This window comes from Nesoenas mayeri (genome assembly GCF_963082525.1).
Source record: "Nesoenas mayeri genome assembly, chromosome: 2".
NCBI classification, from domain to species: domain Eukaryota; kingdom Metazoa; phylum Chordata; class Aves; order Columbiformes; family Columbidae; genus Nesoenas; species Nesoenas mayeri.
Window position 1 is genome coordinate 126,602,867 of NC_137543.1, and position 288,358 is coordinate 126,891,224.

General features: G+C 40.6%; 4 protein-coding genes across 5 annotated transcripts; 2 read left to right on the forward strand and 2 right to left on the reverse strand.

Moving 5' to 3' along the window:
* Nucleotides 1-25,023: 25,023 nt before the first annotated feature.
* Nucleotides 25,024-110,319, forward strand: RFTN1 (raftlin, lipid raft linker 1; the record flags this gene model as incomplete). Its single annotated transcript, XM_080364195.1, has 9 exons — nt 25,024-25,168; nt 55,121-55,307; nt 67,346-67,454; nt 80,576-80,999; nt 85,111-85,314; nt 94,495-94,610; nt 105,177-105,280; nt 106,513-106,594; nt 109,888-110,319. 9 exons carry the CDS (start codon nt 25,024-25,026, stop codon nt 110,317-110,319), a joined length of 1,803 nt encoding a protein of 600 aa, XP_080220321.1.
* Nucleotides 110,320-117,248: 6,929 nt separating this feature from the next.
* OXNAD1 (oxidoreductase NAD binding domain containing 1) lies at nt 117,249-136,992 on the reverse strand. Of its 2 annotated transcripts, XM_080339743.1 has the most exons (9): nt 136,873-136,969; nt 136,440-136,520; nt 132,962-133,124; nt 132,616-132,679; nt 129,021-129,127; nt 124,727-124,868; nt 121,272-121,514; nt 118,258-118,366; nt 117,249-117,623 (listed from the first exon to the last, which is right to left on the reverse strand). In XM_080339743.1, the coding sequence occupies exons 3-9, from the start codon at nt 133,090-133,092 to the stop codon at nt 117,469-117,471; spliced, it is 951 nt and encodes a 316-aa protein (XP_080195869.1). In that variant the 5' UTR covers nt 133,093-133,124; nt 136,440-136,520; nt 136,873-136,969; the 3' UTR covers nt 117,249-117,468. The 2 variants fall into 2 exon arrangements, with proteins under 2 accessions (XP_080195869.1, XP_080195868.1); XM_080339742.1 differs by lacking the exon at nt 136,440-136,520 and having other exon boundaries at nt 136,873-136,992.
* A 236-nt stretch (nt 136,993-137,228) lies between these two features.
* Nucleotides 137,229-139,579, forward strand: DPH3 (diphthamide biosynthesis 3). Its single transcript, XM_080339295.1, has 3 exons — nt 137,229-137,365; nt 137,500-137,574; nt 138,050-139,579. Exons 1-3 carry the CDS (start codon nt 137,258-137,260, stop codon nt 138,113-138,115), a joined length of 249 nt encoding a protein of 82 aa, XP_080195421.1. The 5' UTR covers nt 137,229-137,257; the 3' UTR covers nt 138,116-139,579.
* Nucleotides 139,580-156,491: 16,912 nt separating this feature from the next.
* Nucleotides 156,492-180,551, reverse strand: GALNT15 (polypeptide N-acetylgalactosaminyltransferase 15; the record flags this gene model as incomplete). The annotated part of the gene is made up of 10 exons (XM_080340113.1): nt 156,492-156,638; nt 157,558-157,698; nt 158,521-158,622; nt 159,653-159,784; nt 163,395-163,589; nt 164,372-164,489; nt 165,082-165,249; nt 173,519-173,723; nt 174,432-174,598; nt 180,004-180,551. 10 exons carry the CDS (start codon nt 180,549-180,551, stop codon nt 156,492-156,494), a joined length of 1,923 nt encoding a protein of 640 aa, XP_080196239.1.
* Nucleotides 180,552-288,358: the final 107,807 nt, after the last annotated feature.

Consider the following 288,358-nt stretch of genomic DNA (forward strand, 5'->3'; position numbering starts at 1 on the left):
AAGTTTTTAAATTTAAAAATACGTAACTGTAGAATACATTGTTAGAGCTGAAAATATGGAAGTATCTTTATCCATATGGTAACTGGTTTAGGACTAGCAGCATAGTTCAATTCACAATAACTGAGAACCCCTGGATACATAGTCCAGTAAAGACGGTTGCTGCAGTGAGTCACTATATTTCTGAGGTGGTGGAATATTAGAGGTGCTGCTTGTGAGACAGTACTCTGCCTATGGGTTTGCAGCACTCTTTTTCTCTTGGGGTGTCTGTTTGTAATTGTGCCCTCAATGCTTCCAGCTGTTAACCTGTTCCTACTGGTACTTCTGTAAGTCAGGTGTTAAAATTTCAATGTATTGTTTGAACTATGGAGGAGGCTGCTCTCCTTTTCCCCTACTCCATTCAAGATGCATAAATCTGGCTGTATCCTCTGCTTTCTATCTTGAATTTAGAGGAACAATGTTTTGCTGAGTGGTGCCTTTTTTTGGCTAGAGCAGTCTTAACCAAATAATTTTTCTCCTTTATGTTTTGTTGGTTCCTTCAGTACAGTATGAATTCAAGGAATTCTTAAGCTTCATGTAAAGTCTTCCTAGAACAATTTAGAGCTAAACCCATCAGTTAATAGAGATTGTTCCCTCATTTCCCTGGGGAAAAAACTAGTGCTTAGAAGTGTAAAATGTTTTGGCCTGTAGCAGTTCGTAGAGTCATACATGGCTGAGCTGTGCAGCCATCCAGTTTTTGCCATAAGCTGGCTCTGAACTGAATGTAGAGAGCAGTTAAATAATTTAAACAGGATTAATGACTCCTGTGCATCATAGCAAGCAAGATGAATGATGCCTTTCTTAAAACATGCAAAGAGAATCCTACAGACACCATGGTAATCTTAGGAATACACTTATATCTGGGATGGGTGCACACTTTGGCTTTTAGGAGGGTATTAAGGCAGGTAATGGAATATGAATTGGTCAGAGGTCGATATACTAAAGCTTTGTGATGTACCCTTACTAAAGTATCTTCCTTTCTTTCACACACCTCTTAGGATGGAAATCTCTGAAGGTCGTATCTGTAGTTACTGGGAGAAAATCCCCTGCAGACCTGTGGGAACAGACTCCGCTGTGCTGAGCTGCTGCCCTGTGGGCTGTAGGCTGGTTTCCAGGCTGCTGCAGATGGTGTTTCCACTGCAGCCATTAGAGGGCTCTCACACTCGGTGCTACATACAGAGATCGTATGGTAGTTAAGAGATGTCAAACAGGAATTAAGCTGAAAACATTTGTCAAGATATGTAGACATATAGACAAAACCTTATATTGTGAATACAATTTTCCTTACACTCTCTTAAGACTGTTAACTACCTTTATTTTGAGCAAAAGTGTAATTGATTGCTTACAATACCAGAGTAAATTTTTTAAAAGGAAAAAGAAGCAGGTCTCTGTTAGATGTTTCACTTGTACAGATAAAAGTTACTGATACAGCACTAAATGTTAGGAGTGCTAACTGAGGTTGCTTGCTTCTGATTCTACTTTCACTGGAATAGAGATCTTTCTAAATAGTTAACTGACTTATTTGCTGAATCTCTTATAGGGAAGTGTTGCGTCAACAGATCTTTATTGATGAGACACTTCGGGTTTTGACAGGGAAATAATGCTGTGTGGTCTTTCTACTTGAATATTACAATAGCTTTCATATAACTGAACCTGTCAGTTTGGCTTAACCACTGCAACAGTGAGATATTCCCTGACATAGGAGACAGCCAGATAAAGAAACTTTGTTTTCTTCAGTGGTCTGTGGTATTTTCATTAATTAAACGTGCAATTCTTTTAGCAGGTTTTAAAACTAGATTTTTTTTTTTTTATGGAGTTTCAGAAGTGATATTTTAGTGCTGTGTTGCCTGTTAGTAAATAGTGAAATCTGGGTTGATGAGTTTTGTTTTACTGTGTTTTCTGGGGACTTGGTAAGGCACACAACACTTAAGAATGCTGGGCTACTAGGTGATGGGGAGCTGCTGTGCTGTGTGACAGTTCACACCGAGGCATCCTTTCTAATACTGGGGCAATACTAAACGTGTCTGCTGGGGAGAAGGAAGCCTGAATATGGATTTCTGACTTCTTTTGATAAAGGTAACATGATTGTATTTGTTCAGGTTTTAATAAGACTTTGATGCAGTTGATTCTATGTGGGAATATCTGCAGTAGGTCCAGGAGGCCTGAACTGTGGAGTTAGTGGATTGAAATAGAAGGTAATCCTTGACTGGCACCTCAGCAAATCCTTGTATCTCCAGGGAAAGAACGTTTTATAGGATGCTGTGTAAATTCAGAGCCACTGCAGAAACATGTCATGTCTCCCCATAGCTGTTCTTTTGCCTTTTATGAGCTGAGTAAGTGTCCATTGACTTCATTTGCCTGAGCTGGGGTGGGGTGGGGTGGACATGACAGGAAAGACACATCTGCTTCTGAAAGGTCCCTTATTTGCACATTTTCACATTATTAAGCAGGTCCTGAATTTGGGCCAACACAAACTGCAAGCAGAGCTCCTTCAACAAAGCGAGGTTTGGTTACTAAGTGAGCAGCAGGCAGTACTCATTCTTTAAAATAAGCTAAGCTTTAAAATTGTTATTTCAAACAGCATTCTCAAAAACAAATGAGACTGAAATATTTTTACATTATAGGCCTTGACTTTGGTCTCTTCTCCTAAACTCTGATCCATTTTTGAGAAACTGTACCTGAATATGACACAGCCCAGTGTAGTGACTGAGCTAAAGATACATGTGGACGTCACAGTCCTTGTAGTATTTTTTATGTTCTATGTTCTAATACTTAAGGATGCTCAGTCTGGATGGATATTAAAACTCTTAGACTAACATCTGCTTTGTAACCATCTAGGTTCTGTGCCTGTATTTTAATCTTCATGCTGTGGTGAACCCAGCTGTGCAGTCCATCTTCTACATAGACTTGTACCAGTTGCCATGACAGCGTAGAGCTACCTACTGGTGACAGAATAATAGGCATGTGACTTCTTTGACTTGTCACAATGTAATTTAGTCATCAGCCAGCAGGTGGGGCATTAAGCTAACAAAAACCTACCAAATAGTGTCATTTAAAAAGTGTTTCTCTTGTGAAACGCTGCAGTCTGTCCTTTTTACAATAAAAGCTGGCCATTGCAGAATGTAGCAGTTCTTATTAGGCTAATTAATTTATCCATTTAAAAAGATACAGCTGTAAGAAATGCAATGAGAACAATTGCCAAAGATTGTTACAGTGTGTGATGGGTTCGGCAGAAAGGCAAGGTTTGCCGGCAGGTTTGGGGCTGATTCTGAGTATATTTTCAGGACAATGCTGGGCACTCCATAGGGAAGCAGGACAGAGAAGTCTAAACCACTGATTGTATTCTGTAGCTGAAAAATTCCCGTCAGCTTATTCATAACTCTTTTCAGTTCCTCTCTTCATTTGTACAGTGCTTACAAATCAAATGCTTAAATGAACTCAACAGGATTTCAAAGGGGTGTAAGTCAGAAAAGGCTTTGGTCTTCCTTTCTGCTTTCAGGTAAGTCTAGTTTATTTTACAATCACAAGAATTTGAGAAGTGTCAAAATAGTAAATAAAGCCCATAGTGATACTTAAATCCCAGTATATTCTGAACACACTCATTAGCTGCCTTTCCTATTCCCTTTTTTTACAGAGGTGGGGTTGAAATGAATAAGAACATGGACCACTTCTTTAAACTCAATGCTTGGTTTGGATCTCTCTGTTCTTGTAAGTGAAACACCGTAATTGCCAGTGGATGGGAACTCAGCTATGTGGTTTACTTTTGCTACCAGTGCTTAGTGTTACCTGCTGTTTTCAGTGTTTCTTAGGACCAGATTCTTCGGGGTTGGTTGGAGGAGGGGAGTAGGTTATCTAGCAGAAATTGTGGATGACTTAATTTCCAGTTGCTGTGTTTGCTTCCCCGTGGGAATTACGAGCTCTTTGAAATGTTTGCTTTCTTAGGTGACATTTTCCAATATAAAGCGCAATTCATTACAGGATATTATGAAGCCAACAGTGAACAGACTAATAAAAAAGGAAATTATTAATATTCACTTACATATTCACTTCCCTTGCTACTATAGAAGCACCACCAAAGAAGCAGAAAATAAAGTATTACTTTGCTGACTTTCTACATTTGGTAACCCTTGAACAATCCTATTTAAGAACTACTATACTTGTCCAGATCAAGGATTGTCTAGTTCAGTATTGTAGCTGATTATCAAAAACCTATCTGTAAATGGTAAAGTAAAAAAAGAGAAGGAAATAGATCCTCAAGAACATGTTCAGCTTCTAGCAGCTTGTGGCTCAGGATTTCTTAGCTAGATCCAGGTTGTCTTTATTCCTTCTTTTGGTATGTATTGAATGGAGTAGCAAGACAGAATGCAGTTATAAATAAAAGGGAATTATATTTGCTGATGGATCCAATACGTTTTCATCCTTGCCTTTACAGACTTGATAGTAATTTAACCAGAATATAACAATCCATTAACTTACAACAAAGCTGCTACTTAAAAATGAAACTATGAAGCAAACTTATTTCGTAGGATTCTTGGAAGACTTTTTCTGCCATCCTTGGTGTTCTGAAAATCATGTAAGTTTTATATTAAAAAAAAAAAATCAGTGGTTGATCTTGTTATAGCTACTACAGTGACCTCTTAATCCAAGTGGCCAGGGTCTGTTTTGGCAACAGATGATGTGCTACCTCAGACTTTTTTAGCTTGTAATGTGCAGCTTCAGAAACTACAAAATCCATGTTTCTGTTCCCTCACATACGTGCAAGCGAAGAATGGAACAGGAATTGTGTTACAGTGCTGTTAATTATTTTGGAAAGAATGGTTTTCAACTTGCAAAGCAGAGATTTCAAATCTAATTGAAGGCAGAACTGTGTCTTTAAGAGTAGTTAGGAGATTGAAAGAGGTTTGGAGGGTTGTTGGCTGAAATATCTTAAATGCCCCTTGCGAGGGGCACTGGGCTATAATATGGGCAACAAACATCTTTGTATTTATTCAAGAGTAAAGTTAACTTTATTTTGCTCTGAATTAAATAACATGGAGGCTTAAACTTAAGTCTCTGGCCTGATAGGAGGTTTAAGTTTGGAAACTTTGTTTTTCTGGTATTTACTTTCAAGAATCCTATGACCTGCTCTTTCATCTGCAGAAATTACAGCTTTTTCTCTGACAGTAAGTTATCAACTAAAATCTTTGTTTACTGGTGTAAGTGTACAGGTTGCATCAGACAAGCATATGTTTTATTGTGTCTGTATGAAAATGCTGATGAGTATAAAGTCCACATCTACCTTGCTAGTCACTTTGTTAATTTGGTGTGTGTTCAAGCAGCTTCTCTTCAACACTGTTGGCTCTGTCATCACAGATGATTGTTTAAAGTTCTTCATGCTAAAATCACTTCCATAACAGAACTGCCTACATCAGTATGGTTTTATAGTTTTCAAAATCTGAAACTAATTCATATCCCCCCCTTACTTCTAATGGGCTCTAGTATAGAAAGCACTTTTTGATAGTCCTTTTTATACTGCTTCTTACGAGTTTAGGTTAGATGCTGTACTGGTTTTCTCACTAACCAATGGCCCTTGTTCACATTATTTTATAAAGCTTTTATCTTATTGGTTATACCTGATCCAGGTAGGCACAAAGATAACTGAAGAGGCTTGTACATTTTGCTGTGGAGGGTAAAGCACTGTTTGAAGACTTTTAGGTCTGGGTAGATTAAAGAAAACTTAGAGGTTGGTAGTTCAGGCCAAGGTGACACTTCTGTTGTATAAAAACTGCAAATGCACTTGGAATACACAGTTCATGTACAAATGGTGTGAGATTTTAAGTCTGGGAAAAGGATTAATTCATTAAACTTATTTTATTATTCAGTAAGTGTTGTGCCACTTTTTTTTTTCTCTCCCCAAACTAGCTTGGAGATGCATCTACTGTGTATGCATGAGTTTAGTTCTCCCTATTCAGCAATGATTTCCTTAGGTGTGGTGTAAGTTAGTTTTCACCTGCAGATCAGGAATCTGTATGTAGTATTTTTTCTTCTGAGCAGGTGAATTTCTAATTTTTGGAGCACTGTCTGTGTATTTAACTGTGGTGCAGCACATAAAAAATTTTTCCTCATACTTACTGATTAAATTCATGACTTTAAAAGAGAATTTCTGAAGTTTCTGTGTTTAACTTTAGATTCTCTTTTGCTACAAATTGGTAAATAGTTGCCTGAGACTCTTTAGCCTTTCATCCTGATTGCGTTACCTGTGCAGGTAAGGTATTTCCGAGGGTGCTGAATATCAGGGGTGTAGACCAGGGCTGTCAAACTCATTTTCACTGGGGGCCACATCAGCCTTGTAGTTGCCCTCAAGGGGCTGAATGTAATGTGTAAATCAAACTACTACATTTATACACTCCTAAAATTACACTTCTTCAAAGCTTGCTCAAATGTCCCAGCAGTACTGCATTTCTGAGATACTAATTCTACTGTAAACCAGACTCTACACACTACAGTGTCTTGTGTGGTGTTTTTCATTTTCTTGCAATGCATTCCTTGGAAAATAAGGTTGGATGATCCTACTCATCCATTGAAACTGCTACACATTTCACCTGTTTGTGTCTGAGAAGCCTTTCAGTGTCTTCAGTTAACTTGCAGAAAAGCTGCTGATAACATATGAGAAACTACCTAGAATTTGATGTCATCCTCCTTTACCACAGCACAGTGAGGCCTGAGGGCCATGTGAAGGATCACTTGCTGTCATGGGATGTATTTTTTCCAAGGGTCTTAACACTTTTAAACTAGTGAAATGATTTTTTTGAGTTGGGATAACTGTTCCTTGACTAGAAACTCTTGGATTGTGACACTGTTCTTAACTTAATCAACTGGATCTACTTGACTGATGCAGATTCTACTTTAAGTTCCTACACGAAGCTGCTGTTGCTTCTCCCCATCCACTACCCAGAAATATTTTTTTCTGTAGGTGGGGGAAACTGTGCTTACCAACTACCAATTTTCAGATCACTGCATTAAGTACTGCATTTCTTGAGACTGTATCTATGTACTGTTTATTCAGATGGACATGAAGCAAACTCTTTCCACAAGTTATCAACAGGGCTTAGAATTAAGTGCTCATAAGCTGAAGATAGTGACCTGTTTGGGTCTTACACCTGGTCTAGTCACTGTTTCCGCCATTGCAACAGCTGGGTGGCTACAAATTTTTGGAATAGTTTTTCTGGGATGTAGCTTACCTATCTATCTACTATAAAGGTAATAGACTGTTTAACACTTAGTAAAAATTTTGTGAGTATTTTTGCGTTATTTAAAGTGCCTGGTTGTCTAGTCCTCTTTCATATTAGTGAAATGTATTCAAATGAGAATCTCAGTTGACCTCATTAGTACAGTTAAGCACCAGGTACCTGGTGCGTGGAAATCTAAAACATGAAAAGTTCTGAGACTTTTCCTTAGATGTAAAACAGGTTAATGCAATTGAGAAAATGAAAAATGCATTGACTGGTTATAGTGTTCTATTAAGTTACTGGAATGTTCAAGGAAGAGAAATATGTGTGAGTACATACATAATTCCTTACTGATGGTACTGAGTAGTGTTTAGTCTGGATATACAAAGAAAAGAAGCAGCAGATATTCCAGCTCCTTCAGTAACTCAGTGTTTCTTGTTAACATTAAGTTTTACTTGGCCTTCTGCACTGGCTTATTACTAGTTGGACTTTTTATACAGCATTTTCACTTGAAGGCTTTTGAAGCATCTGACAGAAATTAATACAACTTTTTTTTTTACTTCTGAGAACAGCGATGCAAGAGAAACAACTTGTGTAATGTCATCTGCAATAGGTCATAGCATCTCTAGTGCTTGGTTAGACTGTCCCTTCAGGCAGGGAAAAATTTGGCCGCTGTTTTGATCACCCTGAGCAAGAGCTGCTTTCACTGCCAACTTGATACAGCAGTAAATGTCGCTCTCTGGCCAACAGGCTTTTATATGCAGCCATGTTGGGGCATATCTCTCTTGTTTCTGAAGGTTCTCTTACAACTTGGATTTAACTGAAATTATTAATGAAATGAGAATGTGAAATCTATGTTTCTCACAGATGTGCACTGGCACATGAAAGAAAGCTAAAATAGTGATGAATTTAATAAATTGTCATAATTCTCAAATGTAGCCACAGCTTTCCTTGTACTCTTACAGGGGCATATCCTATCAGATACTGATAAAGTCAGTTATGGACACATGATGTTCTGTACCTGTAGCTTTCAGAAATCTATGGCTGTAAGAGTATTTTAACTTTAGAGACTATAGAAAGCAGCTTTCAGAAAGAGCTTCGAAAACAAAAAATTGATCCTTAATTATACCTGGCCTCTGCAGCTGAGTAGTTGCCTACAGATGAGCAATAGAAGTACTTAAATAATGAAAAATAAAAAAACCTAAAAGTTGTCCTGTGCCATTAAAATACTAATAGTGGTAGGACTCATGTTTAACTTACTCTTCTTTAGGAATAAAATGTGAGATATTTTTAATAACTAATTGGGCTAAAAGCACCTAAGTGTGCATTAGCTGCTGGCCCCCTCTCCCCGTTCTGGAATCCCAGAAAGGCAAAAGTAGCTGCTGCTTCTGAGCCAGAGGTCAGACTGTGTGTTGCTGGCTGAAAGGGTTATACCACCACCACCAAAACCAGCAATGGGTGACTGGTCTGATTAGCAGCAGTATAGGTCTGATTTCTCTGTAGCTTTCTATTCTGTCTTGGTTCCTTCTGTGATTTGGAGGCAGTTTCCTTGGTATCTCTGAGAAGCTGTGCCTTAGTTCTGAATAACACCCTATGACATAATTTCTTTGCAATAAGAAGAGTTCATAAAAAATTAAAACTTTTAATTTCCACTCAAGCTTATCACCTCTGCATCTTGAGACCTTCAGCCTGTCCATGACTCAAACCTGTTGAAAAACTGCAAGACGTTCCAGATCTTGAGAGTGCAAGAGCCTTGGAAGAACAAATCAGAACCAGATGTGGATCAGACAGCTACACATCCTTTCTTGGGAGCTGCCGTGGAGGCAGATTGTTTGGCACTAAGGAACTGCACAAAACTAAAGCCACATTTTTCCCTAGCAGTTGTACCAATTTGTACCAACTGAGCTGGAAACAGAAGTGAGTACAGGGGGAATGACAGAAGATTTGGCATTGCTAAGACAGAGGTGCCTTAAACTAGAAATCAAAAAGGTGGTTTATCTACAAATAGAAAAAATGTCTGATTCTTGAAGAGTAATTAAAATGTTTCATAGCAGTTTGCACTGGTAACCTGAAACTAATGGTAACAATAAATGAAAATACGCTGGATGACTTGTCTAGCTCAAATGGAGTCTAGCTTTTCTCATTTTGGCTTTTCTTTCATATTTTTTCTTGTTAATAAAAATCTCAGTAGATGTTAAACATGCTTTTGCAGAGTGGTAGGTAAATAACAAAACTAATTTACTGATATTTTTGTATCTATTTCTGATTAAGTTAATCAGAAGTAATTAAGTTTTGCATAATCCTGTCCAATGTGATGCTGCAGATGCCTGCTTTTTCACAGATGAAACATTTTATTCTAAATTATCCTTAAATATTTTTCATACTACTGTAAAAACTAAGAAAATGGGATGTGGGATGTGGTTAATTTGAATGCTGGAGTCCACATTTACAGTGAAAATAACATTAACTGCCATTACACTGAGTTCCATACAAAAAACCCCAAAAAACTTACATGGATTTTTCCAATTAGTTGTTCAAGTAAGGCTTGAAATAACCAAACGAGGTTACCTAGTGGCATCATTAGAAACACCTTGCATGAGAGAGAAATGCTGTGCATGGTGTTTCTCGTTGCTTTTCATCATCTGTCATCTTCTCTACTTATGCCAAAATCGGTACAGATATTTGGCAGAGCAGAACTCATCAATGCCCTACCGGTAGCAATTTACACCTACTTTGAACTTGCCTTACCCGACTGTGCCCAGCACTACGAAGTGCAAATGGAAAACGTGATCACTCCTGCTTGTGACACAGGAGGTTGTAGAGCCCTGCACAGCCAGATCTGTGGACTGACTAGAGAGATTACACTTCCTAGAAACAGAAATGAAATGTATCGAAGCACTTTTTAACTCCTAAGGTAAACTAATATTCCATAATGGAGTGTCTAGGGGCAATATCTTGCTGTTGATTAAAGTGATAAGGTCCTTCAGTTGTTTATAGTTAAATGGTTGTTAAAGCAGTATTTTACTATTTAATTACCAAGTCACTTGTGTTTTGCAGTAGTTCATTTTCTGAGGCGATGTGTGTGTATATGTATATATAAGACATCTGAAATGTCTAGGATTCATGTTCAGACTTTTTAAAGTTCATCAGATTTCTCATGGGAAGAATGTTGCTGATTCTTACAGTACCATATGAAATACCTGTTAAGTCAGAATAAGTTCTAGACCTCACCTTATTAAATCAAAATATGTATCAAAAATGCTTCTGAAAGAGGCAAATCTCAAAATACAGGAATAGCAGTTCTTTTTTTAAAGAATTTATGAACACTAACTAGTGAGGCAGTGGGGAATTCTGGAATTACAGTGGCAGCTCAGAAACAATAGTTCAGATGTGCAGCATCAATGTAGATTGTGAGCTGTGCTTCAACGTGCGTGCCTTGATACTAGACACTTGAACCATCTTTGTTTTCTTGAATTTCCGTGTGGACACACCTAAACAGGTAATAGAGATATCTTGTCCTGGCAATTAAACTGCTACTTCTGTAATAGACTTTTGTAGTCGGGGAAAGCACCTGCATGCCAAAAATCCCATGGAGTAAAATTTTAATTCAAAGTAATTTCTTAAGAAATACAGAAATGTTTTAATAGGTTGTATATTTAACACTGGAGTAGAGGAACTGCAGGTTGAAATTGGGGGCATTAAAACACCTCCTGTCTGATAGCTCTAGGGTTTGCAGACAGGTCTGATAGTTCCTGACTCTGAAGTGGGCAGTGGAAAGGTGGTTTGTAGTGCTTGGGCTTGTGCTATGCGACCCACTGTAAAAAATGTGAAACACTTTTTATCTATACAGGACTTAATTCATAGCAATCTGCGGTTATCTCGGAATGTTTTCTTCATGCTGATGTCTCTTTCTGTATCCGAGAAGACTTTGCACCACAAAAGTCTTCAATGTTGTCAGACATCCTACCCCTGATCTGCAAATCCAATGGTGTTGGCAAGGTCTGGTGCCCAGGATGCTCGTTCTGGAGCTGTCTATGAGCTGTTGTGTTTATACACAGCGAAAGCTGCACTTTCACTTCTTCCCATCACACTTGGCAATCATTCCCCATGTGCTTTAACACTAGTATCAGAAAAACAGCTCAATTACATGGCACCCTGATGAGACTGCGTGCTGCTTTCTCACATAGTCGGAAAGCCGGAGAAACTAATGAGGGAAGAAAAAATGAGGAAGGACAAGGAAAGAGGGAAAACTGTAAATAATTAAAAGTGGAGAGCAAAAAACCAAAAATACACAAAAGGAAATGGGTAAAGTCACCACACAACATGCACTGCTGGTGTTTGCTTCATAGTTCAGTACTGGTAATTTCATTTCACCGCTGCCCATGTCTTGATGTTATTATGCTTTTGGTTACTGATGACTAGCCAATGCTGATAGTTGTGCTTTAAGAGAACTTGAATGTGGACAGAGGCCACTCTGGGGAAATCTTCTTGTTCCCTGATAGCACTCAAGGGAAAAGTGGAGGTAGTACTTTCAAATAGGTTTCATCCATCACAATACCAGCCCTAAGTGCAGAAATATTCTGCGGTTAGGAAGGAGCTGAGGTGCTAATGTAGTGTTTGCTTATATGTTTTTACATAATTTAATTTGGTTTATGCATCCACACGGTAGGGAGGGGAGATTTCTAAGTGGACAAAGTATAGCAAATACAGTTGTGTCTGGGTGCAAGTGCTTCAAGCAGTTTCAGTATTAATCAGGGGTGTTTTAGGAGTTGCTGAACAGGTTTCTGGCTTAATAAGGGGAAGTACAATGAAGGTGACAGGCAAAGTTCCAAGGCTTGGTCCACAGGCGCGGCATTTGGGATGGATACATGTTTTTCTGGAGAAACGGGGAAGATGAGGCTGGAGGATTGTCGCTTCTGTAAAAAGAGTAGCTGGAATGTATAGAGCTCCTAGATGGATGAGAGGCTGGTTGAGAATGCTGAGGATCAAAGGAGAAGCTACTGAGAGTGAAATGCGGGCAGATTACAGACCAGCTACTCATGATGAAGGTTGATTTAATTTGCAACTCAACCACATCTGTGGGTCACAGATCCTGATTCTTTGAGAGGAGTCAATCTTCCTGACAGCTGGAAGGGTAAAATTCTGGGGCGCAAGCAATGCAACAGGTTTCATGAAGATTTCTTGGTATGTATACTGAATGGGCCAACTAGGGTGTTGCACAAAGGGATGACCACTGACAAGTGAGAATTGTTTGGAAATATAACAACCCTGGCTGTAGTCGTGATCATACACTGAGCCTCAAAATCCTGAAGGGAAGGAGGAAGGCAAGTCTTTAGATGTCCAAGAGCAAACTTCGGCTTATTTGGGGAACTGGGAAATGGGATGCCTTGGGATGCAGCTTGGAAAGGTGAAGGCAGCATAGGGAAGCTGGCAGGTTTCTAAGAGGAACCTTTTCCCTATGCAAGAGTAGCACATCCAAATAGCAAAACAAGTCAGTGAATTGGGAATTATTAGAAATGTTAAGGCATGTAGGGATGGTGTTGATGTTGGGCTTGTAGAATCTCATGTTGCTCCCAAAAACTACGAGAGCAGTAAGAGGCTGAACAGGAAACATGTTGGCATGTTGTTGAATGTTTGCACAGGTAAAGACAATGTACTCAGAGCTGCCTTTGCCTCAGTCTTCCTGACCTGTGTGCTTGGAGGTGAGGTTCAAGCAGGTGAAGAACTGCCAGCACCGGATAAGGAACAAGACTGGGATTCTTCTGAGAACTTGACCTGTACAAATCTGAGACTAGCTGAGCTGTATCCAAGGGTGCTGGGAAGAGCTGGCTGATGCCTTGAGAACAGCTGCTTTCTGTAGTGGGGTGAGGAGGCTCCACAACAACTGCAGCAAGGCAAATGTTGCACCCATTCTCAGGAAGGGCCAGGAGGACAATTTGGGGAACAAGGAGGAAATCGGTCCCTGGGAAAATAGAGACCTCTTGGAACAGATTTGCTTATGTGTACTTGGTGTGTCTAGAAAGGGTGCCATAGTGCCTCACCAGTTGTTTGCCTTCTATGAAAAAATGGCTGCATTTGTAGGCATTGGGATGGCAGTGGATGCCATGGCAACTTTAGTAGGGTGGTTGGCACTGGCTTCTGTGCTATTTTTATGTGTGGTTAAGATTCTGTAGTCTGGGTGGGTGGACGGCTAGATGGCTTAAAAGCTTATTGTGTGGTTGGGCTCAGACAGTTGCAGTTTCATGGGTCATGCTTTTCCTGGAGGGCAGTTGCATGTGGAGACTTATATTTAACACTTTTCAAGGACCTGGAGAAGATGACAGGATCCACTGTTGCCATGTTTGCACATGACTCTATACTGGGGTTGCAGTTGACAAGCTTCAGGGCTGGGCTGCTTTCCAAAAGGACCTGGGCAAGCTCAAGGAAAAGACCAGCATCAAGTCTTGAAATTTAACAAGGAAATTCGACATCCTGTGTCTGGAAAGGGAGGCCAGCTTGCACAGATCCAAATTGGGGACTGCTTGTCTGGGTAGCAGCTCTGTTGCAAAGGTGTTGGTGGGCAGCAAGCTGACCATAGCCAACAACAGTGTGCTGGTAGCTTAGAAAAGAGATTATCTTTTATTTGGCACCCAGTAGGGCTCTTGTAGGCTACCTACTCTGTCCAGGTGTGTCATTCCTGTGACAAGAAAGTTGTTGATAAGTTGGGAGTGCTGCCACGGCTGGAGTATGTGTCTTGCCAGGGGAAGCTGAAGGAGCTGGACTTGGTTGACCTATACAAGTCTTGCCGCTATCTGAGAATGAGAGAAGAGGCACACTGAGGGGAGAGGTTCAGGCTCTGGGTGTAAGGAGGACGGCTCTACTGTGGTGAGCCCAGGTCTGGCTTGATGGTGTGGGACTGAAAGCAACTGCCAGAGCCCACCCCGGCCAGGGGCGGAGGGGAAGGGGGCGCAGCTGGGCCCGGGGCTGTGCGGGCGGGGTGGGGGCTGAGGCGGGCAGGGAGTGAGGGGCTTCCAGCCCTGGCCGGCGGGCGGAGCAGTTCCCGCTTCGAGCCGTGTCGGTGGCGCAGGCGGGAGGCGCCGCTGCCCGTGTCCCTACCTCACCGCGGCAGGCGCTGGGCGCGGGGCTCGACCCCGCAGCTCGGAGGAAGAGGAAGTGGCCGCGGCCCCAGGCAGCGGGGCTCGGCTCGGCTCTGCTCGGCGCGGAGCGGAGCTGCCCGGCCCGGCCCGGCCCCGCGGAGGCGCCTCCCCGCGCCGTGCCGCCGCCCCCAGGCTGCGCGGCACAAACTTTCTGTCGGGCAGCGGGGCGTGTGGCGGCGCTGCCCCGGCACCACCCTGTCGCGGAGCCCACCAGCGGAGCGGCCCCGGGGCGAGGCGGGCGGGCACGGGCGGCAGCCGGAGGAGGAGGAGGAAGCACTGTCAGCGAGGCCGGCCGTCTCCGCCCGCCGGGCATCCTTCAGCACTGCCAGGCTGCGCTTTGCCCGCCGCCTGTCCCAGGTACCGCTCGCCCGGCCCGGCGGGTGAACTTGCTGAGGGGGCAGGAGAGGGGTACGGGGCCGGTCGGGGGTCGGCGCCGGGCAGGGTCGGCGCGGCAGAGCGGGGAAAGCGGCTCCGCGGCTCCGACTCGTCTTGATCCTCTGGCTCCCGAAGTTCGGAGCGGGGCCGGTCTGGCCGGCGCGCCCGGCTTTGGAGGGGCTGCCTGAGGCTTTCCCGGGGCGGGGGGCGGCACTCCCTCCCGCCCTCTCCCCGTGGTGATTTCGGTGTGTGCAGCGCCGGTAAACCGCTGCTCCGGAGGGGGCGGCGGTCCCGCCCGCTTCGGTCCCGCCGTTTGCCGAGGGGCCGGTGCGGAGCTCCGCGCTCTCGCTGGCCGTTAGGCCCGGGAAGGCGGCGGGCAGGCGGGCGGTGCCCCCCTGTCAGGCGGTGAGGAGGCCCCCGGGCTCCGCCGGGGCGCTTGCGGGGACCGGAGGCGGCGGGGCTGAAAATCGCTTCCAGCCAGCGCGGTTGTTCGCGTCCGGCCGCCGCCGCGGTGAGGCAGAGCCGGGCAGGGCAGAGAGGTGTGAGGGGAGCCGGGGTGGGTGCCCGCCCGCCTGCGCCCTGCCCGGCGCCGCTCCTCACACGCCGGGCACCTGGAAGCGGCGGTACCGCGACGTGCCATCGTGTGGCTGTGCTGGGGCTTGCGATTGTACAGTTGTTATTTTCAGAGGCTGGGCTGGATCTTGTCTTTTTTAAGTACATGACACCGTTTCATCACGTTTTTATTATAATATAAGGAGAGGCAGCGCGACCATGGGTCAGCAGTTGTATATCTGAGCATGAAATACACCTCTTCTCTTGTTTATCTAAGTTCCTGTCAGAACACCTACTTCTCACAGCCTCTGTATTTCTGGAAGAGGGGGATGTAGCTGGATGGACTTTCAGAGCTCTTCTGTGATTCTTCCAACTCGGACAAGTAATTAATGGGAGGCAATTTGTTCTCTGTCCCGACCGAGCGCACTGGAGCCTCCCCGGGGCTCGGGAGGGGCGGCTGCTGTGCTGCACTGATCCGCAGATGTAAAACCATAACAAATTACCCATAGCTGACAATACATTCTTTAACGTCTTGGGCCAAAGTTTGGAAGCTCTGGTATGATTGTGTGCTGCTTCTATTTTTATTCCCATAAACACCCCCCCCCCCCTTTTTTAAATTTTCTTTTAAAATTTAGTACAAGAATAACATTGTCAAGACACAAATGATCTCAAGTTTACAAGGAGAAATCTTTCTGTACATCTGCTTTTAGGTTTTATTTTTAATGAATCCAACCCATTTCAGCTTCTGGTATTGAATAACAAGTTATTGGCAATAACCTTCTTTTTCACAACACTAGTGGTCACACTTGTGTATTTAATTTCTGTTTTTTCTAAGGAAAAAAAGAAGTCTCAGAATGAAGGGTTATTTTAGGAATCTAACTTAACCTCAAGTTAGTTACATTAGACAAGGGGCTTTCCACTGCTTGAATGCTGGCATTCCCCTGGTCCAAGGGTGAGAATGTAGCATGCAATGAGTATATACAGCTGTGATTAAATGCCTAGGGGAGTTCTGAGCTGTGGTACCAGGAAGCACAGATAACATACAGGGCATAATGAATTGATAATGAAGTGACTTTATAATCTGTGGTGTAAAAGCTGGAGGCACGGCCTTTTGAAGAATAAAAACCAAAATTGATGAAGTGTTTATTTTAAATAAATAAATGATCACCTATTATTCCATCCTCCTACTTCATGGGAGATCCCATAGCTTCATACCTCACTCCAATGGACCACTTTACCTTTTACCCCAAATTGGTTGGCCAGGGTTTTACTCCATGGCAAACTAGCAAAAGACAGTAAGCATAGGACTGTCAGGTCTGCCTAGCTTTGTGTTTTGACATGGTTTTACTCACTGTCCTTGAAGCTACTGGGCAGGCATATGTTGCAGTATGCATCTGTTTTTCATGTCTGTTTTCTGTGGGTTCAGAGTGGTGTGAGATGAACTTTAAAGGAAAGTTGGATTCCTGTTTGTGATTCCTATGCATGCTTCTGTCGGGTCTACTCAGTCTTTAATTTGCCAGATAATAAATGTTAGCTCCTGTATTTTACCCTTAAGTTCTTGAGAGTAGTTCTCTAGTCCTTCTTAGCATCTCAGTACTGGCCTGTCTTCACTTGGAGGCACCTTGCTTGGACGTTTGCAGCCATGGTATTTCAGCAGAAATTTTACCAGTACTTTGTCCAGTGATATTAACACTTCTTTATCTTGACCACGTACCTGCCTAAGAGTATTTTGTAGAAATGTGTGGTGCTATCTGAATCTTTTTCAGTACCAAAAGACAGCATCATGGTATTACTAAGTATTACATCCTTAGGATGAGCATTATAGGGTGATGTTGGTGGGCTAAAGAGCGAGGGTCTCTCACCAACCCAAGGGTTCCTGAGGTTGCTCCCCAGCACTAGCACAACAGAACTTAGTCCTCCACCAGTTCTCTGATCCTCTTTGCTTTTCTTCCTCCCACCCTCTCACCCACGTGCACACACATGCAAAACAGCTTTTTTTCCCCAGAGAGATTTATGTGCAGCTGGTGGCAGCCTCTGCTCCTGGGCAGGGAGGCCACAGAAGTAGCTCCCCAACCAGGGACAGCACAGAGGAAAGTGTATGCTATGCAGGGCAGCAGAGTTGAGCCCAAGACTAGTGTTGTGAACACAATAATAAAAACAATAGCACCTAATAATATTTTGCTGAAATCACGTTGTCACCGTGTCGCATTATTTGACCTGCTGCGTTCTAGGACTCTGTTTTCTTTGTGACTCGTGAATAAGATCTATCAAGGTAGCCTGTTCCAATTTTGTTGAATCCATATAATATTTATCTATGTATTATTTTGTTTTCTTCCTAAAGCTTAGCAAACTCTTGAGGCTAGACTTGCAATTGTCTTAATTTGCCAAATTATATTTTCCTCCTTTTTTCACGTAGGCAGTACATTTTCTTGTCTCCCAGGGAGATGATACCAGAGCCGGTGCAGTTGTTTGTTTTTTAATTCTAGGAACTGGATCTGCAGTTCATCATGACAGGTCTTCCAGAGTTCTTGGTGTGAGTCCAGATTAGTCCCCCTGATTTGTGTTCTGCTTCTGTTTGGTTGTGGTATCTTTGGCCTCTCTAACTGGGCTTGACTTCTGGCACATTTCATTTCATGCTGGTGTTTCTTGATCTGAGCATGTAGTTTCCTCCGCTGAGCTTTTTTTTCCCCCCTGTCCCCTGGAAGCTCTCTGCTTATTCTACCTTTCCTTCTTTATTAGGTAATTCATCTCGCTGCATCTGGAAACCTTCTTATGAATTCTCTTGTCACTTCCTTGGGTTACAAATTCTGCAGATATTCATATTGTAGTTTAAACATGTTCCAGACCTCCCCTGTGCTCACGTCCTCCAACTTTTCATTCCTGTTCATCTCACTAATGAGTTCCCTTAGTTTTTGAGATTTGCCTTTTGAAATTGAAAACCTTAATTGCAGATTTACTTGGGTTGCTCTACCGTTTAATTTAAATAAAATCAATCATAAAGAATGAATCTAGGGTTATTCTTTCACCAACCTTTCTATAAGCAGTGATTCAGTTATCAGCTGCAAGTCTAAAATCCTGATAGTTCTAGTCAAATTGGCAAGTATATGGTGAAAAAATTGGTCAGTTGTGACATCCAGCAATAGATAGGACTGATTTACTGTAATTGTTCTTTGTATTTTCAAAATATGTATTTCAGAATCTTTCAAATTATTTGGTTAATTAGTTAGAAAACATTAGTTACTTAAACAACTGATCCCTCCCCACAAGTAAAAATTATTAGGGTATTTATTGAATATGTGCTTCCATAGTTACCTGTATGGTGATATTCTTGAAAGACCAAGTAGGTATCTCTTGGTAAAGAGTTTCCCTCTTAATGGTGTAATCTCACAAAAAGTCATTGTAGTGGTGAGCCAGGGTGGGGAAAATGGGGATATGTCAGGAGCATGGCGCTTTTCCGGGAACTTCTATTCTGGGATCATCCTAGCACACTATTCTCCTTTTTTTGTTTACCTGTACACCCACTTTGTCAGGTCTGGTGTTTTTAATCCTTTGCTTTGGTTATGCTGCTCTGCCTGATGGGGTTTTTTTTGCATTGTTATGCTGCTTCTGCTTCATTGCATTAACTATGCTAGGAAAGGGACTGGACTGCAATTTGCAAGCTCTCTCAGGTCTTGTTTAGAGCTGAATGGGGGACTAAGCACTCTGGTGTTTTGTAGGCTGGGAAGGATGGAAGAATTAAGTGACCACATGCCAGCAAGTGAACTGAGCTGAGCCTGAAGTGCTTATTATTTTGAAAATGGAAAGGTCAGGATTGCAGGAGTGATGGTTTAAGAAAATAAGTGCGTCTCATTACTGCACAACAAACGTGAAGTCCTGTAATTATTTGTAAAAGCCTTCTAGCATCCCTGTGAGGTAGCTAAGTATTACCCAGGGAAGGAAGAACCAGGATGAAAGGACTTAACCAAAATAGAGAGGAAAACCTATTAATGCATTGCAGTTATCTCGTTTTGCTGCTGCACTTCCCAGTAAGAACACTGTATTCTATAAGTGAGAGGAGCTTTAAGAGTGACTTATGATATGTATTTTAAAAAATAAATTTATTCATGGTAAAGCTCATGAAATGAGGTCACTATTTCTGGACAAGAAAGATTTTAAATGAGTTAATGCAAGCAGGTTTATTCTCACTAGTTACGCTTAAAAACAAGCTGACAGTAACATAATCTGCCTGTACAGCACGTTTTCTCTGGATGCCATTATAAATATGAAAATTACCTTGTTTCTATTTCAGGTGGTAGTGTATTGCACTGACGTGTGTATTAGATGATATTTGAATATTCAGTCCAATGCTATATATTTAGCAATTGGCTCCAATACTATATGTATTTTAAAGAATGGTTTAGGAAGCCTTTTCAGATTATTCCGGTAAGTAGTCATTGACACAACGTTTTCCATAATATTGATATAGTTGAAATAAACTGTTTAGCCAATATATACTTGGTTGCTAAACATCCCTTAAATTACTTAGTTGGGTAATCTATTCAAGCTTCCATTAGCCATGGGGTTCTGTTACATTTCAGTGTAATTTCCATTATTATTCCTTGGAGATAAATTATTATGGAGTTCCATGAAAGGAGGGGGTGATACATCAGAAAATAAGCTCCGCTTATTCCCAAAAAGAGCCCCAAACAAAAAATTAGATAGAAGGCAGTTTCTTTTTCTTCTCTTTTTGTGCCCTTTTCTTGCTAAAAAGGAATCCTTGGGCCTGAGCCACTATTACCAAGAAAATAAGTTGGTAGGTACATGATATTATTTTGTGCTTGTTCTTTGCTAATTCTGAACTTGTATTTCATCTATTTTGAACACAAGTTAGTCAAGCGAGAAAGCAAACCAAGCTGCACGAAGTATTTTAACAAAGCTTAGGTTCAGAGATGATGAGTTGAAAACTTGGCAGATAACTAAAAGACCTATAGAAATTCCTGTATTTTATTCAAGGTATGCTCATTTTCGTGGATCATGTTGGTGTCTAAAAATGGAAATCTTGGGGTTTTTTTGTTTGCTGAGTACAATTTGTTGTAACTTTTTGTTTTTCGTGGCAGAGGATGGTACCAGTTCCAGTAAAACTTGCATTGAGGAGTGTTCAAGGACAGGTCATTTGCCCTGCAGGGGTGGGTCTCTTTCCCGTTTCTCCAGATGCTCCTCTACTCTTAAAATACATGACGAAGGACAGTAATGGGAAGGAGGAAGTGTCAGCATGACACTTATTCTGTGGCTTGCAAGTTGGGTGTTTGTTTTGGGTGTACAAAACCCAGGCTAAATTTTTGGGCTCAGTTTACAGGAGAAGGCTGCTTGTTTCCTAACCAGTCAGGACCTTTGCTGTCATTCACAAGATGAACTTAGGACCTAGTTGGCTGTAGGCTTTGCTGTTCTGCAACTCATCACAGCTTCTATTTTCTGTGTTTCGCAAAATTAAAATGAGATATAGACTAAAAAAAATAATCTGTTGTTAGATCTGGGTTTCAGTTCTAGTTTTATCATCACGTGGCTGAACACAAGAACAGTTTTAGAGATTATCAAGATCATAGAGCACGCATAAGAGTAATTTGTGATCTAAGTGAGTTTGTGGATAGAATTAGTTTTTCCAGCATGTGTAGCTGTAAGAGCCCGTAGCTAAATCTTAATTTTAGTGGTTAATATTCTCCATTAGATATTACTTCTGTCATTCAAGGTGTTTCTTGTCAGGGTGGAACTAGCGAGTTGATAATGAATTTTTACATTAATGAAAAAGTAAAAGTTTGACTTAGAACACACTGCAGAGAAAGACATATTTGAAATATTTGCAGTGTTTTTAAGAATAGTTTCTTAATTTACTCTAAACATGAGTTGTCATATTTTCATATTTTCATGAACATGAGTTGTCATATTTTGGTTTAATACTGAATAAAAAAGGTAGAATTCACATGTGGGTATAGAAAGCCAAGATAAGTATCTGTAGTACAGTAACCTTAAGCATCCCTTATAGCAAAACAATATAGCTGCTGAAAAGGGAGATTGAAGTGGGTTTAGATTACTTTGAATGCATCAGTGATGAACATTTCCTACAGAATTCTTTGATAACTTCCACGTAGAAAATTAAGATGAATAGTGTCCTGTTGACAGCTAGATTAGTAACTGAAAAGCAAGGAGATGTTTTCAAATGAGGATGGAAAGACTTTGAACAGCTGAACTTTGCTGCATAGGAAAGGAAGGAAGAGGGTAATAACTAACGTTAAAAATCTTTGGAAGGTTATAAAGCAAGCTGTCCCACTGGGAAGTTTGTGGGATAACATTGAGCAGAATCTGGTGATTCAGTGATTACTTGTCATACACACTTCGTTGGTATATTTGAGAAAACGTTAAGTTTTCATACATCTCTGGATTTTTTTTAATGCTTAGACTCCTGTATTAAAGTAGGAACTTTATTTCTTAAGATCTATTTTATACTGCTGCAGTGCTTGCATCCTAATTGCTGTGGAAAAGATTGTGATGTTGTGAAACTTGTTTTTTCTACTGACGCCTCATTTTTATTCAAGTGAAAGCATCATTTTCCATATGTGTGCTTTAGTAACATAAATATAATTGTCTATAATTAACGAAATATTAGGAAGTATTTATCCTCAAGGACACGAATTGAAGTTTTAGCCAAGCATGAGGAAGGTGAAAATCAATCTTCTGGTAAGCAGTCACTCATTGAATTAATGCAAAAAATGTATGTTTTCAGTCCAGTCTCGAGTGGGCAGGAATCTCCATGCTGAATGGCTTGTGAGTTGGTGCTGTTCACAGAGATCACTACTTGTGTGGACAATGAAGGTGAACTGGTTTTCTCAAAAGGAGATGTTTGCTGGAGAAGCACAGGAGAGTGTCCATGGCTGCTGCTGGAAGAGCAGGCTTGTATTTTCTAGCACTTTCACCCCAGTTTAGGAAAGAATGCAAAACTCTCCATGATGTGAAATACTGAGTCCCTAGGGCCTCCTTCTGCAACCCTCGCTGTCTGAAGAGTCCTGTGGATTTCAGACTCTTTGTCTAACTAAGGGTTGCAGGCACTGCTGCTTAATGACCTCTGAAATGGAATTTTTTTCCTTACAAAGTGCCATAACATACACTTAAGATGTGTAAGAGTTACTGGGCCATCACTGAGACATGAAATTTGATACACTCTCTACGGTTGCTGTCTGAATTCCTTACTCCACAGTGTATTCAAGCACAAGTGTACTTCTGGATGTGTTCAATTGCAGACCATGGAAATACTCATTGTATCTTGTTAGGCACATTAATATACAATTTACCTTTATATATTAAAGTAAATAACATTTTACACTTAAGCAAAAGAAAGAAACTGCTGTATTTATGAAAGAACAATCCCCTTTTTTTACTTAATAGGAGTAGTTGTCATTCCAAAAAAAAAGAAAAAAAAAAGTAGAAAATATCATTTTGGGGAAGAGGAAAAAATCTTCAGGATTTTTAACCTTAAATGTAAAAAAAAAAATCCCAACCTCCTAGCTTTCATTTACAGAAATGGTTAAAATAATGTAGTTTTTAGTTTTCTGCCGAAATAAGCAGGGAAGGTTGTTATCTGTTTCATGAATCCCCAAATATTTAAAATTAGGAATATGTTTGAAACATCACCTATTCTTGATGCTGAAGGTCTTTTTAGTAAATGTTCTTTCTGCTTCCAGCTTCCATGTGATCAAATATTTACTATGGCGGTTTTTTTAAGGTTTAATGTGTTGGTCAGTCCTATATTGATGTATTTATTAGTGACTTTGTAATAAGCTGTACCTGTTCACTTATGGACTCTGCAAGTGATGTGAAGTTGGGCTCCATTGTTAAGCCTGAAATGAATTCCAGCTCTTACACAGTTGCAGAAGCATGAGATGGGATTGTTACTGAGTAGTGGAAAGGCAATGGAATAGAGCAAAGCTATGGGGTGAGCAAAGACCTGTGTTGTAGGTTGGGAACTCCTCAATTAGCTATGTTACATAAAAATAAAGATAAATGGGTTCTTTGGCTACTGAGAAGCTGACAGTAAACTCAATGTGTTTCAGCTGTGACTGATTTTAGGTGCACTGGTCATGTTATTTGCAGTAGAGCCAGAGAAGCATTAATGTTGTTTTAATTGGCTTTGTTAAGATCTCATTTTGAGCATATGGTCACCTGTGTTCACGTAGTGAAATGAAACCAGGAGTAAATGCAAATGAGAGTGAGTGGGTTGTGAAGGGAGCAGAGGTCCTGTGTTCCAAGTGATGGGAAAGGTCTTGGGCACGTTTATCCTAGCGGAACACTGGAAGGAACAGGGGAAATTAAAAAATATGACTTCACAAGGAAATATGAGGGAGGGACAGAAATTACAAAAGTTAAAGCACAATAGAAGTATAAATAAATTTCTACAAGTAGATTCCAAATACGTTTGGGCTGGAAATTTTACTGACTTCCAAACCCTTTTGGGGATGAAGTTGCAGCATAAGCTTAAAAGTGCATCTTTGTAGACAGAGAACATGAACTGGTTTTTCATTCTCTGCTTTAGGTTTATTAACTGCCAAGGTAAAAGCGGCCCTGGTTTGTGACTGACGTTTTTCAGGTGCTCGTTGCTGCCTGTTGAAGGTTACACAGAGGCTGAACAACAGGTCTTTATGATGCTTCATGCAGCACATTTACACTGAATGGATCCCATGCTTACAGGACCCCATCTTTGTCACTGGGTGTTTATTTGGTTCTACATGTTCCTCTCCGTCCCTGAAGTGAGAGTTTCTCCGTGTAGGCGGACGCAGGATGTTGAGTGGGTTGTGATGAAAAACCTCAGGTGCCAGCTGGTGTGTCTTTTTATCTTCTTATGCTCGCTGCTGGTTGAAATAATTTGCGTCAATCTGACCAACATTGTTGAAGAGGAATGAGAGGATTTGGATCATCTGAGTATTTTCACCAAGCAGTTCTTCCATTCTTCCATACTCAGATGAGCCGTAATGTGCAGGATATTGAGAAACATTAAATGTGTAGCAGAAATGGTTGTCAGGAGTAATCCTTTAAAACGCTGTAGGCTGGCAGCTTATTAAAGAGACCTAGATTTATCTAGTCCAGTTCTGTGGTTATGTGCCTCTCCTAGTTTGAAGATGAATTCTGCAAAGTGCCATTATTTCCTGTGGCTTACCTGAAAAAATGAGGTGGAAGGAAGTCAGGTAGTTTTTAGTTCTCCGCAAGCTTGCTTCTTCCATTGAATTACAAGTCTACATATTGATTTGAATGTTACAGAGATCTTTGTAAAAGATAGTACTATCTGCTCTCATAGTAACTGCAAATGTACAAATTGTTATTAAGTTGTCAACCCTTATATTAGCAAGTTATTTTGCATTTTCAGGCACTTTTTATCATGGAATATGTGTCTTCTGGAGTATACTACTGAATACATGTGAAAGATGTAAAACACTTACATTAAACTGTCAATTTTCCAGTAAAATAAAAGTATGCCTGATGGTTGATATGAGTGGTATATACTTCAGTTACTATCTGAGCATTTAATTATACAATTACATATAGTTTGTAGGTAGCTTGTATTTAAAAACTAAAAATCACCATAATGTACCATTGTGTTGCAAGAAACCAGAAAGAAGAAACCCAAAGTGAGTGGTTTTAATACTTATTCCTTTTTTCCTTTCCCTACCTTTTTTGTATCAGGAGCTGCTGAAATGGGTTGTGGATTGAACAAACTAGAGAAGCATGATGAAAAACGACCTGGTAATATCTATTCAACTTTGAAGAGGCCCCAGGTAGAAACCAAGATAGATGTTTGCTATGAGTATCGATTCCTGGACTTCACGACACTAAATGATAGTAAGTACACAGTATTTTTCTTTAGATTTTTTTTTCTATCCAATTTAACACGTTAATTGCTCCATAGTGGTTTTCTAATAGTGTGTGTAATAGTTAACCTTTTAAAATATCTTTAGTTTCTTTAAATAAATGCCTTCTTTTCAGTCATAATGCTGACATGCAGAGATCTTATTGAGAATTTTCTGTAAATTTTTGGTCCTTTACACCCTTACCCTCACCCCCCCCCCCCTTTTTTTTTTGGCTTGCTCTAACGTACATTTTTTTTTCCTTAATGTGCATTTTATCCAGGTTTTATATGGTAAAGCAATTCAGGTCTGCCAGGTTGTATACTTTACTGCTCTTTTTCCTTCCTCCCCTTCTGCTCCCTGTGCTCCCTCAGGAGTATTTTGAGAGGTTAAAGTTAGTGTTTTCAGTTTTGATAACTCACCTTAAATAACTCTGATGTGGTTACAAATATTTATAGGTTCACCCATGTGAGTGGTAACAGGATAGTGGGAGACATTGAAGATATAAAACACCAAAGGGGTGAAGGTCCAGTCTCATGCAATTTTTACCTTTTTTTTTTTTTTTTCTATCTGAAATAGTTTTGCTTTAATTCACATAACAGTCCATAGATATTTCTTTCCCTCCTGATTGACATCAGGCATCTCTGCCAGTATTGCTCACACCATCACCTGTGCCCTCTTTCACTTCAAAATTAGCCTGTTCTACAAGCAATTACTCCTCACACCATTTGGAAATCTGAAGCCTGAGCAGAAGGCTGGGACCTGCTCCTTGCTATATATAAAACAACATGGTACCAAAATCTGTTCTAGCTCGTGGGCAGGATGCCAGGTAGAGCCTCTGTGCTTTTTGCCCTGCAGCGCGCTGCTGCTTCTCTTGTTCTGCAAGTTGGGTCAAAGGAAAAGCTGAAGCGGTACGTACGTCTCTCACTGTGCGAGACAAAGAGCTGCTGGTGCGTCACTTGATGTGGCACCTCTAGTGCAGTTCAGTATGTTCAGCTCAGACTAATGTGAATTTGTTGTTTTTTAAAACTTGCTGCAAGTGAGTTTGAATTTAGAAAAAGGCGGAGGTTTGGCATAGGTGGTTGGACAAGGGTGCGCTTTTGTAGGCAATGTGGGAGCTGAGAAATTTTGGCTTTGCAGGCTTTTCTTAGTGTTTATCTTCAGTACTCACAGATTCCTATGGGTTTTGTCGCACTAATTGGGATGCACTGCAGTTATTGAGAACGTCAAACAAATGGAAGAGGAATTTTTTCATGTTTATGTATTGCAGTTTATACATGTATGTATTTTTTTTTTAATTCAAAGTGAACTGTTTATGTCCATTGATAGTTTGACAACCTTTACTGAGATGTACTGCACATCATGTCATTAGTGAAAATGAATTGAGGACATGCTTCTATGGGTTTTTCTGGGATGCTCGTCACTATTCTGTCTGACTGCCTTACAAGCTTTAGCATGTGCATTCTGGTACCTCATGAAGTCTCATCTTTGTCACCATATGGAGAAAGGACCAGTTCATGCGATAGCAACGTGACTTGCCTCAGGCACAGAGGCTGTCTGGCACAGAGCAAAAAAGTTAAACCCAGAATTTCCAGGTCTGATTAAATGATAGGTTTATTGTAAAGCACACTCATACGTTTTTCTTACTCATCATAGGTCATTTTATTATGGTTTTAAAGAGACTGTGAGTAGAACTATTTTTATCAATTTCTTTGCCTTATGAAAGGGTGTAAATTATCCAGCTTCCACTGAGTTCTGCTTTGGCATGTTGTATACCCATCACTCCAGTCTCTGATGATGCCAGTGGGTAGGCACACAAGGATGGGATGGAGCTACTGTTCCTGCTCTTTATCCTCAGTATCACCCATGACTGTGTGCTCTCAGGATTCACAGGGCAACAGCTTGTGGTGATGCAGCTCCCTCCCTGCTCATGTCGTTGTCTGTATGAAGGTGCACATCCTCCTGCATAGTGTTACAACATTTCAGGTTTTTCTCAATGGTGACAGCATCCCTGCTTCATTTATTTTTTTGCTCAGAAATAACCTCTGCAGATAACCAAAGTTAAGGATGAGTGTTTCACCTGTGCCTGTGAGGATTCAAAGGCTACTAAAAATGAAATGCTCACAGCTGTGTAAAAAGTAGATTTGGATTGTGAAGTCTGTCTTCTGTGAATCTACTTTAGCCCTTTGAGTGTGTCTGTATATCCTGACATATTTTTTTTCCACGGGTTTTCTGTTTCATTACATTTTTAGAATAAGCCATGCTAAATTATGAGCTGTTGCAGAGTATTTTACGGTATCCGTATTCTAGACCTTATTTACAAGACTAGTGAGCCTGGCTCTGAAGACTTATTTTTCTCTGAGGCTTTTCTGTAACATTTATTGCTCTGATAACTGTATCTCTCACAAGTATTTAATCTTAATGGTGAAAAGCATGTGATTATCTCCATGTTGCAAGTGGGAGCTAATACACAGATTACTGCCAGAAGTTTTCCAGGTCCTTAATGTTTCTCCACCTGTTCCAAAAGCAGCTCTCATTGACTTCAGGTGTAAATATGGATGCTGGCCACACTTGCAGTTTAGAACTGCAAGTATTCTCAGATCTGATATGCAGATAATCAGAGATCGCTTCCAGAATGTAGTATATCTTTTTAACTGCAGTTTTACAGGCAGCTAGGTGGACATAAGTTTTCTGCAGCTCTGTGTGGGGAGATACTGTTCCCCTCTCTTGCCTCGTATCAGCTCTGTGAATTGATTTACCTCATGGATCTGGCAGAAGGCTATGCAGTCTTTTTGTTTGGTTATTTTCTGTCAAATCAGTGTCTTGTGAAAAGGTCTGAAGAATGCTGGAGCTGGTAGAAGTGGTTGAGTGTGCAGTCAGGAAAAGGGAAAGGACCTTCTTTAAATCAGCTCACACTGTTACAAACTCATTCCCTTAGCATCACTGTAACAATGGAGATAAAATTCTGTCCTGCTGGTCACTTCTCTACTATGTCAGCCAAAAACTTAACTTTTCTTGTTTACGGTGTTTGGTTACTGTTTACCTTCTGACATACACAGCTTAAGGAATGTATGCTCCTTTATTAAATATTTTTATTCATTTCTGAACTTGTGTCTTGCTCTGCACTGATGTGGATGTCCAGTGGAAAGTAGTGTTTCATCACTTATTTCAGTACTGTGTAAATAATGCATAGATGCAAAGCACAGAATCAAGGTTGCAAGTGTAACCTTCATTCTGATGTTTCCCAGTGTTACACAGTTGATGTTCTTGGGAGCAAAGTGTCTAGAGAAAGATTTCCCAAGCTTTCAAGGAAAGCAGGCTGCGACGAACCCATCAGTTTCCATCATGTGCCACAAAACTGACAATCTGCATGGTTCTTCAGAACTAAAATGGTTAGATTTGGCACTGTCCTTTACTTTTTGAGCAAGTGTGATAATTGACAGTAGCAAGGGGTTATCATTTAGTGTAGGTTGGCACTTGAGGAATAAGGAGCACTTTGATAAGGCACCTCGAAACCTTGAGGTGTGTATGTTCCTTTTGAGTTGCTGGCTTTATAATGTCTGTTTATGAGCCTTATCTGTCTTGTTTCAGCTGAGGTGGCCTCTTCCAAGAAATCACAGTCTGTCTTCAGTGTTGTTGCTTGACAGTGTCATCCTATGCTCTGTTCTTTAGTCATCTGTGCTGTCCAAAGCTTGTGGACTGCTGCTCTCTCTCAAGTGAAATCACACCAGATTTCACCTGAATTAAATTGATAAAAACCCCACATTTTTTACTTGTCAAGAAGACATGAATAGGTTTGTCAATTGGATGAGTCATTGCAGGGTCAGCAAAACTCCAAGGACAGGATCGTTCCCCTGCTAGCGGCAGTGTGCTGGAAGGTTGCCCTGACTGTAGCTTGTAGCTTCATTCCTGGTGTGCTCATCCAGCTCCTGAGCTCAACCTGCCTTGCTGTCCCATTGTAAGACTCATTCCTTCACTGTGCAGATGATGCCTTGGAAAGGGTGCATGTTTTTTTAGCAACTTACTCTCAATAGCTTTATCTGCAGTTTGAATGTTGTTCTAGCTCTCTGCTGGCTAATCCTCACTTCAGAGTTGCTCAGCTGGCTGCCTTCTCACTGACTTGGAGGCAATGCTAGTGCTAAGTGGAAATGATTGAATTTTGTAACAGTAAAAAATTTGAGGACAGTAAAACACATTAGATTGATGCTGAAGCAAAGCTTTACAAAGCCAGAAGAGACCAATCAGGGTCTATATGTATATACTTCAGACGTTTACTGGTCAAAAACCACAAGAAGATTGTGTCACCCCCACTAAAACGAAAAAATCGTTGTTTATTTTGCATCCCTCTCTGTATCAATAAAAAGAGATGGATAATGATCTTGTATCTCTCTTATCTCCAAGTTTTATTGGAAATAAGAGGTAAATGGTGAGCGAACCTGAGGAGGACGTGCGGACAAATGGAATAGTCTTAATTTAAAGCAGCCATGTTTTCAGCAATGACTCTATGGGGTAAGCTGGTTTGTTTTGTTTCGATATTTTGTTTGAAAGAGAAATATTTCAGTAATCTGCAGTTCTTTCCTGCTTTTATCTGATCTACTTATTTTGGAAAACTTCACTTGTGATGACAGGTCATCCAGAAACTGAGCTCTCCTTCTTTATTCTTTATTTCTTTTCTTTCACCCCTTTTCAGTTATGATGACCTTCTGAGAGAAACCAGCAATCTGATAGTTATTTATCTCTTCCCTTCTCAGAATACCATAGACTTTTTTGGTGTTTTTGAGTTGTAGTGGGGTTTGGTTTTTTTTAACTGACTTGATTGCAAATTTATTTTTTTCTTTGCTTTACATTCCTATAGTAATTAATTGGCCTGATGAGTTGCAACAAGTTTTGGCCTTGAATAAAGTTGGCATGAAACATATGCTAGCCATGTGATGAGGATGAAATGGGGGTATAATTTTTTTTAAATGGGGAAAGGCTATACTCTGAACAAGCCGTTTGTGCTGTAAAACCACTAAAATCCAGATGTTTTGACTGATGGAATGAAAAATAGCAATGCTTCACATTTCCCAAAGAAGTTCTTAAGTTATAATGTGAATACAAGGGCGTATGGTTTTTATCTTTATTGTCAAGAATTTGTTTCTTTAGTTCTAAAAAAAAGTCAAAGTGAAAAAAATTATTTTTAAAAGAAGGTTATTAGTTAGATTTCAACGTTTCCACTATTTTTTGCTTAAGTGTTGTTGTCTAAGGACATGTATTTCACCAGGAGAATACTTTCAGTATAACAATAGCATAACAAATTTACTACACTCATAAAACCTTCTGATTTGAGGCATTTTGGTATGTGTATGTGTATATATTTATATGTATGCATATACAGATAAAATTTGAAAGTGTATCTATCTTTTGAGTTCTGACAGTCTTCTGGATACTATACAATAATATTTTGGGACCAGTTATACTGCTCAAAAAACATTTGTGTCTTATTACAACTGCTATGGCTGGGCTTTTGGTTGATTTTAATTGTTTTTTTTCCTAATAAAGACACAAATAAAGTGTTAATGAACCTTCATAAAAGACATAATTGTCGTATTAAAATTGATAGTCAAACATCTCAGCATGGACATATTCTTAATTTATAATTAAATTTCAGTTGTGTGTAGGCTTACATAGATAAAAACCCCTCAATGAGGGGAAAGAAGTCGTCTAAATGGAACGTGGAAGTGACATACACTGGGAAGTGTGTGAGTTGAGTGTAGAGAAAGCATTTTTCCTTACAGAATATGTGTGCATTATTTGTCAGGAAGTTCTGTTTGCTGCAGTATGTAATATTTGTTTGTGACTCCAGTGCTTACTGTCTCTTCCTATAGGTATTTTTTATATTACGTTAAACAGTTATTTGTGCCTGGCTTCTGCTTTCTGTTCTCTTCACCCTTCACTTAAAAAAATAATTGAAAACAAACAAAAGCCCCTGATTCTCAGAGCAAGTGGCTGTACATCTGAAAACGAAACAAACCTTGCAACTCTGCATTTGCAGGTGTTATTATTTGATTTAACAGTAGTAAAAGCAATTGTTTCCCCATTGGTGAAGTTATTTAATTTCCTGTTTTCATTTCTGTGAGCAAAAGAACATTAATGAAATTAGCATTTGACTTTTGTATTTCCAGTTGGCCAGGTCTGTTACCACCATTTGGTCCTCAGGAGTCATGAAATGAAGTTAGCAAGGCAAAATATTGTTAGGTTATTAATGTCATGTGATAGCTTGAACCAGACTGTGTATAGATCATGTACAACAGACTAAAACATTGCTTCAGAGGGGCTGAATGGGTAACAGGTTCAGAGCAGTGAGATGGTGGGCAGAACAGGCCAGTGGGTTACTTCTGCGTAGCCCAGATTCTGTTAATGCTTCCCCTTTGTTTAAACTTTCTCTGTGTCTGTATCCTATTCAACTTAGTTTGATTATATGCACTAAATAATATGCACATGATAAAAAGAATCAGCATAAAGGATGTGCTGGATCTGGACTTCAGTCCTCTCCATTAATGCAGACCCGAAGAACTGAAATATTTTGGCTTCTCTTGGTATTTTGTTTTAAGTGAATTACAGTCTGTAGTAATATGTAACCCTTCAGGACTTGCCACTGGAAGTCACAGCAAAATGAAATGTTCTTGCTGTAGCAGTTTACACAACTTATTTGTGTGTCTTGGGAAACCTGCAGTTGGACATAAAAGGAACATTCCATATGTTAGTAGTTTAATAAATGCAATAAATTACATCATAAATGTAATTGCTTTAAAGAATATTTAGGAATAATTTGAACTCCTTTACCATGGTTGGCTTTTTAATAAGGATGCAGGACTCCAGTAAAATCTGTTAGACATATTCTAGTTTCTAAATACAAGCTTTGCTTTCCATAATTATTGTATATAGATCCTTGTTATGGTAGACTTTATGCACACATTCTCTCTTCTGTATTTATAAGCATATCTGTATCTGTACATCAGTAATATGGGTGTGATGCATATGCACACGTATGTATTGTGTATGCATTTATATTATTGAGAGGGTAATTAATGAGAATATGAATATTCAGTCTTTTTGCTTTCTGGCTACACTGTGCACAGAAAGTAAAAAGAACTTTATCTAAAGTTGTATCATGACTCTGACAGAACTGGGAAGAGGTCCTGGGCAGTCCAGTGCTCTAGTGGCTGGATCATGGCCTTCAAAACACCCCTCTCACTGAATCTTAAGCAAGAACCTGGTCAATATTATGAATTAAGTTTCCTAGCCCATGTCTTAACAGTTATATACCTGCAAAAAAGCTGTATCTTTCACATACTTTCACATACTTTCAAGTTGCTGGTATTGCCTGTCTCCTTAAGATCCAGCTGAACTGTGGCACTGCTGTTTTGTGTTAGAATAATACAGTATAGGCAAGATGGAAGCTTAGATAAACTATGGTATGTGTATAAGAAGTCTCGAATATGTTAAAAAGAATGCATATGGTGTGTTTTGGAGTGATGTTTTCAACTGTGATTGGAAACATAGCTTTCTTTTAGATGCTTTTATGGAATCTCACCCTAAATACATTTAGCAATGTAACAGCCACTTTTACACCTGGATTCTGTATTCTACATATGTTGTTGGACAATGGCTGCATGCAGATGAAAAATGGGCTAGGGAGAGAAGGACCATTTGTGGGATGTTTTCTATTTATGTATGTTCCATATAGGGAAAAAATACAGGTGCTGCAATAGTCATATTTATGCTGTCTTTCCTGGTCTGTACCCATTCTTAAACTGAAGACGTGTGGCTATAATACTCCAGTCTCACCAGGCGGTCGTTGATTTGTATCTACTGTGTTAGCTGAAGCTTCTTCTTAACATAGTTATTGAATTCTTCTTACAAGAGATGCATACCGTACATCACACATACATGAACATTGCAATTCACTCACATAATGGAAAAATAGTTACAGGTCTGTCTAAAAAGAGGTCTGAACTTCCCAGAAACTTTTTCTTTCTATCAGCAACTCAAGAATTGCACATGATCTTCCTGAGTGACCCTGTATTTTCTTTTGCCTCTGGCTTTGCACATTTTTCCAATCTTCCTGTGGTTTTCATCCTCCTGATGCTGTTCAGGAGCCAGGGAGCTGGACTTGGCAGTCTACAGGGCTGGTAGACAGGAATTTCTGATGGAATGGTGAAATTCTTCAAGCCACAGAGGCCCAATCCTATTTTCTCAGAAACATAACTTCCCCTGTGATTAACTGGAACAGGGGGTCACACAGTGGCCTGTAACTTTGAATAATAAAGGCTTCATGGTTTCATTATGGGAGAGGAGTGATTAGGAGTCACCTCTGTAGTAATCTGCTTAGACCTTTTATGACTTGTTACTACAAATTCCTTGACATCAGCCAGATAAAAAATTATTTACAAAATCTGTGCAATATTTTAATTTTAATGGAGTTCTTAATAATTTACTTTGTAAATAAGTATTGTTGTTTGGCTAAAATCTCGTGCAAATGAAAGGTTTAGAACTGGTTAATCCTGAGGGGAGGATACCCCCTTTGAGATAAAAAAACAAATTGTTGGTGTCAGCTGCTTGTGACTGTGAGAAGTTGCTTTTCTTAACCATACTGAAAAGAAAACGCTGAGTAGATGTACCTTGACTGTGTGGAATTTTTTTCTGTTTGCATGTATTTTTCTGATCTTCATGTATGAAGAATAAAGAGTTTCTATTGTGGTGGAGTGTGGACATTAAGCTATTTCCCATAACCTAATAACAGTGTCTTGGTGGGTCAGACCCAAGGGTCCACATAGCTCAGCGCTGGCTGGTATTGGGCTGTGCGTATCTTGTGTGGTGCAAGAGGATCAGCCAGCTGGACTGGAGGAATGGTTTCTGGGGAGCTCACACTACATTAAATGTATTTCGAGGGTTTTACTTTGAACAAGAGTCAGTGTATTCTTGCATACTGAACATCCCACTGCACGTGAATCAAAGCAACCTGAAGGAAAAGTATCTGACGAGTGTTTGCTTTCTGGCTTGTGAGCCCTTCTGGGAACCACTTTAGGTGGTGCCATTTTGTCCCCATGCTTGACTCAGACAAATGACTGTAGCTTGTCATTGTCTCTGCCAGTGATGCTTGTAAAGGGGTTTCATATGCAGAAACAAATCTAATTTCTGTTCCTGCTTCTGTTCCTAGTTTGTTTTCTGTTCCTGCTTTTTCATACGTGCTACCATTGCACCTGCTGCCTGACAACTTCTCTTGACTTTGTTGTCATGGGCAAAACAAAGATGGAGTTTGGGATGTAATCCTAGAATCATATGATGCTTTGGCTTGGAAAGGACCTTCAAAGGTCATCTAGTGCGATAAGCAGTGACATCTTCAACTAGATCAGGTTGCTCAGAGCCTCGTCCAGCCTGGCCTGGAATATCTGGGGCATCTACCACCTCTGGGCAACCCGTTCTAGTCCCCCTCTAGCTGTGGCACTTAACGTGTGAGCACATCCCAGGTGAGCCGACTCCCTCCTGTTTCCTCCCTACTTTTGTCTGAGCAGGAAGGCACGGACTGTGCTTTCTCGAGATTTCACTCTTCTGTGTGCTCTGCCCTAGATTGCTGGAGGGTACTGTGGGTGTGGGACACAATGTTGGACCGCTAGGACTAGTGGTTGTCTCTCTGCACTGAGGATAGTGTGGTGGGTTGGAACTTGCTGCTGTTTTTGCTTTGCCATCACTGGATTAAATTTTGGGGGTCAAAACCTGCTCTCATAGGTGTGGCTGTCACCCTGTGGAGTCCCATGATTGTAGCACCTGTTAGTCAGTGGCTAATCAGTTTAGGGAGGGAGGCCAGTATTTGCAGTGGGCAGTCATGATAAAGGTCTCTCACACCATCCTCCAAATGCTTTTTTGAACATTGCTCTTGCAGAGAGGCACAGCAGAGCTGAGTGTCTAGAAGTGAGGAGATTCAGAGATTCACTCTTCTCCTGGTGGCATATGGCCATTTATCGCTTTTAGGTGGGCATAGTTATTTTGTCGCTTACCTGGCCTTCAATGCCTGTTTTGACTTTTTCTTTCTGTTGGCAGATGCCTCTGGCCGCTGGATCAGTGGCCCTCAGGAAGCCGAACTGACTTGGGACTGAGTTGCTTGCTAACGAAAAGCAGAGCTGAAAAGTAGCAGCAGCACATCGTGCAGGAGAAGGGAGGGTTGAGGGTGAATCTTGTGTCACTTCTCTTCTGAGAAGTGACTAAGGAGGGAGAACTGACAAAGGGAAGAGTGATAAAGTCTGTTCTTCTGCTCTTCTGGTTTTGAGAGGACAGACGTTTAAGGACAAGGAATGGGAGTAGTACAGGCTGATAAAGGCCTATAGTATGGAGTTCAGCTCTCCCCTATTATCAACAAGGAAATATGCATCTCTCCTTGGGAAGCATCTGTTCCTTCCCTGTTTTCCTTTCAGCTTGCAGAGGAAATGGCCTGCCAGTCCTGTTCCTCGGCTTTTGGCTGAAGCACCTTGTTCAGAGCAGGACCATGCCCTGTCAGCTGCTTGACAGGCTGTCAACACTCATCTGACATGTCAGCTCATATGAAGCTCCAAAGGGTCTTCATAGCCAGAATCTTTCAATCCTAAAAACTGCCTCTACACTTTCCCACAAAAAAATGCAGCAATCGAGATGTCTGTCAGCCTTGTGATGAGCTATAACATCCCTAGCCCAGGCTTCCTGCCACAGCTTTCCTGCTGCTGCACCCCAGAAAACATGGGTGCTTTAGGCTTCTTGCCTGAAAAAGCAGAGTGGAAGGCACAGCTGCAGCTGAACAGCAATGGATCAGCAGAAGAGTTCAAGTAATACCTTTCCCAGCTTTATTCTCAAAGGAGACCAACACGTCCCAGAAGTTATAAGGAAGTGAAAAGGAAAGGAAGGAAAGTGAGATCTGGAGCTTCTGGGGCAGGGACAAAGGGAAAAAGGGTGATTGGGTGCTGATATGGCCTGTACCAGAAACATTCCCCAGTGGACCAGCATGTCCAGAGGATTGACTGGAGCAAAAACCAAACAGCAGAGCTCAGCTTGTGCATCAGGCACTGCACCTACAGTCATGGGGAGAACACGAGAGGTATGTACCCTGCCTGCAGGCTGCATGCCAAAATGGAGAAAAAAAGAAAGTGTGAACCTGACATCATTCCAGTGAACAATCTCCTCCCCCACAATACAATGTGACTTCTCCATGCTGTGGGCTCTGCAGAGGATCACCCACGCAGCTGAGAGGACTTCCAGGAGCTGCAGGAAGGGTGGGTGTCAAGAGGATGTGACCAGACTCCTTTTAGTGGTGCCCAATGATAGGGTGAGGGGCAGTGGGCACAGATTGAAGCACAGGAGGTTCCATCTGAATATGAGGAAAAACTTCTTTACCTTGAGGGTGACAGGGAACTGGAACAGGCTGCTCAGAGAGGTTGTGGAGTCTCCTTCTCTGGAGACATTCAAGACCCACCTGCACAAATTCCTGTGTGATCTACTCTAGGTGAACCTGCTTTAGCAGGTGGGTTGGAGTACATGATCTCCAGAGGTCCCTTCCAACCCCAACCATTCTGTGATTCTGTGAGCTGGACCAAGTTGCTGCTGTTGCTCCTCAAAGGGGATGTATGACCAGGTGGCTTTTGATGAGTGTGAAATGGAAGGGCACTGCCCTGACAGCCTTTGCCACCTGTTGCTGTCTTCTAGAGAGGCAGAACCACCATGGCCTGGACCAATGCTGTTGCAGGTCATGGGCATGAAAACCCCAAATGTGCTTAATGCCATTGTTGTGATGTTGGTCAGTATGCTCCTCTGCTCCTCTGTGTTTGGACAGGGAAGGGGCTTCACAGCAGGATCTTTTTGTGTCTGGAAACCTAAGGGGACTGTGTCATTGGGACACTTGATATGCTCTACTCACTTTGTTGCCAGGATAGATGTGGGCACTCATGCAGAGTGAGGAGGCAAGGTCTTCAGAAATGAGAGGCTATCAAGAGAGAGCAGATAAAATAGAGAACAAATATCAAGGGACAGAAGGAGCTGAGAACACAAACTGAAAAACCTTGAGGGTGATGGCTGACAGTAAAAATGGAGGACAGGTGTCATTTGGCTCGTTAAGTAGGAAGAGAAGACGTGGCATTGCATGAGTTTTCAGTGTTTTGGGAGCCTTCCATTGCTGGAGGTGTGCCTTTTTGTTGGGTTGATATCCATGAAGCCCAACTGGGACTGCGGCTGTCATTCTGACAAGATTTTCTATCAATTTCTGCCCAAATAAAACCAGTGATATTCTGCATGGACAGGTACTGAAGATGACAATTTACATTTCTGGGTTCAGATCCCTTTTGGGTCTTTCATGACAACAGGTTTTGTTTCTTGAAAGTGGCATGAAAAACCTCCCCTGAGTGTGTTAGACTTATTTCATTACTGAACAGGAAAAGGTTACTTTAAACCTTAAAATGCTGTCATTTCTAGGAAAGATCAACATTCATTTAAATTTTATCTTAAAAATAACCTTAGAACATTTACTAGTTTAAATCTGTCATGTCTATTGTGCATGGAATCTGAAGGATTTCTCATTTTCTTTGCCCAGTTCTCTAAATAGATAGAATTGTTGCTTTAGCAACAACCGTAATTGTGACTGCAATTTAAATTAAGGTTATGAATATTGTACTCAGCAAAATAATGTAGTTTGCAAACCTTAATGATTGTGTCTCAAGTGTTAACTGTTAGTCTTCAGGCTAGTCTTATGGCATTTGCATAGGTTTGGTGTGCGAATGCCTGACCTGTGTTTTCTTTACCTTGACTTCGTATAGAGGCAGGTGTTGATCCTATGTTTGTGGCAGTGCATTATCTACATGAGACTTTTGTTTTTCAGCGCCTGTATGTATGTGCACAAGTGACATGTAGCTTACTAAGTGTTCTGTTTGTACTAGCTGTAAATGTACTGCCAAGGAAAATCTCAAACTGAGCCTGCTATAATGCACCTTTTTGCATTAGGTCTCAGTTTAATGCTGCATTCCAGGTGCTTCAGACACCTTCTTGCTAGTTCATGGCCAGCCAGCAGCAATTTCAGAATTCTTCAATGTAATTTTGTATTGAAATACTGTTTGAACATGACTGTCTTACAGCTATAACATATTTTAAAGCTGATAATGATTGATCCAGGCCTCCAGATTGTGGCCTTCTCTGTAAGTCCTGAGGCAGTCTGGAAAAATGTTCATGGCTTATGTGGAGGGAGAAGAACTTGCATGTGTTGAGCTCTGTGCCAGTCTTGCTTCCAGTTCTCAAGCTTGCGCCTTTGGCACTTGTTCAGGTATCCTGGCAAAACCCTGCTATGTGTTGTATATTTTTGCCCTGTATTTTAAACACTAAACAGAAGACTCAGTGGCTTGGTTTCATCTTATTGCAGTCATACAAATACGTGATATCCTGGATTAAGAGGAGGCCAGGTGACACAATTACTGCATGAAATTGCGACTTGCTTCCTGTGATGTAACTTGCACACCCAGCAAACTCTTGGTTTGTGTGCAGCTTTTGCAAATGATTTGATACTTGTGGCACACTGTGCTATATGATAAACTTAGGATCAGCAGCAATGTGAGGGGGTTTCCATATATGAGGTGGCATATGAGAAATTTCAGCTGAGTCTGATGCTTATTCAGCTGCTGTAGCTAACTGGTATGGCTCTTACTGGTAAGTGGTAACCCATGCATTGTGATAAGGTCTTGTACAGGAACTGCAACTCTAAGGCTTTCCGGCCGATTGGTTTTAGCAAACCCTGCCGCTTATTTCACACAAATGGAGCTCTATTTAGTTGGAATTGTAAAGAACTCTCAGCATCCTTCCTTTCCTTCTCCTCTCAAATAATCATCCTCTCAACTTGAGGCTTGCACTGATTAGCTACAGATTCTTCTTGAAAGGAACAGTCCTTTCAAGGGGAAAGGAATCTCATTAAGCCTTTGCTGTGAGCTGCAGCTCTTGATCAACACACGAAAGACAAGCTTGGCAGTCATCAGGTGAGTTAAGAACTGCAAAAATATTACCTGTCTCTGTTAAACAGTCATCAGTTGAAAGAGTTCATCTCGTTCTGATAGTACAGAGGCTTTTGCGTGCTATGTGGCACATAAAAAATTAAAGCCATCAAGGATGTGAGAAGTCCTAAAGTTGCCATGTGTTTCCAAATGAATTGATAAAAGGCCTTAAAGCTGAAAGAGAATGAGGTATGAGGTTTACAAATAAATAGATGGAATTTTGAGAAAGAGATAAGCCAAGACATGGTTACTGGTGAAATATAAATAAACAGCAGTCTACTGCTATGGTTCCTTGGTTGCTAAGCCCTTCATTGGTGTTCTTTTGTTGCAGCAATTGTTTCCTGAATTTCTTAACAACAACTGATATAAGAATTGACAAATAGTGCTAAATTGCATGGGTTAATTCACCAGTAATTATTGTACAGATTATTAGTAAGCAAAAAAAAATTAGCATCTAGTTTTATCTCAAATCACAAAACAAAAGAACAAAAAGAGTGACAGAATAAATGGTCTTTTGTTAAGTTATTGTCTCATAAAGTTTGGAACTGTGTCAGAATTGCTTTTTTGTTTTGTTTTGATTTTGTTGTTTATTTACTAAGGAATGCTCAGCTCAGATGCAGCATCTGTCTTTCTCTGCAGTCCTTCTTCCACCCGATTTTTCCAGCTGGGTTGAATGCCTTGATGAAGCCTTTCAAATGATCAAATAGATAAAATTGTACATATTCTGTGGGATTATTTTCATTGTTCTTCACCACATGTTCACTGAATAAAATACTTCATAATTGTAAGACTTTGTTGTCAAGCTGCACTTTTGCACCTTGCACTACTTGTTGGCTTTGTTGTTTGTTTAGTTTTTTTATTATAGTAAATTTTTGGGGAAAAATTGGTCTCCCATCAACAGATACTTCCAGGGAACCCTTCCAGAACCATTGGTGGAAACTTGGGACTATTTTATAAATGATATTTCATTATTAGCCAGTAGCAGGTCTGGCCCTTCTTGACCTAAAAGGGCGTACAAATGGTTTTCTGTTTTGCATAATATGCTTGGGAATAGGGAGAAGCAGAAGTGTCTTGAACGTGGGCTGTCATATGATTAGAAGTTGGAGCCACGTGAGGCTGCTTGTGACCTCTCTTTGGGTTGCATTATTAGGAGCAGTGAGAAAACACTATTTGCCAAGGCACAGAGGTGCTGGGCTTCGCACGCTTTTCATGGATTTGCGCCAGAGGTATTGCCTGTGCCAGCGGTAGCTGACGAGAATAACGGTGAACAGTTCTGTTGTGTGCTGGTTTTGAATACATATCCTCATCATCCACCACTGTGCCACCTATAAAGTTGATTTTATATTCCTCGAAAAGGGAACTAAGAAATAGACTTATTTGCTTCTGTATTTTATTATTTAATCAGAAAGAACATGCATTTATGAAACTGATTTTTTGATGTCACTAACCTGAAAGGGATCCTGTCCAGGGGATAAGGAAAGGCTTAGATATTAAGATTGTCTGCATAATGCTTTTTAATTACCACCTCCCTACCATGAAGGAATTCTGTCCCTGTTGGACAGAACATCTGTTACATCTTTATTGCATATACCTACTACTTTGGGATCAGATTATAATAACTTCATTAACTCATTCTGTGACAGCTTTGAAGGTAAGGTGTCTCTGCTTCTTGCCTTTTAATTTCTGATAAATGTTGTAGATGCAGCACTTTTTCTGTCAGAACTACACTGAGAAATAAAGGTAAAATAATGTCTTCTCATAAATATTTGTAGAAATACTCTACTGGTTTTGCAAACAAAATTGCAGCAACAACCATCTTATTGCAAAATAAAAATTAAAAAAAATCAGTCATTCCATTCTAATGATGGTTGAATTTGTGGCCATTTTCCCATGACCCATATTAAACAATATATTTGTATGCTATCAGGATTACTGTGTGGGAATTCTTCACTGGAAAACAGAAACTGGCCACATTTTTCTGAAACTGAGGGAGTAGGAGTTCAAATTCTAAAGAGTGACAGGAAAACTTGCTCTAAGCAAAAAAAAGCAGGGGTTTTTTGCCAAGAAAAACTTTTTTCTTTAGTAAATCCATCACCCATGCTCTAGCAGACTTGCTTAAAAAAACAAAACAGTACTTTTGGGAAGTGCTTTGTTAACTTCTAACAGCCTTTTCCACTACTCTCTGGCTTTCTATCAAGCGTTCCTGCCAAGTCGAAGTGATGTGGTGTGTTTGGCAATGACATACTTCTTTTAGGTGCCAGTGGTGAACTATTGCTTGCTAGTCGTCTGCAATATTCCGTGAAAGCCTTATCACTGTTAAATACACCATTAGAGGTGTTGTAGAAGGCAATATCTCATAGTACCTTTTGCAGGATTTTCTTTGCAGGTCCTTATTTTTGTAGGATTTTTTTTTTCTTCAGAGGGTTTGGAGGTTGGTAGCGAGATGGGTTTTTCTGTTTTGTTTCTGAGCCGGTTTCCTAGGGAAACGAGAGTTAAAAAAGGCTCACAGTCTGTCTGTCTCGTTCCTCCAAATAATTATAACCGGACGACTTCAGACCAATTTGCTAGAAATTTTTGAAGGCGATCAGGCTGCTCCTAATTTGGTGAGAGCTGGTGGTTGGGTAGGAGACAGAGACCTGCATTGCTCAGGGAAAGGTGAGGAGAATTTAAGCCACACACCCTCTCCTTGGTGACAGCTCGCTGGCCAGTGAGCCCCTCCATTGCTCCAGCCGAGCCACAGAATCACTGTTTCTCATCAGTTTGAGAAATCCAAAGGGTGGGAAGGAAAGAGAAGAAGGGAAATTTGAGGCTGTGGCAGCAGTGTGGTTGGAGAACAAAAGCCTCATTGGTGGGAATCACTCTTCATTAGCTACGCTAATGGAAATAGACTTGAGTAGGAATTTGTATACTAGCACTATATATAGTGATAGAGGTAGCAAAAAGTCAGCAAAAAGTGGTTTATGTAGTACGGATTTTAATCAGATCTTTAACCACCTTTGTGTACCAATGGAGGTGGCAAATGCAATAATATATTGACTGTAAAGCAGGTTCTCTGCAGTAGAGCTTTAAGTCTCCTGTATCTCATTTCTGAAGGACATAATTGCCCAGTTCTTTGCAAAGTAACTGATCCATTTGGTGGTTCTAGCTTTATATCTTCCAGAATTAGTTTTAGTTTATGTGGTCATTCTAAAAATCATAGATGGGGTAATACATGGCTCTTCCACAAGTCAAATGAATCGGGAACCACTGGAGAAGTTGCTTGGTAGGGATTCCTGCCACCCAGTATTTTCATACATTCCCATGCAAATCTTTGCGCTTGTATCATTGGAGAGAGTGTTTCCTGTGACAATTTTAAACTGTGAGGATTTGGATCACAAGATCTTTGTCTTCAGTTCTGTTTTGCAGCGAATATCAGAAAAGCTTTAGTTCCAACCAGATCGCTCCCTTCAATGCTGTGGGGTAGATCTAAATATAGCTCAATGGTGACATTGAGAGCAAATCTTGGGTGATATGAGTTCTGCTGTGACAGTAAAATTTAAATCCTGCTTGTGTACAGACACGGGCTCTTCACGTGGAATTCACACTCCCAAACAGAGGTATTCTTACAATTTGCACGGATGGGAAAATATTCCTGTTATCAATACAGCGGAACAAAAAGTAGAAGTATGGGGCAGGAGAAGTGAAGAGGGATGGTAAATATAATACTTTCTGGAGAATGTTTAGCATTTGGTTTTTCATTGCATTTCCCCAAGCAGGCCTAACATTTGTAAACCAAGACAGATCTAATTTACTTTGTATTCTTTTTTAAAATTTGGAGTTTTCTTGGAAAGTTGGGTGGAGTCAGATGGATCAGTTTTGGTTCTGTTTATAATCCAACAGCTGGTGTGTGTTCTGGGTCTTGTATAAGTGCCCATGGAAGTGTTTGTCTTAGGATCACTGCAGGGTAATGTTTTTAAAAAAATCCAAACTCATTATATCTCCCTTTTCTCTGACTTTAATTTACCTGCCACTGAATATCTCGTGTTTATATTGAATTTCATCATGTAGCATTCTCTTACTGAACTTTGTTTTCCAAACAGAACCGAACCTGGGGCCAAAATCTATTTGAGAATATACCTTCAAGTAACACTGCTTAGTTATACAATCCATGTTACATTTTTGGCTGCTTTAACATTTGTTTAGTTTTGCCAGTAAAGCTGAAAACAATTTAAGAGACATTTATGAAAAATTACAGTGTTTCCCAAATAGGGGAATTGGATTTAAAGGAGCACCGAAATAACACTGAAAAGTTACACTTTATCTTCCAAATGAAAAACACACATAATTTGGAAATGTCTTCTCTTTATCTAAAAAGTAAAATATGTCAAGCAGGGAAAAAGATAAAAAGGTGAAAGTCACTATGATACTTTGCTTATTCTAATCTAAAAATATTCGATGTTTAGTATGTATCACTGCTTTTTTTAAGAAAAGAAATATTATTGGTTGATGCAGTCAAGAAATGAGAACATTTGAAATAGAGTAATATATGGATTTCAGTGACAGCATTGGAAAAAAATCCATTTCTAGCTTTTAAAAAAATCGAACAAACTTGGCACATGGTATCATCCTAAATAAGATTTTACAAGAAAGATTGAAAACACCTATTACAACAGAAGGGGAAATGCATGTGAAACACTGTGGATTTAAAGTGAAAAGAAACAGAAACCAGCAGGTAATACTTGAATAAAGCCTTCAAGCATTTATAAAACTGTGTGTCCTTTTCTATATATACAGTGCAAAGTGCTATGCATGAAATATATACAGGCATGACCTGCCAAGAAGATTTTAGTTTCCCTGGAGACTACCAGTTCTCTGTTGCACAGGTTGGCTTGGGGAATAAGAGCAATCTTGATAAATCCAAACCTTTCTTCCTGAGGTTATTAGAGACGTTCGTGATTTTTTATGTTGAAGGCTGGATTTATGAAATGCAAACTTTTAAGTGTTCTTTCTAATTTCCATTTATTTCTCCTGGTGTATATTTATGATATGCAGCAATTATCTTGTGAATTGAGGGAAAAAACCCCTTTATTGTAATACTTCGGCAATTTAATCTTCTTGTTTGTCTGAGTTGCGCTGAGTCTTTGATTTTTAATCATGGTTTTCAGTGTATCATGAAAAATGTACATCAGATCATAGTGCACATATTCACCCACAGTTAGTACTGTTGACTTCTTTTTCCTCCCTTTTCCTTAAAAGTTTTGAAATCCTCTTCATGTTTTTCAGTTTGGAAACTAGACTTCAGTCAAATTTATATAATACTTATTAACTATCTTGTGAATATGGAAAAAATCCTAATATAATGCCTGCAACCTACTTTGTTCATCTGTGCTTGATTAAGAATAAAACCGGTAATCTTAAGGTCGTTCACAGTTGGTTTGGATGGAAATGTGTAGAATGATGATGTATGAACCTTTCTGCTTTTTAACTCCTTGAAGAGTCAGCACATGCAGTGTTTTATTGACAATAGGATATAACGATTTGGAAAGCTTAGAAATGCTCCAAATGAAGTTTCAGAGGAGATTTTTATTATCTAGCAAAGTATACCATGAAATGAATAAATTCTGTATAATTTGGAATGTATTAAAGTAGGCAATTTTTTGTACTCTTCTGAGGATATTATCTGTGCTTTTTACAGTACCCTTACTGCAGTCCAAGTTTGCTTATTGTAAAATTTGCGAAGAACCCAGTGTGGCTTCTTTGTTATATTCTGCAGTTCTAAAATCTGAAATGAAAATTTGGCAGAAATATGGAAAGAACATCAAGGTGAAGGATAAAACAGAGAGGAGCATAGGAAAGGGAAGAGGAATTGATTATGCTAGGAAGAAAAGACATGTAAGTATTAAAACGTATGAGAGGGAGAGAATGAGAAGATTCTGGAGGCTGCTGGGTTAACTGGGAAACTTGCTGGTGTTCCTGCTAAGAATGGTGAGCACATTAGCTGGAGAAGGGTCAAAGCAAAAAAGGTGCATCAACCCTCCAAATTTCATGATGCCGCCAACTTCTGCGATATCAGAACGTCTCTTCATTAAGTGTTACTTGTTGTCGTCGTGGTTGTGGTTGGTTGGTTTTTGTTTTGTTTTTTCCTTTTCTTTCTCCTTGAGTAGCTCTTCCTTCCCTCCTTTTTAAAGCATTTGATTACTGGCTACTTGCTGTGAGAGGACAGAACTTGCTGCACCACTGGTAGAAGTGATTCGAAGTCCAATTTCACTTGTTCTTAAGCTGTTGAAATGAAGGGCATCCCGTGTTTGACTTTGGCAGCAAAGTATTGCTGTCAGGAGTTTAACTTGGTGTCTGAAGGCTTTAGGGCAGGGAACCAGTACTTTTTCTGAGGTTGGAAATAGGTGTGAATTAATATGCTGGCTCTTCCTGTAGTTCAGAATTAACCCCTTCTCTCCTCTGTAATTCAATGTAATAGTCGCCTTTTGGAGCTTGCACAGATAACAATTCTGTATGAATAAAATACTGCAACTTTGAACACTTTTTCCTGTTCGTTAGACATAATTAGAGTTTTCTTAGATTTGTGAAATGTAAATTATCTGCCTTTGTTGTCTGTGTTTGTTCTGCATCAATGTAGGAAGTAGAACCAAACAGGAGGGAGGGACAAAAAAGTATCATTTCAAAAAGTTGCTCAAGTACAGAAGGGATTTGGTTCTTTTTTCTGTGCACAGTTTAAATGAGAAGTCCCTCCCCTTTTCACCTTCTTTTATTTTGCTCTTTGCACTGTCATTAACCCTTCTTGCATCTAGTAGGTGGTCTTAATTTTGCCCATTTTGCATAGTTCTGCTCACAAGCTAATATATAATATGTAAGCTGTGAGTCATTTAAGAAGTGCTTTTCAATTTATTTAGGTAACTAAACTTGTGCTTAGTGGTTGTTTTTCCACTTAGTGGCGGTGATATCCCAGGTGTTCCTTTTTTCTGGAACACGAAAAATGAAACCAACCCATGTATAACTGCATCATATTTGTGGCAAATGTACCCAGTTCTTAAGATACTTATCTTTATGCTTCCAAGTTACAGAAATTAAACATTGACTGGACAACAAAGAAAACTCAAAGATGCAATGAGATTAGACAACACAATTAGATTCTCTAATTGCATTGCATCTTTGAGTTATCTTAGTACTTTCTTGATTTGACTGATGCATGTATCTGCTATTGCCTTATGGAAAGAAAAGGATGTTGGTATATGTCTGTGTGTGTGTACATATACACGTAGGCACAAATACATGTATACACACATACATATATGCTTATCTATATACCACACTTCTATATACACATATTTATATGCATATGTACTTTGAAAGTGTGTAAATGAGTTTTCACAGTCTTTGATTTTCCCTGCTCTACCTTCTTAAGATACATGACTTTGCTTTTGAATATTTGTAAGTTCCATTATTACATTTTCACTAAAAGTAAACACTAGGGACTTATTGAACAGTCATCCTTCATTAAAAGTATGGATTTCTATGGCATATTCATTTTTTCTTTCTTTGATGGGGACACTTACTGTATTTGCCTTGAAAATTGAAAGAAAAACCATGGAGAATGTAATTTAGCATAACCAAAAAACCAATGTGATATATTAACAGCCAGTGTCTTGCCTCTGCCTACAGTGTGAATAGTAATGGACCTCGAGTGTCTGTCTGTTCTTTGAAATTCAGGGACCTCTACACATACCTCATAGAAGCTCTATTAGAAAGGAAAAGAGACTACAGTACAGCTTATATAGTTTTTACTCCAAAAACTTGAGCATTTAACTCATCAAATTCCAGCATTAGTGTGCTCCAGGTACTTAAGGCTGTGTCATAGTGTCAGAAACACCATATATAATCTGTCACATTAGTCATACTGGTTTAGCATTTCATTCTGGTAGGTTTTATTTCAGAAATAATTATTTGGCATTCCTTACAGGACTCGCCAGAAATCTGTTTACTGCTTTGTATTCTCTAACCATTATTAATGGTTTTACCATTATTTTCATTGGAAATGCTCTGATTCTCTTATACATTTTCATTGGAACTGCTCTGATTCTCTTATGCATTTTTATTGTTGTTGACAAGAAACTATTTGTGGGTTGAACGAGGAAAGAATAGTTATAGTTAAGCAAGAGTAACGTGACTGCATTGCTTTGCCATGCAAACAATGTGTGCTGCGTAAAACAGAGTTTCCTTAGTGTTTGTAACAAAAATTTGCAATAGATGCCTTTATGTTTTTTAGTTTGAGACCGACACTGGCTGGAAATAACCATATTCTACCAGGATTGGTCAATAAGTGTTTTAATAATATTCAGGTAACAGTTTGCTTTCTGTTCTCCAGAGTAACGCAATGGCCTTACCGAGCCTTAATAGTTGGAAAGGGTGATGATCTGGATTCCTTCAGCTGTTCCAAACAAACTGCTAAATAAGTCAGTGAAAAGTGACTAATTTTTTTTTTTCTTATTTATAGTACAGAGGGAGGATCTTTTCAAGTCTCTGCTTCCTTGTTAGACAAATGCCAACACTTCCCAATAGATTTTTACTCTGCACCTTCCTCCAGGTGAATTCTGATGTTCACCCACCTCTCTGCAAGGTGCTAGGGTTCCATTCAGCCCTCAGGGCCTGCACAGATAAACCCAAGGACTTTGGCAAACCAAAAAGAGACCTCAGAGGAAGGTTCTTCATTTAGCAGAAACCAGCTGCTCGGAGTGGTGCTGGTTTGTGTGTGTATAGTAATTGTTGTGAGTGTGCACCTTGTGTCACTGCAGTTGTGCCTTCCAACAAGAAATCACAGTTCCAATAATGCAGGTAGTTCAAAAGTTTCAACTGGACTGGAAATTCACAGAACCACTGAAAAAATGCTGCTTTTGTAACGTAAAACATTAATGCGTTACTTTTATTTAAACTTCTGACCGTTATCAGAATGAAAAAACTTTGCTGCATTTGACACGTTCCTACAAAATATTTTAATGTAGGTGAAACTGCATCTTCTGGTGGTGAACTTTCTAGTTAACATTTTTGACTGGCTCTAATGCAAAGACAATGTTTTGCTCTACTAGAACTTAGTCTGCTGTAGATTTGATTTCTTTAAATTAAATTAAAGTTGCTGGAAAGGAATTAAATTAAGGAACAGCAGTCCTCATACTAAGCAGAGGGAGTGTGCTTGCTTTGGTATTCTACAAAATGATCAAGGCTGTTATAAACAGTCATAAACATGCTCTGGAATTGCCCTGTGTGAAAGCATGGGAAGATTTATGCATTCTCTCACACACGTGCCCAGTGATATTACTCTCTTCCCACATTATTGTCTCCATTCATTGTTGCTATTTAGTTCCCTGCCAGCAGACATGCAATTACGACCACCGGAGTGGGATGTGTGAGGCACAACAGAGCAGGCTAATGCCATTTTCCACGAGGTGGTCACTAAAGGTGGGAGGTAAATAGCCAGATCTATTATAAGGCCCTGCAGGATGTCAGTGGGTGGTGTTGGGGTAATGGCTGCGTTACCATACAACCATAATTTTGCTTGTACCTTGTTTTTATCTTGCATGCTCATTGCTAGATCCATTAAGGATCACAGGTACTAACATCTGGCCACTATTCAGGTCCTTTAAGGTGGTCTCTTATGTGCCCTGCATAGTGAGCAAGGGAGACTGAGGTGCTTTAGAAGGACAGCAGTAAAAAATCCATGCTGGATAATGAGCTCCGAGGAAGTAATGAGTAGGAGTGACCAAGTGTGTAGTGTGCTTGAATATTTGCTCCTCTCTAGCTCGCAGGCACAACCCTGCTCAGAGGTGCCCACCTGCCTTTGAACCCACGCTGGGGGGAGGGAGCTGCACTGTGGTTGCCCTTGCAGCCTTTCTGTCAGCTGCCTCCCTCTTGTTGGAGAATCATAATTTCCTGAGTTGGAAGGGACCCACAAGGATCATAGAGTCCAACTCCTCTCCCTGCATATGACAACCTCAAAATTCACACCGTGTGTCTGAGAGAGTTGTTCAGTCTCTTCTTGAACACTGTCAGGCCTGGGGCTGTGACACCTCACTGGGGAGCCTGTTCCAGTGCTCCACCACCCTCTGGGTGAAGAACCTTTTCCTAATGTCCAACCTAAACCTGCCCTGGCGCATCTTCCTGGCACTCCCTTGAGTTCTGTCATTGATCCCTACAGAGAAGAGTTCGGCGCCTGTCCTTCCTCCGCCCCTTGTGAGGAAACTTTAGACCACAATCAGGTCTCCCCTCATTCTCCTCCAGGCTGAACAAACTGAGTGACTTCAGCTGCTCCTCATACGGCTTCCCCTCCAAACCCTTTGCCAACTTTGTGGCCTCTCAGGAGGGTTCCGTAAGCCCTGAACTCTCCTGGCAGGAAGACGTGAGGACATTGTCCTTCCCATGAGGAGCTGTAGCTTTGCAGAAGGGCCTGCAAGGTTTGTGGTGCTGGGAGGAGGAGGAACACAAGTGACACCATAGCTCTGGCTCTGGGTGCATGGCCCATAGGAACATGCACAGGCCTGGGCACAGCCTCATCCTGCCCTTTGAGAAAGAAAACAGTTATGACTGTATTTCTCGAAGAGGCTGAGCTTGCTGATGAGTGCTAGTCCTGGTCAAATAGTATTGTGCTTGTGGCTACCAGGGAGCTGAGCTGTTCCGTCACTTAATAGTCTGGGTCTGGTGAATTTGTGGTCTTCCTTTTTTTTTTTTTGTTTTGGATCCATTATATATTGTATTTTGGGCATGTATTGGTGCAAAGTGCTTTCTGCTATTCCCAGTGTAGACAGAGCGTGTACGATCTACATGCATACCAATTTGATCTTTCATTGTTTTCATGCAAAGGAAAAATACTTATTTAATGTTTCATAATAAATTCAGGAACATTAGTTTGAAAATACAGCTGAACATGAAAAGTTTAAAAAGAAACAGAAACTAGTTAAAAGGAGTCCAAGATTTTTGTGGAACATTTTAATGTGTAATGTGAACTCTCATTAAGGACTACGAGAGCATTAAAACCTAATCAGGAAAACATGCTAAAAAATGAAGCCCGTAAAATACCAATGTTTAATTTGTTTTGTTTCAATAAGCAAACTAAATAAACACCTAACACAGGATAATACAAATTTAGAGTAGAACAGTGTGTTTGTCCTTTTAAATAAAGTATTATACTAAGGGTAAGTACCAAGAAACTAAGACCTAAATTTGACCCCGAATTTGACCATTTCAGTAAAGAGAAATTAAATAAATGCCATTTTAGCATTTAACATTTTATTTGTGCTGGAGCATAGCTATCATTCAAGTAGAAAGAAATTAAAAACCAATAAAGTTTGTAGTAGCTTTGTCATAAATGTCACTAGCAGGAAGGGAAAACTGCTGCTTATCAAATAGAGTTGAAAGCATCTGATTCTGTTGAGTATATACATTATGTAAAGATGTGGTGGATGATTGTCTTTATTGAGCATGGTCTAATAGATGAATCTATGCTTTATTTTATAAAGCGTAATATACCTTTCTTATTTAAAAGTGTTGGGTTGTAGCATCCCAAAGGTATCTATTGTTCTAATCTATTATTATTGTTTAATCTAATGTTTTAATGTAGAAAAATTAGCCTGTTCATTGTAGACAGTTGCTGTAACTGTCTTTTCTCTTAATTGGGATATATCTACCTTTTTAGTATGGACCATAGTGCAAATGTCAGAGGTTGTATGAGGTGCTTCAGTTTGAAGCTAGTTGGTGGCTGTTTGATCTCTGTGGTTGCAGCCCCAGATGATCCATCAGGAGGAACCGAGGGACCCCTTAACACAGAAGGAGGAACCAGTTCTTAACACCTGTGTCCCCAGCCATGTTTCTCAGCCTGCCCTCGTTCCCTCAGGATGCCAGTGGCAGACTGCACTGCCTTCCTCTGTTTCCCATAAATTGCTTTTTGGAGCTGCAGAGATGACTCCTTCAAATATACATGACTCAACCTGTAGAATTTTATGTTAAGTCAATCCTTTTATTGATTTTTTCGGTAGCAAGATGGGGACAGTGTGAGTGTTTGGTCAGGTTTTTCCATTAGCAGCAAAGAAAGCAGAAGTCCCTAGACTCAGGAAAGTCACCTTATGGATGTCAGTTGTGTAACACAAACTTTCTTTTCTTTTTGAAGGATGTCTAAACTGTGGTTTTCTGTATGCATCTGAGCATTGCTGAAAGTGTTTTCAGCTTCAATTATCAGTCAGGCAACAAACTAATTTGCCTGGTAATCTGTTCCAAAAGCAGCCAGCACTTCTATTTCCACTTTCAGCCTTTGCAAAATTGAAAAACACGGCATCTGTCATTTACAAGTTTCTTACACACTCATCCAGATGTAGACAGAATAAACAAAGGAATCTTTTGAGGTCAGATTATGAAGTGCAACAATAAATAAGGAAACATGGAGCAGAATATAAAACTTAGAGCTAACTGCATTTCAGGAGCAATATGGTGGCTGCTAAAAGGATTCGGCTTTATCTTTCAGCAAAATAGAGGCTTATAATAAACACTGGAATTATACAGGATTTTATTTGAATTTTCATTTGCTTCTTTATACAAGTCGCTGTTGTACACAATTTCGGTTTTCCTTTTTCTTTTGCAAGTGGCATGATTAGAATTCTCTTTAACAACCAAAACAAAAGTTTTAATGGATTTTATTGGAGGTTGGGTAAAGTTTTCTGAAAATATTAGCATCTTCCTAAGGTAAAGTAAGGAAAGACTAGATCAACAACTTGTTTTATAAATGGGCAATTTCAAGTAGGGTGAACCTACAGGTATGCACCTTAGAGGAATTAGCTGAAGAAATAGTTGAGATCTTATCATTTAAGTCTGAAGACTGTTGAAGTGTGAATGACTCTCCAGGAAGGTGTGATATCCTTTTTCAATCTGCTTTTAAAGTGAACTGCATCATTGTTAGCCTAACCTGAAGCCCAGAAGGATACTGGAACAAATAAATTACCTGTAAAATATCCAGAGGATGATGAGTAGCAGGGATTTCTGGGGTGGAATCTGCATCACACAAACCCATCTGTCTTTGGGAGGGTAACATGAGCGCACCACACAGGTCTGTAGACCTCAGAAACTCGTGCAGACCTTGTGGGCGACAGAAACTGTCCTTTCTGAAGGATGTCTACTCCAAAGGGAAATTAATAGTAGTTCAGCATCAAATGAAAAAAGATGTAATGACTGTAAGGCTTAAAATTATTCTGTCCAGAGTCTGTTAAAATTCACCCTTTTCATTAACTATTCCAGCAAGACACTGCTGAAAGTGCTTATTGAGGTTTGCCAATCTGAGAGGTGCCATTTGCTCTGTGGAGGTCAGAATCCAGAATGGCCCTTGAAAAGTGAAAGAAAAAAACCCTAAAACACAGTAAGGCCAAGGAGATTTGGCCACTGTTGGTTGTGGGGAAAAGAATTTCATTTTTTTCCCCACATGATGACATGGGATATATAATAAGCATGAAGGAGCTTTTCTGTTCTACAAAGCAGTGGTGGGGCATAGGTGCTATACTTGAAGAAAGCCAGAGGACCAATTGAAGACAATCAGGAAAGAACCATAAAGAATTAGTTAGAAAACACAAGGGAAGAAGAAACATTGAAAGGACAGAGTTTGTAGAGTCTAAAAAAAGTGAAATTAAGGCATGATGGCTAGTACGAATTGTAAAATGCTAATGCAGAAAATAATTATTGAGCGAGGAAGTAGCAGTCTTGAATTTCAGAGTGGAAAATTTCAGTCAGGTGCTAGGAAAAGCTTTTGAATAGTAAGAATGGAGAAGTACTGAAATGTGACTTCTGGGGCTTGTGGAATCTCCATTACTAAAGTTTTAAAAGTAGATGAGAAAAACTCTGAGAATTAGCTAAACTAGAACTGATCCTGCCTCTAGGTGATAGTATGGACTAGCTGGATGATCCTTCCCCTCTCTGTTTTCTATTACCTTTCTTTTTTAATCAGCAAGTGTACATCCCAAAGCTCCAATTACATGCATTTTCACACCTTCCCCTTGTGTTTAGCTTGAAGGAGGAAGCAATCACTCTCCCATGTTAATGACTAGACTTTCTGCAAGTTTTGCCCAGGCATCCTCAGAATAATCCAGATACTTGGTTCATATGCTAGGCAGGCATCAGTTTTTATAGAGGAGTGTTAAAAATGGAAGCACCATTACCAGAATTAACATTACTGAATAGTGTTTAGTCGTTCCATTGTTGAGTACAACAATAAATATAGTTGAATAGTAAAACCCTCATGTAGAAATGTATTCTGGCTTTCAAATTCTTTTAATTAATTAAATTATTTGCAGCGTAGTCTCTGAGCCACAAGAGGTAAAAAGTAGTTCTGACATCTGGGTTTCTTTCCCCATTTTGATCCAAGTAGGGTCCAGTAAGTAACAGTTGGTTTTATTATTTATTATGCATTATTCATTGTGGCATCTCTTTTTATGACTCTGAAGTGATTTGTATGGCATTGTAGAAGGTAGAGCCCTATTGTCTGTCAATGTACATGTTGCTTGGATTTCTCATTTTATTTGCAAAAGTAAAAAGTATTCTACATCTTACAGTTCTTGGTCAAAAAGTTCCGTTAGCCTTTTCTGGAACATGGTCTTATTTGGAGAAAATAATACCAAGCACAGCTATTCCATTATTATTTAAATTATTCCTCTTTATTATTGGTTTTGAATATTTATTAGTTTTTTTGATAACCTCTTTCATTATTCATAAAGGGTAGCCACACATTTTGATGAAAAAAAGCGGTACAATGAAACCTTATTTTGCATAGCTGGCGTCTTTCATAAAAACTGTTCTCTGGTGCTTGCTTTCGTTTTTACCAAAGGCCTGAAAGGTGCTGGGAACCTCCGTGGTGTTTCTTGCAACATCCTCTCCCTGCTGGTTTCAGTGGGAGGGGAAACCACCCAGCACCTCAGCACCCTGTATGTTCTGGCATAGTTGGGGATGAAATAATAAATAGCTCCCAATAGAGATGGCAATGAGGAGGCAAAGGTCAGGGAAGAAAGATGCCTTTTCAAATAAGATATGAAAAACATATGAAGAATTACTGATGCAGAGAAAGAGAATGGAAGGTTGTTTTAGGTGATTTATGGGATTTTCTTTTGAAGCGCACTAGACTCCAAGGAAATAGGGGCAATTGCTGTACTGACCACAGTGTCTGTGTGGATGCTTCACAGAAAGGCAGAAAACCCCACATTGAGCAGATTGAGGAAGGATTATTTTCATGTGCTAGGTCTCATCCTCATCTGTAATGCATATAAGTTTGTTTAAATCCTGAGGTATAAGGTTTAGTGTCTGTTCTAAAAGGTTTCTCATCACTACAGGTATGCATTGGTCTTAGCATTCTTGTTTTCAATATACAAACAAAGTACCCTTCGGAAGTATTGGTAAATATTTGGTCTCAACAGAGTTTACCATCAGTGATCTTAGTCTGATAATGCAGCTTTTGTGCAGATGGATGCTTCTCTTTGTTGCTTTCAAATTTAAAATGTTCTACCTTCATTGACTATCCCCTTGCTATCATTTTATATTTTTGCCTCATGGCTTGCTCTCCTTAACTTGCATTACTATGACAAGAACTAAAACTTAGAATATCTTTTGACAAACTACCTTGTTTTTGTTAAAACCTCCGCTTCTTTTCTCCCAGAGTATGTAGTGAATTTGGCATTTTAACGTGTCTGACTGCTTCTTTAATTGCACCAGTCTCTTGTGTGATACAAGTCCTTTGCCAAGACAGACTGCTTAAAATCAGAAATACAAAATGGGCCTCAGGAAAGGTCAATTTTTGTGTTAATTTTATAGATCAGTGTGAAGCTTGCTTGACACTGAAGAGCCTGGATTTTAAAAAACATGATAGTCTGGTGTAGGATTATTGACCAATTTCTTTTTGTTTCCAGCTGAGTTGCCAGGATCATCCGCAATCAAGCTCTCCTCCTTGCACGATCTTCCAGCTCAGCTGCAAGAATTGTACCAGCAGGGCTTCGTCTTGGCTGCTGTCCACCCTTTCGTGCAACCAACTGATGAAAAAGAGAAAACTCCCCAGGAACAAATCTTCAGGGCTGTGCTTATCAAGAAAACAGAAAGGTAAAGCACTTCCAGTGAACTGGGATAAAAATAGACAATGTGATTTCCTGCGGAGTTTTGACCTACATCAGGAAATTATAGCAGAGTTTACTGTGCAAGACTTGGTTTGTTTTTTTTTTTCCTTTTGTGGGCTTGAATAGGCTTAACATGTTCTTCATGTTTATAATTCATCTGCAGTTTGGCAGATAACTCGGAGAATAACGAGTTGAAATACGCTCTGCATTTTGGGACATGTTGTCATGAGAGGCAAACAAACAAGCCCTATGCCTGACAATTTGTGAGGATAGTCCCGTTGGTACCCTTTAAGAATTTATTAGATTAAATTTAGAGAGAAGAAGTGTTTGCTTAGAAAAGGCATATTTTGTGTTTAGATGGTTACAGTTAATGCAATTAATTTGAGAACTGTAGTACTAATGCATACTTCTTAAATTTATCTGTAGAGTTTACGCCCTTCTTTCCTCTAAACAATACAAGTTATTTTAATTTCTAAATCAGTGCAAACTCTTTAAATAAAAAGATTACTCTCCTGCTTTGTTCACTCTCTTAAAATGTATTAAGAATGTTTTACGTAATAATATGTCTGAAGATGAATAAACAAACAGGAATACTGTTCTTCTATGTTTTAATCTGATTAAAAGAAATTGGTAGAATGTACTCTTAAGTAGTCCAGATGGAAATTAAAACGTGAATATTTAAATCACATAGTTATGATTTTTAGTGATTTAAATGATTTAAAACATAATTTAACATTACCTGACTGCCCACAACTCTGCAGCTGCCTCTGCTGTTGCAGTAATTTTGTGCAGTTTTCCTACATTAGTTGCATTCCTCAGTTTGCCCCTTTTTGCAGTGACCTGTACTGAAACCTGGGGGATAATCAGACCTCCATTTGCCCATCCTATGCTCTCTCTTTGTGCTTATGCTTGAAAGAAGGGATGTAACTGTTTTAGATACCTCTTTAAACTAAAGGAAACCAACCATTCAGTTTGCTATAGGTTGGTAATCAATGGATAGCAATTATTATGGGAGTCGAAGTTCAGTGTGTGACCTAAGGAAAAGTTTTGCATTTCATTTATGGCATTAAGTGTTGCAGGCAATTTTAGCTTTGAAAATAACTCTCAATTTACCTTGACTTTATTTTACTTCTCTTAGTACATAACTTCCTGCGGTCTTCCTGATACTATTGTTTAAAGTGTTTCCAGTCTTACGGTCAAAACACGAAATGTCTGGCTGAACGGTGGCCTTTTGAGTAATATTGGGCTGAGTTTGCCTGATTTTTGGGCAGGCGTGTTTTCCCTGCCTACAAAATACACTGCTGCAAATAATCCAAGTATTTACATTCATGAGTTTGCAATGCTGAGTGCTTAAGCACTTCTGCTGGATTTGTGTCCAAGGGTTCAGCATCTTCCAGGACTGAGCTGTGAAGACACACGAGGGGAAAGCAGCATCCTTCTCAGCAGAGCGACAGGGTCTTCAAGCCAGAGCGCTCAGCGTGTCGCCGCTGCCTCGTACCGTATCCAGTAGTTTACATCTGTGCAGAGTGATTGTGAAAGAGCACAAAATCTTAATTGCCTGCTCACTCACTTGGATGCCAGTGTTTCACACACTTTAGACAGCTGTAAATGACTGTACAAAATTGAAGACAGTAGAGAGTCTTGAACCAATTATATTTCCTTTTACATTCACACTCCGTTTCTTTCCATTGCCTTATCTGTCATTTCTCACCGCCTAGGGAAGCGGAAGAGACTTGGTGCAGCGGGGAAAAAACAGAAAGTACCAGCAAGGGAAATGACATCAGTTTGGTGTTTCATGTAGTTTAAATGTTCCTGACTTTGCCTGAGAGGATGGGAGAAGCTGCTTCTGCAGTGTGTGGGTGCAATGAACATTTGCACTGCCAAACCCAGTGAAGAGAGACGGGTGTCGCACAGATTTCAGGTGACCTTGGCCTGCATGGAGACCAGCTGTGTGTGAATTCCACTAGCAGCTTGGGGAGGATGAAATTGGCGACAGTAGGAAAGAAAAAAAAGACATACTGTTGATTTTTTAAATTAACCATTCTTATTACACTGCTGATAAAGAATAAATGATCCTTTTTTCACTAAGGACTGTCAGGTCCCTGGCATCTGTAGGCTGTCTATAAAACAGTTGAACTCTTGGGTAGAAGTTAAGTTCTGCTTGGGATATTTATTGACCAGACGAGTGTTAATTTCTGTTGTAAGGTTTTCAGAGTGTAAGTAGTCTAGCTAGAGTTGTAGGATCACTAGTAACTTCACGTATGCTCTTAAGTGCAAAGTGGTCCCCTGCTGTTTTCTCTAGTGGTGGTACCAGGCATTCATAGGGAGCCAAGGAGTCATAAAAAGCTCTGTACCTTGGTGTGGGGCCCATCTTTGGGCTTCCCAGACATTTTCTGCAAAACACCTGAGGCTGTAGCTCCTTTCTTACTGCAGGTGTTGCACCATGGATGGCTCCAACATCTGCTTCAAGCTGTCAGTTCTACAGCAGATACCAGGTGCTGTTTTTTCACCTTGCTATTTATGTCGCCCAAATGGAAGAGGAAAGAAATTGTTGTATTAGTGCCTTTTTGGTGCAGTAAGGTTAATTCTGTGTATACAGAGATAGAAATTAATATGTTCATCTTTAATCTCTAATACTTTAGTCTTTAGCCAGTGTTGCACCTTTATAAGTTGGTTTTATGTTTAAAAAGGAATACTGTTGGCTCACATTTTGAGGCCTGTGTTTTATAGCACTGCCTCTCCAAAGCTAAGAACTGCTGGCAGCAGCTGATGTGCATCAGGATCTACACACTGCTGCTACCACTGCGATTGGCAGTGCCTTAATTTGTTCAAGAATAAAATGGAAAAGTAATGCTTAGATATGTCTGTGCATTAAAACTTATGGAGGAAGTACCTGTCAGCATTACTTCTCCTATTTTGCCACTGTCCCAGGGTTTTAAAACACTCAGTGTGAATTTGCAATGCCATTGTACATTTAAAGTGACTTTTAAGGTTGCTAGGATAGTTTTGTGTTTAATCTGTACTGGTATCTCTGTGACTTCATTATCGTAGCTATCTAATCAGTTCTGATAATTAAGGAAGTAAGAGTCATTCCTGCTCTGGGACATCTGAGGAAATGCATTCTTAACATATACGGAAGCCATAAATGTTCAAAAGCAAAGTTGTTCTCTTGGAAATGTTAGGGACAATATGAAAGTAAAGGACAGATTTATTTTTTCAAATCAGCAATATAATTGTTTGCATTGCAAAAAGCATCACGTTCAATTAAAGTAAATGAAGTAAATATAGGTGCATGTAAGTCTGTAGAGGCACTGGACGTGAAGTAGTCTACCAAGCAGCTGAAGAACTGCCATTGCTCTTATTAAATTTAATACAATAAATTTAAATATTTCTGTAGCACTTAATTGTATTGTGCACACTAACCAGTTGGTTGGAAGTGGTTTGTAAGTTCAATTGTCAGATAGAGGAATAGTAACTTTAATGCTCCTCTGAATACTTTCTCTTGCTAAATTTCAATGGGCTTCTTAATTAAAAAGTAATTGACTGTTTATTGACTGTGCTGAGTTCTGAGATACTTTGGTTTCTTGGAGAATGCATCTCATAAAAAATTTCAAAGTAAAATCTTCAAGCCCAGGTTTTTATAGATTTATTTTTTATGAATGTAAGGAAGGCTCCAGGGGTGAAGTGTAGCCCCTGGTCTGCTGGTTTGTGTTGATTTATGCTTGAAAAAACTAGATTCACACTGATTTATACTTGAAGACAAGAATCTCAGGAAAAGGGATATATGGTGGTACCCTGGAATCTGTGACCGTGTGACAATAAACCTCTTCTGGCGGAAGGGACAAGGGAAGGTCTGTGCCTTTGTGAGGTTCTGGCTTACCAAGATAAGGAGAGTAGCATCTATGTCACGTACATTCCTCCAAGAAACAGAGATCGTTAGTTCTTCGTGTGTGTAATAACCTTTATCTCTTTGCCCTTTTATTTTCATACGTGCATTTTTTTAACACAACAATCTCTGTTTAGGTGTCTTGTGCACGTTACTATTTCAGACAGTTTGTGGCTGTTGCAGATAACCTGTTCCATGCAAAGAAATCGCAAAGTCAGTCCCAGCACAGAATAGGAACAAAACCACAGCACAAAGCCACTTTGAGTTATTCCCAGCTCCCTGTAGTGTGACACCCTTGCCTAGTATCTTACAGTTTCAAAATTCAATGGCAATGAAAATGTTTTAATTTCTCTTTCTAAACACTGTGCACCAGAAAGTAAGCTCAATTCTCTACCACTAGGAAAGATACATGGTCCAGGCTCATAAACTATCTGCTTACAACAGTTTTGACGTGTTTGCAGATGCTTCACTTCACCACAGTAGAATGAAGGAGGGGATATGAATTGAATTCCAGAGAGGTTTTTTTCTCCGTTGTTCCATCTATGTCTTAGGACTTATTCTTCTATAGGTTTTGTCTTCAATCAATAAAGCAATCAGCAGGGAAACATTACCATGCAGAAGTAGACTAAGTAGTATAATTTAAGAATAATATTATTGGAGGAGACCTCTGTGTTTGCCTCAAACAACTTTGCAGCTGTTTTCCCTTTCTGTAAAATAATGAGGTGTCAGGTGTTCTAGTGATTCACTTGATGAGATGATTCTGATTCTCTTTCTATAATTTCCCTATATACATTAATCCTGATGAAATGCAAACTTTCATCACTTGGCCAAAATAATTCTATTTATCTGCAAAGGAATTTGACAGACTGAGTTCAAAAGTTTAATAGTAAACCAGGATTTTTACAGTTTATTTTTTTTTCCAGTCTGCAATGTTAATTCCAAGTTATTTCAATTACTGGCATCTTCTGATATATAGCTACATTTTTCTGTCCTCTGTGTCTTTTAAAGTTTGGATTTACATAGAAGATGGATTTAGAGAAAGTCTGGATTTATAGAAAATGCAAAGTAGCATGATATAAAAGATTGAAATGGCTTAAACAAGACACTGATTGTTGTGTTGTTTCCTTAGGCTATGTTTTCATTTCCAGTTGTCAGTGTCCACTTTGTATTTGCTTGATTATGTTAACCGAAGGTTTTGGGCAGCTAAATCAGGGGAAACCCTGATTTTTGACACCTGAAAGATCAGCTCTCTCTCACTGTCTTTTTCTAGTCATGCTAAACTCCTCTTTTAATAGCAGTGAACAGCCCTTCCCATGAAAGAAAGTGAAACTCTATTTTACCAAGGAACTTATGAAATATGAAAAGACATAATTATGTGGGAAGAAGCAGCAGCCCCTGGAAGTGTTACATTTTGTGGAGTCTTGGTTTTGTCCTCTGGCATTTGGATTTGCACATTTGCCCTCTGAAGGCAGAGGAAAATGTTTCTAAAAACATCCAGATGATTAATCAAATTGCTGATTCTTAGCTGTTTGAGACACTCAAGCTCCAAAAAGCTTTTCTTCTCTTCCAGCTTTTTTGATAGGTGCTTGGAACAGGGAGTCTTTGGTCTGACTTTGTGTAGAGTTCGGTGGAGAGAGCCTCAAGCCATGACTAATGCTGCTGCCTGGCAAGCCTCTTGTGAAGCTTCTGTGGATATGTTTTCATTTTCCATGTGAAAACTTCTCATGCCACATTTGACTTTCCGTGGCTCATCACTGTATAAATGATGCACAGTGGTCTCGAGCTTTCTTGGAGCACACACTCTGCCATGTCAGCTGCATCCCCCCTTCCGATGTCATTTGCAAACCTGACAAGAGTACACACCATGTTCCCTCCTCCGTGTTACCAATGAAGATGTTAAACACGACAGGTCCCAGGTTGCAGACCCCTGGGTGGGGACTCCACTTGTCGCTGGCCTCCAGACAGGGCGTCACCATTAACCATGGAACTGGTTTTTACTCATCTGGTTTTCCAGCCTGTAGTACCCTTGCTTATATACAAGAGGAGTGTGGGGGCCAGTGCCAAACCTCGTGCTAAAATTACTATCAATGACAGTCACTGCCCTCTCCCACTTGCCCACAAATCCACTCATTTTAGTGTCAGAGGTAGTTAGGGTGGTCGAAATTATAATTTCCCCTTGCCACATCCATGCTGACTGTTCCCAGCCCTCTTCTTCATGGACCCTGAAATGTGCTACAAAAGATCTCTGCAGAAATGTAGAAAGTGCAGCCGAAGGTGTATCACAATGATACAGTCTGACAGAAAATATCAGTGATCTCCTCCAGTGCTTCTGTGCTTGCTTGAGTTCTTGAAAGTAGATACTTTGCACTGGTACAATATATTTTTAATTTAAATGTAAAAGCGTGTGTGTATGTGCACCTGTTTGGTTTTCTTGTAGGATTTAGGCTTGAAGATGGCACATGTCTGACCTTGCCGTCATGAGCATTAGGATCAAACATGTTTTGTGTGCAAATGCAGCGTGTGTTGTTGTTCTCAGCAGGCTGATTTCAGCTTGCTGAAAAAATAATATACCCGAGATTCAACAGATATCTTCCTCTAGCTCAAGGGACAATGGCCTGAGTTTTTAAAGCTTGTTATTTGTTTCAAGTTCAAAGCAATACATATTTCCTCACAACAGCTTTTAACATTGACCCAAAATAAATGTTCTTTCATCTGCGTTCTCAAAATTATAAACACTGCACATTAAAGATGCCTATGTATCCATACATGCTTGAACATTTCTCAAGAAACTATATGCTCTCGTTGAAAAAAGTTTTACTAAAAATAATATATATTCTAGCGATAAGGTCTCCTGTATGAGAAAATTCCTGGTAAAGGCAATGCTTAGATAACAAAGTTTAAACAGTGTCATGTGGGTTAGGGTTGGGTTTGTTATGATACAATATACCTGGTTTTATTTTTATAAAAAATGGAGTGTGTGTTGGGTGGGCATCATAAAACTACGGGTTTCTAATTGCTGCCGTCTTGGTTTTCAGATGCTGTAGTTTTGCTAGATTTTTAACCTGGAATTACATAGATAGCAATTGCTCGTTTTAATTACCATGACATGGTTTTACTTTTTCTTAATGTAGATCAGTTTGTTATAAACGCACAGTTATATTTTGAACAGTAGAGCTATTCTTATGTGGTGGAAAATCTCAAAACTGCACTTATATTCCTGGCATCATCTTAAGCAACTAGTTAGAGTGTCTGCGCAGCTTACAAGTGTGCTTTTGGCTTTCTGAATTCATGAGCATGAGGAACTTCAGGAAGATTAGGACCAAATGTTGGCTCCCTCCTTTCCTTCTAGTATCTGAAAAGGGTTGGAAATAGGGTTTGTAATAGACACAGAGTTGTCAGCTTTAATACTTACTGTATAAGTTACTGGTACTCTACAGCTGGTAATGGTTTATCTACCATGAAATGGCACTTAACTGCAAACAGCTGGGCAGGAAATGACAGCCTACTGAAACAACCCTCGTAAATATATTTTTGGCCAGTGGACTTCCAGTTATAAGTGAAAATCTTATTTATTCTATGTATTTTCTTTTTCTTTAGTGGCACTAGAGGTACTGTGTAGGACTCAAGATGCCACTCTTTTTCAGTCTGTGATCCTCAGCCTTTTCCATATCAGTAACAGTTGAGGGTACCCTGTACCCCCAGCCCTGATGTCCCTCTACACAACACCAGGAAGACTCAAGTTCCCTCTCAGCTCTTTGCCACCGCCAGTTAAGGTTGTCCATGGTGGTCACTGAGGGTATCTGCAGTGATGGAAAAATCCTTCTTCAGGAAAATCGATAAACAAACAATGAGATATGTAACAAAGGAAGAAAAACAAACGAAGGCCCAGGGTGTGTAAGATACAGTGAAATTTTTGTCGATGTCCACAATTAACCAGTGGTTGTCCTCTCCTGGGGCTGTGGGCAGGAGACTGCCCTTCCTCACTGCAGGTAAAGCAGTGGCCTTGGTCGCGCTGTCCCTCTTGGGTATCCCAAAATGTCTGATAGTGAGTACAGGGTGTTGTAATGGGTCGTAGTGTTGCAGCTTCTCTGGTTCATCTTAGCTTCCAAGAAGGGTACAACCTTACTGTATCCAGGGGTGGTTTTTTACAGCTGGACCATTTTTATTTAACCCAGGGATTTTTTTCTAAGAGGAACAAAGGTAATAAAAAAAACTTGAATGTTTGCAGACAGTGAAAGGAGGAAAATCCAGTTTTCCAACCTAGGAAGAGAAGAGGAAGAAATCACTGACCGTACATCTAGAAGAAAAGGAAGATCTTTCAGACTGTTGGGGCCTACACTTTTTTTTTTTCTAATGAACTGATTTCAGCTTTTCTTTTTCACTTTCTGTTGAGAAATATTTTATGATTGGAAAGTGGAAGTTAACTTTACATGAAACTGTGTCTTTAATTTTAAAGAATTTTATACATTGGACTCCCAGCAACTTGCTGTGCTGTAAAACTGGTAAGAGACTCTATAGTATGGGTTATTTGATTATTTCTCGAACGACTGACATCAGTGCTTCCTCAGAAGAGAACAGGGGAATGCAAGTGCAGGGACAAGACTGAAGTTGGGAGACAGGAGCTCTACTTCTGACTTTTCCGCTGACTTTTGTGATCTTGACAGATATACGTATTTGGGGGGTCCTAATTCATAGTCTCTAATGAAAGTGCTTCTAGAAGTAGTCCCATGAAATGAATCAAAGCAAAAATACAATAATTTCTGTTCAGTATGGAATTTACCTGTACATATATTTAGCTACTTCTCTACAGCTATACTAATAGTATTAAGAGTTTCATGAGAGAATTTTATGATGTTTATAAAATACTTCGTGATTCATTTATGAAATACATTGTTTATTGTATAGAGGCTAGAAATAACTTCTTGCCCACCTGGATTTGCTCAGAAAATTATTTTTGTGGTCTGTGAAATCTACAGCTACTTATTATTTTAATATGAAAAGCTATGGCTTTTGTTTTCATTTGTTTGTTTTTTGACAGAATAACAGGCTCTTAAATGTTTCCTAAAAAGGTGAAAACTACTCGTATAGACAAAGACTTGCCTTTAACATATATGGACATATTTTACTGGAAAGAATGGAAAAATACATTTTGGTAATATAGAGTACTTCTGTTGGAAGATTTTAACTAAAGATTTTATGGCCTTTAGCAGGATCTGTTACGTGTGTTCTGTGCATAATGTTCCTAGCAGAGTACGATGGTATTTGATGCAATTTTTTTCATGAGCCCTAGTGCCAAGGTAGCCCCCAGACTCTTAGAGGAAGAATTCACTGTCTCCTGTTTGTTTAAATATTTACAAGCAGCAAGCGTATTTCAAAGTAAGTGCTTGTTAAAAGAGGAAAAATAAACAGGTCATTTTAAGCAGCTGCAGTAAGATTCCCTATATTTTTGTGGATATAATCTGTATCTCAGATACTTGCACTCCTTCCAAAGAAGGAGGAAGCAAGTTCTCCAAAAACTGCACAAAATCAGAGTCCAGGGAGCTGTTGAGGGGGAGGAGAAGAATTAGGAGACAGTGGTTCAAGGGCAAACTTTCCTCTTCCTTATACCTCTGTGTAAATCTCACCAATACAGGTTAAAAGAATTCATTTTTACAGGTAGCCAGTGGGTTTAAACATGAAATACAGTCTTTGTCGTTCTTTTGCAGTAGTTAGAATAGTAAGTTTTTATGTCTATCACAGCAAGTATTTACAGCAGCATTGCACATTGCACAGAGAGCTCATGACTGGGTAAGGAACAGACCTTGGCAAAAGGGTGGATGCAGAAATAGCATGGCACATACTTAATTTCTGGGATTTGATATCTTAACTTCGGATTTGAGCTGTATTATTTCAAAGCCTCTGGACTGGGAGTGTGGTTTCCTCAACTGGGCTGGAAGGGACCATGATGAGTGCAATGGGTTGTCCCAGCAAAGGAACTGGTAGAGATGTATGGTCCTCATGTTTGTAGAGGTTTAGTGATGTCTCCCCAAACCAGGATGGATTGTCTAAAACGGGCTTGATTCCCTGCTGCTTGTTCTGAGTAACCCACTTCTGATTGGTATTTATACAACCACCAATGCACTGAGGAACTGTTTGCTTTGTTTGACGTTGCATGGACTTTGCATTGCAATATTAAGTGGCAGTTTTGAAGGTTTATTGATTGCTAGAGCATTAGAGAACCCTAACTCGTACTTATTTCTATCTGGAACATGGCTAGATAACATCAGGACTACATTTCCAGTTAGTCATATTCAGATCTTACTAAAAAAAATGTAGATATATTAGTAGGTACTCCAGCAGGAAGACTTTCTTAAGTTTAGATTTATGTTCTCACATTCATTGAGTTCATTTGTGGCAGAAACTCTGCACAGAATACATTATTATCTGGGACTTTATCTAGAACAGCAAAAATGGTTGTCTGCAGTTCATGTGTTGTCCCTCACAAAGTGATTCTTTTTTTCTTGACAGAGTTGTACTTGGCTGCTTAAATTAATTTCTGTACACCTGTTACAGAGCAGTAGTGGTGGAACACTTTCAGTCCCCCAATAATGATTCTTTAAATCCTATAAAGATGTTTGGAAAGTTGCCATGGACACTATTCAATGTTTTGTTAACACTTGTGTCCAGAATCAAGGACAAGAGGGACCACAAGTTATAAGAAGAACCTAGGAAAGAGTAGAAGAACACATAGGGAATGGGTTTCAGTGTTTCAGTTCACAGCCTGGTACTGCCTGTCACATGTATCAGTGAGATGACAGAAATGAAGGGAGAGTGTAACCTGTGGGAAAGCGGGGGGATCAAATACAGAACACGACGTCGTGTGGTACTTCAGCAAATTTCTGCGCTGTTGTCCAGGAGACACCTGGCTGGTTGGAGGCAGGAGCTGACACATCCCATGGCTCTGGGTCACTCTTGGCATCTCAGGAAAGCCACAGGGGCCACCTGCAGCTGAAGCGTGTTGTACGTGTTGCACAGTCTCAGTCCTCAGAACAGGGCTTTTACATGTACTTGCTTTTGCAATCATGGCCACCTGCGAAGCCCTTGTTTTGTTGTTTTACTGCTACCTCAGCATGCTCAGTTCAAACTTCTGTACATTTTTCCCAATCCTGTAGGTACCCAGCGCACCAAGTGACTGCTGGCCAGGGTTAGTTCTTTACATCAAACTAGACCTTTTGATAACTCCATATGTGATGTTAAGATGAATGCTTTGTTACTTATCCTAAGAATTATAGGCTAGCTTTTATTTTTGTACGTTCCTCTATGTGTTCTCCTAAAGAACTGATGAATCAAATGATTCTCTAGATTTGCTCTATTGATCAAGTGTATCAGTTTCCTTCCATGGAAGTCAGGAAGAGATGAAAACTGCCTTCAGTATCACTGCGTTGCAGTGCACACCTACAAACTTTCTCAAGATCATTCAGGATAACTTCCAGACTTTCCCATGGCGTATTTTGACCGATATCGTATTTCCACTGTACCAATTTGTTCAGCAAGGCCTGTGGCAGATGCCATACACTTTGAATTATTTCAGGAGTTAGTGGCTTCTGAAAGAGAAGGGATTTCACACATAGCTTTACATTTTTCAGCAACAAAGCTAAGGTAAGACTGAAGGATAGACTACTTTGATTAGCCCTTGTTTTTTAAATGTTGCCTTAGAATGGTGGTAGATAAGAGAAAGGATTCTGTTAATTACTGTCTGTGAAACACACCCTACATGGGGCTGCCCAGAGCATCTCTCAGCCCATTGCATTGGAACCTGCTTTCTGCATATTCTGAGTTACATCACCTGTGCTTCTCCTTGGTGTTGGCCGTGGATGCCAGGCTGACATAGTGTTTCTTGGCCAAATAAAGATACTTGGAAATCCCCAAGGAGTTCCACCATCTGCGGCCACTGGTGTGATTTCCTTCCCTGGCAAGTAGGTGAGATGCTGTAGCTGCTGCTTGTCAGAACTGTGTTGAGCTCAATGGAGTGAATGTGCTGGAACCGAAGCTCTGTCTGCAGGTTAGCTGTCCATGGGAAATATTTGTAAAGGGGATGATGCCTGGGTATCAAGTGTCAAGAACAGAAATTGATTCTTTTTTTCTGTCTGTCTCTTTAGGTCTTCAAAAGGTGATGTCCCTAGTGAACGATACGTCTTGGAGGTGGAGTGCTGCTCCTTTTTAAACCAACTTTCAGATAAAAAGGAGATACCTGATTTTATTAAAAAAGTGAGTAAAAAAAAAAAAAGGCAAAACCAAACCACAGTATCTTTTATTTGCACTATCCTTACTGTTTCTAGTTCTGTCAGTCTGACAATAGGAATGTGTGTATATTTTGTGCAGTTGAAACTCTGCACTAGAATTTGATGGTTTGTAATTTTAATATTCTAAAGGGCAATTATACTTATTGAGAGAAAAAAGTTTGATTATTATTATGAAAAAATGATTTGTAGTACCATAGAGAGTGACCTGTCACAGATCATATCAACTAAGTTACCAATGTAGAAGACAGTTCTATAATGGTGTAAACATTTTAAGTTGAAACAAGATATGTAATTTCCATTTAAGTGTCAAAATATCTTGTTGGATAATACTGTAGCTGAAAGGTTTAGTAACTTCTGGAATCCCCCAGATGATGTAAGTTTTGTTTCAGTGTCACATGATGTTTGGAGTTAGGGATGGTACTGGTAACCTAAATACCTCTGTCATCCAGAATAGTGTTGCTTTCAATAGACTTTTACATATACTGGGAAATTTGAAAAGAACCCTGCAATTCTTTGTTTGTCGCCTTTTTAAAATATTATTTCTGATGCTATAATATTCTGGCGGACTGGAAATTAGCAGGTTATGTCCATTTTAGTGAAGACAGATTAATCGTGCATGTTTCAAATTTTGCAGCATCTGTTGTGTCCTATTGCATGTTATAAAAATTAGCATTAAATACTATATTTACTTAGCCACATGGTGTAAGAATAGTGTGAATAGGCATACTCCCCTATCTTTAATCCATCTTGCAGTGATGATAGGTAAGAATATTTTGTAGAACAAATTTCAGCACAGGTTGTATGAGCTTGATAGGGACTCAGCTTGACAGATTGCACTCATGCTCAGTCTTTCCTTTTTACTATGAATTATAAAAGCTGAATTAAAAATAATGCAACTATGACTTTCTGATCATCACTATCATACTTTAAGATATATAGATTTTGGTATCAGAACAAACTGAAGTTTTTTGAACACTTACTGAGATTCAAACATTTGAGTCCAAATACTGTTTCAGGCTTTATTGTGTTATCGCACTTTTATTCTGATACTGTCTTTGATTATTTCAATATACTCACACTTAGGCAAAACTGGTGTAGATCCTGTCTGTCACTTTCAACATGTTTGATTTTGTTCTTTTGAGTCAGAGTAGAAATATAGGCTTCTCTGTCACAACTGGTAGCAAAATTTTATATCATTGCAAGAGAAAATTTCTTTGCATTTGTAACTTCAGAAAGAGAATGGCTAACATGAAAACAAAATGACAACCCAAGAGTCAGCTTATTTTCATACATTTCCAATTCTGAGACTCTTTAGAATGTTTTTCTAGACATGGAAATGTTTCTGTTGGTAGAAGCCATTTGATTATGGGGTTATGTAGATGCCTTTTTGAAATATAATAATTTAAATTTCAATAGCTAAAATGTATATTTACTGTTTCTCTGTAGGCTGAGTATGTCACTCATCCTCAGATGTTATTTGATGTGGAGGAATTTGAAGCTCTTTGAAGTTGTTGCTGTCAAGTGTGTGCTGTGTCACTGTCTCTATCTGATTAAACACGTTGCTAAAGTCTCAACACTTTTATGTAAATCTAACTCAGAAAACAGGACTTGTTTGGGAGTAGGAATTAATTGTCATATTAACTAATTTGTCTGAGCAACAAAAATGTCCATTGCTTTTAAGGGCATATAAAACAGATGTTTACAAACAAAATAAATGAAAAAATAAAGGATTTTCTGCAAAGAAAGAAGTAACAAAAAGCTGTTAGAAAGGGCAATTGCTTGCTTTCAAAAAAGAACAAGCCTATAATTCTTCTCAAACTGTGGAATACAGTTCAAGTTAATAGAGTCTTGTAATTGAATAGGCAAATCCTTGATCACAGAGCTTTTCATAACAGAGGCTTTTAGCACAGGTTTACGTTGCATTGCAAATAGTAAAAAAAACCCCGAACAAATAGAGTAGTCCTATTTTCAAAACAAGTCAAAATTTTCTCCAGCTATGAATTTACTAGAAAAAATTCTCTAGCCTGACAAAATTAATTTTATTAATTTCATTATGCATTGTTGAGCCAGTATTGTTTACATGGAGTTTGAACAACGACGCAATTTTGATAGCTTCTTTTCTCAACTGATGTTTTGTTTCACTTAAACATTTGTCATATCGCATATTCACTGCTTTGCTCTTGGCAAACAAAAGACAATTTTGCAATGGCATACATCACAGGTAATATCTTTTTTTTTTCTTCTGCAACTCCATATAAATGTTTAAGAGTAATGAAGTGGAAACAGGGATGTTATATCACCTGGAGAATTCTTCTCGCTCACTGAAACAAAATGCTTCAGTACAACACTTACTATAAAACATTTAAGAAATGTAAAGAAGACTCTCTGGTCAAACCTATGTTCTGTTGCTGAGATCCTGCTGTGCTTTGGGACTCTGTCACAATTCTCTACTCTCTTCTGTACATTTTTGCCATGGCTGTGGGTTCCGACAATGGTGAGAGCCATTGGAGACAGGAGACAGGGATTAAGGACATGTTGCACAAGATTCATTCTTACTGTACTTTCAACTCACACTGACATCACCATGTTCTGTGTATTCTTTCATATCAATGTAGATCTAGTGCAGCTCAACATGTCCCAAAGAGGTCAAACAGTCCCACGGTGTCTTTGTCATTTAATTCATGGGCAATGAAAGAAGATGTATATGTACTTTACTGCTGCATTGGTACTAGCACTCCTGTCTTTAGCTCTCAGGCAAAACAGAGATTAAAGATTTGCTCATCTGCTTTTTAATGAGCAAAGCTGACTTCTGAACTTCTGATCGCTGTTGCTCAGATCACTCTGAAGTTGTTGCAAGTCAGAGATGTTGCTTCTTAGATACTTCACTTTGTAATACTTTGACTTGTGTCTCATGTAAAATAGGGTAGCTTTTAATTACTTCCTTAGTTGCTCTTTATTTCTGTGTATCCTGTTAGTGTTTTTTTCATCTGAGAGTGTTATCCTGAATCTGCTGAGACAAGTAAGGGAAGGAGAAACTAGGCTGACATCCCAAGGAAAGAGTTATTTTGGATACGCAGTCATATATGAATGCCAAATATGTTTCTCATGACCTTGGTTTTCCACATGAATCTGAATTATGTGCTCTAGAAGAACTGTAACAGGCAGAAGGTTTTACTCGTATGTTCATATCTGTGCGGTGCTGGTGAAAAGTTAGGAAATTTACTTTTTCTTTCCAGTTCTGACATTTTAAAATTTAGGAAGCACATCTTTGTATCCTTGGTTGCCTGCCTCTTTGAGAAGGAAATTCTTGTATATTAACGTTTTTCAGTTTGACCCCATTGCAGAGGTTGTATTCCTTGTCCCTGTGGACCCATTACCCTTCCCTGGGGAAGTATGATAAGCACAGAAGCGCGTGGTTCAAAAATGCCGCAGCTTAACTGAAATCCAAGTGCAGGCATCTTCCTTTTGTGTTCTTGATCAGACAAGGACCTCTCCCTGCTGATCTGTCTTTATTTGACTCAAAAATGAGGACAACTTTTTCCAGCCGTATGGATGAATAATTGGGTTTGCATTTTCAGAAGCGGACCAGTTCAGCTTGGAAAACAACTGCCGTCTTGAAACACCTCTGTAATGCTTATCTTACCGTGAAAGTGTTTGTCAAATCTGCTCATTGCTCGTCCCTCTCTTCATACTCTCGGTGAACTTCAGTAAGCGAACAAATGCCAACAGAGGCACTAGCTTGAAAGTCACTAGTAACATGTCGCTTTAGAGTGTGGTCCTCTGAACAGCTTCTGTAGTCCAAAGTACCCTAGAAAGAATTTTGACTCCTGCAGATGGAGTCACTTTGCCCGTAAGTTTGTTGACATTTATTTTCTAGTAATAGCATTGCTGGGCCTGTGAAGTGATGGTCCCTCTCAAACTTAAGTGAGTGGGACCTCAGGGAGGAATGTGCCAACAAAACACATTGCAGGGACGCTGCCACCCAGGTGCTTGTTCTAGAGTTGGCATCTGAAACAGTGACCACCAGTTCTCCCTGGTACAAAGGCAAGTTGCGTAGGGAATTGGACTGCTTTGAAGGAGTGGCCATACAATACTAACACTTGTATAAAGAACTCACAGCCTACATTGCTGAAAGAATCTACTGTATTTGAGCCTGTTTGCCAGTTTTATGGAATATATTGTACAACTGGTATTTGCCAGAAAACTGGTAATTTTTCTAAATGTTTAAAAAAACCCAACAAAACTATAATGAGGAATGAGTAAGTTTCAAGTGTTGGTTTATGTGCCGGAAATTAATACACATTAAACTGTAGCTGAACTTGGTGTACTCCTGAAAGGTGAGGCATTTCTCAGAGGGGTTTGATCCTCCCGCCCGTCACCTGCAGCAGGCAGGATACGGGCTGAGCGTTTGGGAAGGAGCCACGACACAGTCCATGCCACCACAGGTCACTCTCACTGCTTGTTTTGCCACATCGATGTTTTTATCAAACTCTCTCCAGTTGGTGAAGAATTTTTACGTTAGCGTTGCTGGTCAAAGAGAGATTAATTTTCCAGCTTCTTTTATGGTGCTAGGTAGAAGCAGGGCTGGAGGACTTCTGTTTCTCCTACAAAATAAAAACTAAATACCTCTATGAATTCTCAAGAGCTTTTGAAATCTTTCCCATAGATGTTCCCAGTCAAGGGAGTGATTCAGCCCAGACTTGGCTCTTCAGTGATTTCCTACATATTTACCAGACAAATGCTCATTCTGATGTATCATCAAAACAAGGGACTTCCCATATCCATACAGTGTGTGAAAGTGATATTAAATGATTTTTGAACTCCCTGCTTCTGAGTTTTAATACTCTCTTCAGCATCTAACTATGAAACAGCAAGAAGATGCGGAATGTGAAAAAATGTGTCATAGGACAAATGCATCCATAATGTACTTTTGAATATATATAAGTATTTGTGTTTGTGACAGTATGAAAAGGAAATGAGAAGACAAAAGTCTAGAATTTCTCAGAAAAAAGAATGTGAAAATTACTCATTTTGTATACTTTTTTACTTTTATTTATAATAGCTAAGAAAAATATTGTTCTTTTCGTAGCCGTTCCAGTATTTCTCACATTCCTGTATGTATCTTTTGTTTGTCATTTCTTGTTCTTCATCTCTAAATCTTTGGTTTGAGATTTCTTTTTTAGAAGGAACAAAGAGATACAGCTTATGTGTTCTGAAGAGCACTAGACTGCTGATGGATTTCTTGAGTCTGTTGCAGCCTTACAAGGATCTCTTCTGTGAAGTCTCTGATTGCTCTGCTGGTGCCAGGGTTCGTTAGACAGATATTGTAATCCAAAGCATTATTCTTTACTTCAAATATGTTTTAGTTGGCGTGTTCAGAAATGTCCTGCAGGGTACACAGTCAGAGCAGGTGGCAGTAAAAGACAGAAGAGGGGAAAAATTGAGCCTTTAATATTGCTCAGAGGATTGTTCTTCAAATGAATAAGCAGTTCAAATTTACTTTTGTGGCTAGAAAATGACCCCTCTGGAGTACTGTTTATTACCTAGGATTACTTATCTAGATGTGATCTCAACCTCTTCTAAAATCGTTTCCATCCTTAAAACAAACCAAAAAAATCCCACTCCAAAACCTTGCCTCTCCAGGGTATTTGCAAATGAACAATACAACACTTATTTCTTTAGCACATTGTAATGAAAACCACTGCTGAGTATTTAGCCGACTGCTTTGTTTTCTGCATGTTTTCAGTGCAAACAGAGCCTCTATTTTATTTTTAAGTATTTGGATCTTGGAAGTAGATATGGCCATGAAGCAGAAATTGAAACTCCACATCAATGGTTCAGCTGTTTGTCATCTGCTGTGATAATATTTATTAAAGTGCATTTTGTTAACATTTTGTAAGTGTATATATAGCAAGAGATGGTAAAAAATAGCATAATACTGTATTTTAAACAGACTGGTGTGAAGGGAAACATCTGTTCCTGGTTAAGCTTCTTTCAACTTGTGTTCTTTTGACTAAGCCCTCTAAGAGTGGTGTTGATATATATCTTCCATGAACACTGCAAAACTATTTTCAGGACTCTCCCAGGAGCCTGATCCTGCTTTTATAATCCTTTGCCCCCAGCAGCTTTCGGAGTCGTCCTCTTGACCAAGATAAAAATAGATGTTATAAAATCAGTAGTCAGTGCTTCTAATGATCCCACTTCAGTCTGGTGAGAAAAATTACTTTTTTAATAACAGTAAATATGATAATATTTTATACTGTGCTAAAATAAGACATGAGCAAATTTTTCAAATTGTAATTTTGGCTGCAAGTAACAGATGGCTTGATGAAACAATGCGATTTTAAAGAAACACTCTTGGGTTTATATGAAGATGAAACAGTTCCCTGCAAATTAATTGTAAAGTCTGTAAATTTGAGACTGAATTATTAATTTTTAAAATATTCCCATTGTCCTGAACGTTTTAGTTTTTGTTTTCATTGCTTACGACAGAGATGGACTAAACCTGTGTGCCAGTTTTGAACCACTTTAGTGCTAATGACTCTTTTCTCATGTTCCACAAAGAACATTGGATTGTGTTAATCCAGCTAAAAGGCTTGTTAGATACAGCACTCAACCAAATATCTCTAAATCTTTATTCTCCCCTTGCTTGTGTTCACCAATTAGTACAGGAGTTTCTCTCAAAAGGTTCATATACGAGACATGAGCTTCGTTTTGAAAATGCCCATTTTTCTAGAGCAAGCACTTGGGACAGAATTTCTACAGACTTTTTTCTGACAGTGTGTATCAAAAATTTGGGTTGAGTCAACATAGCTGGCTGCTCCATAGCAGTTTATCTCAGGTCTAAAATAGCTTTTAGGGAATAAATCTTAAATGACATGGATAAATTCAGGATTTCTTTTCAGAGTGGAAGAACACAGGTACGTTCCATGGCCTTTGGGCAGGTACCGCAGTTGCCTTTGTAGCCTGTGTGCAGCAATGTTTGCCCTTTGCCAGCTCTGTGGAGGAACAGATGCTAAAATAAGACAATAATTTGAGAAGAATCATCGCACCCAAGACCACAGAGGATGAGCCAGTGTAGTTTCCAAGAGCTGTCAGCTAGTGAGATACGCTGAAAGGAACGAGTGTACTTGCACCACGCTGCACTGCATGTTTAGTCTGGTTATATTGTTCTCAGGAATGAACATACTGCCTTGGCTCCAGTAGCAGGAGGCATATAGCTCGCTGTAACTTAATATCTCTTGGCAGCACTGTCCTAAGAGCCTGTCTTCTGTGTTACTCGCCATAGCAGGAGGTTGTAGTAGCTACTTGCTTCACTACATTTCTCCCTCTTCTGCTCACAGGTTTCAGTTCCCTTTTGCAGAGGCTGCTACCACTGAGCAGGTTGTAAAACTGCAAAGCTTGCTTTCTTTTCCCTGTTCAGTGCTTTGTTGTGCTCTGCCACAAATGCAGCCAGAGCTTCAAAGTGTCGAGTCAATGGTTCTGCTCAATGGGCTGCATACTGCAAAGAGGGATAGGCAGCATACATCTGTTTCTGCAAGAAGCTAATTACCTCTTAACTTTTGAATTCGTCTTTGGGCTCTATTATCTTCTCTTGGATCTTCCAACTTATTTCTAAAACTCTTATCTCAAGTTCCTAAATGGTAAAGTTCTGTTCAAGGTTTTAACTGGAAGTGTCAATATAAACACTGTCAACAACACTGCTTAAAGGATGATTCTGTGGTTTGGGATTATGGTAACACTTTTCATGTACTACTAAATATTAATGAAGGAGGACACAGTTGGAAGACTCTGGTATTGAACATCCTTTTTCCAGTTCCAGCTCCTGGAATGCAGTACATAGCGTTCTTCTCAAATCACAAGATCATGTTCCTTACATGAAGACGCTGGGTGCTATGTCGGTTGTCAAAGGAGATTTGCTTGAATCCTAAAAAGAAGGTAGAAAAATACAGCGGTCTTGTTTCTGCTACACATTATGAGATCTAATGCCTCTAACATTGTTCTTTTAAAAGCTGCAACCAAATAAACAGACAGACAAGAATTTATTTTATTGCCTAAGGCAGCCTAATGCTTGGCTTAAAAAAAAAGTCTAAGATAGCTCTGAGCAAAATTAACCCAGCTATTGTTTCCAAGGCCATATGTTTTCCCATCAGTAGGACTAAGTAGCAGTCTTTCCCTTAGTTTGCTGCAGAGCTAACTAAATGCAGCTGACCATCAGAAAATCAGTTCATTGCACAGAGGGAATGTTGTCCTTTCTCCAAGCACATTTTTGCTCTGTGTGCTCTTCATAAATTGTTTCTGTTGTTTGTTTTTATATTAGCAGCAATCCCTTTTACTGGGTTTCTGTGGCATTCTTTCAGTACCTTGTTATATCATGAACCGTTTAGCAAACCTGTTACTGAAATGTTCACTGCTAATGCCTAGGTTTTGAAGGTGGGTTTTTCCCAGATCATCAGGAAGTGTAAGCCTTGAGACCATTTAGGACTGCTATAAACTGGAACGCCCTGATGACATTAGTAAAACTGCTTCTCTTCTGGATGCATCCCAAAAATGTCCAGCTCCTAGCATACAAGAGTTAAGAGAAATTCCCAACACTTATTAAATCATGTGTTTGAAGTTCCTTATCCAAGAGAGAGATCCTCAGTATTAAATTGCTGTGTGTTATTTCCCATGTTTATTGATGTGGGTGGAATACTATCCTGAGGTTGCGGGAAGTTGCTTTGCTGTGTGCCATCCCATGAGAGAAATGTACAGAATCTCCCTGTAAGCAATTACTGAAGCTGGCAAAAGTACACGACACTGTTCAGCATGGGATCTATATCCCTGAGCTTCTGTATTTATAAGTCGTACTATCATGCTTGCTACGAATAGGAGATTATTACAGAGCTGATAATGTAACAAGAAACACAGACTCACAAGGAATATGTGAACTGTACAATGAACTTGCAATGTGTCTTTATTGTAAATAAGTTTGAAAAGAAAATCTGTATGTGGCTGTTCAAAATGAGCTTCCAACCTGGAATCTTTGCATTTCTTTCATGGTTGTGAGGCCTGTAGTGTTAAAACAAGAGGATTTCACCATATACTCATTTTGTTTGGAAGAGACACTCATAGAGTGCAACCGTAACCTAAGTCTGGCACTAAACCATGTCCCTAAGAACATAATCTATACATCTTTTAAACACCTCCAGGGATCATTCAGCCATACTGTTGCCAGGTGTGGTTTTACGGATCTTTAAATTAGACTGTCAGCCATTTTCTGATTAGGTAGGAAGCCTTCAAGAGAACCAGAAGTATTTAAAAAGATAGGACATAAATTTGCTACATCAACATAATGTTTAGTGGTGCTGCTTTGTGCTGCTGATGGTTCCTTTTTTCCAAATGAAGTATAAAAATAGCAGTCAGTCAGTTCTGAAATAAACAATAACACTTGACAAATGTTGAAAAATGTTAACACAAGTGCCCTGGCTAAAATTCAATTAAGCTAGAGACATCAGGGTTGGACACGGTGCTTGTTTCTATTCCTGCTAGGGTTAGTAGGAGATCTGATATTTATTTCACAGATAGCAAAGGCTAAATCTGTCGTTTTTTTCCCTTCAGAGAAAATGCCAGGTTTCTAATCAAGCAAATTATAGGGATGACATTAAGTTCTTTAACTGCCTCGGCCCTCTGTACACATGAAACTTCAGCCCTTCTTCAAGCAGGTTCTATTTTTAAACAGGCATAAATGCAATTTGTTGCATGCCAGTTATAAACTAATTTGAATGTACCCACTTGGGTGTTTATCCAGATTGAAATAAATGAGTTAAGTTCTGCTTCTGTTGTTGAACAAGAACATCTTTTGTGATGGAGACCTGTTCTTGTATTTGTGGTTAATATAATCCAACCAGCACTTTATAAGGCAATAAAAATGTTTCTGTTCCTATCTGGGAAAGCACCAAATAAATTTTTTTATTTATTGTAAAGTTTGTTGGAATTTCCCTATTAAGAAATTCCCAAGTTGGAAAGAACAAGTATGTAGCATATCTAAAATATGAAAAAGGTCAGTAAACCAGCTGAAATTAGTATGGATCACCTAATGTAAGGGCATTTTTAATCTAGCTTTTTTTCTGATGCGATAAGTGGTAGAGAAGCAGTTGTTCTGCTTTTTATGTTTCTTCCTTTTGTTTAGTCCTACAGTGTAGTGTGACAAGGACCTTTGTTAGTACTCTTTGTTAGCGCTCTAAACTGGCACATAAAGACAAGTAATTGTAGTATTTATCCAACCTAGTATATGTTGTGAGTGACGCTGTCAGAGTAGCATCAGTTCTTCCCATTAGGTTCAACTTTCCCCCTGCTTTCTCCCCTGCGTTGCCCTTGTACTGATTCCCAGCACCACATCTGTTGAGATATTTTCTCAAAAGCTGGAACAGACACATCTGTCTGTGTGCACCAGTGCAGATGCCCTGACAGGTCCAAAACCCACCAGTGGCTGCTAGAAACAGCCTTTCTGCCCTGTGTACCTCTTGGGTACCACCTGCCCGGGCACTGAGGTTTGAGCTTCTTTAGGTCTGAGTTTTTGTTTTTGATAATTCAAATATTCAACATTTCAAATGCAGGAAACAGGAAATGTGAATGTATACTGGATGGCATAATTCATTCTGAATGTGGAGGCAACTAAAATTTTGTACTATTCAAGCTCTCAACAGGATGCTGAAAAATCAAATTCTCTTTGTTTGTAGTCTGGAGATGTTAAGGCTTTATACTGCATTTATGATGAGAGCTAGCCCCTTCATGGTTTTGTGGAAAGTTGGAAGGAAAGACTGTTTGCGTCTGCTGATACATCACTTTGCTGTTCTGCTACTTAGATTGCCCTGTTGATGTAACATTTCCTGCTAAATTTGCTTTATTGAAAACAACGGGATGCTTAGTTCTCCCTAGTGTAATTGGAAAAATTTGAAATACAGATTTAAATAAGATTTTGTGTTCTGTATACTACTGATTAACTTGTTGGGAAAGGACCTTGAAGATACAGTCTCTTTTTCCAATCTTTTTGCTAAACTATTAGGCTAATATGGCTCAGACTATCATTCAGTCCTTAGTTACTTCTATTTCCCTTCTGAGAACAAGAGTCTCAGAAGAAAATCCTTGGGATCAGGTATTCCTTAGGACAAACACTATTTTTTGAGTGAGCCAAGACTGCAAAACTTTAGAACAGTAGCTGTGAAAGCTGTTCTCATCCAAATCACAGCGTGGGAGAGCCTGGTATAGATTGACAAGCAGCCTTTATTGACCAGGACCAACGAAATTACTACATATGTACTGTCCTCAAACTCTTAACAGTTGTGTACTAGTTAAATTTCTATAATTAGCCGCCCTGCAACCTACTAAACAAATGTGGTGTGTCTGTAAATTAGTGATTAGGGATGAACTGAATTTGCAACTCTATCATTAACTGTATAAAAAAAATATTTGTAAAGTTACAACAGGGAGTCAGGGCCATTAAGCAGATTCTGAATGCATCTATCATTGACATTCACTTAAATCTAGTTTAAAGCATATTACGTGCTCGCTTTCTTTGTAGAAAGAGATTCATTTCATCAGGATACTACTTCTAGTAGTATTTTTTTTGGAGGTTATTGTCTTCTTTAGCAATGAGCTTTAGTTAAGTCAACATCCCTTGTTCTCTGGGCTAAGCACCTGTGAAGAGCCTTGGCTTGTTTCTTGGAGACCTCTGACAAAGTTCCTGTGATCACAAAATCAAGAGTTAATTTAACATGGAAAATATAATCATGGTTTGAAGAGGAAGTTCTCGTTGTTGATCAGGTATCATCTGTAGGTTTGTGTATTAGTAACATGTTACCAGGAAGTAGATGATTCATTTCGGAAAACAAAAATTCTGGGTAAGAAAGATGCAGAAATGAACTTCCTCTTATATTAAAGAAAAAAAGAAAAAAAAAAAAAAAAGGTTGTAAGAGATTCTTCCTATTTACTTGCTATTTAAAAAAAGGGCCTGAACTGTTTCACCTAAGTTTCATACTAAGTTGAGCCTCGGGAAAGAATTAAGACACTTTAACTCTCTGGAATTACATGGTCTGCAGAGAAAGTGAAATTATTTCTCTGTTCTCAAGGCATTTATTTTTATAATATGTGTGCTTAGACTTTGCGTTATATAAAGAGTATTTGTTACTTGGAAACCTATTGTTTCTAGTGGACGATTTTGATAAAGGAATCAGCAGACCCCCATGTTTTCACCAAAGTCTGGCTCTCGCTGCAGCTTCTCCTGGGTCTGAGGGGTTGAGGCTGGTGACTCCAATGGACGGTACATCTGCAGTGCTGGGTCTGCCTAAAAGAGATTTCTCGGTCTGCTTGGTCTTGAGCCTTCCTTAGCTAACACCAGTTTTACCAGATTGTCATTACTACTAGGCCAGTGCTTTTTTCTTAGAATCTTTTGTGATTTGATTCCTTCATTTTCCTCCTTTACCTAAAGTGTTAAGGATCAATAATAGTGCTCCTTAGTTTCCATTATTCTTTGCTCATCTAACACATTTTCTATTCTGAGTTCTCTATCTTTCCAAAAGCAATGTATTAAAATAGCTTTGCTTTCATATACTCATGATGTGAAAGTTTGCCATTTGTGTCTCAACCCAAAGTAGGAAAAACAACAACTGTTGCTATAAAGGTGCATATAACAGAGGGAATTAATAACTGTTTCCTGGCATAAATGTCATAATCACATACTTAATGCAGCAGAAGGTGTAATGTTAATGTTAAGTCACTGACTTCATAAGGTTGATACTAAAACTTTGTGTGCATAATACCACGTCTGATACTTTATCCCTTGTGAAGACATATGTAGGCATTTTCTTGTGTTTTGTTTTGGATTTCCCCCTCTCACTTTCACATTATTTTGGATGGTCTAGGGAGCTTTTCATCCTGTTTCTCTAGAATATAACTTTTTATGTAAATGTAACATGACAATTTCCTGTGGTCGTGGACAGAAGTAGCAAAATGACATGCTAGCCATCTTGAAGGATGTTATTTTCTGTATTTCTGTTTAGCTATGACAGCTTGACAGTTAAAAATCCAATCTTCTTTGACTTGTAGATTCAAGATGCTGCAAGTCAAGGCTTGAAATTTGTTGGAATTATACCTCAGTACCACTCCCAAAAGAACTGTCTTGTCAGCACCTCCCTGACACCTGCCAGTAACAACTCTGTGCAATCAAGAGATAATAAAAATGTTTCAAATTACCCCAAGAATCACGCTTCACCGGATGGCGAGAAAATAGATGCCATTAATGGATGCGATACTCCAGCCCTGAGTGAGGAAAGTGCTGACCAACGTGCCACATCCCGGGAGGGCTGCAGAGGTGAAGGACAGGCTGATGAAGAGCTGACGCTCAGGTCTGCGGAGGGGAAGGAAGAACTGGCTCAGCATGCGAACCCAAGTGTAACAGAAGCGGCGGACAAGCCAAACGGGCTTGCGGAGAATGAAACGCCAGCACGATGCTTAAAACCACTTACTGGCAGTAAGTATCGTAGTGACCTCCCATACATAAAAGCCAAGTTAAAATTGCCTCAATTATGTTCCCGGCTCCTTTGGTGAGTGGGGATGCAGGGAGGACCTTACCGCTGTAATAGCGAAGGAAAGATGCACTAAATGAGCCACTTAACCTGATTTCAACACGGTTACACAGTTCACTACGACTGAGCTAAGTCAGATGGCAAATGAAGAGATGATATAAGCCGGTGCAATTTTTTTATGGCCCGTTCATTTGCCTGAGTGTAAAGACATACTTTTATCTGCTGTTCAGCCGAATTGGTTCATTTCTGTATTTGTATATTATCTCAATACCCTGAGAGCTCTTGATCTTTGTATCTTTTTTGTCCATTTGAATGAAAAGCTCTGCCAATGTGCTATACAAGCTTTTGCAGCAATAGAGGAATAAGTCACAAAGCCTTGTCACAGTTAGCCCCTTTGTAGCAGGTGAACAAATAGTTGAAGCCACATTAGGAACAGCAGGAATATATGTGATCTGGACTCCGAAGTCTCCTCGTGTCCTATAGTCAGGCTGGCATCAGTGCTACAGTCAGAACTGTAATTACTAGAAAGCAGCAGTTATTGTTGTTAATGACTCATGCTTGCTAATTCATTATAAAGGTCCTTTTGATAATGGTGTTCCTAATAATTTGCCTTCCAATTCTCATTTTTGGTAAGATTATCCTTATATCAGTTTTCTTTCCTTCTTTAACTTCTTTGACAGATTTCTCCTCAGCTGTGTATTCCACTTCTAAGTGTCATTTTATGCCATCAAAAACCAAAAGTCTCAGCTGAGGTCTCAAAGTACCCTCTTTATGGTGTTTGTTGCTTGGAGGTTACTTCAGTAGCAGGAATTGTGGTGCAAAATAGGATGCAGACCAGAGTAATTTAGAAAATGAAAAGTCATCAGAAAAAAAATATTCTTGCCCCATTTCTAGTATAAACCTCAAAATATTTGTCTTTCTCATATTTGCTTAAAATCCTAGAAAACTGTGTGTATACTCATTTCTCTTACCACTTTGCTTACATTCCTTACAAGCTACAAATCTTTGTAGGAAATTCCCTCTACGTTTCTTTCAGCTGGTACTGTCCTTGACTTTATTACCCCCATTCTTTTTGTCTTACATAGATTCAGTCAAACAATCCTACCCCTTTGGGGATTTTGTATATAGGACTGAAAATGACTTTGCGCTGTACTTTCCTTGGACTATTGTCTTGGTTTCCGTTGCATTTTGGTGTAATTAGCTTTTTGCCATCACATTTGGATCACACTGTAGTGACCTTGCACCATACTTTCTTCAACTTTTAGTGGGCAAGGGGGCAGCCAGATTTGATCAAAGCGTAGCTATTATTTGAAAAATTTGTTCTAGTTTACACTAGAATCTTACACATTATAAAACCTCCATTAGCTTTATAGTTCTAAACTAGTTATCTCCAAGTCTAATCAGACCAGTTCTTTCTCTTTTTATATACGCTGTCTTTGAGAGAGTTAACCTAGAGAGTTTAATAATCTTTTTTCATGCTATTCTTCTCCACACTGAACAGTGGAAATCTTTCACTACAAGTAACCTTGTTATTAATATTTCTGCTTAATGTGAAGCTGATCACCCCCAATCTTCCCAACTTCTATCTGTCTGTAACACCCCAGGATTTAATTACAGCTGCTGATTTGCCAGATAAGAGGTTTTATTTTAAAAATGCCTCTAGTTTCCTTATTTATCTTTCTTTCTCTGAGTACTTTTGGACTTATTTATTATTTCTCATACAGTTTTCATTGTAATTGGTGAGTTATGCAAATATTTTCCAAGACTGAAGATCTGAGAAGGCAGTTTAATGTGACAGTTCGTCTATAGTAGGATTTTCCCAAATCACTAAAATCTATTGCCTGTACAACACTGCTGATTTCTTTATTACTCTTGTATGAATTTCTGTTATTACAGCACTCCCTTTTCCTCCCATGGAAAATGTGTTTCAGTCTTTGGCACCAGTTCTCCATCCTTCCTTGGGAACATGAAGATGGAAAGCATCAGGTGTTCTTGGTGGTTTTTGCTGGAGTTTTTTGTGTGTTTTTTATTCTCCAGTTAGCCTACTTATTCCACCAGAAGTTACTACTCTTGAGCTGCTTCTTCCTTACATAAAACTTCAGAAGAAAATGCAATATTTGTTACTGTTCATGGAATCTTAATTTTGTTCTTAATTTTAGGGTTTGTACTATTCAAATGTTCTTTTTATGCTGCTTCATTTTTTTTCCTGACTATTTGGTAGTGCTCATTCACCTTCCCTTTTATTAAAGGGCTCTTCAAAGCATGTTGGAAATTATTTGCCTGTGAACAAGGCACAGAAATTTTAATGATATGTCCAAAAGCACTGTGTTATGTAGGACCAAGCTGAAGGTGTCTTTATCCATGCTTGAGCAGTCAGATTTGCTGGTGAAAACTGTGGTCAACAGTGACTTGAACAGTGGTTGGTACTGGTGTGCTACACAGTCAGGAATGGTGACAAACCAAGTCAGCCACTGAAAGACACATTTTAAATGCATGTTGTCAACAGCCCACTGTCAAATCCAAATTACCATCTCCCTATGGTTTTCCAGTTCCATAATTTGCTGTTGTTAATACATCTTCATACACCAAGAAGATCTCAGTTTCCAACATGAGCCTATTTTGGGGGTCAGAATCAAACGATTGTAGATGTTTTCTGTGTATGCTCTCCTGAGGTAGGGTTATCATAATGTTCTTTTTCTGAAACAAGTGGTAAACTGCAAGAGGATTCGTGTTAACAATTTATTTCTTTCTAATCGATTTGAATCATGGGTCGTGTCTGAGATCATTAGGTTTATTTTTCAAGTTTGGTTATATTATGAGATTCCTGCTCTCTTCAACTGCTGCCAGCCTGACTCTGAGCATCTCCCTTCTAATATCTTTTTCAATTTACACACTAGTTCTTGCTCAGTGATGTTTGTTAGAGAGCAATCCTAACATTTCTCTTGACATCTCTTTCTTCAATACTTGAGATTAGAACATAATAACTTGGAAACATGAGGAGCTTATTGAATTAATGAAATTCATATAATGTCTTTACCTTTTATTTTGGGAGAATTTTTAGCATTTGGAAGTCAATGGAAGTTTTACCATTGATTTCCATGTCCATTAATAAGTAAAATGATAATATAAAATTGTTTTATTGGTAATTTTATTGATGGTTGTAGCCTTCTGAGAATTTGGAAGGTGCATCTGTACTTAAACTTGCTTCCAGTTTTAGGGCTGTGAAAGCTCAGCTTTGCTGTCAACAGTGACTACTTTGTAATGGTAAGCCTCCATTAACTTCTGTGATGTACTAGAGGGGATATGGAGCAGAGTCTAGAAAATATTCTCATTTGTAAGACCTTTCAAAATTCTGCTTTCAAAATTCATTTGCTGTTGTGTGAATGCCTCACCTTGTCTCAGACCCAGAGTAAATCAGTGATCCAGCTAGCATAGTCTCTACATTAATGGTTCATTGCATTTTCTTTAGATGAGACTCCTAGTTGCTGTTTCCATGCCACTGCATTATCAAAACTCAGTTATTTAATACTTCAGTTTAATGACTGTGATCTACAGAATGCTCCTAAATTTGCAGTAAGATTTTGTATTTTAACTGTCTTTATTGTCACAGCTCTTTTAATAAGTCATTCAGTAGAAAATTAAAGGTACTCTATGCCTTAATTTTTAGTGATTTTTTGACTGCTACAGTACTTAAAGCAGTTTGTGGAGCATGTTTTCCTATCTTGGTTTACACTGATAACTTCAGTAGGTGGGTTGTCCATTAGTACTCAGGTACTACTATATTTACATGTTTTATTATCAACAATGAATCTATTATTAGTAACAAATATTGTAACATCAATCAAAATATCATATTGGGTTTTGGGACCCTACGGTGTTGGACACTGCCGAGATGTATTAAGGAGATAACCACATCCCGAAGTATTTTTTTGCAATTGCACGGTGTAATCAGGCAATGGAAAACAGTGGGTTATGCATTGTTTTAGCTGAAAATATTGTGATAAGGTTGTTGGTTGTTGCATTACTGCATTTTTTTTTTTTTTTACTTTTTGGTAGAAACAGAGATCTTTGTTCTCTTCAACAAGCCAAAAACCCCACAGAGACGCAGCCAGTATTACACAGTGACTATCCCTATGAGGATCTCCAGGAATGGGCAGACTGTCAACAGCTTAGAAGCAAATTGGCTGGAGCACATGACAGATCACTTCAGGAAAGGAGGCTCATTGGTAAACGCCATCTTCAGCCTTGGAATGGTAAATGGTATGGAAATTACAGAAAGCATTATGCTGTGATTATGTTCCTTTCTCCTCTAATAGAGGTCATTATCTTTGAAGAGAAGACATTTGGGAGGTGCTTTAATACAGTCTCGGGGCAGATTTCGTTTAGATCAGCCTATTTCAGTGAAATAGAATGAAAGCATAAGAAATATTTTGGCATTTGAATAAGGAAAACAGATCATGTATTGTATTTTATAAACATACTAGAAATGATCCTGTAATTGCAGAAATACACAGCATTAAGAAACAGTATTGAGTAAAATTAATTAAACTAATAATATTGTAAAGCAGATGACGTAAATGGAAGAGTGGTTTTCTTCTTAACTTTTCAGCCACACAGTGCATCTGGGTCTGATTGCAGGTTAGTGTAAGGACCCTCCAGTTTCATCTGGCCAACTTGTAGCAAGTTACTCCCAGTTCTTGGAGAGATCCTTTCCATCTCAGTGGCACGATGTTTTACGGAATTGTCTTCTACGTTTGTATCCTCCTAACTAGTGTGTTCATATGAGTAATGGATAAACATCGGTCTTAATTTAAGAAGAAAAGATTAAAAAACACATTTTTGTGTGTTGTGAAAATGTGGCACTGAATCCACCTTAACACTGTAGCCCATCTGTACAGCACTCATGGCCACCATGGTGTCTCTGAAGACAAGGCTGCTGTACAAAGAAAGACTTTGGTGCATAGTAGAGATCTGAGAGTCAAAACCAAGGGACAGTGAGAACAAACCAAGGGAAGTACTTTAACACAAAAATATTGAAGTTACAGACAGATTAATTTTACTGGAAAATTATGTGACCATGGTTAAAGTGCTTATGGCTGAATCTTTCACCTAATTTTGGTTTGTTTTGCATTCTTCAAAAGGAATGTGGTAACCCATAGACTGGGCACTGCAGCTAAGATTAGTGGGTTTGTGCCTCACAATTACAGGGGAACTGCTTCCAGAAAATCTTCTTCTCGTTTCGCTGCCGGTCAGAAGTCCAGGACCCACGATAAAACACAGTAATATGAGTCGGTTCTGGTAGAAGCCAATCAGGAAATAAACAGGCAATCCTAATTTTTCATTTTGCAAGCAAGTAGCAAAAAAGGAAGGTCTAAAGTTCAGCTGATGGAATGCATTCACACAGCTTCCTGGAAAGCCTTGTAATTGCTAGTTAACTTGCTTAAAAACAAATGGTCATTTACTTTATGTGTATAAATTGCAACTCATAGAGGCAAATCTAATTGGCTTTATCAGGCTCAGTGTTGTCTTTAATAAAACTGCTTATCAGTGCACTCTAAAATGCTTTAAACACAGCATTTTTCTGTTATTTAAACTTCTGAAGTTCATTTACATAACAGAGGCCTGGGGGAAGTTTGTGTACTTGGATACCAGAAGAGGAGTGCTGGAAAACTGCCTGCGGACACAGATAAAGTTGGCTTGAGTGACCACAGTAAGGTTTCAATGTAAACAGGACAACGAGATGTATAAAAGTGGGCAGATTCTAGATTAAGTTAGATTCTTAATTGTTCATCTTCAGTCTCTAAACATTTTTATTAGCATTTCACAGTTATAGGGAAAACAGGTTTAGAAGTCAAGAAGCTCAGAGTTAAGGTTTCTAAATGTGTATTAATTAGAACAGTTACATTAAAATGCCCTGAACGTAAACCGTGCTATTAGAACGTTTGCTAAGAGCATCTGTAAGTTGCCACCAGTCGCAGTTAAATGTTTATGATTTAAATTCTAAAATTTTCCCATGCTGCAACGAAACGAGACACCTTTTTCACTCAGACACCAAGGCATATGAAACAACCCAGGATAGGGAGGAGGGAAGAAAGAGGGGGCTGAGGGCTTCTCAGCTTCTGACTTTTTTTCTTGTCTTCTATGGCAGCCCATCCAGCTCTTCATAGCTGGTCTCCTTATTCGCTGATTAATACTCTTCCAAATTAAGGTAATATTAGCATAGTTTCTTTAATTGGTTATATCACATTTCTCTGTACAGGGGACTGGCTTTCTCTTTGGCTTAAAGTATGAATTCATTATTTTGCTTATTAGACTTAAAAGCACAGTTGTTATTATCTTCTTCTTTCCCCCCTTGTCCTTGGAATGCCCAATGAAGTGAAGATTTCCAGATTGTCAGTAGTCATAAATCTGTTTCTTCCTTCTGCCAACAGTTTAATAATTAGTCTTTAAAAGAGTTTTTAAATTCCTTGATAACAATTGTTTCTTTTTGCTTATTGTACCAGATAATTATAAACAGAGATATAACACAATTGCAAATTACAGTATGTAAACCATGCTGAGTTACACAACATATTAAATGTATTAAGATTTTTCTAGTAAGTTAGAAACAACAACATGCTCTGTCCTTGAATGTTCTTATGTTGACATGTGACAGTTATTTAAATTTGGAGTTCAGTTACTTGCTGGTGTTTTTCATCTAACTCATGTTATTGCTGATTCTGCCTGTAGTCCCAGGTGTAAAGTGATCCTGCCTAGTGATCTAAAGTGATCATAGGACTTCACCCTTGCCCTCCTCTAGTGAGAAGTGAAGGCTGTAGCAGCAAGCTACAGATCAATACCAGTGCAAATAGAAAGGGCTTAACAGGTGTGGTCTCTTTCCTGTAGCAGCAGGTCTCCCAACAGCACTGTGAGAAGGAGAAGGGAGGAAGAGTAAAAGCTAAAGTTATATTTCAATGCCTTAACAGAGTAACCACAAGCTTGTTCATCTTTAGTTGTTTTGAACTGCAGATCGTTAAATGCCTGGCATTTTGTATTTGTTCTACTGTTCTGTCTGTGGATATCCTGCCTTTCAAACTTAGAAAAAGCCAGCCAACCAACCAGAAAACGTTGTCAGTACTTAAAGAAAAAGCAAATGAAACAAAATGTGAGTTGCTTGGAAGAGGAAGGTAGTCAGATTTTCAGGAGGTTAGATTGATTGTGTCTGTTACATTCACACTGCCTCTGACAGAGATGAACCAATGATGCATTTGGTCAATTATAGTCACCTTATCCACTGAAGTGGCTGGGATTTTTATAATCCATATGGAATTTTTTTTTTCTGTGTGTACTGAAGGTGAAAAGATTTAGGAGGAGGGAGGAATATAAATATGAAGCAAAGGCCAGCGTTCAGTTCACATTCCACATAAAGCCGCAGATAGCTGGTTTTCCTCATTGAGAGCAACAGCAGCCTAAAGGTTAGTTTCCTAGATAAGGGGGATTTGTAGCTGAAAGGCAACAGGGGGAAAATTGTTGCCCACTAGGAAAGCTGTCATGGTAAAGTAAGAAATCTTTTCCTGTATACTTCTTGTAAATCAGAAACAAGAACATCAAAATAGCTTTTTGTCAAATGAGCTACATCAAATATTTATACAACCCAGTGAAAATAGCTTTTTGTGCACAGTAGGATGCCTTAATAAAAAATGCAGTGGTAATGGAACATTTTCAGAGAAAGGACAGAGACTGTAACCTTTACGTTCAGAGCTTTTTCTTTAAGAAAGAGTGAAGCTATGTCAGTTCAAGAGTAGAGACTGGGAAATGATACCATAAACAGCAAAATCAAAATGGTTTGTTTTATTGGCATTCCTTACTGCCCTATTGTAAATGAACTAGCATTTGAAATTACTAAAGGCCTTTTTAATGTAGGCTAAGTTTCCAGAAGCTAAATCTTTTTAGACAAGAGATTACCAAAAGAGAACAGCATACAACTGCATCAGAATCAGGAGATACCTTGCATGAGGAACAATGGAAAATGGGAAGACCAGCTCACCATCTGAAGCTTTAGATGGCTGATCTTCGTAGATAGGTTAGGTAAGATTCAGCTGCATAAATGCAGGCAGCGCAGACTCTGCAGGTGTCTGCATATGAGTTGTCATACAAAATTGTAATTATAATCTCCATTATAGTCAATGGAGATCTAGGCGTAGACCAGTATAGTAGGATTTGTGTTGTGATTGATCTCATCCTAAATCAAATATCTGAAAGAGATCAGATAGATTGGAGTGGGTGGTTTGGTGACAGCAGACCTAGATAAGACTGAGATACTCAGTGCCTCCTTCACCTTAGTCTTCACTGACACAGTCTTCCAGGCCACTGAGCTTAGAGGCAAATTTCATGGAGGTGTGGGACTAGTAGCAGTGGATGAAGATCAAGACAGGGATTGCGTGAGTTCATGGGACCAAATGGTCTGCATGCAAGGGCACTGGGACAGCTGGCTGATGTCATCACAGGGCCACTCATAGTCATCGTTGAAAGGTCATGGAGAGCAGGGGAGCTTTTCAACACTTGAGAAAGGCAAAGGTTGCGCCTATCTTTAAAAAAAAGCTAAAAGACAATCCAGAGACCTACAGGGAGATTGGACAGCCTCACTTCATTCCCGAATAAATTGCTGAATGAGTCCTCTTGGAACACATTTCTGGACATGAAGAAGGAAGTGATTTGGAACCGTCAGCATGGATTTAACCAGAATAATTCGTACTTGATGAAACTGATTGTCTTCTGTGATAAAATGACTGGATTTGTGGATGGAGGGAAATCAGTAGATGTCATTTTGTGTGAATTCATCAAGGAAGCGCAACAGTGTCTCCCACAATATTTTTGTATCCAAGCTAGGACCCTGCATTCTAGATGGAAGGACAACTAGATGGGTAGAAAACTAGCTACATGGCTAGGCTCAGAGGGTTGTGGTTAGTAAGTCACACTTTACCTGAAGCAACTTGTGGAGTACCACAGAGATCTGTCCTGGGACCTGTCATGTTTAACAACTTTATCAGTGATGCAGAGGAGGCAATGGGATTTGCTTTTGTTACATTTACAGATGATCCCATGCTCAAGGGTGCAGTTGATGTGCTTTAGAACTGTGCAGAGGGAACTTGGCAGGCTGGAAGAATGTGCTAACAGGAGCTTTTTGAAATTCCATGAGTACAAATGTCCTGCCTCTGGGAAGAGACCTGCTTTTTCACTAAGCCAGGCTGGGGACTGCCTGGCTGGATGGCAGCTCTGTTGAAAAGGTCCTGGGGGATGTTAGTGGGCAGCAAGCTGGAGATGAACCAGCAGTATGCCCTGGCAGTAGAGAAGACAACAGCATGCCATGCCGTAACGACAAAATACAGACAGTAGATAAAAGACAGTGATTGTCTTCCTCTACTTGGAGCTCATTAGATTGCATCTAGACCACATTCAGTGTCTGGTTTTGGGCCCTCCCCCAAATGGGGCAAGGAAGATGCTGACAAACTGGAGATAGTTTAGCAGAGGGCCAACAAGATAATCAGTGGCTGGAGCACTTGTCCATGAGGAAAGATTGAAGGAGCTGGATTGGTTCAACTTGGAGAAGGGACAGCTTTGGAGGATCTAACAGTGCTGGAAGTACTCATGAGTACTTATCAAGAAGATGGATCCAGGCTCTTGACTGAGGTGCATGGGAAGAGAATGAGGAAAATGTACATAAGTTGAAACAAGAGAGGTCCTGGTTGGATATAAAGAAAAACTTTTTCATCATTAAACTGGTCACGCTTTGGAAGAGACTGCCCAGGAAGCTGTGCTGTCTCCATCCTTGGAAATTTTCAAGACACAACTAGATAAAGCCCTGAGCAATGTGGTCTGCACTTGTACTGGACCTGCTTTGAGCAGGAGATTGGACTGGAGACCTTCTGACCATCCACCTGAATTATTCTGTGAAACTGGGTCCTGAATGAAATAATGAATATTTCCCTCCATCAGCTGCAAAGGGAGTCTTGGATGACTAACTCAGCTGTAGGCCTCTATATCATAAATATCTGATGTTAGATTATGTGAATATAACCTAGTGAGCCAGCTCTAGGACATGTAACTATAGACTTAAGTTGCTCGTAGAGCTAGAGCATCCATGTGATAAAGGAATTGCAGGTAAACTCAGTTGCATGTGTCCATCTCCTCACCCTTCTACACCTCTGTGTAAGAGTTTCTCTGAAACTCCTGCTGATCCTGATACCACAGCAGGGTTATATGTGCCTTTTCTCCAAAACACGATCCCATTAGTTCTCTTTCTGCTGCTTTCTCCATTCCCTCAGCTATTCTCAGCATCCCAAATGCTTCCCATGCAAAGGAATTAATGATCCAATTATTCTTTCCTTTACCTCCCACTTTTCTCTGGAAGAGTAGGAGATGACCTGTAAAAGGGAAAATGTATGGCCAAGGTGTGAGAGTTGGCAGACATGCATTCATGGAATGAAAGTTTAAACATTGTGGCACGACAGGTAGAGAGGAGATTGGTTATGGTTACGGGGGAAAATCTTAATGAGCGTCATAAATGAGTTTATCTTACAGAATTTTTCACCAGCATCACTCTGTTGAATAGACACCAATGTGCAGCAGCTCTCTCTCCCTTCCACTTTTTACAATTTCTACAGGTTTCTTTTCTGGCCAAGAAATTAATGGATCTTGGGACTGACTGGATGTAGCATTCAACCGTAATCATTGTACATCCAACAAGGAAGGAAAGTCCTAGAATTATTTAGGCTGGAAAAGACCTTTAAGATCATTGAGTCCAACTGTAAACCTGACACTGCCAAGTTTATCTGCTGCCTGTAGGGTCTCCTGAGCTCAGCTATTAGTTTCTAAAACATTACATATGTGCCATAATGTTCACATATGTGGAAGCTGTGAACTGCATGAGTGGAATGCGCAGCAGAGTGAAACATGAAGGATGATTTATGAGCGGGTATGAACACACGCATGCTGATTGTGTTTTGATCACTTATTAATTAGCTGGCAAATGCGTGGGGTGAGCTCAAGCTGCATTTGTGCCAACAGTGCGACACTGAATTTCATTAAGAGAATTGACGATACAGGAACAGTACACTGATGCTGTTTAAAGCTTCTTGACAAGGTCTGGATGTCTGTGTCTAGTAGGGATCTGTGGGTTTCTCCCTGCAGCCTTAGGTGCTGTCCTGTCATCCCTGCTTTGGAAAACAAAAGGGTTATTTGTACATTATGCATCCCAAAATAGATTTGGATATGGGTTTTGTTGCTGGAATGTGATATATTGCACAGAAGCTGAGTTTGTTCCCGCTCTGCAGTGTAGGGTCTAACCAAGTGCTATTTCTGAATGAAATATGATAATTAAATCTTGCACCCCTTTGTATGTGGCAAGCTTGCGGCATCCCTGGAGGTGTTTAGAAGACACGTAGATGAGGTTCTTAGGGGGATGGTTTGGAGGTGGCCTTGTCAGTGTTAGATTAACAGTTGGACACAATGATCTTAAAGTTATTTTCCAACCAAAATTATTCTATGATTCTATTGTTTCTAACCTGTAACCCAGCTACTTAGTGATCTGGCATGTTATTTCACAACAAAAATGCACGTTCTCCCCGCTTGGATGAGAAATCTGTCCAGATGATGGGAATTACTGCTTTGTAGTCCAGCTCATCCTCCTTGGAGCAAAGTGTAATACTGCCTTGCTGTAGTGGTGAGGGGTCTTCATTTCTCTCATTCTAAACAGAATTATGGGAAACCTGCCTGGAGAAATAGTCAGTGTGAAAGTACACAGTGTATTTTTCTGTTTCGAGTCTCCCAACACAATCCCAAGGAGAGTCCCTAGTAACTGGTTTACAACTGTTTTCCTTCACAAACAAACTCAAAAGAAATATGTTCTGTTAGTTTAGATACAAGTATTTGCATCTGCTCACTCACAACTGAATGACTTGACTGAAACGGCAGCAAAAGAGAGTAGTGGACTGTGCAAAAGCAGGGGGGTGTGCAAATGCTTCACACCTGTAGCAACAGTCTTACTACAGTGTGTTGGTAGACGTAAGCCTCCAACTGTAGGAGTCTGTTCTGTTGTGGGCTTTGCCCACAACTAATCTATTATTTCCAGATAATAAATTGAATTTAGATTGTATAATCACATAGGAAGATGTTCACTGAGATTATGTCTGCAAGATGTGAGAAGCCTCTTGATCCTCTTTACTGCCTGTTTTGTGAAAATTGGTTCTAAGTTTGATATATATTTTCCCTTGGAGGCAGCAGTGCCTTCCGACTGGCCTTTTTTGACCTCGTAACATCCACCAGGGAAATCAAGATGACCTGATGAAAGAGCTAAACAGACTTATCCAGAAGACTCTTCTGTCAGCTCAGGAATCTGCTGTTTTAGCATGTGTTGTTGCATTTCAAAAACATGTATCATACCAGCGCAAGGAACATATTTTTCCGAAAAATGTAAAGAAACTGTCTTGCAAAATACAACACTTGCAGAGGGGATGAGCAAGGTCTTTATAATCAGTCATACAGGGTAAATGTAGTATTTAAATTAGAAAGGCTGAAAAACACACTTTGTGACAGTTTGAGAGGAGTTTTCTGTGCTCATAAAGAGTACAATACTACTTATTTACAGTGATATAATTCTATTGCTTCATCATTTAGCTTATTTTAGCAAAGAAAGGTAAGTAATTTTTTTTCAGTTATTCTGATTCTGTTCTGTCATGGCACTGACAAAACTGGAGTTCTTGCATATGGGAGTGATTGCTGATTATGGAGTATACAGCTAAGTTGAAGGAAAAAGTGCTGCTCAAGTAATGTTAATAGTATGTGTTGTCTGAAAAAAGGCTGAACGTGCTGGGAATGCTAATGAGAACAGAGAGCCACTAAACCAGATGGTCAAAATGCCTTCATAAATTGATTAAATAGTTATGAATGTATCTTTTCTTTCACACCGTTCAGATATGCCAGATCATCCTTATTCCGTGTAGTTCACTGTAACTGCAACGGCTGATACATATGTAGGGTTCTGACTCATGTAAATGAATGGATATGGTCATTAATATCAGTGTACCTTCAAAAGCCGTTGAAAAATTGACATAATATACCATCTTTAGCTCCCAAAGAGTGTGTATAACTTCAAGTAGGTGAGCAGTACTGCTGAACCAGGGACCGAGTTAATTTTGCCTGCTCCAAATGGGAGAGCTGTGTTTTTTGAGGACAAACTCTGGAATAAGAGAACGGACAGTGAGGTTTGCTACGAGAGAGTAGGATTGCTCTTAAAAACTGCTGGAGAGATTAATCTCATTCACTTAATAGAGCTGGATCATCAGAGGAAGGTTTGTGTATTTCTTTATTAATATCCTTGGAAGTATTATTAATACATTTAAATGTATCTCTACATATGAGATGTCTTCCATAAAGTGTACAGATAACCCTGTGTTTTCACAGATTCTTTACATGGGACAATGGATGGAGTATTTCTCTTTGAAGATGTTGCTGTGGGAGACAGTAAAACCACACAGGGCTATGATGCAATTGTGGTAGAGCAGTGGACTGTCCTGAAGGTATGTGTGCAGTTTTTCTTCTTTCTTTCTTTCTTTCTTTCTTTTTTTGTAAATCAAAGCACTCCAGGACTGTGAGGCAGACACTCGCATACTGATCTGTGCTTCAGCAATACCAAAGAGGCAACTGAGGTAGAGTGATGCAACGTAACCGTAACGCCAGTTGACGACACTGTAGGTTTGTACGATGCACTTTTTATTTTGGTAATCTCCGTGCTTTATTGTGGGAGGGTGGGAAATGCGAGTGACGGTGAGCAATGAAACTCGGGGCTATCTGTCCCAAAAATACAGATTTCTGATAAATTAAGTGTAAAGAGGATCTCCATTGGTTGTCAGGGCAACGTGTTCACACAAGTCACTGTAGCCTCGCAGTTTTAAAGGTGGCAGCCCTCTAGGTGGGCTTAGCTGCAGCAGGGCTGCACAGATAACTGCCTTTGCTTCTGTCTGACCTGCTTCATATGCTGAAATAACTGTAAATTCTGGATAGGTCCCTATAAACAAACCACGTGTGTCATAGACTGTCTTTTTACTGATCCAAGCGCGTACTCCAATCAATAGAAACACTGTTTAAATCAGATCGGTCAGTACTGATCTTCCACACCAGATTTGATACACAGGTAAGTATTTGAAAAGCTGGGCTTAAAATTGTTTGTGACTTGAAGCAAAAAGATCATGGGGGAAAAGAAGATACCATTGTGTAACTCTTTGCATTTTTTTTCTTTATTTGAATACTCTAGTCTGCCGGAAATAGATGTTATATATCTATAAAGTCAATGCCTGATCTTTGCACTTGGGATATACCGTAAATGGTGTAAAATCCTAAGAAAGACAAGCAAGGCACACACATGCCAAAAGGGCAGATTATGGGAAAATGGGACAGATGCTAGACTAAATGTGTAAAATTACAGGAGACTGGTATTAAGAGTTTGGTTATTAGATGATGACTTTGTAGTGTAGCAAGACATGACCATAATAATAATGGCTAGAAACTTCTTGAAGAACAGTGTAATGCACTAATGGCAGCTTTTCATGTGTTAATGTGCATCTGAACAGATTATTCCTACACTACATTGAACGTTATTGTAGTTATTACAGACTTGTTCATTTTTAGGGTCAGACTGTGGTGTTGCCACTCAGGAGCAAGGTTTTGGTATAATGACAGATGGTTCCATGAGTGCATTAGGTCAGTGCTGATCAAGAAGGCAAACATTAAGAAGCTTTAATGTTAACCATATGTTAAAAACTGTTAGGAAAGGAATAGCGTGTGAAACAGCAAATATATACTATGCACACTACTGTATAAACTGGGGTTTGACAGCACCTTATTGCAGAAGGTTGTGTTAGCGCTGTAGATGTTCAGGGAAAAGCAGTGCGGATGGTCAGTCATACAGACAGCTTCCATATGAGGAAGAGTTTACATGGTGTGTTCTTTCAGCCTGGCAAAGAGAAGATTTGCATGGAATGGAATCCTAAATCATGGAAGGCGTGTAAATAGGGATTAGCTGTTGCTCTCTCTTCTTTTCCAGTGTAAGAACTAAGGGTTGTCCAATGGCACTGGCTGGGTCCATGTGCAAAACAAAGAAAAAGGAGGTAATTCAGGTGAGCAGCAGCAGATCTATGGAACTCCTCTCTGGAGAATGCTGTGGGTTCAAGAAGTTCAGATGGGTTTAGGTGGAAGTGATGTTTTTTCCTCTATCTCTGTGTTTATGTGAGCATTTTAATTCAAATCAGAAGTGCATTTTTGAAGTGAACCCCCTGATCCTCCCCATTTAATATGCCTCACCTCACATCACAGAATGGTCTTGTATTGCGCAAACTGGATTTCTTTCTGTAGAAACTAAACCAGACATGCTGAGAGGAATTACACAAAAGCAAAAATGCTTACATGCTTGCCTTGATATATATTATCCTTCCTTAGCTGTTACTTATAACCACATTTGAGGCTGCTTTCTGAGTTAAATGGATTCTTGGTCAGAACCAGTGAAAGGTTCTCTGTCCCAGTAGGATATTGCAACAAAGCTATATGCAATGGCCCCTGCACAACTCTTAGTTTGCTCTGTGTGGACACGAGAAAGTTTGTCTTAAGCTACGTGACCAGGACAGCATTTGATAATGGGGATCCTATGAACAGCAGAGTGGTGACCAGAATACCAGGATACAACAGAAGAGTATCTTCTAGCAAGGCATCTTGAAGCAATAGAGCCCTGGTAGGTGAAGTATCATTTGCCTTCAATTCTAGCAATTCCATGCTGGGGGCACATCTGGTCAACAGATTAAGGAATCAACCTCCCAATGCCATCTGGTGTGTCAAGAGATGCTGTACTGCTGCACACCATGTCAGTGTGAGGGCTAGCATGGAGAGTCTCTCATTCCAGACATAGGATTTGGTATGTGCAATTTCAGAAACACAGTTGGTCTGATCAGATTATTCTCTGTTGTAATTTAAAATGGAGATGCTGCGTGTTCCCTGGCAATTTTACTCCTCTGAGTTCAAGTGCTCCTCATTATGAATATGTTACTCACCAACCTGAAAGTGGAAGCTTATGGAGAAGAAAAAGCCTGCTGAAGGAAGGATGTTGAGGCATTGGGGAACTCTTGCAAAGATCTTGTCTATTTAGAGGAAGAGCAGAGCTGACCAGCTCTGTTTTCTTCTGACATTTAAATAACTTCCTGGGTATTTCATTCCTTATGCTTTCTGAGACGTCATAGGCATAAGTAGGGAAAGTCATCAAACAAATGACTGAAAGACTAGAAGCCGAGGGATCTGTAGGCACTTGCCCAATGTTGTACCCAAAAGACTAAGTCACCTCTCTGTTAAGCCCTGTTGGAATTTACCATTTTTTACTATAAACATGGAGTAATGCAGTGGCAGAGGAAGAGATTGTAAAATAGGGGATGTAGAGGGAAGGAGATGGAGTTCAGTAGTGACAGAAGATGTCCAAAAACCAGTAAAGGCTTTGTTTCTGTTATGAGTACTTCAAAGTATAATTATCACAGAGATAATTCTGGAGCAGGGCAATGACTCATTAATGTAGACCTTTTTTTTTTTTTTTGCTATAGCTTCAGCTCTGATCTAGATTAACCTTTTCCATTTGTCATTCTCATTTGTACCGAGGCAGTGGAAGAAACACTGATGGGCAGCATGACATAAATGTGTATAATGGACCCTTATTTTAAATTTGTATCAGATTTGATTATCTGTATGAGCTATGGAGTTATTCAGATGTGGTCTGAACTGAACATAAATTTATTGCACTGTATACCAATTAAGAAGAAGAAACAAAGAAAAGAATCCCAGCCACAACAGAAGAAAGCTGTTGGAAAAAGGAAGACATATAGCATGTATTGATGCCCTTAGTAACTACATGCACTAAATGAAAAGGTGAAGTTCTGCTGTTTAACCATAATGGCAAAAGAGCAGGGTTGGCACACCTCTTAGCAGAGAAAGTGCTGCCTTTTTAATTGCTAAGGCTAATAGAGAAAACAAGCTGAACAGTGTGATGCGCTGGGTATGTGTGTAAAATGTCAGTTTGTAGAGGATGTAAAGCTGCAGCTATCACAGTATGTGGTCCCGCCAAGCAGCAGGCAGGATGTAATAGCTCTGAGTCATTTAACTCTTTCTTCTCAAAGCACAGCGGTGGCATCCCCTGCAAATGACCACAGGACTTCTAATGACAAAATGCTACTCTCATCCCTATTGCTTTAACTCTAAAAATGTCAGGGCACATTATTTCCACCGCAGTCTTTGAGATCTAGCACCAAAACTTGTTTGATGGTTTTAATTCTGCTTGTGTAGGCAAATGTAGGTAGACAGTTCTGATTAATCAGAGCCTGCATGATTTCCCTCTCCCCACCTCTAATCTGTCACGTTCTCTTCCCCATTACCCATGACAAAATAGCTAATACTGTCTTTAAAGTTGAGTGCCGTAACATTTATTTTACATTTCTGCATTGTTCAGCTTCTGAAGCCTTGTTCATCCTGAAAATATTGTCCTTAACTTATGGACATTTTCTCATTTAAAATTTTCAGCTGGTGATTCATCACTTTTTTATTGTCTGCTATATCATGTCTTTAGTGTACTGGCATGAATTAAAATCTCAAATACATCATGGTGTTGCTATTTCCCTGGCAGAACTGAATGGGGTCAGTATCTGCTGTAGACATGTTAAAACCCTTTAAAGTGCAACGTATCAAAAGATTTGAAAAATTATCTCTGCTGAGCCTAGGTTACAAGTTGCCTTAATGTAAGCCTTGAAACAAATTCCCTGGAAATGAGGATTTCATTTGTCTGTAAATCTGATTTAGGTCATATGTCAGTTAAGCTCTGTTCGGCTGTCTGTAGCCATGGGAGAAAGGCATGACCAGGTCAGCAAAGGATCTGATGGCAACGGGCATGAAATGCAGTTGTGTGCATGACCCTCTTGACCACCCAAAGGACATGTATGTTGCCTGAGCATAATATTTCAGCATTTCGTTGCTTTTCAAGAAAAGCTGAACAAAAACCTTCAGGAGCCTGTTATCTTCAACAATTTTTTCCAGTTCTTGTTTCTTTCTTTCTTTCTTCTACATAAGATATGAAAGCAGCATATATACGTATTTATTTGTCTACTGAACTCAGCAGAGATATGCTCTGTACATGATTAATCTTTTTCTTTAGTTTTCTTGATAAATTTAGTAATAAAATCTAGCAATATGCATTTGGAACTTTCCTGAGACTTGCACTGTTGGGTGTCTAACAAAGCCAACACTTCTTCCACGTGAGTAAGAGGCACTTGAACTAAACAGACAGAAGAGCACAGGATTTAAAATGGTCTGAATTTAAAAAAAAATCACTTCCTATCTGTTGCGGTTTGTGACAGGATCAGCAAGAAGAATTAGTTCTCTGGTCACCCGTAAAATCTTCCCACTTAAAAACAAGCTGAGAAAAAGCATTTCAGTCCTCTGTGATACTTCCTAAAAAAACACCCAGGGCATGAGGTAGGTTTCTTTTCCCCAGCAGGTCACCTTTGGCCATGCAGTGCTGCCCTGGCTAAGGCAACTCTTTGACCCTGTGCTGCTGCCAGGGTTTGGGAGGGACCCCCCCATTTTGGGGCACAGGGAATGCAGGTACTGGGACCCCATAAATCTGCGCTGAAGTGAAGGGCAGTGCCAACTTCTGCTCTCCTGCTGCCCGAACCAGTGGCCGTACAGGGTTTGTGCTTCAGCTGCGTTTCTCCCATGGAAACAGATTATTAGTTCCATAATGGCAGAGCGGTTCACAAAGCCTTTTTGCAAAGGCCAAATTTTTTTTGAGAATAAATTATAACCGAAGGAAATTACATTGGGGAAGCTGCATGGAGATGATAAAGCTGTGTGTGGCAAGGCACCCTGCAGTATACAAGTTCCCGGGTAGTGTTTTTCTATGCTGTTGGGGTTTTTTTTCCCAATAACAGTTGATGGACAAACAGCAAAATCAGGGATCAGTCAAAGACACAGTGCACAAGTGTTGCAGGAACTGGAAAACTTAAAATGCCAGAGTTATTTAAAGAGATGTACTGATGGGTTGCTAGATTACATGTATTTCTTGTGCTCCATGGCCAGTTAGGAGGAGTTGTCCTATCCCGTGGTATTGTTGCCAGTGCTTGGAAGTTTAACACATTTCACAAGATGCTTCTGTGCTTCCTTTGTGGGGAACCCTCCATGTCAACACATTCAGCTTCTGGAGCTTTTGCTACCTATCCTGTGCTTCTATAAATGCAAAATTTTGTTGCTGCATGAATGTGCTGCTTTGTTACAACTGCGGGCAATATTAGAAGCACTCAAACATTTTTGTTAGTTTATTCATGTGCTAGAAAGTGGGATTTGCATCTGCAGAAGTCACTGAGAGAAGTGGGGTTTGTGGGCACATGAGGGTTTTTTGGTTGTTTCTTGTTTAGCCGTAGGCCTGGAGACAGATGCAAATGCTACTCAGCAGCTGTGTACCTATTGAAATTGTGACTGGATACATCTGTATCTCAGAAAAACTGTCTTAACAGGATGCTACCCTGTATCATGTTACAGCCTGATTTTATTATCAAAAATACTTCACCGTGCATGAATCCATGTATGTTATGTAATCATAAATAAGTCTAAGTTACGTATGCCCAGAATAATGAGCAAAAAGCCTTTCTGTGCATTTATTTCTTACTTTTTTTTCCTATTAACTTCCTACTACGGTCCCAATTTAGCCACTGGTTGGTGTTGGTCAGTGACTCATCTGCTGCCAAAAGCCGCTGGTGGTTTCTGAGGGTGCCAGAGCTGTCTCGCACCCTCTGCCATGCAGCTCATGGTTGTGTAGCCCCTGTCTGCTGGCAGCGGGCTGTGGTGAGTTGCACACAGGCATTTAGGAGCAGCTCAGTACTGGAGGAGCACAGTCCAAATTTTACTGCTGAAACACTTGTGAAACTTCTGCTTCCAATCAGTGTTTTTCATGGATCAATAATGTTATACTATTAGCAGAAATCACCTTTTGGAAGAAGTTTGAAAAGGAAAAAGGCAAATAATTCAGAATTTTAGAGCTTTGGATTTAGCCTCCTTGTCAGCCGTGTTACTGCAATCGTAAAACATTTCCAGCACATTTTACCAGCTCAGTCTCACACAGCCACTATATTCAATTTCTCTCCTTTTATTGTCCGTCTTTTCCACTAAGGTGCAAGTTCTGCCTTCTTCATCCTCCCTTCAGAGCCCCGGGAGAAGCTCTGGCTTTGGCAGCCGTGGGGCTGGTGAGCAGCCCTGGCTGGGGATGCACGCCGCCACCCTCCTGGGCTCTCCCTTGTGTTTTTCGGAAGGAGCCGGGTTTGAACGTGCTGCCGGTTTTCCCCAACAAACAGCGGGTTACACTTTGAAAGCAACTTGTGTTTTTTTACTTCCATCCTCTTTGCCATCTGTCTGTAGATCTCAGTACGCAGTCTGTTAGGATTTGCCGATAAAGGTTTTATTAAGATTTATTTAATGGAATTTTCAATCTTCCACTCTTTAATCCGTGTTGGAAAAAAATATTTAATAGTGACAATCCGTAGCTGCCTTGTCACTAAATCACATTCGCTTAACCCAGGAAAGAATGATTTGTGAAGAACTTGTGTCTCACAAGAGCTTAGTAGTTGTCTTGTTTATTATCTTGCTGTGGTTAAAATTGCCGCAGTAGGGGGGCAAAAGAAAAGAAAAATTGTTAATGCAGTTGTTTGTGTGGCTTGCCCTAGATACTATTGTTATCATTTTTTAATCTTTGGTTTTTTTCTAATGAGCAGAAGCAACTGTGAAAGGAGAAAATGCTGAAAACAAACAGTGCAACTATAAATAAAATAAATTCTTTTCATGTGATGCAAGTCAAGGGAAAAACCTAGCTCAATATGCTCTGGCTTCTTGACACTCAAGGTGTGATCAGAGATTACTTATCATCCACGGGAGAGTGGGAAGCAACTTAATTAAAATTTTCCACCCTTTCACTGAATGAAATGTCTCCCGGCTTGAGATGCATTATTTGAGCACTTATTTTTCAGTAGAGCTCTGGCACGTACTTTTTACTTCTGGTGTTCAAATCCAATATTTGCCAGCATTGAAATTTCATTTTGAGAAACTGTATGTTTGAAATTTAATTTCAATTGTCTCAAATAATAATAGGTAAAATAATTTTAATTATCATATTAAATATAGAATGAATATAAGATGACTCTTTTCCTCTGCACCCATCCCCCAGTGTATTGTTTGTTTAGAAGCATTTTTGCTTTGGAAAGCACTTAATATGACACCAATTTAAGGTCTGTACAACTGTGACTCCTGCTGGCACGCAAATTCCAGTTGTGGGGTAGGATTACAACCCGTGATTCAGGAGGGGGAGGGAGAAGTGGTTTCTTGTGGTCTTAAAGAAAGCTTCAATTATCTGTATTTGCAAGTAAAGAGCTTGAAGCCCTTATGAATTACACCGGTTTATTCAGGAGTGGCTCCTTTCTCTCGTCTATCATCTTCAAAGGAGCCAATTATTAGTAGTTTATTGCCGGGGTACCTGTGGCAGAGGTTCCAGCCCAGTGTCCTGCAGAGTCAGGGGAGGTTTTGGAGGAGCCCATGGAGCCCGGAGGAGACGTGTGCCCCCGCGTAAAGCCCACACTGAATCCTCCAAACAGCCTCACGCCTGGTGGGATCCAGCACATATGAAAAATCAGAGCTCACCTTTTTGTAACAGCCGCACAGCACACTTGCAACAGCGTTTTTTACATTTCCAGATTAAATTAAAAAAAATCTTTGAGCCTAATTGACTTCAGTTTAATCTTAAATTTATTTTCCAGTAACTACACTTTTGAATGCGCTTACCTGCTCTATTCCTTTCTGCACCACTGGGATTGTGAAATACATCATCATGTGCTGCAGATGATGCTTAATCCTGACAAGTGCGCCAGGTCCGGAGCCAGGCTCGTCTCGCCGCTGGGAGCCTGCGGGGACAGCGGCTGTGGCAGCAGTGACGGCGCGTCCCCGAGACAATTTGGCTTCTGTAGCAGCCAAATGAGCTCTGCATGGTACCGGTGTCCTTCCTCATTGCCATAATCCCCCTCTGATTTTTGACGTTTGTTGCACATCCTGATGGAAGGAGAAGGTTCTCCTTGCTAATCGCCAGCCTTGGGCAATTAATTCAAAATAAGATGTTGCTTAGGGCACAAACAAGGTCTGCTGTGCCAGTCTTTCCTGACCTGCTAGTCTTCCACCCTCTAAATGAGTGAGCTCCTTCTGGTTTTTCCTCTACAAACACTGTCTGATGGAGGGAATGTTTTGCTCAGATCATTTTATGAGTTCTTCCAGGCACCTCATGGCGGGCTTGCGATGGTGGATGCTCTGACCTTATTCTTAATCCTCATATTGCGTATTTTCGTCTTTGTTTTTGGGAGGTGTTGTTGACCAATTTCATAAATCTCAGCATGCTGTTGCTGTGTTTTCTTGGGACATTAGCTCTTAAAGGCATCTAGCTATGTCATAATTTTCACATTACCCTTGGGCACCATTTCAAATACTAGAAAGAGGGCAGAAATATCCATCTTACACAGGAAACGGGAGTCTGAGGAGACTCCGGATCTACCACAGTCACAGCTGTAGGATAAGTCCTGATCATTTTGGAGGATATGAATCCAAGGCCCTGTGGCATTGCTCCCCTCTCGCAGGGCATCTCTTTTCTCTCCTGGAGTCAGCAGTTCTGGTCTGTACATGGTGCTGTTGGAAAGTAGAGGAGTCTCTGTAAGTCCCTGAAAGCCTCTGTACGGAAATCAGACATAACATTAGCAGAGTGTTCTCTAGCATGTGCACTTGGACTAGAGCTTTTAAACGTTTTCCTTTTTAAGCAGGAGTGATATGGCTTCTTCAGCTATTTGCATTTGTAGTTTTTAATAGCTACAGTCAGGCAGTCATTTAGTTATGAAGATATCAAGTGACCTAAATTACGTTTGTTAGAAGAAAGGAATAGCTGAGATTGAAATTCACAGAAATACCTTGAAATAACTACAGCAGGATTTGGATTATTTCTGATCCAATGACTATTTTGTTACTGTGGAATAAATGGATTTTTGGAGCTGCAAAACTATTGTGCCTTACCCGGTGTTGAGAACTGGCACTTAAAACTCCTTGCCTGCACATGAAACCAGTGGAGGTGCCTGAGCTTTTTGGCAAATACAGTTGTTATTCCGATGGAATATAGTTGTATTTGTAGAGACTAGTAGTTACCATTTGCCTGCTTTGCGTGTATGAAAATTAAAACCCAGTAAATACGCTCCAGCATCTCTTTGTTAAATTACTGGAAGTCCTGGCGTTTAGACACCTCACTGGAACAATCTTTGTTGAAACCACCAGTGGTTCTTTCTGTGCGAACTGCAGGGTCTGCCACTTGGTAGAAAGGGAATTAGCAAAGCTCTGCTGGGTAGATCTGTGGCTGGAGCCAAACCTGTGCACTGAAAGGCAACGCTTTTTGGCTCGCCCACAGATTTCCTGATTCAAAATAACAAGGAAGGGATGTGTATCTGGGGGTGAGAGAAGGAAAATAGATCTGTACTTAGATTTTATTTTTTGCTGTTGGCTATTTTGCTCTTGGTCCATCATAGCAGAGTAACCCAAATGATTTTAGTACTAATCTTCAGGATTTACTCTAGCCTAGACAAGTGCAGAATCTGGGCAAAGCAACATGGTCATTTTAAACTACTTGAATATTTTTTTGCTTTGGAGGAGATAATTGATAAAATACAGTTAATTTGTCCTGTTCAGATCTGGAATCATCTAAAACTACAGAGATGACTCAGGCAATGAAAAAACAAGATCACAGATGTTTACTATTTTAAACAAACTCATTTAACAGTTTGCGACGTATGGGCGATCGGTCCCGTGTCTCACGTTCTCGAATGTTTTCCTTCCTGCCTAGCTGAACACACAAATGACCCCCTTCAGAACAAAAACCCATTCTCCCTCCCCAAAAAACCCCACACTTGGGGTTTTTTTTGTGGTGTTTTTTGTTTGTTTGTGTCAAACCAAATGTCCCACTCCACATGATGATGCTAACTGTTGATTTTTTTGTTTCCTAGGGAGCTGAAGTGCAGACCGATTACGTTCCGCTGCTGAACTCCCTTGCCCTGTACGGCTGGCAGCTGACGTGCGTCCTTCCCACTCCCATTGTGAAGACCAACAGGTAGGGAGGGGGCAGCCGCTGCCTTTCGGCCGGGGAAGTAGCTGTAGGGGCACCACGGTCCCCACAAGCGATTCGCCGTGCCCCCAGTGTGGATTTCCTTCCGTGCCCGCAGCAGCTGCTCTCTGGGTCCTCTGAGCATCACAAGCTGCAGGAAGCACGTGGTTGGTGGGCAAAATACTGCAAGGTGGTGGCATGAATTTTCTGGGTAGTGTCTCTGCCCCTCTGTAAACTCCTTGATTCTAAAGTTCCTGCTCTGGATCTCCCGATAACTCCTGTTACCTGTGAGATGTTGCCTATCTGAAGAAAAGTCACTTTATTCTTAATGGATGTCTGTCTAATGCTGCTGATACACACAGCCTAGCTGAGAAGAACCATGTGGAATTGGTGTTTCATTAGTAGCTGTGTTTGCATATATAATCATTCTGCAGTCTGCTATTATTAATATTCTGAGTTTTTAAATACAAATCACTTAAAAATACTTTTCATAACTGTGGTGAAAAACAATCATCCCACTTGCTAATCATGAAGATGGCACTTTCTGAATTTTCACTGGTCAGGAATATATTTATATATACACCAATATAATCATCATGATTTTTTATCTTAAAAAGTAAAAATATGCCCAGTTCTTTATAACATGATGAAGACGACTCCTACACATAAAAAGCTAAAAAGTAAAGGCCATCTGTGCTGGGGGAAAAAATGGTATTTAAGTTTTTCAGATGTGTTTAAATATAGGAATGAATAGAATATCACAGTTATGATTTGTAAGCCCTGTCTCTTAAGGGTATATATGGGTTTCTTCCTCTTATATCTTTCTGTATCCTATTTTAACTTGAGTAACACAGGTCAGGCTGACGGTGCAGAAGGGCACCCACCCAGTCTAACCCCTGGTGGCATTTGGCTGTGCCTGCAGAGCTGCACACAGGCACCCTGCCACTTGCGGTTCTTGCTCTATGTTCCAAACAATTTGTTCTGTGTTTATGTGCTTAAAACATTCAGCAAAAGCGTGTAACAGGCTGACAGACTCTATCAGGCCAAACAGTTGCTCTTTTTTTCCCCAAAAAATACCAGGCTGCTCAAAGACACTGGGGACAGGGAATGTTTAGGTCACTCTTCATTTTGTTGTTCTTTGACCTGCAGAAATAAATGACTGAGATGGATTTTTGCTTTGAATGATGCTGGATGTAAATTTAATTCATTCTCAGGAGTCTGCATTTGTTTCTTTTCAGGGAGGGGAATTTATCTACAAAGCAAATTGTATTTCTTCAGAGACCTTCTTTGCCCCAGAAAGCAAAGAAGAAAGAATCTAAGGTAAATAACCTTGAGTTCCCAGTTTCTTTGGTTTTTGTTGGTGGTATTTTAACACTATAATTGATTTCACATAGAAGTAAAAATGGCCTATTCAACGTTTCTGTGGTACAGTAGCAAGACACAAGGAATTGAACTGTTCCAATGAAAGAAACAAAAAATGCTCAAATGACGTGCAAACTCTTACATTTCATTCTCTGTTGAACTCACAGCAGCAGAAGAGACGTAGATTTCTCTTTACATGAACAGGACATAAACCTCTATACGTGACCTAAAATTCTCTGCCCACGTTCACTGCCTGCAAGTGGAACCAATGCTGCTCTCTCTCCCCCACTGCCTGTCTTTTCTGTTTAAATGGCCCTCTGTTCCTTGCTCTGTGTGTTGGTAGAGCACAGCACAATGCAGGCCTGATCTTGGCTGGTGCTTCTGTCTACTGTGTCAATGTTCATAAATTCTGCTAGAATTTAACCAAAACCAAAGCCCCCCGAATCCATCTAAACTATCTGAGACCGTAGCTGACAGCTGATGGTGTACCTGTGTGGATGCACGTATGTATTCCCCTTGCCATTTTTAAATGTGTAGCTGTGGGAATCCCTGCCCAAACCCGTCAGGCCGTACAGCCGAGAGGGAAATACAAGGACTGGTTTAAACTGGAAACTGAGGAAGTGCTGACCTTCCTACAGTACTGGGATTTGCCTTGCCCTTTCAGTATGCAAAGGGATCAGAAAAGCCAGGTGAAGTACGGAAGAGATCTCTGAAACCACATGGTGAAAGAGACTGCTAATTAAAAAGGCTTGTTTAGACTCCAGCTCTGTGCACATCCCTTAGTGCCGATGAGCCAGACGTCACTCCAAGGAAAATGAGCCAGAGCCAGAGCAGGAGGTTGGAAACACTAAGCAGAGCTGAGCACTAGGAACATTTTACCCAGCACTTTGGATAACTACAGATAGTTTGAATCTATAACACCCTGACTGGTTTGGAGCCTGGTTCTGTGAAAATCATCTTTTAGATGCAGTGGAGACCTGGAGAGTGTTTGAACTGACTGAAGCAGGAGAGACCTGCTGGGAGCAGGACTGTGATTTAGGATTTACCTGCTCTCATTAGCAAAGCTGGAACCCTGAGTATTCTATGAAGGTGTTACAAAGCCCATCTTTCTTTCTTCTCTTTGTTTTCGGGTGATTAAAGGGATCTGGGGATGAGGGTCGGAGTGCCTGTATCTGGTCATTCTTCTCCCACCACTGTGCATGGTTTTAATGGAAGGGGTGGGAACCTGTAAATGATGGTATGTCTTCAAATAGAGAAATCAGCATGATACTGACTGAGTGCTTGTGTTATAATAACAAATGAATAGCATCCAGATGACACAAAACATTTTCATTCAGCCACATAAAAACTTATTTAACAATGTCTGGTTGACAAAACAAAGGATTTAGTTGTTGGCAGTATTAAACATGCAGATGTATTTGAGGGCAAAAATCACAACAGCATATTTTCATACCAAAGGTCAAGGAAAAGTGGGGTACATTGATTATAGTGATACAAAGAAACATAAGACTGGTTCAACATCTGTAAGTGGTTGTTGTGAGTCACTTCAAAGATGCCAAACCCGGCATTTGATTAAGTTTCTGAATATTCTGCACATACCACGTCACAGGCTCTCAGGGTCTGAAATGTTTATAGATGACCCCTCGGAGGAGGGAAATAGGCTGATGAGATTAAAGGGACATTGCAGTGTTGGGAACTGATCCACCCTCTCTACACACACCAACCAGCCACTGTTCACTTCAGCCAGAGGAACAGAAAAGGCAACATGCAGGGAGTGGGACAACTTATGTTTCTTTTCAGTAAGACAGAAGGACTCTCATTAGTGCGATATTCAGTCAGTGATGAGGTAATCGAGTTCATTCACATAATACAAAAGTGATGCTTATTTCAGCAGAAACTGGCTGTATGCATTCTTGTGAAATACAATATAAATACCTGTCTAAGTATACATACATCTGCACATACACACACAGTCTCCTACAGTTTGATCTTTATCACATTTAGGGCCCTGATCTCACCTTCCGTCAAAGAAACCTTTGAGTTGAAGGGGAGCTGTGGGTGCCCAGCACTTCTGCACATCAGAGAGGAAAATACTCAGGTGTCTCTGAATTTTAAACATTTGAGCTTTAGAACCAAGATGCTCTATTTCCTCCTTCTCTAAACTGTGATGATATTTAAGTGAAAGATTGCCTCCTCCAAGTAAAACCAAGAAGAATCTTGTAAAAGCCAGTTTCCATGTTTGGTTTTTTTTTCTCCTTTTTACATTAAGTTCTGGGTAGCAGAAGGAAAGAGCATTGCTGCCTCTTTGTGATCTTATGAACTCAATAGATTTTGAATGGCTTTTTGATAAAGGAATAAATAGCTGGATCAAAAATTTATGACACGAGTCCTTCTTTTGACCAGCTTGGACACAGACCTAGTTGCACAGGTAAAAATGGCTTTTGGGACCACAGCTGAATTTGCTGAATGTCCTGATGAGATGACTTCGGCCATCCCAACATCGCCTCCAAACCTGTCCCTGAGTTTTCATCGGTGTGGTCACTGCTGATGAACTGGTTGTGCGCATTCACCTGTACTTAGCAAACTTGTCTGGAATGGCTCAGCAGGGGCTTGGAACGTGGTCTGGCTTCCCTTGGGAAGCTCCATTCACTTTTTGACACGTGAAGCAGATATATTAGTAGCATATTTATCAGGCTTTATATATGTTATACCCATCAAATCAGTATTTCAAGGTAGTACTAGTTGTTTTCTTTATTTAATAGTAGTTAAACAAGTTCTGAAATGGCAGCCGTGGCGAGTCTCATGGCGAGCGCTGCAGGAGGCAGCGTCATGTTTACTCATCAAAAACCATTCGTACAAAGGGTGCAGAATATTTTGCTGTTTGGCTGTAGCCTTGGGGGTTGTGTTAGTTCTGCCACTGACGTGGTGAAAAGCATTGGGATAACGCCATGGGGTTGCCTCTGCCATGTGCACAGAGACCATGTGTGGAGAGGAACCCACCACGCACGTGAAGCAGCAGAGGCAGGACCCACCAGTGTCTCTTCGCCCTGTGTAACCTGTATGTGGCACAAATGATCTTAAGCCATCTGATACAGTCATTTGTTTTTTGGTTTTTTTTTAATCTTGGGTCTTTTTGGTCAAACTAGTCTTTGAATTAAAACTAAATAATCAAAACGTTTCTATTCTGGAAAGCAAGTGTCCATGTGAGATTGTCTCTAATGGTCTTTAATGCTTGGATCTCTTACTTGCAGTTTCACTGGAGGTTCTCCAAAGAAGACATGCACAACAAGCAGATGAAGAAATCCACAAAGGCGAAATTAAGTATGAGAGAGAAACAAATGTCAGAGAAGCAGGAATTTGAAGTCACAGAGAACACAAGAAACTTAGAAGCACAAATCTCAGAGGCCAAGCCTGATCCAGAGCAGCAGCTGGACAATGTCATAGACTTGGGACATGCGGTAGCAGGGACCGAGGACGGAGATGCCCATCACGATGGGGGCTCAGAAGAGACATGTCCTGCCAGCTGCGATACTGATGACAACGCTGTGCAGGTCTGTGCCAGCCAGAGCACGTCTCACTGCTGCGCGGGTGCGGGAACAGAGGCGGGGGACTCTGCTCCGCTGTCGGACGTCTGCGCTGGCAGTGACGGGGCAGGGCTGGACACAGGCTGCTCCTCTGAGTAAGACCTATGCATCAGGTATCCTGTGAGTCGCTGATACTTTGCCGAGAGAGCAGAACAGATTTTGCTGTCACCATCGCTAACTCCTTTGCTCAATTCAGCATTTCTTTGGCATTGTACTTACTCTGCTCCTTAACACACCAATATCTTGGTATTTTAAGTAACTACAGGACCCAGGCTTTTTAACCCACAGAAATTAATTGCAAAATTCCATCCTGTTCACAGAGTGGGTTGTGCCCTGGGCTGTCTCCTAGAGCTGCACTTCAAATGAAAACGTAGGGACAGAAAACATAGTCGGGTTTTTCTCTGACTGACCTTAGCAAACCAGGTTTGTATCTAGGTCAGGGCAAGCATTCCACTTGGTCAGATTTTATTCTGTGATACTTTCTCATCCACATATCTTTGCTGGGGAAGTTACTGTGCTGTATATTATTTTGTCATTAAGCTTGTAGTGTCATGAAAACGGTATTTGGGCTTAAACGGGCTGAAATTGGAAAGCTTAGATAAGAGGGCTGTTGTCTGTATTTATCTGAAACAGCACACTTACTGCTGATACTCTCTTCTGAATTTTATTAACTCTTGCAGATCTTTAAGCAATAAGCAAATTGTGTACCTATTTTAGATGCACCAGGTAAACAACCCCATGGTCAATTTGTGTGAGGCAGATGATTCCAATATCTATTCGCTCACGTTTATGTTCTTTGCCAATCAACAGTTCATCGACAGTGGTGGGGGCTTCAGTCAATAGTTGTGGGGGCTTCAGAAGATAGCAGTACAGAAAAAAACAGGTAAAAATATGTGTCTTTTAGTGACTGTCTTCACTAAAATTGGAATTAGATGTCACCTCCTGACCGTTGCAGGTGATGCCGTAAAATATGTTGTGAGAAGGAACTGAAATGGCAAATAGCAGGAGGCAGCGACCAACAAATGTCACTAAATGACCTTACAAAATGCAAATACCTTAATAAAGGGACTTTTTTCGTACAAGTAACTGTATGTTGAGACTGATACCTAACGGAATTCTGTAAAATTACCAGCATTTTAATGTTTGGAGCTACATTAAATATTTACAAGTGAATGTACATGTGTAATAGTTTCAGTGCCAGTGTTCTCCAAGTACTTCAGTGTTCTTAAAATTGTAGGAAGTAGTTGTTTCTGTCTTCTTAACCACCTTCATCCCTACTTAGAAGTGATCACGTAATCTGGGAACAAGGTGGGAAATACATTCTAAATTCCCCCAATTTTAGTTTTTGTAAAAGCAAGAGCTCTGTAAGTGATTTGCTGTTTTTTCCCTTGATTGATTTCTGATAATTTCCCTTAGTCTTCAAATCAAAATGCTGCACAGAGAACTCTGTTCTGTATCATTTGTGCACCTGGAGTGGTTCAAAAGCATTTTCCATGCCTTAAAATTATACAGTTGGCAGAACATGGCAGAGAAGGGGGAAAAAAATCCCACCACTTTGAATATTCATCTAATTGGGACGGCGGCACTGAGGTTTAAACTGTTCGATTTCACACACATAAAGCACGGTGGTATTTCTTTCATTGCTTAAAGAGTTTTTATTTTGATCTCAGTGGTTCAACCAGAGGACTGTAACTAATTTCACTTTCTGGTGGTATTTTTCAATTATTTCATTCTGTTTCATGAGATTAAACTGAAGTTCCAATAGCCTCAAAAATAGGTTGTTTCAGTTGTTCTACTTAAATACAAGGTCTCTGCTCTGTACAGCTTTAAGTACCTGTTTGCAAATTTTATTACCGTAAGATCCTTCTGGTGATGGTTTCTATTTCAAGGACTAGCTTTGTACTCATCTTGTTTAAAAATATACTGTATTTAATGAACATTTTACTAGTAGGAAAGTGTTGCAGTAGAAAGAACTCTCCAAATACTTTCGAATAGAAAGCGTTTTCTTGAATTGCAATTTGACCTTGTTTAACTGGATCCCAGCTGCTGACAAAACTAAAAAGAAATAAAGGTCATGAGGAGATTTCTTACTTGTGGTACTTGCACAACTGCCAGTAATTTGTCCCCAAAAGGAGGAACTCGGGGTCTGTAAGTGGTGATGAAGGGAAGCTCCTTACTACTAAGTTAGCAGTAGTTACTACTGAATTAGCAGTAGTTATTAGTGCTAGAGAATTGGCTACTAGGTTTTCCATCACCAGTCTGATAGAGCATGTAAGGGTCTATGAGGAAGTTGCACTTGTTTAAGTGAGAGCTTGATCTAAAACTTTGTTCCTGTAAATGCCAGAGTGGCTTAGGGTTGGGAAGATTCGGTGGGAACGTTCACATTTTTTCAGGTTAAAAAGGGCAAATGGTTCTGGTTTTACAGTTACGTAATTCCAGTTTGTGACTTTGAACTAATCTGAGCTCAGGTGCCTGGAGTTGTGCGTGTGCTTTCACCATACTCATCTAAGTAAACTGAGCTTAAATCGCCTTGTGGAGGGATGACGGGGATGAGATGAGGGCTGGGGAAGGCAGCTTGGGGTGCAGTGGCGAGGCTCCGTGGCTGTTGTGTGCACGATGCATCTCAGCTGCGTTTGATGTTTTGGGCTTGAAAAAGCCAGACCAGCAGAGCGTCCAAGGCAATCGGAGCAAGTAGTCATCACTTTATTTGAAGCCTGAATGGAGAAGGGAAAGGGCTGGGCCGGAGCTTAACTCTGCGATCAGAAGACCTGACCAACGCAGGGAAATACACCAAGAGTGGAGAGACTGTAGGTGGGAGGAGCAGAGATGGGAGTTTGGCTGCAGAGGTACCACCTCCATCTCTCCCCAGGGAAGCCACACTTGAGCCCCCAGCTCCATCTCAGGGTTTGTCACCCCCAGCAGAAGCTGGAGGCAGAAGCCAGGCCCTTGCCTTGCTTCTCAAGAGCCACCTTTTTAAGCCCAGCCTATTTTTTTTTTCCCACATCAGATGGAATCTCCCAGTAAGGATGCAAAGTAACCTTCCTGTGCCTCTCCGGTGAGGGAAGCAGACACCAGCACTGCTTGCACGTCTGGGGAAGGAGCTGATAGGTTGTGCTACCACATATCACCGATGCCGGCAGGTGACAAGGAAGCACCACAGCACACGCAGGTGTATTTTAACGTGACACTGGTGTATTTTCACGTGGACACGTCCTGGTTGAACCAACAAACCCCAGGTCTGTACATCAGTCCCAACAGGCTCCTCTCCTTGGGGGAGGAGTGTGCTGGCTGCTCTGTGGGGAGGAGGAATTGCACATGCTGGTGTTTAGAGCAGGTGGTCACCTGGGCGAGACAATGATCCTTAAATGGGATGAGTTCAAAGGAGAGAATCCAACTCAGACAAATAGTAAGTGTCAAAGGCTGAAGGAAGGTGGCAAAGAGGAATGGCTGAATTAAATGAAGGACGGCAAAGGGGGTTATACAAAAACACAGTGAGGGGCAGGGGTAGATGGGTAGAACTAAGATGAGTAGGAAGTACAACATGTTGAAACATCATAAATAAGAGTTTATGTAGAGTTTAGGAGGGGTTAAATGCATAAATTATTTGATTGACACTTCATCTTGTGTAATTTCTGTGATTATTGGATCTGTGCACTTGAAAACAGAATCATTGAAATTGCTCAAAGCAGCTTTAACATATGCAGGGAAATGAAGGTAAGTACAAAACAATATACTTTCTTTTTTCATAATTTGTCTCCTCTGACAGCCTTGGTTTCTGAGGTGAGCAGAGGAAGGGCTCTGCATTTGGATACCCTGCTTTTGCTTTGTAGTTTCCGTGACTCTGTACATTTGCCTCAGGGAGCCAATTATAGGGCAGAAATAAAACACAATCAGCTTTTCATGCAGGAATTTCATCCTCCCTGAACTGAAGAGTACAAGAAGAGCAGATACTAATTTCTTGCTGATAAATGCTTCTCGAAAGTATGATGAACGCCAGCTAACGATACCAACGCACCTATGAATGCCGAGTTGTAGATGCAGTTCATACATCTCCCAGGCTGCCAGCGGGGACGTGCTTTGGGCTGTAGGAGGGTGCCTTACCTACACACCAAAGTGGGGGAAAAAGGCTTTTCAATGTAAGTGCTTTATGTTATTCACTCTAAAAGCACCCTGCTAACTAAAATGAGGTAATGATAATGGCATAGCCACACCTTTCCCAGTTAATTAATGCAAATCCTATAGGAATACTTGATGTTCATTGTATCAGATGAGCACACAGCAAGCTGGCAAAATAAATGTCACAGGAAGAAGAAAAAGATTCTGTCTAAAAAGGCTGTGATACCAGGTAACTCACAATCCATCTCACTAAGCGGAGTGTAGACGTGTAGCTCAACATGTATCTCACTCCTTATATGAAGTAACTATCAGCCTACTTTCTCTCCTTAAGTCTCTCCTGATGACACAAACCTAAGAGGAATAAACATTCTAAGATGACACGTTATGACTGGATAATGTTTCTCCAACTCAGTAGCTACTGAACAGCAGGCATCGCTCTGTGTTTCCACCACTCTAGCCTAATGGTGCATCTATTTGTTTGTAGAACATATATTTACATAGGTTAATTTTCCTGGGTTTTTTCCTCTTCAGTTGTGGTGGAGTCAGATCCAGTAATAGCCTTTAAGGTGACATTATAGATGTTTCACTACAAGGCCACTAAACTCTAGAGAGAATTCCACAAGTGTCAACAGGGAAAGGCTACTGAGGAAGGGAATGTGACAACTCTCCTGGCTCCGCAATGGCATTTATCAGCATTACATGCACCATGGGTTGGTGCTGTTCTCTGCCTTGTGGCAGGATAACTCCGCAAGGTAAGAGTTCTTCTTGTTAACTGAGGTTACTGGTGTTTGGGAGTGGAGGGGCAGGAAATTTGTCATTTTCCTCCATCTTTCGGTGCCGTGAGTGTTGTGTGTTTACTACTGCTCTTGAGGCGGGTGAGCCCATTCCATTCGAGAGCCGTGTCCTTGCCCCACGGTGCTCAATCTGAGTATAACACGGGATGACAGAAGGAGGTTAGAGGGAAAGAGGCTGATGACAGAAGCAAAGGGGTTTGAAACGCCTTTTGTTAAATGGACGTTTTGGTGCGAGTCTAAGGAGTGGTTTGTGAAAGAGATGTTATCTGGGCTGGAGAAAGCATGTGCATTAAGGGAAAAAAGGGTAAAGCAGTTTATAATTCACTTAATGATGTAGAAGTCATAAGGAAAACAACATTTAAAGGCTTCTCAGAACCTTTTCATCATTACACTGTTAAAACATGCAGGAGCCTAGCGTGTGGTTTTTTATTTTAGGGCATCAGTGCTTCCCGATAGCAATTTCTTGCACATTTCTGTAAAAAAAAATCCTGCTTCCTTCAAGCATCAAGCTCTGACATGTCAATTGCGATCTTTGTGAACACCAAACCCCCTTGCTTTTATTTTTTGTGACAAGCACACTGTCCTACTTACATTCTAGAGTGAACAAACGAGGAACCGTTCCTTGAAAGAGGGGTACTCGGAAAGAATCTTCCTCTCATTTCAGTGGGAGGGGATCTGACAAGACACCCCTCTGGGGCTGCAGTGACTGCTGAGGGGACGAGCCGCTTCAGCTCAAGTATGACACAGAAGCACAAACCTGAGTGGCTGAGGCTGCGGGCACAAGATGAACACTTGCAGGCACACCCTCATCACAGCACTGTCCCCAAAAGGCAACTCTTTAAGCTCCAGCACTCAGAGTTCACCTCTTCCTGAGCTAAAATATGGTTTCCTTACGTGTGTTTGTTCCAAGCCGCAGCAAAGATGGATTTTTTCTCATTGAAGCTCAATTTACCGAAAAGCTCTAGGATTATTTCAGTTGTTCAATCAACTAACTCCTGCAACAATGCCAGTAGTATTCTTGCACTGCGCTCAAAGTTCCAAGTTAAGAGTGTCTCGCTGTTTTTTGAAGATGAGGTGAATGCGGATGTGGCAGCAGGTCTCCTACAGGCTGTAAAACATACCAGAGACTGATAAAAAGAGGTTAAGGCTATGGGCTAAGCTCAGCGTACTGAAGCTGAAATGATTTCTTGCGAGAGATGTACAGCTGGGCTGGAAGCCTTTTCATCCCAGCACTGGGACATAATCCTTGAAGAAATGAAGCGCTTCACACCAACAGCACTGCTGCAGCCTGGAGCCCTGGTGATGGGATCCACATCTTGCAACCAGAGGGATGCTGATGGTGAGCAACTCGCTGCATCACCTGTTTGACTATTGTTGGAAACATCTACCTCCAGGAAAAGAGCCACTAACAAAGATGAAGCCTTATCAACGTGACATTTTCAATAATTCAATAATAATCCAGTATTTTTAATAATTTAACTGTTCCTTACTGAGGTCTTCAAATGTACAATTGGAATCTCTGCAACTAATTATGCCTTTTTGTTATTCTCAACATTTATAGTATTTCTACAAGTTGGAGGAGGAAGCTTCATTCAAGAAGGGCTTGAGCATCAGCCATTAACACCTGGAGTTACACTGGTACCTTGCAAGAGCAAACTTTGCAGGGCGTTTTCCTCAACAGAACTGGTATGTCCTGCAGACTCCCAGGATCTGCGCTGCGGCGGGATGCAGAGATCTCCTGTCCTGGCTGCTGCTGCTGCTTTTACTGTGAACACAGCCGATTTACTTAAATAAGCCACATATGAGCTTTCTTTTAACAAGAAGTGGCAAGAGAAGAAAGTCACAGCACAGCAACTCTACTTCTATAAAAATATTAATTTATTATTTAGAGCTGGGGAAGGCAGTGTGTTGACTCATTAGCACAACAATTTGTAGCAGAGTCAGAAGTTGTGGCCTGCACTATTTATTATAAACTGACCTGGCATTGCTGCACAACTGGTTCTCTACAACTGCTCAATCGGGCACTGAAAGTCTTTTAAAAGCTGACTAACAAAACAAGTCTATAAAGCGAAAATATGCTGTGACCTGTAAGAAGTAAGCAAACCATCAAAAAACCAGAAGAGTTAATGTCTTTAATATAAAATCATTTTGTCCCAAAAAGCAGCAGCACTGTGTTAGAAGAATATTATAGTTAAATTAAAGGAACACCATCATGATTGAGGACATCTTCATGGATGAAGCAGAATCTTCCAAATAATTCATAGTCCATTTTCTGTACATTTCAGCTTATCAAAATACACTTGGAACAAATAATATATTTTCTGTTCAGCAGGTGTCACTACCACCATTTCTCAAAGAAAACACAGTTTCTAGGAACACCAATGTTGGACAGAAGTTTGGATATAGATTCTATCATGGGAGGTGGACCGCAGATGTACCATAAAGTATCCTTAGATACATGTTTTTCTAGGTCCTTTTCAGATATTCTTCCCTCTGACAAAGAAAGAAGTAGAAAATGAGAACAGAAATATTAATCATGAGGTAATTTTAAAAAGAATGACTGGCTAGAGGTAAATTGAGCATTCATTTCTTAAAAATGCCAGGCCTGTTTAAAGATAATCGGTATCAAGATTTGAGGCTTCCAAAACCAATTGTTCTGGGGATTTATATCAGTACTTCAGTTGGAATGTAGGGGATATTAGTCACTGAGGAGGAACATGGCTTATGTACAACTAGTAATCCCACATGCAGATGGAAAAAATATAACACAAATACAACAGAAAAGGAAACACGATGAACTATCTCTTGCAAGCAGTCAGTTTATCCTTCGTCAATCCCACCTTGAGCTAAGTAAATACTTTGCTTAATAGTTTCTGGAATAAAGTTTGCAGTGGGAAATACCAGTATAAGGTCTAGAATTAACAGAGGAGGTTTACTAGAAATGAAAACAAAACTGCAAAGGGAAATTTCTTCTCCAAAGCGTAATATGTACAGTGAAATTATTTAACTCATGTCTCATTTTGGATCTTTAAATGCCAAAATACTAAATTATGCATATAACATCATCCTCTAGGATGTAATCAAACACAGACCTTAGAATTCACCTCTGCATTACAATTATATTTACCTGTAACATGTGGCTGAAGTTCCTTACAGATCTGTGATCTCTGTTGGGTAACGTGGAACCGACATGTGATCTTTCCAGGAAATGCATTCATCAAACCAAGAATATTTTTCTGTAATGTTAAACACACGTGCTTATCCCACAGGCTCTAAACCAAAGCAGATGTCTGCATCCAGCCCCAGAACACCAGCGGTTATGACTGAGTATCAAGACTCTTGCATTTCACAGGGCTGAGAGCTGGCCGGGCTGGATTTCAAAGGGCTGCCCTGCATACGTACGCAGCATTTCCATACCTGGAATGTGAACACTCTACCAGCTGTGCTGTTAGTGCTTTTCTCTTTTTTTTCACAACAGGTTGCAATTTGTAAGATTTGGACCTAAGAACCAGTTACATCCTTTTCTGGTTTCTTCCTCATGTAAATTCTCATTGTTTCTTCCACTTCCATATGGGTTTTCCATTTAAAAAAACCCCGTAGTTTGTATTTACCATTTATTAGGAACCTACTGAATCTCATCTGCTTTATCTGATAAGATCACTAGACCCTTTACTCTCTCATGTTCTCCAAAAAAAACCAACTACAGTGTAACACTAATGCTATTTTTACCCAAGCAGAAACTGTAATTTTCAGTTCTCTAAGTCACAACTGTGATAGTTACCACCAAAACACCAATAGCTTCAGTTCAAATCATAGTAAAAAAAAAAAAGTCTGCCTGTCAGATGCTGTAGTTAGTTCTGAAACTAAGATTTATTTACTGTCTAGATTCTGCACTACTTGGGGTTTTCACTGCTGGAACATACACTGGAAATTCTTAAAATATTCTGAAATGAAAATAATTTCTACCCTGTGAATAGGTAAATTAGCTCATATTGTTATGCGGTTGTTTACTAACTAGTTACTACAATGAACAGTTTGCCATGGGTGGCTCAACAAAAAAGAAAAAAACCAAACCCAGACAGATTTTACTTAATAGACAAATCTGTTACTGATTCTCCAAAAAGACATGGAACAAAGAGCAGCACAGCTGGACACCACTGGACACTGTTCCACCAGCACCTGCTCTCACTGCTCTGGACGCAATTCTAAACTTCTGTCCCCTTCCTATGGAGCCACATACAATCTGGTAGCGCTTTGGAAACTAACCGCGTCCTGTCGAGTTGAAGCCCTGGGACCCAGGCAGAAGGGATGCCTAAGGCAGGACCTAACCTGCTTAGATAATCCTGCAGTCGTTCACAACACCTACTTGTCACCTGTCACTCTGTAGTTCTGTGACATGGACAGAAAGTCTCAAGTTTCACACCTGTGATGACTCACCACAGCCCTATTTTCCAGCATCCTAGGGCAAGAAACGGGCTCTCTTTAACCAAATGAACAGCTCAGCTCAGCTGGCTCTTTGCAGCCTAGTAAGTCGGTATACACAGTAAAGCAGAGAGCTGAGCAATACAGACCCAAGGGGAAAGCCCTATCCCTGCTGTCCCAGCCACAATAAGGAAATGAGGGTCACATTCAGTCCTCGTGACATGAGGAAAACCCAGCTAACTGGCATCCTGCAGTGGCAAAGTGCTATCTTTTGTAATTTGAACACCACTACTTTAAATAACAAGATTTTAAAAAGCAGCACATCTGCCTGTGAAATGAGAGCACATCCAAATGATTATTAGACCAATTACACTGGGCTGACAGGGATGAAGGGTGAGTGACACTATACATGGCTGTTTCTCCGGGGAACAGGTCCTCCAAAACGCTAGCAACAACCCAACAGTTTTAGAAATTTGCACAGATATACCTCACAACATAAAGACTCTAGCAATCCTATTTCCTCAGTCCTCTGCACAGAGGTAAAGAATTTTCATATACATAATCTCGATTTGAGGACATGTGAAGAACAAAGGGGAGGATATATTTAAGCACTGCAACATATCAATGTGTTCTCCTCTGTCCCAGAAGCTCTAATTCAAAAGCTCTGCTGTTGTAACGCTGCTGAAGTAAAAACTAAGGAAACAGAATGACTGAATCGTTTTGGCTGGAAAGGACCTTTAAGATCATCGCGTCCAACTGTTAGCCTAACACACTCAAGTCCACCTCAAAACCATGTCCCTAAGAACCTCATCTGTAAGACATGTCTTTTAAACACCTCACTAAAAAAACTGTGCACGCTTCAACAGGCTGGAAGATGAGTATTTGGCCAAATGGAAGAGTAAATAGGCTTCCCCTTATTAGTCTGCTTCTAGCAACAAACAAACGACTTCTCAAAGAAAGCAAACATGTAACAGAAGTACAGAAGAAAAACTCGTGATGGCTCCCAAAACTATTTCTGGAATTATGATAAATTTTCACCTTTATATTACAATCAAAAGCTTTAAATTCTTCGAAGAAATCTAAATCATTAGGGATGCTTCTTTACAGAAGCTGTGCTAATTTGACCCTACAACGTTAACAGTGACCCTTAATACCTGTGTGTGACAATCTTTAACTGCGTTACAGCAATTTTACACGAAGTGCTTATAAATCCTTCATTCCCAGACTAGCACCCAATAATAACTAACACATTATTAATAAAGGTCCCCTGTTATTTTAGAAAGTATTACATTTCCCTTGGATAGAATTGCTCTTGCTAGTCTATAAATTCAATGCAATCCGTACTGAGATTATGTGGTTATGGTATTATAGCATATAGCATTATGCATACGATTAGTGTGTATATACACATATACATTACAGTACATATGATCTTTAGTGTACTACGATGCTTTTATGAGATTATAGTAAAATACAGACATTGAGGGTTAATTAACCTATCAGTGAAGTCAATGAGACCAGGTATATCTAATAACATCCTTAATTTGTACACGGCATAATTAACCAAACATACATGGAATTTGAGGCAGGAAGTGACGTTTGTCTCTCTTTGTACAGTCACTTACACAGAGGGAGGGGCTCTCTGTAATTTCGCAACAGAATGATACACACATTAATAGCTGAATATCTGTGATCTATTTTTTTAAGCTATTTATTTACCTTAAATAAGAGTTCGCGTGTATTTTTTGCACTGTAGAAGAGCTTCACTGTTCCCATTTTGTATCCATTTCCTTTACTTTCTTGGTATCCATGAAGATCTGCTATATGCAGCAGTATAGAAAACAATGGGTTAATTCCAACACCCCCTGCTATCAGCACTAGTTTTACAGGGGAGTCACCAGGCTGAGGATCAAAGAAGAAATCACCTCCCACTCGAAGAGCCACTTCTGAGTCAACAGTACACTAGGATGGAAAAGAAGATATTTAATTTCAAAACTAAAAGCAAAAGTTGAAATATTATTCTTCTTGCACCACAGTCACAAGACTTGCCAGGCTGTCACTTTTTATTTTTCTTGACCAGTGAGGAAAAACTGAAGTACTTTAAAATAAACACTTGGTATCCAGCTATCTGAAGTCATCTGTTTCAGTGTCTCTAGGGATCTAGTTCTACTTTCAGAAGTTTCAGTCTTCTGATAAGGCAGGATGGTGACTCTCCTTCCCACCCCTAGAAGAGCTGAAAGAGGAATGATTCACCCAAGAGTTTTTCAACACCAGTATGTGGTTGTGAAAACCCGAGGTTAACATGTGAGATCACACTTCTACCCAAACCCAGTCATGTCAAAAAACCCCCTTGCTATGAGGTCACAGGAAGAAGTCAGAATGACTTGCATAGACACAGAAGGTTTTTCCATTCCCATTCCTAAAAAATAAAAAACACCCAGAAGCGAAGCAAGTATCCACCAGAATATTTCTTTCAGAACCACTTCTGCATTTGTAACTTCAGAGTTGCAGAAGAAGAAAAATCAGGGGGAAAGCGGTCTCTCTTCCTTTCCATTTGCACGTAAGAAATTATTTCTTACAGAAATCAGCCAATGCATTATTTTTTTGATACATGGAAAACTAAAGCTACAACAAATAAAACATTTGGGTCAATATCTTCTTGGTAAAGTGCACCCCAGTATAAAGCGTGAAACTGCAGTACAGAGAAGTCAGATGAGTTCTCCCACATCACTGAAAGCCAACAGAACAAATAGGAGCAGAAAATACAACTCATTTCAAACCATATGTAGGGTTTAAAAATTGAAATTAAGAGGATAAGGAAGTCTCGAAGGTGGGAAAGAAGGAGAGAGAAAAAAAGTAAAGCTACAAGAACTGCTGAAAAATTAGCAATTCATCATTTACAGAATAAAAACACCTCCTCCAAAAAATCCTTTTGATATCAGGAAACAGTAACTGAAACAAAATTATTTCAATTTACTTACTACACACCTGTGTAGTGAGTAAAGGTCTACATACATAACAATTCCACCACGAGGAGGAAGAAGGCCCTTTGATGCAGGTACTGCACAGAAGTTCCTACAGTAGTGAGCATGACCACTAAAAAAAACCTTTTGCCTTTCTCAACTATTGCATGAGGTATTATCTCTCAACTATTGTGTAAGAAAATTTGCATTTTTTATCTGAAACTAATTCTCTCTCCCTTTTTAATGTATACTGCCAGGCTTTCCCACCATGTTTCACTTTGTTTTAGAGATGCTAGAATCCAGAAGTGATCCAGATTCATGTGGCAGAGGAGGACAGAGAATACATTGCATCCTTTGTGGAAGTAAGCATTTTTGGGGAGAAACAATCTCATTCTTGTCTAATCTGCCTCCTTAACCAGCTATAGCTCAGCAAGGTGGGACACAGGAGGAGCCTCTCTTAACCAGCAGTCTCTCACGTATTTCAGTGTATTAACCACAGCAATGATAACAGTAAGCCAGTTTCAAAAAAAAGAAAAGAAAGTCTGGAGCAAAGGGTGACCAAGTGTTGTCCTTTAGCCTAGTTTCTAAATACAGCATTGAAGCAGCTTAGAGAAGTGAAGCAATCAATACATGTACATTTTTCTAAATAAAAGTCTGTTTTCCTAAACTATAAAGTACACTGTGATGAATTTTATGATATTATATACAGTAATATTAAAGAATAAATAGAAATACCTCTGAAAAAAAACATGAGTAAATGAGTACTAACTATTCCCATAACAATCTTTCACCCAGAGAGATCAACTTCCTCTATAAATAACATTTAAATAATTAAGTACCAGAGGTTTTTTCATCATATATACAACCTTTTCAAATTCTACATTGCCAATTTTCTCATCTTCTTTCCTAAGGAAATCATGCATTTTTGTTTAGCTAGAAGAGTCCATATATACCCTGGATGTTTTTCTACAGCATCAGGTTTGACCTTGCTCACCCACTAACTAAAAATTTTCATATAAATTCATCCAGAAAACTCAGCAACAGCAGACTGATTTACATCAAAAAATCCTACAAGGAGCCTCCAGAGACTGGGAATTATGAAGTTAGGCCTTCATATTCTCTAAAGAGCGATACCAAAACCAGGCAATCCTCTTAGTTATTATGTGGCCTGCTGGCACGTGTACTACAAGTTCTATACAACATCTCAAAAAGGTTATTTATTTATGCTCTACTGCAAATAACTTGCTATAACACCAATTAAAATACTGAGGATAGTCAATACTAGATTAGCACCACTTTGGAAATTCTCAGTTCTTGTAAATTTGCATCAATCTTTACTGTAACTCTGCTGGTCACTGAACAAAACTGCAATATTTGTAAACCTGGAAGAATCTGTCAATTTAAACCTTGCAGCCTCATTTAAGAAATGAAAATGCCAGGCAGAGAACAGTAAACAGGACAGATCACAGGGGGTTGTGAAAAGAACAAAAGTTCATAGGACAGCTCATCTATGAAATATGATCAGCAGCAGAAATAGGACTCTTATGACTGTAACTAAATTGTGTAAATGGATGAACAAAATGCCACAACAGGCCAAAGTGACAGACTCTACTTTTAATATAGCAAAAATAATCTCTTGGGATATGTCAACATTACAAAAATATTGCATATTTAAACGAATACTACAGAAATTCTTATGTATTTTGTTGTTTTGTCTTTTCAGAAAAAAAAAAAAAACAACACATCTAAAAATCAGCCTCTGCTTTCCCTTAATAATCTAAATTTATATTTATCTGACAATGATTCCAGTCTGTATTTGTAGAAACAGCCAAGAATGATGGTGATTTATCAAATATAACTTTGTAACATGCAATGCAGCCTGTTCTCAGGTACACGAGTTATAACAGAGGTTTTTCAACATATTCCAGTTCATGAACTCCAAAGGAATGAGAACTCTTATATGCACCCACTACAGTATCACTGTAAGTCCACCAAGCACAAGTGAATTCAAAACATCACAAAAACCATATTACCACACCAACATCCAATTTCAGTCCCTTACTGAACAAATGGTATTAAAAATGGCTGAACAAGTCAACAGTCATTTTGAATTCAATAGCAAAAAGTTGCCTGATATCACACACACCACGCAAAAAAAGAGGAGGGGGGAAAAAAGGCCAAATCTCACAACCAACAGTTGATCTCCTTTACCTCAGTGTGAACCCAGTGAGCAGGAGGATGAACAGTGTGCTTTACTGCCAGCTCTAACAATCCTTCTCGTTCCAGCAGCCCGGGGCTTGAACATATTGAGAATCCCCCAACTACAGATACTCCAGGAATAAAGAAATCAACCCTAAAAATAGAGCAGAAACAAAAGTTTTTTTAAAAAGTCAACAACCTCAAACATAGAAAACAATCACCTAAACAAAATGGCTGCCTTTGTTTCAATTATTCTACCTTCACAAAGATCTTCATTTCCATAACACAACTTTTCCAAAAATGGACTTAATCTTGAATTTCCTCCATTTCCTCAGAATTCCTTTCATCTAGAAACATGTCATCATCTTTGTTAAACTAGCAGGTTTTTTAACCGTTCTGCTTTTAGCATTAGATGCCACATCTTACAACAGACTAGAATTTTCAGTGTTTAAATAAATTATTTGCATATCAAAACAAAAATACTATGTGGTCTGACAGAATGGCTTAAATTCTACTCTTTTGGGTCCCTTTGATGGGCTCTTCAATTTTCAAACATAAGAAGATTGGGAAACTAATTTTAGGGAAATGAGTTTTGATTAAACACTTTCTTTTCTTGGGAAGATGAAATATCTGAAAAATCAGAGTCTGTAAAAAATTTCTTATGCAAAAAATAATTTACTAGAAGCAGAATTGCTTTACCTAGTGAACTGCACTGCCCTCTGGTGGCTGATACCTCTTTTTAGTTGATAGGAAATTGAACTGGAATAAATTACTACAATTGTTTTTAAAAGTTAAAGTAAACCATGCCTCGGTTTCTACAGATTGGAAGGTGAACACATGGCTGAGCTTTTGCAACACGACCAGTTAGGGAGTATGGAAGGCAAGCCATTACTACACATGAGCTATCATTAATTTTCATAAAAGCGAGGCTTTGATATTCTAAATACTATCAGAAACAGTATGAAGCTGGTTTATGATCTAACATTTAAACTATTCTGAGTTGCATAAATATTCAAATCCTTCCGTTTTCTACAGCACGTAGCAAAATCACTGTATTTCAAAAGAAAACTACTGTTTAAAACTAATTGTCCTGCTCCACTTAAGAACCACACTGGTAGGCAGTGCCAAGTACCACAGAATCATTATTCAATTCAAGCCAGAGTCCGGCTGGTTCAGTATTAGCTAAATGAGAATGCAACAAGAAATACACATGAGCTTCCACTGCCCAGAGATTTTCTTTAAACAGCAAGGCTGCATTCTTCACGGAGATCACGAATTGTTGAGGGAGGAGAGAAACACTTTGAAGAGTTCCCTAGTTTTTAAAGAAAAAACCTTTGCTTGCTTTAGAATAAAATCATCCTCTCCTCAGAGAACGCATGAAATGTGATATATACAATACTATAGCTATGTAATTTTTAACCCTGTACTTAGAAACTTGATGGTGTATAAAGGCATCTGACTTCAAATGAAAGGTCAACACCAAAAAAACAATCGAGAAGGCTTATTTTGCTGTTCTCAGCTTCTGCAGCCTCACTGGCCATGGGGCTCAGCTTTCATGGCACCGAGGATCTAACATTAGAAAGGATGACTCTTGTACTGCAGCGTTTATTGTATCAAAGAACACCTCAAGATGCTACTAAAGCTCTTTACCACCCTCTGGTGGAAAATAATCTTACTACCTACATTAACAGAAAAAAGATATTTATGCTGTAAAGTAACAATTTACATTCAAGTGAAAATATTCTGCTTGACACAGAAGGGAAACATGACTCCTGCCTGGTGGGGAAACACACATAGAAACCCAAACATTGCTGTAAAACCTAAATCAAATGTAGTTTTTAGCCTTCTAAAGTACTAATGTAGGTGTATGTTTCTATATTAGTATTTCTTTCCCAATTACATGATTATGAGAAATTTCAGGTATAGTGGGTCAGCTTGTCCTTCTGATGGCTTTTCTCAGCTGTGTGTAAGAAGGATAAGAGGACCCCTGAAGAAATGCTGTCTGTGACAGCTTGTCCTGGTTTTGTTAAAAAACAAGTTTCTCTTTTAGTAAATTTGCCTGTCAGCTAAAGCCTTCATATTAACTGCATTTTCCTGGAGAACCAGACACATGTTTTGGTAAACCTAGCAATGGAATGCAAACTTATTGATAAGCACAGATGGACATCTCGGGAGAGGGGCAATGAGAAACAGGTGACCAAGAAACTGACCAACAGTGTATAACATTCCATTCACATGAATACTTCATATAAAAGTGGGAGATCACGAGGATCTATTCCCTTTCCTTTTTCCTTCTGCTTATGGCTGACATTAGGAGAGGACCTTGCTAGTCGTCCCTGCGAACTGAGGCCTAGTGACAGACTGAATCCATCTCCGGTTGGCTGCAGAGCCCAATCCAGGACGCCAGGTGCCGGTGCCAGCTCTGCAGTTGCTGAGACTTTCAAGATTGGTTTTGTATATTTTGTATTATTTTCTCTATTCCTATTAGTAGCAGTAGTAAAACATTTTTAATTTTTTTCCAACTCTCTTCTCTCTGTCCTTCTTTTCCTCCCGATCGCCTGTCCTGAGTGGGAAGGGGGGAGAGGAAGGGGCAAAAAGGGGGAAGGAGGGAGGAGAGGAGTTTAACAATACATCTGCCAGGGTTTTATTGCCGCTCCGCAATCTAAACTCTCGACACAGCTAAAGTGAAAAGAACAGTGGGAGGGGAAAAAACAGGACAAAGAAAAAAAATGTTGATACCCACAACAAGGAGAGGTGCGAAAACATGTAAAACAGATCTTAGGGTGGTTTTTCATTTCCCTCCTTTAAAGGTTACCTAAGCCAAATCTTTAAGAAAAGAATAACCATCAGCAATTGCTGGAGGAAGAGACCAGAAACATTAAAAACCATAAAGCTACTTCTTTAAAGTATTTATAACATGTATATACCTCAGTACACGTTTTAGTAAATCAAAAGGGGTAACAGCAACAAGCCTCTTCATTACTACTTGATGTCAGCTAAATACCAGTATCTGGCAGCATGCTTGCAAAACACATTCACTTTTGCTTCTGAAAAACTTGATAATTAGAACTCTTTCAAAATATATACACATTTTAGTGACAATCTTTGGCTGTAACATCTTCCTATAGCAAATTCTAACAAGTTAGCCTTTTCCTACTCAGGAAATTGTGGCCTGGTGTTTTGTAGTGCTCATCAAAAAATGCAACCACAGTTTACAGCTACAAGTATAGAAAAATTGTTGTATCCCTCACAATAGCATTAGAATATTTTCAAGGAAGAAGAAAATGAAAAAGAGTAATTATAATTAAAGCTTTCAGTCTTCAGCATGATAATTTCTAAAACATTTTTGGAGGGCAAATGCACTTTCCAAGTACTGGCAAGCAAGAATTTAATATGAGTCACTGCACATGTGCAAAAACTGCAGCAAATTACTCCACAAACAAATTATTGCAATCAACATCTTGTGTTCTGGTTCTAAATTTAAAAGGCAGCATATTAACACTACATGAGTAACATATGCTGTTCATACCCTAGCAGCCATACTTTGACTCCAGCAAAACCACTTTCAGATGGCCTAAGCCAATAAAAAGTTTAAGAACATTTAAATGACCAATGCCAAAAGGAACTACTCATGGTGTTAAATTAATTTTTAAGAGAAAAAAATATGATTGAGTGGGAGTATTTTTAACAAGAAAGGAAGACAAACATGAAAACGCACTATTTCCATGGGAAAAAAGGTTGCTTAAACAGCTCACTATTTCAAAGGCTTAGTAATTCAAGGGTTTTCTTAATTTTCAAGTTTGTTTATCTGTATTTATATATTAACAGGCTTAATTTTCAGAGTGGAAACTTCTAGAGGAAGAAATAGAAGTTAACACGCAATTCTGATTTAATTATAAACCAAAACTAAGTAACTTGTGAATCAGCAGCAGTCTTGGATCCACTGTAAAAATCACTAGTAAATAAAGACGGTAAAGACAGCTTGCAGAATGAAGTGCAGTGTACTTCAAAGTACTCTTAAAGAAAAAAAGTAAAATACATAAAACAGAGGAAAATATCAAAACAATCAAAAAGAACATTTAAAGAATATTGATTTTTGCCTTTTAAGAATTAATATTAGAATATTTAATAATGGTTATTTTACAATCATGCCAAATATCAGCTATTTCACAGAGCACTCAATAACAAAATGTCATATTCTGTAAATTAACAATTTTTTTAAGGCTCAAATATCAGAGGCCTTTTATCATTTTGCTATAGTGGATTTCTGCTGGTAATTGTCCCCATAAACATCAGAAGAACTTACCACTGTCCTGCTTTGAAAGTAAAATCTTTATTTGCGATAGACAAACGAAGTCTTTTGACTGTCTCTGATTCATTTGTGATCCCACACACTTTTGCTTGTGAAATTACCTAAAAAAAGGAAAACAAACCATTCTGTTACACAGATATCATTTGCAGCAAAAGTACGCAAGAATCTGTGTATGAGATGCCCATCACTTCACGTATTATCTGCGGCATTTCGTTACCTAAAGAACCAATATTTTTTCACTGGGGTAGAGAAACAAAAATGGATTCACTTACACAGTCACTGAATGGAGAAATGCTTTTCTGCTTACAGTCCGCTACGTCGAGCTCTTTTGTCAGAGTTATTCTAAGATTATATATAAACTTGTTTTATTTTTGTTGAGGAAAACATAATGGTAAACAGAAGGGATTGCTAGTTACCACCTTTCAGATTCTTTTGACATCTATAATAAAGCAAAACCTCCTGTATCTTCCCAGCCACAAAGTAAAAATATCTCTGAAATAAAGGCTGACAAAGAAAATTTGTAAAACATCAGCTGCTACTGAAGTCCCAGGGAGATTTCTGGATCTGTATCTAGTTTTATTTAAGTAATTAAATGCATTACTGAAAGGTTATGCATCAATTCATAATGCGTTAATGAAAGAAAAACAACGAGCCTTGTGTTACTGCATTTACAGACATACCCGTTTGACCACATACACAATCTGTGAACCCGGGAAAACTGAGACATGAACATTCATTCCTAGTTAGCAGAAGACTTTTTGTTTGGCAACTGGATGGGAGGGGATGTAAGAGCTGCAGCTGATACCGCTTTTAAGGAGTTTATAGATATATATATATATAGATAGATAGATATAGATATATATAAAAATAATGCTTTTCTTAACAAAAAACAGATTTTGCAACAGGACCATTGAGGAGGAGCTCCCCACCTAAACTCTTTGAAATGCTCATCAGTACAACATGGACTTTCATCCTTACCCCTCCCCTCCCTGCCCTTCATCTTCAGGCGTTTTTGAGTTATAATTATTAACTTTTTTCCTCTACAAGGCAAGTAATGCCCTAAATATTCTCTATGCAGGCCAACATACAGATTTTACTCTGTTAAAAAATGCTGATGTCATTTACCACACTAGGAAATGCTAATAATACCACCACAACTCTACCATTTCTCATTTGTATAAGATCAAACAGACCAAAAAAAAATGTAAGCTTTAAGCAACTATGTTCTAATTTAAAACACGTGGCAGGAAATTATTTTATTCATAAAGTAACATCTGAACATGTCCACTGTCACATTAAACAGCAGGATATTTGCCAATTTAAAATAAAGTAGCGTACATTTCTTTTCCACTTTAGCAGACAGTATTAAATGGGGACTGCAATCACTCCAAGTTAACATGAGAAATGTCAGATACATGACTTAAATTATTGTTCTGATGGAGAAAACTTAAGTGCAGGAAACGGGCATGAAGTTTGGACCTTCTTCATTCCCTTCTTTACTTTTCAGTATACTCCCTAATTTGTTCTTCGGCTGACACATCTGACAGAGCACTGGAAAATTAGTTCTTAATCAGTGTAAAGTTATTACGAAAACTGAATTTGAGACAGGGTGATCAAAGACTTTCAACCAGGATTTTGGACCATCACAAGAGTATCCAGCTGACCCAGAGCAAGGCTGTGGTGAGAGGCAGGACAACACAGGACTATGGACTTTGCCACTGTATTTCAAGAAAATAATAGGCACTTTTTCTTGCCCTGGCCATTCACATTACCACTCTTGAACAGTCAATTTCATGTAGCATGCACACTAATGCAACACAGATCTATGATTCTTTCATCCTTCTACAGGGCTGAAATGGCCAAATAAGGCAACACAGACTGAAAGAAGCCAGCTGCTGATTACATGGAATGTAAAACCAAGAAGAGGATTTAAAATAAACTGATTTTCAAGTGGTCAGAAAGTAACAAAGATTAAATCAACTGTTATAAAAAAGAAACAGCATAGTCCTCTGATATGCAGAGAATTTGCAGGAGCAAGAACTGAGCCCTGCTTGTTCACCTATCCCATACAGCTTCCTTCTCTTCAGCAGGCCTTACAAAGATCCCTGCACCACCTCAGAGCCCCCAACACCTCATAAGGATCCGTTTGCCACCTATTTTCCAGCTACCCAGCATTTATGTTGAGCAGAAAAAGTAAGCAAGCCAAGCAATCAGAAATGCCCAAGATAAAAAAAAAAACACACAAAAAACCAACACACTACTGCAAAACTCAAAAGTGCAATTTTTTTTCATGTTAGAAGCAAACAAGAATGTGTCTCTGTCTGTACCTGTCTCTACACTCATTTTTTGATGTACTGGGTTAATTTGGCATAAACGGGACCCACGTGAGCATCTGTACGTCCACAAGCCATGCTGCTCTGTACTCAGGTAAGAGCTGGCATTAGATGTGAGTAGCTGAGGCTCAGATGTGACATACGAGCGTTCCCAGAGCTGCTTGCACCCTGACACCTCTGGGGACAGGCAGAATGAGGCTGCGTTTGCCTCATCCACCTACAGCCTATGTCACAAGTGCCAAGTCTTCAGTTCTAGTGGTTATTTGTCTATCCCCTCCACCCAGCTTCATTTCGAGAAGAATTCATTTTTCCTGTGACTTACTCTCAACTACACTTAGGGAAAAACCTAGCAGAGGACGACTTAATTATGTACATATATGCACATTAACATCTGTGTAGTGTGTTTGAGAACAGTTTGTCGTGCCGTGTGACACATGTGGGACTGGCCTGTCATGTCTCCTTAACACTGAGAGAAACTAACTAAACAACAGAGAAAAACTGAGCACTGTTTACCAATTCCTGGGAATTAAAGATGGGATTTTTGAATCAAAAAAGTGCCCCACTTCTCCTGAAAAGTCTAAGAAAAATGCAGAATTGTTTACTAGTGAAACATTTGAGAGCTGATGTAATCTTCTTCCAGTATTTAAAAATTTCAAAACATCTACTTTAGCTAATAACACCAAGAAAATACCTATATGAAATACAAGAGTATATTCGCCTCTGAGCATTATTAAAAAGCATGCTCCCTGCACAAACCAGATCCAGAATAAACATTTCTGGATTTTGATGGAGAACAATGCTCTTGTAATTGTGAATTAAAACAGATATAAACCAAGATCCTTTTTACAACTCTCTATCATTTCTCCCTTCAAAATGTCTACACTTTTATCTTACCTCCTATCTTACACTTTAATCTTAAATTTTAACCAGAAGTGTAGAAATCCATAAAAATCTGAAAAGCCTGTCTAGAGATGATGGGCATCCGTGTGCTTTCATTGCTTATCATAATCCATACTTGATCAGAATTCTATTCAATTTCTTGTCCAACAAAGTAACCAGCATCATGTCACCAACAATTTTGCAACTCATTATGTTTCACACACCATCACAATACACACTTATTTTAAAACAATATCAAATATGAAAAACGAGGAGAAAAAAGAAATAAAACAGATTCCAGTAGAATCAAATACAATTATCCAGTTTCTTCACACCAAAAAAAAAATTACTTACATCCTAAAGAACAGAACACTAACCTCCTGGCGAAAATTTTTTGCTGTCCTCTCTAGATGATCCATTTTCCTTTTTGATTTTATTGTGCTGCAACAAAAAGCAAACAAAGATAATTGTCATTTTGACAGCTGTGCTACTGTCCTTTACTGATATGAATTTCTATTAGCATAACAATCCACCAGTGTAATCCAGACTGCAGATGACATAAATCCAAATAAGAATGAAATACAAATATATAATTGGCAGTTAAGTATTTATAGGTCTGTAGTAATTTGTCAGCTTCATTTTGGCAGTGTTACCATGACATTCTGTTTAAAAAAAACCAACAAAACAAAACGTTTTTGTACGTGGATAACCTACCCAACCTACCCGTTCGCTGTGCAGTAACAAAAAGCCGAGTGCCTCAACACCACCAATGCAGAATAAGAAGAAAAACACCTGCTAACACCTCGTAGTAATTGAGGAACAGTAAAACCCACATAAATAGTAGCACGAGCCATGATGACTAGGCCTTCTTCAGAATCACCAGCTCCTGAAAAATCAATATAAATACTTGTTAAATAACATACCCACTGTTCGACATGGCTTGTTTTCATACTTTACTTCGATTACATCAGAAAGGCTAAAGCTCAGCTGGAGCTAAAATTAGCAATAGAAATATAGCATAACAGGAAAGAATTTTAAAAGTATGAAAGTATCATAAAGAAGTGAAAATGTGCATCCATCAACCAAAGGAGAAGACAACCTTGTCACAGATAATATGGAAAAGGCTGAAGTACTCAACACTTCTTTTGCCTCACTCTTCACAGGCAAAGCCTGCACCTAGACCTCTGCTTGTACCAGCAGCATTTGGGAAGAAGAAGGATAAGTAGGAGTGGGGCCTGCAACTGCTCAGAGAATCTGGATTTATTCAAATTCACAGAGCCAGATGGGTTACACTCAAGGCTGCTAAGAGACACAGCTGACAGGCTTGTGAGGCAACTGCCTATCACCTGTGAAAAACAGCAATCAGAGAAAGTCTCCGATTGACTTGAAAAAGATTAATACATGGTCATGTTTAAGAGATGCAAGAAGCAGCACCTCTGCCCAGTCAGCGCCACCTCAGTCTCTGGAAAGCTGTCCAGAGCCTTTCCTTGCAGCTGTATGAAAACTAAGAAAGTAATCAGGGAGATTCAAGGGAGATTTACCAAGGGCAAATTATGTTTGACAAACATAATGAACACCTACTGCGATGAAATGTCTGGTCATGGAGTTAAGGTGACAGTTCAACGACTTTATCAATAACTTGGACGATGAGACACAGTGTACCACCAGCAAACTTGTGGATGACACTAAATTAGAGGGATGACTGACATGCTGAATGGTAGAGCTTCATTTCAAAGGGGCACTGAGAAACTGCAGGACTGGAAGACAGAAAGCTCATGAACTTGAAGTACAAAGGTCTGCATCTGGGACTGGCTTAATCCAGCCCTGGCAACTCTCCTGCTCCAAGCAGGAGCTTTGACTAGATGACCCTCAGAAGTCCCTTCCAGCCAACACACCTGGGATTCTAAATGCTCGAACAATATTTATGTTTGAAAGAAGATCAGACAAACCTTGAATATGCATTCCCGTTCTATTGGTAAAGAAAGGATTCTGGTAGAAAATTGTAATAAATATTAAATAAAACTCTTGCTAGGTTAATTTAAAAATATGTACATCCCTCATCCTTCCCTATATCCTATGTAATACTTACATCTCTAAACAGTTAAGCAAGTAGCAAACACTTGCATGCACCACATTGGAAACATGGTGTGAAGCTTCCCAACTGCCTACTCAAATAGAACTATGACAAAGAAAGATGAACTGACATGTACAATACTCAAAACAAGTCAGAAATGTCCTTCACTTACAAACTGTAGGAGCCAAGAGCTACTTCTCCTTGCTTGTAAATTTGCCTTTGTTTTTCCTAAAGTGGACTGACATTACCCTCTATCATATTATCATCACCTATCAAATTATCGTATTATTTCTGTGATGCAGTCCACTGCTTCTTTAAAGCATAATTAATCTTTTACTTCCATTTTAATCTATTTTCCTGCATTCTTTTAAAGCATGTAATTTATTTTTGAAAAGTTTTTGTTTTTCATTTTGAATCCTTTGAAACGGCAATAATGCAGCTTGTTTAACTAATCAGGCCTGTACTCTGGGCTTTCACTAACAGCTGCAATGGCTGGTCACTCACTAATTTGTCCTGTTTATAATCTTGTACAAATGGGAGGCAGAGCTTTCATAAATTAGGCTGCTCAGAAATTGAATACATTTACTGTAACTACTCAAAATGCCCACTTTCAAGCATAAGAAATACTTCCTGCAGCTCTTAGCTGTCCATAAATTTAATAGCTTTTTAACATTTAATTCCACAGCAGCTTGCAACTTTTCAAAGCAGAATTATTTAAAATTCTTCTCCCACCAGTGAGCAAAGTTACTTTTTTTGCCATAGCATATACTGAGTACTGTATTTAAGCAAAATACTTCAGCGCTTTCTACATGCAAATGTGTAGAAGCTATTAATAAGGAAAGTATTAACATTCTTAAATTATTTTAGCAAGACAAAGTACACATCTAATCAAGAATCCACATTCCTCTACATCAGTATGTCCAGTCTGTAAACTGTGACTGCTCAAAAATAACTGAGTTACTCAAATTCATTACATGATTTTATGATCTAGAGTCTGTTGGATAGCAGATCTTGGTTAAATCCATCTACATCTCCATTTTGGGGGGTTTTCCAGTGCTTTTTGATTTATGTTTTCAAGCTTTTCACTCTACCACATTAACTAATTCAAAGCAAAAATTAAGGAAGTTTGAAAGTGGATACTTAAATAAGTTGTTTATGCCAATAGCAGTGACTAATTAAATCATCACAATGAACCACATAAAATCCAACACTTTGCTTCAAAGGCCAAGGACTGAATAATGATTTAATTCTATTTTTTTTTTTTAATTGCCTCACATCCCTCAAAATCCTTTCTGCAATTAATTGCTCCTAAACACAGTGACATCAGTTGGTAAAGTAAGTAGCCTAACCTTAAAATCCAACACAAAGATTCTGCATTGTTTATTTTACATGTTTAACGTAATCATTCTACTGGTAAGGTTGAGAGTCATTAAGGCTGGCCTCACTTTCACTGCTGTCACTTTAGGCAGCAAGTATGTTCAGTTCCACATGTGAAAATGTGAAGAAAAAAAAAAGATCTAAATATCAACACATAATACTGAAAACAAAACAAATGTCAGCCTTTTTTCATTGTAGCAGATACAATTTTAAAGTCAGGGCTGAAAGATCCTATTGAGACATACTATTTTAAGACTGAGACTCTACCTTGAATGAAAAAGAATTCTTGAACAGTAGTTCAAGCTACTTGTTCCATTTACACTATCATCAATCACCTTCCAGCCCTTAAAATCACAATGAAAATCAATTGTAATATTTACTCTGTAACTAGAAATTCTGAAACCTCTTTCAATGAGTCCTGTTTCTCCTCTACCCTATAGAAGTCTGAGTCATTCCTTTACAAATGTGAAGAGCCTCTCCCCCATCTGTCATCTCCACAACCTTCCTGGCTTGTCCTGCTCCTCAATCCCCTGCCCTTCAAGCAGCGCAGTGCTTCAGCCTCCCAAGCTTGTCTGGTGGGATTTTTCTGCCTTTATTTTTGCTTCTTATCCAAATCCTTATAGAAATAGCTACTCCAAGTATTTCCTTTCTTCTTTCACTCTGTGGAGAGAAATGAGTGCTTCTTTTGTATATGACTTCTTCCTCTCCTCACCTAAAATTAAAATCAAGCGATTTGTTCATTCTTCTTACCCTCTGACCCACCAGCCTTGGGTTGTTATCGCTTGAGATCTACGACTGTATCTCTTCATTTCCTCAATCCTACATCGGTATCTGAAGGGACAGAGTTACTTATAGTTAACCTGTACCACACTGAAGAGTTAATGTCAGAGTGCTGAGGGGGCGAGCAGGACAGCAAATCTTTTCCCACCATTAAGTGTATGGATGGGTAAGAGACACCCCACGAGACAAACCGTCCCTCCTGCAAAAGTCATAACCGAAAAACGCTCTTCCCCTTGACCCAGCACCGAGGAGCACCCGGGTGCGGGAAGCACGGGAGAAGCCCGCGTTCGGCTGCAGCAGGGCAGCGCTGAGGAGGCGGAACGCTGTGGGAACGCTGTGGCCCCGCTGCCCTCCCGTCCCGTCCCGACCCGGGGGTCGGAGCAGGACAAGGTCGCGGCCGTACCCTGCCGTGCCCTCGCAGCCACCGGAGATCGCTGCTCCGCGCCGCCCCTCGGCCAGGAAGGCGCTCCGGACGTGGAACCGGCGGGGCCAAGGCGCAGAGGGCACCGGTGGGAGCGGCGCCGTGCGGGGACCCCGCTGTGGGGAGGGGGCGCTCGGGGGAGACCCCGCGGCCCGGCCCCGCCCCGCGCTCGCGCTCCCGCCCTCACCCCAACAAGCCCCAACTGACGCCCGAAGCGCGCGCGCGCCCCAACGCAGCGCCCCTACCCGGCGCCGCATCACGTGACGACGGACGCTCTCGCCCCGCCCCGTCACACGACGCGCGGCCGCGGCGCCTGCGCCGTTGCGTCCCTTCCGCCTCCGCCCCGTGACCCCTCCCCCCCGGCGCCATGTCGGTGTTCCACGATGAGGTGGAGATCGAGGACTTCGAGTACGATGAGGAGACCGAGACCTACAGCTACCCCTGCCCGTGCGGGGACCGCTTCCTCATCACGCGGGTAACGGCGGGCTTGCGGGGCGGGAGGGGAGGGAGGCGGAGGGGAAACGGCGTTAGGCCGCGGTCCCGTCTCCGCGGGCGTCTGTGCGCCGGGCAGGCGGCGGGTCGGTGACTGCTTTCCTGGGGCTGTTGCAGGAGGACCTGGAGAACGGCGAGGACGTGGCCACCTGCCCCAGCTGCTCCCTGATCGTGCGCGTCATTTACGACCAGGTGGGTGCGGGGAGGGGGCTGTGTGGCAGTCGCGGCCTGCTGTGCGCGGCGGTGGGTCAGCCGGGCCGAATTCCCGTTCGCCATCCCGTGGGGAAGGCGCGGTGGCAGCTTTTAAAGGTTCCTGGTAAACGTGGGGTAGGGTTGTGGGAGCTTGTGGCCGGTTTGTTTGTGGCTGCTGCTCCTGCCTCATCGCTCTCTGGTCACCTCCTGCCCTGTTTGGGCTTTAAATGTACCTGCTTGTGTGCGTGGGGATGGAACACAGACAAGACAATGTCAGCAGTGTTAAGGCCTATCCATGACTCTAGCAGCCTAGTTTTCCTTACTTGGTAGGTATGTAATGACTTTCATGTTTTGGGAGATAATTTCATAACAGTTATACTCAGGCTAGAAAACAGAATGGTTATTTGGTGTTTTTTGAGGGAGAGGAGATCCAAAAATAATGAAAATCAATTAAAACTCTCCTTGTTGTCTTCAGGAACAGTTCATGCGTGATGAAGTTGTTGCAGAACCTTTGACAAACAAGGAATTGATTAAATGCTGATGAATGCATCGTGAACTGTTGCTGCTTTAGAATAAGAAACTATGGGAATGGTGACTTCATTAAGAGACGTGGTTCTCCTCCTGGAAGCGCTCGCTGCTGTGAGACACAAGTGCAATAACTGTCTGGATGAGAATTTGCTGGGACATCAACACATGAATGGGTTTTGTTCAAATGGGTTATACCATTAAAAATATTCAAGTTGCCATATGTATTCCAGAAGACTCAAGGAGTGTGATCAGAACTGACAGCAAGTCAATATACAGAAGAAGTGTATGGAAAATTACAACATTTATCTAGCAGTGGCTTAGTCTGTGGAGAAGAACAGGAAATGTGCGGGCATGTACCTGTGTGAAATGGCGCAGAGAGCTGAAATGTTGAGGGTTAGAAGTCTGTACAGCTTGATGCCATACAGAATTACAGCTTTGATACCATGCAGTATCCCCTAGGATGTGTGCTTGTGTACTTCCAGCCCATACTGAATATGGGGGAAAACAAGAGATGCAGAACCAGTGCTGCTGGTAAATAGGTTTTACTACTGTGAGCACAAAGAAGCTGCAGTTGTAATTCTATCTTCAGGGGCAACACCTGAGTTGGGGCACATTTGTTTTTTAAACTGCAGTAGCTTTGAAGCAGCTTTGGTAGCTGTTATCAAATGACTCTCTTGACATAATAATGATACACTTCTTTGGGTGTTGTGTGAAGTGAAACAAAGGGGGTCAAACTTCTTTTACCCCAGCAAAGCTAGTAATGTACGAATGGTCTTGAAGTGGATTGTAATTTACCCACAGTTTCTAAACAACTTTGTGATTTGGCTATGCAGCAAATATAAAATGGGAGGCAGTTCTTTGTGCCATTTGTAGTAGTAATTCTGCTGAATTTCTCAGTCTTCCTTTGGTGGGTTGTTGTCACTTTCTGCATAGGAAATGCACACATTTCAATAAATAAAAGGGAACTTTTTAGCTTAGAAAAGAGTTGAAAGAACATACTTCAAAGTATATTGATTTCAAAACTACTTATTTTATTACAAGTCACTGCATATAAATATTCATTTAAAATTACCGTCATTCATGTGTTTTGATAGGGTTTGACATCTATTAAGTTAAAACACTTGTGCAGCATTTAAATAGTTATTTTGCTCCAGGCACTAAAAATAAGCAAGTCTTACTGAATTCTTGCATTTAACTGTTTTTGTTCTTACAGCATTCTGTGAATGTTGAAGATGAGCATTGTAGTTATTAAAAAAGAAAAAAACCACACACACAAAGCAGAAAAAACAATACCCTTCAGTTAGAGGTTTTGAAGGCAAGATGCACAACCCAGAGTGTTTTCGTTTCAACACCAGCAGGTGGCACACGTGCAATGTCTGTGCTTCAAAAAAAAAGGAAAAAAAGCTGTGGTACTTGGGTTAACTGTGTCTTATCAGCTATTTATTTTGACTATTTAAATAAAGAGATCTAAATCTGTGCCAGTAGTTATAATGGTTCATTGCTTATTCTTGTTTGTGCACCAGACACAATGGTTTCCAGAGGTGCTGAGTTGCTGTTGCTGCTGTAGTAATGATACTGGAATTTCTTCAGATAAGTTAATAAAAAATGTTTCAGTCTATCAGTAGGTGCTACAAAACAAATTTACAGGAACCTTGTGTAAGCTCCTGTTCAAATTTCTACTACATAAGGATCTTAAGGATTTTTCCACAAGTCTTCTACATAAAACTGAGTAAGTTTCAAATGGAATACCAAGGAATGTGTACACAGAAGTAATTACATCAAAGTAAATTGCCAGGTGTAGCATCACTAAAGGTGCATAGATTTTACAGAAGTAATTTGGCTATTTCATTTTATAATGAAGGTAAGGCACTGTCATAAAATCTTATGAAACTGGCATATAAAAATATTTTTACTCCATGTGGTTGAATTCCTACATGGTTGTAAAAAGTATTTGTCAATTGAATTTTACTTGGCATGTGCTAATACATGCTTTGAAATGATCCTCTGTCATGTTCCCCACTTAGGTACACGTAATGGCTTTTTTAGCAGTAATTTTAGCAAAGTTATTACTTTATTACATTGTTTGGGACTGTCAGTGCTTAAGGTTTCATGGTAAGCATATTCTTACCAAGTAAGAACAGGATCCAAGTTGTATAATGCAATTTATATCCACATTAGAAATACTTGGTTACATAGTATATATCAAAGCTTTCTTGAAGTGTGCATTATCTTTGCTTCTCTGGAGCTTTTTTACAGTACAACAGTGAAGTGTTGTGGCTGACTTTGTTGGAAATGGATATGGCCACATTTACCCACATAAACTTGCCTCGAATTAGTCTCATTGCAGTGCCTTGTAGATCTTAAGGCAGTAGTTGCTGTCCCCACAAAAAGGAGACAGAACAAGGATGGATGTCACATATCTCTCTTCTGTTGCTTTTTGGCAATCATAGGTGTTTAAAAACCATTAATGGTTAGTTGCTTTCTGTTCAGCTTAGCAGAGGGGAGTGGAGTTCTGCAGCAACCAAGTTTACCTTTCATAAAAGCTCAAGTGATGCCAAAGAGCTGCCCACTGTTGTGTTTTGTTGACTTGTAAGAAGCTTTTGACTCCCATGGTTGCAGACAGCTATTAAAAATTTTTCCATGCTATGTAGTTCCAAGACACTGGTCCGGGCAATCTGAGTAATTTCTCAGAAATGTTCCTCTTCAGAAACTGAGTCACAAAGTTTTTTCACAGCACCACGGGCTCTTGTGCAGCACATGGGCCCCGTACGCGTTACTTGTGTATTACATATTCTTAGAAACCAGTGGCTCACTTGTCTTCTAAAAAGGCAATTGTATAGGACACAAAGGAGGCTTTTGCTTGCTGTTTGTATCTGACAAGCAGATTGATTGATTATGCATTTGATTAGGTCCTTGACTCTGCCCGGGGTCCAACGCGATGAAAACAGCATCATGAACACTAATGGAGTAAGTGGTGTTTACTAGAGAAATTGCTAACATTGTTAAACACCACTGAACTCCCCTGTAAGACTCTAAAACAAGCAATACACTCTCTTGCCACGATCTCATGGGAAGAAATGGAAGATAATTTGCTCTTCATTGAACTGAAGAGGCTCAGCTTCAGGGGTTCTTGTTTGCATGTCAAAGAAACTTGCTGAGAAGGTCATGTGCTCTTGGCTCATTGTGCCTGTATGTCAGTGTCATACATTATTAGTTCTGAAGAGTTGTTCCAGAAGGCCATGACAGGGACCCTGGACCTCCAAGACCTGGGGTCATTAGGCCACCAATTTCAGCTGTTGCACTTGTTCCGTTTGTTTATGCGTTGAGAAGGTCACAATGTCCTAAAAGACCCTTATGTGAATACCTTGGCATTTCTTCCCTTCATCATGATTTTTAAGTGTGATTGCCAGCACCAGTTAAAAAGAATATGTCCTTTGCAGAACATCAATTTAATAAAAATCATTACATAGGTTACCAAGCCCATCTACCAAGAAGCAGATACTGTTCAAATAAACCTCCAAATTTCAGTTAAGGAAGTGAACTGACAACTATGTTACTAAGAAAGCAAGTTTCCACCTATCCTATTTCCATCTCACCTCTATTCCAGCTTAATGTTCAGATCAGGCTAACTTTAGGAATAGGTATTTGTTACACTGAAAACTTATGGAAATGTTTTTACAAATAGGATTTATCAAGATAATTTGGTTAGTAATTAATGTTTGCCGTGATTTTATCCTAGCACAGTTCATGGGGATAGCCTTATAGTTAGTTAGGACATAGCTTTAATTCTGCTTCACAGTAAATTAAAATACTAATTTCTTAATGTCACTTCATAGTAGCTGTGGCATGGAGGAGACAGGAAGGACAGAGAGGATCCAGAGGATCCTGTGAGCTCCTCAGCCGTGAAAATGGTTAAACCTTGTGAGTAACAGAGGTAACACCTGACAGAATCTGTGCCTAACTGGAAAACAGCTGTCACAGTGTCATGGGCTGTCAGGGAGAAAGTGGGTCAAAAGGGACTGAGCAAGAGGGGAAAAGGCTCGAGTGACCTGTTGTCACTCCTTCCCACTGCTTGCTGTCACTGTTCTGATCTGTTTGCACACCAGGTCACCTCTCCAAAGCTCTTGGCAACTTGCCTGTCCAGCAGAGGCTTCCTGTCACGTTGTGGAAAACGATTGCCGTGCCGATTGCCCTGGCGCTGAACAGAGCCTAGAGAACCTCGCTCCGAAGGGTGGTGCGAGAAGGTCAGCAGCAGAGCTGCCACATCCAGCAGTGCTATCCCCTCACCGGGCAGGTGGTCACCATAGCTACTTTAAGAGTTCTCTCTCTAGAAAACTCCCAACAACAAACTGGTATTTTCTGCTTTAGGTTATGTGCTGCAACACACCAGGTAAAGAAGAAAATGGGAGCCTCAGAGAGTTCTTTAGAGTTCTACCTGTGTGGATTTTTTTTTGACCCATAAGGTTGATCACAGTGTCCACCAATGTGCTCTGGGGCAGGAACAGCCCTGTGAGCCATTGGTCTTCTCTTTCAGTGTGCGCCCCTTTTCTTGGTGTTCTTTGTCCTTTGTCTTCATAGAGAAGGGTGGAGCTCTGCTGGTACATGGTGATACAAGGGAATAATTCAAAATACATGTGCTATTGGTCTTGGTAGATGTGTAATTATTAGAGAAGTAAACTTCTAGGACCGCCAAATAATGGGTCATTATTATGAAACATTTCCGAAGAAAGCAACTAGACTAACCCATGGGTTTTATGGTTTTATTCCTCCTCTCTCCCTTCTAGTGGAAAAGTAATTTAATTTGCATTCACAGAGTAATTAATTCATGAATATCTACCCCATCTATATTGTTAAGTAAGCATCTTTTCGCTATTTTCTGTATGTTAAGTTGTTGCGTGGTTAATACAGTGTAACATTCAGTGTCCTATTTTCTTCTCAGAGTCACTTCCCTGACAGATTTTCAGTCAACTCATTGATGTTACTTGAAACCAAGCTTCCAAAATGTATGAGTTGGGCCCCCAAAGATCCTAAGTTTGTCTTAAAATCGTAGTAGTAAAAAAGTATTTAGACTTTATTCTCTCATATTGAAGCTTTTAGGGATCATATTTTCATTTTTCTACAAAGATTTTATTTTTTGTTGTGTGGTGGTAATTTTTTGTTTTTAAATCAAACGTAAGACCCTTATCATGTTGTTTGGATGCTGAGGCTGTTGCTTTAGGGAAAGATCCAACTATCACAAGACTGAGGGTACAGTCAACAGGAGCTGGCAATACACTGATCTGCAAGTCACTCCTTTAGTGCCTTTTTCAGCCTCTTTCTGCTCCATGGCAAATGTTTTTACTTTAGTCTCAGTTGTAGCCCTTCTGGACAAGCCAGAAAACAACTTTTTGGCACATTCCTTATTTCAAGTAGAAGTTATTCTCGTCCACTAGAACACTAAATAGCTGCAACACTTTTTAAGCACGATATTTTGTGCATAGTCCTACAGTGTTTACGCAAAATAGAACTTTATGGTGTAATGTTAGGAAGAGTAGCTATTTTACACTCCCTAGGAAGAAATTACATTTTTCAAGGGGTTTTTGTTTTGGTTTGGTTGGGTTTTTTTGTTTTTTTGTTTTTTTTTTGTTTTGGTTTCTTTTTTTGTTTTTTTGTTTGTCTGTTTTTAATACATTGAAATAGATACTGCCTAACAGTTCTCATATCTGTGTATCTCTGACCATAGGTCTTTTGCTGCTTCTTTCTGTGGAAATTGTGTACCTATGCAAAACCAATGCAAACATCTGGTATTTATTTTATCTTTCAGACAATAACGAGAATGTTGAGCTCCAAGTGAACCTTGTATACTGCAGCCTGAATTCATCATTTTATACCACTCAGTAACAGATTAGAATTGACTTTGTAGCTTGTGGCAGATTTTAAGATAAGTGTTTAACTAAGTATAGAAAAAAGTAGGTAAAATATGAACCCTACATTATCCTACCTTTTCTCTCATTATGGTAGAATACTTTTAACCTCCTGGAGGAGGGTCCAATGAGTCCTCCTCTGATGAGGCCTTGCAAGCAGAACCAAGCTAGAACGTTGAGGGCGGTGGTAAGAGGTGACAGGGTCACCCTGCCTTGCATCCTCCATCAAAAATAGCTCCCGCAAAGCAAATAAGAAAAAGGTGGGGGGAAAAATAAAAGCAGGTTGTGCTCGCTGGAGACTCTTCTCTATAGGGAACAGAAGGCTCAATATGCACTTCTGAGCACCACTGAGGGAAATGCTTCCTTGCTGGGGCCAAGGTTAAAGGCATAAAAAACAGGGTTTAGTGCTCGGTTGTGGTTGGGCTCGATGATCCTGAGCGTCTCTTCCAACCAAAATGATGCTCTATTGTAACTTCCTTTTCTAATACTGGCCTGGAAAAAAAATATTGTGAGTGATGAGTGTCATAGAGCGAAGAATTCTTGCATTTGCTGTTGAAGAAGGGGTTAATTGTAACTCATAGTCTCTCTCCTCTTGCAGAACTACTCAAGATAAAGCTGTTTCTTGGAAGAATACCCTTAGGAAGTTAGTGACCTAGAATGAGCTTGGCATAGAATTGCCTTTTAGCCTTAACTGTGATGTTCGCTGCTGCTGTGATCTCCATACACAAATGGTTTTTGACAGGCTTTGCAAACAGCCTGGGGTCAGAGCCCACGAGCTTTCCTTGGGCAAGTAAAAGCTGTGGGTTTGGGAAGTTAATCTGTTTCCTGTCGAGACAAACAGCAAAATTCCCGAACCCTGGGATGGTGCACAGTGGGGCACTGATGAACAAAATGCAACCCCTTGTTGTAGGACTGCGAAAAGGCCACGGCAAGCAGCAAAACACACTCCCTGCCAGTGATGCTTCATGAAGTTCAAGCCCGTCTGCTAACTGGAACTAAGACTCTATTTTTAATATCCCTTGACATAAGGCCCAGAGCAGGTGACAGCACACTAAGTTGGCATCGTGCCTTGGGCATCAAAATATGTTTCTCTGGCCCCTCCACCTCCACTGCAAGCTGCTTATCCACCTAGCAATGCGATTTTGCTGTGGAAGCGAGGGTGAGCAGGAGCAAGGGCTGACACCTCAGCCTTTCCCACGCAGATTCGCTCTGTAAGCACACAGAGAGTGTGGCTGTGGGGCGGTCTGGGCGGATGCGCTCCTTTGAGAGGGAGGATTTTCTCCCCACCCCAGCTGTTTGTTTAGTCACTAATCTCCAAATTTGTTTCTTGCTTGGTAAACCTAGTGAGTAACCCAGTGATTAGGGCTGCATGGTTATTCCCTGTATGTACAACAAGTGGGAGACAATGTATAGAAGATACAGAATCACAGAATGTTAGGGATTGGAAAGGACCTCAAAAGATCATCTAGTCCAATCCCCCTGCCAGAGCAGGAACACTTAGATGAGGTTACACAGGAATGTGTCCAGGTGGGTCTTGAATGTCTCCAGAGAAGGAGACTCCACAACCCGCCCTGGGCAGCCTGTTCCAGTGCTCTGTTGCCCTCACTGAGAAGTTTCTTCTCAAATTTAATTGGAACCTCTTGTGTTCCAGTTTGAACCCACTACCCCTTGTCCTGTCATTTGTTGTCACCGAGAAGAGCCTGGCTTCATCCTCGTGACACCCACTCTTTATATATTTGTAAACATTAATGAGGTCACCCCTCACTCTCCTCTTCTCCAAGCTAAAGAGCCCCATCTCCCTCAGCCTTTCCTCATAAGGGAGATGCTCCACTCCCTTAATCATTTTTGTTGCTGGAAGAATTTAATCTAGTCCCTACAAAGCATTCTGATCTTTGCAAATACTTTTCTTTTTTTCTCCTTGATAGTTTTTTCAAGTCTGGGATTTTCATAACTGAAGGAAAAGTCAAATAAATCAGCAACTGGAGAAAACGCCAAACAACCACAGTCAAACTTTCCCAGTGTTTTAAACTAATAAGACCCCCCTTCTCAAGATATTGTGCCTAACAGGATTTGATTGCGCTTTCTCAGCCAGACAATTTCTGTCAGTACCTCTGCCAAATGCACGGAGGGAGGATTTGATAGCGATCCAGGTTAAGCCAGGCTCCTCGTCCAGAGACAGTGACTGCCAGCCCCACACAGGCTGCAGCGGGGCCACCCAAATGTCGAGTTTCCATTGAGGGAGGCCAAATTCCCCTCACTCTTTTTGTTTTTGCAACCGTAGCAGGGCCGTGTCCTTGGTTTCTTTCCATGCCAAATAAAGTGTCTGCACATTTTGTCTAGTTCCGGACTTTTTTTTTGTACGGTTGAGGCGTTTATACCACGAGCACCTGCAAAAATAGAGGTCTGAGGAAAGGCATTCATTTCTGACAGGTTAATCAACCTGAGGAATAAGAAATTATCGTGCTAGATCAGTAAACACATTTGCAGGTTGCTTTGCAAGGGCAGCTTGTGAAGATTAAACTGTCTGGGGATACTCAGAGCCGCAGGCACAGAGTGGTCTGTGAGGCACAGCTAACATCAAATGCTGTGAGCCAGATCCTGCTGCCCTGCGCTGCTGCCTAAATCTGGAGTAACTCAGGCTGCTTCAGGGGCATTACTTTAGATCCACTACACCCAACACAAGGGCAGAGTTGAAATGAATTACCCATGAACACAGAAGAAAGGACATGTGCAGTAAATAATACATTTCTGGGTTTTATGCCCTTCCTGACTCTAATAAATATTTCAGGCTCAGTCTGATGGCTGCTTCACCGTGTCAGCCAAAAGATCAGGCCAGGCAAGTGCATTTCGGTGTCATTCCCGTCTGACGCTGCTGAGGCTCAGGGGAAGGCAGAACCACAGACAAACCCCTGATTTCTAAGAGAATGATGCTGTCCTCACCAGACCCGTATTGGAAATGCCACAGGGCACATTTTGTGACTTTCCCTGGTCACACACGGCTCCCATTTTGTTTATTTTTTATCTCTTGCTGAACTGAAAAAAAACGTGGGAAAGAGGGGAAGCAATTTTAAATTCATAAAAATCTGTTTGGTCCAAAAGTGTCAATTGAAGCTTTCCAGCATTTATGAAACTATTTCATTCTGAATAAATTACTATAAAATAGCATGGTATTTCCCACCCTGCACAATCCCTCCATGCAGCCTGGTGCTTGACAACAATCTGCGAGTAGTTTTGGTTCCTCCAAAACTGAATTTTTGGGGGACTTTACTCACTGAGTAATTAATATGACTTATCTTTTTTTGTACATTACTGCTGGATTCTTTCTATTCACTTATTTTGTTCAGCAGCTATACACTCTCTATTACAATACCCTGCAGATATCGTACCCTGGAAGGTACTTGATTAGAATCAGCCTGAACCACGATTCTTCATGAGGTCAGGCTGTGACCCCCACATTGGCTGCACCCCTACAGTGTCACACACACTCGTGCTGCTCCTGACCTGTTGTGCAACACCAAGGAATAAAATCCCTGAGCGAGACTGGAAGAGCTACATCCATGCCTGGAGGCACAATGGCTGCTAAGAAACCTTTTCAGAAAATCTGAAACTACTCAGCTTTAATATTCTACTTTCTTAGCGAGGTGACTGTCATATTTTAAACTTGTTGAGTGTGTTTTATCAATGTGAAATGCTGTTTATTTTCACTCATTCTTGCACTATCCAGATCATTACCATGCAGACTCTTTCCGGTATTTTCCCCCAGATGTAGCATATTGTAATTCATTGCTCATGACTGCCAAGAAGTGACAATTTCAAGACTGTCCATAGTTCGCAATATAGTTGTTTTGCTGGTGGAAATTCCATCTTTTTTTTTCATTATAGCCGGGCCAGCAGAAAGCAACCAGAAAACTGAGCGAGATGAGCTTCTTTAATAGGGCAGCGAGGAAACGTCAAATACAGATTTGTGCATATTTCTGCCATGTTCAGCCAGAAAAAGAGAAATCCTGGTCTCAGTAGAACAAATGACCACCTGCACATTCTCACTGTCTGAGAAAATACCTCTATCCTGCCACTTCTGCTGTTTTTTGCTCTCCTGTGTTCTCCATTAGGATTGCCTTTCTAGTGCCAAAAAGCAAGGAAAAAGGACAGAGCTCTCCTGTGTTCTTGCTGGATGTAAGCTTTGTCCACATCTAGGGGTTTTATCCATTCTACTTTTTATTTTGCAGATGTTTTTAAATCATTTTTAATAATATAATCACACTGATGAGATCTAGCACGGGAGCAGGTATAAATTGCTCTTGCACTTTTTGCAGGTTAATACTCTCCTCAGTTCAGAGGGGGAAATCGCTGGCCTGATAGAACTAGTTCCATGTAGGGTGGGGAGGTTTTAATGGTACCAGCACAGCTGGAATGATCTGGCTAAGGGCTGCAGACAAAAACCAGCATTTTGTTGTTGTTGTCAGGGGCCAAAATGAGGGTTATCTGGAGGGATGAAGTTTCATGGTCTGCTGTACATTTCCAATATTCATCATGCCCACAGTATTCCTGTTGAGAAACAGAAGATTAGGGGTTAAACCTGTCATCTACAGAGTCACCTTGAAACCCCATAATGAAATATCAATAATTAAGGATAGCTCTTTGTGAAAAAGATTACTGACAGGCAGAAAATAACCATCACCAGTGGCTATAAATGTATTTTATGTCTTGGATATTTTCCTGGCAGTCTTTAGTCTTTCATTGAGGTATGCAGTAGCAGCCCTGGATTTGGACAACTTGCACTCAAAAGAGTAGTAGGATGTTTTTGGGGGTGCCAGAGGGGAGAAAGGATAGCTTTTTATATATTTTTATTTATTTTTTAGATCAGCATACCATAATTTTCTTTGGTTAGTGAAAAAGCATACTCCCCTCCGCAAACAGAGAGCTTCACTTCAGTTTACACTTTTGCCATGTCCTATATAAGAGGGAAGAAGATGAGATAACTCTTATTGGAGAAAATCCAGAATGTTAATTAAAGAAATGGCAGTTTGACATTCATTCCTTTACTGGCTGGAGTTCATGACCATACAGGTGTTAATATTTCATGTCTTACTTTCATCTTAAGAGCTTTCCAAGATGATTTTCTCTACAAACACCTATTTTTTTTTTTTCCCTGCCGCTAGAGCTCCTAAAAATAATAAGGAAAGGAGGCACAAAAATATCAAGGAAAGGAGGCACAATGTCCCCTTGTATTTGACATTAGGGCCTTGTCACAAGGTGGACCTGAGTCCCAGGTCACCAGAACACCCCGTGAGTTGGCTGACAGCATGGATCAGCACTGGGCAGACTGGAGGAATGGCATCTGACTGTCAGACTCAAAAGAAGAACTTTACCTGCAACCCAGAGTGATTTTCGTGCATCCCTGAGGAGTGAGGTGGGCTTTTCTTGCACCTCACTGATTTGTCATGCCACGCAAGTTAGAGCAGGGAGGGTTGAGTTGTGGAGGGAGGGCTCAGGCTGCTCAGGTCTACCTGACAAGTGAAATGCTGGGGGAAACCAGGAGTGAATCAAATACCAGGATATTGAACAGCAAGGCAGTTCCCACCAGATGAAACTGCTTCCAGGACTTGGTTCTGGGTCCTTAATCCCCGGCCTCCTGCTTCGTCCTTTTACCTGCAGAGCTTGTTTTTGCACGCAGGGAGGGACAAAAATCACCCCATGTGCCAGGGAGAGCAAAGAGAGAGCAAATGGCCTGATGCATGAAAATATAGTGAAAAAGCTTTCCTTGACGGGCGTTCCAGTAGGAACCAGTATTCTCAACATAAACCTGAGGCTCCTGTTATAGTTGTAGCCCTGTTGGGTTGTTCTACGGTGCTCCAGTGCTCTAAAAAGAAACGGATGGATGTACTTGGGAACTGCAATTAAATTCAGCTTTTCCTAATTTATTCTTTCTCTGTGTTAAAAATTGAACATCGATTTTCCTAATTCTGCTAAGTCTGCAGTCTTTGTAGCACGTAATTGCTATAAACAGTTTCACTAGAGCTGGTAAAGAAAGTTCCAGCAAGACAATTTTTTTAAATCAAAATTTGCCAGCTTGTTGAAAGCAAGACATCCTAGAGGAAAACGTTCTTTCTGATGATGGGGTGACAAGGGAGCAGAGCCTGGCTCCTTACTATGGGCAGCCCAGCTTGGGGACCCCTCTCCTTGTGCCTCCAGGGAGAATCCCCACTCAGCTTCAGTGAAGGAAACACCGGGTCTGGTTCCACACTGAAACAGAACCAAACTCAGAAACCTTGGAAATTCTGCAAAAAGGAATTACCACTCTCTGCCAAGCCGGAGCATCATGTTCCAATGTCTAATGTTGAATTAAAATGTACAAAAGACTGTATTTTTCTGAAAAGATGGACATTTTCTTGTAATTAGCAAATTATGGCCTCTTTGTACTTATTCTCTTATCAAGTTATTTTTCAGTGTCAAGACCCATTTTGTTTCACCCTTCCCTGTTGTCACTGATTTAAGAGTTGTTCTTGGCACTGGGGAATCTTAAGAGCGCCGTCACGGGCTGAACGCAGGAGGTTGTTCCAACAGGAAGAGCTGGAGCCGAAACTGCTCATTGTTTACATAAAAACTAAAAGTTATTTCTTTAGCGTCAACACCAGGCTCCATTCCTGAGGTTGGTCAACATCAGGCTCCATTCCTGAGGTTGCATGTGTGTGCATCAACACAGACACCCCAGGCTGACCGTTTCGGTACACTAGGAAATCAGCATTTCCTTTGTTGCTGCAAATAAAGGACTCGAGGGCAAAGAGCCCCAGAGAAGCAGCGGCTTTTGCTACCGTTCGGGCTGCTTGCGGCAGCGGGTGATCCATGGGCTGAAGTGCACGAACTCGGGAAGCACTCGCTGCTCCATCAGACGGAGCGGTCTCCCCGGCTTATTTTCAATTGACATGATGGGTTTTATGTATCTGCCCACCTGAAGTATTCTGATTATGAAGCTCTTGGTTCACTGCATGGCTCTTGATTTCTAAGCAGGGAGTGTGTGCTAATAAAAGGGAAAGAAAAAGAAGACACTAATGCAATGAACTTCTCTATAGAACCATTTTGCTTTAAACATTTTTGGTTTGGCTGCAGCTTTTTACCACTTTTGGTTTGCTCAATAATCCCAAACCATGTGTATAAAGAGAGATTGACAGAATACACTGTGTTTGAAGCAGCCTCCCAATGGCTTGTACTCAGATATAAATATCTGATGTTCTAAATCTTGAGAGATGAACTGATGCATCAAAGTACCAGTTGATTTTCTTTCATATCTTTTCATGTAAATGTCACATTAGATGATGAAAAAGACTGTAAAAACAACCCCAGTTTTCACCTAATAGGATATTAAGTTAGAATTTTAGAAAAAATACTGTCAAAAACATAATACCAAAGGATGTAATATCTTAAAGCTCATTTATATATATATAAGTGACATTATTAGATAATTTTTTATCAGTCTGTATGACTGAGAGACTAATAAATACATGGCAAAGAATGGAGATTTGTGGTACTCACCTTTTGAATAATTCCATTAAAATAGTATAGATTATTTAAAAATATATTAGTTTGATGCAATGCACATTTTAAAATATAGCTTTCACCCTCTTCTCAATTTGTAACACAAAATTACCACTGTAAATAAACATCATGATAGTTTTACTGAAAGTCATGGACTTTAAGGGAGGTCATTCTGTAGCTATGCAGAAACTGAATAATGTATTCAGCCTTCAGGCTGGTCTGTATGTATCTTAGGTTCAAGCTGAAAAGAACTACCTTGCCAACAATCCTGACACCTGTATCTGTTCTGTTTCATCGAAATTCTGCTGTAGCTTTCTAGCCTACTCAGCAGAATGATAAGTATCAGTAATTTTAGAGTTAAAATCTTCAAAATCTTAGAGACACTTTCTGAAAATTTAAATTCTTACTTCATTGGGATTCGATCCTGCTGTAATAGAGCATCCTACATGGTGAGGTCTCTCAGGTTGTGAACAAAGAAGCCATCTGGAAAAACAATGTGCTGCTGGATATAAGCTCTGAATAGCTTGGCGCTGGGGGTGGGCTCCTGGAAGGGATTTCAGCCTGTGTACCCTTTGGATGATATTCCTTCCAACTAACTCCAGTTTAGAAGCCATCTAAATTAATCCTTAAGACTTCCTGTCTAACCAGCAGAGAAAGCAAGCACCTCTAGATAGTGATTCACCCATCTTGTTACCTCTGGACGTGTTTTCTGCTGACCAGTAGAAGAAGCCTGGACAATCAGCTTAGTTATGACTACTGTTTAGGAGGCTGCAGCCATGGGCTGAAGCCCATCCCATGTGTCTAATGTATAATAATCCCCAAGTGGAGAGCTATTTCACAAAAAACTCACCATTTGCAACTAGAAAGACACCAAAAATGCTATTCCTGCCATCCCAAATCATGTAGCCAGATGGTTTTTCTAGTACATCCTTCCAAGCCACCTGGTGAAGAAACAGCCGTGAGCTGTCTGAGGAGTGTGCCAGAGGTCATGCTTTCCAGGGATTCTCCTTCTGTAGCCTCTGTTCAGACCTTTCCACTGACACTGATAGAAATTATGGCAAAGGACAATGAAATCAAAGCCCCTCTATGATGTTAGCGGAGTCAGAGTCTTCCTGTACATTTCTGTGAGATCATTAAGTGACAGTTAAATAAAGGTATTGCCACCAGAGGCTTTCGACAGGGTTGTTTGCAGACCAGCTGTTGCGTAGCATAAGGAAAAAACAGGCATTAGCCAAACACATCACAATGAAGAGGAATAAAAATACAACATTTCTCTGTGCACTGATATACTTTATTTAGGGCAGAAGTGGTGCAGTTTGTGTAGCTTAAAAACCCGAGCCAAGAAGTCATCATTTTTTGCAAAACACTCCTTTTCTAATCCCTTCCAATATGTTTTTGAATAAAACTGCTGGAAATAAAATGAGATACAAAGGCAGAAACAGAAAGCTCCCACCCACATGTCACTTTCCAGCTGTTAGGAAAATCTGAGCTGCTACTGTTCTTCTGGTTTCCTCAACGTAGCCCCATTCCTTCCTGGGGAAATCTGTAATCGAAGCTATTGCATTTTAGTCAGTAGAGAGTATTGTAGCTCAATCAGCATGTCCAAGGGAGGATATGGACTGAGAGATGCCCTGAACATTTCTCTGCTACAGGATTTAGCATAAAGGTTGCTCAAACCTCTCCCCTGTTCAAACTTCAGGTTACCACTGGAAGAAAAATGCCACCATTCTGTTTCTCTGTGTTACTGGTGACACCTCACCTGACAGGACCAACGCCAAACTGCAACCCATACCGACTGCATCAACTGCATCTCGGTTTAGAAGTCAATTAATACTTCAAGCCTTTATGTTGTTCCATTTCTAGTTAGCTGGAAAAGGAATAAACCAGGCTACTTAGTAAGCGTTGTCAACTGAAAGGTGACCTGTTCTTGAATTTGACCCTGTAGCTCAGCTTCATGGGTGGGTTTGACTCAAAGCAGTCATCATGCCTGGGCTGCCAAAGTCAAAGAAACAAGTGGAGTTAGACTGTAAGATGTTTACTTGTGTTATGTTGGAATTCCTCTGCTCTTGCCCAAGGCTCTACTTTGCTTAAAATGCTACTAAAGTCAAAACTGCTACTCCGTTCTTGCCTGAAACATTTTTTTCTTAATGTTTCTCTCCTCTCAATGGGAATTAGAGGAAAAGGAAATGTTGTCCCTGTCTAAATACAGAGCTAAAAGTAGTAATTCCACATTTTGTGATGCTGAAAGCATCGTTGTCTGCTACACACTACCACCATTAGCAGAGACCCTTTCTTGGCCCCCTCATACAATGAGAAGGGTCTAGTTCATGAATCCAACCACAGGGCCAAAGTGGAAATGACCACAATGAGGAAACAGCATTGGTACAACCAACCCTTCCATTTAAAAGGCATATTGGAAGGAAGCTAGGGAAAACAGGGCATGGATTTTATGTTTGTCTGTTTGTTTTTGTTTTATGTGTGTGTCTGTAACAACAGGATATGTTTATATCAGAGGGAAGCATGCTCCATGGTACGGCCCACAATGTGTGTCCCCTGGCTGTCCCCAGATGGAGACCTTCTGGCCCACATTGCAGTTCCCTTCTGGCCTGTGCTCTTGAGTTTAGCTCCCTTGAAAACCAAATGGATTTATACTGTTACTAAAAGCAAGAAGTATAATAACAATTTTTTTAATGGTACTGAACCATGTATTTTCATTTTATTTTTGGAAGAGGTTTTATGTAACATGTTTTTCTATTGTACATTTATCTACAGCAAACCTTGTTTTATAGGGTTTTTTCAGTATGTTAAAAAGCAGTATAGGATGAGGACATCCACATCTCTTCAGTTTTATCCCAAATTTTTTCTTTCCGAAACAAAAATATATTTTCATCTTTGTGATAACTCCCACTTGTGATCAATTATCATATTTGTATACACATTTTTTAACATTAAGCTAAATGCTGAAGGAATGATATTCCCAGTGTAGAGTCCAAAATATAATAAATAATACATAATTTAAAAAAATCTGGCATATTTATAGTTTAAAATAAAGGAATTACATGTCATTAAAACAGCATTTCACTCAGCTTATATGCAATTTTAGAAATTCTCTTTTCTCACCCTAGATTTGGGCAATGGTCAGGGATCACTTGGTGTTCTGGAAGAAGTTGCTACCATCCTTTCAGCTGAAAGTTGAAGCATTTTCAAGAATGTCACAGGAAATTTTAAATGACACAGCAGCAAATGGTATTAGATTCCGATGCTATCAAAGAAAGAGTAAATGGTAATTATGGTGACTGGAGTGAGGCCTGAACATGGTGTGGTATCTGTAGCACTCAAAGCAAACAGAGAACACACTAGGAAATGCTTTGGACAACACAACGCAGAGTGCTGTTCGCATCTTCTGTTGTAACCAATTTCATATGCTTGGAACAATTTATTATGATTTACCAAGAGCAAGTAACTGGGAGGCTCTGAGCAGAATATCCTGTTATTCCTTCCTTCGTTTAAAGTTCAAATAATGTGCTGTACATTTTACAGAAGAAAGCGATTTTCTGTCTTTTGAAAATCTCAAAACTAAATTAAATTTCATTAATGACGCCCTTCTGTTTTAATAAATACATATGATTATGACTGATTCATAGTATAATCAGGTGTGATGCTGATGTGGGAAGACTCCCAAATCTTTGTTCTTTCTTAGAAGGCTCCTGCAAAGTGTCATCATTATTGGTTTTAACTCCAAAATTGAAAGTGCCCTAACAAAATATAGATAGAAGTTTCCTTTGCTGGTGCATATGGTATGAGACCATCCTCATTACCTTGCAGGAACTCTCCTCCACTTCTGTGAAAGGCAGGAGGTCAGTGGGCATGCAGGCTCTGCAGAAGAAGCTTTTATGTTACTGTCTTTCAAGGATCAGCTTGGAGCAAGGATCTAGAAGATCTTGGCTAAATCTAACAATGTGAAAGACTCACTCAGCACAGTAGGCAGCAAGGAAGTGGAAGCGGGCATCAGTGTTTTCTTTTTAGGTAGCCACTGTTGCAGCCTGACATTTGCCTTAGTTTGCTCTTTTCAGACAGCACTTTTGTCACTGGAATAATAACGAACTCATCCCATAGCTTTATCAGAGCAAATGGATGCAACTGACTCTTTCTGTTATTCTTCCCTCTCATCTAATTCAATCTTTCATACTCCACAAAAGTTTCCTGAAGAGTTGTTCTTAAATTTCATTACAGCTAAAACAAAGTTGTTAATAATTCAGTCTCATTTTCTGATCCAAATTAGACTGTGAGAGAAGGATTTAAGGAAGGCTGCGCCAGACCCCGAGGACTGTTGGTATTCCAAGTCAATTAGAGCAGTTAGTGCCTAATTAAGTGCTAATTTATGCCCTGTGCAAACTCATAGAGGGTAGAAATCTGGCTCAGGCTAGTTGGAAAAAAAATTTAGCTATTACACATTACACATCTATAACTTTTATGTATAAAAAACCTACTTTGTTTTATATGAGTCAAGTGCACTGTAAAACAAGGCTCAATGCTAATCCTGATCTGGCTTTCTTCCTCTTGCATTTTCAAAAGTTTCACAAATATTCGTTTTCCTGTATCCTCAGAAGTCACAGAATATGCTAAAGACAAGCTGTTGGCCAAACAATTTTCCATGTTTCCTTCAAAGGGCAAACAACTGTCTCCTGCAATAGCAGAGTTGAGAATCTATTGACGCTCACAGTATCTTCATTCCCTGCTTCACAGAATAAATAGGATTTTTAGCTAGAGCTGAATAAAGCCAGGAACTGGTGGCAACTATATGAGCCACGCTTTCAAAGGAGGGACCTTCCTAACTTGCCTGCATGCTACAGCAAACACAGATGTTTCATGTCCATGCAGGAAATGTATCTTAAATCCCAAACAGAAGTAATGTTAAATTTTGGAGACTTGACCTCCACAGAGACCTGTGGGTCATCTCTGACGTAGCACATGGGAATGTTCAAATTGCCACACCTGATTGGCATTCTTATTACATACACATAAAAACAAGTCCTTCTCATCATCACTCTTCGATGCCTCTATGCATTTGCCAGAAAGGACATGGACAATCATTCCATTCTACAAGATGAGAAAAGAAGGGAGAGAAAGAACAAATTAAAATTAGGGGATTTCCAGTAAAAGTTAGGCCATGTTTCTGAAACTTTTTACATACAATAGGTCGCCAGTAATGACTGGTTGTTCAAAATTTTTTAAGTATTGCTCTAAACATAATGACTAGGTTTAGCTCTGAGCCCAGGGCATGGTGACTATGTATAATTCCTTTTGAAGCTGACAGGAGTGGTAGGTGCAGAATCCACTAGATCTCCTTTTCACCACTATTTCCTATGGGTACCAGTTGTCATCAGCATCAACTACAGTACTGCAGGCCACAAAATTTCAAAAGGACCAGTGTTTCCCCTAGGAATCAAAACAAATCAGAGTAGGAACTGCACCTGAGGATTCTAGCATCTACAGGAACCGCTGTTTTCCCAGGCTGTCCTAGAGCGTGACATTTTTCATTCTTGTAGAGGAGTTCCTGCTTTGCTGGGTGAAGTCCACTGAATAACACCAAACTCCTCTAATAGGAAGTTTGCTAGTCTCTTAGAATGCAGGAGGAGGAAATGTAAAGTTTCCCCTTCTCCCAAGGGCCTCTCATTTGGGAGGGTTCAGGATCCCCAGACCCTTCTTCTGTTCAACAGAAGTGGGCAAGGATTTGCCTTGCTTTTATTTTCACAACCACTGATTCTGATTCTATTCCTATAAGGCCAGTAAGACAAACAGTTAAAACCAGGACATAAGAATTTAGGTAAGATTCCTGTAACTTGTATTTTTAAATCAAATTTATTTCATATAAACAGTGTAAATGGGCAAGAGGCATCCTGAATTTCCTGGGTGAAAATGCCCTTCAAACACCTCATCCCTTCCCCACACACAAATCCTGTCAATCACCCACAGTCACTGCCAGCTGCCCTCCCCTCATGGCAGAGTCACTACTGACCTCCTGGACCTCCCAGCGCTGTTGGCTGTTGTCTGTCTCCTTTGTACAGTTTTGAGGGATAACTTTCCCGTGTCTGACATCAAAGCAAAACAGCGGAGCAGAACCAAGCCGGATTTCCTTCATGCTGTTATATTCAAAGTGCTGGAAAAGGGAGGGTTTGTTTGAACAAGAATGAAGGGACATCCGGATTCATTTTTAAATGCTAATTCCAAAAATAATTTCCTATACATGTTTGTTAAGATGAAACCCAAACAGGAGTGATGGAGACCCAACAGCCTTGACCCTGCAAAGCAATCTCTGCTTTAGCTAATTCTGGCTTAACTATTTACCAAAGGAAAGGCTTTGCGGGCTGGAAGTATGTATAAAGTAAACTCATCCTATAATAAATTTTTCTAAATATTTCTAAATATAAATATTTGAACAGAAGGGTGTTTCTGACAGTGTCCGCATACACTGCAGTTAGAAACGTGCCTGCAGCTCATCCTGAGCTCAGAGTGAGCAGCAAAACTTGCCTGGGACTTAAATATCTGCAGTCAGCCTGTATTGGTTTGGGTTCTCTTAATGCATGAACTTGCCAGTCTGCTACCAGTTTGGGAGTCTACAAGCATTTCCCTCCTGTCTTTGACTGCTGTTTAGGCACTAAACTTTGGTTTTAGTAACTACTGGGGAAACCTATCCCCATTATTATAGAATTGTTATATACTTTTTACTCCTTTATGTTCTCCAGACATTAACAAATATACAAACAAATAGGCCAATAATTATGTCTGCTGGAGCAAAGTGTGGGTATCTGGAGACACTGACACATGGAACACTGCCATTTTTCAAGGGACACTCAGCTGCCTAATTTTGGACGCATCAGTATTTCCACTAATATCAAACCAGCCATTTACATGTTGGGAAACATTGTCTTGTGGATGGTTCCCTAGATCTGATACAGTGCCTATATAAAGTATACAGTACCTGGGTGAGGCTGTCACTGCAAGGGGAGAGTTCAATAGAGCCTTCTGCAGCGGCGCTTGCAGGTCTATAATCTGCACAGAAGCCAACACCAGTATTGTAAAGCTGTAAGTAAAGGTTTATACTGAAATAAAGCACAATCAGATACAAACAAAACATCCTTCAGCCAGTGTTACCTAGTGAGCTTTGTTTAAGTTAGAGATACCCACTTCTGGTTTTAACTATGATAGTTAAAAGAAACCTGTTTAAATTTTTATGCTAATGGAAAATTGCACTTCAACTGGACACTATAGTCAGAGAAAAACAAAGATATTCCAGAAGAAAAGAACCATGTGATAATTCCTGTGATCCACAATCAGTTTTTAAGCTCTTCTCAAGCAAACTTTGATAATAAAGAACAGACAAACTAGTAAAACGGCACAGTAAAATCTAGCTACAGATATCAGTGTGTGACTCAGTTAGTGGACCTTGCTGCCTTGTTGGGAGAAAATAGCTTCCAGTAAGGCTGCTTGGAATAAATTCATATCTTAATGAATTATGATTACCAGCTTTTGCTTCCTGTACATTCTGCTAAGGAACTGCTATTGCTACCACTTCTGCCCTTGGGGGAAGTGCAGGACTGAAGAAATGTTTTTTGCTCTTCATGCACACGGGTCAGCACAGAGATGTCTCAGTGGCTGTCGCTCCTGCCGTCTGCATGAGGCAACACAATTCTTTTCTTTTACTACTGGCCCTAGATAACCTCAGGTTAGGATTCTCTGAGCTGTGACACTGAACTGAGTCGGACAATCTGGGGTCAGCTCCTGTCTGGCTTTCAACATTTATGTGAGAATTTGGACCAGATGCTTGTCTCCTCTGCCCAGGGAAGTGGTGGAGTTACCATCCCTGGAGGTGTTTAAAAGATGCGGATATGAGGTTCTTAGCAACATGGCTTAGAGGTAAACTTGGCAGTGTTAGGTTAACGGCTAGACTCAATGATCTTAAAGGTCTTTTCCAACCAAAATGATTCTATGATTCTATGACTCTATGAAAGCAGAAACAGCCTCTTACTGTATGCTCACTGGGTACTTGAAGTGATATCAGGGTCTTCGAATGATGCAAAACCACTAATTCTTTATAGCGTGTTTTGTCTTACCTTGCCAGAGAATCTTGTTGTGTCTTCAAGTTGGGAGAGTTCAGGGTACACATTTGATATAAACCATTGGAAACTTCTACAGCCCAGTCTTTTCTGTAGCTGAAGGCGCTCACTGCAGTCTGGCTTCTCTGCCTTCATGGAGAAAGCACAGGGGCAACAAGGTTACTAGTATATTTGTGTTAGAGATGCTGGAAATGAAAATGACTACATAGAAATTATTTTCCTCTTCTACCCTCCATAGATATTGATATGTATCTCTCATGAGCACACAAAAAAAGAAACAGCTATAGCCTTCCGTCAACTTTGCGCCAAAACAGCATTTAATCTGGCATTGTGATGGAAGTAAATGTTTCACAAGTAGCATACACTGTGAAAATAAGTATTTATTCTAAAAATTGTTATTATACTTCAAGATAAGTCAGTCTTTGTGATCTTTTTAATTAAAAAAGTCAGGGCCAAGTTTGATACTTGTTGCACTGAAATCAGTGGGATTCTATTAGATGGTCATTCAGTTTAGAATTTGCTGTGCTGATTAAAATTCAATTTCCTGGTCTTTAAGAGCCCAAATTACCCCGTTATTGTCAGTCCTCCACGATCAGAGGATGTAAGTGATCACAGAATTTAGCCCAAAATATAATCTATTACATGATTATCTGACAGTCACTAAATCTAGTAAGTGAATGTGTTTTGCAGCTGTAAAGGCATAAAACTTTACCTATGATTTATGTTTTCTGGAATTACATACACACAACTTTAACTCCTACACCTCCTGGTAGCAACTCTGTTCTGAGAAAAGACAAGCACCTTCAACCTTCAGTGCAGCTATGGGCATCTGCACTGCAAAGGACTGACACTCTGAATATTTGAGGGTATTCAGTATTGAAGATGGTTTTGAAAACCTCTAAGCAGGTAAGTGTTTAATCCTTTAGTTTCAAAACAACACAAAACACTTCCCTAAATTTCTCAGTGCCCAGATACTAAGAACACCTCACCACCATCCTCTTTCTTGCCAGCAGTAGATCTTCCCCTTCACATTTCTACATTTCTAAAATGCAGTTTTGGATTCCAGGAAACTGGCCTGGATTCCAATGTCAGAAAATAAAATTGGTAACATAAGCAAAGAATTGCCCATAAATAACTCTTCCCCAGTCTAGTAATTTCTCTGCATCCATAAGAAAGAAAAAAAGACCTTTCCACATGCCTGGGGAACACTGACAAATAAAGGGCCTTGTAGATGAAGGGAGAGCTATCAGCTTCTCAAGGCAGGGATCAATCATGCCCTGTGACACTTTGTGCCAGCCCCTGTGAGCTGCACAGGCAGAGCTCAACTGTTGCAATAAAAGAAAGAGAACCTCACAGTTCAGCATCAGTCCTAGATTCAATAAGCACAGCAGCAAAGTTCAGCAATTCAGTGCCACGCAAACCTGGCCCCATGAGGTTTTCTTGGAAAAGGGAAACACAGGAGTAAAACGCTTTCTCTAAAAAAAGATATTTCTCATGAGACTCTACTTTGGCTGAAGAAAGTGATGGCGCTAAATCTCATTTTGTCATACTAGTTACAGTCTGCATTTGATGTTGAATAAATGGTGTAAATAATGTAAAGAAAGTTATTATCTCTGTAAACCAATCAGGAAGGAAACTGTGCTTGTAAATGAAATAAACAATCCACATAAGAAAATGAGAAAAAAAGATGGTGTTTGAAATGGGAAGAGCTTTATGTATCTGTATTAACACTCACACCATGGGCATCCCATGTGGGATGCAGCTGAGACTTCTAAGGCAACCTCCATGGGCGTCACTAGTTATTTCTGCAGCGGGTGATGTCGGTGGTTTTGCAGCGGCCAATAGGTGGCTCCATTCAGCCTCTCAGTGCAATAAATCCCCGCAGGGCCCATCTGCAGCTGAGCGGCAATAATGTCATTGCTCGCTCGTGTCTTTTGAATAACATCCCACTGCACTGACAGACTGAAAATATTGGCTGTGAAAGAAAGGAACGGAGAAAAGGGCCTTTTATGTTATGGTATGCTGAGCACAGAGATCATAAAATTGATCATTTGAAGGAGCATCATACCTAGAAGTACTAAAAGTATTCTGGCTAGAATAAATTCCCAGGCAAAAGGTCATGGTGCTTACAGCTAGTAAACCGTATCATTGGTGGCTGTAGTTTTTAGTACAGAATATTGCTTCTGAGCTGACAAGAAAGACCTTCAGGAAATTATTAAATGATTAAAGGACCTAACAGGCCATCCTAAAAGATTTGGCCTAGTGTCCTCCTTTCAACTACATGGCTGTAATCCTTGTCAGTCAATTGATGGACTTCTGGCCAGTGGAGTTCAAATCTACAACACAGACAAGGAGGGAGAAACTTTTTAAAAAATGTGAAAATAGAATTAATAAAGAAATGCAACAGTCTCAGACTCCAGGATTAGCACAGCAGGCTGACCAGAGACAGAGATCCAGTGGTGGATCATAGGGAGGTCAGACTAAGTGACAGGAGAGAAGCCACAATGCCACACAGACCTTTTCATTTCTCCACTATGGTGCAGCTACTGCTGGATCTAGCTTTCTTAGAGAAGAGTAGGCACTGCAATGACTGAGGCATGCAGGACTGAAATGCAGGAACAAAACTGATTGGGAAACTTTGCACAGCACCTACCCATCCTCTGCATAAATGTGAATCTTTTTCTCCTTAAAAGTATGGCAACGTTAAATGAACAAGACGACTGTCACATTTGCATTCAAAGCTGCTCACAACTTAGTCCACTGCCTTGTAGGAGAGGATATTGCCATAAGAAAAGCTATTGGAGCCAGAGAATTCCGGAGAACTGCAGCAACATCAACAACTTTACATTATTTGCAACTTAATATTAACAACATTAACCACAGCTGCATGACACCCAATAAACAAACATCCACTGGTTTGTAGTACATGGGATATACAGTCCCTTGACTGACCCTGATCTGCAATGGATTATACAGTGGCTTAAAAACAAGTGTGGTTGTTCTGAGGCTGCTGGAGGGTGTGCAGCCCTCAGGCAGTTCAGGTGTGGCCGCATGCCAGGTCTACCCCACATGCTGGGCTGCACGCCTGCCTTAGCGTACAGGCTGCTGGGAATCCAAATCCCTGGAGGTAAGACTGCAGTCTGTGCAAAGCTTCTAATGAAAAAGTAACTTGTAAATAGTGGTTATGTTGAGATCTGACTTTCTCAGTAACAGACAGTTGCTTCTGGATGTCCATCAGTTCAGGAAAAAAATCACCTTGTCACTAGACCGCTCAGATATGTTCCCTTCCACTAGGGGAAACACCACAGTTTGCCACATGCCTGTGAATATTCCTGAATATCCTCATGAATCACATGAGGAAGACCTTTGGTAATGAAGAATGAACCCTCTAGGAGAGCTTTTAGTACTACTAGCTTCTGCGTCAGATGCACTGCAACCCTCCATGTACTATCGGTGCGAAAGTAAATAAGAGCTTGTTGGGCAAGCTGAAGAAGGAGTCATTTGGAGAAAGGGTCATACTCTAAGAGACTTGATAACTTCAGCATAACATAAGCACATGTTTCTCTCCTTTCTGATCTGACAGCTCTTCCACTGGCAGGTTTCATAAAAAAACTATCCCCAGCACCATGCTTCTTGAATATTGGACTGCATACAGACACCCTCACCACTGTTGCACCTCCTTTACCTACCTCAACACACACTTCTTCCTTCAGAAACAAACCACTATAGATGTTTTTACCTTACTGATTAGGAAAGCCACAGTGTCATGCTTGTAGAAGTTATCTTTAAAAGAGCCCAGCCAGGTCTCTGCTATTCGGATTTTGTTCCTCACAATGGCCTCTTCATAGGAGAAAGCACGGGGAAAGTGACTTCGATAGACATGCCCAACTCGGGAGCATGGAATAATTTCTACAGAGCCACCGCAGAGCCAGGTCTGAAACACAGGTGAAGGCACAAAAAGAGATTACCTTATTTAGATTACCTTTATCTAAAAAGGAGAAGGTCCTTTACTATAGCTTCTGCCTCAGGAAATTCTTATCTGCACGTTGCTGGAAACAGTAAGAGCATTATTGTGTGCTTCTTCATACAGTTTTCCCCACAGATAAAGAGACACAGAGAAGATACTGGGCAAGATAGATATTTGATTTGACCCAGTATGGCTATTTATATGCTTTTATGTTTTTCTGTGCACAAATAGTGTAGTGTAGTGAAGAGACCCGGAAGCACACCTTCTTTCATCTGAGACATTAACAACTCTACATCCTTTGTGCCTGCAATTTTCATTGCTTTTTAATATGTTATTTTTTGTATTCAGCAAAAATCTATGCAAAAATCTAATATAAATAATTCAGTATTAAAACTACAGATTGGCAAAAGAAATAAAGCTATGTTCACTTTGGTGCATGTTACTTGCTGAAAAAGAAGAGGCAGCTTTCAGAAGGTGACAAAAAAAGTGACTCAGTTCTCAGGCAGATAGTGATAGCCAGTGAAACTGCCTTCTCCTCACATAATACTTTTGACAGCAGCTGCATGTTCTTGTATGGTCCTGACAGATCACGGAGCGTGGGCATAGATTTCTGCAAGGAAAGTGATATTCTCCACACTCAAAGATGTCCTACACTTAACTGCTTTTATAAATTGCTTCTTGCCTTTAAATTCAGGTTCCTTAAAAGCCCAATAGTTACCACGGCTTGACATTTTCATGAAGGTTCTTACCCTTATAGATAGCTCAAGATTTTCTGCTCCCCACATGGTCATGTCAGAATCATAAGCTCCAGTGTTTTGGAAGTAATGTCGATCCATGGCCACCACTGCACCAGCTACCACAGGACTCCTGTGTAGACAACAGTTTGGAAGTGAACACCTTGAGTTTTGGATAGGGAATTTTGCGAAGAGTGAAAATCCTACTTTTCCACAGAGACAGTGTTACAAAACAGTTGAATACTACTCCAAAGAAACTTGAATGAATTGATTATCTAACCAAAAGAAAGAAAAACTGGAACCTAATTCTAGGATTTGCTTGGGAAATGGAGCCAAGAGCTGAATTATTAAATAAGGCTCAGAACAATGGGAAATGTTGCATACATGTACACCCAAAGCAACAGACAAACAGGTCATGATTAAAACATCTGTATGATCCATATTTTGCTTTCCTTACAAACCTCCACACCTTGTCTGGTCAGGTTGTATACTAGTTGTGTCAATATGTGGAAAATGTTCATCCTGTTGAAGTATGACTGCAGTCGAGTTAGAATGATTATTAAAGGCCAAATAAATGCAGTGTAAACCAAAACTTATCCCTTCAAAAAATGTTACCTAAGCATCTGCAAGTAACCACATCTCTTTTCTGTTAGCTGAAAGATGACCCAAACTGTACAGTTTTGCTGCTGAGCTGAGCAGAGACAAATTGTCTGATAGACTGTTACCTGATAGGGCTGATGGGAGACTGTCGTACCTTCTCTTCACGCTCTGGCACTGGTTCCCAATGAAAATCTAGTTTCCAATCAAAAACACCTCGATGCAGGCCCATAGAGTGATAGTACTGAAAAGTCTTCCAGTCTATGACATCTATGACAGGGGAGACGACACTGTTTCTGAAAAAGACAATAGAATTTATTTTCAAAATCAAAGAACAAATTAAGTTCACTACTCTGTTAGAAAACAGTGGTTCTCTTCTTTGACAGTGTCAAGCACAAACACTTCTCTAGATGTCGAGTGTCCTTATTTTCCCTGCTGATAGAAGCTCAGGTGCTCAGTGCACGGGAATACTGAGCCTGCAGTGAAGAATCGTAAGATCAAGAATTTATTGATAACCTGTACCTTGCATTGTCATTTAAAGCTATTCGGGATTTTGCTATGAGTTAACCATCAGAAACCTTACAAAGCTATTTCACACAGAGGCCCCAACCCCTGATCTGGAGGCTCTGCATGGGTGTAAGGTTTATAGCAAAAGATGATTTTGGACTCACATACTTCATCATGTTTTGATTTTCCTGTAGATTTTCTACACCCTTCATTAGTTTGTCACTTCAGGCCAATGAAGAGTGCACTTATCATTATTTTGTTCTGCTGGTTGTTTTGCAAAAACATTTATCATCAAGTTCATAAACCAGTTTCTCTTTGTATATTATTACCAGCTTAAAATGCTCATGCAAATGCACTGTCACATTGTGGAATCTACTTTTAAGAGCCAGAATAGAGCCATTGCACCAGAAGCAGCAATCCTCCAATTCATTTCTAACCTGACTTAAATTTGGACTAGTCTGAGAAGAGGTATTAGACATTTCCCCATGGCAAACATGTCACGTTAATTCACAGTGTGCTTGTACTTCATCTTGGAAATAACTAGTAGTTCAGAAGAGCCATCAGCGTTCCTTGTTTCCAGGTCAATGATGTATCACATTTGAAAATTTTCAGAGTAAAAATGCACTGGTATTAGGGACTGCAGGAAAAAAACCCCCAACAAACGTGTTGAAGAACAACATTATCCATTTCTTCTCTGTTATGCAAAAAGAATAGCCTCTGGTCTCAGTGTAAGGGCTTGCCTATAGACAGAAGTTCCTCTGGAAAAAAATCAGTAACATTTACTAGAGATTCAAGTACACAGGAAAAAAATACCCTTGTTCTAGAGTAACAGTATCCATATAGGATATTATTCTGGAGTATCTCTTTCCCTAGAAAATAATGTTAAAATTGAGAGAGAGAAATGAAATGGTCAATTATGGGGCAAAAAGTAGTAGATTTTATCTCCTCTTTTAAAAACTTATATGTTGGTCAGAGACCACTCTTGAGAGAAATATACTTAAAACGTAATACTGTCAATGAAGAAAGGACATCACGGAAGTCTCCAACGCAGTGAGTCCTTTGTACTTTTCCATGGCAGAGAGCAGAACCAGAAGATGGTAGCTCTGGGTGATGTTAATGTAGCCTTTTGATATCTTTTCCGCCTTTACAATCACTAGAGTAATGTAATTTTTGGTATCAGAGTGGGAGGAAACTCCAAACTTTGTTTTATGATAGTTGTGATTTCTTGTGCAGAATCTTAGAAGCCAACGAAGAAATAGATGCTACTGATCATCAGTGAACTGTATGAAGATGAACTACGTAGAGGATAACATTAAAATGACTCAGTTATTCCTTTGTTTCCTAATAAGAGCAAACTGCCCTGTGAGGAGCTAAAAGCAGAAAGTTTTAAAATAGAGAAGTGATTAGATTTCTCCATTCAAGTGTAAAACCAGCCTTTGTAATATGTAATAATAGGCACTCTTAGAAGCAAGCACTGGGTTTATAAATAGATGAGAAAATTTCATGGTCACCTGCAACATTTGTAGGCATATACATTAAGGCAGTGATTTGTTGTCATTCTCTCACAAGACACAAGAAGAAATACAAAGAAATGATACTAAAAATAATAAAGCTGATATGCTCCCCTGATTCTCTTGATGATACCCCTGTGATATAGTTTTGCATCCAAGACAGGAGCAGCCACTTCAAACTCAAGACAGCAGGAGCATTTCTTCTGAAAGCTATATTTAACCTTTGCTCACTAACAGTATGACAAAGAAACTAACTGCTTCTGCAAGTTACTAAAAGGGAGTGTCCTGATGGACTCACATGAGCAGGTGTTTTTCTTTGATGAGCTGAGAAAAATCCATCTAACAAGTTAAATGGATTTTATATGACTAAACCTCAAAAAATGAAGAGTCACTGTAATTGTAATTTCTACAGCCTGATGCATTCTTCATTGTACGAGTCCCTGACAGCTGTCTGGTTAGGAGTGTAGTCGCAGTTGTATCCTTCCCACCTCAACTTGTTGCTACTTGCTGAAATGCATGCTATTTATTGCTACTTGTTTATTAGTTCTTATCCAGACAGGACCGAGGAACTAATGACCCCAGGGAAGTGCATTTTACTATTTCAGAGTTAAGAGGGAAATACCAGGAGGATGTATTTGAGAGAAAGCCAGAGGAGGCAACGTAGACTAAAACATTCAAAAAACCTTGAACATGAAGACTGGACCACATGTACATATCCAAGACCTTTCAGAGAGAGATAATGTGGATACTCAGTTATGGTCAGATATACCCTGTATAGGGATGATCCAAGTATTTCAGACTATCCTACACCTTCACATCATTTCAGCCATTTAAAACCTGTCCTTCTTATTGGATCCACCTTAAATCTGTTGCCACTATAAAACTCCAAACTCCAATGGTGCTTCTAGTATCAGTGCAATTGCTCATAAGAGTAAGCACCACAGCAGTAGTTCTTGTAGAAATAATCCTTTATTTTTAATGCATGCTTCTGCTTGGCTTGTTATTGGGCATTGATTCTTCAACGCCATTCAGGAAAAATACCTGCAGTGATGTAATGGATTCTGACAGTTTGGTGACCAATCGATTATCCAAACTATCTGCAAATTACAACAAGGAAAATTACAGTGCTTAAAACAGCTGAAAATAACTCACTGGCCAAGTCACATTCTACCCTGGCTAAATTCAACAATAAACCAGAACAAAATAAACTCTAATCTCCTTTCCCACAAGATTATATCATACAAACTGATAACTGTGTTTTATAGCTATTACTGTAGTAGCTCTTTCAGAATGCTGAGATTAACAGTTTTCAAGAGTATGTTTGTAAGTGTAATGGTAGATTTTCGCCTGCAACAAACTGGTGTAGCTCTGCTGAAACCAATACAAACATACCTTATTTAAACTTTAAATATTGGGAGTGTCTTTATGACCTGAGATAGAGGAATCCAGTAACTTGATCTTGTGTGAAAACTGGTCAATGCCCCATTTTTTTACATATCTTTTGGTTTGTTTTTTTTTTTAATAAAACATCTGTTTTCTGCATATTCAATGACGGCTTGATGTTTGTATGGTTCTAAATGCAAATTTGCTGCAGAAAGTAATTGAAAGTTGGAAGATGTTCTTGGCTATTCTTTTTGTTTTTAGCTGGGTAACTGGCAGACAGTCAGCAGCTTCTCGGCACTTTGAAATGAAACACACACTGGCAAACTACTGCTAATTTTACTCTGTGGAATCTAAGAAAAAAAATAGGAAATTCAAACACAACTAGCAGCAAGGCTTTGAACTGTTTGACTAATTTGCGAATATTTCAAATGCTTGGAACACGAATGAACTACAAAAGGTCACAATTCCATGAAAAGAAACAACCCAAACAAGAACAATTTCCTGGTTTGGCATTTCTCAACCAAATACAATTGCAAAAGAAATGTCTTCCCATGACCCTTTACAGTCACCATGGACATTATGTTCTTTTCTATTTTTAGAATAAGTAAAATTATGAGAAGAAGAGTTAATTAACACATCTGTTTTGAAGTTTTAGATATGCTGTTTTTTAAAGTGGTTTTTAGTGATCTTTGTTTAGCTGGGAAGGGAACAGACTTTAATATGTTTAAATCCCTCTTTAAATAAGGAGGAACAAAACTACAAACATGAAAATTATGTATTTTCCTCAACCAGTTTCAGAGTGGATCATTCCCTGCAAAAAATATATAGCTAGGAAATCCAGGCAACCCAAGTTCTCTGGCTCTGCATGTGGTTGAAACATCAGTAAGTAACTGAGAACCCAAGCTGGTTCCACAGCACGCTGCATTTTCACTGAAGTTACCTTGCTGGCTGGCTGAAGTCTTGAGGGAAATGATAATGCAAAACATTTGAGATTAGATAGGGTTAATAAAAAGACAAAATGCAGTGATCAGACATGGTAAATGGTATAAAAAATTACTTAAATACTGCCTTACAGACCCACTCCAGATTAACTTACGGCATATGAACAGTCTCCTTAAATTGACAGACTAGTCATATGCTAAGCACTAAGCATATACTTCAGATCTCTGCTAGGTAGATGCTAAGGGAATACTTTACTAAAAAAAACGCAGTCTTTTGAACCTGTCTTTTTCGCTAAGATATTCAAATTTGTATATGGGGTACCAAAATCTGTAGGAGTGACCAATACCTTTTTACCCTGGACAGTCACGCCACTGTGCCATGAATCATGCCTAAATCCTCATTGCTCCTACTTTTAGCAGTAATATTTGGCTTTAGATTCTTGTCTTCAGTTTCTTCACCTCAACTTCTTTAAAATAGGTCACCTGCTGATCCTGATCAACTGTGGAAGATTGTAAAGAGAGAGCGTATCTTCACATAACAAACCATGTAAATGCAGAACATTAATTTACTGAATTTGGAATGTGTGTTATTGACAAATGAGGGATATAAAAGGATCAGGCGTAAAGAGAAGTCCCAGGAAGCAAGCTCTTACATGTGAAGTATATGGAAGGTTTTCAAAACAAGGAGAGCAGCATGGAAATGCGTGCTCAGAGACTGGGGTTGTGTGGGCTCTGGAGGGATAACACCATGCTTCCTGGGCCTGTGAGAAGGCAGAAAACAGATGGCTTATGTATTTGGTAGCTCCAAAAGCTGGGATATGGGCCACCGAGAATGAAGAATCAGGTGAAAAGAGATGAAGGAGCTGTTCTACTTAAATGCAAAATATTTCCCTTCTCTCTAGTGTATTACCTTAAAACTTGAGCCACACAGAGGTTTTCTGGACAGCAGAACTCTGTTTCTATTCCTGTATCTACAAGCAGAGGCTCCAGTTTGCTCCTGAATGGGAGCAAACAGTGGATGAGACACCCTTCCGCTATGTTAATTTCTCATTCTGTTGAACAGCATTTTCCTTAAAGATTAGTGACCAAGAATCACTGAGCTAAGTAGAGGCACTATGAATTTTAGAAATGAGATAGGCTTCTTCCAATAATACCACAGGCTTCTGTTTCCTAACATAGTATTTAAGCTGTTGTATGGGCAGTACACCAGCACAGAGGGAAACAGCCCTGCTTCAGCGTGATGGTCACTGTTTTTAGGATAAAGGAACAACCTTTTCGAGGCTTCACGGCATAGTTCATTATATGCCCCCCTGACTTTCACTGCCTTTGGACCGAGTACAAAATAGCAGCTGTCTCCTGCACTCCCCTGGAAAAGGCAAACCCCTCAAAAGACAACGGTAACAATTGCACAGCTGCATTACTATGCACCATGCTACTCACCTGGAATTATCCTGGAACACAAACAGTTGTCAAATGAAATGATCTGTTGGGCATCTCATCTAGTTTTCTAATGTTGTCCAGGTGCACATGCTATTCATCCTTGAATAATCAAAATGTCAAGGGATGCTCAACCATTCTCTAGGCAACAGACTAAGCTGATGCACAGCATCCCAGTCAATTTGTTATATGTGGTTCACAGAACCAGTCCCAGTCAAGGTGCCCATAAATGCGTGTGTAATGATTTTAGAAAGATTCAATACTTTCTGGGAAAATAATTTTGATTGGGTTAGTGAATAGAACCATCACACTGGGACATGAAATGTCATCACTCAGAGCAAGTCAAATAGCTGTCAAATATTTCCATACCTGTAAAATTGGGATAATTTTTCGTGTTTGTCCAGTCTGTCATTACCACAGGCTATCCGGGACTATCTCCCTTTCTGTGAGTATGTTCAACTCACAGTGAGGTCTCAGTTGGGGTAAGGATCTCTCAGCATTGCTCTAAGACAGGTCACAATGATAGTGGTAGATCTGATCAGGCATGTAGAAAATGAGGCTTAATCACAATTTTCAAATTTAAAATCTCCCTCCAGTTCTGGTAAGTTCCTGCAAAGGTTCAAGATTTCTAAAGGCTGCATTTTTTCTTGCCAGCAAACTCACTCACTCACTCACTCACTCACTCACTCACTCACTCACTCACTCACTCACTTCATGGTGATTGTTTTCCCATCCTGTCTCTCCAGTAAAAGTGCATGAGTTGCAGCTTGACTGGTATATTAAGAAGAGAAATGATGGATCCAGTCACTATTAACTTTTTTTTGATGCACTTACCTCATTTGGGTAGTCTCAGGGAATGCACATTTCAATTTAACAGCTCCTCAACTGCTAAATGAAGCCAAGTTGACTATGCTAATGCTTCACATTTCCACAGTGATCTCCATGCAAGCATTACAAGCAATTTGGGAAAAATAATGAATTAACTTCCTTATCAGGTCAGTGCTACTATCACTATTCTTCAAGTGGGGAAAGAAGGACAGCGAGGAAAATGATTGCCCGGTGCCTTAGAACATGTCTTTCCTGTGCACTGTAGAATGGCACAGGTTCTCCATACTGGCAGTGACAAAGCTTCCAGGGTCAGAGACAGTGATCGAAAGGAATGGTTTAGACTGGGGGTGTCTAACTACTCCTACACTTATACAGTCCTAAAATTACATTTGGCCCTTTGAAGGCAACTGCAAGGCTGATGTGGCCCCAAGTGCAAATAAGTTTGACACCCCTGGTTTGGATCATAATATTTTCCAAGCATTCTTCTACCTTTGCTCTGTGGATCTAATTAGCCATTAGCTACCTCAGTGTTAAATTCTGCTTTCCTGGAGGAACAAATGAGCACATGAGCCCTATAGGGTAAAGAATCCCTTTCTCACCCCCTGGTGACAGTGCTACATAAATCTCAGAGCTATCGCAGGCTTGGTGGCTTACCATTCCCTTAGAAGAGATAATTTTTTGACAGTGACTCACTACAATTCTGGTGAAGGTCCTGATTTTTCTCTCTCCACTGTAATTCCCTCTTCACTATAGCTCTCCTGTGAGACTTTTTGTAACTCTTAACTTGAGCAATACAGCCTTGAATAAGGACCGGCCAATTAACACAGACAGGAGTTTTGCATGAAGATCAACAATAGACAGAAGAATCATGAAGTCTATTAATAATAAACCATCTAATAAGTCTGCAGACAAAACATAATCTGCTTTTCCAAGGAGGATCTTTTAGAAAATAATAGTCCTAACATCCTAGGACAGCATTACTCTTGCTTGCAGTATGATTAATGCTTTCATCCAAATGATGTAATCATTTCTAAAAACTCAAATGAATTCTTTCATAAGCAAACATAATCAGCCATAAAAGCAGCTTGTTCCAGTGCCTTAGAACAGCCTTTGAAGGTCTTTAGTATGACTACTTAACAGTCTAGTAAGAGTTTTAAAGATGTATTCTTTTTCTTTTACCCCCTCAAGCAATTATCCATTTTTTCCCAAGTGGCTTATAGGTAATGACAGACAAATTAATGTATAAGTTTTTCTTTCAGAAAAGTCATTTTAGTGAAGGATTTAGTTCCATGTAATTCTTGAAACATTTTCAGTGATTTGATCTCTTTGAAGGCCTTTGGGACTGCATAGATGAGCTCAGCCATACATTAGAGAGCAGGCCCAAGCACCAACCTGAACATGAAAGACTCAGAAAATATGAATCTGTATCTTCTTCTGTTAGTTCAGGGACAGTGAAAGTACCTGTGATTAGCTAGAACTGTCTAGGCTGCCCAGAAAGTCTATGTTTTTCTGTAGAACAGAGACAGTACAGGTGGTGTTGGTACGTAGCCAAACTGGCTCAAGGGGACAAAGCATTTTATCCTTGGCTCCATGACTTAGACAGCTAAAAATTAAAAATAATGGAGTCTTGCAGTAGTTTCTCTGGTGGATGTTTGCCAATTTCCAAACAGCTCAAGACTGCAACCTTTTTAATTCAGACCACCAGGAAGCCAGATACAAACTCCAACAGTTCAGTGAAACTCCGTGTGAAGTGATAGTTATCAGCTGTGTGACCTATCCTGCTTTTCACAAATGTGAGATGCATGTGGTAATGAGGTAGAAAATAAAAGCAATGTGACCAGAAGGAAGAAGGTAACAAAGATAGGATTAAAAAAATACCCAAATCTTTCAAAGTACCTCTCTCTCTTTCACCTGAAATTAGTATGTGCAGGCAGCTCAGAGGTCATGGGGATATTTACCGGTTGCTGGACAGCCTGGCTAGAAGGGGTTCCAGCCAGCCCTTCTGACACTCGCAGTGCGAATCCATGAAGACGAGCACATCTCCAGTTGCTCGTGCAGCTCCCAGCATCCGACCTCGGATGACTCCAAGCCTTTTGTTGCTCCGGATGAGTTTCACACCATCCAGCTTAGAGATGTATTCACTCAGAGCTGATTTCAGTGGCCCTGTCAGAAACAGAACAGTCATCAAAATGTTTTAGTTTTGATTCAAGCTGTTCTATAAAAGCAACAGGTAGTAGGAGATGCTGCTCATTGCTAGTAAAATGTTTTGTGGGCATTTGTTTTAGATGGCCAAGTAGGCCATGTTCCAAATATTCCCACAGCAGCATAACGTCAAGGAGCAAAGACTAATGGAAACTGAGATTCACTAGGTGTGAAGCTATTCCTGTGGGAAACTTAATAGCCTTCTCTTCTGTTTTCAGCAAAAGGTGGATGCTCTCATCATCTCACAAAAGGCGCAGATCAGAGTGAGATACTACGGGTGTTTGGCTTTCCCAAGCACTTAAGATTACTTTAGCAATGTGGAGCTTTCCACTCTATGTTTCAGCCAAAGTGTAAGTCTGGAAATTATTACAGTGGATCTGCTCCAGTGGGAAGGCTGAGATTTGCATACTGTGATCTTATTTTAAAGCAAGAAAGTTCAGAGTGATTGGAAATGATGGGAGAAAAAGAAACATGTTTCAAAGTTGAAAAGCTAAGCTGAATTCTAGGGATGGAAGAGTAAAACCTGGCAGTGAGCTCAGGGCTTTGCTTAGCTCTCTTTCTGAGAGTCCTCTTTGCCTTCTACTCCCCTCACGCACTTATTGGGAGGAGGACAGTTTCTCCCCTGGAGCTCTGGCAGAAAGTACTCACATACAGAGATATGGGGACTACCTTGCTGGCTGAGATCGTCAACTAAGATGATATCCTTGAGGGAGGCCTTTGGGGCTGTGTCCATAATGCTGTGCACGGTTCTCAGCAGAGTAGACCAGGCTTCGTCATGGAAACAGATGATGACACTAGCACTAGGCAGACTGGAGTCATATTCTTGCTGTAGGCACCTGCATGGGATCAGATGAGAGAGACGCTAGACACTGGTACAATGGGTTACTTGACTCTCAGAGCGAAGTTGTAAGCTACACCTCAAACTTCAGGGATGGAAAGCAGTTTAAGGTATCATCTCATTTCTAAAAAAGCAAAGGAAGTATTAAGTGTCCAAGACTATAATAGGAAGTGAAAACATGGGAGTGACATTACAAAAATTAAAATACAAAACCAACAATATTTTGTTGTATTCTGGGATACCTCCTTCTGCTCTGGCTGCCTGAAAATACACAGCTCAAAAGAAATGGTCCAGAAAGCAAAGAAAGAGAAACTGAAGACAATCAGAGCAAATCAGAGAGGGGAATAAAGCAGGTCAGTCAGCCCCCACCAATTTCCACATTTTCTCACGAAAGAGTAAACTGAAATGCAGTACCTTTAAGACTAACAAGTAAAATAACTAATCTGCACAACAGATTGGTATACCTGTGGGCTGCTTGACCAGAGAATGAAGCCAACACCTCAGTCCTGTATGGGAAAGAAGCGGATGCTTACACGGGCAATGAAAACAAATGTAGGTGATACATTTAAGAAAGTAAATGTATTTTCCCTATAAAGATTGCAGAGATTGCTTTCTTCAATGAAAACAAATCAGTGACGAATGAGGTTCACAGGTGGGTAGATTATCTTTATGCCATTTTCTGTTATTTCCTTTACAGCTCCAGGTACAAACACAACCTACTGCAAGACACTGGACTGTGTGGGTTAGTGGGTTGCATTTCCAGACATGCTCCAGAGTGCCAGCTGGGGCCCACAGCTCCTCAGTTTTTCATGGGGCCAAGATTTCACACATGACATTGAAAAAACTTCCCTCAAAATTACTGTGAATTGGATGTTGCTTTGAAAACTCAAGTATTTAAGAATGAAAATCACTTTCTATTAATTCTCACAGAAACTGTATATGAAAACCATAAACCCTCATTAAACATTGGCTGTTTCATAAATGTAAGTAATAGATCTACAAATCACATTCACAATAAAAAGTGTTTTCTGATGCACCAGTCTGGGTTCAGAGAGACAGGACAGACTCTACTGGCATGAGGGCACACATTTTCCCAAAAAGGCTTTCAAATGCCCATTGTAGACATGCAAAGATGGTGCTTATATATCTGCTTTGCTTATATTAGAAAACACATTTTGAAATATTTTCATTTCCTGAGGAGCAGTTGTTCAGTTTCCTAACTCATTTAACCCCTAGCAGCAAGGACTTCTTCCAGGAATTACAGAATTGGCTGAATATGGGCCACTGTTGTTTCAGCATTTTTGTATGGCTAAGCAAATTGTCATACGGATTTTACAGTGGTTATTAAACAATTAGCTGCTCAGCAGAAACTCATGTCAGGGATATAATTTTAATATTGCTCTGTTTTTTACCATTTTACTTAGTGCTTCTATTTATGAACTGAGGCCCTATGATGCTACACATTATCCACACAAAAAGCTGCTTATCATTTAACAGAAAATATAGTCTGAATGATTTAATATTAATAGCAAATATAAATAAGCAAATATGATAGATACAATTCTGGGAATATAAACTAAAAATGAGCACAATTGTGATAATTTATTATAGTTTATAGTATTTCACATTAATGCCTTTTCATATTGAGAGGCAAATTTTCTTGAAAATTTTTACATTCTAATAATATATGTTGTCCATGATTTACTGATTTTCTTTAATCAACAATTCTGTTCTTTCACAATTTCATAAGGGATAATTGTTTCCATTTTCAGCAGGATGGAGAAAAGGATACTCTCATGACTTGGCAGTGTTTGTATATTCAGGCAGAGAAATCTAGAGGTAATTAAGAAATGTGAAGATCTGATGCAGTCCTTTTATTACCAGTCAGCTTCCAGCCAGGAACATTCAATACAGCTATAAGCATCTATATTTTGCAGCATAATACTACAATGTCTTGTTGCTAGTACTGTGGTTATAGCAAGAAAATAAGGCTGTTGTGGAGTCTTAATTGGAAAAGAATTGAAAATAACTGTACTTGAATACATAAGCTAGGTGGCGAGTGTTTGGTTGCCATGGAGATTGGCAAAGACTTGCAATATAGATATCTGATCTTCAGAAAAAAGCGAAAGGGTACAGGTATTAAGAAATACCTTCCCTGTAATTTGAAGCAGCTTCATAGGCTGTCCATCATGAATCGGCATTTCAAAAAGTCAGGGCTGTGACTGGTATGAGGCATAGTGATTTAATCCAATTTGTGGAAAATAAAGGATCATCACATGCAACAACGAACAGGAGAACAATTCTGCCACGGCAAAGGCGCTGCCAACGGGAACTCCCACCCACCCTCAGGAAAATGTCTCATTGAGATTCAGCTCCCAACAGCCCTCAAGTGGAAGCTGCGCTTTTGTAATGAAACTTAAAACCTTTTGAGACAGCTTGCAAATTTCTGTTCGCCTGGACACATTTGACACTCAAGGCCAAGAGAGGAAAACAGACCTTTTTTTTCACACAGAATTCCATCACAGAAGTCACAATATAAGGCTTGATTCAGGTCCACTGTCCAAGGAGGGTGTCAATGGCAGCTGGACCAACTGATAGCAGCAAAAAACCCTTTGAGGGATGAAGGTACCTCAGAGGAGAGGTCTTGATGTGGACGAACAGTTTCTTAGTACAGCTAGACAAGATGTTAGGCCTTTTCACCCAGAGACCCTGTCTGTTTCAAAACTGGTACTCAAAGTAAACGGGGCAAAACAAGGTACCCAATTCATCCGTTGGGGTATGTTTTACTGTGGGATCAGCAGCAGTGCTGGAAGAAGATTAGCATAAAACATTCACCTGAAAAGGCATGCAAGGATTATGTTAGAAGCTGGGATCTGGTGAGAAAGGTCTAAAGTATCGCTTTCCAGGTGAGGAGGTTGGATCCTGGGCTCTCAAGGTACAGCACAGCCCACAGGCTCTGCTTTATTTCCAGCAGGGCTTTGTATCCTTCACATGAAAAGAAACCGTAGTCATGCTGCTCATTGTTCCAATGTAAAGCGCAACAGACCTCTTCATGTGAATTTCAAAGAAACAGCAGTGAAGTATATCTTGTGGCATTTACCTTACATCTGGCACTCTGGTTTAAGGGTAAAAATGAAGTACGTAAGCGTGAAGTTTGGCCAGCCTTATTTTACAGTATCTGGAAGTGCTTCACAATTAGTAGGCATAGCCTCTGGTATGAGGAATTTGCCATCGAATTTCGAGGGAGATGAGAGAGGCTGAGTCTATGGAGCTAACTCACTGAAATGCCTCTAAATGGTTGGGTTCTCTCTAACTAATAGCAGACATTATTAGGAACAACATGATTCAAACATGAACAGAGTAACAGACAATCTGATTCATTACTGGTTCACACTTATTTTACATTGATATAAAACTGGGCTGACAGAGTTGTCAGCTAGGCTCACAGAATAAATTACACCTAAAAAAAATCATTGTGGTTTGTGTGTTGTGCCATGAAGGACAGGACTGGCTTAGAGGTAGACCTCTGCCACAGGTTTATGATCTGGATTTAGATCTGAACAACTGTGAAGCCTCAGATGTTCAAATCTGTGGTTTCAATGTGGGCTCCATAAGCTGTGGTGTTGATAGCCCTCAAGCTGTAACAGGCCAGACAGGAAAACCCATCCAAAAGCTCTGAGACCGCAGCTTAGATCTTACTGAGATTAGTATTAACTAAACCTGTCTCTTGTTGGATGGCCCTCCAGCTGCCAAAGTAAAACTTCTTTGGCTCACATCACAGGCAGTGAAACCGGGTCATCATTCCTCCTTTGAACATCACATAGTTCAAAGAGCTGCCAGTGAAGCATGGTGAAAAATAACTAAAATAATATTAATTATTATTATTAATATTAATTATATAATTATTATAATAATATTATAATTATATATAATAATAATTATTATTATTAATTATTAATTAATTATTCAATGGAATTACCCGAATTAACACTGAACCTAGTCAGCAAGTGTAGAAAACACTCCTTTTCATTTCTCTTTCCTTGAGACTGTCCCCTTAGAGCCACCATTTTCAAACATGGGGAAATGACCACTAGAAAAAATATTATATAAATTCTCTGTCTTAAAATTCTTACTGGTGCGTCTTTCCAACATGTCCTTGGGGAAAGGTGCAATAACTTTTGTTACAGGAAGCAAGAAAAGATGATACCCATCCAGATCCCCTTCCCTTTCCCTTGGGACAGGGGAGTGTAGATGCTCCTCAGCCCCTTTCTAAGAAGCTGCCTCTCCTGGGCTGTAGGAGAAACTGACTCCAGAGTCTCCAGGCTCAAAACACAATGTGGGGCTTCAAATGTAACACATGTGGTTTCAGGTGCCACATGTGAGGCTCCAAATACAACACTTGTTCCATGTGGCCTTCCAGCCAGGCTGCTGCTAGCTTTGGTGGCATGGGCAGATCTGGCCAGACACACCTATCTCCACCATCGATCCTTCCAGGAGTTTCCTTTCAATGTTTGTGGGGGTCACTTGTTAGACTAAAACAAACAAAAAAAAAGTTAAAAGCCCCAACTTCTGACTCCTTCACCGCCCCAGAAGACCAGCAACCCCGTAGCTCTGGCAGAGGCTCACCATGAGGAGGTGCCGAGGGCTTCGGACGGACTCATACCGGCGGGACGCGGCGGGAAGGCCGCTCGCTGTCCCGGCCCCGCGCTCTCCTCACGCCGCCGCCCGCCCCTCGCACACTGCGGGCCCGGGGCAGGCGCAGCCGGCGGGTGGGCTGAGGCCGGGGGCCGGCCGAGGGAGGCGGCCGCCCTTCCCGCTCGACAGCCCGGCATTTAGGCATCCCCTTCCCAGCACACAGACATCGAACCGGGGGTCACGGGGAGAGCCGGAGCGCTCCCTGCCCCGCCGCCCACCGGCACCTGCTGCGGCGGGAGGCGCCGGGCCCGCTGCCGCCAGCAGGGGGCGCTGCCGCCTGCCCGCAGGGCGACGCGTTGCCGGGCCGGACCGGGCCGAGCTGTGTTCCCCTCCGCTGGCTGCCCGCAGCCTCTCCGCGTTTTGCCGCCTTGCGGCTGCTGCTGAGGGCTGGAAATGCCGCCGGTGCTTCATGCGGCCTCTGCTGGCTCCGGCAGCACCTGCCGCGGCCTCGGGGGCTGTGGCTGGGCAGCGCGGGGTGGCAGCGGGAGCCGGCGGGGCGGCTGGGGGCACACCTGGCTGTGAGGGACGGAGCTGTGTGCCTCACGCAGCCTGCGGAAAAACGGCATCCCGGAGCGGAGAGTTTAAAGGAAAGACGCGGGAATCACAGAAGGAGAGGTTCACGGGACGGGGCGGGGGGGCAGGGCTTGGACGGCGGCGGGGAAAGAGACAGGTTTTCCCCCAGAGATGAAATAGGCTGTTTTTACTTACAACGGGTGTCGTACCTCAGGCAGGTCCCTGCGCAGGGAGATCCGCTCGCTCAGCGCTTCGTTAAAGCCGTGGGTTTCCAGGCCGAGCGGCCGCTGCCCCGCGGCAGCGCCTTCCGCGGGCTGCAGAGGACGGGCCGGGAGGTGCGGGGACTCCGCGTCCCCCTCTGCCCTCGCCTCCGGCCGCCTGCTCTGCTGCTTCACCACGCGATAGCCCTTCCTGGCCTTGCTGTGGTTCCTCCGGCCCGTGGGTGACACGACGGCCGCGATCAACTCGTCCTCCCGCAGGGAGATGAACGGTGACAGCCCATCCAAAGGGTAGTACTGCTGGCTCTCCTCCTGGGTGTCCAGCATCTCTTGGGTCTCCACAAAGTCCACCTGATACCCTTCCCGGGGGTTGAACTCCACAGGCTGGAAGGTCCCTTCCTTGCTCTGGTTGCTGGGTGGTGGATTCAGCGTTGTAACCATCAGTAGCAAAAAGCCCAGCATCAGCAACAACAAGAGAAACTGCAGCTTACGTGATCCATATCTGCACTTCTTCCTCAAGAACATACTGTTGGTGACAAAATGATACAGATGGTCATGTTAAATATCACTCGGATCTTTCTCAGACTCCAGTCCTCGGGTTGCAGCAAAGCCCTGGTTTTCACTATCTGCCAAGAGGATTTTTTTGCTCCCCTCGCATTTCACTGATGCCGTTTCATGCTTTCCTCTCTGTTTACAGACAAAATATAACATTCCTATTAATATTGCACTTACTGTAGTAAAAGGTAGCATGGATCCAGTGAGATGAAGTAGATCCTTTATGATACAGAGTCCCAGCTTAGTTAGGAAAGCACATGTTTAGCTGATGAAAAGAGTGGCTGAAGTTTTGAATTTTTTTTTCCCCTTTTAAATTCTAAGTAAAAAGAAATTCCATTTCTGATTGTTTCCTTCCAGAGCAGTTCCTGCTTCTTCAAAATTTCCAGTTGCTGCCCGGATTGAAGCGCTTTATGCCTGAAAGCAGATCTGACAGCTCTCCCCCGTGCAGAGGCTTAAAGTTAACTGTGATCAACAGATGAGAACTACTCAGCCCCTGACTTGTTTCACACATAACTACGGCACTCAGTCAGGAAGCACTTTGCCAGACATAATACAGAGCAATGTGTGCGTCTTTCTCGTGGTCCTAATGCCCTCACTGTTCTTGTCCTATCAAATCAAAACTTTGCAAAAGCTGTAAGAGGTGAAATATAAGAAGCAAAACGTTGTATTAGAAAAGAAATCAAGGGACACCATGAATCTCTCTGTGTCTGAATAGCTCTGTTAAACTAAGAATGCTCAGAGCAAGAAGCAAGAGTTTTATAAACTGAATAAAAGAGAGAGTGCACATGATTTATTTAAGGTTAGATGTATTAGTATGGTAATGTGGTAGCTGGAGTATATGAGTATATTTCATTTTCAGTAAATATTTACAGCAGTGGGGATTTTAACACTGACATAAGGTTGTCACATTATCACCTGGCAGAATGAAGTTGTTTCCTCATCCATAAATTGGGTATTGCAGGAGAAGCAGCACTTCAAGCTTTCAATAGTCCAAGAATAATATGTAGAAAGCCTGGGCTGGAACAACCACTCACACTGAAAGAAAACAACGACTTGTGTGATTAAAAGGGGAGCTCAGTCTCTGAGGTCTGTTTGCTAGTACTGCTGGCATGGGTGCTAGTGGGCATTTTTTTTGCTGTGAGATGGATGATTGTCCAATGGGAAAAAGGGTGATACAGCCCACATGCTTCAGCGTCACACGCCTCTTGGTCTGGCAGAGATCAGGTGTGGATGTAACTCAGATGTTACCAATCCTTTTGACGCTGGGGACATGGGATGTGATTTTTTGCATATCTGGTAATATTTGATGAGCAAAAAGTACCAGCTCCAGGAGGCATGTGGTTACTAGGAAACTTCCATGTCCACCTTTTGTTAAAAAGTACATTTCTACACATTATAGGTAAAACAAAAGCCTGAACATGTGAATGCTGTATACTCTAAAGGGAGACAAGAATTTTTTCTTTTTTTCCTGCTTTCCCATTACTTCCCTGTAAGATGTTTTGTAAGTTCAGCCTATGGTTCTTGGTAAACAACTTCCAAAAAATTAAAAATGAGAGGACATGTACTTTCAAGACACACACTTTCAAACTACAATGAGTCATCACCTTCAAAAGTAGGGATAGGGTAGGATAGGATAGGATAGGATAGGATAGGATAGGATAGGGCACCTTAAAATTACTGGACATGTAGTCTCAGTTCTGTCTGTACTGCCCTAACCCTCTTATACAGAATGTTTCGAGGTGGTGTGATGAGTCTGCTGTGTGGCACGTTCCCTACCTCAGCTGTTCTTGAAAATATATAATACTGCTTTAATAATATCTTGGGTAGAAGGAAGATTTAACCAGTATTTGATACTTCACCATTGTATGTGTCTTCCTGTTTTAACTTAATTTACAGAAAAGTAACATCGCAGCCCACCTTCAGCCCTGAGAATATTGCTCTTTATCCTACTTTTCATAGGGAAAAAAGAAGTGTTCATGTTTTCAGTTCAATAGGGAAGCATCACACATTTGCATTAAAAAATCTGAGTTCAAAAGCATTCATATAAAAATATGTCAGCCATAGAAAGACAAAATGAAACAGAAATGAAAAGACCTGTCCAAGGCACTCTGCAAAAAGCTGGCACCAGCAACCTGTGAAACGTTCAGTTCCACAGTCTCATTATCAGGCGTGTAGAATGGAAGAAAATAAAAGGAGAAACTTGAGAGTATGTGGAATAAATGGGAGAAAGTATTACTGGCTTTTTAAACTTTTTTTTTTTACTTTTCTGATCCAGCCAAGTATTTCAATTTAATTTAATTATTATTTTTGCCCTGGCTAAAATATTATAACAGGATGCTGATCAAGGTAATTCTAGCCTGCAGCGGTAAATTCTGTCCTGGTTTGTCCTGTGTTGCTGAGCAAATCCACCTGGGTCTCTCATGCAGCTATGTTGTAGCTATAGATGAAAAAAGACCCAATTAACAAATTTACAGCAATCTTTGCTACTCTTGGGATAGACCTGATAGGTAACTTTATCACTGAAATATATGTATATGGAATCTGGCCTTTGAATATATCCTGACCATTTTAATAAAGAAGAAGTGAACAACAGAAGATGTTTGGAGGTCAGTCTAGTCAATTCAGTGCACAAGTACGAAGCCCTGGGAGGCACACTTCCAGTAGCCTCCATTCGCTCTCCAGCATGGACCTTTCCATTGAAGGTTTCTCACAACCATCCCCAATTCTGCACAATGAGACTTCCTGAACCGTCATGTGTCAAACAGCCTGTTTTCCAGCTTCGTCTCTTAAAAGTGAGCCAGGAAAGCACTGTGGTTTTCCACTGCTAGTGTACAAAAAGGAGAGACTGTCATCCCAATGGATTAGCCTCTTGGTGGCTGAGAGGACAAGTCTTGTTTCCAAAATGCACTGGAAGAACGGCAGCACTTTTCTAATCAGCTCCCCACCTGGAAGTCAAGAGGACCACATCCCTGTTATTTTCTTTCTACCCAGGGTTACTAAAAAGCACACTACAAAGTAGGACCTTCACTGGGACAGAGAACAGGTTGCTCCCTCCTGCCTAGCTGTGGAGGAGTCCCTCTCCCCAGGCATCCTAGGACATATTCCTGTGCATCTTTTGGTGGAAGAGGAAGGAACACTGCATGTCCCAGATTCTACCCTCAGGCCTAGAGCCACTGTCTTCTTCCTGGCTTCCAGTCTCTTCAGTGCTGCTTCTTGCAGGTAGCCCATGAAAGAGGATGCCCACAAAAGATGTTGTTGTCCTTGGACTGATGTTCATACAGCAGATCCTAGAGCTCCTCAGCCAGTGAGAGGGGAACATGTTAGAAGCTGTGCCAAATACGTCAGCAATTGCTCCAGAAAGGGCCAATATCCAGTGCCAATATTGACCAGTGCCAAAATGGTGTTGTCTTTCCTGCGGGTCAACCCATGAAAGCGCTGTAAGACTTTGGCTCCTACCAGTCCTGCTCAGGCAAATGCAGTTGTGGAAGGTGTACATACCTTCACTAAATGCAAAGTCAAACCATAACAACTCCTCCATTCTTTAATGCTTACCCATGTCTCTGACTCATGAGGAAGAAAATACTCACCATTCTTTACTGTTGAAAACTTTGCTCACTAATTGCCAAGAACTACAGCATAAAATCAAATTTAGGTTTTGTTCATTTGAAAAGCATTGGGAAACAGTTGCATTATCCAGTGTAATAAACCTGTCAGTTACTATGGTGTAGCTGGTTGTACTTACCCTTTCCTCCCCATCTCATTTTGGCTTGCCATTTTGTCCAAACCATTCCCCATCACATACTTATTAAATACTATGTGACATGCTATGTTATCCATACGTGAAGAAACAACACATACTTGCAATGTGCAGAACCCATATTTAACCGCCAGGAAAATAACAAAGCAAGAACAAAACCAAGGCTGGATGGAAGAAAGACCGTGTGGACAGGTCATTACTTACTCTTTAATAAACATCTTGGATTGATTTACACTCCTCTGCCAAAAGCAGATGTGCCACCTTCCATTTAAAGACTCAACACATAGCAGCAGTCATGGTTTCATAGCTGCAAGTATTACATGCCACAGCTCTTTGTATATTCTAACAATGGCTTTATTTGCACAGATGTGAAGAAAGTCAGTGCATAAAAAGAGACTGATTACATGGTGCACAAGATTTGTGGTGGTTTCATAATCAAGTTACATTCCCCATTCTTCCCAGGATGCAATAATATGTATTTACAGATTATCACAAGGCATAATTTATTTGCAGGTGTTGCAGATGCTTTGTGTACTTGGCGTTGCACCAAATATTGTTATTTCAATGACATTTTCTAATAGAAAGTTAATAATAAATTAGAACAAGATTCTGTGGAACTTGGTTTTGGAGGCTGTCAAAGCTTGTTAAAATCTGTTGATCACTGGCAGGGATTTTGGCACTAACATTGTGATTTATGTTTGCCAATCTGTCAGTGAAAGAAATGCAGCTGAAATTCCATTTTTACAGTACTTCTGCTCATAAATCACATGGCCAACATAAAGCAGAGCATGGAAGCCATGGACTTCTGCACTGCTTGCAGAAGCAGTTCTTTGGGCATGAAGGTCAGCAGCACTTGATGGGAAGTAGAGGAAACATGTCACAGGAATGACAGCTTCTGGATTTACAGCACCACGGTCTCTGGCTAACTCAGAAATGGTGGCTCTCAGGGCTTTAAGGGCAATAGTATGTACTCCATGCCTGAGACCTAGCATCTAACACCACCTTAGGTAGTTACCAGCTATCATCTAGGAGGGGTGAGACCTTTGATCATCATTATCTGACTTAGCAATGATATATCTCAAGCACTGTGGGCCACACACATGCCATCACAACCTCCTGCTTCTTGTACTCAACCACTATTAATATCCTTAAGCTGGAGAGGGTGCTATATACCTTGAACCCCCAGTAACCCAACACAGGTAGCTTGAATCCAGCTCTGAACTGGTTGGGACTATTTGTTGACTATTGTCAACATCCTTCCCTAGAAAATCACCCCATGTTGGCCATAAAATCTAACCCACCATTAGAGACAGCGGAATGGGTTCTTAGCTGGCTCTAAATTGCTGTAGCTGCACAGGTTAAAATGGAAATAAGGTGGTTTACTCTTTTGGAGTGGCTGGCCTGGCCTCTTTGGTTTTAAAAATGAAACAAATGAGGTAAGGGAAATTGATCCCTTTATGTAATATTAAAAATGTCAGTGGAGTTTGAGGATAAATTCAGCCCTATGGGTGGAGGGTCACAAGAAAGAAATCACCATGGGTTCCCCCAGGGGAGCTCTACCCATAGAGTTTCATCTGTGGTTGAAAATTTACTTCCACAGAACAGGCCATGAAACCATTTGCAAACAGAGTGTCTCTAGAAATTTGGGTGATACTAAAAACACCTACAGTAAAGCCTTTTTGTCCTACCAAGTACTCTTTCCCTGGTGAGCAGCTCTAACAATATCTATTCTATTTCCTTCTGCATATACAGGAGATACACAAACAGTATATGCTTCTCAGAACCTTTAAATGCAGGTAGCTTTTAAAAGCCACAATATTCCTATGGGGAGGCTGTGCCCATAATAAGTATTTTTAGTTAAAATGGTGTGTAGGCTAAGTGAAAAAGAAAAAGCTTTAAATCCTTCATATATCTCTTGACACACTATTGAGTGACATGCAGTTGCATAGTTGATTGCACCTGTTTCAATGCTATGGTCATCCACATCACCTAAGCTGGAAATTACTTTTTGTTTCCTAAACAGCTACATATTTCTTTGTGCTTGGTATATTAAATAGCCACTCTTCAGATACCTGCTGAATATTAGGGGTTTGATTTACCAGAAAAGTTAACAGAGAGTACCATATTTGTGAAAACCCTGATGAAAAAATAATATTTAATGATAGCGTGAAGTGCAAATGATTTCACTGTTGCTGGGGTGAGTTAAGACCTGAGTGCAGCTCAAGTTAAGTCACTGCAGGTGTGCAGCTTAATGAGCCGCAGTTGGGGAGCAGGTGAGCATGAACTGAGAGCACAGGGGGCATATCTTGGAGTTCTGCTACAGAAGAACTGGAGTAAATGTGAGATGAATGCTTGAGGTAAGATTACAGTAAATACTATTTTTCTGTGCTTAAATATTTAATATGAGTAAAATATAGAGAAAATTAAAGTAAGCTATGTTAATATAACAGGTGTGTGAGCTGGACCTGTTACATCTCTGTATCTCTCAAACAGGACTTATATTCTTTAACTATTTGTTGAGAGGGATGTAACAAATATTATTTTTTGCAAACCTGTTACTTTTATTTTTTCCTTTTAAAAATATGTTATACTCATAAGAACTAGCACTGAAGTTATGATGCAGTTCAGCTGTATGTGTGTAAAAGTCAGCTTTCAAGAACAAAGGACTTGGTTCCTTCTTTCCCATACTACCATTGCAGTGGAGCTTGCGGTGAAATGGACGTTCTCTAAAATGTGGAACATTGTATAACAATGTACATCTTGAAAGCACTAGTTCAAGAGTTCAAAACAAACCCTGTACTTTTCTTTACCTTTGTTTGGGATAGTTATTATTTCTAAAGAGTGAATAAGCTTTGAATGTAAAGTATTAAAAATTAAGCTAAACTGTATGCCCAAGATGTTCTAGATAACTAGGTTTACCTCAAAGATGTACATGGGCACTGCCACCGATATCTGTGGGAGCTCTGTGTGTAGTCTATGTATTGAAGAGCAGGATTGAATTTAACAAGAAAGACAGAAAGGAAGCCTGCCTGTGTATGTGTATAGAACTTCAATCTGTATGTGTACTATATGTGTGCATATGTATGTATGAAAATAGAAATATATAAAACAAAAACCAACCTCGTCTACTGTCACAGATCACACAGGGGGCTGGACTGGAGCCCTCCTGGGGTTCATTCCCACCTGGATTATCCTACCATCCTGTCCTATGTGCTCTATTCAGCAGGTGATTAGCTTCTGGAGATGTTTCCATTTTTCACCTCCCCCATTTGTGGTGGTGTGGGGTGTGTTTGTGGTGGTTTTTGTGTGTTTTTATTTTTTCTTTTTTTGCTGTTGTTGGTGGGGTGTTTTTTTGTTGTTGTTTTGTTGTTGTGGTGTTTGTTGTTTTTTTTTGGTCTTGTGTGTGTGGTGGTTGTTGTTGGGTTGGTTTGTTTGTTTTTTTAGCAAGAATAGATGAAAACTTCTTGGCAGCTTAGGAGGGGGATAGAGGTGGTAGAAAGTACAGGCTGTGGTCAATTCTGGCTGCCGAACAAGAGACAATAGGACTAGACATGAATGTTTTTATTGATCTGATCACAAGCAAGACAGATTGTTAACAGACAACAACTCACCTTTTAAAACATATGCTTGCAAATATCGTCCAGTTTGTAAGGTCATTGAGGCAGGGATTTCTAATGTCATTCACCAGACTCTGAACATGCTTTGAGCTACACGAGAACACAAACTGAGATCGGTGGCTGTTGATGCCGTTCATTTTCTCAGTGTTCGTGATTGAAGTAAAATTTGGTTTATCCTCCCTTACTTAATCACTGCATTCAGTACAAGACAATTGAGATTTTTCACTGACTCCTTTCCCCTTCATGTTAAGTTTTGATTTTTCAAAATTATTATTATTTTATTTCTCTTGGTTTACGAAGAAAGCTCTCTAGGCACAGATGGGACGCTTGGTTTGTGAAGGTGGTTAGCATAAGTAGTCCGAGAAGCTAACTGGCTGGTTAATGCTTGCAGAAATTGAAACAAATGATAAAGCTGTTAGTCATTTGAGCAAAGCCTTTGTTCAAGCTTCTTGAGTGCTTCTCAGAAATCATACTCCTGGCATCTGTACAACAGAGCTTGAAAATGCTTAGAAGACAATTTTGGTAGGAAGAATACTGTTTTTCAAGATGCGTGTCTGGAGATGGCAGCCTTTTTTTGAAGAATCTGGTGATTATAGATTTATATTGTGGTGTGGGTACTGGGAACCTAGGCTGTTCCTTTGCTAGTACTAACATTTTTGTCAACAGAAGCCTCAAAAGAATAAGCTCATGTGAGTTTTGGGACTTCACATAGTGATTTAGAGGTTTTGTACCAAAAGGGAAAGAGAGGAAAGAAGCTCTTTCGTAGTAGAAATTAAAAAATGATCCTGCAGGCTTCTCAGGATTTTCATGTGTAAAGAAAGTCATCATGCAGAGGAAGAAATCATTGCTAGAATATTCACAGGAGATTTCTGGTTGGGTCAAAGATAGTGAGAATTTGACACTGCCACATCTGAGGCCAAACCCACCAGACCGCAGTCTGGACAAGAGTCACGATCAGCATCTGATTCTGAAACTGGTCTCCTGGATATCTCTAACTATTGAAATGCTTTATCACTTCTGCCTTACTGTAAAGCTTGTTTCCACACAGCTGTCCAGATTAGAGAAAGGCTGATCTACAATCCTGAAGCATACAAGAAGCTGTATACCAAAAGCTGGAAAAGTGGTCTACAATTTTAAGGAGAATTCTGCAAGCCAGAAAGTGCATGTTCAGGGGGTGCCGTTAGACTTCTGGAAACCATCAGTCAGCGGGTATATAAGCAAAAATAACAAGACTTTATAGTGATTTTAATAAAATGCATGTTATAACACCTTTCATCTTCAAAGAATGAACCAAATTTATTGTTGGTATAAACCCGTTGGGACCAATGAAGTTGAAGAGCGGGATGCAGTTATCCATTTACTAATCAGGGTCATGATTTCACAGGACTATTATTTTGTATGTTGTCAGTAACTATTACAAAATCTGGAAGGCTGCAGTACAAATTTAGCAGCATAAGGCAAAGTGAATCTTGTGACTGCAGGCTTAATGGCCATCATTAAGTATAATATATATTCATAGCTGTAGCACACTTCTTTTGCCAAGTTTCTGGAAAGATCAGTTAAGTAACTGACTACACGAGTGTAAAATTTATACTTCGTCTTACTAATGACTACTTTTATTCCTACTGCATGCAGTATGGAAGTCTGTAGATCATATTACATACAAAACTGCACCTCATTCTCTCTTGTACCTTTTGCACAACATCACTTTTGGTGCGTTCCTCGACAGGTTGGAAGCTTTTAAGTCTCAAGTTACGGAAGGTGAAACACTGGCCATCATACAGGCATCCACCACCACTCACACAAAAAAAAGCAATGCATTTACTCCTGTTACTAAAGCAAAAGTCTTTGGAAACAAGGGTACAAGCAACCTGGCCTGTGCATTTCAGTAGGGTATGAAGATCATTTCTTACATGTTGGCTCAGTCATTTTATGGTGTGCAAAAGGGCACAGGGCCAATAAGTGAGGTTAGCTCTTTGTTTGTTTTCCCCCTGGCCCTACATACTGGGAGTGCAAGCTGATGCATTTTGCTTGGCCCCTGCAAAGGAGTTCAAGGATCCCCTCTTTATCTGAGCAAGCTTTGGCAAAATCTGTCTGCATGTTGCTTTCTTAGTGGGAGCTTTATATAGAACTCCACTCAGATTGTTAATGACTGGCAAACTAATGTGCTGGAATATCTCAGATGTGACAATCTATGTTATACCTCAGATATGTTCTTTATGAGGGGAAAAATAAAAAGGCAATACTAGCAAATTAAAGAAATAAATTTACATTGCCTGCTTAAAAGCAATATGCAGAATCAAAACCATTCAAGTTAGATGTGAAACTTTGTCATTACTACCAGTATTTCAATACTTTGTGGATGGTATTCTTTAAGAGAAATATTGTTCTTGTTTCATTTGACTTTAATGACTTCTTGGTGGAACAACTATTGTCCATATAAAAGTAGCTGATAAGTGTGGGGCTGCTTGCAAACACTTTGCAGAGCTCTATCTTAATTACAGAATCGTGCAGTAAAGACAGATTCCAGCCTTATCTTTCAAATTGCCTTCTTGGAGTTTAATTTAAAAAAAATGGGTGAACGTTGTCTAACATGGAAAAAATTATATTCCTACAAATAAATATCAGCTTGCATATATTTCTTAAATGCTTCAAATGCTTTGAGAATTTAACCTACTCTGTAAGTGTAATGCACCAAGATTTTTTTTGCTGTACTGTAATTTGTCTCTGCACTTGGTTAGGCTCTTTAGTTTCTGTGAAATGATCATCTGTTCTTGGTGTATAAACATTGCTAAGAGAAGTAACCAGGAAACACATATTGGTATTACGATAACCACAGAGTAAGAGACAAGGAATTCATTTGGAAGCTGTACAAACTACTGTTACTTGTTGCTCTGTAAACACTAGGTCATATGCCTTGTGGTACTATCTACGCATGGAAGAAGGTAGAGGGAATTGGCAAACTCCTTGAAAGCTGCGTCAGAAAGATGTGGCCAACGGTGACAGTGCCATGGAAACTGCACAGAGCGGGGATATGAGGAGATGTGGATTCTCCCCCTCATCAGCCATTGCTGGTGGATCACTTAACTCCATTTATTTCCTACATTTCTGTCTGTTTGGATTCCTACCTTCTCCAGAAAGGACCTGGGTTATGTCAGCTGTTGGTAGAGAATCTCTGCAATGTCGGTCTTACCATAATGGTAGCTGTGTAAAGGCTTACACCAGTTCAGTCTGTGCTGTTGCTGAAAGAGTATCCTCCTAACAGTACAGTACGAGATAGTATAAGATCAAATTACGTTAGTTATACAGAGGTTATAATAAAAATTCCTAGGTCTGTATTGTCACAGATATTGTTCCTGCAAATGATTAGAGTACTGCAGTTTGGTTCTCTCTCCTTCAGACAGCAATTGGTCCTACAGGACTCTGTCATCCCCGATCTCCAGACAGACTTTTGTATTAGTGTGCTAAAACAGACTGTCCCATGCTATCTTCTGGTTCCACTGAGCTTAAAGCAAATCCACAGATTTCCAGGTTCCCTCAGGTGCTCCACACTTCTGGCGTGCTGTGGGAAGATGAGGGACCCATGGTATGTGAGGATTTTGCCATTGTTTCCCAATACTCAGTGTTTGGTGTGGGAAAATATGTTTGACACAGCTTAAGACCTGCCTTAAAATCAGAAGAACCTTGATAAGTGGTAATAAATAATGCAGGGTATTTTGTAGTTCTTGATGCATGAGCTGCCCACTAGTCAGTGAGACGTCTTCATAGACTGAGGAATCACAGCCCATGCTTGCAGAGGTTTGTACCCATGACGCGTCTGTGTGATTTGTGCTCTGTGTTGAATCTGTGGTAGTGGAAATATGAGACATATTTGCTATTGCTCAATTATTGCCTAGTGCCAAGCGAAGACTGAGGTAGAAGAATGAGTTGGCAACAAATAAGCAGCAGCAAACTTATTTGGTTGGACTTGTTGCCTCAGTTGACATGAGGTATGTGTCTAGCGACAGGATGACAGGCCAAGTATCTGAGGCTACAGCTGTGGTGATGTGGTAAATGGGAAATGCAGAGTTTTTTTGTGGAGGCAACTTTAGGCTCACAGAGAGATTCTTTATTAGTATTGACTGGGGGCAGTGCGCAAAGTGACGGGCAAACTGGTTAATCCTCATGAAAACCACCCCACATCCCTAGAGACATTCAAGGCCAGGCTGGCCAGGGCTCTGAGCAACCTGATCTAGTTGAAGATGTCCCTGCTCATTGCAAGGGGGTTGGACTAGATGACTTTTGAAGGTCCCTTTCAATCCCAGACTATTCTATGATTCCTGGTGCTCTCTCAGGATGCTCAGCGCATTATGATGCTCTATATCTTTATTGCCTTCTGCATCACTCATCATCCCATGCTGTGTGTGGCTTGTTGTGCTAGGCAGCAACAGTGTTTGGTGTTTTGGTTTATTACTTATTTATTTCCTCTGACCCAGTAGTGACCTGCTTTTTTGTGTTTAATGCAGGTGCATGCACTAGTGGTTGCAGTAGTGGGGAAGGAAGGTGGCCTGTAAAGGGTGGCTTCTCCAAAACTTGGTGGAGCTGTGATACTGTCAGATGTGGACCCCTGCAAGTACTAATGTATAGGTCAGAGGTGGTAAGCTGGCAATTTGGAGGGTGCTTCTATCTGGATGTGATGTTATACTGAAGGATTTCTGTTGTGGGAACATACTCTGTGCATCACTGGGGGTTTTGTCTGCTTTTATACCAGAAAAAATGCACATTTATTCCTTTTGTTTGTACCAACCTCATCTCAGTCTCTCTATGTGTTTGTGTGGGTTTGTTTGTTTGTTTGGGGTTTTTGGTTGTGTGTGTGTGGCTTTTTTTTTTTTTTTAATATAAGTCTATGTTGTCCTGATGCTCTTCATAGAGCAGGAAACTATCACCACATCTCTGAGATGTTTTTTGATTGCTCTGAGAATGAATTTGTCTTTACAACAAAGCAACTGGCCCTACATGTTCCGCTCTACTTCTTGTTGTGCAGAATTTGTCAGAAATTTATACTGGAGAATATCCCTGTGTACTTTGCCCCGCAGGGCTCTTCCTCAAGGTTCCTGTGCAGCTGGGAAATGGCTCTCAAAGCAGGGCTGCACCCTGGGCCACAGTCCTAGATAGTGGATGTTGCCCAACAGGAGATCTGTCCCTGTTAGATCTTCCTCTTCAGATTCAAAATGTGCTTACTCATATGGTGCTTCTTGAGACAAACACCTAACTAACAGTAATTTACAATCCACATTGGTGTGATGCAGAATTCCAGATGTGCTACAACAACGTAAGGGCCTGTTACTCTCAATTAGTCTCTGGGGTGTGAGCTGCTATTGATTATATGATGTTCTGGTCTTCCCGGGAACATCCCCAGCATTGCTGCTGGAGAAAGCGAGTCCATTTGTGCCCTGTTGTACCAAGGTGGCTGGCTGCTGGGCCTGCTGCCTCGTTACCTATATTGCAGGATGAATGGCCTCCTGCCTGATTATCTCACACCTTTTCTGGAACAAAGAAAAACTTTTACATTTTTCCACATACTGAGTTCACTTGCAGTGTGACTTTTAAATTTTATTTTATTATTTTGTTTTTGTATGATCACGGTGTTGTATCTTGTGAAAAAACAGACACTTGGGTCTTATCATGGGCGATATGTACAGAATCATTTCCAGGATACTGAGAGGTCTTGGGGTTCCTCCTCAGTTGCAGGACTTAATTTTGCCTGTTTATATCTCGAAATTCTAACATGAATTTGTAATAGTGCAGACATTCTTGTTTTCAGCCTTCTAGCAAACTAAGCATCATCAGGCAACATCCATTCTCCACTGGTGTCTTTTAATTTAAGAGTATTAAATATGGATCACATTCTTATTCTATAGCTTTTAGAGTAGGCATTTTTTCTACCAGCTCCTTAATCGAGGCTAATGGGAATTGCTTGTTAAATTTCTAAATTCAAACTTTATTGCAAATGATTCAAACTCACACTTGCTAAGCTGTAGCCTACTGTCAGACATAATGTTAGTTGTGCCATTTCTAATGAAAATGCTTTTATGTTCTCTGCTGCAATATGGTCATTTTGTTAATGTTTTGCACAAAGGTATAATTCAAGTACATTGGTTTTTTTTCCCCCTGCTAATTAAAAAAATAAAAATAAGAAATCTTTGCTTGTGTTGCTCTTGAAGCGAAGATTGGCTCATTTACCTGAGCTCGTCTCTCCTTTTTGGAAGAAGTTTTGCCAGTTTCCTCCAAAAGAAATCTGTTTCGTTCGTGGTCTGTGCTCTGGCTGATTAACTCTCTCTGTAATGAGAGAGTAGGTACAGTGCATGAACTGATTCTTAACAGCATGATCTTCTACAGTTACTTGCTAATGACTCACCCAGGCTTAGGCACACACATATGATTTCTAGTCTTCTAGATCAACCATTCCTAACTACATTTAAGAGGTATGCTTACCTCTTTGGGCATGGAGTTCTTACCCTTGTTCCTTTTGCAAGCTTCAGGAGGAAACCTGAGAAATATAAAATCTGGCTCCTCTGCACTCCTGTGTGCCATGGCAGGGAGCTTTCTAGCTGCTTAGGTAGAGTTTCCTGGTTAAAGCTGGAGGGTCTGAAGACCCACTGCCAAGGATGGAGTGAGGAAGGATTAGAAAGAATGACTATAGTTCAGGTTAAAGTTTTATTATGTCACGTTCTCTGTATGTTCAAGAAAAATATTCTGCACAAAATTGTCTTCAGAAAAAAAACATCTTCTGCCATCCCACGAGATTGCAGATCACATCCATGGGACCTCATTTGTTGCCTCTCATTCTCCTGTGGAAGATGCAATTCTTGCAGTCTACTCCAGGGGTTGTGCCAGCAGCTTCTCTTTCTTCACAGATAGTTGTTCCTCCTGGAAGATGGTAGCTTTCTATAGCAAAAGGTGTTATACTTTGAATGCAAGAAGTTATCTCTGGTTACTATATTCTCTATTCCTTAAAGACATTAATAGAAACTCTTTCAGTTAGCAATCAGAGCCCTAAACTTACGACCATGGACAACCTTGGGTTGTAGGGTTCATTCCATGTTTTTGTGTAAGGCTACTACCTAACCAGTTTTGCATATTGACACTCAGTCTTAGTGGGATTTTTGTTTGTTTTTTAATCTTGGCAAAATCTTCCTTATGTTTTACTGTGTTGGGGAATGTGACAGTGATACTTGTTTTAGAAACATGTCTTAAATAGATGGTTTAGACCTGTGTGAGACAATCAGTGAAAATAACCCTGCAGTGAATCCTTAGACCTTAGTAAAAAGCAGCACAGGAAAATGTTTCTCCTGTCTGGAGGTTTCCCTATTACATCATAGGGGTGACGGATCGTCTGGAAGAGGGCAGGCTGCTGAAATGCTGGGATATAACCTGCTTGATTGTCTTTACACAAAACACATCATCAGCTGTATCTAATCTTTGTTGCTGCTGGTCTAAATGGCTCAATGCTTCATCCTACTACAAAGGTCTGCTTTTGCTCAAATGTGATGTGCCAATTCTTCTTTATTTCAAGGGCAATTTTTCAGGGGTTTGGAGTGCTGTACCTCAGCCTGCTTGGACGTATTCCAGTTTTTAAAAAATCATTCAAGAGTTCAGAATGCCTCAGAAGCACTGTGAGGTTGTGTGGCCAGCTTCTATCCTTTCATATGCAGTTGCTGTAGCTGAAGAGGCTAGGTTTGGCTTCTCCTGCAGAACCAATATGGCTTTAAATTAAAACTTTTCTCCATTTTATTGTAGCTACTGTGCCATTTATCAGATCTGACTCCTCTGTGAATATGGCCATATCTAGTTTTGATGCTTATGTTTCTTCACAGATGAAGTGATGCTACTTGGAGACATGCGACTGGGTATTTATCTTATCTGCTGAGTTGCTTAAATTACGGATGTTTAAGTTGTGTAAACCCGCTGCAGTTTGCACAGTTATCAGAAGGCACAATATGAGATGCCAGCGTCTATATAGCTGCAGAATAGCTGTTGTGATGCTTGAGAAGAACTGCAAGATATGATAAGTTAGGTTTATTTTCATGTTTGAAAGGGTGTTTATAGGGATTATGATCTAAAAAAAAAAAAAAAAGGCTTAAATGTTTGACATGGAAATTACAAAGTGAAAACTGACAAAAATAAATGGAATTTTGCAGTGCTACATTAACAGAGTTGAAGTAGAGCTGGCTATCACAATTCATATAGAAAATTATATTTCAGACTTTGATCTACCATATAAATCATGAACAGGAAAATAACACTCTTGCATGATGATACAGGATGCTTAGTAGGAGAGCCAGCTGGGGCAGCACAGTACGGCTTGCCTGCTGCTTTAGTCTTTGTTTAAATTGCCTGCCTGTGCTTGTTGTTACCATTCAGAGTAGCTATTTACTGAACTCTTAAAAGATATTTGATATCTCTCCATTTGACAACTGAGAGATACTTGGCATATCTGCTGATGCTTTTTATCTGTGCTCTTATGTATTTATCTCTTTTTGTTCTGTTTAAGACTGAATTACTTCATCCAAATCCACCATAAATAGATAGTGTTATTGTAGCCACAGTCATCTAGGGTATAAGAGAAACAAGCCTCACCTCCTCCTATAAATTGGAGCTTTCTTATACAATTGTTTAATGGCTTGATTTGCTCCCATCAGAGTTTTGATTATTTTGACAGCTTGAAATAGTTTGAGATTGTATTTTTCTGAATAATATAACTGATTATTTTGAGAGGGTGTTTTCTTGCACATAAATTAAATCCCATCAGAGCAGCTGTAGTTCTCTTTAAAATGCTAGCTACAGAGCTACATGTTCAATGTTTAATTAGCCTTCTCATGTCATTAACATTTCTTTAATATTCACTCAGAAATACTTGGCTGTTAAAATGTAAAAAAGCTAATGTATACATATAGCTTATTTATATGCATAACTTATTATAAACATGAAAAATGTAGGCTAAATGCCCAGATAATCTTCTTTGACAGCCAGCTTAGCTAGACTGTGGAATTGAGCCTCCTGGCAGGCAGGCTTGAGCAGCAGAAGATACCCTGTGTGGCACAAGGGGCAGAGATGTGGATTTGCCAAGCTCTGGACTGGGTGATCTGCCACTCTCTGGTTGCCTCTGTAGTGTCCTCCCTGCTGAGGACAGTGCTCAGGTGCTTGCTTTAGGAAAGGGTCAAGGCTTGCTTTCTACAGGTAACAGGGTGATTTATGCTTTGTCTGATAGTCTCCATCTTATGAGTTCAGGGCTGAGAAAAGTATTTGATGAGGGACAAGTAGCAGCTACCACTTTCCTTGGATCCACTTGAAATCAAAAGAGGGTGACTAATGCTAGAGTGGTATTAATATTTAGATATGGCTGCAAGTGGGCACCTCTGGAGAATCAGTGGGGAAAACCACTTCCCCCAAAGCTTGATGTAGAGTGCATTGGGGATAACCCTCTCTTGTAAGTAGTTAAGGAGAAGGAAATGGCTGAGCTTTACATTACAGCTCCAAATCTGCTGAAAGAGGAAACCTTTCTGACATTTCAGATACTGTCAGGTCTCCTTCTGCAGCTGCTGCTGATGTATTATACCTCTTGCTGCCTTCAGCCAGTTACCATCTCCTCTCATGGAGTGGCTGAGACTAGAGGAGGGAAATAAATTGGAAATAGTTATCCTTCATTCTTGGCAAGTGAAAGGTATGAGGGCATGCTTGAGACATTTGCTTTTTTTCCTCTCCTTCTGCTGTTCTTTTCCTATTCTACTTCCTTCCTCTAATAGGAGCTGCAGAGGTAGAAGCATGGGAAAATTCACTGAATTTCTTTCCAAAACAGAAATTAAAGGACATGTGAACTGGGAAATTAAAAAAAAAAAGAGAGAGAGAAAAGAAAAGAAAAAAGCCCTTTGTTTCTCATTGCATAAATAGAACAAACACGGTGGTAGGTAGTCAGAATGGCAGCTAAAGTACTTGCAGGCAGATGACTATAAAGCTATCTGTTTTAGAAGGCAGCTTAATGTAGAGGTAAATTATGCACCATTCATATTGAGCAGGGGCTGAGTGAATCCACATATCTCTGTTAACTCATATTCTGAGAAAAAAGCTTCATCAATTTGGATTCTGGCAAGGTGGCAATTTCACTGCCTTAATTTTGTAACTTTTGGTCTAAGTTCATAACTATTTAACTGTAACACAAGACAAAATGTTTTACCCAGCTGCCATGATTAGCATGAGGCACTTTACAATATGCTGAAGGCTTCTATTACTTCACACAAGAAGAATATTCAAAGATCCTACTTATAGCAAAATGGCAAGGTTTTGTCAGCAAAGTGCAAGGCTAATTCGTGTACGTTTAGAGAAACAAGAACAATAAATACTGTTAATATGTGAGTTTATTAGTGTAACCTTGGAACGTCTCTCATGATTACATACAATTATTTGCTTCCTTCACTCTGGAGGCAAAACTCTGCAAACGTTCCCACACTACTATTTGACAAGACATAAACGTGGCACCCACAAGGCAGATACAAACTGTTATCCTTGCAGGCTCAAGTTGTACTGAAGCCAAGGCTTGCTGCAATCTCACTGATATATTTAAATGCCAAGCAGTTGAGAAGAAGAAACTGTTACTTCATCTATCTTTCTGACTGAATGCCCTTGCTTCTCTTACATCTTGTTTATTCATGAGTATTTGGACACATTCTTCAGTGTGGGTTGTGTAGCTGAAATTTTCTTGCCTTGGAGTTTGCCTCCTGTTCATTTAGTTCATTGAATATTGCCTTTGCATTTAAGGCAATGCTGCTTATTACTTTGTTGAGGCCAGCCTGTTTTAAGGAAAATTGTAGGAACTGTATCTAGAGGAACAAGCACAAAGAGATGGGTGGGAAAGGGATGGCAAGAGACTCCACTGAAATTAGGCTCAAAGAACTGGGAAGGGAAAAATAGAGACAAACATTGCTAGAAAGGGGCAGAGTATGGAGGAAAGCCAAAACCAACCTTCTAAAAAAGGAGTCTAGAGATGGTGGAAAAATATGAATTCCTTTATTAGTACGTAACATACTTGTCGGGCAGTTTCATTCTTGGGTGGTGAGACATGGCTGATTACCAGTTAGAGAATGAAAGGGGGAAATAGGCTGTAATGGCTAAAGTTGCAGAGTAAAGGAGTTTGGCTCCCTTTCTGGTTAGCCCTGTGATAACACTGGGAGGTCTCTGGTTTTCCATCCCTACCCATTACCCAATGTAACTGGAATGGACCCAGCTGATCAAGCATAGAGGGGACTAACAAGCCTTATTTTGCTTCAGACTCTTGTGATTCCTTCTCAAATTGTTACCAAATCTTGTAGTCTGTGAGTCTGGATATTTACTCATTGTCTTACATCTAAGATTAATTTAATTCTTATTTCCAGCTATTTTGGAAAACCCATAATACTCTTAAGTAGATAAAATAGTCAAAATACCGTGTGCAATTTCCAGTGTAGTTAGTGGAAGCCTAAAGGCTCAGTATTGAAAAAACTATGGGAGTGGTCCAAGAGTGTCTGGCAGACAAGGAATTAAAATACCCAGATTTAATGCATTTCTAAGTTAATTGCCTCCAAAGTTTAAAATTGGCTTACAAGTACACGAGAGTATTTAGCCCCCATTTCTGATACAAGATACTGAGATAAGTTGGCCTCCTGGTTGAAGTGAAGGACAGCAGCTGTCCTGCTCTTTCTCTGTGCTCTGTAATCATGCCCAAAATATTTAAAAATAATATTAAGTTTAAAAAACCTAAAGAATGAATTGTACCCATTGAAAGGCAGAGATGTCTGCTCCCGTGATCTCTCTCAGCATGCAGAGCTGATGCATGGTTGTGCTGCAGTGGGGAAGCTGCTTCCTGGGGGAGAAACTGTATTAGCCACAGACCAGCTGACAAGCTGGCCCCTCTCAAGCATGAGCAAGTCAAAGGCAGGCAGTAAACTGTTTAAACAGACTGTGTTTTTGCTGAGAAAGGTTTGACCAGATGGACATTGTGGTCCCTTCCAACCCAGTATTCTATGATTCAAACCATGCGGTGGGGCAGGGAGAAACATGGATACCTGTAACATGTCTTTGTGGCACAGCACAGAGCAAATGGTACCTGTAGCTTTTAAATGTTTTGCGCCAGAGCTGGAAGTGCAAGTGCTGATGCATGACATGAAGGTAGTGCCAGGTGACTACAGAAAGTGGAATAGAGCTCTTGGGTAACGCAGATCATAAGGGATGGAAAAATCAGTGAAGTAGCTCCAGTTCTCATTGCCCTGTGCAAACTGACAGATCCCTAACAATGTGCGTGTAGGATGGACCCTGTCCTGGAAGGACACCATCCTTTGGTGTCTTTATTGCTGCCACTTTTCGCACTTGTCCACATGATGGTGAGTAGCAGGATTTGTCAAAGAAGTGGCCTTGAGCTTTCCCAGGCTGGGCATCACCCTGGTCTGTGAGGTGGTGCTTGAGCAGAGCAAGGTGGAGGGCCGGATCATATTTAGCATGTTAGTATGTTATAATGGTGCTGTCCTTGGCAGATCGAATACTATCGTGGTATTTTTATGTTTCTTTCCTGAAATAACTGGATTCTGATTGTGTTTACAAAGAGCTATTCTGAATTTAGGTGGTGTATATTGTAAGTGAAATCCAGCTGAGAAGAAGGATGAATTTTACGCTTAGTTGAAAAGCATACGCTTAACTGTACCCATAGAGAAGCCACAACTTGTCTACTCTGGAATCATGATAAATTGAGCTGATTACTGCTGGAAAAACAGGTGGGGTTTTTTGTTGTTGTTGTTAACAAAAATGTGAAAACTAAACTTGCAATGAAAACAGCAACAACTGTTACTCTAGTACAGACCAAACAATGCCAAATCAACATCAGCAAGTAGAAAAAAGATAATGAAACGCATATTCAAAAAACAGTGTAATAGAAATGAAAGTTCATGCAATCAATAAAAAGTGTGACTCATCTGTACTACTTCCACCCCAACTGCAGACCAATGTTCCAAAAAACTTTCCCAGAATTAGTATGTGGAGAGTGTTTATAAGTTGAAGTCTGTTTAGAAGTTTAAAACTCAAGAGCAGGCAGCTAGCACACAGAGGGTTTTATTCTTTCATCCTACTTGATGTGTTATCAATAAAAAAGATGACCACTCAGATCAAGCAGTCTATAAATGGTCCATGAAGATTTCTGGCCTGTAACCTGACTGAAGTCATTCTCTCTTTCCGAATGCCATTGGATTCACTGCTGTGTATGGAAAACAATGGCCATGCAGCATATCTGCAGGCTGGTTGTGTCCTTGTTATTGTTAGAAAACATTAACTTTTATTTTTTTATTTTTAATTTTTATTTAGTAGTACTTAGCATCATTATGCAATTCTTATGTTAGTCATGGAATACTATTTATTTGGATGGCTAAGCCACCAGCTGTTACAGTGAGAAAGATAATGATCTCCCTCTTAACACCATGTTTCTAAGATGCTTCTATTGTTCTAATGTGGTGATGTATATAAGGGTTTTCTTTGTTGGAAACAAATGTGAAGTATCAGAGGTTAAAAGATATTTGCTTCACTGATTCAGGTGATAACAAATGGGTACCAAAGACATCGGTCCTAGTGGATCAGTTAATCAATAAGTGCTGACAAGCTCTTGTCTACTGGAAGTCCTTCATTTTAATATGAAGTGGACAAATCAAATGATCATTTATTATGAGCAAAATTGTTTTCAATTGGTAAAGCTTCTAGTTTTTCACTTTCTAGAAGGAGCAGAAGTAATGCATCAGTGCAATGGAATGATAACTGCACAGTTGTTCCCCTTTGGGAGCAGTGATACGCAGAAATGAAACTTGGGTCTGGCAAAACTCATTTATGTAATTGTCTCATAGTATGCTTATACATGCACTCAACGGCATAGATTGTTTATTTATTTAATGTTGGCCTTTTTACAAAGAGAGGACGTAAATGAAATAATTTGGGGTCCATTTTAAGTGCTGTTTTGTTTCAGTGTAAGCAAGAAGTAAACATTTATTTTCTTCTTTGATATGTGCTCTTTACTGTCTAACCCTCTCCAAAACCATTAGTACAATGGGTTAGGCACACTCATGCTGCCTGACTCTGGTCAGATCGGGATTTGTGATCTATGAATATCTGGAGGGGTAAAATCAGTAAAAGTGAAGGCTTTGAATAGACCTTGTTGCTGTTAGTTTCTTAACTTCCCTGGTTAGAAGATTATGTGTCTTGGAAGAGTGGGAAAGGTTGGGAAACTTTATGGAAATGAAGCCAAAATAAATAAATCCAGTCCGACTGAGGTAAGACTTGGTAGGTAATGCATCCACGCAGCAGGTGTAGTCTATCTAAACCTCATAAATATTTTATATGATCCTTTGTAGAATTACTGCATGCTCTTAAAAAACACACACACAAAACAACAACAAAAACCCCTCATGAATCATTGCTATAAAATGGATAATACAGAACGGGGAAAGAGCTGGCTTAACAATTTCACATGCAGAACACAGCAGGCCAACTACTGATTTATTGAAAAGTGACTTTTCCTGCTGGTGTAGAATGCTTGTTCTCCCATAAACAAGATTCATCCAGCGCTCAGCAAGCACCAAAAATGTGGTACCACGAGGGGTTGAAATGGAAGCCAAAGGGCACCTGAAGGGGCTATAACAAGTGGCGCCTCGAAAGATCTGGAGAAGTGTCTACCTTGTTTGTTTGGTTTGTTTTCCCCAATATGTGATTGAACGGATATCTTGGCATCAGGCATGCTATAGTTGTGTGTGAGAGTAACTCTGCGAAGAAGCTAAGTAAACAGTCGTCTTCTGGCTGCACTGGCTTGAAATTTCCTGGCAAACATGTTCTGGTAAATAGGCCAACAGCAAACTGATCAAATCTTTGTGGGTTTCTTTTAAAAATATGTGAATTTTCCATTATAAGTGGCTTAATTTTCTATTTGTTTTCATGCCAGGTAGTGCAATTTCATTAAATGAGTATTGCATTTCTAGCTTTTTGTACCAAATTCTTATGTGGCTTTTGGCATTGGTTCATCCTGATGTGAGCATGAATTTTAACCTGACATCATGCCAGATTTGCTGTATCTTTAAAACCTCTCTAATAATTCAGTGGATGGGCTGTGTGGATATCTCTCTGAAGAGACCTCTGCACGATATGGAGAGCATCTACTCTACTTCTTAAAGAAGAAAATCCTAGGCGCGAACATGTGTGACATGTAGTATTAAGTGCTTTGTGTTGAGTCACCACAGCAACTAATTATCTTAATATTTTGCTTCTGAGTTTGTCTTAACTTGATATTTCGATTATGCCTTGCACTGAAGCAGACTGAAGTGATGGTGCAGTGGAACAGCTTGATCCATCCAACTGGATAGATCATAAACCATCCCTGAGGTTGAATTTGCTTGGTCTTATGAAATAAGTTCTCAAACTGTGATGTAATGCTACTGTTCTATTGCAGTGCAAGGTATCTGGCTTGTGAAAACAACGACGGTTCCTGTGATGGTTAGAAAAGGGATAGATGTATTCTCTAGTGGACCTCATTGCAGAAGCATCTTACAGACAGATAATATATATAGGTAGTCAGGACCTTCCCTTGGGATATTAAAGTTGTGCAGGGCAGCAGGAAGAAAAAAAACCAAAACACTATAATCCTTGTTTGTTTGCTAGAATGTCCTCAAAGGCTGAGGTGCTTGTGCTGGTGGAAGGGCAATAGGATATCTGAGGTGTGACTCAGAGTTATGGGCCATCAGCTTTTCTCAAGACAGCAGATAAGCCAAATTCAAAGGTTCACAGGTCTTTTTCTTTGGCTCTGCATCCCATCTCTGCACCCTTTTTCTTTTTATCCTTCCTGTAGCAGGAACAGCTCAACCTCTGATTCAAGTTCCTTATTCCAGGAAGCAAAATGCAATCTTGCCCACCTTGCTGAGAAGCCCTGAGATAGCTCTGTTTATAGCCATGATTCTATGGTGCTAGTGAACATCATATGGGCCTTGCTATGTCTCTGTGGGTTCTCCATGTTTCTGATGGCAGTTTGAAAACAAGCTCAGTGTTTCCTCTCAGCTGAAGTAAAATCTGGAGCTTGCCTCTGAGTATTTTTACAGGCATTGCTAATCATCTTTCAAAAATTTTCCTTGTAGGAGGTTCCTTTGGAACTATTTTTTGGGTGTAAATTATCAAGTTTGCAGAAGACCTTGTAATTGGAAAGGAAGTGAACAGAATCAGACTCTATAAAGTCTGACTCTTTTCTATAAAAAGACCTGAAAAGAAGCAGAGTTTTGAGACTGCAAGGGAGAAGAGTAGTCGATTGTTTGAAACCTTTCTCCTGGAGATAAAAAGTATATGGTAAACTGTTACACAAATAGGGGTAAGGATATAAGCAGTGACTGTCCTGTTGCAGCCTGGGGTTGTTTTTAACTTGTTGCATTTTTATTGAGTCCATAGCGTTCTAACTTTTAGTGCTGCCTGTCCAGGGAAGTGTAACCCAATAGCATCTGGTCCTTTGCTGTGTACAGCCAGGGATCACTTTATACCCATTATTCAATAGCATCTGGTCCTTTGCTGTGTACAGCCAGGGATCACTTTATACCCATTATTTCCTGAAACAAGTATTCAACTGCGTACCACAGATTATTTAAAAACAAACCAAAATAATGCAGGCCTTTCCCGCAGTCGTGCTCACGTCACAACTGACTTCTGTTCAGCCTATCATAACAGCATCTACTGTATTTGAGTTGTAATCTAATTTTATGTTCCTGATAAGTTTTTTGTCTAGATAGGAGTGGGGGCAAATAATCTAAGCTTCGTAGGAAAGTGATATGTTCTCATATGGAAACAAATAGCAACCATGAAACTGTGGCATGAGCAGGATGTTGTAACCAAGGCACTTTGTGTAGATTCTTCTTCTTATCTTGCTGTTCAGGAGTGGATCACAAGGTTTGTGCCCAAAGACAGCACTGTCACTACCCTGCTTTGTCTTTCTTTGCCCTGTTTTTCTTTCTTCCTTTCCGCTATTGTTTATTTGGATTGAAGCTTGTTTGAAGCAAGGACTGTATTGATGCAAAATTTAGTTTGGGTTTCAGACTTTACAGGAGACTCAAGCCTGTTTGTAATGATAATTCTCATTTTCTACATAATTCCATTTCCTTTAATTTTTTCTCAGTTTCATTTGCAAAGTCCTTGCAGAAGTAAAACCAGAAAGCTGGACCATGACTTTTTTCTTTTTGGACTTCGTTCTGGCTGAATTCATTCTGGTTCTGTTCTCATGCAAGCTACTGTGGGCACTTAACCCTTTTGGTAACACCAAACCAGTTTAAACCCATTTGAGTTGGAAAATGGACCATCTCGGAGCACGAGAGTCCTCACAGGAGAGCCACTGGGGATGTTGAGGGTATAGGCTATACTTATATAAGACATAACACAGCATTGCAGACCTGCACAGGTGCAGCCAGTCCTGGTGCTTGGCAGGTGCCTATCTGGAGACACCATTGGTAGCTGAGCTGTTACTCTGATTAGCAGAAAGACTTTTGGGAGGCTGGTATGAGCTTAACAAGAACTTAAAAACATTGTTTTGATGGATTTTGGGTAGGATTATGTTTGATTCAATCCCCCGTTTGCAGTCCCACTAGGGAGGCACAGAAACTGCTTTCTGACCCTGGATGTTGGCAAATAGCATGTGCTTTGGCAGCAAATTCCTCTGAGGGAGGATCTGAATGTGAGGCCTGAAGACAGTGTGTGTACATTGTCATGGCACCATGTGCTAGGAAAGCTCTGGCTGTTCACAGCCTGTCTGCTCCATGTTTCCCTGCTCACCTCAATGCTGCCAACCCTTGTCGTGACTTGGAAATGGAGTAGTCCCTTGGCTCTTATCTGCTCTTCAGATTGGGCTGGTGAGCCCATTGTACCCCTAAGCTTCATTAAAAAATATTCATTGCAGACAAGGATTTAACCCTTCATAGCAAGCATCAGTCCTGTGGCACAAAAAGCAGCCAGAGAAGTGAGCTTTTTCAACAGTAAACAAGATTATCGTCATCTCTGCAGGACAGGGTGCACAGCAGGAGAGCCCTGATTCAGTTACCAAAAATCTGGCTCAGACCTGCACCACATCTCAGTTCCTGAGCTGGGTTTTGAAGGCACAATGTCTCTGGTATCTGCAGTTTTCAGATTTCCTGAGAAATTCTGTGGTTCCTTGGACTTGCTGTCAACCTGTCAACTTGCTGTCTTTCAGGTTCCCTGCAGGAGCCTTCTGGAGAAGGTGTTACATTGCTGGAGGAGCTCCTCCTTGTTCCAGCCTTGGTCCAGAGTCTGGAAATAGGCCACTACTTTTTAGCAATATCTTTGCCAGTCTTCATTGTTGTCATGACCACGGAGAAAGTATCCTAATTCATTCTCCTTTAGGTTTTACTGGTCATCTCAAGCACTTTTGATCATTGAGATGGGGATGACTTCCTAGCAGAATTAAACCCAGAAATGCTGCCCTTGTATTTGTTCATTACTTTAATCAGACCTCTTAGAAGCAGTCTACAAGTCTCCAGAGTCCACTGAACTCAAGTTGAAAACAACTGTTTATTACTATACACACAATTATGGGAACTGTGGAAAACACATTATAGTATATTTTCATATTTGCCATATAGCTGTTAAAATTCCTTTCTCTAGTCAAGATCAGCATGCCTATAAATTTGACTCAAAATGTTTTTTTAAATGTAGGGGTATTAATGTATTCAAGGGTGCTGCAAAGCCTGTGGCAAGGTGCTGCATATTCTATTTCTACACTTGTTAGCCTTATTGGACTTGTATTGATTTACAATCCATAGTTCATGACCTGAGTACCTATTTTCCACTGAAAGAAGCACATGTAAAAATATATGTAAAAAACCCGCTGTCTCTTGTTATTGTGAAATCTGAAAATAAATGTTCCCTTTTGAATTCCAGCTCCACTCAGTGATGCTCCATATTGTATTCCCATCCAGAAAAATATTAGTGGAAGCTCCAAAGAGCATAAATTTAAATGCAGGTTCAATTTCCCTGGATTTGAAGTAAATAATGTTATTTTGGTTCATATTAAAGGAATTCTTCCATTGACACTCATACAACATATTTTGTGGTGAGCTGGAAATGTGAGCAAACAACAAAGGCTGCAGGGTGGACAAAATAAATGATAGATAAAAAGTGGATAGGAAAAGGTTGTGCCATTGAAAAACCGTAAGAGTGAGATGTTTATTAACATCTGGATGCTGTTTGAGAAGAGATGGAATGATGGCTGATGGGAATGTGGAAGGGAAAGAAACTAGAAAGGCATCGAGTTTCTAATGCCTGTTTTTGTGCAGACTGAAGCAGCACTTGACTGGTGCATTTAATGGTATCTGAAGCAGCAACAGAACAACTGTAAAATGTGTAGTGATGAAAAAAGGCGAGGTGGCTCTGAATTTCTCTTTTAAAGTGAGATGGAATGTGTGACTTAGCAAAAGAATGTGCTAAAGATTACGCAGTCTGTCTTATATGAGGAAAACAACCATCTCTTTCAAAGGTTTCATTGGACTGAGGGATCTATTTTTGCCTGTGAGTCAATATTTCGTTCTGCTTCTTACTTGCTGGAAAAAAGCAGTTAAAAAAAATAGTAGTAAGAAGTGAGGTTAGTACAAGCAGAACTATTGCTGATATTCCAGCTGGCTGAAGTTCAAAAACAAGGTGAGATACTAGTAGAGGTGCATAGACATCCCTACTTGAGTGCAAAATACAGAAGAGGATAAAGCTTGTCAAGATTAAATCCTTTGGGAGTATCTCGTATCTGTTACTCTCTGCTTCTCTACAAAATCAGGTCAGAAAACATTTGACCTCTCTAGAGTTGTTGGACATTTTGCTAACCAGGGGCACATTAGAAACATTACAGGAGAAGAAGAGATCACAAAGAGCTGGATCTAACTACATCTAATTCTGCATATCTACACAGAAACAAAAGGAATGCTCTTAAAGCTTGACTTTGGAAGTGCATTTAAAATGTCTTCACTGTGAGCCCCTCAAACAGCAAAACTGTATAAACATAAAATTATTGTCTCTAAGCACTGTTTGACATTAACTTAAACGTTTTTATGCCAGGTGCCTCATCTTACCATTTAGAAATATCTTCAGCTGACTGGTGAAATGCTGTCCCTATTGAACTCAATGATAGAAGCCTGTGCATTTCAGAAGGGCCGGGATTTCATTCCACATATTCCAGATACCATAGATCTGTTGTTCCTTGAATCAGTCATGCTTTTTTTTGGCCTATGAATCATCAACAGATCAAAATAAAAATGCAGTATGCATAAAGAAAACAGTAGGGAAAAAACATGAACTTTAAAAGAAAAATCGAAAAGGTTTCCAAATGGTAATTATCCACAAGGGTCATATTTTCTTTATTTATGACTGTAGTTTAGATCAGTGGTTTTAGCTCTTTCCTTTCCAAACTACTACTACCATCTGTACTGATGGAATATGTTCCTGTTAGTACCTAGCACAGTGCACAGGATACAATAGCAGTCACCTTGACGTCAGTGCACAATATCAAGCTTGCAAAACCCTGTTTTGATAGACAAAACCCAGAGGAAAGAGAAAGTGTTTTTCCAGCTCGGAACACGATGTCTTTGTTCTGTGTAACACGATGCCTTCGTTCTGTTTCTCAAAAATGCAGGTTTGTGCCAAAAATGACAATTTAAAGGGCAACACTGAACGGAGTCATCGCTTTCTAGATACATATGTACCTACAAGCAACAATGACATTTACAAAAGATGCCTGTATGCTTTGCATGCTATTATGAGCAGTTCTATATATCACTGCCATATGCTGAGAAAGAAGCATTTCATCCAGCAGACTTTCACTTGATAAACATCATGGTATTACGTAGGGGAGGGAGGAAAGACGATGTTCCTTCTGAGATGCTTTAATTCTGAAGGTTTGTTTTGCTTTAAGTGAAGCCATCCTTTTCCCTTTTCTGTTTTTTCTCTTCCCAGATTCAAGAAGACTATACCAATCTCTTGAGAGTAGTCTCTGCTCTTGTCTTTCATAGTTTTCCATCTCTTCCTTGCAGGATAGGAACAAAATGCATAACAGGCAGGGGTTACCACAGAGGCAAAAATACCAACCTTATTGCCCAGGATGTGATAAATGATCATCTAGTTATTGCCTACCCTCTACCATTCCTCTCTCTTTTTGGGTTTAAGACATGTAGCTGTTATGCAGATAATTTGTATTGAACATTTCACTGTGCAGTGAGTGCAGCTTGTTTGTTTTTATTCAGAGCATGATTCATCTGGTGCTTTATGAAGTTCTGGTGCATGAGTTGTACATGCAGACCTATGAATTATGTCCCTGTAGGAATGCTGGCTATTATTAGCTCTGCAGAGTAGACACTGTGACTCTCTGGGAGGCTGCTGTGATAAAGAGCCTTATCACGGAAAGGTCGTGTGCTATTTCTATTGACTCTGTTGATGCAATTGAGAAAAAGTTATAGCCTAATAAACTGAGGATGAGACTGGAGCTGAGACTTCTTAATCTTGCCCCTGAGAGTAATTCCTGCAATAGCCTCGCAAAGATATGCAGGGCTAGATCCTGTAAACTGTTTTGGTACCTAAAGCCCACAAAGGTCGGACTAAATTGGATTGGGAATCATTTTGATACTTGAATCATTTTGTGTTTCTGGTCTTCTGAGCCTGTATTTGCCAGTTGAGTGGAATGTGTAATACTCACTGTAGCATTGTTGGAATCAACCTGTACATATGGTTTGTTTGGGTTTTTTAAAAGATATTGTAAAGAGAAAGTCTCAGTGCCACACATTGGTGATAAGATTTAATTCCCTGTCATATTTACTGAAACAACCTAAACAACTCCCTAATAATCATAGAATTGTAGAATCATAGAATCATTTCAGTTGGAAGAGACCCTCAGGATCATTGAGTCCAACCATAACATAACCTAGCTCTAGCACTAAACCATGTCTCTAAGAACCTCGTCTGAACGCCTTTTAAAAACCTCCAGGGATGGTGACTCAACCACCTCCCTGGGCAGCCTGTTCCAATGCCTGACAACCCTTTCCGTGAAGAGTTTTTTCCTAATGTCAAATCGAAACCTCCCCTGGTGCAACTTGAGGCCATTTCCTCACATCCTATCACTTGCTACTTGGGAGAAGAGACCAACACCTTCCATGCTACAACCTTCTTTCAAGTAGTTGATAATTTGACCTCTTAGAAGATAGTGAAGTGCAAACATAAATAATCCAGAAATACACAGAAAATGGTGGGCCTATAGACTCCAGTGCTGATTTCTCTGACTCAGACTGATGTATGCCGAGTTTACTTTAGATCTTTTAAATAAATATGTATCTGTATCTACAGTTCTATAGAGCTCTGCTTGTTGGTTTAGAAACCCTGCAATTGAATGTTACAGAATGTGCATCACTTTCACAGCAGTTTGTGGCAAGAATCCCTTGAGAAATGGTTGAGAGAGCCTAAGTTTGCCAAATAATAATGTTTAGTGACTCAGAAACTGCCATCTGTTATATAGACTCTTAACTTGAGCTCTGCATATTGAAATAGGCTCTAAAACATCTGCAGTTTTCTTCTTGACACTTGGGCAAAAGCATCTACCTAGCTGCAATCTCCCACTCCATCCTCGACTCTTCCCCCCAGAGATAACTATTGTGGCTGTTTGGGTTTTTTCACCAATTATAGCATACTTTCAACTATATCTACTCTCACATATATCTCTTATTTCATGCTCTTAAACAAATGCTTCGCTTCAGCCACTGTAGCCCAACATTTCTATGGTGTTCCCAAGGTGAAAATTTTGCTTTTAAGTACCAGCATTTGGGAAACTCTGAAGGAGCAAAGTTGGCCATTGCATTAAACACACTGTTTTGGTAGAATTCTCTCTCCGACACTGTTGTGATCTGCTGTGAAGTATCCAGAACTATACCTTGTGCATTGTGATCTTCCAGGCAGAGGTAAGCCACAGGAGCCCACTGAATAGTCAGTATGTCTTGATTTCGTCTTAGATTTTCATTCTTTTGGGGAAGGTGGAGAAGGAAGAAGACAAGTAACAAAGGCTGGAAGATGAAAGTGGCATTAGACCTGACAGAGATCTGTGCAACATAGCTATGAAATACAGATATGAATGAAGGATGTATAGATGCATGGGTGTGTGTGAAGGCACATTAAATATGTGCTCCTTTCAGATAAATAACCATAGATGAACGTAAGAGGAAGCGTCAGTTGTAAAGTTCTGATGCTCAGGCTTCTTTTTTTACACTGAGAACGAAGCTCAAGGAATTGAGCGAGAACTCCAAATCACAGGTCAGCCACAGGCAATGTCTTTCTATTTATTTATTTTGTAGTTGTTCCAGTATGTATAAAGACATCATACTCCAGGAAAATGTCCTCATACATTTATGTGTTATGATACTGGCTAAGGACAGGAATAATCTACAGCAACACATTAGTTTTAGCCAGAAAATGACCCTGTCTACACATTACCATGAGATTCAAATATCTTACCAGAGGAGTGACTATGAATAAATCTCTTCAGAAGTGCAGAATAGAGAGATTTTGTATCTGATGTTACAGAGAAATAAGATTCCTGTAAAGGAGTAATTTCCATCTGGAGAAAGATTCCCTTGTGAAACAGGAGTAACGATTCCTCTAAAACAGCTTTACATGACAGTATACTCACTTGGATACAATTTTATTTTTTTTAAACTACTTATTACATAAAAAGAGACCATTGCTTGATTAATTGAAACAGTTGTTCACATTTTGAATTCACAGGAATGTTTGAATTCTTAATTATGGTGATGACTCATGGATTAAACATCCCTGAGGAGCTTTCTCCTCCGTCTCGCCAGTGAAAATCCAGATATGTGATCCATATCCCACTGTCTTTCCCTTATTTTTTCGGTGGCATGTGTCCAGTGTGGGCACAGTGGGAGACAGATGTTTAAGCAGCTGGGGCTGGTTTCCTTTGAAAGCACAGGTAGAGGGAAAGATGCAAGAAGAGGACTGAAACTGGGGGCAGCACCATGGCCACAGAGCCGTGGAGAGCTGGTAGTTGCTGTGGCCCTTGGGGCAACCATGGGAAAATACTAAAACAGAGACCCGGCCTATGCTCTCAAAGTTTTGCTGGCATAGAAATGTCAGTAAGGAGTAAGAACCTTTTGGTGATGTGGCAGTTGCAGAATAGCTCCAGTGTGAATGCTGGCCAAAAAATCCATTTGCTACTGTAGCATGTTTTTTCTTAAGGACTAGATACAGACCACATGGACAGAAGAACTTTTTTGGCCAGCTCTTAATTGTGCTTACCCTAGGAGGAATTGCTGGTATGGCTATAGCTTTTAAATGCAGAAAGGCCATAGATGAAGAATTACAAGCATGTCCTCTCACATTTTTGCCAAGGGCTGATTGTGATGTGTGGATTACAGATTAATTCATGGATTAGTTTATGCTGAGCCAGTGTTTGAATTAGTTCAAGGTCTTTGCGTCAACATTTTGTGTGGAGAAGTAGAACTGTTGCAGTCTATAATATAGCACCTAAAACGGCCTTGGTAGCAGAATGATTAAAAGTGGCGAATGTGATTTCATCCTATAAAACAGATTTTCAGGAGGATCTGGGAATTAGGAACTCTGTCTTTATCACAAAAAACTGTAGGAAGTGTAGTAAAAAGTAGCCATGTAAGGAGATGCATAAACAAATAAGGTATGTTAGGAAAGAGTCATCATCGCTTTTCTAGAAGGACTTCATCCCTTGCAAATTTATTAGAGTTTTTTTCTAGAGTAGCAACTAGTATGTGTGCAAAGTTTATATTATAGGCCTGGAATTCCAAAACAGCTTTTGCCAAACACTTGAAAAGGAACAAAACTACTAAGCAATGTGATGAGTCTGTAACTTGTTAAGAAACAGGAAACAAAGAGTGGGATTTGGTGGCCTAAAAATAGTCACTTTGTGCCATCTGGGATGCTCTGTGATATCCAAGACATCTGCATGAAGCTGGCAGACGCGACCTGGGATTTGAGGGAAACATGTGCTTGTCAGCACCATACAGGCTATACCACACACAAAATTACATGAGCCGTTTTTCTTTGTGCACTGAATCTTACTCACACTATAGGGATAGATAATGATCTTTCACAGGGAAGGGGATCACTGGAGTCTCCTGGAGAACAATATTCAAGACAGTGCTGCCCAAATTGTTCATGAGTGATAGAGAATGATGAAAGGAAGTTTTAGAGGAGAAACAAAGCTTATTTCAGAGTAGTGAAGAAAGATTGCATTTAATAACTAGGTGAAAAATGCCATCTGATAGTTACTGTTAATAAAAGCAAAATAAAGTAGCATGCTTTGGAGAACAGCCTTAATTTCACATATACAGTGATAGCCTGTAGAAGTAGCTATTAGTAATCACAAAAGAACTTGGAGTCATTTTGGACAGTTCTGTGAAACTGTCAGTCGAGTACTCAGTGAGGGCCGAAGAGGCAAAAACAGTATTTTGTGTGTGAGGGAAGAAATAGAGTAGAAAACCAGGAAACACAGTTTTGCCACTGTAAGAGCCCATAGTGTGCCCAGCTCATGGATCCTCCATTCTCAAAATGAAGAGTAAAGAGAAAACATACAAACAGGGCAGACAATGATGACCAGAGATGCAGAACGGCTTCCTTTTGAGGCATGACTAAATAGTTTACGGCTCTTCAGCATGGGAAAGAAATTACTTGAAGGGAAGAATATGATAGAGATCTATCAAATAAAGAGTAGCAGAGAAGGTAGACACCATTGACTTCTGTTGCATGATGCCAACTGAAATAAAAGCTTCAAAAGTTCAGAATAGGCAGAGGAATTTCCTTCCATGAGCCATAGTTAAGCTCTGGCAGCTTTTGCCAGAGAGCAGTGGGGACCAAACTCTACCCAGATTCAAAAAGCAACCAGACAAGCTCATAGAAGAAAATATCATTACAAGCCAGGATACAGAAGCATACTCTTCTGGTTTGGGAAGTCCTAAAGCTGCTGATTGCTGGGAGTGCATTCTAGCAAAGCATTGCTGTGTGCTTAGCCTATTCTCATAGTTTGACATCCCTTACTGATCCCTGTCCAGGAAGGGAGACTGAGCTAGAGGATGCAGCACTCTGGTTGGTATAGCTATTCTTACCTTTCTAATCCATGGTGGGTTTTTGTTTGTTTGTTTTTCCTGTGAGGAAAGTGCCTATTTGGTTCAACAGCTCCCCTGAGACACAGGTGATAAACCCAATAACTTGCTGCATCTGGATGTGAATTAAGCTTAAATCAGCAGTGTCCCAGTTTTCCATTATGCAAACCTGGTCATATTGTAAAGTGTTGTGAGTCTGTGAGCAGGTAATAGAAACAGTACAGGATATCGATGCTAATACTTACCTACTGATATATTTTTTGAATGCTGCATTTCTTTAAAAAGCTTGTCTTCCCATCCTCTAGTGATCCAGACCAACTCTTGAGCTATTTGTGTTTTGGAGTGAAAGTGAACTCATCAACAAGAAGCAAAGGAAAATGAACAATCTATTTTTGAATTAATTTGGAGCTCTGTTAATCCAGCTGAGAGAAAGACTTCCTTATTATATACATTTTTAAAAGGGGGGAGGGTGGATAAAAACAATGCCTTTTTATTTTTTTTGTTTTTATTCAAAGTGAGTTTCATAATTCCCATAGTGTTAATCTTGCTATTGGCTATTAACTTCAGACATTATACTTGGAAATAATTCTTTTCCATATTCCATATTTCCATATTCTCCATTCCTGACCCTCCAATTTTTCAGTTTCTGGTGTCTATGTGGTAGAGCGCAAAGCTCTCCTACTTCTCACTTGCTAAAACACAAACTGGCAATCATTAATCCACTTCAGAATAAAATTCTATCTTGCATAGGTTTGTATAGTTACCATAATCTTTTTCAAACAGCAAACATACTGTAGAGTCTAAATGCTGAAGGAAGATGTTACTACAAAGATGTAGATAAGATGTTATTGAGAAACTAACAGTTTCTGTATGTAGGCATTACTTGGACTAGCTAGCTGGGGAAGTTCTTGGAGAAAATGGTTGACAAAATGCTCACTGTTGTTGTCTGGTTCCCTTTTCTGCCATAAACAGATAATGTGCAGAACAATCAGTTAAGAAGTGTCCCCAAGTCCACCAAATTTCCATAGGTGTGAATAACAACGACCCAACCCTGTCACCTCCGGTTTGGTTTGTACTTTGTGAGTTTTGACATTGGTGTGTTGTGGTAGGTTGGTTTGGTTTGGTTGGTTTTGATTGTGGGGGTTTTTTGTTTGTTTGTTTTTGTTAGGGTTTTTTTGTTATTGGGGGGGCAGTGTGTGAATGTTTTAATGGGATTTTCCAGTGTGGGTAATTTTAATGAGTTGAAAATGTTTTCTTAGAGGAAATTTAAATCCAAATTGAAGTAAGTGTCACATAGGTCACAAATAAGTGCAAAGCCAAGGATTGCTTTTGGTTTTCATGGTTTTGTTTGTTTGTTGTTGTTTTGTTTTTTCCCTACACTTCTGCAAAATTTTTCTTGATCCTGGACAGTGATGATGAAAGGCTGATGTGGCCAAGATTTATTGGTGGATTGAACTCAGTGATTCTAATTTATCTGAGTTCAGAAGGAGGAACAGAGAAAGTTTCTTGAGAATCTAGATACCAGATTTTGAAGTGAGGTGGCCTCAGGAACGGTACGCATTAACTGTCCTCTTTCATGTCTGTCATGGATGGGAGAAGAGTGGTTGAAAAATGTAATGGTAAAAAAATATCTGCTCTGCTGAAGATGGCAAATGTGAGCATGGAAAATCAAGGTGTTATTTGCTACTTTACTGCTGTAGTTAGGTGGGACTGCTCACTGGAGAAGGTATCTGTTGCACAGTTTCACAGTGGCAAGAGGAATAATTGTGTGGGAAGTGTCTTGGAGCAGAACAAAAACTGCAAACACCCTTGCTGTGCCATCAGCCCCACCAAAGACAAAACCAAAAATCCCGCCTGTTTCTCAGTGTTACTTCCTCTTATTGATTAAAAGTAGCTTTCCTTTCCAAATGAAGTGAAAAACAAAGCAGTGATTAGCGTAACGAAATAAGACTTGTGGATGCTGCTTGCCCTTGTGGTCTTGTGTCCCAGGCAAGGCCTGGGACTGCCATGGCCCCAGTGGCACTAGCACGGTTTCAGTGTCCATGACTGGACCTCCTGGGGCCTCCCCATGCCCTGCCCAGTTTTATTCTGATTTGTTAACATTTCTTTGAGAGAGGAATGGTGATTTGGAGGAGAGGAAGGGTTTTTGGCTTGCATACTGGGAGAAGAATCCCAGTGGTTAAAGAATCAAACAGCAGCCCTAACCTGGTCCCATGTCACCCCTGCTACATTGCCACCACCCCAAAGGATGTTCTCATGGGAATGACACCGGCTGAGGGCACTGCAAGGTCAGGAGACTCCAGGTCCCACCAGAGCTTGCACTGAGAGACTCAGACCAGTATACTGGGTGCTGCAACGCCGAGAAGATCTGGATGGACACCAAGGCCAGATGGGGGTGAAAGCAAAGATGAAATCTCAATAATTCTGTCATAGCTGTGACCTATTGTGGCTACATCTGCTTCTAACAAAAGTGTTACATTTTCTTCACCCTGTTTCTTTTGTTCTGTGCTTGCCCAGAGCAAGGGGCATCTCTACCTTCCTTTTCTTGCAATTGTGGTGGAAACAGCAATCTGGACACCCTGGGCCTTTTCCTCAGCATTTGTCCCAGCCCAGGTTTGTACTTTCCTCTGGCTTGGGACACCCAGCCCTGGGATACTCTGGACTCTCTTTGGGCAGGCAAAAGTCAATCCAGGTGGCCTTAGTAAGGCTGTGTTTCAGGTTATTCTCTCTTCAAAGTGCCTTGGAAACACTGGGCAATGCATCTTCCCTGACCTTTGCTTTAGCACTGACAAGTTAAAATTCCCACAGGAGGAAACTTGGGTAACAAATTCTGAAATTCATCCCTGGTATCTCCATGGCACATCTAATAAGGTCCTGGTATGTTAGGATGTACTGTATTTCAGCCTGAATGAGGATAAAATGTTCTCGGCAAAGGAAGCCCAAGTATTTGTGGTTGAGGGGAATCAGCAAATCGACAGATCATAATGTGCTGGCACAGCCATCAGTAAATCTCTATACTGAGTCTGGATATGGCAGTTTTTCATCAGCTTTATTATTTCCCAGAAAGTTCACACAGGGGGACTCAAACCTATTTTTCTTCTGTCCCAAAGGCTACCAATAGCTTATGACTCTGGCCTTTGTCTTGTATCTTTTTCCTGTTTACCTCTCTACCAGTTTGGACAGTGAGAGAAAGTTATTTGTTTACAGTGCCTTTATAGCCCAATGCTATTTTTGTGATTCTATAGCAACTAAAGTCTTTGTAGGGGTTGTAGGAATTTTTTGTCCAATTTTTTTGACAAATATCTGTCACTTGGTTTGCCTGCTCGTTCCCTTCTTACTGCCTACGTAGCCTTCAGTTCTGCCTGGAAAACTTGCAGAGGCAGGAGAAAACCTACTCGTTAGTGCTGACATTTAGAAGCTGGGGGTGTATTACACAATTTGGCAACTTTGTGGGGAGCAGATTATGACATTTGTGCTTCCCACTGCCCCTAGCCTCTTGCTCCTGTCCCTGCCCTGTGCTTCAGTGTTGCTCCTCAGTTTTACCAGTAAGATTGCTAAAAAAATTAATTTTTCTTGATGCTTTACTTCTGAAAGAGATGGCAGATAGAAAATAGCTTGCATCTGCCAGGCCAAACAGGCTCAAGCATACGGATCCAGTGGTGCAATGCAGGACAGCAAACTGCTTTGTCTGCTCTGGGCTGGATTAGCTCCCCAGAGGTATTGAGGGTGCATTGTGCCGCTGCTTGTTCATACACACATCCCTAATGATCCCTGACCAGAATGCATGCAGAATCTGCATGGCACCAGAGGCAACTGCTATCAGGTGGGAAGGTGACAGGTGAAATGGCCAGCTGGGCTGGTTGAACAGTTGCTGTGTACTGGCTGCTTAGTCCTTTCAGTGCTGCGTGTCACTGTGCATGCAATGTTGTTGACCATGTTGTCTTATAGGCAGGCATTAGCCAAAGCCAGAAAAGACATCTGTGATGCTGTTAGGATGTTGAAAGGGAACAATGTATGGTGAGGAAGATATCTGTCACTTCAGGCGCAGGTATGTGGGTGTTATTCTGTACCCACGTTCTCAGGCTAAGCATTTTATTGGTAATTGTATGGCACCGGTCACAGAGACACTTATTTATGCTTACATCTGAGTAAGTCTTTCTGATGAAGACCTCTCTATGGTGACATATGTTGTCATTATTTGACAGATTGTGAAGCTCACTGCTTTGGGGCAGAGAAACACAAAATCTTCTTGTAACTGAAGCTAGCACAGACTCTGGGTTGCTTGGGTAGCCTTACATGCAAAAATGTAATTTTGTGTCTGCGAGGCCATCTCCTTGTGTGCTCGCGGATGAGATTGGGTGTGTTTCTCGCTTCTCTGCCTGAGACTGTGCTCCCAGACCTAGAGGGTCTTTGTAGTCCTCTTTATCATTTCTATGAGAGGCAAGGTAGCTCTTGATCACAGTTCTCTACTTAGTCTTGGTGTTAAGTTAAACTGATTGCCTGACAGAGGATGAATATGATCACGGTGGATCACAGGATATCTACATGACTTCCATTGAGTTGACTTGAAGGTGGAATTCAAGGAGATAGCTTGAGCAATTACTGCCCCTAATTCACGCCACAAACATTTCTCCAAAAGTCTTTATCAGTGCTGGAGGCACAGCCAAGCAGAAATAAATGTGACCATGAGCTGGAGCTTGTAATGAGTGCATAAATTTGAAGTCAATCATTTTATTTCATGCTAAAGTGTCAGGCTGTAAACTGCAGCAGGCAGACACTCCACTTGGCAAGTTCTTCTGCATGGGTGGCAACGTTTGGAGTAAGGTAAAAAGGACAATTGAAGGTTAGCAAAATATACTTCATATTATGAATTGGAAGCTTTGGTTCTACAGAGAAGCAGATGCAAAGGTCTCAACTGTGGCTCTGATTTTAAGCTTGCATAATAGGGGTCCTCTTTTTTCAGAGAAGCTGGTGTTGAATTTGATGTAATCTTCTGATAGAATACTGAAAACTAAGGTCTTTGACCTGTCAAACTGGCAGCCCGTAGATGTATCCTGTGGGAGCCAGTGTTCAAGGAAAGAGGTCTTACAAGATCAGGCAACAGTTGTGAATTTTAGTATGTTTGGTGAGGTTGCCTTTAAGCTACTTTTGTGAGTAACTCCAGTCCTGGGGTAAGTTATGCAGCCTCATACCTTTGTATCTGCTGGCATTAAGAGTGCCTTGTACTCGGTGATGGGTTATATTCCTGGAGTGCTCAGGACTCTCATCAATATGGTGCTGCCTCAACCTATAGACATCAAAGCAGGACCTCTCTGTACACACATTTGGCACCATTTGTCTATAGGAGGGTTTTGCACTCACATTTGAGATTCTTCCAGGTTTTGTTGGAAAAGTCTTCACAGAATATTTCCAGCCAGGTTTTGCTGCAGAGCACTGCCTCTCACAGATTTATGCTGCTTTGAGTCATTTGCCTGTTTAAATACCACATCCAGTGCAATGCTGTAAACAAGTGAGCAAACAGCCACATAACTCCGTTTCCCAGGAGAGAATGATCTGTTAGAAGGGGAAAGTGCTTGTTTGGTCACAGCTGAATTACTAGTATTCCTATAAATTGCTTCTTTAGGGTTGCATAACTTGTTTGGGAATGTGGCAATAAGATGTTGAAATGGGGAACAGGCTTAGAGTAGTAGAAATGGGAAAGAAGCCAAGCCAAAATACACAGCAAGCCTTTTCCAGAGACAGGTCAGCAGTGATCCAAGTGCATTCCCACAAAATGGAAGTTCAGAAGGGAATCGTAAGCAGTGGAAAATATTACATGTTCAACTTCTGTTACGAACCTCAGTCACTCGAAGTTCACTGCAGAAAAAAAATGTTCCTAGAGTTTGAAGCCCCATTTTATTCTTTCCCCCTTTTCTTCTCCTATGTTTAAATATTTTTGGGTTTGTTAGGCTAAAACTCAGACAAAAAAAAAAAACAAAACAAAACCAGCTGCTTTTTCTAACATAGGAAACTTCAACAATAAAAAGTACTTCAGAACTTTTCAGTTATAGCATTTGTCAGGATAAAACATTCATTTCTCCTCAGGAGGAAGGCCGCTCAAAGGAGGAAAGTTTCATGGGGTGTGTTTCTACTTGACTTTTATCTTTGTTTTAGACTTGACAATTACTTGCTGCCTTGCTACTTTCTACTGCCTTTACAGATACAGACACTGTCCTACTCTAAAAACAGCTGCCCAGCCAGGATCAGGCAGCACCTCTGTGGCTGGCAGTGTGGAACCACCTGGCCTGAATTCAATATTTGTTCTCAGGTGAACATTTTCATTGGGGAGCATCATGCAAGCAGTAAGATAAGTCAAGGTGTAGCTGCTGCACTCAAAACTCACACTGGCTGTTCCCACATGCACTTGGCCTGGTAGTTGCTGTTTCTGTTTCAGACCTGGAGAAGGGCTTATGTACCCCAAAAAGCTAAACCACTGCATCAGATGTGCATGCTTGCCTAATAAAAGCTGTTACAGCATTGTGTCTTATTATTATATCTCGCTTGTTTGAGATGGGGTATCTCTTGTTAGACAGCCAACTGTCTCATGATAATCTTTTGGCAGAAGGTGGGATTTTTTTTTTTCTTTCTTTTAGTGTGTGTGTGTGTATGTGTATATATATATATATGCGTATATATATGTATATATATATGTGTATATATATATATATACGTGTATATATAGTCTGTCTGTTATCTTTGAGTACTTTAGCATCTTGGTGGCTACACATTATTGTAGCTAGGGGATAGTATTGGTGATTACTCACAGTGATCCCCTGTGCTTGCACAGTCCTGTAAGCCGTTTTCTATGAGTAGGTCCCCATGAAGAATACTTTGTGAGATGGATTAATATTTAGCTTGGTTTTAATTGTAAAACTATTGTTTACTATGTGCATGTCTGGTGTCAGTGTGTTGGTATCTAATCACAAACTAGATGTACGAACTCTGCTTTTCTTTTGTTTGGAAGCAGACAGAAACCATTAGGAAAGATCAGAGAACAGCCTGCTCTACAGCTCTGACACTACAAAGAGAAAAGACAACCTGGTAGTAGTAACAGCACCAAACTTCTGGCAGTGATTATGTTTCTAAGTCAGGAACTACACTCCTTAACATTATTAATGGAGAGAGAGGGAGATGCTTCATCTATTGAGAAAGGGGATTACAGCAGAAGTGTAATTTAGATTAACCTGCTGACCCTAGGGGAATGCATCTGTTGCTCCCTCTCACTATTATCTACAGAGAACCTGAAAGTCTTATGGTTGGTATCAACAGTTAGGTCATATGAATATCTACCTCTGTCTCAATTTTTAATTTAATAAGGAAATCTTTTATCACACTTGCTTGTGGGGTTTTATTGCTGCTCTTCAGAAAGCAGAGCAGACAACTTTGTGGGTTTTTCCTGCTTGTGACCTCCCAAAAAGGAATAGGTGAGAAAGCCTTCTCCTCTTTCTTCCATCTGTGGCTCGTCAGGTTGCCCATCTTCGTTTTCTGACTCCAGTGATCATTTATTCTGTTGGCCCAGAAAGGCCAGTGCATGTTGTAAGCTTGTAAGAGTGTTTCCAGGCTGGAATCTTCTGCACTTACTTTATTTTGAAATTGAAGTGAAAGAGGGGAAGGAACCTCTTCCTAAGATTGATCTGAACAATCCTGGAAATTCAGCTGATTTGAAACTTGAGACAGGGAAATTCCTTTTGCCAGCCAGCCTTATGGAGATTATCAACGGTATTAGTGCTCTGGTCCCTATTCTAGTGCCACAGGAGATCTGAGATCAAACTCAGTCTCCTGGTTCATAAAGGCCTAAATAACTGGAGATTTAACAACTGCCAAATCCATGTGCCACAGAGCCAACTGAGCTTTTTCCCACCCTGCCCTTTAGTGGTTATTGTTCAGCTCCTCTCTGCTGGCTTTTTCCAGGTGGAATTTGGTGTGTGTTGCCCTGTTGCTTGGGTGGATGCTCAGCCGTGCTGAGGACATGGGAACTGTGACTCCTTTCTGTGTCATCTCTTACTCAGCTGCTGCCACAAGGAACTTGTTTTTAACCTCGGTAGAAAACTTCTATTTTCCCAGCAGCAGGAATCCAGCTTTCTACTGATGTGCCTGGTTTACAGTTACTGCTTTCCATACCTCTTCGTTATGCTGTTTTTCATCATTCCTTAAAATTTGATCTATTCCTGCTCTTAAATGACATGTCTCTAGTATTCCATGTGTGATGGGGCAATAGGGATTAGGCGTGTGCTTTCCTGAAAGACATATAGTAAAAAGGGCTCGTTATTTGCCTGTTTGAATAGTATGTTGTACAGAGTAGGAATACTTTCGTGCATATCAGGTCAAAACAAGCCTATGTCCCCTCTGCTGTTGCAGTGCCTCATGAAATTTGAAGTTTCATAGTCTCACACATCAATTCTGCATAAGCATTGCTCACCTGATGATCTGCATTTCTTGTGCTAACCTATGACTGAAATTCCTATGAAATGCGGTATTGATCTTACCCCCATTTGTTGGTAAAATGCATTGGAGAAAAATGGGAACTAATGCCTTGAAGTACAGCTCCCCAAGCCTCAGAAACCAGAAAGACTGAACAGCTTAATTTAGAAATTCAGAGACAGGTGATAGTTACTTCAGCTGAAAAACTGTTAGTGAAATAATCTTTTTCCAGCTATACAACCACTCATCAAGCATCTGGTGTCCAAAATGCCTTCAGTTTGCAAATCCATAACAAGGAGGTGGCCAGCAAGGCTCTAGACTGTCTGGAAATGGCTGTTTGTGGCAGAACAGGCTGTCAAAAGAGATCACAGGAGATCGCTACAGCTGACGTTTTGTTGTTGTTGGTTGTTTTAAGTTTAGGAAGAACTTCAAAAATAAGTTTCTAGAAATCTTTTTCATAGACCTTTTAACAAAAATAAAAAAAACAACTCTTAAAAGCCAGAAAAAAAAAGTCACTACAGATGTGCATGAGTATGAATAATATGGAAAAAGAATTAAGTATGCTCTCCAAGGTCATGTTAAAAGCAGAAGTGAGTAAAAACTAGTTAACATGTGGGTTCACCTTTGCTTTCTTTTTTTTGTCTGCAGATCGCATCCCTGGTAACATATACACCTCATGGAGTACAAATTATAGGCACTGGGTGTTCATGTGGAAAATGTGTATGGCCAAAGCATCCTGACAAACCACGGTTCCTGCTGGGTGAGTTAAGAGTCTGTCCTGAGGGAATGAGGGATTCAAAACTCCCACTGCAGGTGACTGTAAATCTCTTCCTCCTTTTATGGTTTTAGCTTTGCTGGTGGTTTTAATTTCCATTTGCAGCCATTCAGTGGAATGAAATGAGAGACTCAAAGTGCTACCACACAGTCCATTAACCGCAGGGGTTTTGACAGGCCCATTCCTTGCTGTGGCTTCTCTGGCCAGCTCTGCCCACTGGAGTGATCCTGAACTCGCCATCAGTCTCACCTGTGTCCACAGTGTAAAGGGAAGGTGCAGCAGGTTTCATTTTACGTTGGAAGCAATATCTCATAGTTTCTGAGTCATGTTCTAAAGCCCCAAGGGGCTTTTCTTGCATTGCGTTCCCCAGTACCGAGCCTTTTCCCAAAGCAACAACTCTGGGCATGCTAAACTTGAGATTTTTTTAATTTGCTTTTTCATAATAATAGTAATGAGTTGAAAGTGTTTCTGCATTATGTAATCATATAAATATATATATATATATATTTAAGCCTAGAAACCTGAGTGCTGTGGTGAATTTATCCCTTGAAAATTAGTACAGCCCGTAAGGAGGAGATTGGATGATGACTGGTTAAAATTAGTCTTCTCCTGAGCTTCTGGCGAAGAATTGCAAAGTCTAATTTATGCAGCAGGCTTTCTAATCCACCAGGCTTCAATAATGTAGTAAAAATATATTAGTAATGTAGATACATGTGGCTGAGGTTAACTACCTCCGAATTTTTCCAAAGGAAAAAAAAATCCCTTTTGCTTCAGCAAGCTATGAAGGTCATCTTGAGGATGAAGACCAAAACTGGTATTTCAGCTTGTTCAGCTGATCCTTTGGGAAAAAGCTTTTATATCCAAGAGCCAGCAGAAAACTGCCACAAATACCTTGAATGTCTATGGAAGACAAACCCCAAATCTGGTGTGAGATGCTAGAATACTGTTGCCTGCAGTCAGCGGGCCTCATCTCTTTGTTATTGTAGGCTGTAAAACACAAACATCTGGCCTGCATAGGTGCACACGGAAGAGTGCTGGTGCCAGGACTGCTCTACAGTCTGTGGGACCGTGCCTGACCTAGTGAGGAGATGTATTACCTCATTGTGCTGGGCAACCAGGTAGAGTCAAAAATTACAAACTTCAACCCGTAGAAGGCTTTTAACAATTCACAAAAACAGCTTTGTCTGTTGAGCAGAATGGTTGCAGTTGCCTCAGTGCACTTTAACTCTTACAAAGCATAAAATCCCCAGCAGCTGGTAGAGGAGGAAATGCCCTTGACACTTGTCTGGGGTGCCCTTAACCACAAGTATGGGCTTGCAGGCTGAGCTGCTCCTTGGTTTGGTCACCTGCGGTGAGTCCACATGGTTGCCCAGAGCCCATCTGCCTGATAACGTGGCAGCCGCTGTCAGGGCTGTTTGCCCACGTTGCTGCAGGCTTGGGGCCATCTGAGGATGGGCAGCATAACTCTGCATAAAGCCCTTGCTATGGGGCAGGGATGCCATATGTGGTTGCTAACAACCACTGCACATGCCAGAAAACAGCAAGTTATCGCAGCAGGGCAGCTGCATATCCAGATATGCAGGAATATGTACTTTGTCAGCCTCAAGGAGGGCTTGCGGAGCGAAGTTTTGGAGTTGTGAGGTGTTTCTGTTAGCTGAAATGAGAGTCCAACTTGAGTTCTGTGCAAGGCTTCTGATTTGAGAGGACTATCATTCACTTTATTAAAAAAAAAAAAAAAGTATCTTGCTGAGCCCTATGTTTTGCATTCTGGAAATGGTTCAGCAATCTGAGCACTATTCATCAAACCTTCACAGGAGTAAAATTTACTAATAAGAAAGGCTCAAGGTCTCAGTCTACCCAGCATAAGTTTTCTTTGTGCTGCTGTAGTCAGTAACACTATATACTTCCACATCTGCTGAGCATCTTGTCCACAAGTATTTGTAATTAGATGGCAGTGATATTTATTTAATACTTCATTTATTTCATTCTTCATATCATCCAAGATACAGTCTTCAAGAGCTGCTTCTCATCTTCTTTATCTGAGTCTGTGCTCGCTGTCCATGAGAGAGCTACCCATGAATGTGCCCAGAGAACTGGGCTTCTGGCCAATAAAGCCGATGTTTTAGAAAAGGACATATCAGTCAATGTAAACTGCCCTCACGAGGAAAGTTTGCATGTCTAAAATGTCTAATGTTTTTTAATCTTCTGCCTCCCTGTGTAATGCCAATTTCTCCAAGAGAATCAAGCTTCCTAAGCCGTCCTTTCTGACTGCAAATTATTCTTCTGTATCTAGCCAGGTGACAGACTATGTAGTTGCTGGCCTGTCTCAAATCGCTATATCAGGTAATAATTAGTCTCTTTAAACAATTCACAATCAGCTAAAAGATTTGTTTTAATTGTATGCATGACAAATGAATACATTAAACTTTAATCTATTTCTAGCATCTTCATAAGCAGCAGAGGAGCTAACATTAAATACATTATGCATTATTCTAAATCTTCTAATCTTGGAATTTGTGAAGAACTCTATTTTCTTTCCCTTTTCATATCCTGCTCTTTCTAGACCTGAATGGAACTTCACACACCAGGGTGATTGTGATTGTACTCAGTTGGGAAGCAATACAAAAGTGTGTGCTAGATTTTATTTATTTATTTGTTTCACCTACATTCACTACCATTCCCACATATATTTTCTTCTCTTCCTTTGGTTCATTTTTCCTTTCCACTGGGTTTTATGGAGTTCCTTCAGAAATTAGCCCATGCAGCAGTTGCCAGAGAAATGCTTTTCCTCTCTAGATTCATGTTGATTCATGGTTTAGTGGTGTGTTGTTGTTGTTGTTGGTTTTGTTTTGTTTTGTTTCGGTTTTTTTTGCATTTAATAATGTGTGCATGTCTGGGGACTCACAAAAACATGAGGCCTCTCACTAAATATTCCTCTGTTCTTGTCACCGATGTGCAGAATTTAAATGCTGGCTGTATCTCATGAAAGCTTTAGTGCCACATTGACTTTCACCTCAATCTCATCTGTTTTCAGTGAGATTTGCTTCTGTAACACCTCTCTGGCTCAAGTCCTTGCGTAGTTCGCTCTGAAGAGCTGCTCCAATCCCCAAAGTACATTTTGGAAGCTAAAACCCAGAGCCAGGCAGGAGTGAGAGTACAGAGCTCTGTGTTGTATTTGGGGCTGTAGCAATCAACTCACAGAAGGAGCTTCATGAGAGACAGATGCCTCTGGGATGAGGGTTATGTTTTTGATACTACATATGTGCATAAGACTATGCTTGTAGCACTTTCCTTTGTTGCACATTCTCTTTGTATTTGCAGGAACTTACGATACTCTTATTTTTAGCATTAGTGGCCTATAACTAAGATTTTTATTATACGAGATTTCAACAGGTGATAGTCCCAGATGTGTTGCCCTGAAGGTTAATACTCTCTATGCAAACTTAAATTATCAGGTGTTTAAAATATCATTTTAACAATATTGACACTGTTTTCCATAAGGCAGCTTAATTGTAACTCCCTGGTTATGAAGCAATGTCATTCAAATCACAGCTGTTGCAAAACATAGTAGTCAAATTGTGACCCAATGTCTGTCATTACCCTCAGCTAGTTTGCCATAGGTGTCAAATATAGAGGTTATATATGAGATTGTATATTCTTTAAGGAGATCTGGGTAGTGACAAGAGTAATGCAGAACCACTACGCAGAACCAACATCAACAAATATTCCCAGGCCAAGCTTATACTGTGGATTTAACGTTTGCTTGCACGTATTTGTGTGTGCAACTGCAGACTGTTTCCGTTCTGCCTTTTCTCTCGTAACTTTTAAACAATGTTTATTTTTGAAAGAAGTTTTCTAATATTAAAACCAGACAGTAATGGAGTGCCTACGATATTTCTTACTGTCAATTTGTCTCTTCCTTTGGCGTACTTTTGACTATACTGATTTTTACACCATGTGGCATTTGGTCTAACTGCGGGCTGCCACCAGAGGCGGCAGTTCTGCTCCCGCTCCATTCCCTGTTGTGCACAGCCTGGTTACAGTAAACAGCTGGTAAATGTCTGGCCAAGGCAGGAACTGGTTCAGTGAATGGACTCAACACCAGAAATATTTGCTCTGATATGTTTTTCAACCCAAGAACAGGTATTCCATTTCCACGAGCAATTGGAAACTTCTTTTTTTTTTCAGAACTCAAGATTTCCTTTCTCCTTACAGCCAGTAATCTGCCCTGTTTATGCCTTAAGTTTTATCCATCTGTATTCCACAAGTCAACTTTCTCTGCAAAAGCTTTATTTGAGAGTCAGATGTCACATTAATCAGTGTAATCGTGTCCCATTCATAATAATAGTCTCATTTAAGTGCAACATAATATTCCAGTCAATGGATGTAGCCAGCCCTGATATTTTTTCCTTTCCATGCTGAAATTTCTTTTATTCAGAATATGTACGCTTTGGACTGGTCTTGAGTATATTCTTTTCCTTTTCACAGACTAATGTAAAAATGTCTGGTTTTCCTGCAGGCGGAGAAGTTTCTTCCAACAGGTGGACACTGCATGTCTGTGCTTGCTCGTGTGTGTGCTTTTTACCTTCTGCAAGGTTGGGCTCTTCACAGACTTTGCATAATAGATCCACTGGGTTGTCTGTGCTACTTGCTGTCTGAGGGTCTTCCCACCAAGATCTGATGGGTATATTCTATATGTCAGATTAATCTTTGTTTCTTCTAGGCTTAAATCCAGCAAGTTTTAAAAAGTTTTGGCTTTCTGATCCCCATTAAAACACAACATGACTAAAAGACTTTGTAAACAGTCCAGAGCAAAGTGTTTGCACAAGTGACATCCTTTGTTTCTCTGTAAATTATAGCAACTAAATGTCTCTCTAATGCTCAAGAGACAGAAAAAATACAAAGCTTCAGTTACCTTATGCTTTTTTTTGTTTGTCTGTGGGGTGTTTTGGTTCTGTTTTTCCTTGGAAGTCTGTACCCTGTCATGAAAAGGATATGTCCCTATTCAAAGCTTCTGTATTTGTGGCATTCCTGGAAAGTTCGAGATGTAAAAAGGTTCAATTTCTTGCACTTTTTTTTTCTCTTTGGTTCCTCTCTTTTAAAAGGCTTTTTTCTATCTCTACCCCAATTCTGCTAACTAGGCAGCATGGTTAGGCGCCAGCTAATGAGAAGTGAGCACCAGAGCGTAGGACTTAGTGGAGCTGTTGATATAACTAAGAGACATCAGAAGGAAGTGCCTGGGAGGGTAAGAAAGCAGAGCATATTTGCCTTCGAAGGCTCCAGGTCAAAGCTTGGTATGACTAACTAAACTGGTTCTTCTAAACTGCTGCATTTCAGCCTAAGCCCCAGAGGCTGGATGGCCTTACAGCTTCTAAAAGAGTTTGGTAGCTCTGTTACTGATTTGTGGAGCTGGAAAGCCAAAAATTTGCTTATGTTTGCTTCTAAACTTGGAGGCATCTGATTAGGTTTCTAGGAATGGGTGTCACAGTTTTTTCCTAAGGACCAGATAAAAACTGAGCAAAGATTTCATTGTTCAGCTCCCTGTGCCAGCACTCACGTAGCTGATGCCCATGTCTATTACTACATGTTATGACTTTAAAAAGTGACTTGAAACTAATAAAAATAGGGGTAGTTTCCATAAAGTGGTGCTCTCTTGCTTTTCCATTGAACAGACCCAAAAATACTTTGGCTCACATTAGATAATGCAGTGAAAGAGAAAATGCTTTTTCTTTGATCTGTAGAGTTTGAACTGCAATGTAAACCAGATGGAAAAATCCCAGCGGATAATTTTTCCCTTCTTTTGACCATTGAGAGCCATCAATCCAATCACATGAGCTCAGAGAGCCCTTGAACAGCTATAGCATATTTACAAAATGAGCTGGACTGAGAATTTTATTGTTTGAACACAGTGGCTGCATTGAAATAATTTAATGATATACCTATCATATTGTCTGAGGAAAGGCTGAATTGTATAAAAGACCTTTCACTCTTACATGGATCAGAGACAGGGTGACTGGAGCCAGGAAATCAAGAAAATGGTGGGATTTGTAGTTTGACATGCTTTATTTTTAGTTGTCCTAAATGCTATAGGCAGCTCAGCGTTTCAATGTCTGCTATATTTCATAATTTTGTCTTACCTTACTGCAAACAGTTTTAATAAAATGTGTATTAAATTAATCCCAGTTTTACTGAAACAGTTTCAAAAGAGCATAAAACAAATTGTAAACTCAAGTGGAACTATCCTGAAATACAATAAGCTTGTAATGGTCTATTTATCACACACACATGTTCTACCTTTAGGTTTATTTTTGTGCTGAATAGATTTCATACAGATATATCTATGCTGCAGAAAAAATACTGGTAGAGAAGCAAGGATGTACTGACATGTAAGCTGCCTATGTAAATGCTGAAACAACCTCATGAGCATTTTTAAAATGCCTCCATGTAAGACTGGTGTATACTAGCATTTACTTTTTACTTTCTTAGTACTTTGATTATTTAGGTATACTTTTACTGTGCTGATGCTGAAATCTGTAGCAGTGTTCTTATCGTCAGTTTCCAGTCAATGAGGAAGGGCAAAGGCTCAGATTGCATTGGTTGCCTGCTGGGTCTCATACTCCCTTCTCATCCAACACTAGCATTCTAAAATCTGGCCATGCTGAGGTATTTACATAGAATGGCGCATCCTGAGACCCACAAGGAAAGTTTAAGAAAGATAGTTTTGTGGAAAAGTGTTGTATAAAGGGCTATTTGCTCCAAAGCTGTTGTTGCCTAGCCTGTCTCTGCTGTAGCTGTCTAGTCACACCTGTAATTTTCTGATTAAAGATTTGGGCAGTAAAGTCATTGGCTCCATTTCAGGAGCAGGCACAGATTTCTGTTGGTCTCATTAGTAATGGGCAAAGGAAGGTGACCTCTGTTTTAACAGATGAGTCCACCAGAGTTAGGAAAACCATCAGCTGATGCTGCCGCAACTCTGCTGTTTTTAATGGATTTATTGCAGTACTGGCATGAACCAGCATTGGAGAAGATTCAGGGCCAGACACAATCCTGCATAGTGAAAACACTTCAGTTTGATCAAACATTTTCTGTGGTACGGCTGTTTGTTGGCAGCACACAGACTTCAAATCTTAGAGAGGTGATCACAGGCAGGCAGATGTATTACATTATAGAAATTTGCCATGCTTGACACTTCAGGGTGGCATCTATTGTCTTTGCAAAGAAAAAAATCCTTGCTTTGATAAAGCTTTCTAATTCAAATTCTGTTGAAAGCTTGTTTACCTGGGATGACTGCTGCATGCTCTGGTGTTAAACTTGTCCATGCAGGGAGAGCTGCATTCCCATATACAAGCACATTAGATAACTCACCTGCCTTTAAAGTTATCTTGGCATTTATTTTGGGTACTCATCTGATTATGTGAACACATGCGTTCTTAATGCTGTCAGTCTTGGTTCTTCAAACCTCTTGTTAGTGTGTGGATTGCAGAATTTGACCTTTTTCATTAAGATATTAAATTTGTCCTGCCTAGATCCTCATAGACATTTAAGAAAGTGGTCTGTCTTCCAGTAAACCCTGTTCTGATTAAGGAGATGCAAATGACTCTCTAGCAGGTGGCTTCGTGATCCAGTACAGCAAACATTTGCATACCTATTTTGAGCTAAGTTACTGCTTCGTGACTGCTCTTGTCCTTGCAGTTGAGTTACAGTTTTAAAGATGCTGCATACAAATGCAGGACTTTGTTCTTAAATTGTGCCAGCCAACTGGTTTATTAGCTTGAGCAAACACTTTAGCAACTTGCTCAGTCCTCTGCAGCATGAAAATTAGAAACAGAAATGGAGTTTTCCAGAGAAAACCATAAATAAAGTTTAGAGCTTGAAAAAAAAGTTTAGGCTGGATTTATTGAAAAGATGAGTGATACCACCAGCCCACTGGTAGAGAAGGTAACTGCATTGTGTCTAGTTACCTTATTAAAGATATATGCTCATATTTCTGCTTGGTAAGACAAAGTTAGTTTTGAACAATAAGAAAAGATTCAGAATAAGGACAATTTCAATTTCAGTCACCATTTCTGTAATTGTTACTAGAAGACTGAATTACAAATCAGAAAGTGCTTTGCCTAGGTGTTTAAATGAAAAAAAAAAAAAAGTTAAGCCTGCCAGTAGTTTTGCCATGCTGGGACTACTTGGAAAATCGTGGTTCGTTGGTTTATTTTTCTCTTGCAAAATTCTGGTATTACTGGGTTTGCTGTGAAGAAAACCAAGTAGCAGTTCAACTGGGCTAAAAGAACAACTTCAAGCGTTTCAGCTGGACTGCCAAAGAGGACAAAGAGAGGAGAGACAGATACACAGCATGAACAAAGCATGTGAGGATGTCTCATACAATCTCACTATCTCATACTATCTCATTTTTTCAGAAAATGTTTCGTTCAGTTGTCCCCCCATTCTTCTTGCTCACACCTGCATGATTTAAACGCTGCTCCAGACCAGGTTGGGTACTTAGCAGGGTTGTGAACAATATGATCAGACAGCAGTTATGAGGTTTGTCAAAAAGCTTTTGGTGGCTTTTTTCCTCAAGGTTATAAAGCTATGGTATATGACAAATCTTTGGAGACTGACGTTTGTGCTGAAGTCTCAGACTATATTGCAATTCAGTTCAGGGAATCTTTGTGATTAGTCTCTATGTCCTTGCTACTTTATGCTGTCAGCACCAAGTCCCTAAACTGCAGTTAATTTCTTACCTTTCTCATTGCTGTGGGTTTTGGGCAACAAATTCAATTATAAGAGGACAGCCTAATGAGGAGTAGTGGAGTAGTGGCTGCTGCAACCTCCTCTCCATTGTGTTTCAGTTTGCTCACTTGTTTGGGTGAGGATAAAGGCATTGAAGTATGGCAAAGAGACAAGGATTCTGCCTCCACCTCTGTCACCAAATTGTCACATGGTTTTTGGGGAAGTCACTTTGTGGTGCCCTCTTATTGCTTATAAAGGGGAAATGCTGGGCTCCGCTTCCCTTTGGGGAGTACATTGAAGACCACTGACATCGGTTTCTGTATGAGAGCCCTGGATGAACAGATTCTCTGCTTTGCATCATGTAGTGAGATAATCTTAAGGATTCTGCTTATTAAGAGAGAAATTAAAAGAAGAAAGGCAGGTAAAGGTAGGAGACACTTCACAGCAGCCTGCTCCACTGAAGTGTCTGCTCTCCAAGGGCTACCTCCTGCACACTACAACCATCTATAAAAAAAAAAATCCAACCAGTGCAACTGGAAATTCTCATTTGTTTTGAAACAACTGTAATATAGGAAGTTAACATGTGGGTAGCTTTCGACCAGTCTCAGAGTATTTATATAGTCCCAAAGTAGGTGTACTTTTGACTAGTTATAGCATAGTTGTAGGAAAGATTTGTCATACAGGGAGATTTGTTTGTAAAAGTGGTACTTCAAATGAATGTCTTCTAAGTCATGATTCAAATTATAGTCCTGCTAGAATGAATTTGTGTCTTCACTCTCCTCCGTGACCCATGTCCTGCTGAAACATTCAGGTTTGACCTGTTCAACACCGAGATGATTTCTAAGCCCCTGTCAAGGGTAGGGTATACAGATGTGTTAGGTACTTTGTAAAGAGGCTCCATATAACTAACAACTTCCAATAGAGTAGCTGAGGCAAAATCAATGGGTAGAAGAATTTTAGCAAACCTGATGATAGCAAAGTTCAAAGTTAGGTTTCCAAAAGGCATTTAGTGGTGGTAAGGTGGACTCAGGCTTTGGATCTGTTGAAGAATTCTTCTTCTCACTGAAGTCCTAGAAGAAATAGAAGATGGCTTTGGGGAATCTATTTTCTGTTTGAAAATCTATTTGTGTTTTGCTGCAACTTAAACAGCAAGAAAATGCTTATGCCATAAATACTTTGAATACATTGGTCATACAGCTTTATAATAATGTATTTTTCATTTTTCACCTAGTCTCTTCTGTTGCATACATGGCCTTTTTTTATTCTTTAAGCAACCACAATTTGGGAGCTTTTATTTTTCCTTTTATTCTTTGATTCCCAGGTTCCCACAAAAGTTTGCAAAGAGCTCAAGAAAACAATTCGCTGCTTAGGCATTCAGTTTATTTTGTTCCTGCTTCTGTTTCTCTTGGTCTTTTTCTCTCCATCCTCAGGATTGAAGTCAACTCTCTCTCTCTCGCTTTGTTTTTTCTTCTTTTTTCTTTGTCCTTTTTTTCTTTATTTTGTCAACCCTCATGTGCATTTTGTGACTTTGTCCTTTCATTTGGCAAGCTAGCAGTAGATGGATTTTGGAATGCTTTTGCTTGAGTGTTAATTGCCCTTCACAAAGAAACCAAGGTCACTGGCTTTTGAATCAATAAAAATAAACACACAACCAGGAGTAAAAAAAAAAGCAAAATATTTCCTTGGTGTTGTAATTGTCAAATATACAAGCAGGTGTAGTATTTAGAGTATATGTTAGTAATGTGACCAATTAGATACTGATTCAAGAGAAGGCTTCAAAATCTAGAAAGATTTAGATCTTTCTTGGAAAAATCACATTTTTCTTTGGTATTCAGTTACCTGCATCTCAATTCAAGTGTCTCTTGGTCTGTTCTATAGTTTATTTGTAATGTAATTGCAACACAAAGGCCGAGTCTTTGAGCTGGACTATAGGGCTGTTGATGCTGTTCAGATACAGAACAAAGAGTCTTCTTGCTTCAAAAACTTTAAAATCTATTATCTTCAAAAGTAGTACAATGAATTAGTGTGGGGGGAGGTTGCCTGATAAAGTGCAGTGCAAGTGGTGAAGAAACAACAGAAATGTAGTTAGTGTCAAGAGAGAAGAAAATTGTATACAACAGGATGTTCTGGCCTGTATGTGTATATGTCTACCACTTCAAGAAGTTCCTCTAAAATCAATACAGTTTGTGAGTATAGATCTACATATCTGGATGTTAAACAGCACAGTTTTCTCAGCAGATCTCTTGCCAAAAAAACACCCTCATTTTGAAAGCAATTTTTTTTAATAGCATATTTTCAGAGTATTTTTTTAAAGTGCTTGGATAATATTAGAAAATAGCTGAAAGGGCATATTTTTTCTTATCTATGATCAGAGTTGTTGTAATTTTAAAATGAGCAAACAGGAGAATTTATCCTAAGAAGAAAGTGACCAAAGCTGAAGAGAAGGAAATTAAAATCAATGTCTGAGCTCAGTCCTAGCTACAAATAGAGAAAGCAGATAGTATGCAAAAGCCATCTTAAAACTAAATTAAACTAATGTGAACATGTGTGTTCATTAAGTAGATGTTTATACACATTTATAAGGTTATTTTTGTACATACTTTAATGATTCAAGCATGTAATTAAAAGCCGTGTGTAGGAGTTTCTAAGTGATTTAGATCTCATTTTCAACGACGATATTGGCACTCATGAGCCTTTACTTCCTTGAAAGTTAACGGAGCGTACGTTCCTAGATGTGTGGAGCGTTCACATTTACAAAGGGAATTTTTAATTCACACTTGTTTAAATGCTATTTAAAAATGAACAATGTTTCAAAATGCACATGTGCATGAAGAAGCAACATGAAGAACACCTTATACCTGAGCATTTTTTTCTGCCTTTCTACCTCCTCCTTATATCAGTGGCACAAAGCAACCTGAATACAGCAGAGACTGGGAGGCTTCATCTCATGGGTCCATCCCTTAGGCTAGAGGAAGATTAGGTGTTGGGAGCCACAGATTTCTTGGAATCTGGTGGAAAAGCTGCAGCTGCATGATGGTGACACCTTTGCTGGCACACTTTGTCAGGTCAAAGTGATCCAGGAAATTCTACAGAGGCACTGTGAGACAGAGTTTGTTTAGCTGTTTCTGCTCCAGTGGTTTTGTTGAGAGCTCCTCAAAGGATGGATCCATGGAGAAGGAGGAGGCTGCCTCATGCTTTCTGTTCCTTTTCCAAACTGTACTGTGCCCTGCTTATAGTTTCCACTTACTTCCACTGAATAAATATGAAGAGCATATACCATCCTCAACCTCTATCAGAAATGTTAGCAAGAAGGTTTAGAAAATATGGGTGTTAAGTCCCTTAACAGATCACCTGCTAACCACCAGGTCCATTTGGGAAATGAGAGCATGGAAACCTTGCTCAGGAATAGCTACTTCTGCATGGCTTGCTCTGCAAAGTGCACCCAGTCAGTGGCAGTGCACTTTCTGTGGGATGGGAGCCAGCCCTGAAAGGTCATGCAGAAGGCCAGTCCTCTGAAGGAACTCATCACAAATACCCCTGCTGTGCAAAAAGCCTGTGATCCCACTGTGCGCCAGGGAAGACAGGACAGGACTGGTATCAATGCAATTTAAAATATCAACATGCTGTGCCAACAGCAACGGTCAATAAAGTTATCATGATGTTCATCCTTCTGAATTTCACAGGCAGGATTATGGCAATAGCCCCGATTAGATGGTTCAGACATGTGTCTGCCTGGTGACTGTTCTACCACTGCAGTGCTGACCACAGTGTCAGCCTGAAAAAGACTTGCCTGCAGCATGTGCCACGTTGTCTTTCTCCTACATGGTGAGAGAACCCCATACAGTCCTTTCTGAACAGCATCAGCCTTGTCAGCGCCTGGGATGTGTGTAGCAGAATTTTGAGCTTCTACAAGCTCCATTCTGCTTCAACAACAGAGTAACTGAGAACTGATGAAACTCAGCCATGCATACAGGAAAGGCAGGCATTTGCTAGCTTGCTCATCATGTCCACCTTGACTGGATCAAAAAGAATCATCAGTGAGATGGTGTGACACCCCTTTCTAACTTCATGACTGTCTTTCTACCAAATTTCAACTTTCTGCTCTGAACCTTTGCAGTGATCTTCACAAGTGGATGGGGAAACTTGCCTTTGTTTGCTAGTTTTTTTTTTTTCTGGAAAGCATCTGATCTCTTGGGGATGTTCTCTAAATGATTTAAGGCAGAGAAAGAGCATGGAAGATTTCAGCCCTTAAAGTTAAAGGTCTGACAAAGTTACAAGCAACTGGAAATGGTGGGTATGATGGAAAGTATTAGCCTGGTGTAACAATGAATGGAGCAGTAAGCAACACCTATAATTGTAAATGACAAAACAGAAAGGAAAACTGTGTTCCAAGGGATTTAAAATATTTTTTTTAAACCTAGGCCAGGTTGTCCCCTCCCAAGTTAAAACCCACAGGAGGCAATTTTCTGCTTAGAAACTGGTACACGATGATCTGCAGATCTCTTCCGGACTGACTCATCCCAGAGGCAGCATCTCTTTCTGTTCTCCAAAGGGTGCAGATTTTTTCCCTTCCAAGTGGGGACAGAGATGCCTAATCTCACTTGTTTCAGGTCTTGCCCTAAGGGTCTTTCTCACCCCATCCCCCAGTTTTAGGATGTTTTATTTAAAGACACCCTCATAGTGATTTTGGTTTGCTGGAAACAGTCTCCAGAATGAAAAAGGGAGAGTTATGGAAACTCTGCAGCCTCTGGCCCCTCTTCCAGTGCAGGTTATACAGAGCAGGGGAAGGGACAGCAGAGGTGGGTAAAAAGCAGATGTCTTGGATGCAAGAAAGCATCTGCACACTGTGAAGAATTCAAATACCTCACTGCTGGCTTGCTGTTTTCTTAAAATATTACAACTGCTTTTCTGAGGTTGCTGTAAAACTAAGTAAAAGCAGCACTATGCTATAGTAACATTTTTTTCTCTTTTTTTATGGTATGATATTTTTAATATAACTTTTGGCAGCCTGTGCTGAGAAGCAGAGATTTTTGCTGAAATGTGGGACCTCAAAAGAAAGTCTGTTTGTCCCAAAGTGGCATGTTGTTTCATGACCTTTCACAGATGTTTCATTAATTTGTCATCCTGAGCTACAGAATTGCTTTTGTTAGGATGTAGAAATCACTCTGTTCTTGCAGAGCTGTTGGTGACATGACTCATGGTCCCACTGCACAGATTTGGACTAGTACAATAACTGGATAGAGGGAGAGAGAGGTTTTTTTTTTGCAGTCTGTTTTGGTAACCAAGCAGAGAAATTGCACCAGCCTTTGCTTTCTCCCCCTCCAACCAGTGGTAGAGGTCTTAAATATATTCATAAGAAAAATGAGTTATGATCTGTAGTAAGGATTTATTACTTTACCAGTTACTTGAATTTCTCCCTTAAGATTACATGAAGGGCAATTAGGGTTGTTTTTTTTTTTTCTTTTTCATGGAGAAGGGTCTTAGGCAAAACCAGGTAACAAAGAGCAAACCTCAAAACAACTGACAACGCTATGAAAGAATCTGCCTTCTATCATTGAAGAGTCCTCACAAAATCATCTAATTTATCAAGAAAACACAGTCTGGGATTTATTATCTAACAAATTTTTATTATATTTAATGTCCAGTGAGTGTTTTTCAGATCTGTGTCTTGGAAAATGAGGGAAACATGCCTTCAAGTATTTGTTGAAACTTTCTTTGGACGTTATGGAGCCACTTCTATCCTGTCCTTAATGACAGCAGTTGCCCTCTAAGCCAGCCAGCTGAAACACTTAGAAGTACTTCTCTTGGCTGTCCACATTGCAGGACAGAAATAAAGAGCAGGGCAAGCCTCTCTTTTGGACTGCAGAAACCTAGATGCTGTGATGCTAACAGCTCCATCACCTTCTCACCTGCATCCTTTTATATCAGTCCTGGGTTCCTCCTGGCTCCCTCTTTTCTCTTAGCCTGAATTTTGGGGAGGGCTGGGGCTCTGGCAGTAATTGACACCCCCAGGATGAGCAAACACCTACAGCAATAGCCCTAAGGAGTCTTTCTGTTGGTACCCTCCATGCTTTTGTCATTTTGAGGTGTATTAACTAGTTGATGCTCTTATCAAGAACAACGATGTCCTCTTTTGCCCCTACATATTATTAAAAGAAAGGAATTGTCATGGAGTTGCTGGACTGTAAGCGGGGACAAAACATCCCCTGTGGACCCCAGAAGCAGTGATGCACACAGCAGGAGGTGCTTGGCTGAGCCCTTGCAGTCCTGGCCAAGTTTGGAGGGCTGTTATCAGAAGTTGTGCCCAGTGTCAGGAAAGGTAACCTCAGGTGCAGGCTGTACGAGTCCTCAGGGAGACTCTCAGCTGCCTGCCCCATGGTGTCCTTTTCAGAGAGCCATTTCCCAAGACTTTTTCCTGGGGCTGTCCTGCTCTTCCTTACTGAGAGGACAGGAAAAAAAACATTGAGACAGGGGTGTGAAATCAAACGGGATGAGATGTGATGTTTGTAATCATGGCGAAACTTCTAAAAAGCTGGATTGCAGCATATGCATTCTGGCACTTCAATCCACCTTCTGTATTGACGTAATGTGCCATCAGAGCAGGAACTGAGCCATGAACCAAAAAACACGTGTGAAATGTTTGGCTACTCCCAGGAGCCTGAGTAAGGGGAAAGGGTTACTCCACAAGGAGAGTGGCAGCAACCACAGCATAGCCATGAGCACAGAGAGTCTGCCCTGGGCTGTTTCAGAGCATATCCTCTCCATGGCACATTGGAGATGTAGCAGATGTTGGTTTCAATGCTCTTTTGCAAATACCAGAGAGAAAGGCTGGCCTGCAAGAGTGTGTTTTCCTCACTTGCTCCCCTTCTTGGTGTCTGTACTGGGTCAGGGTACCTCTGTGCATCCCAGAGAGGAGGTCTTGGGGTGGTACAGCTCTGTGAGATGAGAAGTGTCACTGAGGGAACTTGCTGGAGAAGCCTCTGACCCCTCTCAGGAAATCTGTGCCTGGTACCTATGCAAGCATGGTCAATACACCACTTCACATGGACATTATGAAGATTCATCACCACTACTGTTGTTTGCTGCCCCATGCACTAGCTCAGCTCTTGATTGCCAAAATTAAAGCTGGTCTGCAAAGCTCCCTGCCTCCACAGCCACTTGTAACAACCCACCTATGTTCAATTGCCCAGAATTTATGTGGCATCAATGGTGGCATGTTAGTGCTCTTATTTCGTTAGCCAAGCACATCATGTATTTTACAGTCCATTTCAATCTCCAAGGTAACTAGTACTGATTTAAGTCCTTCCACTGTGAAATCCTAGCCTTGTGGTGTCCAAATGGCAGGCCCGCTCCCAGGATGTTATTAGGACCAGACATAAGCACAGTCAACTCGCCGCAATGCACGTCTCTGATTTGCCTTTACAATATCCCTACAGGGTGAAGAAAAAAGCCTATTCATAGCCTCTCCCTCAAACTCTTTAAGTGCTTTATAATGAAGGCAGCAGAGCAAGGGAAGCAACGGATGTAGGAAACCCATCATAGCTTTTGGACACTCAGTTTTAGAATCCCCCCTCTCTGATACTACTAGTCAGCAGAAATCAGAATGTAGTGTCAAGCCTGGTGGCCTTTTTGGGAGAGAGGCTTCCTGAGAGCTGGGTGGACCCTATTCACCCCGGCTGCCCATAAGGACTCCTCACTCAGTCCTTGGAGCTGCTTGTGCAGCAGCCACACCAGATGATTGAAGCTCCTAGTTTGGGGGACATGAGTGGGGCATGTCTGGGACTGTTTTTAGCTGCTTTGATGCACTACATTCCCCTTGCAGCACAGCCATGAGTACTTGGGCAGCATTGTGCTTGAAGGAGTTTTTAGTCAATTCCAGCTAAGATAAATCTCTGGGGCTTTCCCCCTTGGCAGTTAGTATTGCTGTGTGAATAGGCAGTTAAGGGAACATAAAAACATAAAGCAAGCTGTAGGAACTCCCATGGTAGGTCAGACAGAAGTCCCTCTGTTGCAAGCAAAGCAAAAATACTGAGAAGCATATGGCAGTGTTTCTCATGGTGTGTGCTCCCAGCTTTCTGGCCACCGGCTGCTTAGGGTCATCCTGTTCTAGTCACACTGCAGCCTGCACCTCCTGCCACTGCTTGGGTCACACGTGACATTGTCATCACAGCAGCTCCTGAGACTGCAAGTGCACATGAGTGCTTTGCTGTGTTTGTCAGCAGAAAGAGCACCGAAGGCAGTTTTGCCTGTGAGCTTAGCATACAGGTGTCATTTTCTACAGCAGGAAGAGTCAGATTTTAGCAGAAAAAGTAAAAAAGTCATAAGGAAATAAACAGAAAAAATTGTATGGGATTAATTTTGCATCTGTTTTTACTTACGGACTATGCTTTTGTGTTGACTGGTTACCTCAGATTCAACATTCAGATGTAATGTGAGTTATTTTTAACTGCAGCCTGGTAAATGTCAACTATCTGCTGCTCAAACTGCATTAGCAGGTAAGTTACCAGGATAAAGTGAATTCATTAACAGGCAATGGTAAAAACATTTACAGGACAGGAATCAGCAGAGGAGGAGGGAATCAAGACATCCCAAAGTGCAAGAAAACACACCCTGGCATTTCTCCTGTAGAAAAATTAGTCAACAGGACTATGAACTCCTGAACTGATCTGTGTCACCTCAGCTTGGTCTCCCTGATGGTAAGCTGGAAGAAGCCTCCAGCCAACAGGCTGAAAACATCTGCTGCACAACAGAAGCTTTTCCCTGCACATCCACCCGCCTCCATTTTCCTAATTGCTGGGTTTATATGAACGAGCTATCAGTGCAGCTCCCTCTTAGGTGGTTGCTGCTCATCAATAGAGGTTTATTGACAAAGTATCTTCATGTTCTACATGCCTAAATATTTTGGTGAATATCATGTGGCCAGTGTGACTCTAAGTCACAGAGTCTTTTGCCCATAGTACATCCTTCATGCCTAAGAGCAACCTGCAAGTCAAAAGAGGGAGTCCCAGAGACGTGGTCCTTTTCGTAGTCTAGATGTTCTGTAACATGCTGTTTTAGACAGTAAATAAAACTAAACGATTCCTTCCTTCCCACTCATATGGCTCTTCATAGAGCCACCTTCTTCTCACTGACACTCCTCCTTCTCTCTCCTCCTCTTCCTCCAAAACAAATAAACATTCCTGGGTTTGCTCATGACACCATTTCCAGGAGCACTGCCTGCTTCCAGAAAGCAGTGCTAGCCCTTTATTCCCATATGTCAGGCTTGAGAGATAGACTAGCCAGGGCAGACCTTTCATTTAATTTTTAAAAATTAATGGTTTAAGATCAGTTACCATCTGGCAACTAAAGCTCTTGAGGGAGTCCACTCTTGTAATCAATGAGAAAGCTGGACCAGAATTATAAAAAATGGGAGTGAGACTGTGCATGTAAAGACCAGAAAAGGCACAGGTGGACAAACAAGATAAATACCTCCTGCTAAAAGGCAGAATTTCACCTCCCCTGCGAAAACTTTGAGAGATGGGACAGATGTGCTTGTGTGAGCCTCACGCAGGTCAATAGACAGCACTTTGTGCAGCTGGGAGCAGAGCAGGAGGGCAGCACCATCCTTGCAAGGATGCTGCTCTGCACAGCCAGGCAGGAGGAAACTCTTCACCAAAGGATAATTTGTGGACCTGTGTCGGCCAAAGGTGTCACTTCTGAGTTGGAGCACTTGGATCTGGAGGCATATGGTCCACAAGCAGGCTTGTTTAGGTCTGGGGGGTGGGCTGGGGGTCAAGGCTTCCTGTGTGTAAGAAATGAGACCTCAAATGTATTTGTACATAGAGGGAATCACCCTGATGAAGTCTCTGTCTGCCTCCAGTTCTTCTTCTGTCTGGAAAAGACAAGATCCTGAGTTTCAGCTGGCTGGGCAGACCAAAAGGAATAACTCCAGACACAGCATTGCAGCTAAGGGTTGAGTCATGTGAAGACAGCGTGAAACAGCAGAGCCAGAACCGTGCTGAGCCATCTTTTTTCTTTAGAGGTGTGGGTGTTGATGTAGTCTCCGTCTATAACTTTGCGAACAGCTGTAACCTGTTGTATACTGCTATAACCTTTTCTCCCCCAAAATCTGTACAAAATTTGTCAGGCTCTAGCCTTCCTCTTTAGACAGAAATGTTCCTCTACTGCAGCATCTTTTCACAGGTTTTTGCTGTTAATAGGTCAGAAGTTAAGGAAACTTGGTTTCACATATGAGGTCTGTTCCTACTAAAAAACCACTTGATTTGTACATAAAAAATATATGGAAATAAAGGGGGGATGGGGATGGTGCAGGGAAATTCTTTCAGTCAGGAAAAGAAATTATCTGTTCAATTTTCAAGGGATCTATATGAAGATATGGTCTTTCTGGAGACAGAGTGGTAAAATAGACTGTTCATTCGAAATGAAAATGGCTAACTTGCCAAAAGATTTTGATTAGCCAAAATTTTATGCTTGGAAATTTACATCATTTCTTAATCCTGTTCCATAAAAATATACTGCCATACGTAAGTGTTTAACATCACATTTGTAGGAATTTGATCCAGTTTAACACATAGTAAATTAACTACACGAAGGTTGCTTGCTTTATGCTGCTCTGTCTGTTCCTAATACTCTGCCTGTCTGGCATTCCACTCTGCCCATACGTTCCATCCCTGACATACAAAAATATAAATTCAAGATGAGAAGATTAAGACCACCCTGGAATATTCTGCCTTTATTATCTTTCTTCTTATTCTGTTTTTTTTTTTTCTTGAAACACAAATCCTATAATTTGTCTTCCAAATAAATCAAGAAAAAAGAAAGATGATAACAATTCATTTGCAGATTATATGGAATATGTACCTGCATGGATTTACAACGTGAGTCTCTTCATTCGTGTGGAGTTACAAGACTCATGTTTTCAGTGTCAGGTCAAAGAGAAGAGCAATGAGTTTGTTTTTAACACAACAATCCTATCAGTCAGAAGTAGAGGCAAGTTTCCCAGGTGATCAAAGCACATTTTACACCAGCTGACTTAGGGAGCTACTGTTAATTTGGGGGATATTTGGGTCAGATATGAAAGGATTTAATCCCCACATAGCTAATCCTCCCAAGAGCTAATTTAAACGGAGACTGATCTGTCAATTACAGCATTGCTTCACTACACAGTAGAACTTGTGAATTACTGGGCGATAATTTAGTTTGAAACTTTGTTAAAGTTTTCTGTTGCTATTTCAAATAAAATGCAAGCGACTGAGCTGAGAAAGGAGAAGCAAAGGGGTTTTGTCTTGTCACTGAGGGTGTATCACTTTGATTTAAATTCTGTTTGGGGAGCTTGCTCAAGGGTGGATCTCGGTGATTCTCAATTTTTTTTTGTCAAACGTGACCAAAAACGCAGATAGTTTGTTAATTTATAGAACCAGCTTTTTAAGATGGCTGAAAAAGAAATCTAGAGGTGTAGAATCAGTATTTTCTCTTAAAATCCATATGTTATTTTGAAACAAAATGTAGTTTTTACACCTGAAGAACATTTTAAAGAGCCTGCAGTCCCAAAATGAAACATTTCACGTCAGGCTGACTAAAACACTGTGATTGACCAAAGACAAAACATTATGGCTGTTAATTTCTACATCAAAAATTAACATGTTTTATTTAAAGTTATTCTAGAACAAAGCCTTTGTTTTGAGGGTTCACTCATCAGCCCCAAGTGTCTGTTGTTTGCGCAGCTCTTCTCCAGGAGTTTGACAAGTCAAACAGTGAGAAGGGACCTTGGTAACAGCTGAGCTGTGGAACCAGCCTTACAGATGGCAAAAAACATCCAAATTCAATTAAGAAAAGCATTCTATCTACATCCAAATTTGGTTAAAATTCATGACTTTTGAGTCCTGTTTCACACAACAAATGTTTTGTCAGACTCCATAGTGATAACATGGCAGTGTTTTAATAGCATTAGAGAAGAGAATGACATAAGCAGCCACCTTAAATTGCCAGAAGTTTTGTGCTCACTAATAAATATAGCTCAGTCTTGGCTGATTAAATGTGGAAGTAATTTATCCAATTGAAACGCCCAGTCCTTTGCCAAGATTTCTTGTGTCTGTGTGCTGGATTGATCAAGAGCATAAGGCATGCTAAGATGGGAATCTCTCCTAGGTTTGGGATAATGTTTCTCCTTTCTGACCCCTACTTGCTCCCCTAGTTTGCTGCCACTCAGCATAAGGACATTTTTGAAAGAGAAGAGTAGGGTGCAGGGTTGCTTTCTCAACCTGTTGGTCTGTTCAGCCTTTTGAGTCCTTATTCTCTTCTGTGTCTCACTTTGTAGTGTTCATTTTCTCTGAAAACAAAAAAAAAAAAAAAGGAGGGCTGCCACACTTCATTTCTCCTTGGTCAGCTTCATGTTGGGCATTTATCAAATTCCCCTGTAAAGCGGTGATAAGGTTCCTGTTGATTTCAGTAAGCACTGGAGCAAATCATTGTGCTATTCCACCCACTTTGTTTTACAATGGTTGGTTAGTCTGGGTCCTCCACAAGCTTTTGAAGAACGCCTGTCCCAGTCTCAGTCTCTGTTCTCCCTTTTCCTCCCTGTGACCCGTAAGAGTGCCCCAATGGCACCGAAAGGTCCCAAAAATGTACCCAAAGCATTGGCCAATGACTGGGGACATTTGCTCCCCTGCTTTTCTGGCTGTGTAGCAGAGAGGTGACAGGGGCACACAAGGGCCACTGAGCTCTTTGGGGACAAATTGCTGGAGGCACCAGGAGGCTTTTGCTGCTAATAGGAACCAGCACCTTGGCAATTGCCACAAACATGCTAGAGGGGCGATCATTTGCCTTAGGATCCCAGTGAACAAGATTACCAGGCAAAGTTAGTGAAGTTTTCTTCCCAACCTGGGGTAGCTGAACACCCTGCTCTCCATGGGCAGATCAGACCTTGACTGTGGGATGAGGGCACATCATCTCTTTCTGCCAAACTGGGGCACCCGGCTCCAGCACATTGCCTCAAAGGGCAGCACTCACCATGGAGCAAAACCTGCCTCCCCTCAGGGCTGTCAGGATTTCATGGGAAGAGGGGGCATTTCGCAAATTTGCTCAGTGCATCCCTCAGCCAAATACACCCCTCTGGCCAAGTACTTGCTATTCGTGTGCAAGAACATAAAATTCGCTGTGTAAGTATTTTTTCCCCTCTTCCTCCCCCATATTTATTTGTCTTTTCTGAAGTTTAATGTACTCTAGCCAGTTTAATAAAATATGAGTGTAAAGATCCGGGCTTGCCTATGCTATTAGTCATGGCTTTTACTTAGCACTAGAAACTTCCCATGGCTGCGCTGCAAGACAGATAAAGGACAGGGTGGCTCTGGAGCCAAAGGCATCATTCTGTATTATCCACTTATTCTTCAAGCTTTGTCACTAGACATAATTGCCGAAAATAGCACTGATGGTAAAAGCAAACTTAACGTTTATACCAGTAATAAGGGAGAGGAATAAACAAAGTTGGTTTTCTTTATTTTGCTCTGCTTCCTCGAAGAGCTTTTAGATAATTTGGGGACAGGGGTTAAGAAAACGTCAGAACATTACTTTCCCTTTAATTCTTAGATCCCTCAGCTGACTCTACACTTTGTTTTCATGCTGAAGGGAAAAAAAAATATTTTCCTGGCAGGTTGAGAATGATTTTTCCATTAATCTTTTCTTTTGGAGCCAAGATACATTTTTTCACAGAGATCTGATGTGACATAATACTGTACCTGGAATTTCACACTAAAGAGAGTGGAAAAATATTCTTACCACAGCGAGTACTCACAACTGGGCTACAAACCCTCCAGCAGAACCAAGAAACCAAAAGAGCAATTTAAAAGGAGACAGGAAGGGAATATGGAATATAGTAATCTCCCATAGGGAGGAAAGCTCTGAAATGTCATGGTATTTATTAAAGCCTTTCAAAGATAAACTGATAGAATATGGTATGTAGTGGCACAGGCCAACAATTATCTTGCTTGAAAGTCATCTCAGCAGTTTGAAATCCTACTAATTAAAACAAAAAAAAAAGGCGCATCAGGGCAGAATCTCAAAGTGTAAATGCGAGGAGCAATGAAAATGTTTCTGATTTATGTGATTCAAAGCAGAACAGAAACTGCTTCTGCAATTAAATACATATGTACATGGTCTTAGATTTATGAAAGTTGATAGAATCCACCCATCTCCCTATTTTTGGCTTATCAATGTTTTCTTTCAACATTTAAAGTGTTTTCTTCAAAGCCCAGAGCTGGAGCATCTCCAGGCAGTTTAATTGTCCAGATGTGGAGTGGATTTCCTAAATACTTGCAGCATGGAGAAGACATGACGGTTTTCACTTGGAAACCAATGAAAAGAAGAGAAATATTTTCAAATTCTGACTTGATTTTCAAAAGGACTCACTGGAATGTGTCTTGAAAAATTCCCAGGCCTCAACAGACAAATACATCTGTCTCGATATACATCTAATAATGTTTCTGCTGTTTAATTTGTCTGTGGCTGCCTGTGTATTCACAAGACATGACCATTCCTGAGTTGTTTTTGCACCTATGGTAAAGCACATTAAACTAACTATTCAAAGTACTTTCTTTAGAGTACTAGGTGGCCGTGTTTCTCCTTAAGCCTGATAGTGGTCTATGCTGTGTTTCTTGGTACTAGAAATCCAAAATCAGTGCTGGAATGGGAGATAGATTCAACAAAAAAAGTCTGTCAAAATTTTTTCCACCACAAGGAAATTTCTTGGTTGCAATACACCACAGCTAGTGCTTATGCAAAATGCAGTTACCCAAACTCTGCTTTGTCCTCTGTGGCAGTCAAATTTGATGTCTCCCAAGAGCAAGCTAGATTTAATGCAATTCATGCTGCATTGCTATAGCAGTGTCCCTGCTGTATCACACCCATGTAGGAAGGAACCAGAAAAGGCAGGCATTTCTTGTCTTTTTGACAGTGCTCTGGTGGCATCTATCCTGCTACCAAGACTTATTTCATGGGCACCAATATTGACTGAAATGACATTACAGAAATCCTCCACTCACAGGATCTGATTTCTTTTAGTTATGTTGAAATTTCAACTTTAGTTCAGCTCCCACAGAAAGACTAAACAGCCCAAGAAGCCAATCACCTCCATTTATCCCTGCCATATGCATAGTATCTGTTATATCCACCATGAGGCATTGCTTCATTTAATATTTCATTTAGTATGTTTTCAGGCCATAAGGCAAAACCAGCCTTGGTATAAGTCAATGCCACCCTCTGAAATTATATTTCTACCTGCATATAGCATACCTGAGGTTGGCCTGATATTTCCAGTGACTATAGCTCATTTCCAGAGGTTTGGCCCACTGAGGCAGCCAGGAGGGTGCTGCTGACCTCCCAGTGGGATGGCACTTCATGTACTGGACATACTTGCTTATGCAGGGCTGGAAGGCTGGTTACAGGGGAGACTCTTTCTAGCATAGCTGATTTTTTTGAGTTAGCCAGCCTTGACTATACCACAGAAATACAGAAATTGTTGGTTTGTGCTCCTTTGTCACTGGTACAGGCAGCATTTTATACTGATGGTGTAGAGGAAAAGGTACAAGCCATAAAAGATGCTCCTGTTTCACGATACCCACTGCTTGGTGAGACATTTCAGGTGTTGAAGAGCTGTGAGCTGTGTAATTGCAAGCAACCATGGCTGTTGTACGCACTGCCTTTGCATGACGCCAGCGTATACAGAACATGCACCAAGTCACAGTCTTCATCTTATGCTGAAGTCCGACACGCTGCTTCCCTCTTCTGAGAATCTCATGCTCACAGCAGGGATGCTGTTGGAAATTCTCCATCTATATCACCCAACACAGGCCCCAATTAAGCTCCCCTGTCCACCCCAGCTGAGGAGAACAGCCACTTCCTACATATGAGTAATGAAAAAGTTTTTCTTACATTAAAAATCCTAATAAATCTCACCCCCTTTGCTGTATGCCCTGGGCTCCACGTGGGCTTACTACACTTTATTCATATGACTCTCTGCCGAACTATTTCTGAGAATTCTAAGTGTGAAAACAAATAGAAAAGTTATATGTGAGGGAAAACCTACTGCATGTGTTTGAAATCAATTCCCAAATCTGTGGCTGGCTAAACCTCACCCTGATGTTATTGTGCGATTATGGATTTTGGATGTTCTTTTTGCTGGAAACAGCGAGGCCAACATGCACCCGTTCTGCAGAAGATCTGCTAAGGGAAAAAACAACTGTGCACCGCTGCTGAATGCAAAAGTCAAAACAGAGGTGGGAGCCTCTTTTGGCAAAATCTATCAGCTCTGTCAGTGTTATAGCAGGTAGGAAAAGTCTGGGGAACTTGCGTAACATTGCAGCCCAAAATAGGGCCATAATACACAAAAATAGTAGGAAGAGAGACAAATATTCCTCAGTAGTCATTTTCCTCTCACCCCTTTCGCCTGTCCTCTCTCTGTAAATCTGTCAGTTTTCCCTTCCTTTTTAGCTTTCCATCTCTTTCAGGCTAATTTTATTTTCCATTTGGGGAGAAACTAAGCATTTTTGCTTTGTTCTCTGAAAGAGCTGATGCTCTGCTGGGAGTGACCAGGCAGCAGTCTGAGCAACGTGCTTGCATTGCTAGGTGTAAAGTTAATTATAGGCTCTTTGGCTTCATACGGATCTTTTAGCTAAGCTATTAAACAGAGTTTATGTCTACTTATAATCCTTAAAAATTCTTCCCTGTGACCTAGTATTCTGATCAAATGTCAATACTTATTTTCCAGGATCTTGTTGTAATTCATTGCATATGGCCAATATGAGAGTGTTACAAGTTATATTTTACTTCAGGAATGCCAGCATTACAGTGGCAGGTGACAAAGTACCCAGTGCATAAAATAGTTCCATTAAAAAACAGTGCTATGCCATCCTTGTCTGCACTAAGTGATCCTCTAGCAAATGTACTGCCTTGCTGGGAAAATGTAGGGACCAGCAACGAGTGCTCATGAAGTGAAGGCCTTTTTCTCCCATTTGCATTTCCCCTTCAACCAAGCTTCATAAAGGGGCTTTGGTGCCATTCACTGCCTTCTCTAGATACATTCCCTTCAGAATTATGTCTGCTTCCAGAACCTCTTTTTATTCATTTGTATTGACTGGCACCTCAGTACCTGTGCCATGCCCTACAAGCCTGCAACATCCCTATGACCACGAGCTGCATTTATCCAGCTGTGACAAACCGGTTTTGTCCTCAGGAGCTGTGCGACATCTCCTCACTTCCCTGCAAGACCTCCATGCAAGTGTTGGGTGATGTAGACCTGGCCCATCTCTCTGCAGATCCAAGAGGCTGAAACAACTCTTGCAGGTCTGTGCCTGACTTTCCCTGGGCTGAGGAGCACCCGTCATGGTCCTGGACAGGACACAGGGATCCAGTATTTTCTTACTTTCTCTGGCAGCAGAGACAAATGTCTTAGGACCATTTTCATAACTGAATCCCTCACTGTGTCGTAGCTGTTATCAGTGCTCTTAGAACCATAGAATGCCCTGAGTTGGAAGGGACCCACAAGAATCATTGAGTCCAACTCCTGTTCCTATATATGACAACCCCAAAATTCACATCATGTGTCTGAGGGTGTTGTTCAGTCTCTTCTTGAACACTGTCAGGCTTGGGGCTGTGACACCTCCCTGGGGAGCCTGTTCCAGTGCTCCACCACCCTCTGGGTGAAGAACCTTTTCCTAATGTCCAACCTAAGCCTCCAAACATCATCTTTCTGCCCCACATGTGTGCCCACCACATTCCAGCCATGCATGAATCGTCTTCTTTCTTCCCTCTTCCTAGCTCTGACTGTGTCCCCCTATACATTTATCCTTCTGGGTTAAATTACTACAGATAATTATTATGGGAAAATAGACAGTAAACTATTTGTTTAGTGCATCGTTTCTTTGTTCTGTTCAATTTGTCTAGTTGATGCAATCTGCTTTGGCATTCCCTTTCCACAACAAAAGCAACATCCTTAACGTGCAGGCAGAATGCACGGCCCTCATTTCATAGATGCTGTTACTAACAGTGCATTTAATATTTGCTGACGTGACACTTTGCTGTGGCAAGAAGCATTTGTTTCTTCCAAAGTTCACAAAAATCTATCTTGAAATCATATAGGCAAAGTTTTTGGTCGACGTTAATATTATCATTGTGCAGGAAGCCAGGCCAACAAGACTGCAGGGAAAATATGGGGAGTCTGAGTGAAATCAAACTGGGATCTTAGTGTAGAGACCTCTGTTATACAAACCATCTCACAATTTGGTAAGAAAACATTGCCCAAAATAGTGCAATTTCTGTCTCTCATTTTTTTTTTAACTGCTTTATTCTTCAACCAAATTTTGTGCCATTTTTTCCATAATGGTATGTTTGAAGGAGTTTAAATACTAAAGGATAATTTTGGGTAGGCTGACCCTTCAGATAACTTACACATTTAAATTCACAGACTCACTGTAGAGATGAGAACTTCTACAGTTTCTTACCCCAAAGGCCTCTTGAACTTTGGGGCTGGGACCCTTGATTTCTTAAATGTAACACATGCTGTGTAATCTAGAATATATGATCCAATGCCTGTGACTTTTGCCCTCACGTCTCATTGTCTGCCCCTGACTGCAGCTCGCCGCAGTTCAGCAGGTGGATTGTGTCCTGCTAGTAGACTCAAAATTGCCTTTTCATCTACCGTTCTCCAAAAAGTTCCCTAGTAGCACTCACAAATTTGCTATGCCATCAGTAATATGGCTTAACTCCTGAAGGACAGCTCTAAGCATCTGGCTTTCTTTGCTGTTCCAGGAAGTGCAATTCACAATGACGCTTTTTCTTTCCCTATTCAGCTACCTGTGTTTAAAATTAGGCTTTTGATTTAGGGTCTTCTACAAATGCATATCTGCACTGTAGAGCTTTTATATCTGCAGAGTCTTTGCCTGGCTTCCTGAACAAACCCCAGTGCAGAGATGGCTTTCCTGAGCCATGTGCCACTTTGCTCCCCTTGTGTCTGAAGGAGCCCACCCCAAAGAAGAGCCACTTCGGAGCAGTGCTGGCACCACGTCCTCTGTGGCCATGACTCCCCAAACTCATGGGCATGTGCTGTATTGCGAACCTGGGTGTACCACGATGTGCAGGGGATGTGTTCTTGTGGCAAACCCTGCACTGGCTACAGTGAGCCCCACTTCTGGTCAGTCTGCGAGGCTATTACACTTTCCAGACTATCTGCTTACAAATCACTCACAGTGTGGTATCGGGCCAAGGCTATTCAGCAGGAAGCTGAGAGATCTGTGTGCTGGTCCATATGAAGACCAGGTGATTTTTCAAGGCAACCTCTTCTCCAGGCTTTGCTTATCACCTGGGAGGCAGCTGATATTTGCAGCCTCCAGCCTTCTTAAAAGGCCTCCCTATCCTTTGTTTCATTAATTTAAGCCCCTTCTATGAGCTTTTTTTCAGGCTGAGTGCTTCCTAACACCTCACACACTTGGCATACAACCCCAATAAGAGGCAGTTCCTATGGCCTCTGCTCTCTTTTAGTGGGTCAGCTCCCATATCTCTCTTGGCATCAGCTCTGTGAAATATATAAATACTACAGACACAGCAAAGTATGAATGCTCAACTAACAATACTGTATACTTTCCTGAATATGAACTTATTTCTGGGGTCTCTTTTATGCTAGCTTGGATTTGATTTAATATAATTGGCTGTGTTATTTGCTTGTACCTATTTATCCTAGGGAAATACCAGCTTTCAAAGGGCTGTGGAGAGCTCCCCAAACCAGTGACACCCAGACACTGGACATGTCTGCAGATCTGGACCATTAAGGCTGTAATACAGAGCTGAGAGCAGGCAGTCTATGTAGCACCATCTTGAAGACCTGTGGTCTGTTATCATAGACGTTCATACACCCCACAGCCATTGAAGAAATCTATTTAACGCTAAGTTTCAGTGCACAAGAGAATTTAGGGTCTCCCTAGGGTTGGGGAGGCAGTAGTGGGGAGTTGTCCAGTGACTGGACTGCGCAGCCCTTGCACAGCCGGACAGACTCCGTTCTGCTGCCCCCCTCTGCTGTTCAGCGCCGAAAACAGCACACTCTGAGCCGGGTATCCTCTCCTTATTTCCAGAATATTTTCTCTTTAGCCTTTTTTTTTCTTCCTTCTTTGGCAAGGTCTGGGAGGTGGCGGGGAGGGGGGTGGGTGGGAAGGGAGCCTAGCTGCAACTGTATGTGTTTATTGTGCTTGGCAGCTGCCTGCAAATGCAAAAGGAAATAATGCTGATTTCCTATGCAAGGTAATTCTCTTTTTTAACCTTTTTTTTATAGATAGGGAAGAAAAAAGACAATTTGCTGGAAAAGCAAAATAAATGGGATACAGAACCAGAACCGTGGCAGGAGAGATACTGGCTAAATGTGCAGTGTGTGGAGATGGTCTGAGGCAAGGAAGATTTAAAGCTTCAGTCAAGGTCGAATGATGACTGTGGTTCAAGTTCAGATTTAAAAATATTAACACATTAACACATCTTGGTTTTTCAGGATGTCAGTCCCTTTTAAACAGGAATCTCAGAGTAGGGCCTTTGTGGGTCTGGATTGGGCTTCAAATAAAACATATTCAGATGCAATGCTTCTTCCCCCTCCTCCTAAAAATCTCTCTCAAATAGCTTAGCTTTGAAATTTTGGATTCCAGTTTAATTCAAATAGCAAGCAGAGTAAAGCAAAAGGCATTACAACTTCAGATAATTATAAATGATAAAATGACAGCCTCATAATTTTTAAGCCTGTCAGTTTAAGCACCCATTGCTTATATAGAACTAATCACCTAGGTTGTGTTGATGTGCCTGTCTTTCTTCAAATCAAACCCTGCTGCCAAGCCATTCTTTACATGTAGAAAACAACTAAAATCTCCACCCATTTTGCTCTGTCATCCTGCTACGAGTAAACAAAACAGAGCTTGGAGAGAGGACAGACTGCTTGCTATCTTCATATTTTTTGTCTTTTTTTTACTGAATCAGCCTTAACTTACTGCATTTTTCTACAGCCTAACTAGCACTTGCAAGTTCTTCAAAACAAGCCCGTATTTCTGCGATTCCTGGCAACCTCCTGTCCTCCTTTGTCCTATTCTGTCAGGAATAACGCCAATAAGGTCAAAGGAGGCTCAAATGTGGAAAGCTGTTACAACCTCTGGATTAAACCCCTTCAGAGGGGCTGTGAATGTTGCGATGGCATTTGGACTTTACCCACCAGTCAATGTGCAAGACAGTGAGTGTTGCAAAAGACCCGGGCAGTCTGGTGCACCTGCATGAAAAGCAGTAGATTCCTGTCTTGAGCAAATAAATACAGTGAACTGAAAGGTCTCCTTCTCCGGCTGCTGAGTCAGCTGCTGAGGTGCAGGCAGGCGAGATGTTCATTTTCTGTGTTCAAGGGCTGTGTCTTTTGTGGCTACCTACCCCATTTAGTAATTTTTCCAGGGTGGAGGGGAAAAATGGGCCCTGAGATTGCAGGAGGAGCTGTGAAAGAACATGGTTTTCTGTGTGGATGGTCACACTGAGGGCCATTCTTCACAGAAAGAAGCTGATTTAAGTCTGCACTAATCCCTGCGTTAGACTCCCATTCTCAAAGTGTCTGCCCTGTGACTTTATTTAACTCCTTCAGAAACAAAGTGACTTGGTCAAATTGAACTAGTTTAATTCCAGATAGGATCATCCACATAGATGTTTAATGTGGTTAAATAAATCCACTGCAATTTCACATCTTTGATAAATTGGGTGGATTTTGCTGATATCCTGATATCCATAAACCCCAACTACGGCAGATCTAGGGAACATTTTGCTTCTTGAGGGCCAAGGAGGCCTTTCTAAAACATTTAGTAGATCAGAAGTTTAATGTGAACAATCAGTAAAGCAAAGAATTAATAACAATATGGCTACAGGGCTGTAAGAAATGAAGTAATGTATTTTATACTCCCAGGTTTCAGATATTCCACGATTCATTACTCAGAGCAAAGATCAGACTCAGATTTGTTCTTTGAAAATACAGATTGCTGGTAGTTGTGTGAGTAGGGATTGCCAGGCCTCTATTGATTAATGTAGGCTGCATCTTGTCTTTGTGACAAGTTGCAGTCAGCATAATGGCAAAAAGCGTGCCTGCTGACTGCACGTATTGAAACAGAGGGTGCAGTCTCCCCTTCCTTCTCAAATCGTAACACTGCCTTAAATTTAATGTAGCAGGGGTAGCTTTCATTTGTTTTTGAGTTTCCTACACTCAATCTTTCCTGAACTGCAGATTAAGAGAGAGATTTCCAGTAAAAATTTTGTAATCATATGGTTTCAAGAGCAGAAGCTTTAAGTAAATCCTCAAATTTTCACATGAAAATTGCAATTCTGTAGCTGCCTGCATTCCAAACAAACCTGACCGAAGTATTTCATTTAGATAGGATATCATTCCTTAATATCTGTTTAGCACTGACAATGGCTGTAAAACCACTAGAAATGGTGGCATTTCCATTTGTTTCCGTGTTCAGTTTGTAGAACATACTCATGACATGACAATACCATAGAATGCAAGGTAATTATTATCATTATGTAACTCCTTAGTATCCAGGAGCAGAATTAACAATCTGAGCGGTGCCTATAAGAAAGCCAGAATACATTCCAGTAAGCCCGTCATTTTTGATATCTTCAGTAATCTTAAATAAAATTGCACTGGCTTAGTCAGTGTGAGGAAAAAAAAAAAAGACAACTTCATATAATCTTCACTGTGATAATAATACATGCATTCCTTCATTTAAATAAAATCTCCGAACAGCACCTGGAATTTTACAGAGAAATCCTGCACTGGGGATTTGTATGCAGCATGCTTACATGTGAAATGTCAGAATTACATGGACAGGGACAGCAGTGAAATTTAAAAGGTGATGTATAAGACAGATGGCTGAGCAGAAGTGGTCTGCATTGCCATGGAGAAAAGCCTGATGCCATCCTCAGCAATCAGTGCTCGAGCCTGCAAAAGTCTGGCTGCTATGGAAGCATCTGAGCCAACTCTGGGTGCTGCAATATGCCAGTTTTCCAAGAAACAGATTGATGTACTATAGCGTTTTATTTTCTTGAGGGGGAGGAGCGCACTATCTATGGATTTGGGGCTCTCATTTGGCTTTGAATTTTGTCTTACCAATGCATTTATTGACACCTAGGAAGACTTCTTTGAAATAGAGGTGATATTGTGAATATTGGCATATACTCCTTGGAAATTACTTCTTTTTTACCCCTCAGGGAGTGCAGGAAAACAGCATTTGTACAGAATCTACGAATTTCCACTCACTGTTCTATATTTAAGGGTGAGAAAGGTCCGGCATTCCTCCTTTGAGACTGATAACTGTCCATGCCCCTGCTTTTCAGGGAGTTTCACTACTCTTTGTGGGCTTGCCTTTGTGAGGGGACTGCACTCCCCAGTGGCCCATACAAGGTGAGTTGGAGCTGATGCCCATGCTGGGAAGAGGTTCCCATTGGGTCAGGCTTAAAGTTGCGTCTGGTTGTAACTGGGACTGGGAAGGAAGCAGTCTGGAAACCTAGAGTTCAGGGTTTGAAGTAATTGCTGAGCAATAGAGGGAACCGAGGTTAAAAGAAAGTGAGAATACTCCCTGAAAGGAAGTGTGAAAGCTCTCTGCCCTCCAGGGCTGAAATTCTCTGGAAATAAAAAGATCTACCAATGAGAGTTTAAACAGCGACTCAGTCCGTAACTGCAAGCAGTAGGTGCCAAAATAAAGACAGTTAAGCTAAATTGGTTGAATTTATGACAGTTGCTTTTTTAAAAGCATTTGATGATTGTGAAAGTTTCCATTTAATTTGCAAGAACGCAGCTAGATGTGAAACTGCGTTACAGGAGTTTGAGTGGTACAGAGAGCTCATGAAATATGAGCAACATGTTTTTAAGTGGCAAGCCAAAAGGATGGCCAAAACACGGAGAAGTACATGATTGTCCTGATGGGCCAACATTGCAATTTTGGGAAAATGCTGACCTCTTGGGACGCTGAGACTAGAGCAGAGCAATGCACTCAGTAAATGCCAACACTTTGACAAGATAATTAAACAACACGCAAGCTACACAGACTATGCAAACTTCCACCCCAGGCAACACTGTGGATTTAAGGAGTGGTACTGCCATGGGTTGTGCTCCCTTGGAAGAGATTCCAACCCCCATGGGGTTACAGCAGTGACATGGGTGACAAACAGGACTCAGCATTAGCAGCATGGGGTGTTGCTACAGACAGTGGGATGGGATGTGGATTCTTTTTCCGTTGGGTGGGAGCAGGCAAGTTAGCATGGTTTCAGAAGCAAGGGTCATACAATACTGGATAAGTAGTCATAGGTAGGAAAAGTCAAATAGTACAGTGGTAGGAAAATGCCCCCTGAGAGTCTGATATAACCAGTATCAGTTCTGGTAACAGATAGGAGAGGAAAAGGCCATATGCTGAAGAGATGGGGGTGGAAATGACATAAACAGCAGCTCAGCAGTATCCCCTTATGTTGCTTGGGTCTAGACTGTTATAGCTGAGGTCACTCCACTCCAATTTCTGGACTTCAGGATGTTGAATCTCACCCAACCCTGAATCTTAACCCTTCTCCAGGGAGTAGATCCTGCAAAGGGAAGATGCTGGGCTGAGGAATGTTTCTCTTCCCTTGTTTTGACAGAGAAGACTTCACCTAAGAGCAGCCCCCAGTCTTGGTTGTTGACCCTGTTTTTATGACACCTTTATCGCAAAGAGAGATGAGGAGAAGGGTGTCCTTTCCTCTTCAGCCTTCTGTCTCCTGGAGAACCCCAGGCAAATCCTGTTCAGGGTGCAGGAGGAGGAGGAGGTGAGATCTCCTTCGCAGGAGTGGTGGATGCTGGCACCGAGAGGCTTTTGGGAGCCCAGATCTGGCCAGTGGCTGTGATTCTCCCATTGGGACTTCTCAAAAACATGCAGCTTCAACAGGGAAATTAATGCTTCAGATGGGCTGTGGAAAAGCAAGGAGAGAGAAAAATTAATTACAAACAGGACGTAATCATGCAATAGTACAACTTCAGTGTGCATTTAATTTCTGTGTAAACAGAGCATGGTTTTGTGCTCATGGTTAGCAGGGGATGGACTCAGGAAGCTGTGTTACATTCTTGGCACTGCGTCTGATTCACTCAGTGGCCTTTAGGAAATGACTTAATTGTGGGGTCCTGCGAGGTGCTGAGCACATGCTGAGGAGCATTTCTTTCCTCTGAAGCAGAGGAAGGTTTCTGGAGGAGAACAAGAGCTCAGCACCTCACAGCATTAACATGGGCTCTCTGAAAAGATACAGTCCTCTTGTCTTTGTCAAGAACCCAGGGTGCTGGTATCCTTATCATCCGCAAAGCAAAGAGAATGGTCTACTGGGGATCTATGAGGTAGCCAGCTAGAAAGGGCTGTAATTAAATTAAAGGATGAACTGGCTTTATTGAAAGAAAGGTGAATAGAACCGCTCAGGCATATGGGCTCACATCATGAAACAAATTACAGGCTGACACATCGGCTAATAGTCTGTGCATTGGTGCAGTAGGCAGGCATAAGTCAAAACCTCTGTGTCTGGCTAAGGGGAACTGAGAGCAATGGAGGAAGCTTGTTTTCACTGAAGCCCATTTCACAACTGCTCATCTGAACATCAGCTCAGGTCAAGGGGAACCTGCCAGCAGTGGTGCCGCACCAGTCAGGCAGGTCCCCAAGGGGAAGCACGGTTTTTTTCTAGATATGAGTGCAGAGACTAAGGATTTTCTGTCTGTAGGTGAGGCAGACACTGATAGCACAGGCAGGACTGAACTAAGATACCTGCCTCTGGCTGGTAAACTGTGTGCACAATCCAGCACACACTCAGTACTGCCTGGACAGGAGTACATTCTCCACAGAAACAAACTATTTCTCCAAATAGTTTCACTCAACTGGAAATGGAGAAGGCTTCTTTCATGCGTGATGGCTTCTTCTTCCCACCATGCTGCACAGACATCCAGTTCCCACCAGCACTGCCCTGACACGGTCCTGCGAACCTCCATCCTGGTGCTCCTGGCATGAGGGGCCCAGGGCAGCGCTCATCAGCAGAGCAGGGAGATGGTGTCGGCTATTCTGCAAAATGTGAAAGTTCTCCACAGTGTAAGGTCAAAGTCTGCTCCTAGGGACATCACAGAACTTATATTGTATTTTCGCTGCAACTGGTTGCTTTTTTTTAATGATTTGGTTTTGTACCCTGGGAAGCCACTTACCATATGCACCCAGATAATTCCCCACTGGGCAGCGTGGCTCTGTGTTACACATCCTGGGAGTCCCATCCCACAGAGCTGGGGTGCACTGCAGCCTGGAGATGTACATGTGAGCTTGGGAACGTGGTTTTTTTCAGGCCAGAACATTAGACACCGTATTTATCTGGCTTTCCTGTGCCAAGTCTCTAAAATCTTTTGTGTTCCTCCTCTGATCCCGTTCCTCCACTTTCCTTTCACTTTCCCACTGTCCTTAGACACAGACAAGCCTGAAACATCCAACAGCAAACATGAACATCAAGAAAACACATATATTCAGCTGTGTGCAGGTCATGTGTTCAGAGGATCAGTCACATGAACACTGCTGTTAGAAATGGATTTGTTTCATGACATTTAGTCATCCAACAGTATTTATGTTGAAACTCCAGTTATATTTTTAAGATACGGTGCTAGTTTCACATATATATGTATACGCATACGTACACACACACATATGTTGTTAGAAATTCTGTGTTCATATTAAAGAGTCATAAGAAGCTGCTTGCCATGTAAAACTAGAACATATATTCTATCTGAACAAGAAGTTTGCCTTGTCTGCATGAGCCCTGTTGCTATGTGACATTCCCGCTTCTGTTTGGTGGGTCTCTGTGGTTTCCTTCTTTTTTTCCCTGATGTTCTTCTGTGCACTATCATTACCCTCTGACTTATTTACTGTATTTCCCTGTTTTTTTGGCATTATCTATCCCATCCCTATGGTGTGCTGGTGATAACATGTTTTGAGAAAATGATAGCACCGTATGCTGCCTGAATTGTTTCATTTTACTGGTTGTTTAACTGAAGAGGTTTGAAAGGATTCATCTGCCTTTTTTTGGTATTAAGCTGTGATGTTCCAGGAGCTCCAGAAAGAGATGTCTCTTATAGCTGTGCAAGGAACTGCTGTCATTGAATTAAATTGAGTGAGGCTGATGCAAATGAGAGCAAAATTTGGCCCCATCTGTTCTACACAATCTAGTTCCTAAATCAGGAAAATCAGTCACTGAGAAATGACATCCAGTATTTTATTTTTGTGGGAATTATATTTTTTCACTTCTAAAAAATACTCAAGCTAATTATGCAGACTAGCATGCTAAGTATTAAAATGCTCATTAGTTTTATTTATTGGAAAAAAGAGACTGAGAATAAGTAGTCCTCAACACTGTGTTTTTTAGAGAGGATAATTAAAAGTGAGTAAAAAAGAGACAACAGATATAGTGTTTAAGCACAAAAGAACATTGCACTGTCTTAAATAAAGGAAGAGTGACGTATTTTACCTAAGTTATCTGAAGAGCTCCAAACCTATTGGCCTTGAGGAAGCCCCTTCCCACCCATGGATGGCTGTCCCTGTCCCTTCCCAGCACCTGAATGGGCTCCACATTGGGGTCTGCTCTGTCCTGCTCCTCCAGACCTCTCTGCTTTGCAAGGAACAGCCCCAACATGCGGCTCACATTTGTCTCTTTACTTTTGGAGGTGGTGCTAGAATTACCCTGGATATTACCCAAGTTTGCTAGAAACTATGGGACAGAAATGTCCATACATATGAAACTGATCTAGGAACCCAGGGACATGTCAGTGGATTGATCAATAACCTGCTTTACAGCAGCGGACAAGTGCCTGCTGTTGCAGGCAGTATTTTGAACATAGCTGCCTGGAAAGAAGGAACTCCCTTAAAAATCACAGTCCATCTGCAGTTAAAAAACCTCACAGATGGTATTAAAATGGCTCGTTGAGGGTGGTGGTACCCAGGGGTTTCCTCCTATGATTGATCTTGCACAAATACATGCCACCTTGTGCAATTGCACTCCTCCCTTTGGCACAGTTTCGCAGGTTGCATATGGTGGGGTGCAGGTGAATAAAACAAAGTAAAGCACTCTGGCCAAAATTTTCAAGCGTACACATATGCGTTGGGTACAAGCAGCCTGATTTTTCAGAAGATGCTTGGTATTCCCAACTCCCCTAGAAGTAAATGGAGCTGCTGCAGTTTCCTTTGGCAGCAGCAGAATGACCATAGTGTGACCAAGGTGTGTGGCTACAGGAGACCAAGCATGGACCACTCTGGCCTTACTGTGTACCTAATGCCACAAACAAGACAACAAGATATCAAAGTTAGGAGGCTTTTTTGGGGGAAAGAAGATTTGGAGTAGTTAGATTATGATCCATCACCAAATGTCCTCAGGCGGGGAAAGAGCTTTATGAACTTTTAAAAGGGGCTTCTAAACTGGACTTTTAATTATTTGCTATGTGAGGGATATATTCCTTCTACTTTTGAAGCACAGGGCAAATTTAGGACCACCGCATTTGTATTCCAGAGGACTCTCATATAACGAAAGGCTCAGTTTTGTAATATCAACATATGACTATTTACACTTTTCTTCAAAGAGGAGATCCTCTCAAAAATGCTCATCTTACTAGAAATCATACTTTATAAAGTGTAAAACCTGTAAGTGAAATTATTTATGAATAATTTATGTTTATAATACAAGAATGTGTTAAACTTCACAGATTGTGGATGATATTTTCATATGAAATTACATGGTGTATATTAACAAATCCATTACATTCTAGCACCTCTATGGTTTACCTTCAATAATGTTATTGGAATTCATTTATTTCAACGAAAAAATAAAATGGAAGGACTGGTTCGTTTCCTGATATTATGTGATGATATCCACCGGTCCATTTAAATTACAATAACCTGATTTTGGACTTATTAGCTAAGTTCCTGGGCAATTAAGTACAAATTCGTTGAAAATACGTAAAGTTTAGCAGCTCATAAAATGTGAAAAGGGCCATAGAAATATTCTGGGTTATATATGCCATTGGGGGATAAGGGTTGGTTTATTTTAAAACAGTCTTTAACAAATAATGCCCATCTGGAGTAGGAAGATCATTCTGTCTTTGATCTAGGAAACGCTTCCACACTCCTACTTAATTTATGAGTATTAACAAGAGTCCACTATACAGAGGTCTCTGAATGAGGGACCTGTGTATATCACAGAAAGACCACAGAGGATGTTAAAAACAACAAAAAAATGAGGCTCTGAAAGTAGAGACATACAGAATTTGGGTAGTGTCACAACCGAGGTGCAGTCGCTTGTTGGTCCTGACTAAGCCAGAGTTCCTGTGAGGGCTGAGGTATTTCTTATTAGTGCATCCAGGAGGCCCCTCAGGCAAAGAAAACTTATTTGCAAGCACTCGGGATGTATGCATAAAATATGCCTTATTTTGCCCCTCCACCTTTATACAGAAAGTAATCATTAAAAACCTTTCTGATATAATTAGTACTCTATCAAATTTTCCAGGAGCTCTCATTGCTCTTAAGCACCTCAAGTAATTACCGTGCTGGGGACTTGCCATGCCCATGAGCTCACCTTGAAATCAAATTATTAATGGTGGGACTGACTCTCATTTGAGGCAGTCTTTAGAGAACTGTGACTGATCGCTTCAAAAGCTACTGAGGAAAAAAAGCACACACACATAGGCCTGCATTCTTGCAGTAACCAGATTATTGGTTATAAAAAATATGTGTTGCTGCTGATCGTGTGTGAGGAGGAAAGGTATAGGAATTGCAACACCTGTGTAGAACCCAGGAGAGCCTGCAGACATGAAGACTATGGAGATAACAGGAAAATAGTTAACATTACAACTGGGCGCTTCCCTCTGACTAAACCCTCCCAGTTGTACAGTGGAATAAGTGCAGGCTTAATTTGCCAGCACCTCTTACCACCTGAATTATCTTAAAGGGCAGCTGCAGCTTCTCAGCCAGGCAGTATGGAAATGCAGCCCTGTTTCGGGGAAGACCATTTGCACACAGGGAAGTGTCCACATAAGGTTTCCTAGACTTGGTCATGCTGAGCAATGCCACAAGTGTACCATACAGTGGTCACTAATCCCAGAAGCTAAAGGCTCAAATATTTGGATACTTAATGAGAGCAAAGAGAAAAATGTTTGGCCAAATGCAATAGGACAAGCCTCTACAACTGTAAGAAATCCTGCAGGGTCTTTGGTGAGCTCGGAGGCATCAGGTATTTGGTTCCCTGGGCCATCTCCAGACCTTCTCTGCATGGGGCAACCTGGAGAAGTGTCTTTGTTTGTCCTGGAAAGATGGAAGGTGGAAACGCTCTTGTGGAAAACCCCAAATACCTTTAGGTTCGTAGGCATCTGGAGGCAGAAGGCTGATGAAAACTTCCATCAGTGTCATACAGATGCCCTCCAGCTGATTTGCCAAAAGCACGGACCTGCTTCAGTGCTCAACAGTTTGTTTCTTAACTGAATCTGTAGAGACTTTAGACACTTTGCTTTCTGATTCATAAATGCACGATGCCTACTTCAACAAGCAAAATATTAGCCATAAACTAATGGGCCTGATTTACCTCATTTGGGAATCAGACACACTTGAGACCATATGATGGGTTACATACACATCCCTTAAGGCCCATTAAAATTGATTTCACCATTTAAGAACTGAATAGATTTGGGCAAATGATCAGGGCAGATTTTCCACAGAATTAATAAAACAAACAGCCTTTGGCAACTGGATCACTGGATAAGAAGCATCAATTGGAAACCTACCATTAAACAACATCATTAGTAGGCTGTCTGCTCAGCATCAGAGAAGCAAAGATAACTTCAGGGAAGCCCTCTAGATTCTGGATGTAAAATGCATGTGAAAAAGAGCAGGCCAAAACTATAGACAAAACCATAGAGGTCACCTGTCAACAAAGTTTACAGATCAGCCAGTGAACTGAAGCTGGACATGTCCTGGCAGTCTGGGAGAAAACTGGAGATGATGCCAATTTTCCTCAGTATTTATTATCACTATTATTGCACTGTAGCAAGAAAAAAATCCAATCAGGTGAGAGACAGCTTTTTTTACATCTTTATTCCCCCGAAATATATGCCAGGGAGGTGTCAGCTGAGACATCTGGGAATTTCTGAAGGAGAAACTGTGCAAAAGGTTTAGCCACAACACACAAAAGCTAGAAAAGTCCTGTTTTGAGCAATATCAAAACCCCAGGAAATGAAGCTATACCTGAAGCAACAGGCTCCAGCTCGCTGGGCCTTTTGTTTCAGGCTTGAGTGACCAACAAAAAAACCCTCTAAGAGGGAAGTGTTTTCATAAAATGCCATTTCCTTGGCATCAGAAATGCTTCTGGAGGGGCTGCGAGGTCCTGCACAGCCAGACAACAGCCGGCACTGTTGGTAAGAGCGAAAACAGCCGTCTGTGACCTGACGTGTGTTTAATTTCTGGTGAGGGGATGAAAGCACTTGCCACATGCTATGACATTTCTGTCAGTCCTCAAAATGCACTTGACATTCCCACAGAGAACATCACATTTGTGGCTTGTGGGGGTGGGAGGGTCCATCTTCTCCTCTCTGCACAGCTCCCACAGCAGAGCTGCAGCAGCACCACATCACTCGGGGGTCCTGGGTGGGTGACAGGGGGCTGGGGTGGCACAGAGCAGTGAATTCTGCTGCTGCTGTTCCTCAGTGTCAGGTCCCTTTCACCTGAAGAGACAAGAGAGGGGATACAGCCCTCTGTGTAACAGAAATTCAGTGTGCTTGAGAACCTTTTGCAGCTTTTTCTAATCTTAGTGAGAAAAACTCATTACAGCAGTCATTTTGCAATCCCCCGGGAGCCAAAAATGTAATCACAGGGGCCTGACCTGCCCAGCATTGGCACTCCAGCAGAGTATGGGAAACAGCACAAGCAGTAAAAAGTGAGCAAAAAGCTTACATTCCTTTTGATTCCAGTAATCCCTTCCCCAGCATTGTTCAAACCCCAGATAGACACTGTTTTTCCTAGATAGATGGGGTCAAAGCCTCGGCTCCTCTCAGCTGGCTCTGCTCCAACAGCCGCCCTGCAGCTGACACAGCCATGCTAATTTGCTCCCACCGAGGATTTGACCTGCTGTTTTCTTCTTGACAGCATCCCTTCAAAGATACAGGGTGTTCTGCAGGGCCAGGCTAATCTGCTTGTGGAGGAGCATCCATTGTTCAGCCTGACGTCCTTATCACCCGCTCTCGCCAGAAAAGGAGCCTGGGCTGGATGCTGGTGACAGACCTCTTCAGGAATGGGTCTTGCTGAGATTGCGAGAAGCCTTGTGCTGCAGAAAGCCCCCAGGAAGAGGGGAAGCAGCCGTGGTTATGAATCATCCTAGAAACAAATGATTCGCTATGGGTAAATTCATGGAAATGGCACGGTACTGTAAAGTGTGACGAAGGCTGTTATCCCAGAGCAATGGAAAGTCTCCCAGCCCCCTGTGCTTTCTTGAGAGTATGTTAATGATTGCTCTGGGAATACTCCACGTCTTGAATAAGTCACTTTAACCAAGCAAGTCCATTGCCCTTTCCATGCAAAATGAGCCTGGATTTTCTAGAAGACTGTTCAAAACATCTCTCAAAACATCATTTTCATATCCAAACAGATGTGATTCAGCAACAACTGGTGGACTTTAGGGTGAGTGCTTATTTAATTAAAGGTGTTTCCTTGTTCTATTTGCTGCAGCAGGGATCAATGTGTTGAAGACACACACTCCTGCAGCGCTCTTAGGCTGTCCTAGCAATGTGTTAGGACAGGAGACATGTGAACTCTGCTGCTCTAAAAATCCTCGCTCCATCAACTGTGAGAAATTATTTCTTGGCTCCTTGTCAAAAAAAGCAACAAGATTTGTACTTATGCTGTTCCTACCATCGCTCATGAGCTGTGTGAGCGCTCAGGCCCTAGGAGTTAGTCTAGTAACTTAACACCAGTCATTTAGGACTGACCGATAGCAATGTTGCTGATGGAAGTTCCCCCTTGTGATGATCCAGTGGTGCTTGGTAGCATTCTCAGATCCTCTGTGTCCTCTCATATTTCACACAGAAGAAGATTCTCTCCCCAAAGTTGAAATGGAGAGTTAGGAACATGACAGGAGTTTCACTCTCCTTTGAACTGCTTGTTTCTGGGTGGTACCACAGGTTTCCCAAACTTTAGTTAATATTGAATCATGCTGCAGTTTGGCGTCTAAAGGATGAAGAAGTGTGACATAAGCAGATAAGGCCTGCTTCTGATCATGCTGGCTCTTCTGTTCCTGTTTTATGGCCCTGCACTTTTAAAGGCACCTTTGAATGAATCTTTTCATTTGTTTGAAGGCCTGAATTGCCCTAATGGGCTGAAAATTTATATAGGGAAGCCAAGATGATAACTTCAGAAGGAAAGGTTATTGTTATGTCATGTTATTGTGCAGGAGGCACAGACGCATGCACAGTTTTTCCTTACAAAGACTAGACACCTTTTAATATAAATAACCTTGAAGCAAGAGCATTATCATAGCAAGACCTTCACCAATAACTCCTTAAATGCCTATTTATGTATACGCAATATGAACTACGACAATATTGCGACTATTCTGCTTAGCTATTCCAAAAGAGAATCCAAGCCAGAACTGATAATTATACTAATGCACTGTGTTGGTTAATTGAAGGAATTTATGACATAAGATAAATGGCAGAGTTCAAAGCCAAAGTATGCATGTGAGAGAGAGAGAGAATGTATTCAGGTAGGGTTGTCATCAGCTGAAGCACTAAATACAAGCCTCTGTGATTTTACATCTGGGAAAATGTCCAGAAATCCTTTCTAAGCAGTAAATTATATGTTTGTGGGACAGCAATGATATATAAGCAATGCAGCACCTGTAATGAGCCTGCAGCCATCCCTGGGACCTCAGAACGTTAATGCCAGTTGATCTGGGAGGAGAAAGTAAGAATGTGCCAATGGTGCTAGAAAGTCTCATGGCATACCCACCTTGTCTTCCACCTGAATAAGAGCACAGGCTACTAATGAGAACACTGGTTTTTTTTCATTACCAGCTTCCTGGAAAGTATTTGCTTGTCAAAAACAGTTCACAGGGTTGTGGTACAATAATTTTCACTAGTCATTAATGCTTCTGTCAGCTCAGTAACAGCAACTGCACTGTGAGCTTGGAAGTGCATTAAAAAAAAATATGATGAAAGCATGTCTTGATGAATGTTTACTCATCAGTTGTTTAGTAGATTCAAAAAATATTATCACCCTTAATTGCCTCTGTGATACTGCACTCTGAGAGGAATATCCCTCAAAGGAAACCCTTGGGAGAAAATTCTGCTCTCAGCTTTTATGAGACTAATGTGGCTTGGACTGAATTGATCAAACTCACATTCCACAGAGTAGCTTAAAGTGCCCATTTAGCATTATTCCCAGTTGGCAGTTTGCTTTGTCTAGTTTATATATCAGCAAAATGTTTTCCTTGTTTTCGTTTTATCCTGCATTTTAGCCTATATTAATATTTAAATTCACTTGGACCAAACATCTTCCCTTTGATCACAACAGGGAAGTTTTGATGAAACTAAAGTGAGATAAAGGCAAACTTTGGGATTTTTTCTTCCATCTGCTATCTGATCCATATTGGCTTTCTCATTACATCTCCTAAAGAGAAACTGGCTGCACAGGCTGGTCGTAAGTGCCACATGAGATAATGGCATTATATTGTTTGGTGAAGATGTCTTTAGTCCAAGGGCTTTGGATTCAAAAGAGCACTTGAATAAGTGCCTGACTTTCAGTCCTTTAGTGCTGCATGGGTGGCTGGCTGGCCGACAAGAACACACAACCGCACTCATGATCAACAAGATAGGTGTTCACAGCAGGCAATCTTGCCTGACGAACCTGCTTCTTCTAGGTCACCTAGAAGATGCTCCCTGCCCAGCCTCTTCACAAGAGGGCTCTGCTCCCTTAAGTTCATGCAGAGCTCAGGTTACAAGCCTCTGACACACGAACTTCATGCCTTGAAATGCTTGAATAAGAAGAGAGATCAATGCAGGCTCTTCAGCTCAGGTGATAGATGTGTGTCCACGGGGTTACTCTGCTGGCTGGTTCTTCCATGCAATGCACTCATCACATGCTATAGGTGTAGTATGGGGAATATGTCTGGTAGTGAAGCCTTTCAGCATGGAGCAGAGGGCCAGCCTTGGCAATAGCTCCACATTGAGAGGCTTCTCCAACAGCAAGACAGCTCTGAGAGCAGGAAGAGCCCCAGTCCTGCGCTCCAAAAACACAAGATCCTGGCACCTCTGTGGAGCCTGGGGTGCAGGCAGATGGGAGCTCTGCTTGAGATATTTCTTGGGTGAGGACAGAAGGGACTGTAATCTCAAAACATGGAGAAAAGTCTATACTAGCCTCTACTAGGGTATGTGTGTAAACGTTTTCATAGCACATACTGTTTTCACTCCTATACTAGATAAGTCCATTAGATGCTGCATCAGCTACCAGAGGCTGTATACTTTAAAGGGCTTCAATGCATATCCTATGCATAGGATGCTATTTTATACATACTACAGCCAGGAAAATAGCTTTTAGTATAAAAAGGGTTTGTCAGAACCTGAAGCATATGCAGTCAGCTTTCAGTTCACAAATTTATTCTTATTGAGGGCAGGAGAGATTGCTTTAGGGTAATCAACAACTTAGGCCAGAATGGACTAGTCTAGTCTTGCACATAACACAGACCAAAAAATGCCCCTCTCTTAATTTCAGTGCAAAATTCATTAGCAGCATTTGGTGCTGGAAAAAAACAACCAATTATAACGTTAAGCTTTCCAATTGTGGAAAATCCACTACAGCCCTTGTTAATGTTTGCTTACCTTCACTGTTAGGCAAAAATGCCTTAGCTAATTTGTAATCTGAACTTGTCTGGTTTCAACCCACATCTACTAAGTGTTATTATACCTTTCTGGTCCAGAAGTACCCTTATATATGAAATTGTAACATTAGCTAGAAAGAGAAAAACACAGAGGTGATATTCCATGGGAAATTAAGGTTCAGGCAGATAATGATGATGATGCTCCTTCAGTGAATACATGTAGCAGTGCATGTCACCTTGCAGAACACAGCCAAGAGCTGCATTTTTGGGAGTAATACATGTAAATCTCCTGGGATAAGAAATACCTTCTCTATCCAGACTCTAACATCAATTACAGTCACTGTCTCTTAAGATGCTGAAACTACAAAAAGGGTCAACATATGAAATATTCATGCTGACATTTCCTTATAGTACATCCTCTCCTGGCTCAGCCATTTCCTTAGCAATACTCTGTATCGTACTGTGCTCCCCCGCCGCCCCTCTCCTCCTCAGCCCTGTCAATTCACCCAGCCTTGAGGCTCCTTTGGTCTCTTTCCAGGAGAAACTGTATGACATTTCTGACATTACTGCTCTGCCTGGATTGCTCTCACTCGCATGGTCTGTAACCTGTCTGTGTTTATAAGCCTGTGCAATTCTCTAAGTCAGCCTCCATCACCCAGCACCAGCCTGGCCCCCCTTCTTGATACGGTTTCATACCTCACCGCATCGCATTATTGAAAAAAATTCTAGCAATAAGCAGTTTATAGAACATGTTGTACATGAAAGCAGGGTGAAAATAAAAAAGCCCTACAGTTTACAGTAAGAGAAATTACCAGACAGCTTACTTGTGATCACTCCACAACCTTTCATTGACTCTCTGTTAAAAATGATAGTGTGTTTTTAACATACATCAGCTTATGTGTAAGAGCAAAATGTTAATTTTACACACAAATGTTTTCATTTAGAGATGTCTAAAGTGTTTCCTTGTATGAACATTTTCTTTCTACAAAGTTGAATGGGAAATTCATTTATGTAAATTTTTTCCTGCAAAATCTTTCCATTTTAATAAATTGGCATTTTCCGACAAATATAACACAGCACAATACAACAAAAATTATCGACAAAGTATCTTCCAATCTGCCTAATTATGATTAACAAACCCATGCTGCAGGGTTTTTATTTTTTCCTTTGTCTGCTAAACACCATGTGTGCTTCTGGTGATAGATAAATAACAGCATGCTGAATGAGACATGATTGCCAGCTCACAAAGCGGTTCCTCATTTTAAAGTAGTTCATTTCCTAACGTAACCTTAGGTATTATATAATGCCATGAATCGCCACAGTATTTTGAGCACTTCCTTTAAAGTCACAATATAAGGACCGATTTGTGAGTGTGGCACTTCTTTTCTGGGGTTGAAACTTTGCAGAAGAGGGTGGCAGAGATGTTGCTTGTGATGGTTGTTGCTTGCATCACACATTTCATGTTCTTTCCCACTGGATTTGTTGAAGAAGCAAATTTCCACCGCAGAGTTATCCAAAATTCTTCTGAAGATGAAACCATCATATTTTTAGTTGTATTCACTCAAGCATGGGATTTGGAGGGGTTGTAAATCAGGGCTTGCTTGTCTGGAAAGAGCTATGCATTCAGACCTAGTTTTTTTTCAATTGCATCTTCTCTTTGATGGTTGTTCTGGACTAGCTCTTATATGAATCCTTGTGAGATGATCCCCTGATGGTGAGTAGGGCTGATTCGGTGTGTTTAAAAAGCAGTACTCAGGCGGCCCGCCCAGCCACAAAGGTCTGCCCTTCCTACATACTGTGGGTGAGAGGACGAGTTCCACATTAACCACCAAAAGTGAAGATGTGACATAGGGGTGACTGGAAAAGTGGGTGCATGCCACAGCAGCAGGAAACCTGTCTTCTAGTCCCCACTGGGCCGTTAAGCTGTTGGATACCTGTGAGCAAGTGCTGTGGCTGCATCACACCTTTGCTCCCTTGCACCCTTCCTTAGCCTTTGAGACAAACTGAGGCCATCACCTCCTTGGGGAAGGTGCTGCTTTACATTCTGTATTGCTAGGAAGATGGTGGCCTGGTTGTGGTAGGGTCTTTGAGGTGCTGCTGAAATTAAAAAACCCCACAGAACAACAGCCTTGAGAACGCAGAAGCGATAAGGCAAGTTTGTTCAGAACAAATTGTCTTGCAGAGGGATATGGGGATTGTTTGTGTTACCTCCAGGTAAAGCACCGAGCACTTGCATCCTCTGTGCAGAAAAACAAACTGACCCAAATTCTTTAAAATTCCTTCATTCACACAGCCTCAACTGACAGCAGAGCCACATGCCAGCACCCAAGGAAGCAACATCAGTGGTTCCATCTTCTCCAGCTGGTGGGACAGCCCCAGCCCTGTCACTCACTCCCTTCCTAGCACCGCGGGGCTCCTGTCAGGAGAGCTGACATGCATCAAGGGGACAATGGGGACTGACCAGGCTCTCTGGCCAGCAGGCACTGCTGCTGTGCCCTCTGCTAGGAGCTCTGCCCCTTGTCACCCCTCTGATCCAGGCCCTGGAAATGCTGATTTCCAGTTTTCCTCCTCAACCGCGATACCTCAGACAAACTAAGACATGAACTTGGGACCTGAACACATCCTCATCAAGCTTATTTCTTCCAGCTATCTCTAACAACACCCGACGAGTCACCTGAGCTAAGCTGTGTTTGCTCTTGCACACATCTGTGTGAGAGCAAAGCCAAATCACATACATATTTCAGGTATTTTGGACACAAAAGGTACACTGGAAGGCACAGCCAAATGCCCTATCACCAACATAGCAAAGGGAAGCCAAACAACCTGCATGAGTCATTCTTTATCAGGAAACAGATTTGCTTTCCCCTCCTAGGTGCTCGCTGCAGTAAAAAGAGAAAGCTGTAGCCTGTGATGCTGGCTAGCCCTCTGGTAAAGCACCCAAGCTGGTGGCACTTCAGTGGCTTTGGAAAGGGTTCTGGGGCTCTCTCCATCACTGTAAACATTCCTCCCTCCCTGGGAGGAGAAGTGTGTTAATTAAGCCGGCAAAGCTGTGCAAGCTGGGCTGTCAGGCTTTTACAAACTGACTCGTCTGATCCTCTCAACCAAGGGATCCCCTCAGCACTGTGGGGCTTCAGTCAGTTAACGATGAACAAAGTGCTCGTTTGCTCTCAGAATGTGCTCCAGCTAAACAGCTCTGCTGGTTCAGTAAGCAGGTTTCCAGTATTCCTGTCTGAGTTCATCTAAGGAATACAAACAAGTGAGGGGCAATTGCAAAGTTTGTAAATTCCCTTGCCATTTCTGGGGTTTATTTCTGTATTAGCTCAGGTTTTTAATTAGCAGTAACCCTCAATATTTTGAGATCTCAATACCAGAAACCAGAAACTGAAAACCAGAGAAGCTACTTCTACAGAATGACCCTAAACGATCTTCCAGCTTATGATGACCAAAACCAAAAGGTATTTTCTTTCAAAATCTTCTCCAGTCCTTTCTGTTTTGTCACTACTGACAGTGTAATCAACAGCTCTGTCATTCAACTTAGAGGCACCTTTGAACCTTCATTTTTGCTTTCTCTGTACATCCAAAAACTTCTTGGAATTATTCAACACTTGTAAGTACAGTCTTATAAATAACATAGAAAATTAAAATACTATACAATGATGAAGCAGAGATCCATCTGCCCCAGTGTCTTGTTTCTGTCAGCAATAATGCAAGCCTAGGGAAGAATATAACGTGGCAACCATATAGCAACGCTTCCTCGAAATTCTTGCGTAGGCACCAGCAATGAACTGTGCAGGGACCTCTTGACCCATGGACAGTGTCTTTGCAAAGAATAGCACTTTATGGCTATTTTATTCCTTGTGAATTTAGCGAACAAATGTTAGCATCCCATTGTGCTATGAAAGAGAATTTATTCTTGTTCATGGCTCACATCTGTGAAAGTAATTTTTAAATCAGTTTTATCTTTAAAGAGGACTCTTCCTTTACCAGTTTATTAATATACGTATCAGGACCAGAAGGCATTGCACTAGAGACCTGAATCCTTGAAAGGTGTCTGCCTGAGTCCAGTGCCACCACCCTCAGGCAGCCCGTGACCAGGAGTCAGGTAAAAAGGACATGAATAAGGGACTTTGGGTTCAAGAAGGCAGTAGTGCATGAATAGCTGCCAGCAACCAGACATTGAAAGTTGTAAGGCAATAGCTGAAAGCCAGCCAAGAAGGAGAACTTGGGAGTCATTTGGGATGCATTTTAAGGAACATTGGGTCTTTGGTACACAAGGGTGGGAGAAGCAGATGGGCACAAGGCAAAATCTTAGGACCCACTAGCTTGACAGAGTGAGAGATTTGGCAATCTGTAGAAAAAGGCATCCTGCCTAAAATGAACCAGTGATCCTGGCTGAAACTGGCTTTGCTTTATTGAAACTGTTGAACTGTCTATTACTGAAACACTGAAGTATCAGAGACCACTATACTTGGATAATACACTACTACTTGCATGGATGAGCTCCAGACAGTGCTATTTCAGTTGGCCTTCCTCAAATAAAAAATGTGTGCAGTGTTAAGTAGCTTTACAGAAATGGCAGGAGGAAAACCAGCAGAGAAACTGTGGTGGTAGAAGTCTGGGCTGCAGATAGAGTAATAGTGACCATGGTAGAAGCTTCCAGGGGGAAGAGATGGTAGCAAAGTAAAATGGCCTAGAAGCATTCATCGATGTGTTTGAAAGGACTGCCTCACATCAAGGACAAGAGACGTCTTGGTTAGAGTGACCCAGGCTGCACCAAGTATCATAGGTAGCTGCATGTGTTTGGACTACTCTGGTTGGAGGAGACAATCTCAGAGATATTTGGAAGGACAAGAGGACCAACTGGATGGGAAACCAGCAGTAAGGTCTCAAAAGGTCTGAAACTGGGAAATAGGTAATGTTAGATAAAGCCTTTGGGATGAGAAGGTACTGGAACCCCACGGATCAGGAATGACTGAGACGGAAGGGGACAGGGCAGCCAAACCCTAGGCCCAGAGACCTCTGTGAAATCAAAGTGTTCACATTTGAGAATCAAGAACACTACATAAAAATAATGGGCACCAACTTCGGAAAAGAGGTTCAATCTGAAGGGACAGAGTTCACTATGAGGTGCCTCCTTGGAGGCTCAGCAGAAGATCCGCAGAAGTGGATAAAGGCAGAAGTGAAGAAGCAGGCATGAGGAGTCACAATAAGTGCCCTGCTGTGCCTCCCATCACCCAGCTCCCTCTGCAGAAGGAAGGAATGGCCCTTGAAGGCCATGCCTTTTCCCAGAAATAACCCTTTCTCTGAAATTAGAGAATGGGAAACTAGAAGAACCACAGCCCAGGTGGGAAGAGAAGTGTGAGGCATCCAGGTGCAGGGACAACCCATGTAGGAGGCAGGCTCTAGCTTCTGGTACCGTCTCTGTATAGATGAATCAAAGTGAGATCAGAGGTTGGCAGGGGTGCACCTCAATGTACTAAACATTGTCATATGATCAAGCATGTCTGAGTCCAGAAAACTCCTGATAGCAGAACTTGCTGTGTACCTTACAGAAATCAGTTTAGACAGGAGATGAAGTAATCAGACTTAACCTGGCCTGCTTTAGGGTACAGATAAAACTGACACTTCTGGTTTCTCTGAGAAGCAGTTTTGCTAGTGACTCTCCCCAAACTAGTTCATTATCTCATACCTTCATTGCTGTAGTAATCAGGTTGTGAAGCTGTTTGCTTTACCTCCAGTTTCTTAGAGTTAGTCTCTCAAATGTTTTGTATACAAGTTCGAAGCAGCACAGAGTTCACATCAAGTATAGTCTTGCTTGTTTTATTGCATCTGATAACAATCTCATTCCAAAGAGCGGAACCACTATTTCTGACTAATCAGGTCACACGAGATAACTTGCATTCTTCATTCAATATACAATGATTACAGTTAAGCATTACCCCATACAGAAAGTATATTCGGCAAACTCATTCAATCCTTTTAATTGTGCCTATAAAAATGTTTGATGTCCTCATATAGTTGATGCATTGTCACAACCATGGTGCTTTGAAGGAGTGAGATTCTGTTCTTGCAAACTGCTAATTGCCACAATATACCATAGCTGTTGCCGTAAGTGATAAATTCCTGAAACTACCTCACTGGGATTTGGTCTTCTGCATGTTGCCCTGTATAAAAACAACTGAATGGCACCATATATTTTTGGGGAAGGGGGCACACTAAATGAATCACATTTTACTTTTCCTATCCAAAAATAATTTCAGAAAATACTGCATAACACTGCAATACCATGTGAATACTGTTATTGCCACTTGAGTAATGTGTTTTTGCAGATAAAAAGGAGGCTATTTAGTAGGGTTTCAACATTTCTGGATGCGCACTGCAAGGATGAATCAAAGGGCTGACTCCTTCCAAAGTTTCTAGGTCATTTCCACTATGCCTTGATGCTATGATTGCATTAGGTCTTTGATGCCAAAAATTTCACAATTATTTTAAAACTCTGCCAGTCACGTTGTTTGTTCTCGTAACTTCAGGTCAATATAATAAAAATATTTTTCTTCATTTCTGCATAGAAAGAAAAACATGTTTAAGGCTTTGTTTATACTCAAAAAAGGCAATTAGTTGCACTCTGCCAGACATGCAAAACAATTGGGTGGAAAGATATAAGTACAGTCAGAAACAACTGACACAAAGGAACAGCTTTGTCTTTTTGGAGGTGCATGCAACCACCCATCACAACTTTAAAACTCACCAATACATAGTTAAGTGTTCAAAGCAGTTTGCACTGAATATCTTGGGTTGATTTGTCTGCCAAGTGGACATGTGAAAACTACTCCTGATTCTGGGATATTGAAAACTCTTTATTGACCCATGAGGAATGCAATTTATTGCTGATAAGACACCATGAAGTTGGACAGGTAAAAGAGTTGGTTGACTGGGATGGTCTAGTAATGCTTGACAAGGATGTCGTTTCTTACCTGGCTGTGGTAGTAATAAACTGTGTACCAATGTTTTTTTTTTTTCTAAGGGGAAATTTTGTTAGAGAATACAATCAGTTTGATAGACTTTATATATATATACACATATATATGCCCTCTTTCCTCACCTGATTTTCCCTTTTTGCAGGTAAACACAGACACGAAACCAAAACAGGAAGAAAGTTTGACAAATTGATTGTGCAATGACAGTTTTATCTCTGGTTGGTTGCTTGTAATCATGTGAAAGTCATCTTAATGCGAAAATACATGCATCCAACCACACCTTATATTTTGCATAATCACATGTTGGAATTGTTATAAATTCGGGTGCTCAAGTATTTTTTTCCCTCTTCATACTGCTTTCCTCAGCATTTGCACCCTGGTGAGGAAATACATGACAGCAGCTGCTAGACTCCAGAGGACCCTTCAGCCTGGGGGTCCAAGCCTATGTGTAGCAGCCCCACTATCTTGTAGCTGTTTCCTCCATAGCATGTCAGGTCTACGCATGTGTTTGTATCTTTGCTGCCAAAATCCATCCAGGCACAGATCACTCCCATTCCTTAATCATGGTTATGGTTTGCTGTTCAGGAGTCATTCATGGAACAGAGTGTTAGCACTGAAGACTGCTGAACACACACCCAGGGTGAAACTCCACTAGGATGCAAGCTGAGAGAGTGGGGTTATTCTGCCTGGAGAAGAGAAGGCTCCAGGGAGACTTATTGCAGCCTTTCAGTACTTAAAAGGGGCCTATAAAAAAGATGGTGACAGATATTTTAGCAGGGCTTGTTACAACAGGACAAGGGGCAATGGTTTTAAACTAAAGGAGGGGAGATTCAGGCTGGACATAAGGAAGAAAGTTTTTACAATGAGGGTGGTGAAACACTGGCCCAGGTTGCCCAGAGAGGTGGTAGATGCCCCATCCCTGGAGACATTCAAGGCCAGGCTGGACAGGGCTCTGAGCAATCTGATCTAGTTGAAGATGTTCCTGCTCATTGCAGAAGGGTTGGACTAGATGAGCTTTGAAGGTCCCTTCCAACCCAAATTATTCTATGATTCTATACTAAGCAGTAAACTGCACCCACAGAGGGATATTGTGAGAAGGTAGTTGTACTCTGCATTGTCTCTCAGGAAAAGCCCTCTAGTTCTCTTATATTGCAGAGAAGTGGCATAAAGCAGAAGAGATGGGCTTGGTAAAAAGCCTGGGACAATGCTTAGAAATGCCTATAGAGATGTGAGAGAAAAGGCATTACTACCTTAGAGGTGTGCCTCTAATTATCTTCAGGCATTTCTACACAACAGATCTGGTGAGGAAAATGCAGAGATATCTCCTCTAAGCAGGAGCTGCCTACAAGCCTTTTGTGACCATTCCCATTCAAGGAGACAGGATCAGTGCAAATTTTTCAGGAATACCCAAATGTGCATTCCTAGCTGCTGAGTTTTATTGCTTCTGCTGTGCTAAGCATAAAATTCTCCACCAAAAAGTGGCTTCTTTTTCCATGAGGGTCATAAGCTTTAAACTACACTTGGGCATGGAAGAAAACAGTAGATGTAGCCACTGAAGATTCTTCCCAGTGCCTGAAACTAAGGAGCTAATAAAGTAAAATTGGATTAGAATACAAGTGCTTTTTCTTTAGAATATCATGATGTCCTGCAGTGCTGGTCCTGCTTAGTCTGACTCAATGTGTCAGTGTTAAGTATTAACAAGTTATTCTGATGCTATGGACACAACATGAATGAGGCATCCTTGTACAAACAAAAAGTTGTGGGCAGTCTCTGTACTACACAGCTTGAAATAGAGATAGATCAAATATAAATGGGAAAGGCGTATAATGCATAAGCAATAATGCTAATGGAATGATGGCAAAAATTAGGATGTCTTCTCCACAGGTCTTCTTTGCCTCTCTTTTGTGATGAGTTGAATTAGGAGGAAATCAGATAAACAGAAAGAAAATTGTGAAATAAAGATAACTCTGAATAGAAAAGGTGAAAGAAGGGAAAGGAACAGATCAATGAATGAGTGACAGAGAGGTGAAACAATCATGAGAGAGGCAGCAAAGAGCAGAGAAAGAGTGATACAGAAGTGAAATGTTTGCCAAGCATCCAGGAAGCCTTGCTGTGACTGCTCTCACCAGCCCCAGTCTCAGGCTGGCTTCTCCTGGCACTTATCCTCTAGGACTCGGTGGTGAAGGGACAAGAGTCATCACCCAGGTCTCTCTGCCCTAGAAGTCGTATCTATACATGCTGAGGAAAGGCAGGTGGCAGACTGAGATGCCTCAGTTTGAGGGTATGTAGACCTATAAAGTAAATAAAAGTTTGAATCAGTTTGCTCTACTAAGTTGCGCATAAAAGACAGCAAAGTTAACAATAAATAAAACCCTACTTCAAAGTACACAAAGGACAGTAGTAACGCTGTGGCTTTCAAACAAAACCAGCATTGGATATTAATAAATTGATGAAAATTTCTGTGCTGAAAAGTAGGTGATAGACCTTTGGAGAGGTTAACAGTCTGACACAGAGGCTGAGAGAACAGGCAGCATGGAAAGCTTTCTGGCTCTATTAGCTCCTCAGCCCCAGGCTACCCATGACTTTGAGCCCAGGGTACAGAGTTCAGCCAAAGAATTAACTTGACCAGTGAGCTAGGGAAGCAATCAAGCTGGTGAAATCATGTTTCTACCTCTTACTCCATTTTAATTTTTCTTTCCTGCTCCCTTTCTGTTCTTCTCATTTTGCATGTGCCTCTTGCTTAGAGTTTAGCTTTGCTGTCCAAGATTAAATCTTTTCCCAATAGAGCTGTGAACCCATGAGCCAAAATGATCTAAAAACAAAAAAAGTCTTTGCTTCAGCTGGATTACTATGTATTATGCAATGGCTGACCTGACTGTGCTATACCCTTGCTTTTCTGCAGCCCCAACACTGCAGGTAAATGCTAAATCTTTGAAAATCTGAAATGCTGAATCTTTGGAAATCTTCGAAATCTCTGGTACCAGACCAGTAAGGCTGTACAGTCATGATGATCTCCAAAGCTATTTAGTCTTCCTGAGAAAGATTACACTGTGCAATGTTGACGTGGTTGAGAAGCCATCAGCTCAAAGAATAGATCCTTTTGGTACTTGCACTTTCCTTTTCTTTGCCTGTCTTCCACATGTGTTAGCTCCTCTCCTTGTCAAGACTGAACACCAAAAATCTGAGTATTAAGAGCCACTCCCCACCCTCAAAATAATTTTTTTACCAGCTCCATTACTCTCTAAAAATTATTGCACATCCATTACTGAACAGAAAAAATCCTATAAGGTGATAAGGGAAGGAGAGACATTGTTTGAGTGAAAGCTCAGTTCACAGGTCTTCCTTCAGCAACCTGAACTCCTTTTTTTCCTCCAATATCTTTACTAACATTTTCAAAGGATTTGTAGTGGTGGCTGTTGATGATATGACTAAGCAGCTCTCTCCAGCCTGACTGGAGAGCAGCATGTCCAAAGCATACATAAGTCATGCTGTCAAGCAGCCATCTGGACTGCACTACCACTCTGACACCTGAGAAACACCCCAAAATCCAGACTATTTGCATCACATCCTGATGTCTGGCAAGCCTGCCCACAAGGGAGGGGAGGCTGCAGGTGTTTCAGGCGCTCACAACCATCCTCTTGTTGGATCAGCGCCTGGTGCCAAGATCCGTGCCATCTTCTGCTGGCATGGACCAACATTTGAATCCAACCCTTGATATTTAATTAAGAAGAGTATTTGGAGCATCTGTTTGCAAAAGCAGACAGAGTGTATTAGGATACCAAATAACGAGCACTTTGCAGCATGTTGTGAGGCCACGTATTTTATTATTTAGAGCTTTCTTGGAAGTAATTTCCTTGCAAATGTACACAGGTTGAATTAGAAAAAGCTTCTAAATGTTCTTTCTTCTTTTGACTCCCAACCCAGTAATGATGATATGGAAACCACAGTGACTGCAGAATCACACAAAGAAAATGTCTTGTAGGCCATGTGATAAACCTAAAATTAGAACACTCGTTTAGCTGAAGAATTGGCTTAGGAAGTCAAATCATTTAAGCTGAAGAGAAAAGAGTTGAAGGAAGGATGGCAGGGTGATAAGAAACAAAAAACATAGCTTTAATTATCCTTCCTTATTCATTATCATAGCTTTGATCTGATGTTGTTAATTTTTTTTTTCTGAAAAGTGCATGATTCTCCTTTAAGCTACGAGAACATAATTACTAATGTATCCAGTGAATATAATATGTTTTACGTCTGGGCAAACATATTTAAGTCCTATAGAAATGAAATTAGAGTTATTTCAAAGTACAGGACATTAACCTTACACACTGTAGAATAAGAGAAATGGCCTCATCTAGATTCTGTTTCTGATTATTGCTTCTGGTGAGCAATAGGATCTGATGGACTTGTCATAAACCCCAGAATCAGAAAATGTCAGTTAGTGACAGAATAAACCCTGTTTTCTCCCTTAAATAGCTATAAGTGAATGCGCTTGGACATCTAACTTTGATTCTTACGCTCATCCTTCAGGAAACTGTCATGAGGACCTTTTCCTGGTGCTACAATGCATAACAGAGTTGAATAGCTGGTGAATAAGATAAAATAGAGTCATAAGAGATGAGCTGTAAAAACATTAAATGCTTCCAGACAGGTCTTCAAGAGGAGGGTGTGATGATAAACATGAGATGCAGTAACAACCTTATTAATGACAGAGAACAAACCATGATGGGAGTTTAATGGACTTTATAATGCATTTTATCAGATGTTCTTACATTTTGAGCTAATGTCTTCCACAAGGATAGCAGCCCTTTCAACATGCTGAGGGGAAAACAATTTGCAAATACCAGCCTTTTGCAGGAAAGAGTTGCTGATGAGGCACAGAATCAAAAAACACAGAAAGACAGGATATAATGACTCTGGCCAAATGCAATTCACACCAAGGAACAGGATGGAAGTGGTGGACAGGACCTCTGGGGAAGGACAACCCAGGAAGGTACCCCAGGGTGTGGGGGTATGGGTATGGGGCTGGGAAGTTTATGGGAGAGTTGAGAAGGGCTCTTTCTGCATCAGTGTCTGAGCACCCTCAGTGCCCGTCCTCTATCAGGACCACACACGGTAAGAGCAGGGGACTGACCGGGTGGCTGTATCGCATCCTCAGAGACAGCCTCTCCCGGGAGCACGGCCAAGTCTGACGAACCATGTCAGTAGCTTTTGCTTCTGTTAATAAATGCCAGGCTGGGACGTGGCATTTAAAGTGAGAGGTCTTTATTTTTGATTATATGAAAATTAACACTGCAGTTTTCTTATTTAAACTGGCATATATTCTGGAAGGTGGAGGCATAGGAAACTGAACTCTTCTAAGAGTGGTAGAGGACTTCTCTTCAAGGAGAATACACAAAGATGAGAGTTCAGTTAAAGTAGTCTTTGAGTCCAGGAGAATATCAGCAACATGTAGAGCAGCTCTTCATAGGATTAGATTTCATCTCAGGTCCTTAATTCCTGTAGCTGAAACAGCAAAGAAAGCCCCAGATTAGTATGTGTGCATGTAGGCATTCCCTTTTGGATGCCACTGGTTTGTATTCACGTTTTGATGCTGGGGAAACATCCCCTTGCACATAAGGCACCTTTTTCCAAAATGACATAGACATAGAATCATAGAATATTTTTGTTGGAGAAGACCTTTACGATCACCGAGTCCAACCATTAACCCAATACTGCCAATATCTGGGAATAAAACTTCATGCTTCTATCTCCTCTGGCCGGCTTGGAAGTTGTATTCACTGCCGAAGTTAAACTGCTTTCTTCAAGCAAATTCTCATCTCTGTTTCTAAAAAATAGCTTCATTGTGATGCAACATCAGTATTACACCTATGTATTACTATCAAAATTATTCGCTTACCATTCATATTTTATTTATATGGAGTACTGAACTCCATGAGTTATTTAACTTGTTTCTGCTCAGTTTAATTTTATGATGTGACTAGCACAATGACATGTTATTTAAGGGTACACATTGTGAAATAATAGAGGAAAGTTCATTCATTATTTAAAGATTTATGAAAATTATTTTCCTACTGTTATCTTAAGAAAAAATAATAAACCCCATTTTTTGTATAATCTAACCTCTCAGTGACCCTTTAGGCTACAGAAATAAAGCTACTGCTGAGGATCTAGCCTCTAACCTTCAAAACATTGAAAGAAAACAGATGCTTTCTACTAACAGGGTTCTTGATAACTCACAAATTTCTTGAGTTACGACACTGAACAGTGTAATAACTCAGAAACCAATGATAACAAAATGATGGATGCAGTGCTCCACTCCTCAGAGAACTTCTATCCACATGTGCTCATGCATCCCATGAATAAAACAACTTCGATATTGGAACTAATGTTGCTGGTTGAAGTAATTGCAGAAAGGCTTTACAGAATGATGATTCACAGCAAAAAGGGCTAGAAGAGAGTCCTACGGTTCATCTACTCTGTCTGTTTGCCTCATGGCAGAGCCAGCCAGACCTATCCCACATCTGGCAGATGTTGCTGAGGCCACTTTCTGGTGGTAAGTGCACAGCCCCTCCAAGCCACCTAGTCCTGTCTTCACCTCACCCCTCCTGTCAAACAGTTTGTCTCCTAATGTCAAACCTAAGTCTTCCTCCTCTCCACAGGAGATATTCCAACAAATAGTAGTTCATCCCACTTCTCTATTTACATATTTCAAGAGGTATCACATCTCTTTGCTTGACAAGATAACTCCAATTCTTTTAACCTGTGCTTACAAAACACAGTGTCTGATACAGAGCATTATTTGGTGCTCTCATCCTGGCATTCTTCACCAGATCCATACTCTTCTTGGCCTGTGCTTGCAGCACTCAAGAGTAATGTCTGACTTTTTACAGCTTTATGACATTGTTGATTTCTATTCAGTTTGTGAGATATTTTAATGGGAAGCGGTGCACATTAATTAGTTTGATTCCAATTATTTGAATGCAGTTGGAAGGGGTAAACAATGGAATAGAAGTGATTACACACAACAGACTTCTATTTTTGGTTGATTTTCTAGTAGGACCTACCATTCTCTGTCCAGTTTTTATTATTTACACAAAAAGAATTTATTGCTGCTTCAATACTTGAATTCCTGCAACTTCTAATGCCTGCAGATTTTTGTTTTCTGTCCTCTTTTATCAGGGTAGATAGTGTCATCATCTTCTGAGTGCAATTTACCAGTGAGGGTCTGCTGTGATAGATCTGAAGATTCAAAACCTATTTAAACTTGTATTTCTTACGTCAAGAAACATTCTCTCTCATTCATAAAAACTGAGATGAGAAAAAATATATTCAAGGTAACCTATCTTGCAATATACTTGCTTTAGAGAGGTTCCCCATGTGTATTTAATCTCACTTCAAGTGTTTAGGGTAAAAGGAAAGGGACCGTTTATTTTCAGTAGATGCCCAAAACCAAAATGGTTTTGGGTTCTTATGTTGAAAGAATCTGAATCTTTGTACAAGTGCTTAAATATCTTAAAGAATCTGGACACTAGTGGGATTTTCCAAGTGATGAAGCGTTTAATTTCATGAGAATCAAGAGGAGTTTGGTAGCTGAATTCTTAGGCATTTTGGAAAGCCTTTTTAGCACCTATCAGTAGTCCAGAGAGGTGTCCAGTGCTATTCTCTGAGCAGCTTGACTGTTTTGGTTTACAGTGAGATGAAGGGGCAAAACACCAAGAGAATTTTCCTATTAATTTCTTATGCCTTGAAAAAGTGGCCCAGTGCTACCTTTTTTCCAGGACTCAGCAATACATTGTACCTTACTTGGCAGATTCCAGGGAATTACTAAAAAATTCATAACCCAGAAACATAAAAATATAAACAGTAATGCTGGATGTTGTGGTATGTATGAAAATAATTGATGCCAATTCTAAATGTATAATGCTAATTACCAGAACAAGATTTGTAGACACTAAAATTACATTTGTGTCTTACTTTCCACATGGGAAAATGAAACTATGAGAGACAAAAACATCTTTCAGCAGAAAACAAACTCAGTGTTGAAATCGGTCAGTAGTGCTTTCAACAGTCGCTTGCTTAATTATTTCTTGCTTTCCTTGTGCTGCTGCCAAGAACAAAGGTCATATTTAATGACGGCCTAAATCATTTGCAATATTTTTTAGACTTGACCTAGAGGTAGCTGATGTAGATCCTTTTGTACTTGGTAGGAAAGTCTCATATGGATTACCCTGTTAAAGAAACATTGCCTTTATTTATCCTTCTAAACTGATTTGAACCCCTTCACATCCTCCAAAACACATACTCTTTTTTTCTCTCCTCTTTTCCATCAGATGCTATAGTGGCAGCTCCAACAAGGCAACACAGGTTGTTTCAAGATTATAGAGCACTCAGGACACCCACATCAGCTCTGAAGTAAATTAGCGGAGCCATAAGCACTTTCCTCTGTCAAACACAAAAGAATACATGTTATCATGGCATCATAGTAATGACATACAACCTTAACCAAGAGCCAGAGACAATAGCACAAAACTGAGGACCTAATTCTCCTCCATCTTGTTCCTCAAGTAGAAAATGTCATGACTCCACCAGCTGGAAGTAGTGGTTTACCATCACTGTCTGGAAAATGAAATCAAATACAATCTCAGTTTTAAATTCCATGGCACTCCTGGTGTTTGCATTCACTTCTCTTCTTGTTTCACTAAGGGCCAATAGTCGGGCAGTAAGCAACAAGAAAGTATGTCATAAATAAGCACTTGATGATGAGTGGAAATTGAAGAAAGAATGGAGGAAATTGCAATATTAATTACATAATATTGGAGACAGCCTGAGACAGACTGCTATATATCTGCCCTCAGTCCCAAAACTGGGGCATGTATGAAGAATATGCCATGCCAAGGAGGGTTGGCAGTAGAAAACATTGGGGCTCAAAATAATGAAGTGCATTCCGTCTGATGGACCTAAGTCCTATTAGAGAAGTGACCTTGTATTTTCCATATTTTCAAAAATGTATCAGTAAGACACAGGGTGATCACAGGGGTGATGCCTACACCAGCACTACACTGACACCAACACCAAATCAGATCAGAGTTTCTTTCCATTCTCTCTTCTCATTGATAAAGGTGTTCCTGCCCCACAGAATAAAATGTGAGTCCCACATTTTTTAATGTTTCTTTGAAAACTGACCCTTGAAAACAATTATTAGCTACTTCAATCTGTCCTGTTCATTTAAATATAGGCTTTAATGTTAGTGCATGATGGTTACTTTTCAACACTACTGAAGTCTGCTCTTGTCATTTAAGCCCATAGCATCGCAGCATCATGGGGCAACCCAAATGGGAAAGGACCCTCAGGAGGGCTTCTGTCCAACTTCCTCACAAAGCAGGGCCAACTATGAGAGCAGACCTGAGTGCTCAGGGCTTTATCCAGTCAGGTCTGGAAAACCTCCAAGGGCACAGACTGCACAACCACTCTGGGCAGCGTCTTCCCATGCTCGATTACCCTATGATGTCTCCTTAGATCCAGTTAGAGCATCTCATCTTTTAAGCTTTGTCTGTTTTCTCTTGTGCCCTCACCATGCACTGCTGTGAAAACCTTGGCTCTGTTTTCTTAAAAACCTCCTTATAGGCACTGGAATGGAAAATGTTGTGCAAAAGCAGGATTAGTTCCTTAGAAGGCTACATTTTATGCAAAGCGAGATCAGACCTTCATATCTGTGTCTTTCCCATTTCCTCTCCTCTTCATCAAGTCATGATTGAGCATTACCTCCTTATTGTTTCCCAGTATGGGACCCTGCAAGGTATATAAGCACACGTTTGGCTGCAAGCATGTGTGTTTAGAGGAGCACTGACTTTAGACAAACTTTCAGCAGCATCATATGCATAAGCAGTTTCTCAGAAAACATGAGTGGGTAAAACATCACATGATTTAATGCGTATCTTCAGCATCACTCTTTGTTTGGAGCCGGAATTATCTATTCATGAGCTCTCAGTCACGAAAACTGGAAACTAAATTTGTTTTTGTGTTTTAAGTGAAAGCTGAAATTGCAAAATAATTCCTTGGCCCAGGAGTATGTGCTGGTAACACATTAAACAATGTGAGAACTGGTAACACTGCATCTATACCTACGCATGTGCTTTCAGACCTTGTAAGACAGCAGGCAGAGAGAACAGCTAAGTCGTGCATATGCTCCCTGTTCCCTTCAACAGGACCATAAACCAGCAAATTGTCACAAGGACCTTAACTCACATATCAAGATATTCCATTGAAATGACATGCCGTAAGCTTGTGATTAGCTATCAACAGACCGTCACTCAAATGTCATCCTTAAAGGGTTATTTAAAATTAAATAAATTTATCAGAGAATCAAGGTGTGTTTAGCTTGTAGGATTTTGTTGTCCTACTGGGTCCTGATCCTGATTCATTTTTAATACAGTGTGTAATTACACTGGTGAAGCTCACCCAGATTTTATATCACAGAGCCACAGCAAATGTTAAAACCTTTTAATGAGTCATTTGTACTAACGGTAAAAATATCCTCAATTACACTTAATAAGCCCAAACTGGCAGACTGGTTCTCATTCCTTAGGGAACAGGCACACTACCAGATCATGGGAATTAGGAAGAAACTGCTTTCCTGAGCACAGTCCGCATTTGTTCATTACTAATGCATTTGTTATTCCTGAAAAGAATGATTGAAAGATCCAAGTACAAGAGGAAGACCTGGGGGAGAGAGAGACTGTCAGTGTATGTACTAACAGTACCCTGATACTTCCTAACACTTAGACATAACCTCTATTGGTATTAAAAAGCGTGAATCCTCAATTCAGAATTTGATGCTTTTGCTTACATGAGGCTCTTCTGAAGTTTGTTATACTGTTTCCAGCAATGTTCAGTCTTCCAAGGAATGGCTTGCCCATTTCACATCTTTTCTCTTGGGTGGTGGTTTATTGATTTTCAGGTCATCCTGGCCCACAGCAGTACATAGGTTTCTATTTCAAGGGGCATTACTATTTCAGAAATACAAAAATGTGGTAACACGTGGTGGCAGCAGTGAGTAGCAAGTGAGGAATGATAAAACCAGTACTCAAGTATGGGCAAATTCGGTAAAACTCTTGGGTTTTCCTTGTATTGTTGTTCCCTCCTCCCATCTGTGTGTTTCTACATTCTTTGTACATATCTCTGCAACTACAGGTATGATGTATAGAAGTTTTTCTGGGTGCATCTTATCCAATGTGTGTGCATTTCAGCATTTCTTATGAGCAGTTCAGATCACACAGAGAAACAGCACTTTCCTCAGAAACACATGGGAAATGTAACACTTGCTATCTAGCATACTCCTCAAGCCCAGGTTCCAGGAGCAACCTCTCCTACAATATCTAGTGCCAGTTTGGGGTTGAAGATGGGAAGTTGAAGCCTATAGTGAAGTGCAGAGGAAAGCGTCTACCTTGCTATGGTGGGATGTCACGTCCTTGCTCCTCTTCTTCAAATGGAGACACTTCCTTCTGAGCACTCCCTCAGGTACTAACAGCTGTTCGCTTCTTTGCCCTGCAGCCAAAGGCAATGCTACCTGTAGAGAAGGCAGAGCTTTTTTCTAAGAAAATCATTTTTTTGAGTATTGAGCAAATGGCAAACATAATAAGTTAAAATAGAGCTGTATGTAAGACAGAAATAATAATATAGAACCAGTTGAGCAAATAATAAGCATGTTTAATATTTTCAAAATGTATTTTTTGAGAAAAAGAAATATTAGTTTTCTGAACATTGTCGGCACTGTGTGGTAACGTCAGTGCCTAGAAACTTAATTTTGGAAATTACTTTGTGTTTGGGGCATCTGATCTTATGATCAAATATCACAGCACATCTCTGGGCTGTGGACTCAAGAAAAGGCATAGTATTATAAACGTCAGGACACCTAACAAGATTAGTATTTCTACCTCATTTTGAAACTTGTGAGAGGTGTTTTTGAATTAAAGACTGTAAATGGCAAGGGTTTAGGAACCACTTCATGAGCAGGTCTACAGTCTGTGGCATGGGGGCAGAGCAAGTGACTGGGGGACCATGAGCTCAAGGACCACTCCCACTGTAGGCTGCCTTTGCCCTTCAGCCAACACCCTGTGAAGTAAGGGAGGAACATTAGCATGGATTAGCATTTGCAGGCGTGACAGAGAAGAAGTGGATCCCCAGAAAATCTTCCAGCCATTAACTACAATGGTAATTCCAAGCACCCGTTGCCTATCATGGACTTAGTGTCACTAGTGAGACCTCCCTTCAAAAGCAGTGGAGAGGATGGAAAAACATGACACCACATGATTGTTCTGCAAACTAAACAAAAGCTTAACATTTGCAGGTTTTCACCAATTCTACCAAAAGATCATGGCCTACAGTTGCTGTGGTCTATGAAGTAACAACAGAATTGAAGGCAGATGTATTTGCAGCAATGGTGATTTCAAAGCTGTTTCTGTAAGACTGTAGTATCTGTGATGAGTGTGCATGGAGTCCTGGAACCGTAGTGATGTTGATTGGATTTAATGTGGAAAAAAATAGTGAGGAAGGGCTTTACACTGGTGGAAGAAGTAATTGGCTGATAATGTAAAGACTGATCTGCCTTGTGTTGCCGTTTTCTCTTTTCTTCATTTATCATGTGTGAAGGCTTTTATTCTCGAAGAATCCATATTCCTATCTGTGTCTTCTCATCATCTATATTAATTACTCCTACCACATCCTAAAAACGTCCTCAGCAGGATTTTATAATAGCCTTAGTAGTGTTGTTCACATAAGCTTATTTCTACCTCGGGCCATGATGTATTGCAGACATAATTATAGCATTTCCAGGCTGTAAAGACATTTCTATAGGGATGATGGAGAAACCCTAAACTCCAGGTATGCACAGGTAAGCATGTCATTTAAGCAAACATATATACTGTCCATCTAATATGCAAATCCTAATTAAAATGACAGTCTGAGGTGATGCACTGAGGCCACATGCTACTACCTTCTGTTGAAATTTAAGTCTTTAAATGAAGCTCCTTGGCGTCCTGATCGAGGCATTTATTTTGGAGCTATGCCTACAGAAAGTACATGCAGCTTCTAGTCAAAGGGCATTTTGAGGGCAGATGGGAAATGTAGGTATTTTACAATATAGTCTTTGAACCCCCCACTTTTTGCCTGGGAAGAAGAGTTATCCTTGCCACAGGAGCTGCTGTGTGAGAGGATGCAAGAGTGGCAAAGGGATACTGCACGTGACTGGTCCTGCAGCAATGCCTAGCTAAGGAATGAATGCCATATTTCTGAAAGAGATCTTATCAGCCCAAAAGAGGAAATGGAGACAAGATGTTAAAGATGTGTTTTTATTTG

Bases quoted from the DNA above. Each gene is read 5' to 3' on its own strand.
- OXNAD1 (XM_080339742.1), bottom strand. From the start codon at position 133,092: ATGGCTCGTGCTACTATTTATGTGGGTTTTACTGTTCCTCAATTACTA. The intron at 132,680-132,961 runs GTAGGTTGGGTA...TTTTTGTTGCAG, and splicing joins TGTTACTGCACAGCGAACGG to CACAATAAAATCAAAAAGGA. The intron at 117,624-118,257 runs GTAAATATAATT...TTTCTTTGTCAG, and splicing joins ACTTCAGCCACATGTTACAG to AGGGAAGAATATCTGAAAAG.
- DPH3 (XM_080339295.1), top strand. From the start codon at position 137,258: ATGTCGGTGTTCCACGATGAGGTGGAGATCGAGGACTTCGAGTACGAT. The intron at 137,366-137,499 runs GTAACGGCGGGC...GGGCTGTTGCAG, and splicing joins ACCGCTTCCTCATCACGCGG to GAGGACCTGGAGAACGGCGA. The intron at 137,575-138,049 runs GTGGGTGCGGGG...TGTTGTCTTCAG, and splicing joins TGCGCGTCATTTACGACCAG to GAACAGTTCATGCGTGATGA.